The sequence below is a fragment of the Cupressus sempervirens genome, chromosome 11, assembly GCF_028749045.1.
Source record: "Cupressus sempervirens isolate cs-2001-9-10 chromosome 11, ASM2874904v1, whole genome shotgun sequence".
NCBI classification, from domain to species: Eukaryota; Viridiplantae; Streptophyta; class Pinopsida; order Cupressales; family Cupressaceae; genus Cupressus; species Cupressus sempervirens.
Genome location: NC_143128.1, coordinates 807753662 through 808042019, shown reverse-complemented (window position 1 = coordinate 808042019; position 288358 = coordinate 807753662). Strand labels below are relative to the sequence as shown.

General features: G+C 35.1%; 2 protein-coding genes, 1 long non-coding RNA gene and 1 pseudogene across 6 annotated transcripts; 2 read left to right on the top strand and 2 right to left on the bottom strand.

Annotated features, from left to right (window-relative positions):
- The first annotated feature begins 4669 nt into the window (after window positions 1-4669).
- On the top strand, window positions 4670-40565 carry LOC149532020 (ubiquitin-conjugating enzyme E2 36-like). Its single transcript, XM_089809950.1, has 9 exons — window positions 4670-4832; window positions 9819-9846; window positions 9994-10080; window positions 20325-20383; window positions 20513-20554; window positions 20642-20715; window positions 20840-20937; window positions 21089-21165; window positions 40132-40565. Exons 1-8 carry the CDS (start codon window positions 4797-4799, stop codon window positions 21124-21126), a joined length of 462 nt encoding a protein of 153 aa, XP_089666076.1. The 5' UTR covers window positions 4670-4796; the 3' UTR covers window positions 21127-21165; window positions 40132-40565.
- LOC149532021 (uncharacterized) lies at window positions 6364-6987 on the top strand. The gene is made up of 3 exons (XR_016358737.1): window positions 6364-6495; window positions 6633-6683; window positions 6875-6987. It is a non-coding gene; the product is annotated as an uncharacterized LOC149532021 (long non-coding RNA).
- A 54439-nt stretch (window positions 40566-95004) lies between the features above and the next one.
- ISI1 (binding protein) lies at window positions 95005-203729 on the bottom strand. Of its 4 annotated transcripts, XM_089811458.1 has the most exons (6): window positions 203062-203729; window positions 181917-181975; window positions 180223-180428; window positions 154991-155089; window positions 152737-152810; window positions 95005-95893 (listed from the first exon to the last, which is right to left on the bottom strand). In XM_089811458.1, the coding sequence occupies exons 2-6, from the start codon at window positions 181960-181962 to the stop codon at window positions 95611-95613; spliced, it is 708 nt and encodes a 235-aa protein (XP_089667584.1). In that variant the 5' UTR covers window positions 181963-181975; window positions 203062-203729; the 3' UTR covers window positions 95005-95610. The 4 variants fall into 4 exon arrangements, with proteins under 4 accessions (XP_089667584.1, XP_089667583.1, XP_089667581.1 ...); XM_089811457.1 differs by lacking the exon at window positions 181917-181975 and having other exon boundaries at window positions 95005-95858; window positions 203062-203703; XM_089811455.1 differs by lacking the exon at window positions 181917-181975 and having other exon boundaries at window positions 203062-203700.
- A 26094-nt stretch (window positions 203730-229823) lies between these two features.
- LOC149532018 (polyadenylate-binding protein 2-like) lies at window positions 229824-246708 on the bottom strand (annotated as a pseudogene).
- Between the last annotated feature and the right edge of the window lie 41650 nt (window positions 246709-288358).

The window sequence follows — 288358 nt, the reverse complement described above, 5'->3', positions numbered from 1 at the left end:
TAGACACATTGATAACCATCATGGGTCTTCGAGCCAGATTTTGTCGGACACCATAATTGTTATCCACAATTGAGTGGTACTTGTATACATGTAATTGTTTCAAACCCTCATTATTAAAGAGGGAGTGTTAAGGATGTTAGCATTGAGTGTATTGCACATGTTGTTTAATATAACAGGCTGAAATCAGAATACTAATTCACATATAGATATCATACTAAGAAGTCAAGCAATCATATAAAGAATGAATAGGCCTGTCAGAGAAAGAAAATCAAATTGAAATATAATTGCTTAGTCTCCACCAACAAGATTATTAAACTTTACAAAGAGTAGGGTGGGAAGGCCTGCCCATGAACGGATGTGCCTCCCACGTGGAGGACATGTCCATTCATGGATGAGTCTTCCACATTCAATAAAGAAACTATGGGTCACTGATATTAAACCAATTCAGGTACCTGATAAACCAAATTAACATGCTTGATATATTTTACTCAACTTTAATTAGAAGGTGCCCAAATCCATACATATCATTATTATAAAATTTGTATGTAAATATCTCTAATTTCTATAACAATAATAATTTAATAATATGTGGATATATAATAAATAATTTTTCTTTATTATTATATTTTATTTATACTTCATGCTTTAGCTGACTAAAGCTATAATCATTAACAACTTATACATTTGTTACCCTTTAATTCTATTGTACTAACATAATTGAAGATCGATGCCTTATAGCCTATCTAAAATGTTAATGTAATTATGGTGATCAAATACCTTATTACCAACATTTCTTTGTATTCTTTGAACCCTTTCGATTTAACTAGTTCCAAAATAAACATGTTGTCTTGTACTTTGATAGAGACCAAGCTTCTCGTAGTGTGTTCAATGGAGGGGATCGGTTTACTCTAAAACAACACTCCACAATCTGATCCAATACCAAAGCTAAATGAAGCATACTTTTGGGGATCCCTCTCATCTTGCCTAAAGTAAATTGGGTCTTGTTGAAGTGCAAGTTCCTTCCCTTTTTTTGATTTTTCAATAAAGTCATGTCCTAACTTGATGGGAGTGAATTGACTAAGTTAGATTTCTCTTTGTAAATAATGTGTTGTAATTCTTGCGAGAGGTTGAACTTCCGTAATGATGTAATCTTGTTTCAATTTACCAATTTTGAGAATCCAATCTAATTTGTTACATTGTAAACATGCTCATGATGAATAAAATGTTGTTCTAATCCACTACATCTGAATTAGTTTTGGAAGGATTACTCAAGGGCCCACTTGGTGAGAACTCCATCCATTTTGTTAGATAGGTAATTTCAATTCGTTAGTAAGATTCAAACATGAAAATTGAATGTTCCTACAACCACCATAATTTAATTTCGTAGCTATTCCTACAACTAAGACAAAACATAGTATCCCCTTATTTGCTTGTTAATGACTATTCTTGTTAAATATTTCAAGTTAAGCTTAGTTGATAATGCATATTTAGCCTTCATGTGATTTTATTTCTAGTACTTTACTTCCAAGCAATGTTTCCTTTTCAACTTAGAGCTAGTATGACTTTCACTGCTTCTTAGTGCACATACAATGCTAATCTATTTGTGTTTTATGTCACTAGAGTGTTATGAAAATGAATCTTCTTAATGAAAGAAACTACTACTTAAAATGAATGTCCAAAAATTATAATTTGTAAACCTAGTTAATTAACCATTATGACAATGCAACTCACATACAATAAACTCTTGATACATTATTAGTTCCTGCCTAAAGGCAAGAATACTTATGCATTCATGTAGGTACTATTAGTTTTGTTTTTTGAACCAATCAAATTTCAATATTTTACCAATTTTGCATTCTAGTCTAATGTTTCTTTTTTATTTTATATTTTTCAATTGTAGAAAATTGTGTTTGTTCTATGTTTCATTGGCTATTGTCAATTTTAGGCAAGGAATAAATTATTTTTCTCAAAAGGAAAATAGAAGAAAATAAAAAGCATATTGATTGTCATAAGAAAAAAATAATAATAAGTGTGCTGGCATACGTATCTCTGCCATAAATACTGCTCTGCCATAAATACTGTTGCATGTTTGGGCTAATCAAACCTTTTCATTTGTATTCTGTCGGTGGCAAGTGATTACACTTCTGCTAATGGATAAAGCATTAATTAATGTTTCAGTCGGTGGCAGTGACCTGCATACGCTATATTAAACCACAACCATCATTCCTTTCTCCTGCGGTTGACATTCAAATCTGCAGTAGGTTTTTTTGAGCTCTGATTTTTGTGTTCAAGCTTTAACCTTCCAATTTTCATTTCATGCAGGATCCAGGGAAGCAAATTTATTGTAGTCGTGGAGACATCAGACCAGGTGGAGGTGTCTTTTGTTCGAAGCTGGAACTCTGTCTCTTCACATGGAGCAAGGAGGCCCAAGTATTTGGAGTTTTTTCAACTTGCGGTGTTGAGAGCAACGACGTGCTTGACGAGCTTGTACAGCTACGCAAATGAGTTTTTGAGTTTTGTTAGGCATTCCATTGGGTGTATTTTAAAAGAAGGTGATTTCTCTCGATCAGCCTGCTATTTGCTTTTCTCTTTAGTTTTTTTTTTTCCCAGTTCTACGGCTACTTTGGATCGTGATGGAATTTGTTTTATGATTTTGAATTGAACATTTCATTTTTATCCTCTAAATATGGTTGCAGCTGTCCGTTGTCCTGGATCCTGACCCACTATGGGAAGAGTAAGCAAGCATCAAATATTGATTCCGTTGTCATCAAATAAATCTAGAGTTAGATATCTTCAAAACCAAACATCAAATTGTAAAATTATAAACGTCATACAAATCAGTGAGTGCCTCAATAAGTCTGTAAGTGATCCATAGTGCATTGAATAAAAAGACCGACTAGATTTTATTTTTTTATTGAAAAGATATTCCCCAGAAATTCAGGTAATTAGGAAATTATCAATAAGAAGAGCAACAACAATGAATTATTTGCACAGCTAAGTAATCTCCCCTTCCAAAATTAAAAATATTCAAAATGTTTCTTAAAGTTAAGATATGCCCAAAATATCCTTACAGTATCATGAATGTGTGTGATTTGCTCTTAATACCTTAGTGGAAATAGTTACGAGTACTATAATAGCTTTGGAAATGGCTGGTTGCCTTTGTTACAGAACATACCGGTATCAAACTAAAAGCAATTTAGAGACTCAAAAATAAAAAAGCCATTGCAAGGCATATAAGATTGTTAATTCTTGCACTAGGCAGGATCACTTGAACTGGCATATGCATGTGATTATGTTGGGACCTAGTTGCCGGTTTGTTTACAATGGAGCTGAACCAAACCAAAAGCAATTTAGAGACCTAGAAATCAACAAAAAAACATTGCAAAGCAGAAAAGATTGTCGATTCTTGCACTAGGCACAACCAATTGAACTGACATATGTGTGTTATCCATGTCTTTGTGTCAGGGATTTGTTGGGTTATATATGCATATTTATCATCTAGATTTATGTGTCCCAAAACTAACTTGATATTCATTGTATTTTTGCTAATACTGTTAAAATTACTTTATTTTATTTCATTAATGTCAAGATAATGAATTATTTCTATTGTGCCCTTTTCTCCTAGTTTTAACTTTTAATAAAGATAACCCTTTTTTCCTATATTATTTTAAATAGATGCCATCATAAACATCTAGGTAAATTTTAAGGTCAAATATAAATAAATTGTTTATCATTTTTAACATAATATTTTTGTCTTTCTAAATAACCATTTTCTATATCATAAAGATAATAAGATTATTTAAAATATTGTACTTGCTTATACTTTAAACATTAAAATTTGAAAATTATTGCTCCTCAAATATTTGAACCAATCCCTGAATTATGTTTATGTTTTTTTTAGTAATTTGGTCATGCTTTAACTATCAATAATATAACTTCTGATATAGTTAAAGCTATTTGTAAACATGAATAAGAAATATAAATATACCTAGACATAAAAAATCAAATGAATCGATAAGATAGAAATATCTAAGGTATATATTTTTAAAATGAATATATAGACATATTTATAATTTGATTTACTTATACTTGATTATGAATATATTAATAAGGGTAATAATTTTTGACAAACTAAATATAAAAAGAAAACAAATTACTAGAGAAAATATAGACAATTAATTAGAGCAGCAACCATTTAAATAAAATATATATTTATGTTCAATTTCTCTTGCATTTCTGTCTTGAATCTTAGCCCCATTACTTTTCGACAACTGTTTAGATGAGTACTGATTTCTTCATGCTCAATTTATAGTTAATTGACTATCACCTAATCCCACCCTCTTTCCTCCATCCTCCATAACAATACAACTATCATGCATATGGCAGGAACTATGACGCTACGTGTTGCTTGTATTAAGAATGTTAAGTATAATCATTGGCCCCATCCTAAAATTAATTACATGTAATTTCTTGTGGCGGAACATCAAATGCAATCACTTAAATAGGCAAAATGACAAAAACACTCCTTTTGCTTAGAAGGAACGCAAACGGAGATATAGGGCACTACTCCAATTTAAAACCATATTCTCGCCTTTTTTAAATTAAAATTTATACTTTGCTTTTTCCGTTCGAGTCTTTATATCTTCGTCTTTTATTTGAGGGTTTCTTCATATCTCGCGGTGCTCGATCCAAGCCTTCAATCAAGCGGCGCTTCGCATAAGAATTAATAACTTTGGAAAGAGTTATTTTTTTTCTTGTTTTTGTTCTATTTTCCTCGGATCGGTACCTGTGCAGATATGTCGAACAGTAATCTGCCTCGCAGAATCATAAAGGTTATTATTTTTTCTTTGCACTTCGTAGTTTTAGCTTTAATTGAAGTTGAATTGATGTTGGATTGGACAATAAGACCTCTTTTCGTAATGGAGTTAAGTTTCATCGCATTTCGATAGAGTGACCTTTTTTTGTAATTAATAATTTTCAGCTGACAATTTGGTTATAGTCGTTGTTCCAGTCTTGACCGATCCTTTGGCTTTAGGCTGGAGTCCTCCTTGTTTATCTCAATATCCCTTTAAATTGACATCCCCGGGGTTGCATTCGACGACCTAGGGCTTACATTTAGTCAAATTCACACAGGACTCTTACCTGACCTGGTCTGGTAAAGTACATCGAAACCAGAGTTGGTTGCGTTTTATTTCTCAATTTTGTATAAACAGCTGTGATGGGTTTGGGACCCGGGATATCGCTGTAACGTTCTACTAGTTTACAACTGTAGCTCACTGACTAGATTCAGTGATTTGCGATTTCTAATGGATTTGAATTGCATGGTGTTCTAATGCATATTTTAATTCACAACGCGTTAAGAAGCGTTTTGGGGATTCTGATCTGGTCCGTCAGATGTTAAGGGATTAAGTGATTTTTCATGTACAATTACGGAAAACATAGTGTTTATGTAAGTAATTTTTTCTTTAAAATAATTCATAACTATATAATGTGAAAATTTGAAGGCTTGCTACCAAAAATTGAAATAAGGCTTATACTTTTTATAGTACAATAAAAGGCGGCTTGTAGCCTCTGGCCTTGTTCTAGCTTAAAATTGTTTTTAACCCACATGTGTTTGAGTATGGGTTGGGCATCTTGCAGCTGTCAATTTTTGCTCTTTTGGTTTTTAGTTTTCTTGTTCTACGAAAGTTTCAGCTTATATGAGCAATACGTATTTTCGAAGAATTTTTCCCGGATGTTTCGTCTGGTCTCGTGCATTACATATGTGCAAGACAGCTGGAGAATTGGTATTACAGCTGACATTTGTTAATCTGATGTTGATTGTTAAACCATAAATCATAAATGTTGAATGCAATTAAAATGATTTACGTCATACAAGCATTACATGGAATGGGGTTTACATTGTAAAACATAACCTATAAGTGAAATTTGATTTCTTGGGATTTAACCAGTATTCGTTTGCAGTTTTTTTCCATCTATTGCAGCAAACGGCAGTTGTTATTTCATTTTACTCTAGAATGCGTATTTAGGGTGGTAGCCACTTGCTAAGTAGAAAGGAAATGTCTTCAGTTCATTCACTGTTGAAAAGCATGGGAAAGTTGAGTGGTGGAGTTCACCTGGGGTTGCATTCCAGGACCTAGGACTTAGGTATAGTCAAATTTACACAAGAATCTTACCTGATATTGTCTGGTATGGTACATTGAAATAAGAACTGGTCATGTTTGATTCCTCAATAAATGTCTCTGATGGATTGGAAACCTAGGGTTTTGCTACAATGCATCATTAGTTTACAGCTGCAGCTCATTAACAAGATTCAGGGTTGTGCTATTGCCCAAGGGTTTTGAATTGCATGTTGTTCTAATCCATTTTTTAACCCACAATGCATTAAGACATCAGGTATTTCAGATGTGAAGCTCTCAGATTTGCGACTTGAACTGATAGCATCAGCCAAGGGGCTTTTTAACTCCCGCTTTTTCTTGTCTTACCAATGTGTAAGTTTGTCTTTAATAAAAGTTTTGAAGGATTAAGTCTTTTCAGGGCAAATTTATGAAAGTATCATGTTACACGACCACTTTTTTCATGAAACAATTTGTAATTTTTTATGTAGTTATTTTTTGCTTGGACACAGTTAGGGGTTCGAGAACTTGGCACGTGGGTGCAGGCAGTTTTTCTTTGGTGCTTGGGTATATATATATACAAGAAATAGTTGAAACTTAAAGACTACACAAGTATATTATTATATATATAGTATATAGTATATAGTGATTTCATTTAGAGGAGCTTCTACACAATTGGAATAGATTCATCATAATGACATGGTTGTTCCTTGCCAATACCAACCTGATACACATCAAAATCTGATGTCTGGATGCAGAAGATAGTTTGGGAGTTTTATTCAGATAATTATTACAAAAGAATTTGGAAACTTATTGGCAAATTATGGAAATCATGTGGTGAGCATAACAGTTTTGGGACACAGCTTGGGAGGTGCGCTTGCAATAATGAGTGCATATGGTATCAAATGATTGCAGCCTCAAATACATGTCATGGTCTTTGACTTTGCCTCACTGCTGATGGGTAACCTAGCCTTCACCAATCATGTGAAAGAGCTTCGACAAAAAGTGCACTACATATGAAGGTGGGTACGCCCTGGTGTGCAAACGGCTTGCCCCAAGTGTGCCGGATGTGGTCTGAGTATGCAGACTGTGTGTGTACCTACAGTGCACCTGTTGTGCTTGGGGCACACCCTGTGTGCACTTGCAGCACACTGGGTATGAATATCCATGCTGGTGCATGACCAAACCTCGATCACAGTTCTTTAATTCGTTTCCCACATCTTAGTATTCAGCAAATAGCCTCCATAAATTGCTTTTGGTCTTTTATATTGCATAAGAACGAAGTACACCATCTCATCAAATTCTCCTAGGACTTGCATCATGTTTTGTTGAGTGAGCATGCCAAACATATATTTTGGGAAGGCATGTTGCTCATTTAACGCAAACATAAAATTGGATGATTTGGGCCTGGGGTTTCACAGCGCATCCTTATTGTTTCTTACTTGAGCTCACCACATTGTTGTCTATAACTATGAAATAATATTTTTGGGTTCATTTTGTCTATTCATGCTCAACATTACTTTTATTTCTATTAAATTATTTTTTAACTACTAATATACAATAGGTGATATTTTGTGTGCTAACTATGTAACTATGTAACTATCTGAGTTCTGTATATTTCTATAACATAATTTTTGTATTCATGTCAGTTCTGCAAGATTCCTTTTTGTATGTTGCTGTTTCAGTATGTGCTTATGGCGGGATGGTGGATGTGACCTTCAATTCTGGAATCGTTATATTGAATAACCCATTTGTCACCTCTCAGTTCAATTTGATAATGTAATGGAAAATTGTTGCTTTGGTTTCAAATAATAAATCCTCTCAAAATTGAATCTCCCATACTTGAACAGGAAATTGTTTAATATAGAAAACGTTTTGAGTCACTGGTATAATTATACAGGTTTTTACGAATTCCCATAGTTACCAGGTGTTCAAAGATGTGTTTGCAGGAAGTTGTTTGTGTTTTTGGAATGTGTGTTCCTAAGTATGCGGCTATTGCAAGATGTAGTGTGTCTGCATCGCAACTACGCTTGCATGCCTGTGAAATCATGTTTTTTTTTTGTTGAAATGGGAATATTTAGACTCGACTCTCTTTCTTATGATTGCCCGACTTAGTAATTACACTACTACCTCTTGTACTTTATGGAAAATTGGTATTTCAAGTTCAAAAGAATGTGTGGAAAATGTATATATATTGATGTAAAACAAATAATTATAGAAGTTGGGCAAAATCATATCTTTATCTATAATTTAATGGCGCAGATGCTTTAAAATCATAAATTCATCTGTTACATTATTTATTAAGGTGAACTCATAGCAGTTTAGTATTTACTTACCAATTACCATAAGATTCACATTTTCGGTGTTGCTGAGATGAGGGGATGGGGTTTCAGGGATGGCAGAAACTTTTGTTTTAGGGGCTGCGAGGGGGGGCCAGTTATTTAAAAATATAATATTAAGCATAATTTGTAGAAAATGTGCAAACATAATTGGAGAAATGATAAGACAGCTGATAGTTGGTAAGTCAACATCAATTGTCAAATCAGAACATAACTTAAAAAAACACCCAAAAATGATATATATTATAGCTGCATTACTTGAAATTCACAAAATGTAGAAAGTTTATAAAGAAAATATAATACAGCACATTTTTGATAATTGGTCATTGACTGTCAAATCATAGATCTTAAATATAAATTAAAATTGTTTATATCATACTAGTATTACATGGATTTGCGATTACATTGGCAAACCAAAAGTATAAATTGATCTTGATTACTTGGGATTTAATCAGGAACATTTTGAATTTTTTTAATTCTCTGTCGCTGCACAGAATTATTTTCTATTATTTCTAGTTCAGAATGGGGAGGCATTTGGCAGTGGTAGCCACTTGCTGGATTTGGGGGCAGCTTCTTTGGTGTGTTCACTGTTGAAATAAATGGCAAGGTTGAGGGGTGGAGCTCCTGCCATGAAGCCCAGGTTAAGGTCTATTAAATGTGGGTGCCGTTGTTAAAAAGGTTAGGGATTTTCATTGTTAGTTGAAACTTTTTTATTGATTTTTGTTAGATAAGAATGGGGGGGGGGACTGACATCCTCAGCATGTTGTGACAGGGATACTGGGGATGCCAAGCTATCCCTAATTTTTTTTTTGGTATTAGAGGGACATCGTACAAAATATCCTACCAGTTTGGGTAGATATCCTGGGGGTGTTCTCTAAAATATTAATAGAATTGGTATGGGGAAGAGGACCTTCTGCTCTTTACCACCATCCCCCAAATATCCTGAGATGTGGAAATGCATGCCCCTGTTTGCACTGCTAACCTAAAATGGAACTTTAAGTTTCTTTGTTATCTGTGTACAAGGTGAAGATGCCGCATGGTTGTGAGCATCTAGAGGATTATACTCTAGACACTATTATTCATGAAGTCTTTTTTTGGAAAATCAAACCATCTGGGTTGAAAAATTGAACCTTTATTCCCAGCCTAAACTGATCTCACTTGAACAACAATATTGTTATGTATGCAGATCTTTACCATTTCTTCTAAATAGTGGGAAATTTTCAAAGTTTTTTTCATTTAGAGTTTTTCTTTAATTGATTTTTTTGTGTGTATTGGTTTCTTCTTGGTGTTAAGCTTTAGCCATTAGAGATATAATCTTTATATTGTTATATTTTTCTGACAAGAATGGGGGCACTTTTGACAGGAAACACAGCGTTTGCTCACAGAGCCAGGTGTGGATCTCTCTGCTTTATTCTTTGTATGTTATTTTTCTTTGAAATTGCAAGGGAGGCTTTGATTATTGCAAGTAGTCAGAGTTGTATGGTAAGTTTCTGTTAATCAAGGTTTCCTTATTAGGTTGCTACTTTTTGTGTGCTCAGCACCTGGTATAAGTGCCTCTGCATCCGAGGATAATTTACGATATTTCAATGTGATGATTCTTGGACCTGCTCAGTCCCCATATGAAGGTATTTCTACCAAGTTTTTTCAATTTGATTTAAAAATTTTGAAGTTGACAAAATCTTATTGAGTATTTTTTTTATTTATCTGGATAGTAATCTTCTGGCATGTGGATGTCTGCTTGAATGTTTGTGTTATATCTTGTAATAAGTTTGACCTATATTTTGTACAGCTTACTTGTATTAGCTGATTGTAGTCACTTATTTGGACTTTTGAGACCCCAGGTTTTCTTTATCATTCCTGAATGGTAAACCATTATTTATTCAGGAAGTTTATTGTTTAAAATTTAAACTTTGATCTGGGCCACAAAATTCTGTTCATAGAGCAGAAAAACGAACCCCTTAAGGGTTGCATAGCAAAAATTGCTGATTACTTGATGTGAATCGATACTTTGAGAAAATATTCTTCTGAAGTAGCAAACCTTGAACTCTAAGCAAGGCTCCATCAAGATGTGTTGTGGCCCTCATAAAAGTGTAGCTTTGAGCTGTGTTCTGAAGCTTTCGTCCTGAACTCTCAAATCACAGATACTTGAATTATTCAACTAAGAACCAGGGAACTATGACAAATGAGGATAGGGATATTTTAGACAGAAAGACACTTGAAAGCATTCAATTATGCCTGGCATCATCGGTGACATTTAACATTACAAAAACGAAGACGATGGAAGAGTTGATGGATTATGATCTCTAAGAGATTGTTACCAAGCTCTATCATTGTCTAGTGACTGCAAAATGGTATAATTCTCTATCATATATTTTGAAGCTCGTTGGACAGCAATCCATATTGAGCACAATACCAAATCCCAAATCTATTTCTAAAATGAGTCTTCACAAGATATGCTTTCTTCAAATTTGTCAGCATTAGAAAGCAAAAGAAAACAAAAGATAAAAAATGCCAAAAACGCATATCAACCAACACACCATCTAAAAACAAGAATCATGGAATTTCCTCCATCCTCTGATGTCACCAACCCTTCGGGAATGCCCTACCACAAGCTATCCGTTTGGTGTCTCAAATAAGTCTTTGAAGGCCTTATTAGGTGTAAGCATAGTGAAAAATAGCCATAAGATATTTCTGAACAGGTTCTTTATCAAGGTCACTACAAACAACCTCACTGATGCTAAGTTGGGTTGCCATGACAATGTTACTGACTTCAATCCTGGGTGCAGTCATTTTCAAACCTTGTATCAAACTTTAACAAAATATCTCCTTTAAATCACATTAGTGTATACATTCTAAGTAATGGGTATTAGCATATAAGGCATTAATGGGCCCAAACCTTCAATCCAATAAGCTATAAACCATTGAATGCAAATCTAATTGAAATCTCATAAACTCACTTTTTTGAATAGTACTAGTAAGAAGATAGATTGTTGAGAGAATCCAGAATCATTTTGAATTGCATCTTCTCTTGAATCAATAGCAACCTGTATTAGATTCAATCAATCAAATTCTGAACTGTACTGCAACCATAATCTTTAAAATACAAATTTTGATTTCACTGTGGTAGAGTGGAAAAAATGCATAATTATTCATAAATTCACTTCTTTTCCCTTATCACCCCAAATTTGCTAGCATACTTCAATTTTTTTTTTGAAATATAGAAAGTTAGAAACTATACCTCTTTTTCATATTGATCCAGCATCAAATAGAAATTGAAGCATCTAAGATTACATCACTGCCATACTACCCTTTTACATCATTACGGGTGCAAAAGTGAAGAGGAAAACTAACAATGCACTTACAGTAAATCAAAATGGGAGGGTGAGGAGATTTATCTCAAGGATGACCATTTAACCTTAATTCCTACTGAGCTCTGCTTTCTTGGCAATGAAGAAAGTTTATAGATCTTCCTGTAACATTTAGTGACTGAATTGGTTGTTGATCAGGATGTGCTCTGATTTGTGATTTTTCACACAGAAAGGTTGTATCCCATTGCTTGACTTCCTCACACCAAAAACCAGACAGGTATTGCCATTCTCTTACTGGTTTAGTATGAACTTTGCTATGTTTTCAGTGTCCTCTTATATAGGGGTGCCACAACTTGGTGAACTAGAATAGTAGTCTTAAAAACTTGGATATTATTTCACACAGCATATATTTTTATCATCATGCTTGCTTGAAATCTCTCCATTGCAGTCTCTACATCTCCGCATTCACAGATGTGCACCATGTTTGCGTGCTAACAGTGATCTTTCATATGGCTCTGATACCATATGATCATTGTTTGCATGCTAACAATGATCTTTCATATTGCTCTGATACCATAAGTTTAACAATGATCAAAGTTTAATGCTTATTCTGATCAAAGATAAAGGATATATACAAGGATAGTTACACAATTAACTACTAGTCACAAGTATTCTGAACTATAGACCTATCAATGTATGATCGCACTAACCCAATATAGATTAGCATAAAAACCAGAGAGCATAAATAAAACAGATTATTAATCCTGCAATGAAAAGAGGTTTGAGTTTTAAAAAAAAAACATGGAAAAAAAAAACATTTTTACAGCATACCTTGCAAAACGAGTTAAACAAAATATTAAATCAGAAATTAACTCTTTGGTGTCAAGCCTTACAAAAAAGATTAGTAAAAAACAAATTAAACTTAAATTAAAGAGACCTGCAACACAAATTGAGTTAAAAGAAGAGATTCAACTTCTCTTCTCAAAGAGTGGCTCCAAGAAGGGTAAACTCCAAAATAATGACAACCTTCATCAACTTCAATTTAAACAAGGATTAGTAGCCTGGTCTTATACTATGAAAGGAAATAATACAAGAACAAGAGAGCATGCAAACAAGATGAGTAACTTGAGAGAGCAATCATCCAAATGAGAGTCTAGATACTAGAGATACAAGAGCTTTTGAAAGGGAAAGCAAAGAAAAACTCAAACTCCTTCTGTATTATGATTGAAGGCAAAAGTTTGAAAGAGAGTGAGACAGAGAGCATGAAACTCTTTAAGGATAACATCATAGAGAAGAAATTAGAGGAGAAGCATCTGTTAAATAGAGATGAGGAGACGGGTACAAAGTAACTCACAAATCTATGAATGTTATTAATCATAATATATGTGTGCAATGTGTCAACCTCCTCTTAAGGAGGAAAAGTAATTTTTTTAATAAAGGAGTAAAAATAAATGACATGTCTTCCACAGGTACAAGGGGACAAATTACATGTATGGATTCCGAAGGAATATCCTGGACAAGTACAATTAAGGAAGGATTAATATTCTAATATGGTTTATATCCTTTATTAAGAGTTTGGGGCTTTTTTCTCAGTTATATACATGAGAAATTATTGAAATAGGTATTTGAGTGATTCTTTAGAGATTTGGTTGCATGGCATGAGAGTGACTGCATGAAATACACAGAATAAGTTCTAGCTTCCTGTTAAACTTCTATTTCTAATATGCAGGATATGCTTCCATTAACTTGTTGTTTACCATTAACCCTATTTCTTGTAAGACAGGTGGGAATGTTTCATGCTACAAGGACTTGAAATAAGATATGTAAATTTAGGGGATTTGAACCGGTGTTTTTTTGTTATTTGATCATAGAACTTCAATAAGGAATAATAGTCAAACACTTAGGACTGGTCAAACCATAGGCAAACACTGTTAGTAAAATGCTACTGTTACGATTCAAAAAAACTGATCTTGACAAGCTCTAGAATCAGTGTAGAAGACAATTTACTTTGGACTTCTTTGCATATTAGGGTCAGAGAGTGCATGTGGAAGTTTAAGATGGAACAATAGGGACAACTTCTTGGTAAACAGAGTGGGCACCCTATAAGTTTGCTGACGTGCGGCACCTTTTATTTGAAATTTATTGTCCCTATGGACCTGCAGACCTGTAGTGTATACTATTGATCTTCTATATAGAAAGACAAATCAAAAAGAAATATTGTTTGATAGGGTGAATTACATGGCTTCTCTTTGTGCAACATTGATCATGGCTTCTCTTTGTGCAACATTGATCATTTTGTGTTGTAAGAATAGTGGTGAGAAGCATGGTTTGGGATTTATTATTGGAATTTATGAAGCTTCTACTTTATGGAGAGGCCTTCTGGCATGCTCTATTTGACTATAAATCAGATTGTGTACTGTATAAGTTTTATGACGTGTGGCACCTTTTCTAAGAACAGTGGTCAGAAGCATGGTTTGGGATTTATTATAGGAATTTATGGATCTTCTACTTTATGGAGAGGCCTTCTGGCATGCTCTATTTGACTATAAATCAGAGTGTGTACTGTATAAGTTTCCTGACCTGTGCCTTGTTTTCTTTGAAGTCTATTGTCTATCTAGACCTGAACATTTGTAGCATATCCCATTGATCTTCTGTACAGAAAGACAAACCAAAAAGAATATTGTGTGAGAAAGGGTTAATTACATGGTGTCACTTCATGCAACATTGATCATTTTATGTTGTAAGAATAGTGGTCCAAATCATGGTTTGGGATTTAGCATTGGAAGTTATGAATTTTCTACTTTATGGAGAGGCCTTCTGGCATGCTCTGTATGACTAAATCAGTTGAGCACATTTGATGGTTATCATAAGTACAGTGAGATATTCATATAATATGGTGAGTTTTGTTAGAGTAAATAATTAATTATTTATTCTATTATTTAAGCTTATTTAGGTAAATGCATGTGGTTAATAGTTGTAGTGATGAGTTGTTGACAACACAGGAGTTTGTTCCTTTCTAGCATGTTCCACCTTTTTGTGGAAGTGTGCTTAGTTGTCAACCTTATCTTCTACCACCTTCTAGCTTGTTCTACAAGCTTCCTTGAGGCCTTTATATTCGGTCTCTCTCACATTGTAAATTCATTCATTCACATAGCAATTTCATTTTCGTATTGTGAAATATTTTCTCCTGCTTTGTTTCCTTCAAGCTCTTGCTCCTTCGGTTTCTCTTCAGCAAGCTATTTTTATGTAGGTGATCTTGGCGAGTTGTGGAGTTGGATTTCATCAACTCCTACATGGTATCAGAGCCTCCCTGTTGCTTCTTGTTCGAAGGATTTTTTTAAGCCACGATTCAGAGACACAAACCCTAGTTTGTTTGTGATTTTTTCTTCAATCGGGAGGAAGAGCTTTTTTAAAGTATTTGTAGAAGGAGAAAGAGGGTTTTGACATAATAGATCTAATATTTTTTGGAGGTGCGACGGCGGCGATTCAAAAAAAAATAACTACAGAGGTGGTTTGAGATCTCTGTGCTTGAATTTTTCTGCAACTCGCAATTCTCGATTTTTGCCACTTCAAATGCTTAGTACGGGCTCATCTGGATATATAATTAGGTTCTATTTTTTTTGAAACTGTATATATTTTTTTTCTACTTTCCAGATCTGCAATTAGATTATAAGTTCTGTAGACAGAAATACTACTTTCAGAAATAGGCCCTAAATTGGCTATTGTAATCACACTAAGTAAAGAGTGCCCAATTTATAAATTGTGGGGGGGAGCATTTTCTTTTCTGTAATTTACTTCAGAATATACCCTTCTGCTTCTGTCTTCTTCTCTCAATGTTGGATCCTTCTGCGACTCGGCTAATGCCGCACAACTATCACACCTAGAAAGCACAAATCACTAGGCTTCTCATGTCAAGAGGCTTATGGTCATGTTTGGATGAGAACCAACCTGCGCTAACACGCCCTTTTGAGGTTCTTCAACACAGGAATAAAATGGATAGGCCATGGGATTGATTGCACTGAACATCTTTTAGATAGTCTTCTATTTCACTTAGATGGTTTGACCACTCCACGAGCTATTTGGATGAAATTCTAGTTTGTCTTTGGCACAATGAATGAATTTCGGGCATTGCAGTTTGATGCAGAGTTGACTTCTTTGACACCTGATAGCTTTCCCACCATTGAGGACTTTTTGATGAAGTTGAAATCTTTGCGTAGACTTTTGCAGGGATGTGGGAAAATCAAGACAGATGATGAGTGTATCTTTTTGATACTCTCAAAGTTGAGGGGACAGTATCAGATCTTCTCTTCCACTTTCCACTCCATTATGGATGCCTTTGGTGACAGACACAGGGTACCTTCTTTTGAGACATTTTGTGATTGGTTAACTCGTGAGCAATCCAAGATCAATTAGATGGATTCACTTATAGGTTCACAGTCACAGGCATTGCTTGCCAAGGATACACAGGAGCAGAAGCCGAAGCAAATATCAGATTCTCCTTCTATTGGTTCATCATCTTCTTCTAAGAAGGAGAAAAAGAAGAATGAGACTCCTACTTGATCCTATTGTCGGAAAGGATCTCATGGTGAGGCACATTGTTTTCAAAAGAGATTTGATGGCTATGAGAAACAGATTGCAGATTTGCAAGCTCTTCTTTAGAAGAGCACTATTTCTTCTCCATCCTCTTCTACCTCACAGGGATCTTCCTTTCAGTCTTCTTCCATATCTTCATCCCCTACATCAGATTCTAGACAGGGTTTGCATTACGGGCATCCATTGCATCCCCTTCCCAGGTCCCTTGGATACTGGATTCATGTGCTTCTCACCATATGACATCTTCTCACGGTGTCTTCTCTACTCTTGAGGCTTCTCCCATTCCTCATATTCGCATGGGGAATAACACTACCCTACCAGTTTGTGGGAAAGGTTTAGTTAGCATTCAGAATGGCACCTTCAATGATGTATTGTATGTTCCAACTCTGTCTGCAAACCTTCTCTTAGTTTCTCAGATTACACGCAGTGGATCAGGGAAGATAGTTGAGTTCATAGCAGATTCAGTTTTCATTCGAGATCGTGCAACGAGAGGTCTTATTGCTACAGGGGCAGTTGATCCTTCCACCTGTCTCTACACCTTCTCACACTTTGGTCCACCATCTCCATTGTCGGAGCACACTTCATCTCTTTCGTAGGAGCATCATGTGGTGCAGTCAGGATACTTGAACCTTTGTATTGTTCCTGAGATCCCTATTTTGACTTCCACACCACATGCAGCTGAGGTCTTTTCTCTTCAGCAGGATTCTTCTTCTGCTCTGCTTGATCCTCCAACTCCATTCATCGAGCCTCCAGGTGCATCTGTTGCGGATTCTACAAAGGACATTCATGACAGTATCATCACACTTGCCTTGGGGATTCCCTTTCAGGATCCTCATACTTTTTTCTTTTGGGCATCAGCTAGGCCTTCCAGTTTCCCCTCTCATTTAGGGGTTTCCTTGTTATGTGCCTTTGTTCCTTCCACATTGGAGTTTCATTGGTTCGATCATTTCTATAGGAGCTCCATCATTCTGGGGGTGCCTTGGTGTTTATTCTCATGGGGGGACTGATTGTACTTATGGTTTTGAGAGAGTCTCTTGAGCCATTTTTGTTATTGTCCTTGGGGGGTCTCCCTTCCTTCCTTCATGTTTTTTTAAGCATGTTTTACCTCTTTTTGGGGGAGGGTTTTTCCCATTAGTTTTTCCCTCTTTCCTTGTTTTCAGAGGTTGCATCTCTTGCATTGTACATGGGTACCTAACGTGGCCTTGTTGCCGGGACCCATCCTGCATTTTATCTTAGTTTTGTGAGCTTAAGTCATTCCCCTAAGTTGCACTTAAGGGGGGGTGTTAGAGTAAATAATTAATATTTTATTAATTATTTATTCTATTACTTAAGCCTACTTAGGTAAATGTATGTAGTTAATAGTTGTAGTGATGAGTTGTTGACAACACGGGAGTTTGTTCCCTTCTAGCATGTTCCACTTTTTTGTGGAAGTGTGCTTAGTTGTCAACCTTGTCTTTTACCACCTTCTAGCTTGTTCTACAAGCTCCCTTGAGGCCTTTATATTCGGTCTTTCTCACATTGTAAATTCATTCATTCACATAGCAATTTCATTTTCGTATTGTGAAATATTTTCTCCTGCTTTGTTTCCTTCAAGCTCTTGCTCTTTCGGTTTCTCTTCAGCAAGCTATTTGTTTGCAGGTGATCTTGGCGAGCTGTGGAGTTGGATTTCATCAACTCTTACAAGTTTTATGTTGGGCCTTGACTCTTAAGAGATGTATATGTTTCTTAGAGAAGGTGTCATATAGATAGATAAATTTGCAGACTACGGATAGCTACACAGTCCTCAATTTTTAAACATATGTATGGATAAAGCTAATCCAAGGTATTGATTGTAACACTTATGCAGTAACTAGTTTGCTATTTATTTTGTCAAACTGTAATTATGCTGATAGGCAAAACTACAATGGGAGCAAAGGGGTTTTATGAGTGGATAAAAGAACTCCTAAAATATTATAGGGAGCTACTAGCTTGCTGAACGTTCACTGCAGCTAATTGTGGGTTGTACACACACATATTATAGTTTGAGGCACTTTCTAATGTATGTTGCAATTCAAGTATAGGCATTCTGAAGTCAGACAGCCTGGTATTTTTGAGATAGATTTATTTGAGATACTACATGAGTATATGAGTACATATTCAAGATAGTATATGAGTACACTATCAATTTTCATGTTTATATATGCTCACATTCACTGCCTTTTTCTGGTACAGTGCAGATGAATTTATGTTTTCTTTCTGTTAAACTACAAATGTGGTTGACATCATACTAAATGCTAGGGACTTGAAAGGGAATGAACAAAAGAAAACACATTATACTGCTATATAATGAAGCTTTATTGAAATGACTGGTGAGTTATAAGAAGGTAGCAATCTCTATTGTGGGATGCCAAGCTACAACAGGATAACTGTGCCTGGATAACAATTCCTTTATAGCTATTTCGTAGTTAAAAAAAATTAGCAGAAAAAACGATTGGTTGTTAACCTCAAAACCATGTGGCAATTTACAAAAGCTGGATAAAGAGGTTTCAATTTTTTTATGCAACTGTCTACACTTTTTTTGCATTTAACAATTTTTGGGCTATTTGAAGCTTTGTTTTTGATAAATTATTTGAAGCATTTTTTAGCAGTCAAACTTTTCCTGCATAAAATGTATGCCAAAATAAACAATTTGAGAGGGTTGCTAGCGCTGCAGTAGCATCTTGGGTTATTCAATCTTGCATCACCCAAAAAGTATTGTTTTTTTTATGCAACCGTCTACACTTTTTTTGCATTTAACAATTTTTGGGCTATTTGAAGTTTTTTTTTTGATAAATTATTTGAAGCATTTTTTAGCAGTCAAACTTTTCCTGCATAAAGTGTATGCCAAAATAAACAATTTCAGAGGGTTGCTGGCGCTGCAGTAGCACCTTGGGGTATTCAATTTTGCATCACCCAAAAAGGATTGTGAGCTTCACAAGCATTGCAAAATAGAAGGTATCATTTTTTATCAAGGTCATGTTGAGCACAAACAAAGGTGAAGAGTCATGGTGTGTAAAATTATGAGTTATCATATGGAAATGAAAAAGCATCATATTGAAGTAAATGATATAAATCAGTCTTCCAAAAGGGGGCCTCTTGGAAAGAGAAATGGTGAGTTTTTTTTTTCATTTGGTAGATAGCGACACTTGGAGAAGGTGCAAATGCTCAATTTGGATTTTGTAAAGAGAGATCAAATGAACGAGTACAATGATTTGTCATAGTGGAGGACGAGCATAAATTCGTAGAAACTGTTGCTGCTGTCCATGTCTCCTTGCTGTCTTCAAAATTTGAATCAAACCATTGATTTTTATGTTTCCATAGTGCATCAGTGATCTGTTGATTGAATCTAAAGCTTTCTGACACATTATGAGGCCTGTAACATCAATAAGAATCAAAGTTGTGCTAGCCACCCAGCATGTTGGGCTTGTTTTTCACTATTACTATTTTTCCAATGTTTTCCTGAATTTCCTCTTAGTTTAAGAAATTTACTTGGATTATTCCTACCTAATCTGTTTCTAAAGCAGAGTTAGTGTTTAAGTCTGGATTTTCATCACTCTAGCAACTCTTCTGCACAAAATTCTATCCTTGTTTTATAAGATTGTTGTGGTAATACGTTCAAAATGTTATATAAACTGCTAGTGTAGTCTAACTTAGTATATTTTTTTGATTATTTTCAATTAATATTACACATTCATTATCAGTATGCTATGCTGGAATTGAAGATCTGATTTTAAATTAATTTAATCATTTACTCATTTCTTGCATTTTTTGCATTTTTGGTCTTAGTGGCTTATTAGCATCTCCCATCTCTCCGTGTTCTCTTAATTATGAGTTTGACTGATTCTCTCCTAATGTTGCACTCTAGTGTTTATTTCTCTTAAAACCTCACTTCTGGAGTGATGGCTTGGATAACCTGAGAATGTATATGGTGTGTTAATGCCAATGTACAGGGGGCTGTTTCAAGTTGGAATTATTTTTGCCTGAAGAGTATCCAATGGCAGCACCAAAGGTTGTATTTCCTATTATTATTGACTTCATTTGAATATGACATTTATAGTGAAGGATTTTGTTGCATTGTCAGCTTTGTGTGAAATGAGATGTATGATAATTTCTTCTCTTAATTTTTTGTGAACAATAGGTTCGCTTTCTGACAAAGATTTACCACCCCAACATTGACAAGGTGATTTATTGCTTAATCCTCTTAATTGTATGATTAATTATTCCAGGTAATATACTTCACAGAACTAACAAAATGTGTCCTGTACAGCTTGGTCGCATATGTCTGGATATTCTGAAGGATAAGTGGAGTCCTGCTCTTCAAATTCGAACTGTTCTTCTGAGGTTTGTATTTTTTTAAATTGTAAAAGCTTGTAGCATTGAAATAATTTTTGTTAGTGTAATTCAATGAACTAGCTGCTTTTTATTTGACATGATTGCTATATATTTCTAATGTTAATTTGGTTAGCATACAAGCATTGTTGAGTGCACCAAATCCCGATGACCCACTCTCTGAGAACATTGCAAAGCACTGGAAATCAAATGAAACTGAGGCTGTGGAAACAGGTGAACATTTGCACTATTAGTCTATATCTCTTCTATGAAATATTCTATACTTATTAGGTATTCCTTTTGCATTATGGGTTTCTCTCTATGGTTGATACAATTCAAGGAAATGATATAATTTCTGGATCATTTGGGTACCTGCATGTTACAGCGAAAGAATGGACAAGGCTGTATGCAAGCGGGGCCTGACATTCCATAATAATTCTGTTCACACCACAATTGTAACATGTAAGTTACCAGCTTGCTTATTTGAGATCGTCACTGAACGTTCTTCTCTATGGTTCCTACATACATTGGTAATTTGATGATTAGTCTAGCTCTCTGCATAGTCTTGTCATTGCAGGATGCATGTAGTAACTTTTCATACGCATAAATATGTATTTAAATTATAAATTATTGGGGGATATAAATACTTTCTGTAAATTTGGCTGTAGTGTTTCTTTGTGAGAAAGTGTTTTTTGAAGGAAACCCCAAGGAGATATTTTGGCTATAATGTTGCATGCAAATTGGAATTATAGTTCAAGGACACTTCAGAAAGTCAAAGCCTAGAGAAGTTGTCCCAGTGCTTAAATTTATTTAATTTTGTTTCATTTGTTTTCCACTTTCTGTAGAATATTTGCATCCTTTCCCTGATTTGGTGGAGAAAGAGATGCTTGAATTGAATTTGTTTCTGCAGAGCAGAATTTGGTATCTGAAGTAATTTAGTCTTTTTGTATAATATTTTCAGACCAGCCGGTAATCTATTTTGCTATAAAACTATGCTGACACATGGGAAATCTTAAATTGTCCTTCCTTGCATGGTAGTGATTACATTTAATGAGTGCACATCATTAAAATAATAATATTCTTTAATCAGAGTAACTACTAACTTTTTTCATGAAATGCTTTAGTTGTGCAGGAATTATATAAATATCATCTTCATTTCAAATCTAGACATCCTTCTGTATTTTCCCAATCTATACTTGTATAATTCTTTATGAGTTCGATTTAGGCATCCTTCTGCATCTTTCTCAATCTATATGTTTTTAATTTTTTATGAGTTTGATTTTGTCATCCTTCTGGATCTTTATCAATCTATGCTTATTTAGTTCTTTCTGAGTTTGATTTAGGCATCCTTCTGCATCTTTCTCAATCTATGTTTATTTAGTTCTTTCTAAGTTGGAATCTAATTTTTTATGATACGTACTTTAAGGATCACCCTAAATTGTCCGTAGCAATGATTAGCTCATTATCTAATGATTGCCACCCATCCTCCATACCATGTGAATCAAAAAACTTGAGATGTCTATGTGATTTATGATTCCTAGTTATCGTTCAATCATATATCAGTTAAAAGGTCATAGACATGAGAAACCGATAAAGCTATTTAAATGATAACTGGAGTATTCAAGGTATGTCTCACAAAAATAAACTATCTAAATGATGCTGCGCTACGAAGCTTCCAGTACTTACAAATATTCATTTACTTTTTAGGGAAGGCTAAAATTCATGAATTCTTTTCTAAAGTTTTTCTATTGAGGAAATGCTAAAATTTATTAATTATATTTCAAAGTTTTTCCTATAGGCTTTAAAATACTACGTGAATCGAAATACTTAAGGTGCCTATGTGATTCATGGTTCCTATTGCCTAGTTATCTTTCAATCATATACGAGCTAAAATTTCCTAGACATGAGAGACATAAAAAGCTAATTAAATGATAACTATAGTATTCAAAATACGTGTCACAAAAATAAACTAACCATGCCATACTATGGAGCTTCCAATACTTGCAAATATGTATTGAGTTTTTAGGGAAGGCGAAAATTCATTAATTTTATTTTGAAGTTTTTATAGGCTCTATTGCCCATTGTGAACTTAATGACTATATGGTGGATATAGAGACTCTAGAGAGTTAGGTTGTGCAGAGTGCCTGCAAAAAGCTTGAGATGCAGTGCTTAGTGAAACTGACTCTGAAATTACAACACCGCACTTGCAAAAATGGAAGATAAAAGTAGAAATATCTTGAAAAATAAAATAATATAAATTAAGGCCTGTTAATGGGCAGGGCTTGGTGAATCCAAATTTGAGTTGCACAAAGGAGGTTGGTTGGTCAAGGACTCAAGACCAATGGAAGGGTGGAGTAAAATTAATTTTGACAGTGCCTCTAAGGGCAATTTGGGTCAGTGGGAGCAAAAAATAGAGAAAATGAGAGTAATAATGTGGTAGAGGCAATGACAACTCTTCATGTGGGTAGCGTTGGCAAACAGTTGAGTTGTCCAAAAATCCATTTGGAGGGGGATTCTATAATTGCCATTAATGCAATTATTATAGGGGATGTGCAAGTGTGGCACTTGAAAAAGTACATTTTTGCAATAAAAAATGAATTGGCCACCTTTGATAGTTACCAAAATATTACAAAGTGGTTGATGCCCTATCTAAATGTGTGTTATCATTTAGTGATTTTGGGGATTCGAATTGAGGGTTTTTAAAACCTCACTCTAGATGAATGACTTCATCTACTTGCTGCTGAATGAATGCTGCATTAATGAAACTACAAGGGAATATTTGTGATGGGACTTTGGCTTTGGGGAAACAATAAAAGATGGAGAGGTGTGGTTTTTCCTACAAATAAATGTGAAGGTAATTGGGTTGTGTGTAGGCAACCTTGATAACCACACGATAGCATGCAACCTTGATAACCACAGAATAGCATGGAACCTTTATAACCACACAATAGCATGCAACCTTGATAACCACACAATAGCATGCAACCTTTTATGGGCTGGTGTCTACAAAGCATTTGAATGGAATTCGTGGACATGAATTTCGTCAAGGCAGTTGAAAAGTTGTTAGGCCAAGCATCACTAGAAATTGAACTTGCGCTTTGTTTGTCTGGCCATAGCTTGGGGTTTGGATATGGGGAAGAATGTGAACATTATTAAATGGGTGATTTTGGAGGAAGATTGCTTGTTTGGGATGGATACAATACTAGAGTGGGTTGTACTAGTAGTGGGGTTTGATGTTCAAGAGGGCATTGAAAAGTCAAATGTAAATGTGTATGAGTTGACATTGTTTCTACATCAACCTATTGGTTTCAATAGGTTTGAGCAGAGGATTGAGGTGCTTTCTGGGTGGGAGTTATTGAAGCTTTTCATTCAACAAAAGGAGGCTAGATAAACATTCTTTGGGGATGGTGGATGCCAAGGATAAAGAGGAGAGGACGATGAGCAAAGACCAAGGAGGAGGTGATCAAAAACTGTGTGCAGAGGTGGTTGTTGCACAAATAAGAGTTTTCTTGTTCGTTTGGTTTGGTTACATTTTCAAACTCTTTTTGTATGTATAGGATTTAATGGATGTATATTTGTAACTGATGGGATGGTTCTTTTGCATTTTTTTAGGATTATATATTTGGTTTTGGAGTTTGGGTAGTTGCTGCTTTTGTGGAGGCATTAGTTACACAGTAGCAGATTGTATGTAATTTTGATATGGCTGGTTGTTTATGTTCTTGGTAGGTGATAGTGTTAGGGGTGAATATATTGGTCTTTTTTGTTTCTCAAACTAGTCAATTTTGATGGCTTCATTTAATATGTAATTGCCATATTTAAATATTAATGAAATCTAACATTATTACCAAAATAAATAAATAAATAAAACCCAACATTGGAGAGGTGTATGCAAAATCTTTAGATAACTCATTTAACTCAACTAATGTAGGGTATTAGATATTAGTTTATCAATGTGTTTAGGCCCTTATGAATGAGAGTAAGAAATATGCCAAGTAGCCATTTACACAAAGTTGGAAGATGCCTACGTGCTTCAAATGATGCTTTCTTCAGGTCAACTAAGGTAACAGTTTTTTTTGAATAAATACACAATGTTGTCTTGCAAAAGGTAGGTGATTAAGATTTAAAGTTATGGTGTTCCTTTTGGATATGTTCTCGTTGAGGAAAAGTGGACTTCCTCAGCTGAGGGATGTTACCGAGACTATATCACCTTTTATGTGGTACTCATAGAGTTGTCATACAACAAATTTTGCCTTGAAGACTTCCATTCACTTCAATTTGTATATTAGTGTTGATGTCCGATACTGCTTTGTTGCCATTTGCCTATCGTCCCTTTGCTGGTCTTTTTGTTTCTCAGACCTGCCAATTTTGACAGTGGCATTTAATTTGCAATTTCCATGTTCAAATATAAATAAAATATATGGTTAGTACTGACCACAAATAAATAAATAAAACCCAACAATTGGAGAGATGCACTATTAGATAAACAATTTATTTAACTCAATTTATTTATGGTGTTAGAGGCACATTTTCATGACTTCACATTACAAGGTTAGAACATTTAGCATCACAAGTCTATTTGTTATAATGAGTTTTCGGTTCAATAAGGATACCAGTCTGTCAATATGTTTAGGCCTTTTTGAATGATAGTAAGAAATATGCTAAGTAGTCATTTAAACATGGTTATGAGTCTGTCAATGCGTTTAGGCCTTTATGAATGATAGTAAGAAATATGCTAAGTAGTCATTTAAATAGAGTTGGAAGAGCCTACTTGCTTCAACATGATGCTTAATTTAGTTCAACTAAGGTAAGAGTAGTTTTCTGATTAGTACACAATGATGTCTTGAAAAAAGCCGATGTCCTTAGTAAGGGGTTGTTCCAATGTTTTGGGGACTTGGTGGGAGGTTTAAAGTTCTAATGTTCCTTCAGAACGTGTCCCCGCCTAGAAAAAGTCAACATCCTTAGTCAAGGGTTATTCCCAAGGCTCGGGGGCTTGGGGAAAGCACCTTGAGTATCCTTGCCATACCACCACCTCTAAGGTAAGAGTATTTTTCTGATTAAGTACACATTAATCTTGAAAAAGATAGGTTATTAATGTTTAAAAATTTTGGCGTTCCTTGAGAACGTGTCCCAATACAAAAAAAGCCGACATCCTTAATAAAGGGTTATTCGTACGGCTTGGGGACATGAGGGAGGTTTAAAGTTAAAATCTTCCTCGAGAATGTGTCTCCACCTAGAAATAAGCTGACGTCCTTAGTCAGGGGTTATTCCCTGGCTTGGGGACTTGGGGGAAGCACCCCTACCCTGAATACCACTTGCCTCTGCTTTGGATGCTTCCAAGTGTCTTGCTATACGACACATGCCATTACATACTAATTGCAATCTTTGATTTATAAAAAACTAGATCGCCTTTTATGGGGCACTTATAGAGTTGCTATACATGAGAGTAAGAAATATGCTAAGTAGTCATTTAGGCCTTTAAACAAAGTTGGAAGAGCCTACTTACTTTAACATGATGCTTTCTTTAGTGTAATTAAGGTAAGAGTTTTTTCTAAATAAGTACGCAAGAGTTTTCCTGAATAAATACACTACGATGTCTTGCAAAGATAGGTAATTAAGGTTTAAATTCCAGTGTTCCTTGAAAATGTGTCCTCACCCAGAAAAAAGCTGACGTCTTCAATAAGGGGTTATTCCTAAGGCTTAAGGACTTGGTGGGATGTTACTTCCAAGGCAACATCCCTAGTCAGGGGTTACTTCCAAGGCTTGGGAACTTGGGGGAAGCACCCTGAGCACCCTTGCCCACAATACCACCACCTCTACTGCCTTTGCTTTGGATGCTTGAAGATATTGAGGATCCACTCATAGTAAGGTTGACACAAACTAAGTTGAAGGGACATGCTGCTTTTTGGTGGAAGGAACTGCAAAGAGACAGAGAAGAAGAAGGTGAATTGAAGATCACTAGATGGAGATTGATGGTGACCAAGTTGAAGGCTAAGTTCATTCCTGCTAATTATGAACAAGAGTTGTTTAAGAGGTTGCAGAATCTGAAATAGAAAGATGTCTGTGAAAGATTATATTGAGGAGTTCTAAAAGTTGACTATTTGGGCTGGGCATAGAGAATTGTCAAAGGAAAAGGTAGCTTGGTACATTAATGGTTTTAGATTCAATATTTAGGATGAGGTTGGTATGTTGAATATTTCATCGGTTGAGGATGCTTATCAGTACGCTTTGAGAGCAGAGGAGAAGTTGAAGAGGAAGAATCAAGGTAGTTCTTGAGGGAAGGAGAAGCAGGACTACTTGACAAAGCCTAAACTGAGTACAAAAGATGAACCAAAACTTGTTGATTAGAAGAGAAGGACAGGTAGAGGTGAGTTTAAGGGTACATAGATCTTACGAGTGTCCGTAGAAGGTTGGTGATAGGAAAGTTGCTGGTGTGAATGAGGTTGAAGACCATGAACCTGAGCAAGGAGAAAGTTAATTGGCTTGGCGAGTATTGGTTGGTCAAAGGACACTGGATTCTTGTTAGAGGACTAGTTTGTTCAGGGCTCGTTGTAAGTTTGGTGGTAAAAGCTGCAATGTGATTATGGATGGTGGTAGTATTGATAACCTTGTTGTTGAGGAGATGGTTTAGAAACTTGTTTTGAAGAGAGTGAGACATTCTTATCCTTATAGGATTGGCTGGTTGCGAGGTGAGCATGGTTTGAAAGTGAGGGAGCAGTGCCTTGTTGATTTTCAGATTGGGCAGTATAAGGATCAAGTGTTGTGTGTTATTGTGGACATGAATAGTTGTCATGTGTTGCTTGGTAGACCTGGGCAATATGATTGTAAGGCTATGCATGATTGTGTCAAGAATGTGTTCACAGTTGAGAAAGGTGGCTAGAAGCATTCCTTGATTCCTTTGCAGATTGAAGAGGTCGGTAGAAGGAACTTAAGTATTGGCAGCTAAGTTGAGTTGGCAAATTCTGAAAGGGTTAGTGATCAGTGTGGACAAAAAATTTATGGAACACCAAGGATGGAAAAGTGGAAGAAGAGCAAGCGAAAGAGTGTACAAGTTGAAGACTTTGAGAACATGTATGTGAAGAACCAGTTTGGGATTTATGTGTTGGATCCTAGAAAATGTTCTTCTAGCTGAGAACATCTTTTCGCACTTGGGGAGTCTAATGCAGGAGCATCCCGGGGTAGTTGGCTGTCCTGCATGACTGAGGGATTTTGGTGGGGTTGAGTGGACCTATTTGGGTCTTGGGTAATTAATTTCGATGTATTTAATAAGTATTGTAAGCCTTTAAAGGCATTTGGTATGTAATTATTTGTTGGAGGCCAACTTGTGGCTCTTCAAGTAGTTAATGTAAGGGATATCTAATTTGCAGCATAGTGGGCCGACTTGTGGCTTAGTTGGGTATAAGTAGGGGTTGTGGTGAAGTCTTTAGTCATTATTCATCCATCTTGGAGAAGAGGAGGTAGTAGAGGGCGAATTTTGAGAAAGGCTAGTAGTTGGGGCTTGGGAAATAAGGAGATTGCTTGGTGGGCTTGCGAGTACTTATTGGATCTTCCTTGGAGGTTTCTACTAGAGTGTGGATTTGGACTAGCTAGGGTTCGGATCGGATCTTGAGGGATCTTGCAGAACTATTACTTGCTTTGTATTTGGCCATAACAGGAAGGCCTTACAGCCCGACACATTGCATGTAATCAGTTATATCTATGAATAAAGAGTTGTGATTTGATATCAGATCTTGCATTGTTGTTCATCTTCCATTGTGTGGTTATTTGTTGGGGGCTAGGACATCTCCTTTGGGGATTCTCCTACCTTGCACTGCATCAAGTGGTATCAGAGCAAAGGTTGTTTTTGAGTGTGTAGAGTGATTGTCGAAGTTGAGGTAGTTTTCACCAGGGTTTTGTGAAGTAGATTTATTAGGGTTTGTGAAAATCTTGGAAGATGCCTTCAAGAAGATTGGACTCTATGGTGATTGATGATCTTAGTGATGCCATGGAAGAAAGGATGTTAGAGAAGGTTAGCAGATTTTAGATCTGAAATAGAGGAGGTTAAAGCTAGTTTCAGATTTGAGATGGCATTGATGAAGAGTGATATGATCGCAGAGATCATAAGTGCTATAGGTGGTGTACCTTGGCATATGGGTACTGAAGATGGTTATGAGGAAGCTGCTGAAGACTTTGAATTTGCTGGATTGAGTGGTGAGGTCAGAATTGATTATGTGGAGAGACTTATGGGAAATAGGGTTGGTCAGTTTGCTAGACCTGGATCTCAATTGAAGTTGAAGCATAAGATGGAGGTTTCTAATTTCTCAGGTACTTTGAATTTTGAAGACCTAATTGATTGGATTGGTGAATTGGAAGACTACTTTGAGCTTGAGGATATTGAGGACCCACTTAGAGTAAGGTTGGCACCAACTAAGCTGAAGGGACATGTTGCTCTTTGGTGGAAGGAACTGCAAAGAGATATAGAAGAAGAAGGTGAATTGAAGATCACTAGATGGAGATTGTTGATGACTAAGTTGAAGGCTAAGTTCATTCCTATTGATTATGAACTTGAGTTGTTTAAGAGGTTGTAGAATCTAAAATAGAAAGATATGTTTGTGAAAGATTATATTGAAGAGTTCTATAAGTTGACTATTCGGTCTAGGCACAGAGAATTGTCAAAGGAAAAGGTAGCTCGGTACATTAATGGTTTGAGATTCAATATTCAGGATGAGATTGGTATGCTGAATATTTCATCAGTTGAGTATGCTTTGAGAGTAGAGGAGAAGCTGAAGAGGAAGAGTCAAGGTAGTTCTCGAGAAAAGGAGAAGCAGGACTACTCGCCAAAGGCTAAACCAAGTACAAAAGATGAACCAAAACTTGTTTATTAGAAGAGAAGGACAGGTAGAGGTGAGTTTAAGGGTACTTGTTTCAGATGTCATGAAGGAGGACATTGATCTTATGAGTGTCTGTAGAAGGCTGGTTACAGGAAAGATGCTATTGTGAATGAGGTTGAAGACCATGAACCTGAGCAAGGAGAAAGTTTATTGGCTCGACGAGTATTGGTTGGTCAGAGGACTAGTTTGTTCAGGACTTGTTGTAAGTCTAGTGGTGAAGTCTGCAATGTGATTATGGATGGTGGTAGTACTAATAACTTTGTTGTTGAGGAGATGGTTTAGAAACTTGGTTTGAATAGAGTGAGACATCCTTATCCTTATAGGATTGGCTGGTTGCGAGGTGAGCATGCTTTGGAAGTGAGGGAGCAGTGCCTTGTTGATTTCCAAATTGGGCAATATAAGGATCAAGTGTTGTGTGATATTGCGGACATGAACAATCGTCATGTGTTGCTTGGTAGACCTTTGCAGTATGATTGCAAGGCTGTGCATGATTGTGTCAAGAATGTGTTTACAATTGAGAAAGGTGGCAGGATGCATTCCTTGATTCCTTTGCAGAATGAAGAGTTTGGTAGAAGGAACCTAAGTATTGGTAGGCGAGTTGAGTTGGCAGATTTTGAAAGGGTTAGCAATCAGTGTGGACAGAAAACTTGTGGAACACCAAGGATGGAAAAGCGAAAGAAGAGCAAGGGAAAGAGTGTACAAGTCGAAGACTTTGAGGACATGTATGTGAAGAACCAGTTTGGGATTTATGTGTTGGATCCCATAAGATGTTCTTCCAGCTATTGAGAACATCTTTTCACACTTGGGGAGTCTGATGAAAGAGCATCTTGGGGTAGTTGGCTATCCTGCATGATTAAGGGATTTTGGTGGGGTTGAGTGGACCTATTTTGGTCTTGGGTAATTAATTTTGATATATTTAATAAGTATTGTAAGCCTTTAAAGGCATTTGGTATTTAATTTCTGTTGGACCTGTGTTTCTTCAAGTAGTTAATGTAAGGGATTTTTAATTTGTAGCATATTGGGTCGACTTGTGGCTTAGTTGAGTATAAGTAGGGGTTGTGGTGAAATCTTTAGTCATTATTCATCCATCTTGGAGAAGAGGAGGTGGTAGAGGAGCAAATTTTGAGAAAGGCTAGTAGTTGAGGCTTGGGAAACAAGGAGATTACTTGGTGGGCTTGTGAGTACTTGTTGGATCTTCCTTGGAGGTTTATACGAGAGTGTGGATCTAGAGTAGCTAGGGTTGGGATTGGATCTTGAGGGATCTTGCAGAATTATTACTTGCTTTGTATTTGGTTGTAATCGGGAAGGCCTTACAGCCTGGCACATTGCATGTAATCAGTTATATCTATGAATAAAGAATTATGAATTCTCCTAACTTGCACTACATCACCAAGAAATGTCAGTGTAAGGAACATTTGAAAGAGAAGTGGAGTCAAATTGTTGCAATATGTCATTGACATTGTAATAGTCAAGATCAAACCAATGGGGTGGTACACTTAATTTAGTTTAAGCCCATCTTCTTCAATGTTTATGAGAGCTAGTGCTTATGGCTTTACAAATGAACATAAATTACTAGTAGCACAAATTGACTTTAAAGCTCACTGGGATTTGATGATTCTGTTTCACATGGCTATTTTATTCCCATATAGACATAGGTACTATAATTGTGTTAAGGATTTTCTTAGTTGTGGGCAAGAAGCATGTTATCTAGTTCAAAACCCTATTGTTAGGAATGGTGGGAGTAGTTAGCTTGCCTAAACTAAAGATACTATCTCCTTGGCAATTTAGGTTAGCGTAATTGTTGAAGAAAATGAATGCACTTGGTACATGTTTAGGTCTAAGATGACGTAGCTCAGAGGTTTGATTTTTATCAAGATGATTTGAAAAGTGTGTATATATATGTGTGTGTGTGTGTGTGTGTACGCACATGCATGTATGATGTATGTATATAAATTTGTCTTATCAACATTATCTGTGAATAAAAATAATTTGTATTAATTAGAAGATGATATTCTAAGGTCCCAAAGTCAGTAATAGTTTTGGATGTAACTATATAATTTTGGTACTTGTTCAATCTTTGGGGATTGCTGGTTTGGGTACTATTTGACTTGGGACTTTTAGGGTCTTGTACCAAGCCTATAGGTTTTGTTCAGGCTGAAACCAAAACGTATTTTGGCTGCCTTCCATTCTTGGGCGGTGAATTAATACTTTTAAGTTCATTTTCTTATATATTGGCATTTCACTTAAACCAAACTTAAAAACACCCCCAACCCTAAAACTTGGATTCTAATAGATTTGATGACAAAAACAAAGTTATTTTTCTTATTGTGAGTGCAAATTAAAAATATCATTCATTCTTGCTTGTCATTGCATGAATAAAATTGAAGATTGAGTTGTGAGATTTCCAAAGTGTTGCATTGCTATCCTATGCATTCATAAGGCCCTTTTGTTGCCAAAGAGATTATAGAAAAATATTTTTGCAAAAGAGTTGGGCTTTTTAAAAAAAGTTTTTGAATTATTTTTAAACAAATGAACTCTTGTTTTATATTCGTTCTTTTGCAGGAGTCCTCTTGCTTAAGGTTTTGGGTTTTTGGCTAAACAAATGTGGTTGCTCTGTAGTTCCTATGCATGTTCAAGATCCCTTTTGTTGCCAGGGAGATCATAGATAATGTTTTCTGCTAAGGGGTAACAAATTAACTCTAGTTTCATTCTCATTTTTCCATGATTCTATATAAAGCTACAAGTCACAAATTAAATCACCCGTTGTTATAGAAAAGATCTTGAAGAAAGAAGTCCCCTCCATTGCTTTCTAATTTTCCACCTATAGAGAGTCACTCATTTTTGGTCACACCTAAAGAACTTGTAGCTTGTACATATAAGAGATCATCGGGACCAACCATTGAGGTAGGTGAATTTAAAAAGAGCCTCGTGTTTGATCAATACATGGCATGATATCTTAATGCAAATGTATTGGCTTCCAATGTTGTACATTCATCATATTGGCATTGAGTGGTGAAAGCAATTAATGAGGCTCCAAAAAGGCAACTTATTGGGATAAGAGGTGACATGGAGGACTTGTTTCCATGAGGTATTCATGGGTTGAAATAGTGGTGTTTTTTTTGTTTACGATGGATGTATAGATGCAATAAATCAATTGTCACTCAATGTTATTGTGGTGTCCCCTAATGGGGTAACTTTTTTCGAAAGCTTTTGATTGTGATGTAGAGGTGAAGGATGGTGCATTATAGCTAGCATTTTTATGACAACCAAAGGAAGTCATTATAAACAATGCCAAATATTGTGGAGTAACTAGGTTATTGATTGAGGAGCATTATTCATACATTTTTTGGACATCTTGCATTGTCCACTTCCTAAACCATATTCTACAAAAAAAACGGGATGGAAATTGATTGCAAGAAATTGGAGTAATGGAAAGTAAATGAAACAATATGATTTTCTTAATAAATATGTTTTTTTTAATTTCAATTTTTTATTTTCAAATAGTTTATTGAGAGACATTTTGCGTTCAACGTGGAGACAACTTGCGAAGGTTTTAACATGGTGTCTAGTACAAGGGAAACTAATATTAAGCCAATAATCCTAGGTGATACTTGGTGGAATTGTGTCGGATATCTATCCGCTCAGTTTTTTTGAGCCTATATTGAGTATGATTTGTTAAACCAACATGGATAGGCCTTGTTTGGGAAAGAGATATAACAATGATTAACAAGATGAAAGCCACCAACTTTGAAAGATCGATATCATGAGCAAACTTTCTCAAAATCACCATGCAAAATTGTTGAAGGGAGATGGAACAAAAATATGATTCCCCTGTGTCTTCTTGCTCTTGTATTGAGTCCCAAATATTAGTGTTGAGCTCTTTTCTATGTCAACAGGAATTGCTCCATATAGATATGATGAAGCTGACCAAGGGTACATGGAAAACATTATGTTAGCTCTACATTCATCCTTAATGTAGATGCAATAAGGATTGAGTTCATGAGCTTTGTATGCTTCAGCTACTTCATTTACACTCTTTGTGGTATATAGAGTCAGTGCTCTTTATTGGTAGGTACTTCCATGGCCAATCATGTCTAGAAGGACAATTCTAACTACATCTGCAAAATTCATCTGTCTATTATACTCTGATGGATGCTCAAACATTTCCAAATTTCTATAGCTTGACACTGATTTTCAAAACGGCCCTGAGGTTCTGTACACCCAGTTTGGCAAATTAGAGATTGTATGTCATCTGTTTGACAAAATATCTTGCACGGAATCAGTGTGCTAATGACTATTTGAGGTTAGTTTCGCTTAAAAAGCAGGTAAATTTGAACACATTTGTTGATCCAATAACAGTTATATAATAAACCTAGCGAGCATCAGATGCATTTTATGCTTTCAACAATAAATTTGTTTCCTATGCTGTATACTACTAAAAAACATATGGAAGTTACAGTAACATAGCTTAAGATCATCCATGAGACATTAAATAGGGCACATACAAAGCTTGATCATTGTGGATTTGAACAAATTCAGATCTCAAGCTGAGTACCCAGAGGAATAAAGAATCTTGCAAGTATAATTTTCTTAGATGGATACTACTTCAATAATAAATTTGTTTCCTACGCTGTATACTATCTTCAAAACACATGGAAGTTACAGTAGCATAGCGTAAGATCATCCATGAGACATTAAAAAGGGCACATACAAAGCTTGATCATTGTGGATTTGAACAATTCAGGTCTCGAGCTGAGTACCTAGAGGAATAAAGAACCTAGCAAGTATAATTTTCTTAGATGGATGTCCGTATCCTGGCTCAAAGCTCCCATTTTATCAGAAGAAGGGATAATGCTGGCTCAGATCTCAAGCTGAGTACCTAGAGGAATAAAGAAATTTTCAAGCATAACTTGCTTAGAAGGATGTGCCTACCCTGTCTCAAAGCTCCTATTTTATCACAAGAAGGGAGGATGCTGGCAAAGGTCGTTGAATCTGACTTTACATCTGCCAATGCATCTTGCTTCATCTGAGAAAATGCAACTTGCAAAGCCGCTATTGCTTGGGAAAATTAGGAGCATGATTTGAATAGCATCTTCTTTGTGCTATTTATTGTTCTACAATTATGCCTGCGATTAATTCTGTGTGGGCTCCCCTGTAGTTGGAGATTTTTCCTTTTGAATCTTTTATCATGTCTTTTCTCATATGCCTTTTCTTTTGGCTTCAAATTGCAACATCTGGTCTGATCGAGTCGTAGCAAATGAACAAGCATGAAGCAAAACACTGTTTCTTGCCCTGCAATTCCAAGAGCAAAAAATAAGCCTCATGACAATCACCCACTTGAACATGACGGAGATGTTCAGCCTGCATAACAAATACAAGAGAACAAAACAAATTAATATAAAATTATTCCAAACCAAATAGCCTGCTAAGGGAGACAGCAAAACTTAATATCCAAGGGGACAGACATCTTAGTAATCTTGAAAAAGAGCAGCAGGAAAAAGTAGAGTGATTTACCTTACACATGATGTCCACTGTCAACCACTTGTGTGTGGTCTACCCTAATGGCAAGTACATTTAAATGGTCATTAATAAGATCTGGATGTTCTTGCAAATAAAAGTGAACAGCCCTGTGTTCAATTCTACATTGGCTACTTTAACTACATCATCTTTGAAGTGCATATGATACCATGCTTCTAGAAAATGGTTCATGATAGTAGTAGTAGCATCATCATCATATTCATCATCTGGAAAATAATTTGAAAAAGGGTGAACAAATAAAGTCTGATACCAAAACTCTTCAAAGATAAAATCATCTGAAAGCTCTATATTTTTTACTACTTGTAGCCAATCGTTTTCTAGGGCTACAAGGAATGATTGAAATTAATCAAATATTTAAAAAATAAATTATAATTTTAAATTAGTGAAATATCAAATATGAAATACCAATTTCATGTCAATTTGAAAATAGAAATATAATTACAATTAAAATGTGAAAATGATATTATTATTATATTGCTTCACAAAAGATAAATAGTTATTCATGAAATCAATGACGATAAAAGTAGAATCCAATATAAGAAAATAAATACCAGGGCAAAATATTTCAAAATGATATATTTTAAAAAGATGAGAGTTACAACGTGAGAAATTAAAATCTGAATTTTAATTTTTAAATATTTTAATACCCTTTCAGTACACTATCTTAATAATAATAATAACTACCAAAACATATCATGATGTTATTAAATAATCTCGACATCTATGTATCACGGCTGACTTTCTACCACACTACACTCTTTATTCTTCTATCATGCACTCTCGTAAGCAAACTAAATTATTACAATTTTCTTCTCGTTCCTTCTCCTAACTTCCTAGAAGTATCGATTGTTTGACAACAATACAAACTTTGAAAACATACAAGTCCCTTTTTGTGTTTTGAACATAGAACCACTTCCCTTCGTCTGTGCTCTAATTGCATAACATAATTTCAAGACAACTCTATATTTATGAGTACTTATATAGATATATAATATAATCTCATTTACATAATTTTCTAGGTTGCTTAATAAACACAAGAATTAATAATCAAGGATGCTAGTGGAAAATTGAGTTATAAACATTCTTAGGATAGGAATTCATAAAATATTGATGTGAAATTATGAACAAGTTGTCAAAAGATCATGAGTGACTAATTTCTTATAATTTTTACACATATTTTTCTCAACATTAACACTCAAAATGTGAAGTCATTAGACTTTTCAAAATTTATTGTCATATCTATATTGAATGATGTTGAATTTTGATACAAAGATAATGGAATAAAAGTATTTTTCTATTATTTTTGCTTTCACTAAAATGGAGCTCTTCAAAAACCAATTGTTGTAAAATTTCAACTTCATTAATGTTGTTTATGAATATAAATGTGTCAAGTATTATTTTTGGACTCAAATTTATATATGTTTGGGACAATTTTCTTTGTTTTAAATTAATCTACTTAAAGACCCTATTGTCTAAAATAAGGTTAATAGAATTATTTATTGCTTTTGCATAATGGTTACAAATTTTTGGTTGTGTTGAGTAAAATATTTTCTTCTATGTGGTACTTGCCAGAAATTTTGAAGCAAACTTACTATTAATAATAATAATAATTATACTTTTTTAATTATATTATATTACATATAAAATTGTAATTACTTAGATAATGTATAATTAATTTAAGCATAATTCTGTTCTCTAAGATAGAGTTAAAATTAAAGTAGGATTACTATTAGAGTTGATATTATAGAATTTTCTTTATTTTATAATTATTTTAAATCAAAGGTTTAATATATATAAAATAATTTTAACAGATTTTTTTAATAATTTAAAATTATAACAAAATATTAATAAATGTTATAATAAATTATATTATGATTCTAATCTAAAATAAAAATTATTTTAAACTACATTATTATTCCAATTGCTTTAAATAAACAATATCTCATATTTCTCCCTTGAATTTCGATCTTTCACTATTTCTCTCTTTCCATCTCTCCCTCTCCTCTCTACTACTTCCCATATCTCTCTATCTGGATCTTCCCCCCCTCACCTTATATCTTCATCTTTCTCTACCTCTTCCTCTCTCTTTCCAATTTTCTTCTTCCCTCCCCATATTTAATCACTAATTTTATCTACTCTAAACTATCTATATTTAAGGCAGGAACTTTGACAGATCTCTCAGATACTTCTAAGACTTTTTCTATTTCTTTCCTCCCCCTCACCTTATATCTTTATCTTTCTATACCTCTTCCTCTCTCTATCTAATTTTCCGCTTCCGCCCCATTTAATTCACTACTTTTATCTACTCTAAACTATCTATATCCCGTGTCTAACATGGGATTTGGGAGCACTTTTTGACCTTGAGTCCTTGTGTTTGGGCCAAGATTTTGTAGTGTGTGTTGCATAGAGAGATTGGGTGAAAAGTGGTGAAAGGTTTAGGGGAAGCCCTTTCTGGAATGAGAGCTATGAAAGTTGAATTTAAAGTTTTAAAAAATTTCCTGTATTTCTTTGATTCATTGCAAGCATCTACCACCTCATGTCCAACAATATAGCAACATTTTTGAAAGAATATTGTGGAGAATGCATTAAGGGCAATGGCCTTGTTAAGGTGAATTAGTGACATGCCCAGTTTAAGTTTGTCTTTCTTGAATGGTGCCATTTGCATGAATTATCTGCATTTGTGATGACCTTGGGAATTAATCTCTAAAACACCTTTTGTTTTGCCAAATGGGAATCACTACTGTTGTTGCATAGTTTAGAGGAGAATGAGATAGCTTTACTTTTATTGCTTTAGGTACGAGACCATATATATTGAAGAGAAAAAAGTTTAGATTGGAGGAGAGTCGAATAAATTCTGGAATAATTGCCACTTTGTATTTTGGTTAATATGCCTAGATTACTAGAGCACCTTGGGGCTGACCTGGAGACACCTTTCCATTTGTACCATAATTGAATAGGCTTCCTTGCATCTTTAATGTTCAGTTCAGATTCTTGGAGTAAGATAATATATGTCCACGTCAAGACTTAATATTGTGCCTGTGAGGGACCCTTTCTCCATTGTTTTCTTGCTTCTTGATGTGAGAGAGCTACAATTAGCCTTGCTTTGAGTTGTCTCACGTTGAGAAATATGGTTTTAATGACCGACATCTCCTTGACTTCATTCTGTTCGAACATTTGTTTTTGCAAGATTCACATTAATTGAATTTGATTACCCATACATTTTCAGGAGGGTTTTTAGCCTAGTCAAAGGAGGGTAGGGTTGGTATCTGCCATGTGCTTGAATGGTAGGTGTGAAGGGAAGCAGGTCTATTTTAATACAATTGGTGTAGGACCATGTTACAAATAAGGGGATTGAGCCGACCTGATGGCTACCTAGAGATTTTTGGCATTCGTTAAGGTTTGTTTTGGAAAAAGAAGAGAAACAAGATAAAGATTTAGAATATTTTCAAAGACAGGAATTCAACTAATTCACAAAATTTGTTGTGGAAGATTCATTGAAGGGTCTTTGATTATGCATATTAGGGCATAGATTTTTGATTCCTCATCAAGGATGTATTTGTTCCTGTACCAATTCGTTTGAGGGTAGAGTGCTACCTATATTCATCTAGGAGGATGTGAAGCTTGATCCATGCTGGGAGTTCTTGAACGAGGAGATCAAAGTTAGGGCCCCTTTCTTATTAGGTTGGCATCTTCCATGAACCATGGGTGCCCCTCCTCCAAATTATCTCTCTAAATACTCTGATGGAAATCTGAAGTGGATAGATACTACCCAAGAAGAGATGAGAGTTTATCTATTTTGTCCATTTTTTCTTTGGCTGGCAGAAAGACATATAATTCTCTTACCATGGCCCTCTGTGAGAGGGTTGTCAATCTTTTCCATCATGGATAAAAATGGTGATAATCCTAGGTTTGAGCTCTCTATTGCCTCTTTGAGTGTTTGAGAACTGGCTTAACATTGCTTCACATCTGGAGGATTTTGACCACATGTCGTAAACCCTAGAATGATATGTAACCCAAGTTAGTCTTCTCTTCCATTTGTAGAAAGATGGGAAGCAATGATTGAGAGTTGAATAAAGCAATTCAACAAAAACATCAGTGAATGGAGCTTTTTCATGAAAAGTAATAAAACCTTCCTAATCTGTTACTAAATTTGCTAAATTTAAATTCCATTGGTTTTATAAAGGTAGGGCCACTTTAGATTACTTAATGGTCCATCTTTCTTTTTTTCCAGGAATGTTATACCTTTTAAAAATTAGTTGAAGTATTTGTCTTGAAATATTAAGGAACTTAAAATATTAAGGAAACTGACCCTCTTTCTAGACAACTCAAAATATTAAACAACAATTTGAAGTGATAAATGATAGTTTGAAAAGCAATTTAAAAAAAAAATGATTTATGCCATGTAGCTTAGATTTGGTTAGTGTAAATTCTAATTGATTGAAAATAGAATGTTGGCAAACTGTTGAAACTGAAATCGCCCACCTCCCAAGGTTTAATGCATGGGACAATGTTCTGCTAGATACATATTTGGCTCAGAAGATGTGCTGTGGAGCATTTATCAACACTGACTTGGCATATGCATTTGGCTATAGTTTGGGCCGGCACCAGATAAATGGAGTGACCTTTTACCCCAAGGTTTCTGCCTGGATCACCATCATAATCTGTAGCATCATTTACATTGAAGAATTTTTATTGGGCTGCAATAAGTACTTTGTGGTTTTAGATGCTATTGTATTTTGTGCCCTGGATTAAATTTTTTATTTTAGATTTCTTACCTTTCTATTCTATCATTGAATTATGAACTACTTAGTTGTTTTTGAGGCCATTGCTGTATTCTGTGAGTTTATCTAATTATTTCAAGCATCTAGTTGTACTTTGCCCATTTAAATAATTTTTATAGACTCTCATCACAAGTAGATTTTTGTCATATTTCTAACATATTCATGTAATAGATATCAATATACACATTTATACTTGTTTTAGTTCTAATTTCTCTTGTTTGCTGCGCTTTGAACTGTTACAGAGTCTTTTGGAAGTGTGCACTGTGTACCAGGTCTCTATTTTACGTGAACAAGCTTTGGTGTTCATATCCTGTTGCAGAAATCATAAACTTTTGATACAATCAATCAAATATCTGATTGTGTTCTTGAGATTTAATTTAGTGGTTAGTTCGTTCTGGATCCTTTTGATCTGGATTCTGCATACAGAACCTGTTCTACAACACATTTCCAATGGTAAATCTATGAAGGTCCCACTTGTAATGAATTTTCTTTTTCTTGTCCGAACAAGGATAAAAATGATCACGGCTTGATAATTGAACAATAATGACATAATATAGTCAAAAATTGCAGGTTGCACTTGGACAGGTTCTGAACTTATGAATTGCAGTGCTGTTATGTCTTAATGTAAGATTTTGGGTGGTTAGAATATTATATGCAAAATCTTTTTCCTCCCCAATATTGCAAAGTGGTATCTTATTGGTGCAATAGGGATGGAGAGTGGAATTCTTCTTACATGTCTGTGATGCGTAATTTCTATTTTGCTCTTTTGAATGTTGGGCTTTGGTACTGTCGTAGCGTAACTGTATGCCAGTTTATTGTAATTTAGGGTTTTCGCCTAATCTCTCTAATCTCTCTAATATTAGGACGAAGTTGCCATGCAAACTGTGTCCATTGGTGTTATTTAAAAATTTGCATAAGTGAGGCAGTGATTTATGTTAATTTTGAATGTAGGCACCTCTTATTTTAGGAGACAATAAGGCCCCCAAGTATTGTACAGTGTAGTATGGCTATTATCTTACGTAATCGTGAAGACATTGTACTTATCGTGAAGATAGCACGATTAAAAAGTTGACTGATTATCTCAGAGTTAGCACACATGATAGGCTATTAAGCTATACCAGTATATATTGTTTAATGCTCAATGTAAACATGGCCGACTCACGTGTCAAAGTTAAGGTAAAAAATTATAGAATATATTTGAAGCAGCAAACATTATGGTCATCTACACCTGCACATATAAATGGAATTGGTTAGTCACATCAGATGTTCCTCCAAAAAAATAACACATATAACTGAGGAGGGTATTGGGTATCTTTGAAACTTGTACATTAGACATTTTTGTGTTCAACAATTGTAGTAAATCTTCTCTTTTTATAAAGGAATAAGTGTAATGCAGCCTTTGTGGCTCAATCTGTTTGCACAGTGGACTCTGGGCCATGTCTGATATTCAAAATTATTCTGTTTGCCATCTTTCATCCCGATGATGGATCACACACAATCGAATCCAGAAGCTTGTGGAAATGTAATGTAATGTTTGTTAGTCTTGAGAGGCAAAAAAATCCATTGTAAATATAAGATTAACCCATATTATGTTACTGTGTAGGATTCAGTCACTGCCGTCTTTTAGTGTAATGCTATATTTGCTAAATTTGTCTTGAATGCGATACAGAGGTGACCAGCTATGTCAGGCACCATATTGTATCAGATCCACACAGCAGTTTCCAATTAATGGGGTGCATGCCATTTAGGATTATTGATCTTTGTGGTAGCGATTGCATAGGAATCATAATTATCATATTGAGTGGTGTTGCTAATTATCATTTTTATCCTTACATAGTTTGGAGGTAACTATGCAGTAGTTAATTTTTTTAGCAGTTTCACGTTTTCATTGTAAAATATGATGATAGGCAATGATAAATGAATCAGGCGCTTTGTCAGAAAACTTCACTATTCACGCTTCCGTTGATTTACACTTACGAAGATTGTAAAAACATTAAGAAAATTCACATTTCTGCGATCAAACTTATTATTAGCAATTGTACTTTGAACGAGGTGCAATAGTTATAAACCCCTATAGGAAGGTACGCATGCACAATAAAATTTTGATAGAGAACATACCTTAGTTGCAATTTGCATCTTTATGTCTTCAGGATGAAAATTAAAAGAGCAAAAATAAAGAGTTAAAAAAAATGTCTGTTCATATTGTCGACTGTATTGGAAGATCTCATTTTTCAAAATGCATGCTGCTTCGAACTTGGCTCATATCAGCTACTTTCTGTACGAGGTGAATCTATAGGGACTGATTTCTTTAAAGTGGAGAATTTTGAACTTCAATGCTAATTTTATAGGATGTAGCTGCAAACAAAATGCTACCGATTTTATAATAGCAAAATACAGGAAATTTATTAGTATTGCACAATGAACGAACTTTAGGAGTATCCCAGAGATACAGGAGGCAATTAAATACCTTTGTTTGTTAGAGAGTTGTTCTGGGAGAGCTCTCTTTTTTCCTTCTAAATGTATGAAGATTGTTTCATATTTTAGAGTCTTTTACAGGTTGATATCGGTTGAATGGGAAGGCCATTTAATGACATGGTTCTAGGTACTACTGTGAATGTTAGCCTACCCTTCCACCCAATATGGATAGTTTCATTTTGCAATTTTAATCTGTAGGATTTGTGTATGGCTGTAGCCCATGCCATTGTGAGTGGTATATGCCTAGACTCCTAAAAGATACAAGAAATATTGGTACACTTTTGAGGTCTTCGATAAATGCAAGGTCATTGTAATTGTAGATCCTTGTCAAGACATACGTTGGAATATCAGGTAGCTTGGAACTAAGGTTGTAACTAATTTCAATTACTTTACCAAGAGCACCATTAACAAATCTTGCTTGTGCCTATATGCTAGTGAACATTAACAAATCTTGCTTGTGCCTACATGCTATTGAACATGATACGTTGACCCCTACGAAGTAGCAATTATTTTCAAGTTCACCAAGGCTCACATTTTAGCTATGAATGTGATAAACTTGGCTAATTCTAATCACGGAGTTCTGATCCGTAACTGGGTAATTTGTCAAACAGTTATTAAACAATCTCTATTTCCTCCAGTACAAATACTTTCTGAACAACCTATACTACTGGTTATTGATCAAAATACTAGGAGTTGATGAGTTTAACCAATAATATTTCCAAATTCCATCAAGAAGGTTCAAACTGAACTAAACATTCAATATTCATAACAACCCAATAGCAGTAAATCAATGAACCTCCAACTGTATTCAGAATATAAATAACAATGTTATAGCTAGGGATGTTTTAACAAAATGTGCAGGGAGGCAAAAGAATCACAGACCTGTAATATTGGTGTGTCAATTGGGGAGGCGTTTGTCAGCATCAAAGTATAATGTAACCAATGCCGAAGACTTCCACTGATTATCTTACTCTACACACGACTGCCGCCTTGACTGACGAATGGGAGTCAGCTAACCCGTGGAGAGAAATGTCAAAACGTATCCAATCTGCACATGCCTTGAGACACTGTCACTGGATGGAGATTTACCTTCCGTAACCTCCTTGCCTGACATGAAGTTCAGACGCCCATATACTGATGAAGACTAACTCCCGTGAGCTATGAAGTGACCTGCAATTTCTCAAAAGCAATCGCATATGGTTCCCGTGAATTCTAAAGTAACCTACGGCTTCAAAATTTCATGCCAATCACTGGTCCAATCTAATATCCTTCTACTGGCGTTCAACACTGCCGTGAATGTAACAACAGGCCGATGGGAGCAGACGCTAAAGGTTTGATTGGAGTGTCGTCTCTTCTATTTGTTGAAACGTCCTCCAAATACTATATTGGTGCTCACGCAATAAGAGAAAAAAACACATTTACGTTCTTGACCAAACACTCTTCCTTGCGGCCAGAATAGCATTCTTCTAAATGAGAATCAGAAAATGTATTCAAAACATACACTGTTAGGTATTTCGACTGTACACACCTCCAACTGATCGAACTATCATCATATTCAACCTTGCCGATTTTTGCCTGTATGGTGCAATTAACTTCAAATAAGAAAAGATTGGGGTGATGTTCAATTTCCTTGGAAAACTAAACTCAAGGGATTTTGTCTTCAGAGTTTTTGACCAGTCACATTAAAGCAACCAGAACATGTCAATGTATTGATTTCATAAATTTTTGTGTGTTCAAATCCTAAGGCAAGTCTCTTATTTATAACCTCGAAGTAATCTCGAAGTGGGGGAAAGAATGTTGGAATAAGAGATCTGAGATAAAACAACAATTTTGTTCTGTAGACACTTAAGTCACTTTATAAAGTAAATAACTTTATAAACATAAGGTAACTTTATCAAAGAACTATTATTTTAATAAATGATGGACCCAAGATAAATCATAAGGTAACTTTATCAAAGAACTATTATTTTAATAAATGATGGACCCAAGATAAATCTCCTGTGTGACTAGTAAGCATCCTGATTGTTGATGTTGTTAATCTATTTGGATGTGGAGATAGATTAACCTGGATCCATAACACTAGTGCAGAGTAGGGGACATGACATAGTGCTTCTTGTGTTAATGCAATTGGGGTGTTCAAACTTTTTAGCATTGTTTTGTGTAATTAGACAAAATAATTGGTGGCAAACAAATGCAGTACATTTTCCAAATGTAGTTGATAAAAATATATAAGTGCATGTTAATATAAACTCCTATCTACTTCCATCGGCTTAACCTTATGTTTTGCAACATTTGATAAAACTATGCTTGTTTGGTAGACTCTCTTTGTCAAAACATTGTTTGTAATGTCAAGACTAATCTTTGGCAGTTGAACATGAGTTGTTGATAGGCTTGTCCATCATACGAGTCAACTGTGGAAGGTCTCAACCAAAGCTATAAACACCACCAAAGCATGGATGTTGGTTGTGGGGGATACCTAATGTAGTTGCTTGTCTATTTTCAAGAGCAATTTTGGGCCTATGAAACTCATTTTGTTAATCATGATATATTTGATGTCCTTCAACTCTTTTTAAAATATTATATATGTTATGTCTTCCAAAAGCATTATATCTGATATATATTCTTAAAACATTATTTGATGAGTTTTTACAATTTCTAAATGTTTAAGAACATAAATATATGATGATTGTTGTTCCTACACCTTCTCAACCCTTTCTTCCTTCCCCACCATGTTTTTCCCAAAATCTTGGAAATGAAGTTGATTTGGTAGAGCAATTACGTAATACCCTTGCCCCCAAGTATCGCATTGGGAGGGTTATGCTGCTTCACAAGAGCTTTTGTGGCTGGTGTGGGTTAGGATAAGGGTATTTTGGTAATGGTTTTGAGTTAAGATTTTTTAAGTTGGGTTGGTTGTTGAGAATGGGCTCTCACATGCTCGATCTTTAAGTTCTGGTGGGGGTTCGGGGTAAACCATTTCTTGTAACTCGTCCTATTCTTTTGGATATGGCAGAAGAAATAGTATCAAATATTGAGGAGAGGATAGAAGCCCTTGCAGAGGATATTTTTATTTGTAGACCTAGGGTTTTCTAGCCAACTCTCTTGGGGCTTTATCCAAATATTGGGAGCCACATTACACACTATTTAGATTTTTTCCTTGGCTAAAAAGGTTGTTAGTGGCAAGATTTTACAATCCCAATTACTGGAAGGCCATTCTTTGTGATTAGTTTTTACATGGAAAAATTTCTTTCCTTTGATGGTTAAACCTTGACAACAAGGCTTTAATCCAGCTTTAGAATCGTTCAACAAGATGCCAATTTGGGTTAGACTTCCTAACTTTCCTCTTCATTTGTGGATAAACTCAGTTCTTGAAGAAGTGGGTGAGGCTTTAGGACATTTTTTAATGGTAGACTTTGAATCTTTTGATCTCTTTCACTCTAGTTATGCACATTCTTGTTGATATAGATGCTTCTTAAGGTCTTTCGATTGAGATTAGATTGGTACTCTTAAAGACGCTTGGATTCAAACCCTTGAGTATGAAGGTTTTTCTTTTAGATGTAGAAAATGTTTTAAACAGGTCATGTGGCAGCAAAGTGTGATTTTGAATAAGTTAAATCTAAGGAAGGAGCTTCTACGTTACATTATACAATGGTTTAAGAACTCCTTTCAAGAGGAGGTGAAGCATAAAGAAGGTGAATCAAATCACATATAGGTAATAACTTTAGAAAGGGGTAAGGTTCCTACTGACTATTTTTGCTCTGGGTGGTTGTTAATCTTGTTGGTTCAGAACAATTGGTTTTAGTGGCAGAGAAATCTCTTAACCATATTGTAGTGAATGCTGGCTCTGATCAACAGTGGATTGCTAGTGGAGAACAATGATGGTCCTATCTAGAACTCTCTTTCTAGTTCAATTGTTGCTGGTTCTTGTTTTGATTCTGTCTTGGGGTCTCACATTTTGTTTTCCCAAGATTGGTAGGATAAGGTTGTTATGGTGGAGGGATGTATCCCGGTTATTGGAAAACACCATAAGAAGTCCCCTCTTCATTTCAACATGACTTTGCGCTCCCAAAAGAAGGCCGACAAAGGAAAACTTTATTATTTCCGTGTGTCTTGTAGATGATGGGTTCCTAGCTTTAAAACCTAATGGGGCAATTTGGGCTTTCTTTTTATTTTACTATACTGCTAGTTTCTTTAGGTATCGAATGTCACAAACACTGGACTTACCCATATCAACATTATTCATCTTGATATACTGTGTGACTTATCTTAATAAGGTACAAATAATTTATTTTCCAATTTAGTTTGAAGCATTCATAGGATTTATATATAGTAGTTTGAGTTTCACAATTCATGAGTGGTAGCCTTCAAGGTTGTATCTATCACTAACACTTTTCAAAACTATTGCATGTTTAGTCTTAATATTATAAAACTTGTGATCCAAAATTTATAGTTTTGCAGATCGAAGTTTTAAAATATAATATGTTTAAAACTAGAGGATTAAAATATAAGCTTTGAAGACTATTTGTTATAGGTTTTTCCTATTCACAAAAACCATCTAGCTACTGCCAAAAAAAAATACCTCCACAAAAGCCAAATTTTTGCAACCCTCTTTCCGTGGTTCATACTATGTGATGGTTTATAAGACATGATTTGGCATAGGTAGTTGGAAGAATAAAGTCTCTTAACACAAGGCATGGTGGATTGTACCTTCTATAACAATTTGAAAAAAATAGAGGAGGCCTATTAGATTTATAAAAAAAAGCCTCCTATGAGGTACGTGGCATACCAAGCATTAGCCCCATGGGAAATAATCATGAGCTAAAAGAATGATGAATGGACTAAAAACAATTATGAAAATATCAATAACATCCCATGACTTTTGAACATCTTTGACTTTTCCAACTGGACAAGCCACCATGAATGAGTTTTTAGACATCTTGACAATGATGAAATTGCTAAACTTTGATATATAATAACCTACCAACTAATTATATTTGCATTTAGTCTTCAACATTATAGTAACTGAATTTCAGTTAAATGAATAGTTGTCATAAATATGTCCATATTCACTAGCATACCAAGGGCTCATAAAAAATTCTTTTAAGATTTTGAATCATATATTGATATTTTATTATGCTATTTAAAAATCATACATTGCTATTTTATCATCTTACATTTTGAAATGATTATATTTGTGATAGCAATAACAAGAATTTACAAAAATATTGTCAGTATGATCCTTACTCCATATAACAAGAAGAAACTTATATATGGATTGTTGAAGTTGATGAAAGGTCAACCCCACAGCTCCCAAGACTCACTTGCATATAAACACCTGTCACAGAAAAAGAGAAACAAAAGTTATGGAGGTTGAAATTCCTAGATCCATAGATGAGACATTCTTGATTAGCAAAAAGAAAGATTGTTATAAATCAAAAGTGAATGAATATAAATTAAAAAGAGAGATCGTCCTTATAAAGAAGTTCAAAACCCTAACAGGTAACTAACCTAGGTTGCATGATAATAATTAATAAAAAAATTAATTATTATATGTCCAAAGTTTAGCTTTATGTAAACTAGAGATAATAAGTGACTTAATAATTAAATGAATATGATTTAATTAATAAGAAAATACTCTTTTTTTTAATTGGTAAGAGGCTGAAGCTAAGATTAATTATTATGTATTATTATTAATTATTATTTTATTAAGCATGGGTAGATTCAAACTCAAGACCTCTTTGATAAGAGACTCACAATTTACCGTTGTGTTGTAGGCTCTTGCCTAATAAGAAAATACTTTATTACTCTAACATGAATCAATTCAATTATTTTTCTTCCATGCTACCTTCTAAATTTTCTTTGTAATTGCATCTAAAAGAGAAAAAAAAAAAACATAACTAGCATTTGTATCTGTGAGAGGTTCAAGGGATAAGCCGATAGTGTAACTTAAGAAAATTATCATTGTATGAAATTGCATAGAATTGGAAAGGGTTAAACATAATTTTCTGATGATGTATAGCATTATTTGTCAAGAAAGTATGATGTTTAGGGTGGTGCAATAATGCATAACAACAATGGTATTTTAGAAGTAGAAGAGTAGTTTACAATAAAATTGTAACTTAACTTTAGAAGCATGCAAAATGTTTGATAAAAGTGTAACTTAACATTAGAATCATAGCCAAAATTATCCTTGAATTATGGGAGTTTAAACACAGTCTATGAACTTGAAAGCCAAGCAAATGATGTCATTGCATAAGAATCTCCTCTCTTTCGCTCGAGTGGTCCCTTACTACCCTCAATTTACTCTGAAGAAGGTAAACAACACGACTACTCCATAGAAAGTTCGTGATCATTAAGCCTACAGTCAAAATCTAATTGCCTACCATGAGTTCCCTTTTTTCTATCAGAATCTATGAATATTACGAGCGATCGAATCGGTCTTGAGGGTACCTAGTTAGGAATGGATAATTTGAAGGTCCAACTATAATAGATTTTTACTTTAATCATCTCAAACTTTTATATAGACAACAATGTAAAAGCTTAAATTTGGTGACTTATTTACTTTTGTTAGCTACCAATTTTATGTTTATATGTGCTTCAATTTAAACAATCGTGAAGTGCATTTCTTGCAAAGACAATTTAATCATTTCGTATTCCTTCGGTTCTATATGAAACGTCAACACGAACATAATGCTTTTATTGAAGACTATTCAATACTCGATGGTGAATATGACCATGAGTTCCATTTTTTCTAAGAAGAGAAATACTTGATCATTAAGTCTATAGGCAGAATCTAATTGCCTACCATGGTTGGATTCAAACCCTAAACGTTCTGTTTTGTATGTTTCATTTGGAAGCTTTGCTCAACTATCTAGAGTTCAAGCACGAGAGATAGCAAGAGAACTGATGGAAAGCGAGCAGGTATTCTCCAACCTGTATAAACTACAACTACAATATTCACAACAAATGTTTTTAAAAAAGGACAACACATAAGTTGCTATTAAACTAAACTGCAAAAAAAGAAGGAAATAAAGCAACGTATAAGATATCAGTGCAATTCCTGCAAAGTATAAGTTTTCAGAAACGACTGTAAGCAAATGTTGAGGTAGATTGCTATACTAACTAAACTGGGTCACTGCTATTTGTAGTTATACTGTTTACTTGAAGACGTAGTTTGGTGATAGGTCAAACATCTCAGCTTTTGTGCATGCAAACTGGAGTAGGATAGTTATGATGTGGGCCAGTTATCTGTAGTTAGACCATATTCAATATTCAATATCAACAAGATAATTTTGACCATATTCAAATTGAACTCGCTGGCCACAACGGCATAAGAATTTAAGTTCAATACAAAGCTATCTACTATTAAACCACAAACCCAGGGTGCAAGTGTGCCAAAGAGGACATCAAATTCAGATACAACATAGACTGAAATGGATATAAAAAGATATGCAAATAACAATTAGAATTAGTGCCACACTTTTTGGCGCTAACCTGTCCACCTATTTGGTTGCCTTCGCTTAATTAGGTCTTAACGATTTGGAGACCACATGTTCAGCATTGTGATTCTTTCATTCCACACAACATGTGTGTTATTTTGGCGGCGATGTAGGCAATGCATCTTTGTGTGGGGCCACGTATTTTCTTGGACCTCTTCATCTGCCTTGGACTTCACATTGAATGACTATGCTCCATTACATTTGGGTAGTTTCTTTTCCAATAGACTGTGGTATCTAATTTCAATGGCAGTTTTTTGGAGTAAACTTGAATAATCACGTTGATGACTTCCTTTCCACCGAAAAAGAATCCGGTAATGCTGGCACCAAATATAGGGTAGACCCATACAAATGGCCCCATGCACATCCAACGACTAAAAGCACCTAACATAGCACATTCTCAACACACACCGCTAGCTGGCTACCAAGAAAACATTAACTCAGTTGACTATTGAGTATTTATTGCATGAGACAATTGATGTAGGTGAGACAAAACAAAATATCTAATTTAGAGCTATTGCTCCATAGGAGAAGCCTATCAGCTTAACTTCAATTTTATCACTTATTGTGTTCTATATTTCAACTATTATAATCATTGAGGGAAATATCAGAGGACTTATCTCAAACTCAGAAGGACTGATAAGTCTATGAATGATCCAAGTGAACCTAGCTTTTTTTTTGGACTCGTTTGAGTTCAACATGAGGACTCCCACTATAGACTAAAAATGCCATATCAACTTTAAAATTTGGAAAATTTAACCCAATTTCTCACTTGTTATTTGTTATTTCTTAAAACATGTTTATAGGGTGTAATGTTTCAATTATGGCTCTTATGTTCTCTAAACATGATTATTATTATTAATGTTATTTGTAAAATTAAGGTTTTTCTTTTTCTTTTGTCAAGTACTTCCTTGAGTTTTTTATAGAGTACGAGTTCACATTTTTGGGCTGTCCAGTCTAAAGTGAGTCAAAGTTTTACAACCATTATTTAAAGTTGTTTAGACTTTTTGACTAATATTGCAAAAGGGTAAATTAAAAATCAAATAAAAAGAGAAAACTACAAAATTGAAAAGAAAATGCAAATTTAGAATCAAATAAAGTCATTATCCTCTCATAAGTGAAAATCCACCTTTTTGGATTTAAAAAGAAATGAAAAAACCTATTTATTCTCACAATTCAAGTCTGTTGGAATTTTCCTTTTGGGTTTTATGAGATATTTCTAAATTTACCATTACCCCTGATGAAAAAGTAAATCCTACATCATTACACCAACCTGTTCTAAAATCCTATAAATAGAAGGCAAAATTAAGAGCAAAGAACCCAAGTCTTTATGCCTCCTTATTATAGGCATACTAGAGCTAACAATTGTCAAGTCAATTAACATCATTACTATAGAGGATTCTAACATCATTTAGCCTTATTTAGTATAATTTATGCTCATATCTATAATACTTCCATGTTCATATTTTGTTAAATCCTGCATTTATATAGATTTCCTATAGCCTTTTAATCTTAGATCTATACAAATAACATAATCACATTCTAGAACTATCACTAAGATGTTGATCTAAGGGCAATTTTATCAGTTGTAGTTAGGGAAACATGGGATGTTTGTGAATGGTTGGTTTGATAGTCGTTTCTTGGGTCTCCTTTCGCACTAAGGTCTCATGAATACGCATTCTCTCATGTACAAAATGGTCCCCACCGTGGGGTAGTAAGCTTCATTGTCATAAATCACCTTTCTAGAGTCAGTTTCTTAGATACAAAGGGAGAGTTATACGAATAAAAGAGGGAGAGATATAAAAAGAGAGTTATACAATACAAGAGAGAGAGATAGACAAAGAAGTGAGTCATATCAAAGAGGGAGAATATGAATACAAAAAAGAAATTATTATCTCAGAGGGAGAAAATATTTTTGGATTGTATAGTAGCCAAGTTAGCAACTGCTGCTATTGATATATAGAGATTGTTGGAATATAGAGATGTTGCCATCAATGCCAAAGAGGGTGATTGTTGGAAACTTACAATTGGAACAATTGTTGTTTTTTCATTCATGTCAAATCTATTGATGAGACATATTGCTACTTAATCTAAATGCCATATCTATTTGATTGATAAAGATGATTTGAGAAATTGCTCATAACAATAGCACCTAGAGGAAATGTTGAGTTATGAAAAGGAAGTTACAATGGGCATTTGATTAGATAGACTTTGATAAAGCAAAGTGATTGCTTATGTCAAGAAAGTCAAGCCTAGCTGAGCAATATAGTAAAAGGAAAAGGAATGCTAAGTGATGCTAGTATTGACCGAGCATTAGTATCGAATGAACAAGTTAGTCGATGCCGAGCCACTAAGTTTTATAGCACCTAAGTATTAAGTGATGACCGAGTGTTAGAACTTAGTGATTGCCGAGTAATATTGTTTAAGATGAATTCAAAGAAATTGTGATTCCTAACCGACTCAGTTGATTTCTTGCGAGATGTAAACCGTGTTGAAGATAGGATTGATGAGTTGGATCATTAAATTCAAGGCAAGGATTAGGTAAAGACCTAATAGATAGATTATAGAGAAGTATCTAGAAGAAGATCAAGAAGATGGACAGATATAGTGAATCGTGTTGAACCTCATCATAAACCCTAAGATCTATGATGATCATAAAAAATGGTAAAACAAGAATTTCCTATTTAAAGAGGTACAAAGCTGAACAAATTATCAAGGAGTTCAAGTATATGCGAGAGGTACATACAAATAGAGGTGGATCAGAAACACACAAGTGTGTGAGTGAATGTGAAGCTAAAGGACAAATCTTGCAGAGATGTTGCTGATAGTGATAAGTGAACTTTGAGCAAGAAAGATTAAGTTTTGTTGAAGGGGAAAGAGTGATTCCTTGAAGGGTTGCCAAGCGAATCAAGAGCAAAAATGACAGTGGAGAGCTTATTAGTGAATCAACGCCTGAACTGAACAGAGATCTGAACTTTCAAAGTGAGTTGTAATTACATAGATCAAAACCCTATTGTTTCCTTTCTAATCATTGTAAATAGTTTGTATTGAAATCCTTTTAACAGAGGTTGACCTAACAATTATTTTTTGGAAGACTTAATAGTCTGTGTAAATCCTTTTACAAGGTGACATTTTAAATGGAATGATCAAAGTCCTTTTACAAGTCCACTCCTAATAGGGTGATTAAATCCTTTAACTAGGTCACATCTAACAGTGTGTATTGTAACCTTTAACAGGGTTGGCTCCTAACAGAGCTCACTTTGAAAGAGTGAAAAATTGGTGACATGTTGCTGGTGGTTTTTCCCAAATTGGGTTTCCACATAAAAATCCTAGTGCTAAATCTGTGTTGAATGCTTTATATGTTTTAATTTTTATATTTAGCCAAGCATATTATATTTGGAACAATAAATTTTGTTTACAGTAGAGACCGAGCAACAACAGGATAAGCAAAATAGTAAGAGTTTTATTGTTTACTTGTTCAAATGGTACTTAAGGACCTTGAGTGATTGATTCACTACCCCTCTAAGTTATTCTAAATATTTCTAACAATTGGTATTAGAGCTCAGTGCTTACAAAGAGAAGTGTTTGTGTTTCAAAACTACCAAGCAACAAAACACTTGATTCCAAGATAATGAAGAACAAGCCTAGTCTAAGGGTTAGCTATTTCCTATGTTCAACTAAGAAATCTTCAGATCTGGATCCAACTTCAACAAAATCACAAGGATTTTCTACTCTTTAAGTTCTACGAAACCAAGGTGGGTGCACCTGAGGGATAAAAAGGCTCAAGACTTGATATTATCTTCACACTTCATTCACTCATTGATATTCTTTCATAACATTTATCCCCTATAACAGATATTGACCACAATTCTTATCAGATATACAAATGATTCTGGGTTACAACAACTGACCACAACACACAGAGATTAAATGCAAACAAGTGTTGACCAACTATTAAATTCATCATATATGCAAGTAATATTGATTGGTTTTTTGAAATTTTTCTTGATGTAATTCTATAATTTCTTCACATGCAAACTAAACAAATGATCAATGCCTTATCCATTGGCATTTAGAGTCTAGCCAACAATTTTGACCTAATTAATTGCATTGCAATCAATATTATCAACAATTTACCCTAAACCTCATTCTTATGTATATCCTTCTTACTGACTAGAAATCCTATCACCTTACTGAAGCATTTACATAATTCTTTGAATTAAAAGCAATAGCAAACTGATATACAACCTATCCTAGTTGCATTAAATTGAATAAGCTTTGCTCATACAATCTCAGGATAACCAACTAATAACAATGGAGACAAGATTTAGAGAAAATGAATACAGATATAACTTTCCTTTGTATTAATTTTCATTGAAAATCACACAACACTGATGTAAACTAAATATAAATTAGGACAAGACAACATGATCCTTCAATGTCAATGTATTGTCAGATTTGCAGAGAAAAATACATCACAAAATTAACACTAACACCATTGGGCCAAATGCAATACTAGCATAATACTCAAAATTACATAAATTTTAGACCCTTTCTCTAGCTTGGGATCTCATTTATATAGCATGAGATGCAACAAGCTTTAGGCTTAGAGAAGAATGACAACTGTCCTTAAGATAGAAACATACTAAAAAAAATTATCTGTCATAATAAGACAAAAATTTGTGCAACAGAATGTCTACATCATGTATCTTCCTGTTGTGGGGCCATTTTTGTTGTGGCTTCTTGTTGTTGAGAAATTTCACTTGATGATTGACCTGGATGCAATTATTGTTCCTTGGACTGTGGGACCATTTGATTTTCCTGTGGTGGACCATATTCTAATATTTGAAAAATGATTGTAACTCATGGTTCTCCCTCTAGGTCATCATGAACTGACATGCCAATAGCTACAATTGGTTTCTCTATTGCCAAATCACCAGTTTGACTAATTGCCTTTGTTACTACAACCAGTTGATCTTTTCTTCTTTCTTCTAGTGCATCTATGATTTGTAACTCATATGGGTCCACAACACTTTCATTGGTTTCTTCAAATGTTAATTGATTGGATTGGGCAAGATCTGTCATCCATTTGTTAAAAAATGTATCATTTGGCCAGTTGAAAATTAGAATATCTTGTTGTTTCTTCATAATTTCTTCTGCTATCAAACTCTTTTTTGAAAGAATCAAAGAATATCTGATCTTGAACAACTTATTCAGTTGTTTTAGCAAACCATATGCGGTACTTTTTGTTGATGTCATTATTCAATTTGATGCACATTAATTCATCCTGCTCCTTGGCCCATTCTTCTTTATCTTTCAATTTATCCACGACCTTGAGTGCACGAGGGAAAAGCTCAAAACTTTCACTAAGATATTTTGAAAAATAATTAATAATCCTCCTCTGTAATGCAACTCTCTTGTTATCAAAATTAGAGAGGCCATTAGTCATGTCAAAAATTTTCTCTATTTGTTCACAAGAAAGACTAATGACTGAACAACATAAAATTGTGACGTCACTATCCCTACTATTCCACTATTTCACAATTGGCTTCAAGGTGTCCTCATTACCTTTTAACTCATTCCATATATCCATTAGTTTTGACAACTTATCATAAAATATAGGCCATTCTACCTTGTCTACTAGATACATAATGGAGTCTCTTAATTTATTTTCATATTGGACACCTAGCTCCACATGTAATGACCAAATCTTAGCCCTTTCTTCTTCAAGTTCTTCAGCTGTACATGCTTGGAGTCCCTGTGGGGTAGCTGGTATTTCTATAAGGGGGGTTGTTTTGAAAGGTTCAATTAGAGAACGAGGAGGATAAGTGATTCTTGGTTGACCAGATCCTTCTCCTACTTTCCTTTCCCCAATTATTTTTCCATTTGAACCATCACCCCTTCCATCTGGTGTATTCTAATTCCTCTTACTTCATACGTCTCTAATAGCTTTTCAAACTTAGCATTTAGATCAAGGAATTTATTTTTATCTTTAGCTGCCACCACATTTCCAAAATTCACCACTTTCTAGGTCATTTGAGAAACTTTCTCACTATCCACCTCTTCCACCATGTAAACAATGAGACTACCCTTGTGTTCAGAATCTAAAACTTCTTGAATCCGAGCTTTTTCTCTTATCTAGATGGACCACATCACTAAAGCTTGATGGTCATCACTGTACTTTAACCCCTTATGGGCTTGTAGGACTTCCTCCTCAGTTCTGAACTGGGTGTCTTTTGCTTTCCTCACAATGTCAAAAATCATAACATTTGCAATATCCCATTTAGGTAATATCAAGAACCCCAGAATCCTTCAGCAGTTGTCTTCCCTCTTTAGGGGTTATGTGTGCAAACTCCTCCTTGAGACTAGCTTTAACTTCTTCCTCAATTTCAAAGTCCTGTTTGCCAGGTTGCTCAGTTTTAATCACTTTGCATTTTGCCTCAAAATTGTCAATATTTCTTCTCCACAAAAATTGAGTAAATGCCCTTGATTTAATAAAACTCTCATCATCTAAAAAATTCTTAGATGCCTGTTCTACTACAAGATATATTTCTTTGCCTCTAAAATCTCCTATAGTGAGGGCTAATATTGACATATGGGGGTTCCTTAGGCACTCCTTCTATATCTGCTATAGTTATAACACTGTCCTTCTCCCCTCCCATTTGTCTCAGTTGTTCTCTCAAAGATACTTCATCATCTATTCAGAGTGGAGTTTGGGTGGGAGACTATTCTTCACTCCTAGAAGAACAACCCTGTTCTAGCTTCTATATCTTGGGAGCAGGTGCAGTAGGTGGGCTTTCTAAAAGTTGTCTTTTATAAAAAGGTACAAGTTGTACACTCTTTGCTACCACATACCCAACTTTTCTCTGTAATTTATAGTGGCATGGCTTTATAATTAATTTATTAGCCAACCTACTTTCTACCTTAGTGGCCTTATTTGGATAAGTTAGGGTCAAAATCTTCTTTTCATTCAAACTTTGCATGAACCCTACAAAATTATCCATAAGCATATCTGTTTTTGCACCCCAGTATTTTCTATTAGCAACGAGATCATAATTTGGCTCAAAAGCATTTATGAAATCAAGAACCTTACTATACACTTTCCACTTTTCCTTTCTAACCTCGTGTTCCTGTAATGAAAACCTATTCCTAACTATATATTTAGGAAAATATAAAAGGTGCTTATGGGCTTTGGATTTTTTTCTTTCTCTGAATATTTCATAAAAACCCTCTAGGTCTATAAGTGAGAATGGGATTGAGCCATCTGATATTTGTCTAGAAATTTTTCAAGTGTCTAAATCCCTTTTTGACAAAAACAAAATTATGCACAATAGTAATTTGGGGAAAGAAAGTACCTTTGGTTTTTTCAAATAATTCTCTTTCTTCCAATGATCCTATTTGCCACAACAGTTCTACAATTCCCACCTTCAAAGGCACTTGATAGGGTAACACATGTGGTTTTCCAAAGAAACCATACAATTTGAACTCAATGGAGATTGCATATGGGATGATATCTCCCCAATTGTGACTTAATTTCAATCTTTTTGCATGGTCCTTTGGTCTAATGAATTCTAAAAGTGATTGCGGTATCCTGGGGTTGTCTCCAATCAATATAAGTCTGGATGCAAAGTATCTATCAAATTTGACAAAACTAGCATCAGTTACCTCCCGTGTCATGTCTTCCCTTCACAATTGGATAGGAAGCTTTTCTCCATCTCTTTCCAATTCTAATTTGATTCCTTTGGAGAAGAAAGCGATACCTTTGTACAAACATATGTACATTAACAAGGAATACCAACAAAAAAGTTTGTCAACTTTAGCCTTAGCTATACCTATCAACCCATTATGATTCTCCTCTGCTAAGTATGTGGCAAAATCAAAGATTGAGCTCATACCATACTGAAATGTTTGAGAAATAATAAGAACAAGGGATCCTTGAATATGATCCTATTCATCCATTTTGACAAAATATTCTTGTAGTGGCTCTCCCCTCAAATATACCCTCAGTGTATTATACCTAGCCTGCAAATGTCCATATCTATTTTCTAATGCACTGCATGGTTATGGTTTAATTTGAAAACTTCTCTAATCAATTCCGTTGAAACCCTAAAAAGATTATCATCAAAATGATTTTAAACTATCCTAGTTATTAGATCATACTTCTTTGACATCATTGCGAGTAAGTCATCATCAAAGAAAACCCCTAGTACAACCAATTTTCCAATGTCAAATTCCCACACATTTCTCAAAGGGATATCAAGTTTTCTTTCTGAAAACCATTTTTGGAACAACTCTAAACCTCCAATTGACGTTTGAACATCTCTCAACCACTTTTCTTTGTCATAAAATCCCTCGTTGACCAACAACCTAGGGCTCTTTGGTATGAATTCTTTTCCCCTAGAGACTTCATTTATGGATTGAGGCATTTGTTTTAAAAAATCATCATGCACAACCCTCTTTAGGTAATCTACTTTTCTTGAAAAATCCCTTCGTGGAGGCATATTGAACAATTATCTTACTGTGAATGTCATTTTCTCAATTAATCAGAAAATTTGACACTTACCCAATTTTTCGTTTATTTTTCTAAAAAATTGTCAACAACAACTTTGGACTCTCAGGAAATGCACTTTGAACTCTGAGAATTTTCACTCTTTGAGAATTCTACAACCTTGGTGTTCAATAATGGAAAATCAGAGACCTTATTTCAAATTTAGTCTTGTACTAAACAACATTGATTAGAATTAATGTTCCAACAGTCATAGTTCATGTTGCACCATATAATTTAAAATCAAGCCGTCGATCTTCATAAATCAAACGACCTAGCTTTAAAACAAAATGACTGCATTACCCTTTTCTAAAAATGTCCACATGTCAACAAGTCACTTCCATATATTCTTTAAAGTTTGTTAAGTAAATTGTGGGGAAATGCCCATTGTCGATCTCCAAAGGATAGACAATCATGAAAACTCTACATGATCTCAACATTTGCTTTAAGTTTTTGGGCCCATTGAACACACTCATCTTCCACCTCAGAAAACATGCAATACACTTCAAAAAATTAGATCAGTGTATTTGGTGTACATTCCACCTCACCATTACCTGGTACCCTTTAGAACAACTGACCCCACATGACCACGTGTTGTAAAGTCGCTTCCCCACATTCTTTAAAGATCAAGCATTTTTATAAAGTGGGAAAGTGCCTACTGCCAATCTTCTCAAGATCGACGGTTTCACAAGATTCACTTTATGCAAAACCCAATTGTCAACTATATCCAATTAAATGATGCTAACCTGCCAACTTGTCTTGACACCATTCTAGTTGTCATGACACTTTTCCAACTTTGTGGCCCATGATAGACATGACCTCAACAACTCCACATGTCAACAAGGTGCTTCCCCACATTCCTTAAAGCTCGACCAATTCCATAAAGCAGAAAAGTGCTCACCGTCAATCTTCTCAGGATCAATGATCATGAAGGTTTCTCTATTTCACGATATTCCAAAGGGTTGAATGGGACTCACAAAGAACATGTGTCATTTTTTCACTTCCTTGCTTTCTCTAAAATTTGGGCACTTTCATAAAGTGAAAAAGCACCTATCGTTGATCTTGCTTCTGATAAATGGTTGGAAAATAAACCATATCAAGGTTAAAACATTTTCAAAAAGAACATTGCTAAGTTAACTAAAGGTAAAAACTGTGGGTAAAGGGCTAAGTGGAGGATTTTTGGGAAAGGTTCTAAAAGATATACACAAAAACATTAAAATAAAGACTTTCTAAGGGCACAAACTCCCCAAATATTTTTAAATGAGCCGATGCAAACCAATTCTTGAAAACTTAGGGCACAAATAAGACTTTGATAAATTGAAAATAAAGGTTTTATCTAGGGAAAACAAATTCTAACCCATACAACCCCTAATTTTGAAATGATTCAACCAGGCTATTCATTGTAAAATGCAACCATTTATTTAAATATGAAAAACCAGGCCAATAAGAAGTTTGAAGGTAATTAAAGATAAGGATCATAACTCATAAGAGAGATGTACCTAAGTCGAACAAGGAGAACTTTCCTGCATGGAAAACCTTGATGAGGTTGCAAATATCCAGTATCAGTGATGCTGCTATCAACTTTGTGGAAAATGACCATGTAAAGGTGACTAATGCTCCTCTGACAACTAATCAAATAAAGTAGAAGCAAGAACACAACCAAGCAATGTTAGAGATTGCCTCAACCCAAAGTTATGCCAAGTTTGATGATCTAAAATACTATGACAATGCAAAGTATATGTGGGACAAACTGAAGACCGTATATGGAGGTGATGACAATGTCTTAAGAGCCAAAACAGAAAGCCTAAGAGGTAAATTTGATGCCATGAGAATGATGGAAGGTGAGAATATAGTTCAATATTGCATAAGAGTTAAATAAATTGTTAGTGCTATTCATGGTGCAAATGGAGAAATCAAAGATGAAACTGTGATAAGCAAGGTATTGATGACTCTACTCCCTATTTATGCCATTAGAGTCTCTTTAGTCCAAGAACTGAGATGCACACTAGGTAGCACTTTAACCTTAGAAGGTGTAGTTGGTAGAATTACTACTTTTGAAATGTCTACATTTGATAACCACACACTTTTTACTATTGAATATGTTGGGACTCAAAATTGCTTTCCTGATTAGAGTACCATTCCAAGCTTTTGAGCTTTATGAATGCACTTTAATGCATATGTACCCGACTGTCCTTTTGAGGCCTAAGAGGTGTTTGATGTTTCTAACACTTTTCATTCAGTATATTCATGTGTCCCATGAAGATAAATTGCCATTCCGAGCCATTTCGTGAAGTTCCATTTTGAGCAATGTCCAAATCTGCATTTTTGCCAGTGTCAAACAATGATAGGAAGCTTAGTTTGCAATTGAATATCTTGCACCCAGTAGTGTGTCTTGACTCACCACTTTAGGAGTGTTTAATATGCCTATCAAAGAACCTATCTTTCATATTTCAAGTTATTTTGACATGTTTTGAGTAGATTATGAATCCCTCAAAGACGATAGTTTATTGTTGTCGTGCTAATGTAAATTGTTCAAAATTCTGGGAGGCCCTATTTGATTGGTTACAACTTTGACCCAGTTGACCAAAATGAGAAAAATCCTTTTGCATTGCATTCTAGAGGTCAAACACCTAGTATATTTCAGATTTGAGCTTATGATGAATCTGTTTGATTAGTTTTCGAATGCGATTCCAAATGCAATTTATAAATTTTTATTGGTGTCAAGAAATGTAGATTGATCGATATCCCTATTCGGGATGTCATAACTCTGAATTTTGATAGGTAAGATCAAATGGATTGTACCATTTTGTTCTACTCTAAAAATTCTTTAACTGTGCTAGTTTACAAGTCTTGACAAATCCGTCTGCACACTTTCCCAGGTTCATTCTGTTTGTAAAAACCACTCTTCTGCCATTGTTTCCAAATCCAAATAGCCCACTTTGACCATTCGCCAAATGCACCTTGTTATTTTTCATGAACCCAAATCATAGATTTATACTCTCCTAGCGACAATGAACTAATCCCCTAGTTTCTGTGCTCCCAAGTGTCAATTTAACCTATTTTTGAAGCCAAAATTGAATGTGATTTATTGTTTTCTAACGTGCTTGCGGGTAGTTTTAAGAAGACAATTTTGACGGTCAATATCTTTTGACCCAGGTGTTGTCATGACACAAGATCTGACAGGATAAGACATTATTGAACAAAGAACCAATATGTTAGATCTCAAAGCTCAGTCAGGTGTTTTGGTTAGTTTTTAAGGCCAGCTAGACGACCCCATGGCATGAAATTGGCAGTTTGCATAAGAGGTTTAAAAAGGTTTTTAAGGGTTGAATTAGTGATGAAATTTGACTTAAATTAATATGGCATGTAAACTGGATTAGTATTCAAGAATCAATAATTTCAAATGCAAATTTTTTTTAGCCAAACTCACTTTGGGGCTTGGTTAAAGTCACCTGATAAACAAGATAGTGGGAATTGAAAATGCTCAACATAGGTGATTGCAATAATCTAAACAATTATAATGTTTTCATATGGATATATCATTATTGGAGACCAAAATGAAATATGTAGATATGCCCAAATATGGATAAAGAAAAGGGCAGTATTAATGACGTTCCAATGTTTCTTAGAGGGATATCCTTATAGTAACATTCACTAGAAGGGCTAGACAAGATTTTCTTTATAGGATAGAGTGTCTTGCAGTTGCTTAATAGCATTCCAGTGAAATTTCATCTTCTTGATTTGTTGGAAAGCCTGATTGAGGAGTGGTATACAGAGAGAAGGTTTATGAGTGATGAACAATCTACATATTTTAATGATAATCTAGCTACAATTAAAAAACAATAGGGGAGGTGTCATTCCTTAGCGAAAAATAAGAGTTTTAAGCACGGATCTTATCAATTGCTTCAACATCTTCATAAAGCTCAATTGGAAAGCCACAAGAAGTTGTTAAAGATGCTAAGCTTATTTCGAATGAAAGGGATGTTTTTTAATGCATCTTTGCAGCAATATTATAAGCACTTTCTCGAGGCAAATTGGATAGACTTTAATGGTTTCCCTACTATAATTTGTGGATGATGTCTCAGCTAGTAGATAGCAGTCTAAGTTTGTATTGCTCGCAAGTCCCTCTACTCAAAATGCTCCATGGTTCCTTCTACATTCAAACTAAGTTATATGAGTGACCGATCCTCTAATGGAATGCAAAAGTCATTGTCGTTTGGGCTCACCCAAATATATGCATACTACAATCAATATGGAAGGCAAAAGCCGAGAGGAAAGAGACGTTCTGCATACAAATGAATACAAATTGTTGAATGCTAGAAGGATCGACATCTAAAATCTTAGAACCATAGGGTTTTGATCTCCATTTTCTTTGATTGTGGGAGTAGGAGCAAGCAGATCTACTAAACTCTAGCATGTTTTGACTGCAGTTTTATTTGCATCTTGTCTAATATTCTGCAGGGGAGACATTGAATGCAAGTGGAGCATCCACGACAAAAAGGAGTAGTCCCCAAACAAAGAGAACTCCACCATGAGGACGTGAGACATTCGAACCAGGAGGGAGAGCAGTTTTGTGTAGTTGAAAGAGGGGGTAGACAGATACAAATATGGAGCCCGTAGTAAGAAGAAATGCTGTGAATTGGGAAGGAGGTGTAATTTTTCATCTGCTTCATTAAGAACTGAGAAAATGTATAAGTTATTGCATCCGAAGCTTAACTGTTGTATGTATGGGCACGGTGATTTGGGACAATCATTTAATGTGCAAGAGGAAAATATAATGGAACGTGATTAAGAAGGCATCAACCCACAATAATTGCAGGATACACGTGGAGGAATGGGGCCACGAGTTGCGAAGGGACATTGTGATCATGGGTTGTGCCGTTTTGTCTCAAATGACCACTGTTGGCGCCATGAACAAAATACACATCACATATCCCTCGTGATTTTCTACAAAGGAGGGAGCTATTCCATTTCCACATTTTCTTATTCGCCTGGTGAATGGAACAATCACTCTATCGTAGAATGGTGAGAAAGAAATGAGTGCCAACATTGTGACCATGGGTCTGAAGAACATTGGGCGCAGTAAGAAGAAAGAATAGTTGAAAGGTTTAATCCCACATGGACACCGCAAGGAGGATTTTTGTTGTTTAAATATACCAACACACATTAGTTGTCTTAAAAGACAACACCTTTTGAGACACAAGCAAACTCATGTAGGTCCCACATGACTGACAACTTGGCCACCATAATGAAATTTTGAACCACATGCGCTATATGTGGCATACACTTGGACATCTAGGCAACTAACCAAAAATCAACAAGTGACAACTAGTTGGGCAACTCTGATAGTGACACATGGCAAAGGCTTTTGAATTTGACACACAAACAGAGTCAGTGACATGGCGAGTGGTGACACATGTTGCAATGTCACTATATTACGACAACATGGTGATCAAATGATGAGGATAATGACATAGAGGCAAGCTACTATGTGGCTAGGTCGGTGTCATCAGTGACATGGCGAGTGGTGACACATGTTGCGATGCCACTATATTATGACGACATGGTGATCAAATGATGAGGATAATGACATAGAGGCAAGCTACTATGTGGCTGGGTCAGTGACATGGCAGCAGTGATGTGGTGTAGATGACAAGGTGGATGATAGAGTAGTGACGTGGACAGGGTGCCACATGTCGTGATGTTGTGATGACATGGCAAAGTGTTGACAAGGATAGTGACATGGTGACATAATTACAACACGATACAAGGCATCTAGTGGTGATGTGGCAGCAAGTAGATCAAATGCACTAGATCATGCCACGTGGTGTATCGGATGGCTATCGCTACGTCACCAAGGAAAGATGCACACTGGTTAAGTATAGCGACATGGCGACCCAATCAAAGGCTTCCATGTGGCAGTGGGCCCAGATAGATGTGTCAAACAAAGGACCAATCTAGTGGTGCCACATGGCACTCGGGTGGTAGAGGTAGTGATAGAACAGGTGATAGGGTAGGAGATGGACAAATCATGATGTGAAACATGTTGCATAAAAGTCAAACCAATTTGACCCTGAAATGTATAGATGGAGGGAAAAACCAAAGTTCATAAATTAATGTTTTTAAATTATTTTCTTGTTTCTAAATGTGTAGGTAGTTTAAATAAACTTTGGTTTTAACCTATAGTTTAAACTTTAGGACAAATTAAATATTTGTCATAAAGCTGCAAACTTGAAAGCCATACTAGGGACCTGAACTTCAAACTGATCTTCTAGGCACTCTTGATACATCGACATAGAATTATCATATATCGTCAGAACTAGGAGAAAGTGAATTTTCCATTTTTGTGGTTTGTTTCTGCACAAAAAGCCACTTGCTTAAACTATTCAAGGTTATTTCTCAGGTATCCATTTTTCAATCTCATTCAAGTATAAGGATGGTGAATTGGAAAAATTCCAGAGGTAGTAGGGACACAGTTAGGGATGGATATTTTCACCTCTAATTCAGTTTAATGAAGGTTTTATTAGCATTTCAGATGCATATTTGATGGTTTTTGTCAGGATAGGGTTTCTCATCAGTTAGAGGAGATATTTTCAATTTGTTACAGAATGATGATGAAATTATATTCTAATTTTAGTTGTAAAAAGATGAGAGATGCTTTGCAACAAGAGGGAATGAAGATTCAAGTGAACACATATCACTTTGAGATCAGATTTGGGATTCCATTCCTTTCCTATATCTTTCTCTTTTTGATTCATTATAAGAGTTCTAGTGTTTTAATGTGAGACCAGTTGGTTCCAGTTTTTGATATGTTTTCATGATTGTGATACCATTCTCTTCAGCATATTTCTCTTATATGAACAACAATAAATAAAGCTAATATAGATAGTTTTGATCTATTTAGTGGTTTTAGGAATTATCTACATCCAGCTTGAATGTATAGTTTCAAAGAGATGAATACAATGAGCAAGAATCTTCTTAGTTTCATTCCGATTCTTGTCTCCTCTCTCTATAATCTGTAATGTTTTATGGTTTAGGGAAAAAGAACTTAGACGCTTTTGCACCTCCTTAAAGTTGTATGTCTTGTATGTCTTGCTGTTGGAACAAAGGGCCAGGTAAATGCTTGATGTAAAAGAATCTGAGGTCCACCCGCCTTGGTTTTGCAGAGCCTAAAGTAAAAGAAGAGTCTAGCCTTATTGTTGGCCCAATGTCTGAAAGGATACGTTGAAGATGGGAAGTAGCTACCCCTAGATGTATTTTGTTCTCATCGGAGTAATTTGAAGTGTAAAGTTTCAAAACACCAACATAATCCACCATTAAGTCACAATTGGTCCTTAGCAAAAGGAAAGAAAACCATGTGAAAAGTGACAGTGATAGTTCTAATGATGAGATTGATGAACTTGAAGCCCTTATTGCAAAGCGATTTGGAAGAGGAAAAGGTAAATACAAAGGTAAAATACCTATTATCTATTTTTCATGCAAGAAAGTAGGTCATATTGCTGCTAGGTGTCCTGACAGAGAGGATAAGGATGAACGAAAGGAAAACAAGTACAAAGGAAGAAGAGATGACTGAGACTTCAAGAGAAACAAGGGTGACAAAGGTAAGAAATCCTATTATATTACTGAAGAAAATGATAATGAATTTGAAAGTAATGATGATGAAGCAGTCTATGTTGCTATGAAAGAAGACTCTGATGAAGATGAGAAATTTCATATGTAAACAAAAGTGATAGATGGATAATTTATAGCGGATGTTCAAATCATATAACTGACGATAAAGAAAAATTTGAGGACATTGGTCCATACAAAGGTGGATGTGTAAAATTTGGTAATGATATTCTGTGTGTTGTAAAAGGTAAAGGGACTATTCAACTGACTGATAAGATAAATTGTGACACTTTTTACTAGGTTGAAGGACTTAATTATATTTTTTTGAGTGTTTCACAACTAAACAGACCAGGTTACAAAGTTGAATTTCACAACAGGAAGAGCAAGATAAATGATGGTGATGGTAAGCTAGTTGGAAGTGGTGAATAGATAAGATGTAACTTGTTCTATCTAGATTTATCAAATGAGACTTGTTTTTTTGCACAACAAGAAGATGTTTGGTTATGGTACAAGAAATTATGTCATGTAAATTTTGAAAATATGGTGGATATAAGTAAAATGAAGAAAGTAAGAGGGTTTCCCAAACTAAAGAAGCCTAACAATGCTATGTGTAAACAATGTCAACATGACCAACTCTAGTTTTAAGAGAAAAACATATACTTCTAATGATATTTTGGATTTGGTTCATATTGACCTATGTGGACCTATTGTTGTTCAAAGTCACCATATTGGAGATAAGTATTTTATTCTATTTGTTGATGATTACTCTAGGATGATGACTGTGATGTTTCTTAAAGATAAATCTAATGCTTTTAAATTATTTAATTGGTATTTAGCCTAAGTTGAAAAAGAATTAGGGAAGAATATGAAGTTATTGAGATCTGACAAAGGTGGTGAATTCATTTTCAATGAGTTCAATACATTCTACAATGACACAGGAATTAAAAGACAAATGTCAACACCAATGACCCCTCCTCAGAATCGAATAATAGAAAGAAGGAACATATCAATATTGGACTATACAAGGACATTAATGATGAAGAAGAACGTATCAAACAAATATTGGAAAGCAACTCTTAGTACTACTATCTATACTCTGAATAGAGTACAAGTCAAGAAAGGTACAAATGCTACACCTTTTGAACTATGGTATGGATACACTCCTAATGTAAAATATTTCAAAATATTTGGAAGTAGATGCTATATACTTAAAGATAATAGGAATGGAAAACTTGATGTAAAAAGTGAGGAAGGCATATTCCTAGGATATTCAACTATGATAAAAACTTATGTGTTTGAACTCTAACACTAATATAATTGTGGAAAGTGCAAATGTGAAAATTGATGAGTTTGTAGAAAGAAGTGACACTGCATGCAAAGAAGAACCTGAAGAATATATTACATTCATCTATGTGGATGATTATGCTCCAAGCACTCCTAATGAACATGAAAACTAGGTTGCAGCCTCTCAACAAACATAAAATGTTGTAGAGCAACAAATTTCTAAGCAACTGAGAGTGGGTGCCGAGCAATATACTGAAGATGCCAAGTCACAGACAAGAAATTCCAACTATCAGATAGAAAATCTCGAGCATGCACAAGCCGAACTAGAACCTAAACAAGTAAGAGAAAATGAGCTTGAGATTGATTTTCAAGATGAACCTATAGAAGAACAAATAATGAAACTACCTGTGTTAGCAAAATGTGTGAGAAAACATCACAAACCTGATCAAATCATTGATGATGCTAAATCAAGTGTGATGACAAGAAATAGACTCAAAGATGATACATGCTTACTCTATGAATTTGAGCCTAAAATAGTGAAGATGCTTTGGAGAATGAAGACCAAATTCAGGCAATGAACGGGAAAATTGAACATATTGAGAAGAACAATACTTGGACTTTGGTTCCAATACCTAAAGACAAAAATATCATTGGGACAAAGTGGGTTTTCAGAAACAAACTCAATGAGAATGGTGGCGTAACAAGAAATAAGGCAAGATTAGTATGCAAGGGTTATGCTCAAGAAGAAGGAGCTAATTATGTAGAAGCTTTTACTCATGTGGCAAGACTTGAAGGAGTCAAAACTTTGCTTGCATATTCAACCTAGAAGAATTTCAAGGTATATGAGATGGACATCAAATTCACATTTTTAAATGGCATATTGGAGGAAGAAGTATATATTGATCAACCTGAAGGATTTGTGGATCCAGATAAGAAGAACATGGTATGTAAACTGAAAAAAGTCCTCTATGGATTGAAACAAGTCCCAAGAGCATGGTATGAAGGATTGCATAATTATTTGGTGAAGATTGGTTTTGAAAGACAAATAATAATAGTAATCTATATTTGAAGAATGGTAAGAATAATGAAGTATTTTTTTCTAAAATATTTGTTGATGATATTATATTTGGAGGAAGAGAAGCATTATGCAAATCATTTGCTAATGAAATGATGAAGGAATTTGAATTTCTATGTTTGGTGACATCAAATTCTTTGCTGGATTACAAGTATGTCACATGAAGTTTTGTATTTTCATTACACAATCCAAATACATCAAGGAGATACTAAAGACTTTTGGAATGGAAGATTAAGGCCGATGAGCACACCTATGTCAAGAGGACATAAGTTATCTAAGAATGATGAATCTGTTGATGTGAACTAGACCTTATACAGATCCATGATTGGAAAATTATAATATGTTGTTTATAGTAGACTAGATATTGCTTTAGTAGTTGGGATAGTTGCTAGATTTTTAGCACATCCTAAAGAGAATCACATGATGGCTGTAAAAAGGATATTGAGATATCTAAAAGGTACATAAGGCTATGAATTTTATTACAAGAGAAGTGATAAATTTGAACTAAAGGTATTCATTAACTCAGATTGGGTAGAAAAAATTGTTGAAAGAAAAAGCACTAGTGGAGGTGCATTCTTTCTAAGAAAGAGATTGGTGTCATGGACAAGTAAGAAAATAAATTGTATTTCCCAATCAATAGCTAAAGTTGAGTATGTGGCAGCTACAGTGAACTGTTCAAACAATATATGGATCAAGCAATTACTGAAAGGTATGAAAGAAGAGATTACAGATCTAGTGGTTATCTATTGTGATAACACAAGTGCTATTAACATTTCAAAGAATCCAATATGCACACTAAGAAAAAGAACATTTCTATCAAGTATCATGAATTGAGTTAACTAGTACAAGGTAAAGAAGTGAATCTAGAATATGTGAACACCAAAGGATAGATTGCTGACATATTCACAAAACCCTTACCTAAAGATGCTTATGAATATCTTAGTGGTAAATTAGGGGTGATTCCCCTAACCAAAGCTACTTAAGGAGGCGAGGTGCATTGCATCAAATGTGCTACTTAGAATATGTTACACATTGATGCAATATTGTTCTACTTAGGGACATGCCAAAGGTAGATAATCAAGTACAACATAACAGATCAATCATAGACAGATGACAGAAATCAACCAGACATGCAAAATCTACATAACTCAGATGTATGAAGAGATTGAAGCTAAGACAACTTAGTGTCTTTGGCATTGTTGTCAAAGAGGGAGAGATATACAAAGGGAGAGTTATACATATAAAAGAGGGAGAGATATAAAAAGAGAGAGTTATACAGTACGAGAGAGAGAGAGAGAGAGAGAGAGAGAGAGAGAGAGAGAGAGAGAGAGAGAGAGAGAGAGAAGTGAGTCATATCAAAGAGGGAAAATATGAATACAAAAAAGAAACTATTATCTCAGGGGGGGAAATTTTTTTTGGATTGTATGGTTAGCTACTGCCACTATTGATATGTAGAGATTGTTGGAATATATAGATGTTGCCACAAATGCCAAAGAGGGAGATTGTTGGAAATTTAAATTTGGAACAATTGTTATTTTTTCATTGATGTCAAATCTATTGATAAGACATATTGCTACCTAATCTAAATGTCATATCTATTTGATTGATGAAGAGGATTTGAGAAATTGCTCATAAAAATAGTACCTAGAGGAAATGTTGAGTTATTAAAAGGAAGTTACAATGGATATTTGATTAGATAGACTTTGATAAAGAAAACTGATTTTTTATGTCAAGAAAGTTAAACCAAGCTGAACAATAGAGTAAAAGGCAAAGGAATACCGAGTGATGCAAGTGTCACCTAAACCATAGTTAAATTCGAGAAAATTTAGTATTGACCGAGCATCAGTATTGACCAAGCAAGTTAGTTAATGCCGAGGCAAGAAGTTTTACAATACCCGAGTATTAAGTGATCACTGAGTGTTAGAACTTAGTGATTACCGAGTAATACTCTTGACGATGAATTCGAGGAAATTGTGATTCCTAGCCAAATCAATTGATTTCTTGGGAGATGTAAATTATGTTGAAGATAAGATTGATGATTTGGATCATTAAATTCAAGGCAAGGATTAGGTAAAGACCTAACAGAAGAATTATAGAGAAGTTTCTAGAAGAAGATCACAAAGATGGACAGATACAATGAATCATGTTGAACCTGATCGTAAACCCTAAGATCTTCAATGATCATGGAAAATGGTAAAGCAAGAATCACCTATTTAGAGAGGTACAAAGCTAAAAAAATTATCGAGCAGTGCAAGTATATGCAAGAGGCACATACAGATAGAGGTGGATCAGAAATACACAAGTGTGTGAGTGAATATGAAGCTAAAGGAGGAAGCTTGCAAAGATGTTGCTAATAGTGATAAGTGAAATATGAGCAAGAAGGCTTAAGTGCTATTGAAGGGGAAAGACCGATTGCTTGAAGGGTTACTGAGCAAATCAAGAACATAAATGAAAGTGGAGATCTTATCAATGAATCAACACCTAAACCAAACAGAGATCTAAACTTGCAAAGTGAGTTGTAATTACACAGATCGAAACCATACTATTTTGTTTCTAATCATTGTAAACAATATGTATTGAAATCCTTTTAATAGAGGTTGACCTAAAAATCATTTTTGGGAGACTTAACAATCTTGTAAATCCTTTTACAAGGTGACATTCTAAATGGAATGATCAAAGTCCTTTGACAAGGTCACTCCTAATATGGTGATTAAATCCTCCAACTGAGTCACATTTTACAATGTGTATTGTAACCTTTAATAGGGTTGGCTCCAAACAAAGTTCACTTCAAAAGAGTGAAAAATTGGTGACATGTTGTTGTTGGTTCTTTCCAAATTGGGTTTCCACGTAAAAATCCTAGTGTCAAAATTGTGTTGAATGCTTTATATATTTTAAATTTAATGTTTAGAAAAGCATGTTATATTTGGAATAGTAACTTTTTCTTTACAGTAGAGGCCGAGTAACAGTAGACACCAAGTAACAGTAGAGACTGAGCAACAATAGGATAAGAAGAATAGTAAGAGTTTTATAGTTTAATAGTTCAAACGGTACTTAAGGACCTCGAGTAACTGAGCCAACCCACCCTTTCAGTTATTCTAAAAATTTCTAACAATCTCACTAGCCAGAGGTTCATTGGTGCTCCAGGAGGACATATCTCACGCGCAAAAGCTCCTAGAATCTTATACAATACATCTGAAACTCAATTTTCTCATGCCACTAAGAAAAACTAGTACTAGTGCAAAGGAGAAAGAACCAAAAAGAGTTGCCACTCATATAAGTGCAAGGATAGAAAAAAAAAACTAGAATAACTAAATCTGCACAATCATCAAACACCATTGATCCCACAATATCAATTGACTACTCATCAACTACTATTGACAAAGAATCGCCCGAGTTAGAACAACCAACACCTGAGATGTCTCATCAATTCCTGCTAGGGAGCGATGATTATATCAATTCAAAAATAGAATACTTCCAACAAAATCCTAAACTAGTCGACATAAAGGATAAATTGCTAGAAAGGTACAAGGAGTGCTACCTCTAATTTCTAGCACAATAGGGCACAAAATTATGATTAGACTTTGATATATCCAATCTCAAGAAAGGCCAAGAAGATTCACCCTTGGATGTTGTTACCCAAAATATTTAAGATTTGCAATTGGAAATGGAAAGACTGGAGAGAGGAAAAGTCCAACCAATGGAGTTTATTCTAGAGAAGCTATGCCCTCTTCCCTTTGATGGAAGCATTATATTAACACCATTCCCTCCAAACATACAAATTCTGAAGTATGGAAAATACTTTGGTACATCCAACCCCCAAGATCATATTAGATAATTATATACTTTAAGTATGGTATTTGTGCATGATACTACCTATCTTAATTGACTATTCCCTCAAATCTTGGGAGGGTAAGCCGTGGAATGGTTTTTAAAGCTTCCATCAAACATGAGATCATTCTATCAATTGGCTTCCTTTTTTATCATGCAATATTCTTACAACATAAAGAAACAAGTCACCATGATTGACCTGTGTAATACCAAACAAGTCCCAGGATAATCCTTCAAGCATTTCCTGCAAACATGGTGACACACATTGGCCAAATACCATAGAGAAACATCAACAGAGGAGAAGATGACCATCTTCATCAATAATGTCTCCAAATCCCTAAATCATTGGTTACAACTCCAATTTCCACAAGACTTCAAAAATGTGCTCGAGAACGTTGCCAAGATAGAGGAGACACTAACTAATAATGAAAGCCTAAAAATATCAAAAGATAGAAATGAGGTTTCTAATAAGTCTTTAGATTCACATGACTCCACTAATTAATCGAATGATGAACCAAAACCTTGGTGGAATAATAATAATAAAATAATGGTAAATGATAGGGTCGTAGAAGAAAACAACATTAAACCATAGTCTTATCACCTTCCAAATTTGTCGTCCTCCAACAACAATAAAACTAGCATGTCTACCAGGCGAGTTGAGCCATGACAAGATAACACCTGCTCATTTTATAAATGAAAGATCTCGTCTCTATCCACATTTGATGCACCTAATCAACAAGTTTATTATAACCAAGATCCTCCACCGAAGGGACATTGGCCCTCCTATTGACATTCCAATCATGTTTGTTATTAGTGACATACACTTATTCAGATTGTGAGTTCATACCAAGAATATTGTACAGTTCGCAGTGTTAACCAAGTATTTAAGTTGCTACCAAGTCCTACGGAAAAATTTTAGTTTACACTGAGCAGTTACTAATAGAGTTGATGATCAACAGTGTAAGCCGAGCATCTCAGTGTATGTTATGTTTACCAGTGCAAACTGAGTTGTGTAGTGCTTATCGAGTTCACAGTTGATGTGGTACGAGTCTAGCGTTAACTGAGCTACGCAGTGTTAACCAAGTGACTCAGTTTATATCAAGCTCGAGGTGATAGCATTGGCTGAGCTATGTAGTGTGAATCAAGTGATTCAGTTTATATGCCGAGTTTCATAGTATTCGTCGAGTCACTAGTGCAGACTGAGTTGAAGACTACTTGGAATTGATTAGTATAAATTGAGCTTCTATTTCTGAGTGTAGGATGATACTGAGCATTGAGAGTGGATGCCAAGTAGCATAACCTCACTGAGATAGTCTTCAGAACCTGAGTTTCTACACTTTGGTCGACTTTGTAATATTTGTGTAAACTTGTATTGTGGTCGACTTTGTAATTATGTAATTGGATTGATAAATATGTAATGTATCGTATCACATCCAAATCATCATGGAGAAGTAATGTAATCATTAGAGAAGAGAAGAAGAGTAAATTATAAAGGCTACAATAGTATAAGGAGAAACAAAGATATACCTATCATAGAATGGTGATTTGTACACTTAGAAGAATCTCATTCAGTAAACCAAGTTGTAGATCAGAGATCAACTACTACTTCATCCTAATAGGTGGATCAGTCAAGTCCTTTAACAAAGTAGACCTAACAATCTTATGTAAATCTCTTTACTGAGTGCATACTTCATTGTATATTTCTAAATCCTTTTGCAAGGTGGACCTAGTAGTCCTTATTGCTCCTAACAGGGCGGATCATTAGATGTGATCATTGTAAGCCTTAACAGACCAACTTTATACTGCAATACTAAAGCTTGTGGGTATCATCCCCACCCCAGTTTTACTTTCTATTTGGAAGGTTTTTGGATTACCAAATCTTGTGTTAAAGTGTTGTGTATGCTTTCATGTTTTCAATTTCTCATGCATGCAGTTAGATCAGAATTCACATAAAGGATTAATTGCTAATTGGGATAAAAGTTTTAGAAGTTACTAATTCACCCCTCCCCTCTCAGCAACTTAGCTTGTCTTAATATTTCCAACAATTGCTATCAGAGCATTGTGGTTCTCAGTGAAAAGTTTAACAACTTGAGAAAAGATCAAAATAAATGGAGGTATTCAGACTTGACAAGGCTATTGACAATGAGAAGCTAGATTTGGAATTGACCATTGGACAACTCAAGAAAGCAAAAGAGCAAGTCTCTCAGTCCCTAAAAAGAAGTAAAGACCTTGCAATCTAGATGAACGATTCACTCTATATTGAAGAAAGAATTGAAGACATCCTTTCAAGAAATTCAGATGAAGTTGATGAAGTAATCAAAGAAATATTGAAAAATAATAGTACTCTTCGAGAAGAAGTAAGAAAATAAAGAAGAGAGCAAGAAATTCAGTTAGTAAGATTATGTGAAGTCATGGAAGAAAAAAACAAGAGAAGAGAAAAGATAGAAGGAAAGTACAATGAAATTCAACACCTATCCCTTCACCAAGCAGACTTCATTGATCAGCTCACCAATGCAAATGAAGAAATCATGAACCTAAGATCAGAAAATGAAAGATTATAGAATGATCTAAACATTGAAAGACAAACCAATGAAAGAATGATGAAATCCCAAGCAGACATGAATCAGTTGAATGAGCAAAATCATTTCAAACAAAAAGGAAAAGTAGGAATTGGAAACATAGAAGAAGATGAATCATCCAAGCAAGGAGTTCAAAAGAATAAACCTATTTGTAGTCACCATGGTAAGATAGGTCATGGGTGATCCCACAATAATGGGTTCCACTTTTTGACCAATTTTGACACAGAAATCAATATTTTTGAAACAAACCTCACATTTGAGTTACTATATCTCTAAAACTATGAATAATTTGAAGATGACATAAAGTAGTGATTTCTAGTACTCTGTTCCTACTTTGTAATCATAATTTTTAATTAATTTTTTTTTTTATTTAAGTCAAATTTTTGTTCTCCTTTGAAAAGTGGTACATATGAAAAATCAAAATTTTTAGAGAGTGACACTCCACTTGACAAGCATAATCTTTTTTCTATAAATGATAATAAGGTAGTTCTTTCGATGTTGGATTTGTAACATCAATATCTAGAGGATACATTTGGTTTGACTCAATTTGGTCGAATTTTTTATAGTATATGAAGTGACATCAATCATAATTCAAACATAGGCTCATTTTGACAAGGATAACTTGAACTCAATATATCAAAATCAAATTTTCTTTTTTTAATAGAAAGTTATCTCAATAACCTATTTGCTAGATATTTTTCAAAAAAATTTGACCTAATTCATAATTATTCCTGAAGTTTCGAAGTCAGTTGATGTTCAATCATTAATAAACCTATAATGAGTTAAACTCGAATTTGAAATTCTTAATGAATATAATACCTATTAAAATTATAGTCATTGGAAAGCTTGCTCCAAGAAGCACAATTTGACATTTATTGATTTATAGTAGGAGATCATTTGATCCCAATTTTGAGGGTCAAAACACCATTTTTTCCTTTAGAAAGAAAAGAAAAAGAAAATAGCAAAGTTTTTTTTATAAAACATATGTTCACGCAAACATATGTTTTCAAAAAATGACAATTTTACAATGAAAATAGTGACTTTTGTATGTTCATGTGAACATGTATAGCACCTATGTTTGTGCAAACATGCCTATTTATATTTATTTATGTTCGCATGAACATAAATGCAGGGAATGCTCGTGCGAACATTTCCTTAATGTTCACGCAAACAATTAGAAATTAGAAATTGGAAATTTCCATCCATTTGTGATTTTTTTTGTGCCACAAAAGTAGCACCCAACATTGTGGGATCACCCTCATACTTCAAACAAATGTTGGAGCAATGGAAAAACAAAATTCAATGAAAAATGCTACAATTGTAATTAGCATGGTCATAGAGCAAATGAACGCAAAGACAAACCAAAATTTGAAGGCAGATGTCACAAATGTAAGAAGCATGGACACAAATCATCAAAATGCAAAACCAAGATATTGAATCCAATAGAACAAATTGTGAAAGCTATATTTGGTTGGGACTATAACACTTGGTGCAGATGTCATTACTATGGAGAATTTGGACACATTGGAATGAATTGTGTAAAGCATCATATGAGGAAAAGAGATACTACCAAAAGATGTTTCATTTGTATAGAACTTGGTCATCTTGCCAAGAACTGTATGAGTACTGGAAGAATTGAAGATGAAAAGAAGGAAAAAGATGATAACATCAGAAAAAAAATGAGACAACAATGGGTTCCAAAGTCTATCGAGAATGCAAGTATGAGCAATGATGATCAAGTCACTCAAGAATTGGGTGACTCCACCATTGCCAATTGATTTCTCCAAGGAGAGCTGGAACTGGGCTACTAAAGAAGACATCTAAATTAGATCTAGTTGACAGGACAAAAGATCCATATTAGCATTCAAGATGCAAAGGAATCATCGAGTAAGAGGTACTAGTTACTACCAAGTTATCTTATTTACCGAGTAAGGTTAGGTCACAGACTCTACCGAGCGAGGTTGAGAGTAACTAAGTCTTATGTGGTTATCGAGTCACGAAAGACTCCACTGAGTAATCAATGCAAGTGAAGTGGATGTCAGTCTGTCAATTTGATCTAACATTTGTACCAGACATTTATGGTGAAATTTGATAAAAAGGAATGAAATTGAAGTCATTCTTCACTATGAATTTTTGAGTGTAAATTGTGTAGAGTGATCTTCAAGAGCATTCAAGTGATTTGAGTGAATTGTTACCAAAAGTTTTTGAATTCTCTCAAACCCTATCGAGCAAAGATGAAAGCTACCAACAACAAGGCGAAATGAGGTTCATATATGTTGGTTCGTGGTGTAGAATAGAAAGCACCAAATTTTAAGCTAACACCTACAGTTGTGAAAACCCTAGATCTGAGTGGAGCACAGTCTCAAATCCCTCCTAAGTTATTTTTGATTAACGATTTCCACTCTTATTTCAAATGTGCAATTCAAAATATTGGTACAATAGAAATAGATGAATGTTTAAAGGAGTTATGCATTGATGACATGTTGAAACCTGAACACCAACATCTCAAGGCTAAAGGTTTAACTCATATTCCTCACATGCCACGAGATTTCCAAGTGAAATGGATTAGGTTTATCCTTAGTCATGTGCACAAAGGTTAGCTATGGCTGGATAAACTAGTTTTGATCACAAAGAAGATGATCCATAGGATCACTGGTCTCCCAATGTTGGCAAAAGCCAAAATAACTAAAACCCTAGGTCGGGTTGAATTGGAAAAGAAAACTCTAGTTGGGTGGGATGGAAGGGGAATGAAGATTAGTAGTGTGATTGATATGGAACTCAAATTTGGCATACATATAATTGCTCACAAGATTTATAGTTCGAGTAGATTGAACAATGTATCTTGCAAAGCAATTGATTTGGCTTACAATGTAGTCAAGAATAACCTTTCACTTGACCTTGCCAAGCTACTATTCAATCAGTTCAACAAAAACATGGAGAGCATTAAGACATCAAAGAAAAATCCATGTAACTTTGGCTCACTTTTGACATGTTTATTCTTCTATGTTCAAAAATTCTTTCCATCAAAAGGTATTATTGTTTGGAGAAAAGATGTGCTAGTACTTTATCAAATTAATGAATACATTGTTGAGATGGGAGAAAATTATACTAGTATCATGGACAATTATTTTAATGCATTCAAAAGAGAAAATGAATAATAGATTTTGAATCCCCAAGAAACTAGTTGAGGACTATAAATATGATGTTTGTTTTATGGTGGACAGTGACAAAGTATACATTCAGGCAGTTAGGCCTAGAATTGCATGGGTGAAACCTCTACGATATGAGGTAAATATTGATGAAACAAAAGACATAATTGAGGCACTAATAAATGAGCTAGTTGATCCTAAAGCAACTTATTTTGGCACATGTGATGAGGCTAAGGCCAGTATAGAACTGGAGATTAAGCTCCCTCAAGTGGTTAACAAAGGCAAGAGGAGGATTGCCAAATTGAAAACAAGTTCCACTCTCGTGTTAACCGAGGACAAAGGTGAAGATGAAGAAGCAGAGGATGAAGAATTAGAGGAAGAGGAGCCACTAAAGAAAAAGGGCAAGGTAATCATTACCAAGCCTACCAAGACATCCATTGTAGTATTCGCTAGGAGATCCTCCTGGAAGAAAGCAAACAAAGAAGGAGGAGACATAATTTTCAAGAGGTCTCCACCCACATTTGAGGAGAGAATAAAGGAATTGGAATTAGGTTCTGGAATAACAAACTTCAAAGCATTGAAATATGAGACTAGAACAACTAATGAGCATAAATAGATTGAAGATATATTGATATCCATGATGGGTAAGTGGAAATACTCACCTGACCAGCTCACTTAGCAGATTTCCAATGCTTTAATGGATAAAATCAAGACAAGATGGGAGCATGCAATGCAAACTATAAAATATATTCATAAGCAAAACTTGAGGCAACTTATGCCAAATCTAAATGACAACGAAGTGAAAGAATCTTTAAAGAAAAATGAGGAAAAACTAACTTTAAGATTCAATACCTGTCTTATTTTGTTGAATGAAATAGAGCATGTTGTGAAGAATGCAACAAATACATGGAAGAATGTCTATCTTCTTCACAAACCGAGTGATTTTTTAGTTAGTATAAGTGACAAGGATGATGGTGATGATCAAGAAAAAGATGAAGAGAAAGTTGACGAAGAAGTAACTCATTTTGATAATGTAGATGATGAAGAGGAATAGGAGCAAGAGGCTACAAAGGAAGATACACAAGATGTTGAGGAAACTGACCCAGTTAAGATTGATGCAGTAGTTATAGCCTCACTTCCTCACTTTCCAAGCAAAACATTGACAACAATAAGCACAAAGACAACCTCAACAGGATTGATTGTGACAAGCACTACAAGCACAAGCATTCAATCAATCTTTGCACCAGTTCAGCTCAACACATCATTGACTAAAGTGCCAAATACTTCATCTACCAAGCTTTAAGTTCCATCCTCTACATCAATTTTGGCTACAACAGGTATTCCTACCACTAGTATTTCTACAATGATTGTAGTATCCATTTTTGTAGTGAGTCCTACCATTTAAACTATTGTTTCCATTCCAAGTACACAAGCAATAAGTGTAAGAACAGTTGAGACCAAGCCTCAACCGAGTAGAAAATTTTTGGGTAAAGGTAAAGAAAAGGAGAAGGATATAAATCTTGATGAGGAGATTGTCATTCCCAAATGGGGCATCTCAAATCTAACTCCAGATCAGATGCAAACCTTTGGTGAACTTCTACAAAAGAAAGCCAAGAAACAAAAGTCTAAGAGAAGAAAGAAATAAGGAGTTAAAGATCATTGAGGATGGAAAGAACATTCTAATAGAGGCTATAGGCATAGAGGTTGACACTTCTCAACCAATTTTGTATCAGTTGGCAGAGGCAGTCCAGAAAAATAATGAAGATTGGAATGGACATGATAAACTATTACAAAGAGCTGAAAAAAAAGTTTGGGAATAAAGTTTTCGAACTTATTGCTCAAGAAATTGCCATTCACCAAGTAGAGTTATCTACTAATTTGGGCCCTCTAGAAACTTCTTGTATTAATGTATCATTACTTTTTGGCAAGTTATGTGATACATCAATTTTCACAAAAGAAATAAAAGACAAATTGTCTAAAATTGATGAAGATATAAAGGCAAGTGCACAACAGTTGCAACTTGACCCAAGTTCTAGCTCTGCTCACTTCAACAGGATCAAATTTCTGATAGATATGCAAGTAGAACTGCTTAGAGAAGAAGCTAGAATCAGATCAACCTTGATAGATATCCAGAATATGATTCTTCCTAACATGGATGCATTGCAGAAGCATATAGTACATTAAAAAACCCTCATCCATGACAATAATTTTTCTATTGCAGACCACATGATTGAATTATCAGCATAAGTGCAGGTTGCATTACACACATGCAAGGTCTTGCAAGAGAATTGGGACAAGACTTTGGCGCTCATACTGAAGGTACGTTCAAATTTTTTGTCTCATTTTGGCATTACTATGTAAATACATATAGCATAATTCTTTGGCATTAATGTCAAAAAGGGGGAGAAGCTATAAAGGGGGAGAAGCTTTAAGGAGAACAAGGAGATATAAAGGAGAGAAAATTGAAAGAAAATTGCAGATTGTAGAAAATGTATAATATATGTATAGTATACTATATATTATGTATGGGGGAGCATTACCATGTATAGAAATGCATCCTTTACACAAACAATTTTGAAATATCACAAAAACAATTTTGAAATATCTCAAAAATAGTATACTCTATTGAGTTGGAGACATAAGGTGATAACTAATTCAGTTTTGACTGATAAGTGTTTTTTGTCACTAATGCCAAAGGGGGAGATTGTTGAAATTCCAGTCATGTTTTTTATTAGTAACATATACTTATTCAAATTGTGAGTTCTTATCGATTATATTATATAGTTAACAATGTTAACCAAGCATTTTAGTTGCTACCGAGTCCTGTGGACAAATTTCAGTTTGCATCGAGTAGTTACTAATAGAGTTGATGATTAGCAGTGTAAACTGAGCATCTTAGTCTATGCGAGTTTTGTTGAGATCTAATTGAAAATATCATTACTGAAAGAGATTGTTGAAAGAGGGAGATTGATGAAGTAATATGTGTTTCAATCATTATTTTGTCACTGATGTCAAACCTGCTATTTGTTGGTGAGACAATTGCTTATAAGATCCAATGACTATTATTTAGTTGATTGATGAAGAGGATTTAATCAATAAGATGTAACAACAGTACCTAGAGGAAAGGTTGAGTTATGAAAAGGAAATAAATTTCAAGGATTAGTTAAGACAATGGTGAAATGATGTATTGATAATCTACTTGAAATTACAAAAGTTAGCCATACTTAGAAACTTTAGAAGAATAAGAAACACTAAGACTATTTGCAAAGCTTGACCAAGTTGGTAGTAGGTGTGAGCAAAGATAAGTCATGTCGAGCAAGAAAATTAGTTGGTGTCGAGTAAAAGCAAATTCTAGTATGTGTCGAGTAACATAGTTAGTGCTGAGCAAAATGCAATAGGTGCTGAGCATCAGTAAATCGTAGTTGATGTCGAGTGAAAACACAATAGATGCTAAGCAATGCAATATGTGTCGAGCATCAGAAGGATAATAATGCCAAGCTACTTTTTTTTGAAAAATCAAAGATTCACCAAATCTAAGCCAACAAATTTGTTTTCTTGAAGTCTGTGAACCACGTGGAAGATAAGACTGATGAGCTAGTGGTACAAAATTTGAGGTGAACCATTTTGGGCTAATTTCAAATGGATTCTAGGAGAAGTTTCTAGAAGAGACAAGATATGGGGTAGATACATTGTATTCTACCTAATCCATCTAAACCCTAATTGGACAATGAAAAATGACAAAGTATTCTAATTTCCTATTTAAGGAATGTTTGGTCATGAAGCAAAAGAGTTGGGAGTGTGTGGTGTCAAGGAGAAGACATAAAGAAGGTCAAAAAGGACCAAGGAAGAATAGAGAACAAAGATTCTACTTCGTCAAGTGACCACAGTAGTGTCTGCATTGGAAAAATAAGTAAGAAGGACTAAGAAGACAAAAGTTTGAAGAGTGAACAAGTTGTCAGAGCTACAAAGATTGAAAGCCAAGCAGAATTGAGAACTGAATTGTGGTCTGAAATTTGCAAGATAAGTTGTAAGTTTTATCAAATTAGATACTCTACTATACTCTCTAACAATTGTATTAGTTAGGTTAAAATCCTTTGGACTAAGGTTGACTTAACAATCATCAGAATATCCTTTAACAAGGTGGCATTCCAAGTGAATGGCCTAAAGTCCTTTAACCAGGCTCACTTTTAACAGGGTGATTGAAACCCCTTAACCAGGTCACATTTAACAGTGTGTATTGTAACCTTTAACATGGTTGGCTTTTCACAGGGCATCACTTTAGAAGAGTGAAAAAACGGTAGCATGTTACTAATGGTTTTTCCCAAATTGGATTTTCACGTTAAATCACCATGTCAAGTGCGTGGATGAGTTTTTATGTTTCATGTTTTAGTGCTACATGTTGATTTAATAGTAACTTGTAAGTATTGGTAATAAGCTTGGATATACATACAAATATGAATGTTTTATGGGTTTACTAAGCTAAGTGAGAAGTTTCAAATTGGTACATTTGGACCTTGAATAACTGATTCACCCCCTTTCTCAATTATTCTAAAGATTCTAACAATCGGTATCAGAGCTCTATTTGTTGACTAAACTAGTTTGAAGGTACTAGAAGTACAAAAATCAATATGTCCAAGAGAGAAGTACCCAAGCTTAATAGAGACAACTTCTCTGCATGGCAAAGTCTAATGAAACTGCATCTTGGAGGAATAGGAGATCATGCACAATCCACTATCTCAGTAAGACATGTTGATCCTACTAGAGCCTCTACTGCAAAAGATATGAAAAAGAAGAAAGAACACAATCAAGCAATGTTGGAGATTGCTTTTGCTCTTAGCAATGTAGAATTTGATGATATCAAGGGATGTGACACTGCAAAGAAGATGTGGGATTCCTTGCAAACCATCTATGGAAGAGACAAAAATGTTCAAAGAGCTAAGTCAAAAAGTCTCAAAGGTAAATTTGATGACATGAGAATGGAAGAAGGTGAGAACATTGCTCAATATGTTGCTAGAATAAAAGTTGTTAGTGCAATAAAAGGTGCTACTGGTCACATAGATGATGATATTGTATTAAGTAAATCCTTGAGAACATTACTACTTGTCTATGCCATTAGAGTATCTACTGTACAGGAATTGAGATGCATTCCAGGAAACAATCTAACTCTTGAAGGTCTAGTAGGAAGACTCATTGCTTTTGAGTTATCAAATTTTGACAATTACAAACCAAAAAGTCTTGAATATGTTTTTAAGGAAAAATTGTTGTTGAAAGATTCTGATGAGAAGAAGCAAAAGAAGAAAAGAAAGATAAAGCATGCATCCAGTGAAAATGATACAGATGAAGAAGATGTTGAACAATTGGAAGCACTATTGGCAAGAAGATTTCACATAGGTAAAGGAAAATTCAAAGGTAAGTTACCCATCATTTGTTTCAATTGCAATAAAGTTGGTCACATTGTTGCAAGATGTACACAAAAGAAAAACTTTAGGGAAGGAAACAAGTACAAAAATAGAAGAAAAAATGACAACAGAGATTATAAAGACAAAGGAAAAAAGTGCTACATTGTTGAAGAAGATGAATATGATGAATATGATGATGAAGTAGTCTATGTTACAATAAAGGATGAATTTGATGAGGAGGAGGCAACTGTACTTATGACTTGTGTAAAAAAAAATGACAAGTGGATCATTGACAGTGGATGCTCACATCACATGACAAGAGATAAAAGTAAGTTCCTTACTTTAAATCATTATGATGGAAACAATGTTAGATTTGGCAATGATGCTCCATGTTTGATAAAAGGAAAAGGTTCCATTAAACTCACATAAAAGATATCTTGTGATAATGCTTACTATATTGAAGGATTGAATTATAATCTGTTGAGTGTGTCACAACTAAGAAATGTAGGGTGCAAAGTTGAATTTGGAAACAAGACTGCCATGATAGATGACAAAAGTGGAAAACTGATAGGAAAAGGAGACCAAACTAGAAGTAATTTGTTTTACCTTGATATAGAGGATACTACTTATCTTATGATGAAATTTGATGATGAATGGTTATGGCATAAAAGGTTGTATCATTTCAAATTTGACAACTTGATAAATATCAGCAATTTGAAAAAAATTAGAGGTTTGCCCAAACTGAAAAAGCCTGATAATGTGATTTGCAAACAATGTCAGCTAGGCAAGATGACCAAGTCAAGTTTCAAAAGTAAAACTTACACCTCTAAAGAAATATTAGAGATAGTTCATACTGATTTGTGTGGACCTATAGAAGTGCAAAGTTACAAAGGAGACAAGTATATAATGTTGTTTGTAGATGACTACTCTAGTATGATGACAATCATGTTTTTGAAGCAAAAGTCCTATGCCTTTCAAATGTTTAAGTGGTTTTTAGCAAGAGTTGAAAAAGAAACATGTAAGAGTCTAAAATGTTTAAGATCAGACAGAGGAGGAGAGTTCACATCCAAAGAATTTGAAATGTTTTCCAATGATAAAGGAATCAAAAGACAAACTTCTATGGAATTGTTGAAAGAAGAAATAGGTCAATAATGGACTATGCCAGGACACTTATAATGGAAAAGAATGTTACTCTAAAATATTGGAGAGAAGTTGTAAGTATAGCTGTCTATACCCTGAACCAAGTACAAATCAATAAAGGTACAAATTCAACACCCTTTGAATTATGGTATGGATATACACCCACTGTAAAATATTTTAAAGTATTTGGGAGCAAATGTTATATTCTCAAAGATATAAGAAATGGTAAGTTTGATGCAAAAAGTGATGAAGGTACATTCCTTAGATACTCCACAATAAGCAAAGCATACAAGTGTTTGATTACTAACACTTATTAAATTGTGGAAAGTGCAAATGTAAATTTTGATGAATATGTAGAAGTTCATGATAATGAACCCATCAAAAGATCAGAAGAATACAAGTAATTTGTATACTTCTATGAAGGAATGTTTGCTGAAGAAGAAGCAACCAATCAAGTGGAGATCTAGCAACAAGTTTCAGTAATAGCTGAGTCATAGCTAGTGAATGTCGAGTTGAATTTAGGAATCGAGCTGCATTCAGATGCCGAGTTACAGAATGAGAAACAACACATTCTGATTCTAAAGTTAGTATACCTGAAAGAGAAGTTGATAAACTTGACAAAAATATACATAGTGACTCAAAAGCTGAAAGATAGAATGAAGAAACAAGAACAGAGCCAAGACTATCCGAATATGTTAGAAGACATCATCCTACTAATCAAATCATTGGAAACAAAGATGTTAAACCAATGACAAGTTATAAACTGAAGAATGAATCATGTTTTCTAGGCAAGAAAGAATCCAAAATAGTTAAAGATGCTCTAGAAGATGATGATTAGTACAAAGCCATGGAAGAGGAAATTGAGCAGATAGAGAAATACAAAACTTGGAGTTTAGTTCCAAGGTTAGATGACAAAAATGTGATTGGTAAATGAAAATGGTGAAATAACAAGAAACAAAGCTAGACTGGTTTGCAAAGGATATGCACAAGAGGAAGGAATAGACTATGGGGAAACATTTGTTGGATTTGATGAAATTCAACTCCGAAGATGCCCAAGATCACCTGGATGCAATAACCTGTTAAAGGGAAGCCAAGGAGAGAAGAGCATGGAGCAAGGGAAAAACCCTAAATGGACATGAGAGAGAACAAGATATTGCAACACAAGAAAATATGTATTTGCAATATGCAAAATGAGATATGAGTTGACATACAATGAGAGAGAGGCTGCTTATAAAGGCCTCAAGGAAGCTTGTAAAACAAGCTAGAAGGTGGTAGAAGATAAGGCTGACAACTAAACACTTTTTCACAAAAACGTGGAACATGCTAGAAGGGAACAAACTCCTGTGTTGTCAACAACTAACCACTGCAACTATTAAATAAATGCATTAACCTATGTAAGCTTAAGTAGATAGAATAAATAATTAATAATTAATTAATTATTTACTCTAACACCCCCCTTAAGTGCAACCTAGGGAAATGCCTTAAGCTCACAAAAATAAGAAATGCAGAAATGCATAATAGGTCCCGACAACAAGGCCATGTTAGGTACCCATGTACAAAGCAAAGAGATGCAACCTCTGAAAATGGAGAAAGAGAGAAAACCACATGGGAAAAAACCTCCCCCAAAAAGAGGTAAGAACCTAGTGAAGAACTGAAGAAGCCTCCAACTAGGGGAATGTCCCCTAAAACAGGAACACCGAGTAATCATGAAGAGCATCACTGAAGCATGAAGAAGCCGCAAAAACTTTGCCATTAGAAGAAATTGTTGATCTGAAGAACCTCCATGGAAGAAGAAGGCATGAACCAAGCGTGTCTATATGGTAGATGATCCATCTCACCGAAATGCATAGGTAGCCAGCCACTGTAATCGCCTTGTATATAGGATCAACCACTGAATGCATAGTTCACACTATCGAACCATCGAACCGCGGATGCATTAGAACAATAGCATAACCCCCCCTTAATGCAGACGGGGTGAGATGACAAGCAACTGAGAAGGTGGGCCAAAAATCTCCTACAGATGAACCAAGAATGACGAGAGAGGAAGAGGTATAAACACCTATAAAGACACAGTCACAATGACATTGCATGGGGCTAATGTCATGGAAGGTACACTCACTTGACAAAGGGATAATGCCTAAAAAAAAAAACAACTATCCCCCCATGGTGCTTTATAAAATAGTGCATGTACAACTGACTCAAAAACAACGTTCATGAACCTGAAATGCAAAAGTGACACTTTATCTCAGTGCGTACACAAGAGTGCTTACAAATGATGTCTACAATGATCAGAACAAAAAAAAATCTGACACAAAAGATAGGACAACCCAAAACAAAAGAAACCATGCCAGGAAAACGATCCTCGGACCTAAAACACCCAAGATATCCACCATATAGCAAAAATGCCAAAAACATGATAGAAAGAGCATAGATAAAAAATAAGGAAAATGAATACATTTCTAAAAAGGTGAAAAAATCAGCTTTCTAAAAATATAACATTTTCAAAAAATTGACATGGGACGCAAAAGATATGCAAGCCGTAGTCAAAAACACAACTTCAGACTTTAACTAAAAAAATAGGTAGCAAAACTACATCAAAAGCTAAAAATACCTATACCAATGTCTCCGTCTTGGAACCAGCTTTTCGGTGCTTCTTTCAGATCAGAAAAATACCTCTGTATGCTCAAGTTATGGCCAAAAAACTGCAAGTAGGTCAAAATACCTTAGAGAGGTGCATGGGTTGATGCATGGATGATGTCATGCTGACATCATCAAATCACTGGCTTAAATTTGACGGTCTGTGGGCTGTCATAGCAAAAAAGGTGCCACGTGGCAGCCACATGTCAAATGGCTAACGTGGTAGGGGTCACGTGGCAAACCTGCCACGTGTCTCACGCGGACTGGGTTGTGACTATCAAAAAGCTAACGTAGGCAGCTGAGTGGCGAAAGAGTACTGAACCTGGGCGGAGTGGTGGGAAAGTGGTTTCTCAGCCAGTGGAGGTTGCAGGAGTTGGCGAAAGGAGCTGGAGGAGGTGGTGGCACTGCCAGTTTTGGTAGCCTGCGAACGGCGCGCGAGCTACGCGGCAACAACCGCTAGGTGGCACAATGGTGGCCGCTCGGCTGTGTGCCGAAAATAATTTTTCTTAATTTTTTTTTTTGCTCCAAAATTTCATACAGTCCATACGGCAACAACCAAGGTGTCTAAATTTATTTTTTCTCGAACGCCCTGTGTCCAAAAATGAGAAGTTTTATATGAATCCTGAGTGTAAATGGCCTTTCGAATCCAATGATAGCATCCGTTTTGGCCCAATGTGCTCCAGAAATTTGCTGTTCCCCCGATTTGAAGAAAAAAGCACAAACAAACTAGGGTTTGTATCTCCAAATCACGACTTCAAAAATCCTTCAACCAAGTAGCAACAGGAAGGCTTTGATACCATGTTGGAGTTGATGAAATCCAACTCCGAAGACGCCCAAGATCACCTGCATGCAATAACCTGTCAAAGGGAAGCCAAAGAGAGAAGAGCGTGGAGCAAGAGAAAAACCCTAAACGAACATGAGAGAGAACAAAATATTGCAACACAAAAAAATATGTATTTACAATATGCAAAATGAGATATGAGTTGAGATACAATGAGAGAGAGGCTACTTATAAAGGCCTCAAGGAAGCTTGTAGAACAAGCTGGAAGGTGGTAGAAGATAAGGTTGACAACCAAGCACTTTTCCACGAAAAGGTGGAACATGCTAGAAGGGAACAAACTCCCGTGTTGTCAACAACTAACCACTACAACTATTAAATAAATGCATTAACCTAAGTAAATAGAATAAATAATTAATAATTAATTGATTATTTACTCTAACAACATTTGCCCTTGTTCCAAGGATGGAAGGAGTAAGAACATTACTTGCATATGCTACCTACAAAGGTTTCAAAGTTTACTAGATGGATGTTAAGTCTGCATTTCTGAATGACATACTAGAAGAAGAAGTTTACATAGAGCAGCTAGAGGGATTTGATGATGACAACACAAGGATAAGGTATGTAAACTGAATAAAGCTCTTTATGGTTTGAAACAAGCACCAAGAGCATGGTATGAAAGACTTCATAAGTATCTTGTGAAGATTGGATTTGAAAAAACTGATGACAATAACAATGTATACTTAAAAACATAAAAAGGTAAAGACATTCTGTTATATGAAATCTTTGTTGATGATATAATATTTGGAGGACAAGATGCTTTATGCAAGGATTTTGCTAATCAGATGAAACATGAATTTGAAATGTCAATGTTTGGTGAGATCAAATTCTTTGTGGGACTACAAGTTTATTAACTTAAGTATGACATATTTGTTACCCAATCAAAGTACATCAAGGCAATAGTGAAAACATTTGGACTAGAAGATTCAAAACTAGCAAGCACACCCATGGTTACAGGACATAAACTATCAAAGAATGATGATTCTGCTAAAGTAAATCAAACACTTTATAGGTCAATGATTGGTAAGTTGCAATATGTTGTACATAGCAGACTTGATATTGCATTATCTGTTGGAATAGTTGCAAGATTCTCTGCAAATCTTAGAGAAAATCATTTGATGGCAGTAAAGAGAATAATGAGATACTTGAAAGGAACATAAGAGTTTGGCCTATATTACAAAAAGAATAAAAAGTTTGATTTAAGATCCTACACTGATGCTGATTGGGGAGGTAATATAGATGATAGAAAAAGCACCAATGGAGGAGCACTTTTCTTAGGCAAGAGACTAGTTACCTGGACTAGTAAAAAGAAAAGTTGTACCTCACAATCCATAGTTGAAGCTGAATATGTAGCTGCTGCTATAAACTGCACAAACATTGTATGGATCAAACATTTGCTCAAAGGAATGAAGGAAGAAATAACAGAACCTATGATACTTTATTGTGATAACACTAGTGTTATAAACATCTCAAAGAATCTAGTAATGCATGCCAAAACTAAGCACATTGTAATCAAGTATCATTATGTAAGAGAGTTAGTTGAAAACAAAGAGGTGAAGATGGAGTATGTCAATACCAAGGAACAAATTGCTGACATCTTCACAAAACCATTACCTAAGGATGCATATGAATATCTAAGAGGTAAGTTAGGGGTGATACCCCTATCAAAGGCTACTTAAGCAACATAAGGATTTCCCTACATCAAATAGGTTGACTGCTGAATGACATAAATTGATGCAAAGGATCTTACTTTAGGTATTGCCTGAAGTAATCAAAGTGTTGAAATTCGATTACAGTCAAAGCAAGGTGACATAGGAAGAAACTGGAGATACTACAAATTCTATATCTACATGAAAAGATGTTAAGATAATATAACTGGCATTGTTGCAAAGAGGGAGAAATAGCAAAAATTGATCAGTAACCTTAGAGGGAGAAAACCTAGAGGGAGAATAGAAGTACAACTAAAGAAGGAGCAACAATAAGCAATTGTCATAAGCTTAGAGGGAGAAACAAGCTCAGAGGGAGAAACACCACAAGAATTTGTAACTTACTAAGAAGTTGGAAATTGTTGATGAAAGAAATACTTTTGAGATAGTTTTTCTTTTTGGTATTGCCTTACTGTTTTTGATCTAGTTAGAATGGTCAAATAACATGTTTTACCATTCAGATGATTTGGTTGACCAATTTGGTTTGCCATCAATCCAAAGAGGGAGATTGTTGAGATTTGATTGAAAAGATCAGAAAGAGATTGTTGAAAGAGGGAGATTGATGAAGTAATATGTGTTTCAATCATTATTTTGTCACTGATGTTAAACCTGCTATTTGTTGGTGAGACAATTGCTTATAAGATCCAAAGACTATTATTTAGTTAATTGATGAAGAGGATTTAATCAATAAGATGTAACAACAGTACCTAGAGGAAAGGTTGAATTTTGAAAAAGAAATGAAGTTCAAGGATCAGTTAAGACAATGGTGAAATGATGTATTGATAATCCACTTGAAGTTACAAAGGTTGGCCATACTCAGAATCTTTAGAAGAATAAGAAACACTAAGACTGTCTGCAAAGCTTGACCAAGTTGGTAGTAGGTGCCGAGAAAAGATAAGTCATGTTTAGCAAGAAAATTAGTGGTTGCCAAGTAAAAGCAAATTCCAATATGTGTCGAGTGACACAATTAGTGCCGAGCAAAATGCAATAGGTGTCAAGCATCAGTAAATTGCAGTTGATGCTGAGTGAAAACACAATAGATCCCAAGCAACATAGTATGTGCTGAGCATTAGAAGGATAATAATGCCGAGCTACTGCATTATTTGAAAAGTCAAAGATTCGCCAAATCTAAGCCGACAAATTTATTTTCTTGAAGTCTGTGAACCACGTGGAAGATAAGACTGATGAGCTAGTGGTACAAAATTTTAGGCGAACTGTTTTGGGCGAATTTCAAATGGATTCTGGGAGAAGTTACTAGAAGAGACAAGATATGGGGTAGATACATTGTATTCTACCTAATCCGTCTAAACCCTAATTGGACAATGAAAAATGACAAAGTATTCTAATTTCCTATTTAAGGAATGTCTAGTCATGAAGCAAAAGAGTTGGGAGTGTGTGGTGTCAAGGAGAAGACATAAAGAAGGTCAGAAAGGACCAAGGAAGAACAGAGAACATAGACTTTGCTTCGTCAAGTGACCACAGGAATGACTGCATTGGCAAAACAAGCAAGAAGGCTTGAGAAGATAAAAGCTTGAAGAGTGAACAAGTTGTCAAGGCTGTAGAGACTGAAAGCCAAGCAGAATTGAGAATTGAATTGTGATATGAAATCTACAAGATAAGTTGTAAGTTTTATCAGATCAAATATTGTACTGTACTCTCTAACAATTGAATCAGTTAGGGTAAAATACTTTGGACTAAGGTTGACTTAACATTCATTAAAAAATCCTTTAACAAGGTGGCATTCCAAGTGAATGGCCTAAAGTCCTTTAACTAGGTTCACTTTTAACAGGATGATTGAAATCCCTTAATCGGGTCACATTTAACAATGTGTGTTGTAACCTTTAAGAGGGTTGGCCTTTCATGGGGCATCACTTCAGAAGAGTGAAAAAGGAGTAGCATGTTACTAGTGGTTTTTCCCAAATTGGGTTTCCACGTTAAATCACTATGTCAAGTGTGTGGATGAGTTTTTATGTTTCATGTTTTCTTGTTGCATGTTGATTTAATAGTAACTTGTAGGTATTGGTAATAAGCTTGGATACACATACAAATATGAATTTTTATGTTGTTAGTCAGTTATAGCATAACAATGAATGAACAACTTAAAGTGATTGAATGAGTTAATTGTGAAGTTGAATGAGTATACCAAGTGAATGTTTATGAAAATTGTTTGGTACTGAAATTGTTTGAAGGGACTGTAGGATAACTGAGTATAATTGATTCTCTCTCTCTCTCTCTCTCTCTCTCTCTCTCTCTCTCTCTCTCTCTCACACACACACACACACACACACACACACACACACACACACCATGTATCTCTATCATTCCTTCCATCTCCCTCTCTCTTTTATCAACTTTTGTTTCCCTCTCAATATATATCTCTCCCTCTCCACTCTAAATCTACACACACAATAAATATTCTTCTTCGATCTATATTCTTATCATCTACCTTCAACTTCATCTTCATCTCTATTTATATTTACATGCACTATAATGACCCCTAATTGGATTTACTCTTAATTCACTTCTAGTTCCCAAATCAAAAAAGTGTGGATATTTTATGAATGTGTTCAAGACTCCTTCTATAGGATCTTCTTCTACAAATATACACATTCCTATGTCCTTCAAAACAAATTTTACTTACATATTTTCCATTTCCTTATTAATCTTTGATCATTATTATTAAACCCATCAAAACTTCTCTATACACTAGTGACTCGTGGTCAATTACTTTATTCTGTTTTATATTTTAAGGGCTGAAATCACTCATATTTGTAACTCTTTCCCTTTAATTAATTCCTCCTTTCTAATCCCCTTAATTTGTCTTATACCTTCATGCCATTTTTGAAATTGGTTTATCTTTATATTTAATTTTTCCTTGGATCTTCCTTCCAATCTTTATTGTCACATTCGAATTGTCTTATCCTCCTTTTTATTGGTCCGGTTTTCTTCCAAGTGTCACTTTTTAAAACTTCCCATTATCCACCTATTCGATCAATATGATTTGCTTAATAGATATCAAACCCGTTATGTTTTTCTCCGATATCAATTATAGTCTCTCACTGTGATCGATACGATAATAAATATTGGTTTGAAATCCTTTACCAGGTTAACATGCAAATAATATTTCTTTTCCTCCCACATTCTTTGTTCACTCCCGTCCAAAAATATATATTGTATAGTTGTAGGGTGCCCTCACAACACATTCGACAAATTCAACATGAGTAATAAGATTATGATTTGTTTGAAATATAATTCTCAGTAACACAATTAACAGGGGGAGCATTACAGACACAAAGCATACACAATAATGCCCAAAGTCACAAAGCATACACAATGTTGACACATGAATGCATGAAAACACAATGCATACACGAAGCATTACACATGTTAGAAGCTTTGTTGGATTCTTTTCTACAATTAGAACTTGAAATAAGACAATGTTAAAAAAATGTTTTACCAAGCTTGATCGTAAATGTTGTGCTCCTTTCTCTTGTATGGAACTCAAAAGTTCTTGAGGACTTGTTTTAGAAACTTTCCCTTGGCTTGTACTACAATAGGTTTCCCTAGTAGGTCTCCTTTCATAGCAAAATAATAGGGCACTCTCATAGCAATTCTCCCTTGACTATTGTTGCAATAGGGTGCCCTTGGGATTCTCCCTTAATTGAAGACTATATAGGAAAGGTAATTGCAATAAGGTGCCCAAGTCATTTTCCCTTAATTGTATAGTAGTAGGGTGCCCTCACAACACATTCAACAAATTCAACATGAGTAATAAGATTATGATTTGTTTGAAATATAATTCTCAGTAACACAATTGACAGGGGGAGCATTACAGACACAAAGCATACACAATAATGCCCAAAGTCACAAAGCATACACAATGTTGACACATGAATGCATGAAAACACAATGCATACACGAAGCATCACACATGTTAGAAGCTGTGTTGGATTCTTTTCTACAATTAGAACTTGAAATAAGACAATGTTAAAAAAATGTTTTACCAAGCTTGATCGTAAATGTTGTGCTCCTTTCTCTTGTATGGAACTCAAAAGTTCTTGAGGACTTGTTTTACAAACTTTCCCTTGGCTTGTACTACAATAGGTTTCCCTAGTAGGTCTCCTTTCATAGCAAAATAATATAGCGCTCTCATAGCAATTCTCCCTTGACTATTGTTGCAATAGGGTGCCCTTGGGATTCTCCCTTAATTGAAGACTATATAGGAAAGGTAATTGCAATAAGGTGGTGCCCATGTCATTTTCCCTTAATTGTATAGTAGTAGGGTGCCCTCACAACACATTCGACAAATTCGACATGAGTAATAAGATTATGATTTGTTTGAAATATAATTCTCAGTAACACAATTGACAGGGGGAGCATTACAGATTAATATGGTAATCATATGTGAAGAGTCACTGAAGATTATTAGCAATCATTGCAAACCCGAAAGATAAATAAGACAAAACAATTATATATTCATCAAACATTGTGGGATGGGCACATCACATGAACCAATTGGTAATTAAGGCTAAATATCTTCCCAATTTAGTGGTTTTGTTTCAATCATGTTTGGATTCTTGTAGATGGATACATACATAGTTAATTGAAGCTACCAATTTCTTCATTGATAACTTTGTTACACAAACAATGTCATTTTCTAAGTGACCTACCAATTCACCTCATGAACTATGCAAATCTATGCAAACGATTGACCCAAATTATTTCTAACCAACCTTCCACACCTCTTCAGCATACCAATTGCACACCACGGTACAATTGCTAGTATATTTTCATTTAGTTGCACTTAGGATAGCTTGATCTTTTTTCCTTCTTGGACAAAAAGTTAGCTGTGAAATAGCCTTTTTTACACTATCATAATATAAATAAAGTACTTATACTCAAATGAATTGATGCAATTTAATTTTATGAGGCTTTCCATGCCATGCAAACTTCTTGTTTTTTGGTTTTGGTAATAACTTGAACAGATTAATGAGCATAATAATTAGGAAATCTGATCCAATCATCCCATAAAGCACAAGAATTCCTGGAAAACTTCAAAATTGACCGTTGGAGAGTGAGAACCCATCAATTCAGAATCTCTACAGCAGGATTTGCTTCTTCTAAAGTGTAAAATGAGAGGAGGGAGATATTGAAGAGACTATGGCAGAATCACATGGCCCATTTATAGCCCTTACAAATATGGTATTTTCAATTAAAAAACCCTTTCTCCAAGTTACATATGCAACATGAGATTGAATACCAAAGGTGCATATGACAAAAACCTCATTTATATGTATGAGCCCACTAAAGGGATCATTATAGTGGGTAAAGAGCCCATTATAATACAGAAAAAAGCAGCTGTCAAATGCTCTCATTTGCAATGGTTATTTATGAGACTCACGAATTACATCATACCATGTCATGGTGTTGGTGCTTAGAAACCAACCTTGTGTTTAGGTAAAAACCTATAAGTAATGTGCAAAGGCACACTTTGTGTGTCTTCATCAAGAATGTCGTTTGAATCATGTACCATCTAACTTCAATAATTTAATTAAAACAGTCTATATTATTACAAATCTGAAATAACAGGAAGGAATCCTAACAATAATTTAATTTGAAGTCTATATTATTACAGATCTGAAATAACAGGAAGGAATCCTAACAATGTAACAATTAGGTAAACACCTTTTAAAATTAGCAAACTTGAAGCCATATACCATTTTTTTCCCAGAAAGCAATGACTGCTTTAACATGTATTGAGATAAAAGTACGCCAGGTAAGAAGTCGGCTGAAAAGGTAGCCCCTTTCTATAGCTTCCCAGCTGAACATTATGTCCCATAAAGATCCTTTTGGGCAAGGACGTCCCATGTTTCATGCTGTCTTTGCTTTATAACATATTCTTGCTTCCTACCTTGCTTGAATAGCCATTTCTAAAACTAACAAATCAAGGTGTCTTTAAGAATATTCAATTGTTGCTTCGCTGAAGTTGTGAATCCAAACAGTCCACCAAATGTTGAGCCTGATATTGTAGTGAGGGTTGTTTCTTCTGTGAGTCAAACGACCCTAGTTGACCCACTGTCCATAACAGAGATGCTATTTCAAAGCCAAGCACTTCTATAATGTCATCTTGCAGACTCTCCATTTGCAAGCCCTCCCCACTTTCCTCTTCATATTCTAAACTGTGTACAGACTTAGTTGAAGGAAGAAAATTTCCTACAAGTAATAACAAGAATTCAGCAGATTTCATCCTGCTTGCAAAACCAAAACTTGCCAATGTCAAAAATCCCTTCAAGAGTTTTCAGTTACAATTTCTAGATATTACTTTGCACTAAATATTTTCTACACATAATACATCTGAGATTCATATGTTGCATAGCTAATTGTATAGTACTTTCAGCTCCAGTGATAAAAAATTAAAGGGAGGTGTTATGGAAATGGCTTTCAAAAATATCATAGACATATGTAGAACAAATTTTAAGAGCTACCATCTAAAATCAAGCTCACTTTGTGTTCTAGCTAAAAATTTAAGGTCAGGAAATCATGTGGATGACAGTTTGAAAATTGGCAAATAAAACAAATGATTAGATTTTGAAATTTGCGTACAAAAAGCCAGTAACCCTCTGCACACCAAAAAAGAAGCTCACAAAATTAAGTTTGAAGTTCACTGAAATTCGGGATCACCATACAAATGCTTAGCAAAAGCCAAGGTTTCAGAGGAATCATTGTGGCAGCGTCCGATTCAGCATAAACCTTTGAGTTTGTCATTATTTCAATGGCACAGGAGAAGAAACCTCTCTACTGTTAGTCAGATTGTGAAACTCAAAAATTACTTTCTCGCTAAAGAATTGAAATAAATGAACACTCTACTATAAAATGTTTCTGCGAATGAGATCTTGTAGCATTGTTGTAAGGGAGATATCTAGGATTTTCACTCAAGAAAACCTATGAATGCTTTTGATCAGACCAGCAAAATAATGCATCCCACAAAACAAGAAAAACAGAACACCTTCTAGCAGATAAATCATCAATCCTTAAATGTTTACTGGAAGTCTACTACTAGCATTTATGATTTCCTATGTTCCACCAAGATTCCGGGATGTGGGAACATATTTTGAGGATATAATATTTTTTGTTAAGATGCATTAATAAATAGTGCCTGCAAAGTTGACAGCAAAGTAAGATTGAATTACCTAGACAAATCTTACCATTATCTATGGTTGGTCCTGTATGATAGATTGATTGAAAAGAACAGTTAAATTAAAATTACGAATTACATTGAATGTTGATAACCCCTGATATAATTGAATACAGAAGGAAACCCAAATGAGGAGACCTGAAAACTTCAATCTACAAATTTCCTTGGTAACAATCAGTTCTATTCTACCTGTTTATTTGCAAACAAAAAGAACAAAATCAAATTAGACAGTAGAAACCAATTCATGCAAACTTACCATAAGTACCAAGAGCAATGAGTCCATCCAGAATCATTAACAATGGAACTTCAAAAATATATTTATAAAAATTATAAATTGCTTAAAATAACTTTATAATACATCTGTTTAAAACAATATGATACTTGTACAAAAATACAATGTGCAATGTGTTACAAGACTACGACTAATTTTTTGCAGGAACAGGAAGTGGAGTGCATTATAAAATATTTAATATGACAACATTTTATTGCATCCAAGACAAAAATTTAGGAAAACATAGTACAAATATCTTATGAGACAAAACAACCAAATCATTCGACACCAAAACTGGAAAAATGTCAGCATAAAGCACTTCAGGAAGAGCGTTTCACCAATCCATGTATTAGAAGAGTCTACGACATCATGCACTAGCAAGGTTGCTAGTCATACAATTGAAGGTCATGTATCTTCAAAAGAATGGATATGGACCTGAAATCTTTCATTTTATAGCCTATTTTTTCATCCATAAAAGATAGAAAGGAAGTATATTAATAGCACTCAAGAGAGCCACAATAGACAATAGAAAATAGACTTAAAACTCCCACCGAGGGGAAGAACAAAGACAAAAGATACAAACCCACAAAGGCCAACCAAAACAAGTGGTAGAAAAAGTAGATACAAATAGCTAAGAAAGAGGAACAAGAACCTCAAAGGACAAAGAGAAAGCAGAGGAAAACTAAAGGTTGCTAGTGCTATCAACAAACATTGAGATGAGGCTGACTCAAAATTTGATAATGCTTGTTGAAGAGAGCCAAGGGCCAGGAGGGCTGTTCACCCTAGGATCACACCTAACATCGACATGTGCAATGTGTTACAAGGCTACAACTAATATTTTGCAGGAACAAGAAGTGGGCTGCATGAAAAAATATTTAATATGAAAACATATTATTGCATCCAAGAGGAAACTGTAGGAAAATATGGTACTAATATCTTATAAGACAAAACAACCAAACCATTCGACATCAGAACTGGAAAGATGCCGGCATAAAGCAATTCAGGTAGAGCCTTTCACCAATCCATAAATTAGACGGTCATACCTATCTTTGTTTCCAATTTTGCCTGGTATTGGCAGAAAATGCTAGATACTAAAAGCATACTCTCATCTCTCATTGAAGAGGCTGTTGGTCTGACTTTTTGTTTGATAGAAGTCTTTTGTCCAATTGTAGAAAAGTCAGATTTTTCATTCTAGTGGATAATAGGGTTTCTAGATATATCATCCGTTTGCTAGCCTTTGAAAAACTTTTGTGAAAACCCTACGTTTCTTTCTATTCGTAAATTGTCAGGCGCGAAATATTTGAATTTTCAAATAGGGCGAATATTTTTTTGACTTTTTATCTTCCGTGCCCCCGAGATACCTTTCCTCTCATATTCCCCAACCGTCCGATCTAAGTAGATCCACTATTGTCATTACCTCGCTATGCAAACATGGGCACTTTTTTATGTATGGCGAGGTAGCGAGTGCTGAAAAGTTTATAAAACGGGACCGCAAAATGAAGATACGGCGGTCGGAGCTTTGTTTTCTGGCTGATTTATTAGTCAAGTACACATTGCAATTACCGTCAAAACAGGAAAGGGGACCTAGCAGAAGCAGTCTGAAGTCAGCGTCGGGATGATGATTTTTCCGATGTTTCACTACCTCGCTATCGGAAAAATTTGACATCTCACCGTTAGCGAAGTAGCGAGGGCCTGTGAAATTGAAGAGTCGGTAACATTGAAATTTATCAATACCATGACTAATCCAAGTGGCATGATAAGTAATAACTGCCGTTAGCGAAGTAGCGAGGGCCCGTGAAATTGAAGAGTCGGTAACATTGAAATTTATCAGTACCATGACTAATCCAGGTGGCATGATAAGTAATAACTGTCGTTGTCAGAAGTAGTTAATAGCAGCAATAGTAATCTGATGGACCCTTGCATTTCACGGTGCCAAAATTTATTAAAGTTGTCGGAGCTCGCTACCTCGCTATCGGAAAAATTTGACATCTCGCTGTTAGCGAAGTAGTTAGGCCCCATGAAATCAAGAGCCGGTGGGACCTTTAGTAACGCGGGATGATGACTAGGACTAAAGTAAGATCTTAAGGGTGCCAACTGTGCAAAATTCCATACTTCATCAATGCCCTTCTGATCAAATGTGCAAGAGATCCTGAGCATCAGATTAGAATAGAATCAACAGTCCTCGCTATCTCGCGTTAAAAAGTTGCATGTTATTTAAGCTATGCGACGTAGCGAGTATAAGTCAAAAAACTGCTTGCAGTTTCCCCACCTTTAATTAGGTCTATGATCAACGGCCGTCGTCTTCTCGCTATGAAGAGTTGCTAGGGAGATACGTATAGCGACATAGCGAATAAGGGCCCACCGCCGTCTTTCTGAGCAAGCTCAGTAACATATCATCTGCCGAATTTAGATGAGATCAATGGTTGTCGCCACTTCGCTATGGCAAAGTGCTCGTTCTTTATGCATAACGAAGTAGCGACCTGCTGACACGTGTCCTCAGTTGCCAGTGGGTCCGGACTAAGCGCCATCAAGGAAAGAGTTATGTACGTGGTGAATTTTCATTGGATAAATTGACCAACATGTCAAGTGCAACGCCTAGTTGTTTTCTCCGTATCACATGATCGTAGGATTTTTTGAAGATCGACGGCGCAGCTTTAAACACAGAATGTGGTGCCTCTCTGTATTAATTAGATGTGAAAGCATCGCGCATGAAAAAAAAACAGAGTATAACACAGAAGATTTCATCAGTTTCATCTTACACGAGCAAAGATTCTGAGCCATTCCTGTGCAGAAGTAATTACTGAAGGAAAGCGTGCTGAAGTCTGGCAGAACTTGTGAAATTGTCTGTTCGCGGAAAGTTTGCAAGAATATAGAGGAAAACAAAGACAGAATTCAAGTAAGTAGTACTACCATAATCTCTGTAGGCTTTTCAATTCTGTAAAAATTAATCCAAGATGCCTCCGAAGAAGGGATTTTTAGGTCAAATAAACTATTTGGATAGAAATGTGCATGATGACTTGCTTGAGTTGCTCCCTGAGTCTACTGTAGAGACAATGCAAGTTAAAAGGTTAACCTCATTGAACCCTAGGCTAAAGATAGTTGATGGATTGTATGATAAGGGTAATTGGGTCCAGAATGCTCAAACTTCTCAAACTGGTTTGAGTTTGTTCAAAAAATGGTTTGCAGAAAGGAAATTATATGCCCCACATGCCAATATATGGAAATTTGATCTGGGAAAACTAGTTGTTCCCAGTGTGTTTATGGATTATGACCTTCTTGAGGCCGTGGCGAGGAGTTATGATCAAGCCACTAGGGTAGTGAGAAGAATGGATGGTGAAGTTTTAATTACCATCAGTCCATAAGAGATTAGGGAAGTTTTCAGTTTGGGACCTCTCACTAGGTATCATGTGCCCATTGATTTGATAGAATTAGAAAAAGAATATATGTCAAAAAGGGATGTAGTTAGACAAGGTGCACTGAAGGCCCACATAGGCAGAACTGGAAACCTGCCAGCGATAACATCATCTTCTAAAGAACCTTTCAAGAAATCATGCTTTAATGCCAGGGCAGTAGAGATATACAGGACCCTGTGCAGAGTCTTCGGAGAGGGTGAAGAAGATTTTATTCCTGTGAGCTTCATGTATATGATCACCCAAATCTCCTCTTTCGGTGTAGAAATAATTTTTGATTTTGCATCTTACCTGGCTAATGAGATTCATAGTGGATTGGTGGGGATTGCAAAGGGCAAGGTGGAGAAGGTTTGGGGTCAGTACTCCCTATTGATGCATATGTTTCTATTTAAAGGGGTTACATATTTCGGTAAAGAAATGGATTTAAATAGGGAACAAGAGGGGGAAGTACTACCAGTTCAATTATGGAGTGCAGACATGACTGGGGAAGCAGAAAATGCTAGTTTTGTTAGATTTGATAGGCACTCTGCTTCTAAACTAAGGTGCCTCATATTGAGTAACAATCCCAGAATTCCTAAGGCACTAATGCACCTTGTTAGGCCTATGGACAGACCCCATAGTCTAAAAGTTTCACATAATTGGGGGGATATCATCCCATATCCGGTCTCAACTGTCATTAGAGTTTATCGATTCAAAGGGACACACCATTTACTACCCTATCAGGTGCCTTTAAAGGTAGGAGTAGCTGAATTTTTATGGCAGTTGGGAGGAGTGGAGGAGACCTTTTTGCACAAAAGGGGAACAGGATCAATTTTTCCTACTTGCACTGGAGCTCACCAGTTTGTAATAACTAAAGAGGGGTGGATCTTCCTCTATAAATTTTTGGATCAGTATAAGATGGCAGTATCTCACTCTCGTTTTTGTGATGCAGAAGATTTTTTTAATTCTGCTCTTAGACATAGGATCAAGCTTTGTCCAATTCAGCATGAATTCTATTTCCCTGAAGATGTAATAAGGAATGAATATTCTCTCCAGGAGCAAGAAACAAAGAAAGAGAAATGGAGAGTCTTTTCAAAAGTTTTGGAGTTTATTAATTGTTTTGACAAGGATTACAGTCCTCTTAGTAATGCTGCAACTAATGCAGATAGAATAAATAAGCTCATGAGTACATTCCCCAAAATAATGGAGGTAATGAATGAGAAGAAACAACATTTTATTGATTCTTTTCCCGATAAAGCCAGGGAAGTAATGAGGAAATTGGGTTTCACCCCTAACATAGGGGCAGGTCCATTGGTTGTGCGAAAGGGGACAAGATATATTGTCATTCAGGATCAGATGCCCACTGTAAACAAAGGAAAGCAGATAATTGAATCTACTAGTACTGTTTTTGAAGAAAGACCCCCTGAACCCTCTCCCAAAAGAAGAAAAATAATTAGGGAAGAGGAATCACATGATGAAGGTTACTCACCTTCCCAAACTCCAATGAGAATTGAGGAGGAGCAGCTCACCAATGAGCAAATTGAACAAATGGGATCACAAGGAGGAGTTTTTGTTACTCAGGCAGAAATTGATGAAGGGAACCCCCACGAGCCTCCTGTGCCGAGTTTTGAATTAACTATAGCAGATTTTAAGGGAAGGGAATTAGACCCTGTTTTAGAACAAGCCAGTCAGCAATTTTTGTCTGATAACAGTTTTGTAAAATCTAGGGGATTCCATCAATTCGTGTGGAGGGCAAACATGCACATTTTTGAGAAAAGATGTAAGAATATGAAAACAGAGCATCCAGAAATGGATGAAGCCTCTATTCAGAATCAAATAAAGGAACAAATGATACAAGAGTTCCAGAATATAACCCCTGAAGAGGGTAGACAGATGGTGAAAGATGCAAATATTTTATTATTGCCCAATTGGGATATTGCTGATGCCTTAATTTTTAATTTTGTGTCAAATAATTTAGGATTACAAGATCCAGATAAAGAGGAATTCTTGGGAACAACATTCAGTAATGACCAAGCTGCTCTTGTTATGTGGTCATTAAGAAGAGGATCCAGGACTACTCCATCACAGCCTGATGATTCAGGACTAACAGGGAGTATCATTGTGAGGAGGGTCGTTGATACTTCACATGTACAGGCAGCCCACATGAATGTGGACTATTCTAAATTTTCCTTGGCCACTACAGAAAAAGAAGAAAAGGAAATGACTGACCTGCAGAGCAAGTATGAAACAGTGGTGGATGCCTACAATAAAGAAGTAAAAAAGAGAATTGAGCTTGAGAACAAGCTATTGGGAAAAACCACTAGGCCAAAAATAACATACCCTCGCCCCCCAGTTGAACCTTTTAAATCCACCCCTCTCATAGAAATACCAAATACACCCCAAAGGCCACAATACTAAATTGTTGAGGACTTTGAAGAAGAAAAAAGCAAACTGTGGGCTTTACATGTAGAATTGGAATCCAGATATGAAGATAAATTAAGAAAAGCTCTCACATATTTGGGGGACAAGATTGAATGGCCGCTAATTTATGATCAGTTGGCTAGGGTGATCAGTATCTGGGAGGATTTGAAATCTAATGATGAGGCTCTAATGCCTATTTTGAATAATGGGTGACAAGGGAGAAAGAAATAACACTTTTGTGTTTCTCTGTCATAGATAATTCTTTTGATCAAATTGAAAAGACATTTGATATTGTTTCTGATCTCACTGATTTTAATAATAAAAGGGTCCATTTACAAAAAGTAGTAGTAGGCTACTTTGAAAAGTACAAAAGCCAGAAATTCAATTTGTTTCCTCATGCCTTAGATAAAGAGAATAATTTGAAAAGCAAAGATGAATGGGCAAAGGAACTTGATGATTTATTCTGTTTAAGAATGAATCAAGTCATTAATGAATCAGGGCATGCATGGTGGGCCGCCACAACAGAAGAAATGGTGAAGGCCCAAATATTCTTTGATTCTTTAAAGCAAGAATTTGTTACCATTAACAAGGATGCTGAATATGTGCTAAAAAGACAGAGGGATATTTTACAGTTCAATTGGCCAGATGATACATTATTTAACAAATGGATGGCAGATATGGCTCCCGTTGAGCAGTTTGATGAAGATGAAGATGATAGTGATGAAATGCAAGGTGAGGAGATCCAAATCACTAACCTTGTTACTACTCAGACCCAACCGGAAGAAGAAGACAAGGATAATCTGTTACCTTCAGTTACAGACCCGGGACCACAGGATGCCGATACAACTAAAGAAAGGGAAAAGGTAGAAGTTATTTTCCCCATACAGGATAAAGATGGTGAAAGCCCACACGTGGAGGTTGATGTGCCATCATCAGAACAAATTTCATCGTTGGTTAATTTGGCTGCTGCATACGAGGAAGGATCAGAATAGCAACCAACTTAGCAACACAGTAGCGTGTGACAAAAGGGCCCACAAAAGGAATGTCTGATGTAAAACTTTTGCTGTTACTCGCGTTTTTGTCATCTTGTTACAAGTATATGTAAGTGTCTTTTAAAGGACACCTGTCATTTGTCTTTAGCCTGAAGCTTGTTGCATCTCACACTATTTAAGTGAGATCCCAAGGCTAAAGAATGGTCCGAATTTTATTTTTCTAAGTACTATGCTTAGTCTGTTTTTGGTCCAAATTTTGAAGGCAAGTTTATTGGCCATATCTATAGAAGATTTCTAGATTTCTAGATTTATAAAAGTTTATTGGCCATATCTGCAGATCTATAGAAGATTTCTTGGCCATATTTGTTTTATGGGATGTGTTTATCAAGTTAGTAAGAATTATGTATATGTTTGAGGATCTTGAAATGAGAATCAGAATGAAACTAAGAATAATCCTCATACAGTTGTTCCGGTTTTGAATCATCCCTGGGTATACCCACCCTGGTTTTGCAGAGCCAAAAGAGTAGAAAACCATCTGTGGTTTTGTTGAAGTTGGATCCAAATACTTTGCATATACAATTGTTAATAAGAATTGGCTAGTCTTTAGATTGTGTATGTACTGTCATTCTGGTATTAAGCATTTTGTCGCTTAGTAGTTTTAGTGGTATCAGAGCGGTTTCCTGCCAGCCCACAAGGAACTAGGTTCATTTATGGCACAAAGATTTATACTAGGAACACATTATCTCACAGGGGTAGAACTTCGCCACCAGGTGAAGGCGAACAGGAGATATAGTTTGGCATTATGGATGATAGAGATGCTGGTGATTCAGGTAGTGACATAGACAGAGAGGCTAGGGAGATATTCAAAGATGTTTCAGAGGGCCAGCATCAGTTTGCAGCAGGCCAGCACTAGGTTGCTGATGTTCTACAGAAGCTTACTAGCACATTACAATGCATCTCTTTACCTAGAGGTCACAGCAAAGATGGGTACAATAAGTGTATCAGTCAGCTCCCACGAGTCTAGAGTCTATGACACAGAGGACCATATAGGTACACATGATAGGGCTTTACATCCTACTTTCCTGAAGCCTGAGTTGGATGTGTTTAGTATTGAGACTAAGGCAACACCATTTGTTGATGATGACGTAGCTCATTTTGCAGAGAAACAGAATCTGAACTTTGACAAATTGTTTACACAGACAAGAGAGCACTCTAGAGGTAGTTTTGGACCTGATATGAGTCAAAGGCCTACACAAAATGAATTGAAGCAGGCAACCAGCAAGATGACTTTGACCCACTTTGATGGAAGTGGAAGGTTACAGCTAGAGCTTTGGTTCACAAGCTAGATACTTATTTCTCATTACGTCCTATGGCTAAGGAGAACACTACAAGACTGATACAGAGATTTGACAGGAAGGACCTCGAATCCTATTTCTGTAGATTAGCACAGTTGAGGCAGGCTGGAGGTCTTGAGATATTTATCAATGAGTTTCAGTACTTATCAGTGATGGTTAATAACATTTCAGAGAGGAGGCACGTGATTCTTTTTATAGAGGAATTAGTTGAGCCTCTTACAGGTTGGGTTAAATCTCTTGATCCACCTAACTTGCAGGAAGCCATGAAGAAAGCAAAGAATTTGGAAATGTCTACTAAACAAAGCAAGTTTGCTTCTAAACCATCTACTTCTTATGACAGCAAGGCAACCCCAAGGAAGGTTGAAAATTTTGATTCTAATAGACCTATAGCAGTTCCTTTAGAACAAGAAAAACTTAATAATCTAAGGAGGAAAAAGCTTTATTTTTATTGCAGGGGACCTTATGATGAAAAATATGATTGCCCTTTAAAGCCTTGGGGTAAAAACAAAATTATGGAGTGGTTTTATGATGATGAGTTCTGATTTTTCAGAACAGCCAGCTGAAAATGATCAAGAGACTCATAAAAAACTATTAATAGTGAAGAGATTGTTGATGATTCCAACCTTAAGGTAGTGTACCTTTCTAGAATGAGAAAGTATCTTTCAAGTTACGATGTCACTTGGCAGGGCAACAAGTTGTTGCTTTACTAGACATAGGTGTCACTCATTACTTCATTGGTTCTTGGTTGATATCTAGGATGGGCATTCAAACTGAGGAGTTTGAGGGCATTAGAGTTAAGGTGGCTGATGGTTACACTCTTATATGTAACAGGATGATTATTGAGCTTCCCATGAAGCTAAATAATTATGAGTTTAAGGCAGATTTTTATGTTGTTGATATGGGAGGCACTGATGTATGTTTTGGGATGATCTAGTTAAACACTGTAGAGGATATTTATCTCGGCCTTAAGAATATGGAAACAAGGTTTGTAATTGATGGTAAGACTCATATCCGTATGGCTATTAGGGACAGTAACTTGAAGCTAATTGCATTTAAACTTAACCAATCTCTCATTGATCATGATGCAGTTGAGTGGGCAGCTGAGTGTAGAAGGTTACCTAGGCTTGACAGGGGAGATAAACCAGCTTATCATCCTGATATTCAGCAGCCCAGAACTAAACATTCTAAAGTGTTTAGTGATCTGCCACCTGGCAGGCCACCTGATAGAGGCATAGAGCACATCATTGAGTTAGAGGAGGGCACTAAGCCCATTATGATTACTCCTTACCAGTACCTTAAGCACCTAAAAGATGACATTGAGAAGACTATTAAGGAGCTGCTCGCTATGGGTCACATTTGGCATAGTAAGTCCCCTTTTGCTTCGTTGGTTTTTTGGTGAAGAAAAAGGATGGTACACTCAAGATGTGCATTGATTACCAAATGCTAAACAAGAGGACTATTGAGAACCAATATCCTATCCCACACATTGATGAGTTACATGGGGTGTGCTACTTCTCCAAGATTGATTTGAGATCCAAACTATCACCAAATCGGAGTCCAAGGGGAGGATGTGGAGAAGACAACATTTAGATGTGACTATAGACACTTTTAAGCTTTTGGTCATGCATTTTGGCTTGACTGATGCCCCTGCGACATTCCAGTCTACCAGGAATAGTCTTACACAGTCAATTGAAGAGATTTGCTAAAAAAAAAAAAATCATATTCTTGTATATAGCAAGATGTGGGATGTAACATATAGCTTATTTCGACAGGCATTGGATATCTTGGATGGCACTTCCTTGTATGCCAAGGAGTCCAAATGCACCTTGGGTATGACAGAGTTACTTTATCTTGGGCATACTATCAACCCAGAGGGGATTTGCATGGATCCTAATAAGGTTTGTGCTATACTTGATTGGCCTACTCAAGAGAACTTGACACAACTTAGAGGGTTTATTGGTCTATGTGCATTTTACCACAAATTTGTGGCACATTTCTCACGTAATGTGGCTCCCCTTACCAATTTGACCCCTAAAGGTGCTTTTGAGTGGACCTCTCAAGCACAAGAGTGATTTGAAAAGTTTGTGGAGATTATGACATCATGCCCAGTACTTGCTTTGCTAGAATTTTTGAGGCCTTTTGAGTTGCATTATGATGCCTTAGGTGAGGGCATTGGTGTTGTTCTTTCCTAAGATCATCTTCATATTACCTTTGAGAGCAGGAAGCTCAAGGATTCTTAGAAAGCTTTTAGTGTTTATGACAAGAATACTTTGGCCATCATGCATGCTTTGGCCAACTCCAGGCAGTATTTAGTTAGTAGTAAGATTTGCATCAAACCTAACCATAATAGTTGTAGAGTGGAAATATCACTCAAGTTCACAGAGATATGTTAATCATACAAAATAACACAATTGAGATACATATAAAGTAAAACATAGAATGTACCATTAATACCACAATACCAGTAGGCGAGGAAATGGTTTCTTTATTAATAGCAAAAACAACATACGTACATTGACAATATTCCAAGTACTTATAGAAGAGTCGGTTGGTTGAAAACCAACCGACGCATTCCCTCACCTCCTAACTACCCACCCTGACTAGCTTTAACAAGTACTAAACATAATAGTTACTTTATTCCGACTACATCTATCCCCCCCAAAAAAAGAAGTCTTCTAGATGACTACTTAACATGAAAACAACAAAAAGAACTTTGATTTCAAGATGAAGGATGGGAGGACATCCCTGTGCTCAGAGCTCCCCATAGCCGTTGCAGATCCCGTTCAACTATCTTTTGTTTTGTCCGAACACCCTGCAGTACCCTTAAAGCATCCATCTTCTTGGCTTCCGATGTGGCGATCTTGCTGTCCAATTCAATTTTCTCTATTTTCCAGGCTTCCTACATTGCAACTTTCTCGGATTCCCATTGATGTTAAAGATTCTGCCTTTCCAACCTCCATGCTTTAGCCAGGTTTTTTTTTTATTATAAGTTCCAAGGAGGTTCCCCGAAAGGCAACCTCCATAGCTGCAAGAGCCTCCATGAGAGGCAACGAGTGTTCCTGTCCACTGGAAATGATAGTACTACTTGTCCACATAGTGCCTATGTCCTCTGAATATCCACCCTTCTCTACTAGTCCCCAGTTTGTATGGCAGCCAGTCTGCATAAACGCGGCCAATGCTTCCGCTACTGTTATGACAGCTTCCAGATTTCGAGACCTAGCCTGCTGCATGAGCTCTCTGGTAGAATGCTCCATGGCATGCAACTCAGTGAAAAACAACTCTGCCTTGGCTGCCAAAGAAGCCGTGTCCGGAGGTTCCCCACGCTCACTTTGTATCTCTACCTCTTCCTCAGCAACTGCCTATAAAGGGGAAGACACCATGCCTTCTTCCTCAAGTAACCTGTCAGCCTCCTCCATGACCGTATCTACCATAGCCCCAACTGTCACACTTTCCTAAGTGTGGATTTCCCCTTGCTATTTATCCACTACTCCTACTGGTTGTACCACGAGAGCAACTAGATGTACTACTTCTAGGCCTAGAGGTGTTTGCAACCTCACTTTATGTGCACCTTTTGGTTGGCATCTCAAATCTATTACTTTAGTATAGAAATATCGTTTTGGATAGATTGGTGGTGCCATCCTCAGAAATGATATTCTAGAAGCCCCCCATGTTGGAATTTGTTGCCTATTGTCTGCTCCTTCCTCTAATCTTGCCTGATTTGGTTCGAGAATATCTGTCGTAGCAGTTCCCTCAAAATTAATCATGTTATGTTAAATCTCTAGGGATTCTAATATTCCAGTTGAAAGTGGCCCCTCTGCAGGTGTTAAAAAAGTAGCTTCCCGTGGAGTCCCCTGCAAGTGACTTGGGCGGATTTCTGCCTCCTATGAGTTTGAGGAAGATGAATATGTATCGCTGCCCTCCTCTTCTGAACTCTCTTCCTCTTCTTCATCCTCTTCAAGTGTCTCAACAACAACTGCATATTCTGGTTTCTTTTTCTTTGGTTCGCCTCCATTGTGAGATCCTACACTCATGGTATCCATATGGAGCCAGTATGTCATAGCAGGCTTGTAGGGTTCCACCCTATTCGTCAGTATTAATGTCCCTCGATGCTCGCTGCTCACCTGAGTTCGTACTGCTTCTAAGAATAAAGCCACGGCAAAATGGGGCATGTAAAAAGCTTTGTGTTTCAACTTCATGAATTCCCGAAGTTTGTCAGAAAGAAATTGAGCCCAGTTATATGCCTGTCCTTTATACAGTCCATCCACTACGGGCAACATCCAAAGGGCAATGTCTGAAGTGTAGCTGCCAACTGTGAGCTTACTTTTCTTCACCAAATCTATGATACATCGCCATTCCTCATTTATAATGAAAATTTTCTTGAGACCCCTACTGTTCTTCAAAATTCCTTCCCATTCTAGATTGGTAAGATCTTTTTCAGCATATTAGTTTCAACCACTTCTTGTCTTCTATTGTTATAAGGGTTTTTTCTAAATCCTACCCTCTAGGAATTCCGAAAACCCTACTTATTTCTTCTGCTGAATAAGAAACTATCACTTGCTGTTGGAAATACTACACTATAGATCTATGGCATGATTTCTTATAACCTGTGATTAAATTTTGTGGTATAGGTTCAAACTCTTTTAATTCAAAAATTGGCATGAAAATGATTTTGTCTACCTCTATTGTGCACAATGCCTTCTTCAAAGGATGATCCGCTTCTACCTTCTCCCACTAGGTCTTGCACTCGCTACCCATCACACTTTCAAACGTGATATTTTCAACCGTGATTTTCTATGTCATTTTCCCTTTGCTTTTTGTCATCTTCCTTATCTCCTTTTCTTTCAGTACCCCAAGTTTCTTCTTTATGGAATCAATAATGTTCCCTCTGCTTAGGTTTCCTATGCTTAATTTCACCATTGTGTGTTGGTGAATCAATTCCAAAATTTCTTTAATTGTTTTTCTATGCCACCTGTACCAACCATTCCTGTGATGTGACTACTTGTAACAAACTCCCACGTGTGACAATGTCATACGGACTAAGCGTGTGTAGTACAGCCCTGAACTTCCCTCTGTCTTGGAATTGAAAGGTGCAACTATTTGTAATCCCTCCTGTCATTGTACGAACTCCTCATGTACGGATGAACTCTCCTGTATGGGATTCTATACGGATGCTATTTCCACCTATACAGGTTTTCCCTCACACGAATGATGTCTTAGTTATGTCCTCTCTTGCCTCTGGTACGGATGCCTCACGTACTTCCTCTATTGCCTCTTGTAGAGAAGCCTCATGTACTGATAATGCCCATCTGAAAATGTCCTATCGTACTTCTCTTTTTGCCTTTGGTACGGATGCCTGGCATACTTCCTCTACTGGTTGTCATACAAAAATCTCACGTACTAGTGTATGTCGTACGGATGTCTGTCATATGGATGTCTTCCTTACGGATGCCTGCAATATGGATGTCTTCAATACCCCCTTCGCCTGTACTCTCTCATTCCTCCGTGCAGTTAACACCTTCGTGCCCTTCTAAAAATGTCTTCATATGACCACGCTTTCCTCCTATTGTACAAATGTCTCTACGGTTGTTCCCTCTTCTTCTAGTATAGGATGTACAGCTGGTGCTTCCTCCACTGCTATGTTAGGTACGGTAATAGTTTGTGGCTCAGTCTCTTTAAATTGACTAGGTTTAACATATTATCCTTCGTCTCTTTTTGCTTTTCCGACAGGGTCATTTTTTCCTTCCGTACTTATAAAATAGTTGTTTGCTTGTTTATTACTAGGTCTTTGATAGGTTTATTATCTAGAGTAGATAACTTTATTTCCCCATTCTACGGCTGGTGCTTCCTCCACTGCTATGTTAGGTATGGTAATAGTTTGTGGCTCAATCTCTTTAAATTGACTAGGTTTAACATATTATCCTTCGTCTCTTTTTGCTTTTCCGACAGGGTCATTTTTTCCTTCCGTACTTATAAAATAGTTGTTTGCTCATTTATTACTAGGTCTTTGATAGGTTTATTCTCTAGAGTAGATAACTTTATTTTCCCATTCTCCTTTATTTCTAATATTCTAAATGGTCCCATCCATCGGATTTTAAATTTTCCTGACTTTAATTCATTTTTTCCATTATACCTTAGTACCAGTTACCCTTGTTTAAAATTTATTTTCTTCAAATGTTTGTCATGCCAAAATTTTCGCCTTTGTTAGGCCACCTCTATACTCCATTGACCAAGTGTCCTTTCGTTGAGTTTGAGTAAAGCATATAGTCTTTCCTTGATGCTCTCCTCATCACCCAATCCATTTTGAATTGCCACCCGTAGATTTAGTACTACATGTACCATTGGCATCATGGCCTCCTGTCCGTACATAAGATGAAAGGGAGTGTGTCTGGTAGTGGCCTTATACGTAGTCCTGTATGCCCAGACCACCACCGGAATTCGTTCTTCCCAATCCTACCCTTCTACTCCACAACTTTTATATAGGATTGCTACTATTACTTTGTTAGTGGCCTCTACTTGGCCATTTGCCCTTGGATAATAAGGACTTGAGAAGGAATGAAAATTTTTATACTCACTTGTCATCGTCCTAATGGTGTGATTCACAAAATGTACTCCTTTGTCACTTGTCAGCTAAAGTGGAATCCTGAATCTCGTGACTATTAGCTCATATAGAAATCTGGCCGCACTTAGGGTCATGTTGTCTAGAAGGGCCCGTACTTCAGCCCATTTCGTTAGGTACTCCGTTGCCACCACTATGTACTTACACGAGCCTTTTCTTACCGATAAGGGACCCACAAAGTCCAATCCCCACTATTCGAATAATTCTTGAGGTTGAGACGGGAATAGTGGCATGAAGTCCCTTTCTAGCGGTTTGCCTGCCCTTTGACAAGTGTCGCAGCTCAATACCCATTCCCTCGCATCTACGTACAATGTTGGACACCAGAGTCCTGCCAAGAGTACCTTCCTTGCTATAGTATCCGGTCCCATGTGATCTCCAGCCAGTCCTTTAGGGGATTCTTTTAGAACTCCTAGAATTTCTTCGTCTATCACACACCTCCTTAGTATTCCATCTGGTCCCATTTTGCACAATAGCCCTTCAATTAGCTAAAATGTGCTACTTTTTAAAGATATTTTCCTCCTCTCTGCTGCAGGCATTTCTCTTGGGAAGGTGGTTGTTGATAAGCACTGTCCGATTTTTTCATACCATTGAGGTAACACCGCAATCTGAAATGAGTGCGTCTAGAAAGTCCTCACACACCCCACTGCCCAAGGCTTCTCCTGACTTGATCCTTGACAATTGATCAACAATCACATGAGTTTTTCCTGGCCCCACTATGATTTTAAATGTAAACTCTTGTAGCAGAATTAGCCATCTACTTACTCTCCCTTGGATCACTGGTTTGTTTACTAAGTACATTAGTGCTTGGTGTTCAACAAAAAATTAAAGGGTGTAGCTAATAAGTAATGTCTGAATTTTTGTACTGCATACACCATACCTAAAGTTTCCCTTTCCGTGATATTGTAGTTACGCTTTGCTTTAGATAGAAGCTTGCTTGCAAAATATATAGGATGATCCAGCCCTTCCTTCCCTATTTGTACCAAAGTGGCACCTATTGCATAATTGGATGCGTCCTCATGGGCACGGAATTTTTTGTCCCAGTCAAGATATATGAGGATGGGGGCCCCGACTAATCTTTTCTTCAATTCTTGGAAGGCGTCTTCCTATTCTTCCTTCCACCCAAACCGCTCTCCTTTCCTCATTAATTTCTCTAATGGCATTGACACTTCAGCAAATCCTTTTATAAAACTTCTATAGTATCCTACATGGCCCAGGAATAATTTGACACCTGTTACATTTGACAGAGCTTCCATTTCCAAAATCACTTTGATCTTATCAGGCTCTGTCTTCAATCCTTATTTGCACACAATATGCCCAAGAAGTCTCCCATGTGAAACCATGAACCTGCATTTTTTCGGATTGAGGGCTAGTCTTTCTCTTCAACATTTATCCATGCATTCTCCAAGAATTTTTAGGTGTTGCTCCTGCCCATTGTAAACCAACCAATCATCCAAGAAGGCTTTGAAATTTCCTACTGACATGCCATTGAAGATATGTAGTATGATCCTCTAGAATGTGGTTGGTGCATTGCATAGTCCGAAGGGCATCCTATTATAGGCATATACCCCGTCTTCAACCACGAATGTAGTTTTTAGCTTATCTTCCTATGCAATGCTGATCTGATTGTACCCTCAAAATCTGTCCATGAAAGAATACATCTCATGGCCGGCTACCTCCTCCAAAATATTATCAATAAACAAAATGGGGAATGGGTGTTTTATTGTCACTGCATTCAAACATCTGAAATCTACACATATCCAAATTTGAGCGTCGTCCTTCTCGAGTGATATGACTACAGGGGATACCCATTCACTTGTTTGTACTTTGAATATTATCCCTACTTCTAACATCTTTGTGATTTCTTCCCCAACCCTTTCTACATAGTTTTTATTCATTCTGTATGGTCTTTTTCGTACTGGTCTTGCTCTGGGTACCAATGGAATCCGGTGGACACACAGTTCCAGGGGTACTCCCTTCAAGTCTTCGTACATCCAAGCAAAGATGTCCTTGTACTCCAGAAAAATTCTAAGGGTTATCATCTTCAACACTGGGTCCCAATCATCTCCTATCCAAATTTCTTTAGGTTCATCTGCTTCTCCCAGGTTTAAAGTTTGGAGTTTGGCCTCTTCTTATTCACCTTTTTTTCAAAAATGTGTGCATGTGTCTTGTTGAGAGTTGCCACCCCTTCCTTATACTCTATGCACCCTTTCAGGTATCATTCTTCCGACTCAGATTCCTGTACTTCCAGCATATTACATTCCGCATGGAAAACTTCATAGTCTCCCATCTACCAGTGAAATAATTCATTAAGGGAACTTGTGTCATCTTCTGAGCATTCCCCTAACCTAAGTACTCCTTCCTCATCTGGTTTCATCCCTCCATAGTCTTCTCTTTCAGATCTTCTCTTTTAGAGTCTAATGCCAAGTCCAGACTTACAGACTGGTTCTTGAGATCTATGATGTACTTTCTACCTTCGGACTCAATAGATAGAGTGTTTTGTTTCCAGTTATGGGCAGCTTTTGCTGCAACCATCCTCTTCCTAATAAAACATCGTACCCCTTCTCTAAGGTGATAACCACAAAATCCATAAAAAATTGTTGCGTACCCACTATGACTTTTTGTCCCATTAGCACTTTGCTGTGTCATTTTCACACCATCGCCCCAAAATTTTTGGGGACCCCCTTTTTCGGGCAAGCCTTAGCAATTTTTGCGAATTTTTTTTGGATTTTTTTTGGTTTCCTTAGCAAATTTGGAGTGGTCTAGAGGTTTTCGATTGAAAATTTTACACCTTGGACACCTTCGGACCAAGAGGGATTTGATTTTCGTTTTCCCCCAGTGCAAAACTTGATTTTCTGGAACATGTAATTTAATTCTTGGGCCAAATAGGATTAAACAACATTTTTTTCGATAGTTAAAACAATATCTGGGAGGATTAAATTGCAAATTTTTGGACTTCGATGATTTTTTGACAATTTGAAATAATTGTATAAGCTTGAGCATTTTCAAAATGACTTTTTTAGACTTAGCCGTTTTGAAAAATCATGAATTTTTTGATGAAAAATGTAATTTTTGATAGTGAAATTGAAACTGGAGTTTGAATTTTGACTGCTAGAAAAAGGATTTATTTTGTTAAAAAATTAAAATTAAAATTGTATTGCAAAATTGAAATTAGATTAAATTGCAAAATCGCATTAAATTGGTTGAAATTTAGCATAGAGGATTTTAGAAATATTAAAAGAAATTGGTAAATTGGAATTGAAAATTGATTTTAGCGTACTAAATTCAATTTTAATGATATTTTAATTTCCAAAATGTTGTTAAATGAAAATTTTGACATCTCCTAGGCTTACCTTGTTTTTATTTTGCAATTTTTTATCAAAAGTGACAATTAAATGAGCTAATTTCACTATACGCTAAGTAATTCTAATGTTGCATTTAAATTTGGGCCATTAATTAAGGAGCTAATTTAATTTTGTTCTCCCTCCAAGCAGGTTGGCCTACTTGGAGAGGCAAAAAGGGTGGTATAAGAGAGGCTTCTCCTCCTCTTATTTTCTCATTCATTTTCCCTCCTACTTGGATGTGCGATTCTCTTCTAGAGGCAAATTTCAGACTTGGGTGGTTTTTTCTTGGAGCAGATTTTCTCCTTTTTTGGCAGTATTTTCTTCTTCTTACCTGGGCGAATTTCTGCCCTAGGGCGATTTTTAGAGCAATTCTGCTTTTTTCCAGCTAGGGCAATTTTGTTAAGACAGATTTTTTCCATTTCTTGGTAGCGAATTTCAGAATTGGGTGATTTTATTTGGTGAAGAGGCTAAATGATTCAAGGTCTGATTTTTGGCATGTGTGGGCAATTTTAAGGAAGCTGAAATTCTGATTTTTGCTAGGGCATCATTATTTGCAAGGAGGCTTGAAATTTCCGAAATTTGATCTAAATTTGAAGAGGGCCCGATTATTGGTAAAGGCAGATTTAAGGTAAAATTCTATTCATTTTAGAGGTGAAGATTGGTTTAAAGGTGGATTCTATTCTTTGTTCTTACTTGGTTCATTTTGTTTATATTCTTCTTGCACTCATCATCCACCACTTCATCATTCCATTGATAGGTTGAAATTGGGAGATATAAATGTAGATTTCATAATAGGACATTTGGAGAGGCAGAAATAAGCTAGACCACCCTAGGATTGAAGTTGGAAAATATAAGGTAACAAAGAGGTAGAAATAAGTGGTAGTCCCATCCCTGGGATTGAAGATTGGAGATTGATAAGTGTAGAGATAGGACTTAGAGAGGCAAAAATAAGTTAGATTTCATCGATAGAAAGAAGGTTGGAGATTGATAAGTGTAGTCCATATCATTTAGAACGAAAGGGCAGAATAAGTGTTTAGGATGGTAGATGTTAGTGCAAACAAGAACCCAAAGGGAACGAATACCAAAGAAGAAAAAGAAGAAACGATGCCTAAGACCACCTTCTTCTCGGAAGTGAGGCGAATAAGTGATACCAATATCGACATGGTGAACATGGTACAGTTAAAAGACAAATTGAAGGAAAGACAATCCCTATGGCAAAGAAGATCTACAAGAGCGGAATTGTACACGTGGCGGCTTTCCCTCCTACCTTGCCTTGTTTGGAATTGGTAATGGAATGTGCATCCCGGTTTGATATTGTTACTAAGTCCATCATTTTTGATGAAGGGAAGAGTGTTAGCCAACATCGGCGGACAAGTGGTCAAAAAAGTATTTAATATTCCCCAATATAAAAGCATGACAGTGGTAATGATGGATCAAGCAGCTAAGCTATTTCAGGTTAATCAAGAGGCTTACTTCATTCACCTAAAGCAAAATTGGTTACACTAAGGCAAGAAGGGAGTCACCAAGTCGTCAAAGCTCACCAAGTCAGATTTCAAATCAAAGTACGGTGATCTCATTGTGCTTCTTAGCTGAATCATGGCGTGGCTCAAGGTATGGAATTCGAGAACTAGATGCACTTCTTTATTGATGAAATTGAAAATGGAAAGAGAAAATCTGATTGGGCTCGAATTATAAGTGAAAATCTAGAGTTGCAACTTAGGACAGTGCAAAATCAAAAGCAATTCTATATGGGGTCCTATCTTTTCTATCTAATTGCGAGACTATATGAAAATCCTGGACTTAAGGCCTTAGGAGTAATTGGCAATGGCTCGAGGCAATGTTTGGTGCATGAGTGCTATCCACAGCTTCATTTGCGCAACACCAAAGATTATAAGATGTTTTATGATGCATTTGCCATGAAGACAGTAAGGATATTCCAAGGGACACCTGCTAAGAGGCTCTCAACAGAAGCGGAAGTAAAAGTTAAGAAGTATGGGAGTTGGTTCATCCAAGTTCCGCAATTCACATATATTAGAGTGGCAGGAAGTACAGTTTGTCCCAAGAGACTTCCAATGTACCCACCTGACGAGTTAGTTTTGATGGAGTTGGCTAGGCAACTTGAGCATTATGACAAAATGATGAAACTTAAAGGTGAAACAGGGATTACCTTCTCATTTGGAATAGGCAATGATACTTGCCCCAATCCTATCGCCTTTGCAGCTGCGGAGAAAGAATTGGATTGGTATCATCTAAGATGGTATAGAGCAATACAGGGATTCGATCCTAATGGTCTTATCAAGGCATCTCATGAAAACACATTCAAACATATTCCTACTATAGAAGATTTTTGGGCCAATGCATAGGATGACTTTAATGTGAGGAAGCTAGCTTTCTCAAGATTGTCAGTGGGCATGATGAGGGCAGTCAGATGGAGAGACCTTGATATTCTCAATCAACTGGAAGATGATGAAAATGTGTTGAGAGAAGATTATGATACAATGGATGAAACAAAGTTGAGTCCAATGGATTGGGACATCGTCAAGATCCTTCCTCAGAGGCAGTTACAAGGACAGTTGATCTACACACTGAGTCGTGGTACAATGCAAAGTTAAGGAAATTAGAAAATCAGAAGGTACGCCTTACTTATGAGAAGATGAAACCGAAGCAAGGTCCAGCAAAGTCAATCAGACAAAAAGGTGAGGGCAATAGCTAGCAACAAAGAGTAGTTAAGAGCAAAAAAAGAAGTTTGGAGGTTGAGAAAAGTAAAGAACATCAGGAACCTCCAGCAAAGAAACAAAATGCAGCACCGTCAAGGAAGAGCATAATTGAGGCTAGAAGCCAAGAGGATAATACAAGTGGACAAGGGGCCGCAATAGAGGTGAGCTCTAATTCAGAATCAAGTGGTTACAGTGACAGTGCCGAGTACACTCCTCTCTCGGAGAACCAACATGGAGATGATGTGATAGTGACTAGTGAAGAAGAAGATAGGCCAATTGATATTAAAAAATAAGCTAGGCACTCGAGGCGGTTGGTGATGCTTTGCTAGTCGAACCGAATCCAGATTTAGGGAGATGCACTACACCACTATGGTTAAAGAAAATGCTTATGCCAAGAGGCGAGGTGGTGACTGCCCAAACAGTTGAAGATATCCAAGGGTTAGTGGAAAAGGGTGATAGCGAGAACCAGAAACAAATTGCAAAAATGGTGGCAAAGGTAATCAAGAGCGACAATGATGGTCACCGAAAAGTTTAGATTGCTATACCAAAAGTTAGCAAGGCAGTAGATGAGATTGTAGCTCAGGAGTATGAGATAGTAGAGCATAACTTGGGAAGAATCACGGATGACATGGAATGTGAAGAGATCAAGGAAGGCATGGTTTCAATTAGAGAAAGGTTGAGGAAGGAAAACAAAAGGATTGTAAAATTGGAGGCCGAAAACAAGTATTGGAGAGATTGCCAACCTATCCAACAGTTGCACCAAGCAGCCCTTCCTCAAGACAGTGGGAGGAACATAGAAGAGATATCGGCTAAGTTGCACGAAGTCAATGATTGGATCCACGATACAATCCAAGATGGGCGAGATTTCCTGCCTTCCTTTATCTCAAAGTTCAGGTCATTGGTGGCTATTACAAAGAAATTCAAAACATTTGAAGGGAAGTGGAAGGATTTTCTTCCAGTCAAGGACTTAGTCATTCCTAGGCTACAGGCATTTATTGAGCTTCCGGAGAGATATTTGGAAAGAGCCAAATTGGTAGATGGAGGAATGAGTACGATGGAGTCTTGGTTTGTTGCCTTGACTATAAGATTGAGGATACCTGAAGAGATGTGGAATGAGATTGCACGGCACAGCCTAGGCGTTGACACTTCCATTTCAACCATGATGAGCAATGTTGGGGCAACACTTGATTTTGAAGATATCAAAGAGGAGGGCGTCAATTAGACAGAGTTTGGATCGAGATTGGATGAGTTGGGGAAGGTTTCCATCAAGAAGAAACATTTGGGCATCCTTGCCTCCCTTAGTGCCTTTATCGAATATGTGAAAGAATATGAGAAGGATTATGAGAAGACATTGCAAGCAGCAAGCAACATGATGAATTCAGCTGAGCTCAAGATGAAGCATATGCTTTGCCCTCCCATGAAGGAAGTTAACGACAAGCTAGACAAGTTCGTTGCCTTGGCTAAAAAGATGAAAGAAAAGGGTAGATTTATATTAGAAGATCATTTGATGTGAGCCCAAGTGGCAAATTCTCCTTCTTCTTGGGTAGGATAGGTGTCTAATTCTGATTGGCTACCATTTTGGTGCCTTCTTATTGGTTGCCACTTTTCCTTTTTTTCATTGGTCCATTGATGAGGTGGTGTCTTTTCATTGGCCGATGGGGTGGCAACCCTAATTAGGGTTTCTGGGATTTGATGTGGATCGTTGATTTTGCCTTTTAATCTCTACCATTGATTGTAATTTTCGCCCCTATATAAGGCCATTTGCTCTCATTTGTAAAGGGTTGAAGAAAATTGTTGCTATGATAATACCAAAATTGCCTCTCTTTATCATTGTTGTGACTTGCATGGTGATTAAGAACATTTGGTGTTATTCCATGGTTTCTACTTCCAATAGTTAAAATTAGGTTCTTTGAGGTTGTTAGAGTAGATTTCATTTCAAGAAAGTTGTTAAGTAAGAGTAAGAGTAGATGGATAGTTGCATGGTGGTATTAATGGATGTTTGATAGGGATCTATAACTAAGCCACTAGCATCCTAGCGGCTTGTTAGGAAGCCTTGCGTGGTAATCTAGTCTTTTTCCCTCGAATGATTGCATCTATGGAGATAGAGCCGCTAGTAAGCTTTCATCAGATTCAATCCCTGTCCATTTGCTAATCTTCCAATCCATAGGAGTAGAGGTAAAGTAGCAAGTAGTGTGGCAGTTGGAGTTCATTCTTAAAAAGTTAGAAAATCATAACATCATTGGCAGACACACCCCCCATCACCATCACCATCAACATTATTTGGCGCTCATATATTTTACAAAGCTAGATTCATCACCATCACACCAAAAGTCCAAGTTATCCTTGAATGAACAACGTAAGGCCTTCTACATGATTAACCAACAAATCACATTAGTATAACTGAGTTAGTATCCACAAGTGTAAGGAACATTGGAGTTTTTTTCATGTCTTCATGAGTATTTACTTTTCAAGAGAGGAATTGAGTATTTGATATCCCGTATCAAGTATTCAATTGCTATATGTTATGTAGTGGTACAAAACTAACATCAACACGTTCCTATACTCTTTGATTCCATGTTGGTCAGCTCCCACTACTTGAAATGTGAGTGGCTAGAGTGTAGGTTTCCCTATTTCCTTCCATGTTTCTTCTGATAAGACATTTACGCTGGAACCTCCAACAATAGTATTTGAGAGCTTGCACCCTAATATCTCCATCTCTACTACCGTTGGTGTTCTCCCCATTCCTATGGTGAACAGGGTATTGTCTTCTGTCCGTACTTCTCCTTCCTTCTTTTTCTTTGAGGTTGTCCCTTTTGAGTTTGCCCCGTGTGTTAGTGCTACTTGCAATTGGGGTGATGTTTCTAATAAATCACCTATTTTCACTAGGATAGTAGTTTCCAGTACTTGCTGCACACTATTCGTTACACCCCTACTAGAAGTAGGCTTTTCCTGCTTTGTCTTTCCTTCCTCTCCCATGCTGTCTTGAATGTCTTTCTTTGCTTCCTGAAATCTTTCGGTCTCCATAGTAGCATCTGGATAGGTTAGTTTTATGGCTTGCATCTTGGTGACCGCAAGATTTTCGCCTTCTGGATCTTCAAAGTCTAGCATATTTACCCCCTTCTGTCGCGGCAATTTGCATCCTCGCGATTGCCTAGCCCACACCATTTACAGAGCATACCTCCATTTTGTCCACCTCCGCTCTGACAATCTCGTGCAAAATGTCCTATTATTAGCCTCCCCTTGGAATCAAACTAAAGTGGACACCGTGGTGTGTTGTTGTTGCTACTATTATTACTTCCTCTCCTATTATTTCTTTATCCTCCTAGTGAGGCTTCTGTATTTGTCTTCTTTGGCAGAGTGGAGGGGGGTGTAGATTGCCCCCCTTGGGTCAGGAATACTTGAGCACTCCTTGTTTTTAAATTGTAGGGGCAATCTTTAATTGCATGCCTCAATACTTGAAAAATCTCACAAAATGCTTTCTTCGAGCATGCTCCTTTTGTATAGCCTTTTTCACAATCAATACACTAAAATTCTCTCCCTTCTTTCTTTTCTTCTTTACTCCCAGCCACTTCCTTCATCAATCGCCTAAGGTCTTTTCTCAGGGCTTTAATGGTTTTGGATTCTTCTTCACTCTCCTCCAAACTTTCACTCACGCTTCCATGCCTTCTTGCCTTGGAAGTTTTACTCCCGCTTTCTATGTCCATGGCATGGGTACATGCATCCCCAAAGGTCAATGGTGGGACTATCTTCATCTTTTTCCTAAGAGATAGTGTTAATCCTTCAATGAACCAGTATTTCTTTAATCCATTTGCAGGCTTGTTGTCTAGTTTCCCTATCAGCTATTTCATTCTTCTGTTGTAGGCTTTGTCCGATTCACTCTTCCCTTGTCTTGTGTTATAAATCTTCGTTACTATTTCATCATCATACCTCAGGAGTCTAAATTCTTCCTCAAAGGCTGCGCGGATATTATTTCATGTGTTTTTCTTTGTTGCTTCCAAATCGATATACCAATCAATGGCAATACCCCTTAGTGTGGCCGAGAAAGCTTTTGGCCATTTTGCTGTGTCATTTTCTCCATTTGCTTGCCATATTGTTATACATGTTTTACAGTGGCGAGAAGGGTCCTCTGAGCGATCCACTGTGAACCTTGGTAATATTTTTTTGTCTATTGCCATTATGTGAGGCTTTTTCCCTCCTGTGGAAACACTTCTTCCAGATAAAGCACCTCCTCCCGATGGAGCACCTCCTCCTGATGGAACACCTCCTCTCAATTGGAAGTTTGCTCTCAAGGAGGAACTACTAAAAGTATCCTCTTCTTCTTGAATTTGCTCCTATCAAAGATCTCTCCCTGCCGGTGTCTCTGGATTTCTGTATCCCAACTTCCTTGTTGGTGTCTCTGAGATTACCAAATTTTCTATACCTTTGATTGTATGCTTGATCAACCCTTCTTGGATTCTTGTGGAATCCCCTTGTCCTCCCCTCAAGTTACGACATCTCTCCTCCTGCTATTGGAGACTTGGTATCCTCAAGGCTGTTTCTTCCTCAGTTTCTTCTCCTTGTACCAACCTGGGATAAATGATTTGAATCAGGGACATGAATCAGTTTTATTGTCTGTTTCCCTTTTTGGAATTTTCACATTCCTCACGTTCCCTAGTCCTCCTTTCAGAAAACTATTGTAGTACTTGTTGTCTCCTTTGTTCCCTCTGTGTCTCAGCTCTTTCCTCTTCCACTAGTAACAAATTGCATGCTAATAGGCGAGGGATCTCTCCAGGAGATCGTACACCGCTGGTGGCACCAAAAGTTCATCACGTACTGTACCTCTAGGGACCATTCTCTCACAAGCTTCCCTTTGTTACTGATCGACCACAACTTCCCAGGTCGTTACCAGATCACGTGTCAATTGATCTTCCCTAGTTATTTCCTCCTCTTCCCCATCACTATTTGTTACTTGGATGAGCGATACAAAGGGCCTTCCTATTACTCCATCCTACCGACCTCCAGGTTCGGACTTAGGCAACAACGCCAAAAATGTAGTGGAAATATCACTCAAGTTCACAGAGATATGCTAATCATACAGAATAACACAATTGAGATACATATAAAGTACAACATAAAATGTACCATTAATACCACAATACTAGTAGGCGAGGAAATGGTTTCTTTATTAATACCAAAAACAACATACATACATTGACAACATTGCAAATACTTATAGAAGGGTCGGTTGGTTAAACCAACCGACGCATTCCCTCACCTCCTAACTACCCAACCCGACTAGCTTTAACAAGTACTAAACATAATAGTTACTTTATTCCGGCTACAATAGCCTAAAACATTTTCTTGGTCAGCAAGATCTCAATAAGAGACAACAGAAGTGGGTCAGCAAACTTTAGTCCTATGATTTTGATATTTCTTATATCAAGGGTGCCCAAAATGTAGTTGCTGATGCACTTTCACCGAGACCCCATTTATATGTTATCACTGAGATATCTGAGGATTGGAGACGCTTGATCATTGTTGAGTATGTCAGGGATCAGTGGACATTTGGTATTGTTGATGGTACTATATAGGATAGCAATGTTGATGTATAGCATTAGTCGAAGGATATACTCATTATATTGAGTATTTGTATTCATGATTTATATGAACATTGTCTTATGTCTTATATTATTGACAAGAATTTTATATATATATATGCTTAAAGATGAATTATACATGTAGTTATTTATTAACTAATGATGATTAACTATAGAGACATGTCTCTTCATGAGACATGTCTCCTCTCATATTTAGAAGCCTTCAAATCTACATTTGGAAATCATCAATCACATTGGCAATGTTACTACATTTGCAGAAACGATCCTAGAAAAACAACATGGTATCAAAGTCAAACCGCAAATGTGAGAAAAGGAATCCTTTACAGAGTATGGAACAATAGATGGATTCAACTTCATTAGAAATTATGGACAATAGAAGGGAACTGTGAGAAATGAAGAATGTGAAGATTCGTTGGAGATTACATATGACACATATCGGTTGCAGAATGACTTCAAATACACATTACAGAAGTTGAGCAGTAATGAGACTAGTCGTATTTATCTTTAAGACTAGTTGTTGTCTTCAATACTGTGAGGCCTCGCCCCGACCCTTCGTAGCATAGTTGATACCTTATTATTTTGATACTTATGACTCGATAAGTCGAGACACTATCGGATACACTGAACATATTATGTTATGTTATTTCATGTTGTGTGATGTTTACTTTCAGATATTTGAGTTCGTCTTTTAATGCGTTATGAACATGTAGATGAAATAAGTAAATGTAGGATTAACACTTTGATTAAGAGATTTTAATAGTTAAGAATTGAGTAGGATGAGAGAAACCCTGACTGATTTATAGATGTTTTAATTTATGTGATTTCCTGATACGTATATACATATGTGCATGTGATTTTATGGGACTACTAATGTGTGCAATGAGTGTGCAGGATATTTTAGCCGAGAAACCCGACAGAGGAACGAAATTGATCCCTATGTGCCATTGTGAAAACCTTGTTGTTCGTAACTTAATTTTATTGTGAGATGTATAAATGTATCTTTCCGTGATCAGTAAATGTTATGTTTCGTAACTGTGTTCTTTAGTGTCGCTTGACACTCGTGAATTTGCATATGCATTCCAGCATGCTAGTTAGGGTTATCTGTGTAACCTTTGGACCTAAGTCAGACTAAGTTAGTGACCTTTTTGCTGATTTGGCTCTTAATTGAGTTTAGTCACCCCTAATCCAAATTACTGCTTAATCTACATTTTAGGGTTGTTAGATGGTCTTAATTATTCCTAGCTTTTGTTGAGTCCCCTAATCTATTCCTAAGGCTTTAAAACATGAAATATTTATACCCAAGGGGTATGAGTATGGGTTGGGGGTATTTTCCACCCCCTAAGCCCCTTTTATTGACTTTTGAGGTCACTCAAAAAGTCTATTTTTGCCTTTGTGCGAAAATTGCAAGTGGTTACCATTAGTTGCATCACCTCAACTCCACTTAGTGGTTAACCTTAGTATGGGTTGAGTTAGAAACTTCTAGATTTGTAGGTGGGTGGGAGAAGTTATTGCCTTTTTGGTGGTTGAGTTTGAGACTTATTTAGAGGTCCTTCTTGTAGTAGTGTGGGTTGTTACTCAATCTTTACGTTTAGAGAGGAGTCTTGAAAGATTGAAGGCAAGAAAGGGAAAAGCTCTACTCAAATTGTTCATTTACCATTACCTCTTTGTGAAGGTAGGAGTTCTTCATCTCCCTTGTTCAAATTTTTATGCTGGTTTTATGCTTAAATGCTATGGTGTTGTTATTTGGATGCTTGTATGTATGTTGGGTATGTTGGGAAAGATTACATTATGAACGTAGATTCAGTTTTCGTGATTATTGGAAACAAAACAATTCTTGCATTGTGATTAAAATGGATAATTCAAATTCTTGTTTTGTTTAGTTTGTAGCAAGTCCTATTAGATATATTTTGCAAAAAATACATAACCCCTCTTGGTTAATAATCAACTTCAAAATATATACTTAGAAAAATAAAGGCAAAAAAAGAAAGTGTCTCAAGAGAGTAAAAACTCTCTAGTTTTTGTATGGGAACCAATTTATTTTTTCTTTGGTGACAGAGAATCTTTTAAGATTCTTATAGATTTTGAATATCATAAAAGAATTAATACCATTCAAAAAAGAAAATATAATATAATCATAATATAAAATACTTATAATCTAATATCCTAAATATCCTATATCTACCTATAAAACTTTATGTATTAAATGCTTTTCCCAATTCCCTTGTTGGGCGCAGCTCTTTGTTTGGGGCTTGAAAAGACCTTTAAATTTAAAATAAAAGCAACGTCAAAAAGAATGATGAGGGGTGACGTCACCCTGTCCCCTCATCCCATCCCTGTGCAGAGGTAAGAGTTCCTCTTGGATGCGCTGGAGTTAAAGTGCTTTGTTATTTTTTTTAAAAACTGATTGAAATGTATTAATTTTTCCCCCTTTGTCTTGGGTGCCACCCTTACCTTTTGGGGTCAGCACGTGCTTTTGGTCAAGCTTCCTTGGGAAGCGCTTGGAAGCACTAAGTACTTGCTGCAGGGGTCTTTATGGGAGTTGGTTGAGATGAGTGTAGGGTTAGAGTTTAGGGGTTTGGGGAATTTGCTTTATGCATGGTTAGTTTAGTTGTTTTATATTAGTTAAATTAGTTTAGTTTAGATTTAATGTAGTTAGTATTTTAAAATATAGATTAGTTTAGTTTAGATTTAATTTAGTTAGTTTTAAAGTATAATTTAGTTTAGTTTTGTATTAAAAAATTAAGATAAAATTAAATTAAAGTTTAGTTTAGTATTATGTTAATTTATAATTTAATTTAGTTAATAAAGTATAGTTTGTGTGTGTTAGTAGTATTAGTGATTCATGAGCTTTATTTTTGTATGTAGTTAGATCATTTAAATTTAGTTAGTGGGTATTAGATTTAGTTAGTTTAGTTTTAAATTAATTTAGTTGTTTAATTATTTTAGAAAGTTCTGATTTAATGATTAGTTAAATATAGTTAGTTGTTATTAAATTGAATTTAAGTTTAATAAGATTTAGTTGATATCATTTAGAGTAGTATTAGTTAGCAAGTAGTTTATTAAAGTTGTTTTAAATTTTCATTTTTGTTTTGTAAAGATAGTCTATGTTTTAGTTAGTGTTCTAAATATTTATTTAAATGTAATTTTGTTAGTTTTAATCGAGAATTGGTTAGTAATTGTTAAAATTAGATTCTAATTAAAGCAATATAAATTAAGTATAATTATGTAGTAACATAACAATGTCGATATCATTCTAATAACGAAAGCTTCAAAATCTTAACGATGTATTCCTCCACAAGTTTATAAACTTAAGATGAAATGTAGAGAACCTCTACTTTAACTATGATCACAACCATATCGAACTTAGAGCATTTTAATTATAATTTATTATTATTTTTTTTAAAATTGTGTGTTTTTGCCCTCGTAGTTTGGGCATGACAAATACATGGCCATTAACACCCATGACTAGGTCAAACAAATACACAAAGCAAAGGAAGAACAAAGTAGAAATAACGTTACAAGTCATCAGATGATTAAAAAAAATAGAACTGAACAAACTGATCAATACAAAGGTGGGTTATATTTTGAAACATAAAATGGAAGGCAGATTAAGTTTATATTGTTACATGCATACAAATTAGGTGTGACAGAGACACTTAAATAATAGTATCAGGGTTGAGAATAGGAACCACGATTCCCTTAATTGGAAATTGGGACATCATCCTGTGCAATAGTTCATATTGGGATTTGTTTTGCTCTTGCCATGCTTTGCAAGAGGTACAGTGATTGACCTATATCTTCCAACCAAACTACGGGTTATTGCTTTCCAAACAACCATTTTGAGTGTCAAACAGTTTGACCAAATTCACGTAAGGAAAAAAAGTTTATATATTACATGGTAACAGACAGAGTAAATAATACCACCGAGGCAGAGGAAAATGGATGGGTAGGAACTTTTTATAAATGGACTAACATTGCACAACCATTCGGCAACTGAAGGCCTAATTCTTGATAAGATCAAACTAAATAAATGAGGATAGACAAAACATACTACCATCCAATTATGAGTAATATTGAAAGATATTCCCCACCTGCGGTAAGGTATGGACATTGTTTTACTTTAAATATGACATTTAAATATATATTATATATTTTGGGCGGCAAAGACTTGCAGAACATCAGATGCCAAGTCGGGCTGTCGAGAATTAAGGAGATCCATGAGGAGAGTAAGACTCCTTTGACCTCTATTTACCCTGACTAGACCCCATGAATATCGTGCATTCTGAGATATAATTAGACATGAAACATTACATCATGTATGATATGTTATTAGTTATGCAATAATAATTTTGAATAAATCAATAGGAACTTATCTTGAAGAATTAAGACATAATACATGTGGTATGAAATATATTAGGCACAAATATATAATGAAGAAATATATATGAGATTTGGAAAGAATAACAAATATTAGTGATTTATATTCTTTGGGAGAATATATATTTAAAATTAAATATTTATCTATCTTATATCGGATTGATGCATAAATTTTACTCTCGAGTATTATAGTAATTTTTCTCTTATTTTTCATTTTACTATGAAAGCTATGTGCCTTGATCTTTTCCTCTAAGAATGTTCTTGTAGGAAAAAGAGAGATTGATTCAGACGGAGACTGACATTTTAGGAGACAGAGTAAATTGAGGATATGATTCAACCAACCTTTTGTGATCTCAATCATATTGATTCAGAGGGAGTAAACCAATGTTGTGATATAATCTTCAGTGATCGATAAATTGTAAATAGTCAAGAGGACTGAAATTCATGCAATAATGTGAATAGGCCTACCTCTTCTGTGCATCATAAGAAAGTTGGTACTTTACACATGCTATCAAATATTGTGCAGACTCAATCTAATGATAGTAGTTCCAAAGACCTTGATGATTAAGATAGATAAAGTAAGGCTCTTGAAGAAAACATCTCTGATGATTAAGATTATGAGATTCTTTTACATTAAGAGGAAGTATGACACTTCTTTTAAGGCAGATTGATAGTCAGAGGGAGTCTAGAAATACATGTGTGTGACTGCATGATTTTGATGAGCTTGCTCCTTTGTATATCATGAGGAAGTAATGACTTATCACTAGAAGATCAGAAAATCAATATCACATTCAAAGTGAGTCTGACAAGAATCCTTGGGTGAAGAGAGCCTCTAAGGGAGTAACTAGACTTCCCAGGATCTTTGTTTTAAGGGAGAATTCTGAGGTGCAATCCTTTGTGAATGATATCTTCTCTATCAGGAGAAGTTATAAGTAAAATTTATTGTAATGTATTCTTATCTATGAGATAGAATTGAGGCGAAAACCTTTGCACGACCCTCTGTTTGGGTTCATGGTGGGTACTATTTCACATATGATATGTAATTCAAGATGACGATCTTTTATTGACATATATAAACAGAAGGTAACCATTATAAGATGATGATCTTACAAATGGTAGACCTGTTATCATGGTTCTTTGGGCTAGACTTTGCCAGACACATTGATAACGAATAAACAGAAGGTAATCTGTGTAAGTTGACGATCTTGCAAATGATAGGCCTATTATTATGACAATTTTGTTTCGGATACACCGAAAGTCATTGATAACGAATGCATTATGATTATTCTAGATATTGTTTCGAACAATTAGAGATCATAATATATGTTATGATAGTGTTCATAACATGGTGATTATAATTATTTGACAAGTCACTATTTCAGAGTGTTAAAGTCAGATAATGTGTTGTGTATAGATATCCTAAATTTTGATATCTCATAAAGAATTTTTTCACTTCTTTCTTGCTAAGAGGGAGTGTTGATGTATAGCATCAGTCGAAGTGATATACTCATTACATTGAGTATTTGTATTCATTATTTATATGAACATTGTCTTATATCTTATATTATTGATAAGAATTTTAGATATATATATATATATATGTATATATATATATATATAAATATTATATATATGCTTAAAGATGAGTTATACATATAGTTAATTATTAACTCATGTTGATTAACTATAGAAACATGTCTCTTCATGAGACATGTCTCCTCCTCTCATATTTAGGAGTCTTCAAATCTGCATTTGGAAATCATTAATCACATTGGCAATGTTACTACATTTGCAAAAACAATCCTAGAAAAACAACAAGTAGGTATACTATTGTAAATGAGTTGATCATTTACAAGGGAGGATTTTATTGGTCCTAGGATCGAGTGTCAGGCAAATTGTGTTGCGGATCTTTTACGATTCCCCATTGGTTGGACATCCCATGTTCTTTAAGACATATAAACAAATACATGAGAGGTTCACATGGAAGGGCCTAAAGTTAGATGAGCAACAGCATGTTAGAGAGTGTTTTGTTTGTTAGCTGAACAAACAACATACTTATCCAGCTGGTCTATTACAACTACTTCCTATTCTAGAGAGGAAGGAGGAATGCTTATCTATGGATTTCATTGTGGGCATTTCGAAAGCCCAAGGCAGAGATTGCATATTTGTAGGGGTGGATCGTCTCACTAAGAATGGACACTTATTTCCTATCACCACTACTTATTCAGTGACACAAGTAACTGATTTGTTCTTCTGGGAGATTCTCAGGTTGCATGGTTTACCCAAGAGCATTGTTAGTGACCAAGATAAGCGATTCATGAGTTAGATCTGGCAGGAGTTGTTCATGTTGTGTAAGACAAAGTTGACTCTAAGCACTAGTTGCCACCCTCACATTGATGGCCAAACTAAGATTGCTAACAAAAGGGTGGAGGGCTATCTGTGGAATTACGTGTCAGCAAAGCAGCAAGCTTGGTGAAGTGGATATATTTGTCCAAGTAATGTTATAATTCCACTCACCGTATATCTATTCATATGTCCCCTTTCAGAGCCTTGTATGTTTATGATCCTCTGAGTTTCATGGATTTGTTATTCAGTAATATTAGGGTGCCCAGTGCAGGAGATTTACTACAAGATAGTCAAGATAATATTGTTGTCGGCAAAGTCTAAACACAACCGACGGGATTAGTTAGTATCCAAAAGGTTGTGTGATGGTTGAGTCACCCCTTCGGAATATATATGTATATCGTCCTTGAACTATGAAGGATCATTATTGTAGTTGTGATTGTATACTCTACTTATATGAATGAAGTATTATCTTGTTCGATGTCATATTCTAGTCTCTTAATGCAATAACTATCCGTTTACCCTGTACGGTAAACAAATATGAGGACTTTAAAAGACAACATTTAGAAGGTTTAAAATCAGTAGAGGTAGTATGTTGATCAGCGAAGGATTGCTCGTTATTTCCAAGTGGGTAATATGGTATGTTTGATGTTGTAGCTTTACCAATAGTGATCTATCAGGAAGAGTGGAGCTAAGAAGCTCAAGCCTCACCACTATGGTCCCTTCCGTGTTGTTAGATGTGTGGGTGAGCTAGCTTATGAGTTTGATTTGCCAGAGGACAGCAGAGTGCATAATGTATTTCATGTATCTCGCCTCAAGATGCCATGAGGTAGACATGTTGTCCCATCTATTACTTTACCCCCACTGGATGATAAGGGTAAGTTAGAGTTGATTCTTGTGGCAATATGGGATACCAGAGAGAAATCTGCATGGACGAGTCATTAGAGAGTTTTTGGTGAAGTGGCAAGGTTTACCAAATGAGGATACCACTTCGGAGTCGGAGGATATTCTTCACCACCCAAGTTTGCAACTGCTTGAGGACAAGCAATCTTGGGGAGGGAGGATTGTGATGTCCCAAATTTAGCAAGTTTCAAGAGTTGGGGTATGTTAGGTCATCATCGCAATCCTTGTGAGCTAACACTCGGATTTGAGGGTCTTTCTATGGTCACCTTACTATTTATAATAAGTTAAGAGAGTTCGTTTCTATTTTTAGCATTGCACAATTGTGACACCTTGGGTCAGGATGTCTCAATATTCCATACAGCTTTGATACTAAGAGCATAACGGAGGTTATTAATTAAGTTCAACTTAATTAAATAACTTAATGAGTTTAATGTTTTAATTGAATGGTGTGACCAAGAAGCCTCTTTAGTGAAAGGTGTGCACAAGAAGACTCTTGGGATTGAGTGTAACAAAGAAGCTTTTGCATTAAAAAAGTTATAAATACTATTTAGTGGTAAATTGGGAGAGCTTAATAAGATGTGTAAATATAAGACACTCACTTGAACACTAACATTCAATACAAGAGAGTGAGGGACTTCCAAACATAACTATCAATATAACCCAAGTTAGATTGGCAAAACCCAAAGGGATAACGGGATGTCAATGGTAAACCCAAATTATATCGAGGAAGTACGCAAGCAAGTCCTCTTTCATGCAATGTAAATTGATTAAAGATGTAATTGCAAATGTGAAATTGAACTAATTGATTTAATGAGTGTAAGATAGATGTAAGTGCTAAATGTATGAAATCAGCCCAATTAAGATATGATAATAGGTCTAGACTAAAAAATGAAGTGAATGATAAAGTACTCATCATGAAATGTGAAGAGGAATGTGACTTTTTGTTCTGAAAATCGCAGATCTGAGCCTCTGACAGAACTTCTAACTGTGGATTGGCAATCACAACAAAAAACTCAGAAAATGTTATTTTTCTACGGGCCCCAAGAAGACATTGACTCGGTGCCACATGTTCCGGATGCTTTACAAATAAGTCATCGTGTTCTCGAGACACAGTAGCAAAGTTGACCCAGCTTATTCAAAAATGTTTTGCGAATAATTTTCAGATTTGTGGTCGCGATTTGGCTGCCCTGCTCCAGCACACAGTAAAACTTGGTTTTGTTTTTGTTGGACGAGGGCTTGCCTTGGTCAAGCCCTATATTGACGAATCAACCTTGAAATTGAAATACAAAACATGTAAAGAAAGCAAGACATGTAAATATTCACCTTGCTTGTATAAAACTCTTTGTCAAAAAGGATTTTGTAAAGCTTGTATGTGTAGATGTTGAGTTTGCAATAAGGATGTAGGAAATCTCCACAAAAGCAATCGATCTACCAAAACAACATGATAGCGCCATGGATGTATATGTGCATCAATGAAGACGATGATGAATGCCTCAATGTAGATTTCCTCCCTTGATAGCCAACACAAAATTAGATCTTGAAGAGGAAATGCTCACAAAGGATCCTTGAATCTTGAATGCTTGAAATGCCTTAAGAAATCCGCTAGCTTGAGTGTCCTTGAGTGCATAATAATGCCTTGTGATGTCATGCGATGTGAAAATGAGGCGCCTAGACTTCCTTTTATACTAGTTTTCAGGTTCAAAAGCAAAGCAAGCCGACAAGGTCACCTGATTTTTAAAATTTAACTCCCCGAGACAAAATAGGCCCTGAGACTCAAAATCTCTGACTTAGTCGACCTATCCTCCCAAGTCGACCTATGCCCAAGTCATCTCAAAGAAAGAGAACCCTTGGGGTCTCAAAAACTGTGGTGAAAGAACTAGAAACAAGAAACTAGGTGGGAGAAAGAGTCAATTGAATACCAAGTCCATCCATGGTCCATAAGGTCACTAAAGGAAGGGAGCTAAAAGGTCTTAAGTGATGGTTGCTTACATTTTAAGACGATACATTTAGCCCCCACTTTAGTGAGAGTATGAGCTACCTTATACTCATAGAAAAGTAGATCAAAAGCAAGAGTTGATCTTATCACGACTAAGGAGACAAAGAAACTACCAAGCCCACAATAGACTTAAGTCTTCATCATATCCAAAATCATAATAAGAGAGATGTCACTGAAAAGAAAGCAAAAGGGGGCTGTGATCAACTCGCCCAATAAGGTCTATTTTGTTGTTCGTAAAGTTATAAAATAACCGACGGGTAGATTAGCATGTAGTCAGTAATTATTATGTAGCCGACGAGTGGAATTAATTATATCCGAATGGGCGCGACGGTTGAGTCACCCCTTCAGGAAGGTATATGTACACCGTCCCAAAGGGTTGTAATCATCATTGAAGCACTATGTAATCTCTTTGGCATATATGGGAATAAGAAAAGGAGTACTGTTGTGTTACATGTTCTTCTCTATTGTCTGTATGCATTAAACTATTTACCCCTTACAGTAAACATGTTTATTGTGAACCACGCCAAAGGGATAGGATTGAATAGTCTAGCGGCTTTGTGTGCCTAGTAGTCAATCCCATGAAACAAAAGGGGTAGGATCAAATGGCTTAATGGATTTATATACCCAATAATCAATCCCACCAAGAAAAGGGGGAGGATCGAATGGTTTAGCGGGTTTGTGCACGCGATAGTCAATCCCACAGATTTTGCACCTTGTGGTGGCTTTGCACCCTCATGATATAATACTCCTATACCATGACAATGGTTTGTGTATGTACTAGGATAAGTCAAATGGTCTAGCAAGTGTGTGTGGCATGCTAGTCAACCAATCCAAGACATGTACAAGAAAGAGGAAGAGTAGGACAAAGGAGGACACCATACAGCTGCTTGTGTTGCATCTAGATTGTATAAAACATGATTGGTGGTACCATGCATTGGTCACTTTACATCATGACCAGATTACATCTTACAAGGAGTTTGTGGATAGACTGGTAGAGAGATTTGATCAAAATGATCTAGAGACTTACTTCCGAGATCTTGCTCAACTTAGGCTTACAAGTAGCCTAGAGTCTTTCATTAGTGAGTTTATGACTCTCTATCATGGTTCCTAATGTGACAAAGAAACGCTTGGTTATGCTATTTACAGAAGGGGTTATAAGAGCCACTCAAAGGGTGGTTTAAAGCATTTGATCTTCCTTTCTGTAAGGGAGCATCAGGAAGGCCAAGAGCATGGAGCTTTCAACTCCTAAGAAGCAAGCACAGCCTAAACCTACCACTCCCCCTATAGATGAGGAACACCCACTAGTTACTAACGAAAAAAGGAAATCAGTTTGAAGCATGATGAGGCAACGCATGAGGCTTTGATAAGGAGACAACTTTTCTATTGGTGTGAAGGACCTTATGACAGAGGACACTCATGTTCTTTGAGGACTAAAGGAAGGGCAAACATTCTATGTGGGTGTACTATGATGATGTTGAGGTTGAATCAAATCTTCACAGTAGTCTGTTGGTTTAGATGATGTTCAGGGGATCCTTACTGAGCTTGGTCCTGATGCCAAGCTGTCTCCTATAGTGTTATCTACTGCTGGACAACTCCCCTCCACTTTCAGAATATGGAGACTAATAGAGGGACATCATTGCATCTCCATGCTAGACATTGAGGCCGCACATTAATTCATACATGAGGGGTTTGTTAGTCGATGTGGCCTTCAAACGGAAGACTTTGTTGGCTTTTGAGTCAGGGTGGCAGATGGCTACACCCGTACCTGTACCAGGCGCATACATCTCTCATTATTTCTTGGTGATTATGAGATGCAATCAGATTTCTATGTGATTTCCTTGGGAGGGAGGGATGTTGTGCTAGGGATGCAAATTGATAGAAGGTACGGCTTTGACTGGGGAATATAATTCTGCATTCCAAATCAGTGTTTGGTGTTTTCTAATTGCATATTGAGGACCAGTGATCACCAATTAAGGAGCTGTGTTGAGTTTGCAAGCTGCCATTTTCCCCTGAGTTAGCAGCATTTCCATATAATTGGCTGTGATCAGTTTTAGGCTTTGGTGTGGGCTTATTCAGCCTGCAGAAAAATTGTTTCCCATTCCAACAAGATCCTACGTTGGACATCTGAACACCAGGTTCTTGCATTTAAACAAAAATTGGTGCATATTGCTTACAATTGTAATTATTTGCAAGTAGAAGTATATCAAATAAAGTTGGAGTTGAGTTGTTATCATTTCTGTTGTTGCATTCCAAGTTTGTCATTTCTATATATTTGAAAAAACCCAAAAAAAAGCATATATTCTCGAAACACAGAAGAGAGCAAGTCAGCAGGGCTCATTACAAAGACAGACATATCTGTTTGGTGTTATGAACTTGTCTTGCTCTTTTGATCAATGCAATGATATTGCCCCTTTTACATACCACCGAAAATATGATCCTAGCATTTAGAATGCTGCTCAAAGTTCAAACTGAGGGATCTAACACTGAATATATGATAATTATTATAAGTGTTTTACCTATCAATCCATTGTACAAACCTCTTGCCCCCTCTTTGATGGAGAATGACTGATATATAAACTGTGAATGTAATATTCAACACTGAATGTGTTATCAATTGTCAAATGGTAAGCATCGGACATAATATGGATATTGAGAGATAAGTCTTTTCCAATTGGTTAGGATGCTCTCATACTATTTTTATCTCCAAACTATTCTATTATCAATAACTCTTGTTGCTTCTGCTTATTAATTGACACTAATATTGAATGTGAATTTTCTGTTGATGATAATGCCCTGCTGTATGTTTATGTCACCATATATACATATCTGATCGGGATTCCTGGATGGTAGCTGATTGATCTATTCCATAATTGCTGAGAGTATATTTTTAAGTGCTGATGTTCAGTGTCATCGATTGCTGACTGAATATCAGAAAGGCTGAGTGAATATTATCACTGTGCTAAATATATTTCGCTGACTGAATATGTTTTGTTGTGCTGAATATATTTGGTTGTGCTGAATGTATTTCGCTAGCTGAATATATTTTGCTGTGCTGAAAATTGTCCCCCATATTCTTCAACCAATGCCACTCTTATATCTTATGCTGAATATCAGAAGAAATGTTCCAAAGAGACTCACCTCTTCATACGTGGTGTGATTTCTATAAGAGAAATATGTTAGCGATGAGAAATTTAATTTGTGTTTACCTTGGATACCCATATTATGAAGTCATCTTTTACTAGAAAATTGCTCCTTGTAATTAGTCACAGAACCTTGATTATTATACCAGATGCTAATTATCATAGGTCATTGTAAGTTTATTGGAGACTTTGATGGGGATACCTCCATTAATTTAGTTCATACATTCAATTATGGCTTTGATGTCTAGACTCTAGAGTGATATATTTAAAAAACAATTATATCATTGTTTATAAATTCATTACTAATAGTATTAGTAATTATTATTTCTATGATCATCTTTACTTAATTAATAAGATATTATTATGTAATATTATTTAATAAATTATAATTTTATTTATTAGTTATTTAATTAAATTTATTATTATGGCATAATTTATTGAACTTGATTTACGAAATAGGGAACATTACACGATCTCAGTCTATATATGTTGTCTGCAGCAATTATATATATATAGTGATCACAATATATCCTCTACAGTATATCATATATGTTGTATATGATCTGTGATATAATAATCTTCAGCCAGCCATCTGAATGTGTTCATATCTCCTTAGGTACTACTGGAAGTCATAGCAGTTGTCGCTTTATACTCGAGAGGAGGAACGAATCGCATCCATTCATAATAGAAAGTCATCATTAACTTGCACCTCTCCATTACCACAAACTTGGGTAATGTTAATCACAATCTCCAGATCACACTTTTTATTTAGTTTGATTTATAATGTACATAACTGATTGTTAGTAATCAGTTCTCATGATGTATAATGTATATCTTTCTTAACAAGCCAAAAATATTCCATCATTATCTCAGGTGATTTAATGCATCACTTAAGACAATCAGATGTCTAAGAGTCATCCTCTTGACCCTATCTTCAACACTCCCTCTTAGTACTTAGATATCTAAGTTATAGATAAATGTCCACCTTGGCTACTCCCAAAGGGTGTCTCCTTAATGGCTGCTCCCATGGATGGAAATGCAAACACAAGTGTTTGTCATGGAATCACTCATGTGATGTCATCATCTCATGATGACATTCACCATAGCTACTCCCAAAGGGTGAATCAACACAAGTGTTTAGTCATGGAGCTGCTTACATGACCTCCAACATGGCTATTCCCAGAAGGTAGGTCCATGATGGCTACTCCCACGAATGGAAATATAAATGAGCACATATGCCCATCAAGAAATCACTCAACATGATGTCATCATCTCATCATGGCATTCACCATAGCTACTCCCAGAGGGTGAACAAGCACAAGTGCTAAGTCAAGGATTATCTCACATGACATCCACCATGACTACTCCCAGAGGGTGGATATACCATAGCTACTCCTAGAGAGTGGAACAAGGGCTTTCACCTCAAACTCCACTTTCACAAATAAGAATGCATTAACAAGGGCTTGCACCTCAAACTTCTCCCTCGAAGATAAGAATGCATTATAGTACATCTTAAGGAATCATTGATTTTGAGACTCTTTCTCAACTAAGGTTTCATTCTCCACAACTCCAAGCATGTCTCGAAAATGCACAAACTTCACTCTGGCAAGCATCTTGGTGAGTATATCAAGTGCTAATTTACTTCAATTGGATAGCATTCCTTTGCACTATATCTCTAATACAGTGACATTTGATCTCTACATGCTTTGTTCTATCATGAAACGTAGGATTGATAGAAAGCTTCACACAACTTTGGTTACTGCAATGAATAACTGTAGGATCCAACGATTGTCCAAACAATCTTGCAAGAAGTTTCCAAAGCCACACTGCTTCTCGTGTTGCTACACTGGCTGACACATATTCAGCTTCTGTTATACTTTGCGAAAAATATGATTATTTCTTGTTGCACCAGGAAATCATGGCAAATCCCAAACTGAAACTAACAACCAAAGGTGCTCTTCCGATTAGTGGCACTTCATTCCCATTCAAAATTTGTACAGCACTGCAAGTTTAAGTCCACAGAAAGCATACTTCAAGCCATATCCAACTGTGCCATGCAAGTATCTCAAGATATTCTTGGCTGCAACTAGATGTATTTGTCTAGGATCACACATGAACTGACTAAGTGCACTCATTGCATAGAAAATATCTAGTCTAGTATTAACTAGATACATAAAGGACCAGATCAACTGCCTGTACATTGTAGGATATGCAAGGTCTGAACTAGCTGCTGATTCACTCAACTTCTTCAAGTTGGTTTCTGTTGATGTAGACATAGATTCACAATCTAACATCCCAAACCTCTTTAAGATGTTAATGGTGTATTTTCGTTGACTTAGGATAATGCCATTAGGCCTCTTCCATACTTCCAATCCTAGAAAGAAATGCATGGGTTCTAGTGTTGAAATTTTGATTATATGCAGATTATATGTATGTATATTCTTCATGCTCTTCCAGATGAAGATTTGGTCTTCCTCTTTGTACATTGGTAGTGCCTCTTCACCAAGGGTTGTCACTCTTGGCTCAATTTAATGAATTAGAATAATCATCTTATATTATTATATTGTATAGTTATATTATAATAATTTTATCACAATACTATCATAATATAATTATAATATTCAAATTTATCAATATAATAGCTATTTTATAACAGTAAATATAATTGTTATACTATAATAGCATTTATTTATTAATTAATTAATGGTTCAAATAATACTTTGTATTATTTGAGACATCATTATGAATCAAGTATGTAAGCCTCCTAAAGCTAATCTACAACGCTCCTTAGCTAGGGAGGCTTTCATATTAGGTTGACCTTAACATCAATATGTTTCACCATAAACATCACAATGAATTTTATGTTCTTGGATATCACCTCATGTGACACTGAACATCATGTTCTCGTATATCACCTTAAGTGATATTGAATATTAGATGTCATAGTCACTGTGACATGTTCTTCAGATATCACCTCATGTGATATTGAACATTTGATATCTATCATTACGGTATGTTCTTTGGGTATCATCTCTTGTGGTATTGAACATTATGTTATAGGATATCAGTTCATGTGATATTGAACATTAGATATCTATCATTATAGTATGTTCCTAGGATATCCCATTTTGTGAAACTAAACACTTTATATCTGTCATTATAATATATTTTTTGGATACCACCTTATGTGATATTGAACTAGATGCCATTATGTTAAGTTACTCGAATACTACCTCAAGTGATATTGAACAACAGATATTTACTATTAAGTTCCTCGAATACCACCTCAAGTGATTTTGAACAATAGATATCTACCACTATGTTATGTTCTTTGAATATCATCTCATGTGATATTGAACATTAGAAATCTAGCATAATGGATTATAATAAATCTTCATTGTGAAATGATCACCTCACAATGAAGATTATAGTAAACAAGTGTCTTATCTGTAATGTCCCTGATTTAGCAAGTCTCTGGAATTTGGTTTTGTCAGCTCATCATCGCGACCCTCATGAGCTGATGTCTGGATTTGGGGGTCTTTGTCAGGAGATTGCTATTTTAGGACCTACTATTTTTAGTAAGTCACTCATGGCCAGTTACTATTTTTGGATTGAGTAGTTCAGGCAGGATGATCATCTGGCTTTGGATGTTTGGTCTCTCTTCGGGTTTTCTTTATTGAAGTCATATTTATTGGAGAGCTTGTTGGCTTTAATGATTATTTAATACACATTTAATAATCATAGTACTTTATAAAGTGTTAAGACTTTATATTATAAAGTTGCTTTTTAAGTGAAAGGTGTGTGGGTGAAGCTGAATGGCTCAAATGGTGTTATAAATATGGCTTTTTGGTGAGAAGAAAAGACATCTTGAATATCCATCATCTGACGAAACATCAGCAGCTCCAGGGTCCCAAATCAAACACGTGGGTGAAATGAGTGAATTGTTATCAAACCTCCCTTGCACCACACTGTCATTAAGCATATGTTGCGCCACTCTGATATAAACATTGTCATAGCCTTCACCAAGATCCCACTAACACAAATTGATGAAATCTTTCACGTCAATATGTTCAAGAATCTCTTTCGGTATGGTCATGCACATAGACGCTAATGCTGGCACAAACTTACTCACTGACACAACCACAACGATTACTATTATATTCCTGACCGATGAAACCTTGACAAAGAGATCTTTGGTGGTGAGAATGTCGACGAAGGGGGCCTCGACTGTGAGAACCTTGGTGATAGGAGCTTCGGCAAAGGGTGCCACAATGATGGAAGCCTCAACAAAGAGTACCTCAGTAAAGGTAACCTTGGCAGAAAAAAACCTCAACAGAGAGTAGCTCAGCAGTAAACAAAATTTTAGCTGCAAATAAAACCTCAATGACATGCAGAACCTCAGTTGAAGCCTCAATGATGGATAGAGCCTCGACAATGAGCAATGTCTCAATGGCAGCAAACGTAGCTATTGCAACCGATGCAACCACAATGACAGAAACACAATGATGATGGAGACAGCCATGACGTCGTCAACAGATACAACTATACTAACGGATACACCCTTGACGACGAATACAAACTTGACATTGGTGACAAAAACGACGACGTTGACAGACGCAACGATGGTGATGAACATGATGATGGACTTGGCAATAGACACAACTACAGTGACAACAATGGACACAATGAAGATGACATACATGACGACGATGACGGTGTCGAACATGGCAATGGACAAGGTAGCGGGGATGACAACAGACACAATGATGATGATAAATATGGTGACAGTGACAACAAAGGACACAATGACAATGACGGACATGAACTCGACAACGAACATGGACTCGTTGTCGGTGACGGATACGAACTTGACAAGGGACACGAACTTGGCATCGGTGATGGACATGACGGTGATGGACACGACAGTGACAGACAAAGATAGTAATGGTATCGGACACAAACTCGATGACGAACATGGACTCGATGTCAATGATGGACATAATGGTGTCGGACACAAACTCAACGATGGACATGGACTCGACGTCAGTGACGAATACGAACTCGACAACGGACACGAACTCTGCGTCTGTGAGAGACATGACGATGATGGACACAATGGTGACAAACACAATGATGGCAACGAACACGAACTCAATGACAAACACGAAGACAAACTCTGCATCGGTGAGGGATATGACGGCGATGGACACGATGACAGACACAATGATGGTGACGGACATGAACTCAACGACGAACACGGACACAGACTCGGCGTCGGTAATGGACACGATGGTGTCGAACACAAACTCGACGATGGACATGGACCTTAGCAACAGACACCACTTCTATGATGGACACAACTTCGGCAACTAATAGAGCTTCCTCAACGGATCGTGTGTTGGTGACAGGCACAACCACAAGCACAACATGATCCGTCCATCTCTTCACAAGATCCATGCAAGCAACCTCTTCATTTTTTTGGTGTTCTCCCCATGTTGGTGTAGTAGAAAGATTTAGCAAATCCTCCTAGAGAAGCCCTGTAATCATGTCTTCATTCTCCTCATGTAAAGCATCGCCCTTATCGTTGTCATCTATTTTTTCCCACTTGTGCAAATAATATATTAGTTTTTCTTCACAATGCTTGAAAACATTACTGACTAATCTATATGCTGCTATAGAGGGGATACAATCTAGATTATAAACATCCCATAGCATAGATGTGATGGGTTGGGATATCTCATCCATCTCTTCAATGCACGAAATCATAAGACTCTCCATAGCAACTGGAACCTTAGTATCATGATCTTCCTTGATGGTGACCAAGAAGTGATGAAACGTATCATGGACCAAATTTTGCGATTCCAGATCTAAGAGAAGATTACTTACTTTGACATTTGCACAATTCTCCAATATTGTAGATCTCCTACCAAAAGGGTCACTAATGAAGTCATCAAGACTCTGAAAGCTATCAACTATCAATTGCAATATTTCTATCGTGGTGTTATTATCATACGGTGCTTTAGGAGTCGAAATTCTCAAGACCTCGCTAAGACGTGCTGCAACTACCAATCTTTTATCCTTGTCATGGTGTCTCAAAAGCCTGGGTTGACTTAAGGCATCCTTAATCGGCAAGAGGATTCTCTATATAAATCTTGAAGGTAATTGGTCCACCTGACACAAACATACTTCCAATATATCTAATGGAAGATCAACAACCTCACTGAGCTCTTTGCCAATCCTTTGTAGTGCCTTCAACCACCACTCTCCATCACTGTTTGGGGCCATAGTGTGCTCCAAGTACCAAAATCTCTCAATCATCCCAACAAGCTAGCAAGATCACCAACTCTGATACCACTGTAATGTTCCCGAATGGTTTTGGTAATGTTCCCGAAAGTTTTGGAAATTTCCCAAATGGTTTCGGAGATGCTCCCGTGCTACGCGGTCATAGCCCGTGTTGCATGGCCTCAATTGCCCGTGCTACGCGGCTACTGCCTGTGCTACGTGACCACTTTCCCGAACAATTTCAGAGATGCTCCCGTGCTACGCAGCCTCTACCCGTGCTGCACGACCTCAGTTGCCTATGCTGCGTGGCCACTTTCCCGAACGGTTTCGAAGATGCTCCTGATGGTTTCTGCTCTGATACCACTATTATGTTCTCAAGTACAGAGGACTGGATAGCTGGCAGAGATAAAGCTTGAATAATCTGTACACGAATGAAAAGATCAGTCATATCATGTAATGGGGTCCGTACGGTGGAGGAAAGTGGAGAAAGTATGAAGTTGTTGTCAAGAAGTTCATACAGTGCTGGAGCAAAACCCAGGAGAGGTTGTATGGTATCCACAGGAGGCTTGTACGGTGAAGAAGTAGGAGTCGTATGGTGTGTGTGTCAAGGTGACTCCTGTACGGTAGAAATCAAAAGGTCGTACAATGAAGGTGTTTCAGGTTGTACAGTGATGGTATGTTTTAGGCCATACAGTGGAATTAGCAAGCTGTACAGTGCAAATGAAGGGCAGTACGGAAGTTTGGAGGGACAATCATCAGAGAGTATTTGTGTCGGAAGTGATACAACCACAACAATGATGGCGATTTTGCTCATACAAAAATAACAACAAATTTAGATGAACTCCAGACAATAATAGAGACTTGAATACACATAATCCTTCAATTAATATTTGCCAAAGATGATGCTCCGATTTGCCAAATCCGAGCGAAGTAATACATGCAACACTGGAATAGGGTGAGGGTCGAATCCCACCAAAACCGCACGAGCCAAATAGGGAAGATCTTTCAATTCGGAAATGGCGAACGATACTCCAACAGGAATTTGCAGTACATAGAAAATAATCCAAAAGCATAACCAAAAACTACCTACAAGTCGTGCTTAAATACTTGTCGAGAAACTTTCCTAGGGTGTACAAAGATAGCCGACGGCAACACACAAAATAAAAATAGGTCTAAGATATATTAAATCAATCGGAACCACAAATACAAATATTAACTTGGGCCCCATCTTAATTAATTAAAGTAACTAATTAAAGGTCCTTATATTATTTAAATTCTGGGACCAGTTAATTAATTAATTTAATTTAATTATTACATTAAAATTTGGGGACATGACATTGCAACCCCAATTTGTTGTGGGTTTGTAAGGAACACAAAACTCCCTCTTGATTCTCATCTCAAATACAGAAATCACAAAAGCCACTAAAAATGTATTCTCTTCCATTACCAGCCCTTAAAACTTGAATTTTCTTTCCCGACAAGTTGTCTACTTGTGTCTTAAATTCTTTACATTTGCATAGGGCTGCATCAAACTCTTTAGACCTTAAGAAATAAATACAAGTCCTAGAGTTATCATTTATGAAAGTCGCAAAATACAAAAATCTACTCAAGGATGGCATTGGCATTGGACCACATAAATCATAATGTACAAGTCTTAATATTTCTTTTGAACTAATTTCACTAGTGTAGAATGGCCACTTCATATTTTTACCCATAGCAAACCCTTCACAAGTACCATTTTTTACATGACTGAGTTTAGGAATTCACTTAACCATTTTCTCTAATGACGGAAGGGCTTTATAATGTAGACATCCAGGTCTTCTATGCCATAGTTTGATGGAACTAGAAGTGTTAACTAGAAGAGTTTGAATTGGAAGTATAGAAAGCTTGCGCAAACTCTTGTAGTCGTTCCCAATCACACATGCACACTTGATGCTGGACCTCTTTGGCCATAGAAGAACTTTCCCTTCTGAAAATGCTACTTGATAACCGTCATCTTCTAAAGCTGAAATAGATATGAGATTCCTCTTGATTCCTGGCATAAATAAGACATTATTTAGATGAAGAGAAATCCTAGATTCTAGGTTGAGTGATGTAGCACCAAATTCTTTCACTAAATAGCATGTGTCATCTCCAATGATCACTTGAAGACTTGACTCTTTTTCTACCAGATCCAAAAGATGTTCTTGATAGCCTATCATGGGTCGAGAAGCTCCACTATCAATTAGCTAGGAATCACTATCCATGGAAACACTACTTGATTAGGTAGATATGAAGAGAAATCCATTTGAATTGTCTTGTGACTTCATTAATGTTTTCCACTTGTTTTTTAGGCTTTGAAACACAATCTCTTGCATAGTGACCAAACTTTTCACATCTAAAGCATTGAATGTGAGAGAGATCTTTCTTCATCTTCTTACAATTAGATGCAAAGTCTGATCTTTGATCTCTCTTGCTCTTGAAGTTGTTTTTTCTTCAATTTCTACCTTTCTTCTCCATAGTTTGAGTGGCAAGAACATGAGTGTATTCATTTAGAGAGACTTTGACAATTCCTCTTGCTCTCAATCTAGACTCCTCTTGCATGCAATTAGTTTTGTGGGGATCAAACATAAGTAGTTTAGATCTTGCACGAATACCATGGATAGAGGGTTCCCAAGATTGAGGGAGACCACTATGTGCTAGCATGAAAAGGTCTTTATTCATAACTTGATCCTCAATTGCACTAAGTTGATCCCTTACTCTGGAATCTTGATGAAGAAAGATATGATTGATTCTCCTTTCACCATTTTGACTTTATGAAGTTGTTGGTCTCATATAAACTTTCCAAGCTTTTGAACATGTCCCTTGCATTTGTTATTTTGGGAACAATGGGCACTAAGTGATCCTTTACGGGGTCGATCAAAAGTTCCTTTGCTTTAATGACATTCTTCTTGAATTGAAGTTTTTGCACTTGCCCATCAAGTTCAGATAGATTTTCCTCCACAAACTGAAGAAGATAATTTTCTTCAAGTACAACGAGTTCTCTAAATTTCCATGGAGTGAAGTTTGAGGCAACTTCAAGTCTGTCTTCAACCTTGAGCCCAAACACCATTTTTTGTGACTTAATATTGTACCTTGAATATGAGAGATGAATAACAACTTCGCTGCTAAATAAATCTGATCACAATCTTTTTCAGGCCAGCTCTGATACCATGTTTTTTTTTCAGATTAATAAAGTTTCTAACCTAATTAATACAAAATACACCAAGGTACCCTGGGAAAACCTTCAATCTTTAAGGTGAAAAACCCAACAAAAAATCTCTGGATATAATTAATAATTATCAATATGTTCAAGGTCTGATTTGTCAAGATATGTTGATCTCTCCTGTCAAACATATTTCCAATATGTATTAGTGTCTAATGCAATAATTATATTCTCTGCAATATGTAAATATGTATACCCTCAAGGATATATCTTCTGCTATATATATGAATATTCTCTGCAATACTGTGATTTCAATCTGTATATGTTATCTTCTGCAATAATATATGTATACTGTGATCTTGCTAATCACAATCTCCAGATCGTACCTTTTATTTAGTTTGATGTATAATATACGTAACCAATTGTTAGTAATCAGTTCTCGTGAGGTATAACATATTGAACTCTTTACAAGCCAAAACTATCTGATCATCGGCATCACTTGAGATGATCAGATATCTCAGAGTCATCCTTCCAATGGTATCTTCAACATCCTTGCCCAGTCAAACATCTTGATACTAGCAGCTATTTTTTCCATAAAATACAACATTCAAGCGCCAAAGAATGCCCTGTGTGGACTTCCAATAACTTAGCTCAGTAAAATGATGAGATCTTCATTATCCTCTTGAAAATCTGACTCGGCCAACTTTGATAACTTGGAGTGATGCTTCCTTGGTTTGATCAACCATTCATTGTTGACAACTAGGGCCAAGCTTATCATCACAAACCTTCAAGGATTCTTCGTTTGTCTTCTAAATACTAACCTTGTATCAGGAATGCTGAATGCTTCCCTTATGTCTTCCTCTATAAGTGATGCTAACAATTTCCCAATTGACACCTACACTTGCCTTGTTTGTGAATCATAGTGTTTAGCACACTCTTCCATTAATTCAGAGCATTGCATTGCTACGCAGAAGGCAGCTGCTTGTACAATTCCATTTCTGACCATCCTCTCCAACTTTGATGCATTTGTGCTTGTACATCAAATCTCTAATACTATCCATGTTGAAAGGTCCAAAGTTGGTGTCACTGATCCTTGATTCTCTTCCACTTTGAAGTGAATTTGGTCTCCAGGATCATCTCCTTTGAGTTGTATTCATTTGAGATTGCCTCTCCTTCCTTGGTTTGGATCTGGTCCTTGTTCCTGATATCCTAACCCTGCAAGAAAAATGTCACTATTAGACACAGCCACTTATCATGGAGAGATTTCCACATTTCTTTGAAAGTTGCAAGTCCTAATCTTGAGAAAATGAAATCCTTCACATCCTTGTCTTAATCTTAGATAATTCTTTTCATCATTCTTTTCTAGAAGCTTAGCACAAACTACTTTAGATTCTATGTAACTGATTTAAAACTTATATATCTTAGAACCTTTTAGCATCCAATTTCAAAAATGCATCGTCTATAAACAACTTTCTAATTTCAATTTCAACTTTGATTTCTAAGTCCTACACCTGATTATTGCTTGAATGCATGCAGCGAACCACCTAGTCTAATTGAAATTTTGCCATTGCCCAATCAAATTTTAAACTCAAACCTGATCGAAATTTTCAAAAATCTAGGTTGTCAGAAAGTGGGATTCACACTCTTCAACTTGCACTTGGAAGATTTTTTCTGCCTAAATTCGATCTCCATCCATATTGAATTTCATTAGACAATCAGTTTGTTCTCTTAATTCTGATCACTGCTTCTCTTAATTCTGCTCTGCCTTTAATTAATTTGCCGTTTGCTTGCATTGGAGGATTGAAATGAGTGTTGAATCTCTCCTTTATAGACCTTCCCAAAGTCATGTTTGTTGGGGTTTTAGGTAGGCCGAATTGGTCCTAAATTTCATTTGTTTACGACTCACCTTTCTTCATGGCCAACCTGATTTGAACTTTGAATTTTAACTCAACAAGGGTTGAATTTTTTAAAAAGACATTTAAATCTAAGGGAGATTGGATTTCCGACCTCTCTTAGGAATTTAGCTCGAATGACATTGCTAGTCCATGTTTGTTCCCACAAGTCAAATTTCTCTCCTTCGTTCGAATTTTCCTTTTTGTCAAATGAGATTTTACTTCCATTATTTGGATTTTCACCTTATAACTCATCGGATTTCACTTGCCATTAGTGTGTCTCAATGCTGGGCAAAAATACTTGTGTTCTTATGATCTTATCCCAAGGGACATTGGATTTCTGACCTCTCATAATAAGTTCGGATTTATTATAAAGGTCAGTTTCACTTTGCCGTTAGAGTGCCTCAATGCTGGGCAAAAATACTTGTGTTCTTATGATTTTATCCTAAGGGACATCGGATTTCTGACCTCTCTTAATAAGGTCAGATTTCTTATAAAGGTCAGTTTGCCAAAATTGCTAAGTGATGGAAATGTCTGTTGAAATGATATCAGATTGTTGGTGGCAGTATTGCCAATTATAATAAATTATATTTTGTTAGTAAAAGGCAATATGATGACAATTAAGTTCTCAGGTAGTTATAGCAAACTAACTGTTGGCACTCTTACCCAACCACCGAGTGCTTTATATTTTGAGTTGGTACTGGGAATAAGGATTATCATTGTTTAGGCACTACAGGGAAATAAAAGCTATATCTTTCTGCCAATCTCATGTGTTATATGTTTTATCTGAATTGCTCTGTTATATGTGTTTAGTCCATGTTCTTGTTTACTCTTGAGTATTAAAATATATACCCCATAGGGAGTAAACACAGATCTTTGCCATGTTTTTGGATTTCTACTCCAAATGCAAATCAGATTTCCAATCCTTCATTCAAATTCTTAAAAATGTTTGTTGAAAATTGGATGTTTGTTTGCCCAAGTCTATGGTCATCAGCTTGGGTTGCTTGAATATTTGGCAATTTCATTGAGAACATCTAGATCATGCCTTGCCCTCTATCCTTTTCATTGATTGCAAGTCAGAACTCATCATGGTTTTGGGAATTTGTCCAGAAGGAGGTTGGAATTTTGACATGAGTTGGCATTTTGTTACAAGGGAGGTTAGAATTCTGACCTCTCTCGAAAATTTACAATAAAAATGAGAGGATTGAGAAGTCAGCTTGGAACAATTAGACTTTCACCTTGTTCTTGGTTTCTATCAACCTTCAGATCAGACTTCATTACTTATTTCAACAAATCGCCTTGGGTTGAATAAGGTTTTTACACACATTTGCAATTTCAATCAATAATCTATCCAATTTCCAAAGTCAGATCAAATTTCAACTGAACATTAGGAATTTTCATCCTGCTCGAAACGGAAATTAGAGGCTTATTTAGACAAAATGTCTCACCCAAATCAGAAGTCTAGTGATCTTCAGAAATCGTGCCTGGGACCAAACCAAAGATTTCAATTAAGAGTGTGGGTCATGCCATGACAATTGAAACTTCCAACTCCCTCCAAGATCCTAATTTACAACTAGGGATTGACTTGTATCTTAAGCTTGATCAAATTTTCTATCTAATCAACTTGGAAAACTCCAAAATTGCTACCAAGACTGAACTAATTAACCACTAACCTACCAAGCGAAAAAACGGGGGGTGTCCCCATTTGCAATGAGGCAAAGGTGTGAAAAGGTAGCAACATCTGAAGACTCCACTAAGGAACTGTTAAATGAACATTTCAAGGATATAGCTTGTTTGGAATTTAGAATCTTTGATCAATTCCCTTTCCACCTATCATTTAACTAAGAAATATACCCAAATGGAAGAAAAACCACAAATCGAGTTAAGAGCCTTCATCTTCCATTACTTGAGTGTGTCAAGTGTGTTCATTCCAGCTCAACAAGACCTTTGAAATCTTCCTAAACTCCATTAAAGCTAGCTGCCTAAGGTACCCATACTAAGCATCCCAAACATTGCCTTGCTGCCAGTCAAGCACCTATAGCCCCAACGAGATTATTGCTATAACTCCCACAAAAATTACTCTACTGCTAACCAGGCATCCATAGCCCCAGTAAAGACATTCAAAGTCAAATATTTCTTAATATTTCTTTTCACTTCATTTTTCTCTTTTTTTATATATCACTCTATTCACATTTTTTTATATTTTTGTTTGGCTCATAAGCAGTGAAGCTCATAATGTGTTTGAGATTTACAATGGCATTGAAGCAGGAGTAAAGATTTTTCACCAGCCACGACTTCTAAGAAACCCCAATGCCTTGGAGCAATCAGTAATATGTGTAAGATATAGTGATCAAAAGATTCAAGTGTTCAAAACACAACAGATGACTCCCTTCCAAATTGAGGACAAATCCTAATCAAAAGATGAGACTAATAGGAAGAATCCCTGATTGAGACTAATAGGAAGAATCCCAGATAAGCATATATTAAACTGGCCTCCCATATGAAGTTATATAGAAGAATCCAAAATGGTGGTAACTTCAAAGTCCAGAAGAGGGTTAATTTATAAAACTCAAAATTATATAAAGTATAAGGAAACAATAATCCCATTTGGAATACTTCCATTACCAAACAACAAATTGGTGTATCACTCAGCAGTGTTTATTAAAAACTATCTTTATATTTAACCTTTACTAATAAAAAGAAACATGAAAAGCTAAAAACAATGATTACAGTCAATTCATAAACAAAACCAGAAGAAGAGACAAGAGAACGATATGAAGCATTATTACCAAGTATAGATCCCAATGAATTTATAACTTCCTTTAATAGAAATTCTTGATTCAGGGTCATCTGGGGTTAGAGGTTCTTATAAATATGGAAAATAAGAAAAAGAACACTTTCATTTTGGAGGTTTTTTGTTCTTATGGCTTGAGCTTAATCAGATAACTTTTATAGATGTGTCTAAACTAGCTGTAAAATTGGGCTCTGGCATCAAAAGCTCACATGGCATATCAAAGTTCTAGTTCTAGTTTGTCTACAGAAAAGTTACCTCTGCTTGGCAAAGTGTTTAACCTCCCACTAAATTCAATACTCCTAAGATTTGCTATCCTTCCAAAAGCTTATTAATTCATCCCCTCCTCTTTCCAGTTTGGAAAATTGATGCCCTAATTCAATCCTAAGAAGGAACATGGACACTGAAATTAATGACACCACAAAATGTTGAACCCTGCCAAAGGGCCTTCAAATTTCATGGATCCTAAAAGTCCCCTACCTTTTGGTAGAGGGGAACTCAATAGTGCATTCCCTGGACCATTTTCCAAAGGGGCTCTTCCCCAGAAGTATGAACATATGGGAAGTCACTCAAGCCGTCACTTTTTGCAAGGATTTTCTGATATCAAAGAGAAGTAAGAAGAACATAATAGAGTATTGTGGGAAGCACTCATACAGAATCCATCAAGACAATTTTCAAATCCAGTGTAGGAGTCTGCTCAAATTGGAAGCTGAAGTTGAGTCACAATCAAACAAAGCCAGCAAAACATTCAATTGCCTAATGAAGAACAGCCTACATGATACAAAGGAAGAGTGGGTCAAGATTTCCCAGCATCTTCCCCTTCTTGAAGGGTGTGTTGATCTCATAGACCAAGTTTAGTAGGAGGTCCAAGGAACCAACAAAGTCTAAGCATACTCTATAGTACTAAACAGTAGAATTCTTTGTTCTATGTCTTACAATGCAGTCCAAGGACTTCTTCACAGTAAATAAAGGGACGCGAATAAAATTATAAAAGCAATCTATGTGTTAACAAAAAGTTGTTGATAAATTGAGCCAAAAGCAAGGAAGCAAAGGATTGGAGTGTAGAAAAGAGACCTTGAGGGCAATACCAGTGTACAAACTACCAAAGCTGCTAGAAGTGTCAAGGATTTTCAGTTTCACATGTCTAAGAGTGTCAAAAAAGCACTACAATGTTTGATTCAGTACTTCCTAAGGAAAAGGTTCGTGGTGACTCCAACTAGCCTAAGTATAAAGGAAAAAGCCACCTTAAGTCATGAAAGATGTATCTAAAGATCCAGGGAGGCAATGCCAAACTTGAGAACCCTTTGGGTAGCAAATGGGTAGAATGATAAAGCTTATCGTCTATGGTCATTTTCTATCATCATCATAGTAGTGTCAATTCAATAGTACACAAAGATTGAACTAGCCAGTCAAAATGTGTGGAAGAAATTACAAATGGCCTCAAAAGTGGAATTTAAGATTGCCTGGGATGAAAACAATTTTTTTTTCAGAAATATAAAAGACCTAGCAAAGGAGATTTGGGAACATGAGAATCTCAAATAGTAGGTTCAAGAAATTATTGGCAAAACTGGGGAAAGACTCAAGAACCAGCCAACGAATTTTTTAAAAGATGGTTCATCCAAGGTATGTTTCTTCATTACAGTAAAAAATATAGCCTTCACCTTATACAAACGCGTGCAACAAAGTTATGGATATAGACAGCGAGTTCAAGATGTATCTGAGCTCAAAAAGATAAAAATGATGATGATGGCAAACTCAACTATGAGCAATAAAAAAGCAAATTCAAGTCAAATATTACAAAGAGATATGCTCCGTATGATGAGGAAATTAAAAGCAAATAAAGAAACCAGCAAAGAAACAAGAGAATTAAGGTGCATGAATTGTAGAGGGACATGCGAAAACGAATTGCTTTAAGAAGATGTTCTGTTATATTTTCAGATAGCAGGCCATTCAACTAAGTACCCATTTTATTTGTAAAGCAAGAGCACATGAATATTCTTTACCCAAAGGGAGTAGTCTACTCTACCCACCACACCATTAAAAGCAACAAGACGAATGCATATTCTACTAGCTATTGTAATCAAAAATTCAATAATAGCAAACTTCATAAATTGTCATGACTGAAAAGGCATTCCTTCATACCCTGCAAGTAATAACAACCTTCCTCCATATACATAGCACTACAGTAAGAACTAGTAGAAACCTATCCAAAGCATTAAGGTGGGATGCCAATTTCGACATCTATATACTAATAGTGTGTGTTTCTGTATGGGACAAAAGTATACACACCTCACTTTTTCATCGATGTTAGGTATTTTAGCCAGCTGTGCAATTTTTCTAACTCCATGACAACGTTCAAACTCCTGTAAAAAATGTAGAAATTAAGCTCTTTCCATACTAATACCACAATTCTACAAAGGTTTTAGAGAAAACCTTTCCATTTTTTATTATTATAAAATTAACAAGATTATACAGCACATAAAACAGCTTACTATGCCAACTTAAACTTACAAGTAGAAAAATCTACTAGTAAATAGTGTAAAACAGGTAATCTTAATGTCCCCTTTCTAACCAGTCATGACATGACTTGTCATTAGCCCATTCCATCATGGTCCCAAGGGCTAAACAGGACTTTAGAGTGATCCTGAGATTATTTGGCCTTGTAAATTCAATTGCGGGCCAAATGGAATTCATTTGATGGAGTTATGGACCTTACCACTTTTAGTAAGTCAGCAGGGGCTCGGTGCTTCCACATTTTCAGTGATGGGACTAGGAACGTCTACTTGAGCTCTATCCACGAGCTATTATACACGGGGTTCAGAGTTTGATTGTCATTTTATTTTAATGCCTGAAGATTTAAATAGTTTATTAAATAAAGTGACATATTATTTAAAAGTAAATTTTATTCATCGAGTGGAAAATATTATTTTAAAGAAAAAAGTAATTTATCCCACATTTGCAAAATGAAAGGGAAAGCTTAAGGAAAAGTGCTTTAGGGGAAGCGTTTCATTTTTCAGCATGCTTGGATATTGGGTGAATTTGGCGATTGTGGAGATTTTCCTCTTTAGGTTTGGATGGAGGACGCAAACCCTCGGTGCTATCAATCTTGATTCTTGACGTCATTGAAAGATACGGTCTTGAGATTCATTTTAAAGAGTTGGAGACCTTGTATTGAAGGAAATCAGTGAATTGCTACAGTGGCATGAATAGCGCTACAGTGATGTGAATAGTCATTTTGCTACAGTAGCATGATCAACCGATTGCTACAGCAGCGCGAACATTAGTCATCACTAGTGAGTTTTCTATGGTGTTTTGTCAAGCCTAAAAGACATCATTGGAGTGATAAATTCTGCCCTTGTGGTTTGCAATGTATAATCAGTCCCTTATATGTTTTGGTTTTTGCTGGTAATTTCCTGAGTGCTGCTAACCATTTCCAATCTTCATTTGAAACCTAGTACTGTCACAGAGAACTACAGATTGATTTAAACTCTGGGCAGATATTGGAGGTGTTGTGTTTGGCTGCTTGCAGGGGATTCAAACTGATAAACACAGCTCATATACTTATCATTCCTAACTGTTGTAATCAGAGGGGGTGCTGTACTTGTAGATATATAATGCTGAGTGTGCCATATTTGCTGAAAGAAATGCTGGGCCAGCCATACTAGTCAAGAAGGACCGTAGCAAAACTGAGACATGATTCTGGACAGCATTCCAGGTCTGCAACAAGTATACTCCCTTTTGCAATAGTAAATAAAGTTCTGAAAATAAATCTGGGTTGTTTGTTTGTAAGCAGTGTTTGAATCTCTTGAATGAATTTGCATTTACTTGCATTGTTCAATCTGAAAATGTCTATGTGTGTTTAGCATCAGTCATAAACATCACTACATTGTAACTTGCAAAGATCTAAATAGAAACTCAGTTCAAAGGTTCCATGCAAACCGTTTGACAAAATTCCTAAGTGCTGAAAGATAAATTTTAAGAGCAAGAAACGGGTGGGGCATTACATAGTCTCAAGATTTGGGTTTTCTTACATTCTATTTACCATTTTTTATAGGGCTTTTTTTTCCTATTTTTCAGATTAATTGCAACATATATTTATCTAAATGTGCAATTAACCACCAGCATATGTTTTTATGATCATCATTTGACAAGTCAAAAGAAATGAGAAAGATGGCACCTTTTTTTTGTGGCTTGCTTCTTATATGGTTTCAGTCCTGTTATGAACGTAATGGAAATCCAATATTTTGGACTATCAAATCCTGAGCACAAAAATCTTGTCTAAAATGCCTTTGAGTAGACAACGAGAAGAAAAAAATAAGCAGTCAGTTTTGACACTGTTACCTAGATTTATAACATCAAAAAAATGATCTTAAATTTATGTCATCACACTCAGAAATGATAAAACAATTTCAGAATCATACGAGTACTACACACCTATATGGACAGTAAGTTGTACATGAAGAGAAAATCTGTGAGCCTTAACGTTAGTACATGAATAGTTAGTCATGAATTAAATAGATTTATATGCTATGAGACTCCTTACTTTCTGGTTCTCAGGTGAATCTAACATTAAAGCCGCAAAAGCATCCAAGCAAGCACCTTGTTGATTTATACCACCAGAAGAGAACAATCCAATTAATTCCTGTACAGAACAATTATATAAGTGTCCATCTGAATTGCAGAAGAAATGCTCAAGAACTTCAATCACCAAATACCACTACACTTTGAATGATGAGGCTTGAGATGTCATGAGCATGCATTGCAAAAATGTCTGTGCATGAACAACCTATGCCAACACGACTTCAAAATAACAGATGTTTAAGGGCATAAAAGTAACGGAAGGCTCAAATATTCCCCCGAGTTTTTATGTGTTTCTTGATAGAATAGGATAAAGATGCAAAAAGTGTTCAATTTTTCATGTTTCATTCATCATGTTGTTGCATTTATTGGAAATAAAATTTCAAGAAAAAGCATAAACATTTCTTTGAATCAAATCGTATTAAACACAATTACAAAATCAGATAGCAACAAACATTAAGCTGAAACCAGACTTATTAAATTATATTGTAAACCTAATTTCAAGCCAAGTAGTGTGTTGTTTCAGTACGTCAAGTGATCATTAATGTCTCCAAAACTTCTTCACATGTCATAGAAACAACTAATGATCAAATGCAGATTTTAAACACAGAAAACCCTAGTCCAAAGAGCAGAATTGAATCACCACTGAGTAGATTTTTAAATTCACCCTTTCCCACGTGCTATGCAAGGAAGAGGCGCCCAATTCATATGGGCAATTTTCCTTATAGAAGGTGTGCACCCTAAAAGAATGCTAATAACACATCACATTGAGTCACCGGGTGGTCAAGGAAGTTGTCTGAAACAATACCCAAATGCCAAAGAGTCATCCTCCAAGAAATATGATCAAACTATGATATGCAGTATTTCTAAAAAAAGCACACCTGCAACCAGATAAAGCACCAGAACTCTACCAAACTTAAACAGTACTCCAAAAAGGTTACACCACATCAAATACTAATTACCCATATCAGAAAACTGCATAAATCCTCCACATCTTCAAACCCATTTCCCCAAACCAAGCAAAATCTCTGTAAATCTCCAACCAAGTTGACCAGCCAGCTAGGGTGGGTCTCTTGCCACTGAAACCAGCAAGCAAGAAGAGCGATGCCATTCACAACCACAAAGTAAGTATTCTCTGAGCTCATTCCAGCAATATTTCATTAAGAGAACTCACTCATATTATATAGTGAGAATAATTTGGGCAACTTGCACTTGAATTTGAAAAGTTTCAAACCATCTATATACAAAACAGGGCTGACTCATATTATATAGTGAGAAAGTAATTCAGGCAACTTGCACTTGAATTTGAAAAGTTGCCCCCCTTGTTTCACTTTATCAAATAACATGAAATTGTCCCCAAGAGGTTCAACCTGCTTTTTGAGCTCATAGCATAACATTTTTAAAAACAGTTTATCTTTCCTTTAATCTCGGCGTCACTTTTTGGAGGCAATAAATTACAAATTAGACATTTACTCCAGAGAACAAAGAAAATCAAGGAAGAAGCTGCTACAGCTACAAGTCAGACATTTCCTCTAGGGAGTGGCAAAGGTGGATGACACACCAGCTCGTAACTCAAAGGGAGAGAAAATAATAACGTATGAGGAGCTGAGAAAGATGATGGTGAACTTAGGTAATGAGGACAACCCAAGAACTGTAAGGGAACTCAGGTGCGGAAACAGCTTCCTACACTAATCCCTTAAGGAAAGTATTGTGCAAATTCCTATTAAATCCTTACAATTTCAGATTCGATATTATGTAAACAATAATATTGCAGTCAACCATGGATACAGAAAACAGATAGAGAAAGAAAACACATAAACACAAAGATATGCCGGTGGGGAAAACCTTTCGGTAAAACAACCCCACCCCTCCATAACCTGCACAATGTATTATCTTCAACACAGAAGGTTACAACATACTTGCAGTGCAAGTTCTTTCAGGAGAACAACGACATAGAAGACCAATCCAATAGCAACATACCATACCAACAATACAATGTCTCACTCTCCAAACTGCAACCCTAAAAATTCTTATATAATGTGCTTTCCCTCTTAGGGCCACTTCCAAAGAACAATCGTATTAGGGTTTTACCATTCTCAATGATCAATTGCCACATGTCTTCACATCTTCACCCGTCATCGAATCTTTCAGAGATAGCTCTTACACGTCATAGGAATCCGTCATAACCGTTTCAGCCATGATCTCCTTACACACAATTCAAGATGCCGACACATACAAGTGGAGTGACACATCAACATGCCAACTAGACATGTACACTCACATTTAATTACATTATTTGCAAAAAATACATTTACAAAACAAATAATAAGAATAGGAATTATCCAAGGTTGAGACACCTTATTCCTAACAAGAACGATATGGTCGGTGATGATTGCGATCAAATGTTGACCACATAAAATTTACAAAGGCACTTTCACTGAGGTAAACAAAGATTATAAGGTATACTGCCAAAATTGTGTGTGCATAAGATTCCCCTACTGCCAAGAGCACAACTGGAAAGGAAAAGACAATATAGAATGACTAAAAATTATGTTGCCAAAGTCTAGTACGAATAGAGAAACTGCTACAAGCAGCCATAATCTTCAAAATGGAGACTGCAGAATGGGTCTTTTTGATCTTGATCTCTCTTAAGAATGAGTCGAAACAAATCTGAATATGTGTAGACTCTAGAAGCATTAATGCAATGACCATCAAAGACACATTTCCAATTCCCTTCACCATTTCAGTCCTTGAAGTTGCTGCTCACAAGATGCATAACAAGTGCAAACATAACTAACATCATTGTCCAAACAATCCATATCCGCTAGATGAGATAGATCACATACCTTAGATGGTTCTTATTGCAATAACCATTCCCAACACTTCGTATAACACAAAACACAACACTTTGTATGACACAAAATTTATGAGAGAACAAATCATTCCAAAGTGCATGCCACACTAAAACTATATCTGTATCGGATGGAGGTTCTATATCATATTTCAATTGAAATGTGCCACTTGAAATCTTACATGTTCTTTTGCCAAAATCAACGATCTCAAATGTTATCAAACCAGCATTACCTTAGGAAGCATTTCTACCATAATTACCAACATCTCGGAAATGGGCATCACACCAGGGACAAGGGGTCAATGAAAAACATATCCAAGCAATCCCAATTAGGCAAAAAAATAAAACATCCCTAGTACCGAGGACGGTCAGTTGTCCCGATCAAAAATCAACACCATCACATATCCAAACAACCAAGCAAACCATTGTCAGGTTTTCACACCTTCACCTCATAGAAAATGGGGTCCCCCTCTTGTCGCTTGGTAGTAGGGTAGTTGTCCCCAATAGTCTTAGTTCACTAACAACTTTTAAGTCTCTGAATCTAAGAGATGAGTTTGAGCGAGTTTGCCTTGCTAGGGAGTCAAGTCAGTCAAGGATACAAGTGAGAGCTATGACAAGTTAGTCAAGGATGTCAAATTGAAGTTAGGAGATTTGTGATGAAATGAAGTCAAGATGCAAAGAAAGAAGAGGTAAATCTTAAACCTAAAAAGTGAGTACTAATGGAAGCTTATTGATTATTGAAATTTGGCTGAGTTCGAAAAAAATTAGAATCTAGAATTTAGAATCTCCATTATAACTCATATAGATCTAAAACTACTCTCAAACATCCTGATTGTATATACATGAAATATAACTTAAAGTACAAGAAAATGTTTTATATTCCACCTAGCCCCACGAGACCTCCATTTCCGCCCTATCACATGAGGGTTGGATTCCACAAATGCCTTTGCCACATAAGGATTGGATTTCCACAAATGTCCTTGCCATGTGAGGATTGAAAATTCAAAAATGTTTGTCACATAAGCATGTGAATCTTGAAACACCTGGCCACATAGGCCTTGGAATTCCACAAGAAACTTGACACACAAGCTCCAAGATTGTGACTTGTCACACACGTCACTTACCACATTGAGGCTTGATTTCCAACTTGTCACATGAAACTATAATTTTCCCGTCATTTTTTAGCTTTGCCACATGAACATGAGAATTCCACAATAATTTGCCTCATGAAGCTCTCAATTCCAATTTCATCTTGCCTCATGGAGGCTTAAATTCTGACTTCAAGTTGACTCATAAAGGTTTGAATTCCAAATTTGCCCATGACCCATAGAAGTGTGAGATCTAAGTCACCTCATGGAGGCTTGATTTCTACTTTTTACTTGTCATATCAAGCTCTAAATTCTGATTTTTCCAAGTGCCACATCAAGCCTCCAACCCCACCTTGACACATTAAGGTAAGAATCCCAAAATTAACCATAAGTGTTTGCCGCACGAAGCATCAAATTCAAAAAATGCGTAAGTGTTGAGACTCCTGTGGCTTACAAAATTGGATGAAAATACTTGGGTGGTTGGTCTTTGAGAAATTGAAATCATTAAATGTTGAAAGACAAGTATTAACTAGTGGCAAGCATCAAATGGTCGATTTTTATTAAGTAGAGAGCCACAAATTAAATGAAAGCATCAGGTAAGCCAGCATATGAGATGAAACGGTGTGTTTAATTTAAATTTTGTTCTTATAAGGCCTGGTTGGACCAATTTCAGAGACAAGAGCTTTCAATCTTGAAGCCTATATTGTTGGGAGGTTGGTGCCTCCATCCCCTCTAAGTGAAGGTGCTGTTCAACATAGACCAATAGATTTGTGACATGTGCTTAACTACCTCCTATGGATCCTTGTCTCTGTCTATTGTGATGTTCATTGACAGCTCGAGCTTTTGGTGTAATGGCAGCGGTGATTCCAACAAGTGGTATCAAAGCGCTGGGTTACGGGTTCAAATCCCTCAGGTCATGCTGAGGGAGGATTGTTGGGAGGTTGGTGCCTCCATCCCCTCCAGGTGAAGGTACCATTCAGCATAGACTGATGGATTTGTGACATTTGTTTAATCGCTTACCGTGGATTCTTGTCAATGGCTGTTGTGGCATTCATTGACAGCTTGAGCTTTTGGTGTAACAGCAGCAGTGATTCCAACATATATATTGGGTTTTGAATCCAATTCAAAAAGTAACTCTCTAAGTGCAGATCAAAATAACAAAGGCAGATCAACTTCATCTCCAGAAGTTTAAACCTGAAACAGCAACCTAAGAATTTCATTAGTCATTTGAGTTTGAGTAGACAACATTAGTATTTGAAAGCTAATTAGATTTGAACTACCTCCAAATCTGGGCAGAGCTGATGGCACCAAAACTATGTCCAACCAAAAATCAGGCCTGTAGAATTTTGAATTACTTACTTGCAGATCAAAGTTTTTACACTCATAATTTGATCATCAGCAGCATGGTGAAATAGTTCTTTATAGTAAATTTGAAATGATAGAGTAGATAGGTATGCATTGAGTAAAGATAATGATAGCAGTTTTCCAAGTTTGAAGTCTCCATTCACCTAATCAGTATCAGATTTTGGTAATCATGTAGAAGTATGCTTTGATATTAGTTGAATGTCTTTATTCAAAGTCTCATTTCTCAAATACTGACCCATCTGATTTCAGATAAAAAGCAAAATGCCTGATAAATGGTGTTGTGTGGCAGGTTAGATATGACTAGAGTTAAAAATGTTGAAGATTCAAAATAAAAGCAAGGTACACCAAGGTGATGTTAAGGATCAAATTCCAAGATCAAGTTCAGGTGGAATTGAAATAAAGAGCCTACAAGTCAAAGATAGGAAAACTTATACAAACTTGGATTTCTGGAACCAAGTTCAATTGGACGGTCCAACTACGTGCCACACTTACACCACTTCTACAAGTGCCAGACCAAGGTCAGTACATCATGAAGGCATCAAGACTTCAAGCAGCTTCAACAGTTACGTCAATGAGAAGATTTCCAACAAGACAGCATCAAGATATGAAGATGTAGCAATTTGGGAATATTGGTCATTGCAATCATTAAAAGGATTGGGAATATTGAGTATGAGAGGTATTTTTCTCATCGCCGAGGGATTGACAAAGTCTATAACATGCGCATGTTGAGGTGGCACCCATTAATCTTCAATCAATCAGATCATGCCAACTATCCCAATGGGATAGTTCAACAATATTATGTCAAGATTCATTGAATTTGCAAAAGGATTAGAGTCAAAGGAATTATCTTTTAAAGGAAGATTTATTGTGAGCCCACATGGCATTTTATCATTGGCCCATGGATTGGTGCCTTCTATTGTCTTCTACCTAACCAATTTTCTCATTGGTCCATCAAATAAATTATAATGTTCTTATTGCCCTACAGGGTGGTGCTCAATTGTAATTGACCAGCATTTAATGTTTGTAGCAATTGGATAGATTAGGGCTTTGGTGGCATAATCTTGGCCCTTGACCTTGAACTAACCATGACCCTTCACTGTATTTGAATAACTATAACAGGAAAGGCCTTCTGATTTGTAACTCATTGAATTAGATTAGAGATGAGATTATTTTAGAGTGAGAAAGCCTTGTTGAAATTGTTGCTCAAATACTACCAAAATCATTCCTTCTTCATTGTTGGTTTTCATGGTGAATGTTTGTGACATTTGAAGTATTGCATGGTTTCTACAATTCCTGACTGAGAGGAAATTTCATTCCATGTTGGTTAAAAATAGTGTTTAGTTGAATGGACGATATTATGGATGCAGCTTTGGTGAACTCGCTTACACCAAACCACTAATTGCTTGTTGATTGTAAGTTTACCTTGCATGGTCAAATGGCATATTCATGAGCTTTACTTCAATTATTGCTTTCACATTGATACGCATCAATGGATGGTGTTAATGGAATGGTAATAGTTTGAACATCTTACATTTACCTTAGAAGCTGCTCTAGGTTGGTTGTTGTCAATGGCTAAACTGAATCTAGTAGAAACAAAGACGTTCATTGTCTACATCATCTCTTGCACTCTAGAAGTGGAATAGCTTTCTAAACCCTTATCCTTCACAGTTTGTTTGTTGGAAGCAGATAAGTAGTTGATATTCATTGAATGAATAGTCCCTTTCTAATACCCAGCATATCACATCATTATAACTAAGTGGAACCACAATAAGGAACCATCAGGTTGCTCATTTAATCACACAATCCATATACATTGTTTAGCTAATGAGCATACCTATTCAAGAGAGAGTTGGAGATTTGGTGTTTCACTCGGAATACTAAGCATTTGATTTTGCAGGTTGTAGTGGCATAAAACTCACATTAATACAAACCACGGAACAACATATATTGTGGCCATTTCATTGCTTTATCAGAAGTTTATCTCTGGCATTAAGAATGTTGCAGAAAAGCTTTCTACAAAACCAAAAAAATGTATTACAAATCACAAAAGTTGTACTTTCACAGCATAATGGATAGAAGAACAGAGATTTCTTGGAGAAGTTATTTAATAGTGTATATGAAATTTTGTTTTTAAGAGTTGCCATTAATATACATATCAAGTGGCATGGGTAGTAACTGCAACTGTTGCATCCTTAACTTCATGTTTACCATTCATTGTGTAATGTCCCCATTTTTAGCAAGGTTCTGCAGTTGGCTTGGTCGTATCACTGCTGCAACCCTCATGAGTTGACAGTGTAGGATTATAGGCTTTCCAACAGCCTATGGTGTGTTTTGGCTCCATTGGAGGGACGTAGTATTTATAGTAAGTCAATTGTTGGTTCCGATGAGCTCAATTGAGTTAGAGGAGTTGAGTGATGCTCTCAATTTTTATTTAAGGCTTCTGGTTTGGGAGAGAGCGTCTATTTATTGTAAGTCACCCCATTGGGTTCATTAATCATCTTTCATCATTAGGATCACTCTGGTATTGTCAGATTTTGACTTTGTTGCTTCTTTAGTTGTTTTCGCAAGACGGGTAAATTATTATTATTATTCATCTATATATGCTACGGTTGCTATTTTTGTTGGTGTGGTATGTTGGTCAACTCAGTATCATAGATCATTGGAACCAAGTTGAAAGTTTTAAATCGTGGGCACAAGAAACAATGCCCTTGTGTGTCAAAATATTATGTTATGGTGGAAAAGGTCATTTTGAGGAGCCAAAAGCAATTAATAAATTATATTATAATGACATTTTATTATATTTTAATGTTGTGGTGAGGAAACTTCTTAAGTGGAGTTCATTAGGGAAACTTGTGCTATTTGGAGATTATAAATATGAGCCCATTTGATGAGAAAAGCATCTGATCATTTGATTATTTTATTTTTGTTTCGTCTCCTTTGTGATGTTTTCCTGAAGTTCTGATTTTTTGTGCCCTTGCTGAGTATAAGGGTTAGATTCTAAGCTTGTCCTACAATTTGCTGCTGAGGTAAAGCAAATTGTAATTGCTTCTCTACTGTGTCTATTGTCATTAAGAAGTTGATTGAACAAGTGGTGAAGACTAGATTTTTGGAGAACAAACTGAAGGCTGAATTATTAATTGTATGCTCCTACGTCCTAGTTGGGAGTTCAATCTGATTGTTAGAGGGTTTTCGTTTCATTATAGGGCAGCAATTTATTAATTGCAGGATCCTGTTCACCTAAGGAGGGCCTATCTGACATTCTGAGGGTGCCCATGTTGCAATTTCAAGGCCTGCATTCAATTCATATGCCCTGCAGTTAATTGTTGGAGCTGTGTTTTTATTATCAGTCCTGTGTTTGGGTTTTTAGAGGCATGCATTCACTTGTGAGAAGCCTGCAATCACTTCTCTGAGACCCGCTACTATTTCTTGGAGGTCTGCATTCAATTGGGAGGTGGTGAATATTGATATTAGTCTGCTGCAAATTACCAGGTTCTCCTATTTGACTGTAATTTATTTATAGCAGTAGCATCCTAGTTGCAAGACCTTCATTACTCATCAATAGTTGATGTTGGCATCGAAATTATTTGAATAATTCGATATAGTGGACATTGCATGCCAAATGTTTGTTAAAATGTTCTTGGCTGTAGATGGTCATTTGATTGTCCTAGAATGCATGAGAAGTATTTGACAATATGCCAACTCATTGTGAAACTCATTTCAGTCATTCATGCATAAGAACGTTGTAAACAAAGTAGCATATTGTCCCTATTACATTGCCAATCAATTTTGTAGCATTAGTACCATTCCAAAACACCATTTGCAGCATGTGAATTCAAAGCAATACAAATTGAAACAAAGAACAGAAGGTATAGTCCTTGCATGCAAAGTGTTTGATGAAATGTCAAACAATTGATTAGAGGAGGAATTTGGTGCTTGTCGAGGTCATAACCGGGTGAGGTTATTACAGTGGTATCAGAGCGGTTTCCTACCATCTCATGAGGAAGGAAAAATATTTATTATTTCAGATCTATTGTTATAATTGGGGTGACCAGCACTCTTGTATTTTCCAGTTATGGACAAACACAGGAGAACCAGTAGTTCCAGGAGCCCAGCGGAGAAGTGTGGATAAGAGGGAAGCGAGGTATATAGTTTCCACCTTTAGGAGGTCGGCGCCGAGGTTGTAGGGAAGGAGGCTTGAGTTTTCCCCGCCAGGTGTCAATGATGCAGATGTAACTCTATTTAGCATGGCACCCACTAGTCCTATCCGCAATATTGATGATGGATAGCAACACTAAGCTTCAGCATGTTGAGGCTTCCAGATTTTTTGCTGCGGTTAGTGCAAAGGCAGTTGATGCAGTAGTTACCACTGATTGTTCACACTCTCTAAGAAGGGGATTATTATTGGAGATTTATATATGAGTTGCCGTAATGTTTTTCCAAGGCGGAAGGCAACATCTTCCTCAGGAGGGGTCGATACGTGTATGGAGTCACCCAATTGCGATATTGGTGATCTAGGTGTTACAGCAGAGTCAATTGATGTTGGATCATGTTCTACCATTATTGATTCACAGCCTAAAGTTGAGTCATGTGTGCAGAATCAAGAGATGTTAGTTGAGGCTTTATTAGGAGATGTGGATGCGAAAAGTATGGACACATCTGTTGATCCATTTGATGATGCTATGAGCTACATTGGGTACGATACCCCTTGCCAGTTATTGGGTGATGACTCCAAGGAGGTTTTGGATGGGTCTTAGGAGCAAAATTTATAAAGACTTTCTGTTGAGCAGAAAGAATAGTCATGCGAGGAGTTCAATACAACGAGGGCTTCCACTTCTCTACAGGAAGTGTTGGTTGAGATACTAAGTAGTTGTATCTCAATTATAGAGGTGTGTGAGGATGATAACACAAATGCAGTGAGCAATTCTTTTTCAGTTTCCTATCACAATGCAGATAGTGAGGCAGTGTACTTGCAAAGGAGTCAGGGGTTACAGAGGCATCATGTGACAAGTCAATTGAAGGTGAGTGATAGTGACATCACTTTCGCTCTGGAGCATTATGATGTTATCCATCAGATTCTAGTTACATCTGGTTGGAGTGCTCCGATGTCAAATGAACACAGTGATAATAGTCTTTCCCTGGTAGAGGTTCATGCGCTTCAAGAGGCTGTCTGAATCTTGAAGCATAATTATTCATAGTTAGTTGTTGACAGTGACTACCTTCTGGGGTGGGGTAGAACCTATTATGAGACATTGTTAAGGAAAGAGGAGAAGGTCATTGAGCTCACCCATGAGCTTGAAGTGACTATGGACTCTCTTCAGTGTACTCGGTTGGCTCTCTAGGAGTCACAATCACATCTGGATGAGGTGACCATGGAGTTGGAGCATGTTGGACCCAACCAATTACAAATCAAATTCAATTGTATATTGTGGTTGGTGGTGAGTTTGCTTTCATGGTTGGGGATGAGGGGCATGATGATGTGGCAATCACATCTGCCCAGAATATGGGTGTAGCTAGTACGAAAAAGGAGAGAGCATCAACTGAAACATGAGGACTAAAATGTGATTCACGTTGTGCCACGTTTTTAGAAGAATAAGTTGTGGATTATTGGGAGAAGGTTGATCCTTTCACATATAATTTCTATTGTACTAAGACATTCATGGAGTATTTGCTTGAGAGTTTGTATTTGTGGGATGATTCATACAGAGTATCTAAGGGTACTCTCATTCGAGGCTCTCGTGTTATGCGTCAATTGGTGGGGAAGATTGTAGAGACCTTGGCTACAATGCTTCCCAACAGGGATTTTGTGGTTGGGTTTGCTAAGGGTTGCCCTAGGTCCTACCCAGTCACAAGTTCAATGTCAGAAATGGAAGCAGTCTCCTGATTCCCAATTTGATATTATGAGCCCTAGACAAAGATTGGGAGCTTTTATCGACATTACACTGTAAGGAGTGTTCATCAGTTCTCTTTTGACCCATAGGTAGAAGATTTGGTTTCAAGTCGATGTGAGTTGGCTCCAGTTTCATACCATTCATTATGGGATAGGTTAGCACCATATTTTGCAAATGGGATTGGCAACTGCAAGTTAGACCACTTGCAATATCTACACACCCAAGACAATTTATCAAAGGTTGGAGTTGGTAATAATGATTCGGGTACTCATGGTCGTTATCATCTCCATAGTGCAGTTGGTGTGAGTGTCAATTTGATAGGGACTCAAATTCTAACAAAGTTGATATTTCAATTGGAATGAGTTTCAATGAGTTGTTACCACCATAGTTAAAAATATCAGCAATAAATCACCAAAGTCCCGATACATTGCAGAAGGAAATGGATGTCGATTTAATCGCTCCAAAACTCAGCGATGAGTTTAATAAAAAATCGCTGTGAAATTTTCAAAGAAAATCACCATATCACGCGATTTAATCTCCAAATAAACATTGAATAAAGTCAACTCAAACATGAAATAGATGTTTTCCGCGTTAGGGTTTCCAATTTGGTACTAATAATTGCTGACGGAACTAAATGGTTTTTCGGTTTATTAATAATTGCTAATAGGGCTAAATTTCCCCAATGACAATCCGTCTGGGGGCTTACATTTTTCTTGAATAGGCAACTACAGTTCGCAACAATGACGACCCATTGGCAAAAGTTGAGAAATTTTAAAAATAGAACTGGCAATATTTATTAATAAATTAGTTGAATACAATTATATATAATTTTGGATTATACATCATTAATGCTTTTAAAAGTAAATACATTTTACATACATTTACATACAATTGATGTATATGCCGATACATCTTATATGGCCAAGGAAGTTGATTAAAATAATTAAAATCTATTGATGTATATTACTTTAATTAAAATATATTGTGGAAGAAGCTAACTAAAATATTCTTAAAAGGCATCAATAATATATATATATATATATATATATATATATTAAATTTATGTAAATACATTAACAATATATATATTGCCAAATAAATCAATAATATAAATTGTCCAAATATATTTAAATATAATTGATGTATATGTCAATACTTTTATAAATTTATAGTTTTACATATAATTTATGATAATAAAATTTATATGCTAATTTATGTAAATACATTTTAAATGTTCTACAAAAGTGTCGATTTATTACCCATTTTTTTGCTGAGTTTTTGGCGATTCCAAGTTTTTCAAAACAATTAGGCCAACCGAGTTATTGCCGAGTCCAAATTTTTCAACTATGGTTACCGCCGTCAACGCCTACAATCAATTTCCAGATGATTGCGTCATTTATATCAGTTATTTGGGTGCTAGTGCTATAGGAGTTGCTTGTACACAGTAGGGATAGTATGCAGTTCTACCCTTGGAATCCAAGTGGACTATGATGTTCATTATACTCTGGGATTGCTTGGGGTCAAGCAATCTTAGGGAGGGAGGACTATAATGTCCCCATTTTTAGTAGGATTCTGTTGTGGGCTGGTCAGTTCATTGACACGACCCTCATGAGTTGACAGTGGGATTTAAGGGTCTCAATTGTGGGGTTAAAGGCTTTCCAACAACCTACGGTGTGTTTTGGCTTCGTTTGAGTGACTTACTATTTATAGTAAGTCAACAATTGGTTCCGATGAGCTCAGTTAAGTTAGAAGAGTTGAGTGACACTCTTAGTTTTATTTCCAACTTCTAGTTTGGACTCTAAGAATCTTGGAGGGAGCATCTATTTATAGTAAGTCACCCTGTCGAGTTCATTCATCGTCTTTTATCATCAAGATCACTCCGGTGTTGTCAAATTTTGATTATGTTGCTTCTTCAGTTGTTTTTGCAAGACGGGTGAATTATTATTATTATTCATTTATATATGTTGAGGTTGTTATTTTTGTTGGAGTGGTATGTTGGTCACCTCAGTATCATAAATAGCTCATTGCAACCGGGTTGAAATGTATTAAATCATGGGCACAAGTAACAGTGGCCTTGTGTGTCAGAATATTATGTTATGGTGGAAAAGGTCTTTTTGGGAGCCAAAAGCAATTAATAAATTATATTATAATGGCACTTTATTATATTTTAATGTTGTGTTGAGGAAGCTTCTTAAGTGGAGTTCATTTGGGAAACTTGTGCCATTTAGAGATTATAAATGTGTGCCCATTTGATGAGAAAAGCATCTGATCATTTGATTGTCTTATTTTTGCTTTGTCGTCTTTCTGATGTTTTCCTGAAGTTCTGATTTTTTGTGCCCTTGTTGAAGTATAAAGGTTAGATTATGAGCTTGTCTTGCAATTTGTTGTTCCGGTAAAGCAAATTATAGTTGCTTCTCTACTGTGTCTACTATTATTGAGAAGTTGATTGAACGAGTGGTGAAGATTGGATTTTTGGAGAACAAATTGAAGGCGGAATTATTAATCGTATGCTCCTACGTCCTGCTTGGGAGTTCAATTTGATTGTTAGAGGGTTGTCATTTCATTATAGGGCAGCGGTTTATCAATTGCAAGGTCGTGTTTACCTAAGGAGGGCTTCTATGACATTTCTGAGAAGAGGGAGGGGGGGGGGTCGTGTTGTAATTTTCAAGGCCTGCATTCGATTCATATACCCTATGATTAATTGTTGGGGTTGCATTTTTATTATCAGTGTTTGTGTTTGGGTTTTTAGAGGCCTGCATTCACTTCTGAGAAGCCTGCAATCACTTCTCTGAGACCCGCTTTTGTTTCTTGGAGGTCTGCGTTCAATTGGGAGGTGATGAATATTGGTATTTGTCTGCTGCAAATTACCAGGTTCTCCTATTTGACTGTAATTTATTTATAGCTAGCTAGATGGTTGAGATCAATTACCAACAACACTCAAGATTAAAGCAAACTTTGAATGCGATGGATTAATTTAGCTAATCTTTGGGCCCTACATTCCGCTAACTACAGGCTAGGAGAGAGTGTTGATGTTTGGTAGCTTTAGTCAAATAAAACTATGGCTATATATAATTATTTGATATAGATTACATATGAGATATAAGTTTATTTTATGAGAGAATTTAATATAATATATATATACATACATACATACATATATATATATATATATATATATATATATATATATATATATATATATATACATACATACATACATATATATATGATTATATTTATTACTATATTAATTATCAAATTAACAAATAAACATGTCCCGTGAAGGGACATGGCTCTTCTTAGCCTTTGCTCATTATAAACAAGAGGTCGCTGCCATTTGGAAAACACATACCAAATATTATGGCAGTGCTTAATACATTTGCAGCAGATCCGAAAATTAACATGGTATCATTTGCAACAGATCCAAAAATCAACATGGCATCAGAGCAGATTCCTTACCACACCTTTCAGACCTTTAGAAATATTTTTTAAATTATTAAAAAAAAAGGACAATACTACAACAGTCAGTCGAAAAATCATATGAAAGAGGAGCTGCACAAAATAAATTTGTTTTAATACTCCTAGGAAGAATTTTATCGATGTTATTTTTGGACTCTCTTTCATTGATATGTATGCAAAAATATCGGTCAAAGAGGTGCTGCTCTCTGCACATAAACGATAGACTGTAATCAAATTACAGACAACAATTCTGCTCAATATTATCAGAATTTGACTAACTGCAAACCAAAATCTCCAGCATGGTTACTGAGCACTTAGACAGGTCTCGGCAAAGTCTTAACATCAGCAGTCAAGACATGACAATATTTCCAATGGTGATCTCCTTATCATCTGCAGTGGAGAATCTATATCATGCAAACAAATAAAGAAATGTAAGTTGGATACTTTTGGTGTTAGTTAGTATGGTGCATATGTATCGATCTGAAAATGCCACTTGTAGAGGTGACAGCGAACTATGTATTGAAGACAATCAATGTTTTTAACAGTGGTTTGTATAAATTTAAATAGTGGAAAATTAGTCACTGTTAAACTCAGCTTACAACGTTAAAACATATGCCACTAAAGATTTGTACAGTTGGGTTGCATACATGGTTCAAACAATATATGTAGCAATTTCCAGTCGGCTGTAACTTGATAGAAACTTCCCCAAAATACGATGTTATCTACTGTGCCACATTTAATTTAAGATAATGTGGTGGGATTGTAATGAGGGATTCTCTGTCTGATAAGGGAGTTATGCAGGTTGTAAAAGTGACAAAAATACAAAAATAAATTGTTGTGAATTTTTTGTATGCGCCAAGTGTAAGATAATCTGAAATTGTCAAAGAAGATATGAAATACAAAGAATCATTAAAAGCAGCAATACAAAAATAGATAATCTGAAATAGCGATTATGTTCAAGACATTGCTCATAACACAAACATATATTATGGTCAGCCTTTTCTCAGCAATAATTGGTTCAAATGATTGTCATTCCACAACAGCGCCACAAATAGAGGTGATTTTATTATAACGTCATCGCATGAATAACGTGGACAAGATCAGGAAAAATAAAATAACACACTGAAAATCGGATCTAAGTGCGGAAAACATAGAAAGGAGCCACAATTTCCACAAAGAAAGATGGGAAAGTGATGTTTAACGAGATTCAATGCCATCAGGGAGGGGTCCACATGGAGTGACATGGCCTTACCCTTAAATGTTTGACCCCCATATAGATGTTAAATGAGATTGAGTGATGTAAAAAGGCAAGTTTATAAGTGGATCAAAATATTGTTATGGCATTGCAAACAAACTACTGCCTACCCTTTTGGTCGGGCCTACCATAGAGGGACCCACAGGTAACCAGATGGGAAATGAACAACAAGGATTTAATATAAATTCCACCAAGTTACCTATCAAATTAAAAGGTATGTATATTATTTAAGATTCTCCTTTCACATTTGAAATATTTTATTTAAATTTCTTATATATATATATATATATATATATATATATATATATATATATATAAGTATCTATGGGATCATAAGGAATGCATTTTTTTAAACATGTAAAAGAAATAAGAATTGTGAGGAGAATGTGTGTGAAGAAGATCAGAGTGATTTTATTATTACTTATTATTCTTGATTAGAATATTGGCTTAATCTTTTCCTCCGAGAATGTTATTGCAGGAAAAGGGAGACTAATATTCAGAGGGAGTCTGACACTTCTTCAAAGGTAAAGGGGCTCAAAAAATTGATGTTTAGAGGGAGTTTGATACATCCGTCTAAAGGAGTAGATAGAGGATATGATTCATATTGATTCAGAGGGAGTGAACCATGTTGAGATGGATTCTCCAATGATCAATTGTAGCAGTCAAGAGGACTGTGCTTCATGAATATACCTTGTGACTGTGACTTTAATGGGCCTACCCTTTGTGTACATCGTCAGGAATTGACGACTTCCAAATGATGTCACTTGTATTTGCAAAAGTTATTGAAAGGTGACAATCTTACAATAACTTAATTTTCTATTGTGATAGATGTCTATACTTTGCATGGTGGATGTTTATATGGTAAGCATTATGAGAATACGTGTGCACATACCTTATAAACATTTTTTGAGTATATGATTAATGTTATGCAAATTGATGTTCTAGAGGCCATTACACAGAGTATGCGGTGAATATCATACGACTTGGTGTTCTAGAAGTCATTCCTCACTATACTTGGTGAATATCTTGCATCTCATTCTAGAGGCCATTACTCAAAGAGTATCTGGTGAATATCATATGTTGATATTTTGGAGATCAATACTCAAATGTGATATCAAAAGGTGAATATCATATGTTGATATTCTGGAGACCATTGCCTTATTGAGTACATGGTGAATATCAAGTGTTGATATTCTAGAGACCATTACTCAGAGTTTTGGTGAATATCATATCTTGATATTCTATAGGTCAATACTCATGATATCAAATGTGATATCAAAATAGTGGAAATCTTTTGATTAAATATTCATTACTAAAGATTGTCAATGGTGTAATATATGTCTTGTGTTTATCCTCCCTAGCTAAGAGGGAGTGTTGATATTTGGTAGCTTCAATCGGATAAAACTATGGCTATATATAATTATATACGAGATATAAGTTTATTTTATGAGAAATTAATATAATAATGATATGTATAGCTATGACTATATTTATTATTATATTAATTATCAAATTAACGAATAGACATGTCCCATGAGGGGACGTGTCTCTTCTTAGCCTTTGCTCATTATAAATAAGAGGTCGTTGTCATTTGGAAAACACATACAAAATATTAATGCAATGCTTAGTACATTCATAACAGATCCAAAAATCAACATGGTATCATTTGGAGCAGCTCCAAAAATCAACAGAGAGAAGATCGTTCTAGCTCAAAAAGATTCTATAGAATGGTGGCCACGGCATGGTTAGTACTGACAAGCTTCCAACTACATTTTAGAATGGTGATCCTCAATATGCAAGACAGATTGACAAGGAGGTGCAGCCAAGATTTGTTGTAATTCCATTGGATGAGTCCCAACTCGATATACATAGTAACTCAATGTCAAATGACACTTTTGATGTCAATGGCCCTGATGATGCACAGTCATGCATTTTCATTTTGATATTGTCTACTGAGTAATGAAGCATTCAAAATAGATATTTTATATTTGTTTTTGCTGTTATACTTGAGTCAATGAACATACTTACAACTATTTCTTTCGATACATTGTATAAATAATAAAAATTATTGTCATGTGTCAATAAAAATGAAAATCAATCTCTCTTTGGTGCACGTGCACTCATCCTCGGCCATCCCCAAAAATAGGCCCTTAGAGTGCCATATTGGAAAATGTCCCAGTGTTGTCTGTTGTCCCTAACCTCAAAACAAATAATACAGATCTTAATGTGCATATAAATATAGACATGCACATACATATATCTGTGCATATATACATATACATCAATATAAATATATATTCATGTACAATTCTATATTAAAAAATATCCTAGGGTTCTTTGAAAAGCTATTTTACCTGTATCCTATTGGGTGGATATTTTGAAACTATCAATATTTAGAACTTTTGTTACAAAACAAGGGTTCCAAACACAACACGTGAGACAAAGTCTCTCCTACCTTAAAGGGAAGGCTCCCCCTTCTCACTATTACTTGGATCAATTCAAGGTAAGCAAGAAATCGAGAGAGTCTAAAAAGGGATGTTACCAATATTCTTTCCTCTTTTTTCAAGAAAGAATCCAAATACTCATAAAACGGGCAATGGGAACCATTAAGCTCTAACTACACTTCTATCTTGAGTCGGAACAGTGATACCAATAAACTCAAATCAACTTACAGATTGATTGTAAGCATACTAGCTTAGATCTATGTTTAGCTCCTAAATTATAAGGATGAATAGGGAGCTCATAGACTCCTATACAATCCCTCAAAGATGAGATTCTACTAATGGAGCACCAAAAATTTTACAAGTAGATGATTTCTAATTCTAATTCAAACACCACAAATGGAGCACACAAACTTCCACAAACAATGATTTCTAAATTCTAATCTCTAAATTATCCCAGCACACAAACTAAAAGTAACTATTGTATGTAGGCCATGAATATAAACAAGTTTACATGAATTCAAGAAAGCAATACAAATTGTAAACATGACTTACAATTTACACTACCACAACTATTCCCAGACACAGCTTTGAAACAAATTGCTTCTCTTATTCACTTCTCTTTGAAACTCGTACAAATAAATCACAGTTATACTTGCACTAATGCTGCAAAATTTGCTTGCATGCAAAAAGATGATATTTACAATGGAAGGCACTCCCTTGTATAGGCAAAGGAGTGAGAGTAAAGAGAAGAAAATGGTGGGAGAAACTCAACCACCTTGACTAAGTCAAAAAGGAAAGAAGACTTATTCAATTACATTGTTGAAGGCATGTGTAATTAGATTACATGCAAATCAATTACAAGCAACATGTCTTCTGAACTACAAGCAAAAAGCAAAAAATACACTAAAGCAAAATGATGAATATGTTGAAATTGTTGAATCTTAACGAATCAATCCTGTAGATTATCAGCAAAGGCTTTGAATTTGGCAATTCAATTACGAAAGATTGCAGGATTGGGAGTTCCTATATTCTAAACCACTGCATTCACTTCAATAACCGTGGTGTTGCACCTTTTGATAGCCTCCTGATTCTCTTTGATGAATTGCCATAGTTGTTGTGAATTCTCCTTTGTCATATTTGCACATTCTGGAATTTCTGAAATTTTGAAAACCTTCTCAATGATATTTGTACGTAAACTTACAACTTTCCCATTAGCAACTTTAACTAATTTTGTTTTCTAATCAATTTGCTTGGCACATTCCCACACAAACTCACATTCTAGGGCAGTCATTGGGAAAGTGGAAACCAAATGAATATTTCTTCTTTTGATCTGAAGCATGTCTTCTTAATAGGATGTATCTATTCTTTGAAAAAAATCAACATATCTACATGACCAATTTTTGTATCTCTAATTTCATCGTATGAAGATGAAACTTGAGATGGAGTGGTATGAGCCAATTCCTTGTCATGTTGATACTTCACTTTATCTTTACCTTTAGAAGGTGAAGATTCTTTGGACATATCTTGACTTGAAGAATTCATTGCAACATGAAAATTCCATGTCATGAGCCCAAAATTGATGTTCAATAAAACATATACTTTAACACTTGAGTCCCTAACATATTATATTAATGACTAAATCAAGAATATAATGTGTACTATGAATTACTTAATGATTCATATTATCTATATCAAATGATTATAAGTGTCAAATTGAATAAACTATTTTATCAAATAAGCAATTATCAAATAAATTAGTTATAAATTACTATGCAAATAGCCCATGCATATTTAAATCAATCATATCATAGGAGATTTTTTTTTTTTAAATTGAAGGGGTCAAAGTACGGCCAAGTCAACGGACCCCACATAATATAAACACTCTGAATGAACGCATTGCTCGGGACCCACTCATATAAAAGAGTGGGAGGGTGCCACAAGAGAGGAGACAATTTTTCGCCATATATCAATTACAAAAGGGCATCGACACATATGTGGATTGGAAATCGAATAAGGAGGATCAAATATAAATTTCAAACAACAAAAACTAAAAAGGGCCAAGGCATATTCAACTAAAGTTGTACATGAGTTAAAGCTACAAATAAAGAAAAGGAGGAGAAAACATAATTCAATACTTATCCATTGGCAAGTCACATGGCATTGGCATTATTTAAGGCCATTTCAATTTTTAATTCAAAGTCACTCTCTAATTTAAAGAAGGGAAGCTTACGTGGAGTTTCATGGGGCAATAAAAAGAGAATTAAATCCCTTCCATAAACATTGAATAAGAAACCCGAAATTATAGGAGTTGAGGACTAAAGAGGTATGTGATATGTAAATAAATATGTTTTATTGATTAGAAAACTTATTGTTTTTATTAGGTAAAGAACCTTATTATGTAGTTTTCACTTTACATTATTAATTAGTATGTATATATATATATATATATATATATAATAAAAAACACTTATGCATGATTGCATATTACAATAAGAAATGTATGATAGAATAAAAGATAAATTATATATCATCTTTAAATGTATGATCCAAGCTATGCTTGGTGGAGGGCATTCATTTTGAATGTCAGAAATCCAGGTATACCTTGGTGGAGGGCATTCATTTTGAATGTCATAAATCCAGGTATACCTTGGTGGAGGGCATTCATTGCGAATGTCATAGAATGATCCAAGTGTAATCTCGGTGGAGGGCATTCATTGTGAATGTCATAGAATGATCCAAGTATGATCTTGGTGGAGGGCATTCATTGCGAATGTCATAGAATGACCCAAGTATAAACTTGGTGGAGGGCATTCTTCACGGATGTCATAATATGAGCCAAACACATTTGGTGAAGAACATTCGATTATGAATTATCTCAACTTAGATAACTAGTTAAAGATATGAAATGTTTAGCTAGAATTATTGTGATCTTATTAATTCTCTTCAATAATTATGAGTCCTAAACTAACCCTAATAGGGGGTACATTACAATGGTATCAGAGCATAATCCTGCCATCCTGTGGAACTTGTCAGTTTGCACATTGACACATCTTAAAGAATAATGGCAAGGGAACTAGCCCAAGAATTAAGAAGCGTTATGGAACAAACTAATAAAAAAATTGAAAACTCCAATTAATTACTACTTGAAGCTATACAAAAATTAAGCAACAATACAATGAGAGTGAAATAACCACACGACATAGAGATTATTATTCTAATCGTGAAGAAGATGAACCCTTTTCACAAGGTTCAGTTCCACGAGATACCTTTCCCTCATTTATTCCAAGAAGAGAACTTGTTGTAGAAGAAGAAACAACCCCAAACAGTGTGGAAGAAATTGCACAAATATATGCAAACTTGGACCCAAACATTCGACAACTTATTTCCTTTGAAGAATACTACAAAACCAAAATCATAGAAAATAAAAAGAAAATTCATGTAGATGAAGACTTCAAGGAAAAATTAAATAAAGTAAAACTACCATGTTATGATGGATCGGGAGAGGAAAAAACTCAATCATGGGTGCAAAAACTAGATACATATCTATCATATAGTCCTATGACGGAACAAGGCGCTATTAAGTTTGCCATACTTCATTTAAGGGGGTTGGCCCACAAATGGTGGCACTATGGCCAAAATACCTTAGGGCTTAAAAAAGTTACCACCTATAGAGAATTCACTGAAAGGTTAATGAGTAGGTTTGATTTGCCCTAAGTGTTACTTCCAAGAACTAACTCACCTTAAACAGACAGGAGTAGTAGAAGAATTCGCCAATCATTTCTAAGACTTATCAGTAATGGTTCCAAATCTATCTCAAGGACAACTTACTCATTTGTGCATTAAGGGCTTAAAGATGCCATCAAAATCCAAGTATAACCCCTTAAACCCCAAAGCTTAGAGGAAGCCATCAGGAAAGAAAAGAAGGTTGAATCTAATAAGCTAGAGGAGAGGTCCAAGAATCCTAAAACATCTATAAAACATAAAGAGACAATAAAGGAAGAGCACGAAAAGAAATGTCGCCTGTGCCACAAACCATGGGACTTTGGTCATAGATTCCCAAAGAGAGACGAGCTACTAAAGAAAGGATTATGTTTCAAATGTAAATAACCTTGGGAGTGTAATCATCGATGTAAAAGAGGGCAAATGAATGAAATAACATATAACAACAAAAACCTTAACAAAAAGGGCGAGATATGACAATCCATAACATGCAACATTGACAATTATTACTGTTCATTTCAAGGAAAAAGAGTCATTAGATGTAATCTTAGAAGAAATTTAGTTTTGCTTGAGGACAAGCGAAATTGGGAAGGGTGGGCTGTCATGAGCCCAAAATTGAAGTTTCATAATACATATACTTTAACACTTTAGTCCATAACATAATATATTAATGACTAAATCAAGAATATAATGTGTATTATGAATTACTTAATGATTGATATTATCAATATCAAATGATTGTGTAAAATTGAATAAACTATTTTATCAAATTAGCAATTATCAAATAAATCAATTATAAATTACTATGCAAATAGCCCATGCATAATTAAATAAATCATATCATAGGAGATTAAAAAAAAAATTGAAGGGGTCAAAGTACCGCCAAGTTAGCGGACCCCACATACTATAAACACTCTAAATGGATGCATTGCCCGTGACCCACTCATATAAAAGAGTGGGAGGGCACCGCGAGAGAGGAGACAGTTTTTCACCATATATCAGTTACAAAAGGGCATCAACACATACATGGATTGGAAAACAAATAAGAAGGATCAAATATAAATTTCAAACAACTCAAATAAAAAAGGGCCAAGGCATACTCAACTAAAGTTATACATGAGTCAAAGCTGCCAATAAAGAAGAGGAGGAACAAACATAATTCAATACTTATCCATTGGCAAGTCACGTGGAACTGGCATTATTCAAGGCCATTCAATATTTAATTCAAAGTCACTCTCTAATTTAAAGAAGAGAAGCTTACGTGGAGTTTCAAGGGGCAACAAAAAGAGAATTAAATCCCTTCCATAAACATTGAATAAGAAACCCGAAATTATAGGCGTTGAGGACTAAAGAGGTATGTGCTATGTAAATTAATATGTTTTGTTAAATTAAAAAAGCTATCCTTATTGTTTTTATTAGGTAAAGAACCTTATTATGTAGTTTTCACTCTACATTATTAATTAGTATATATATATATATATATATATAAACACTTATTCATGATTCCATATTACAATAAGAAATGTATGATAGAATAAAAGATAAAGTATATATCATCTTTAAATGTATGATCCAAGCTATGCTTGATGGAGGGCATTCATTTTGAATGTCATAATACGATCCAAGTATAACTTGGTGGAAGGCATTCATTGTGAATGTCATAGAATAATCCAAGTGTAGTCTTGGTGAAGGTCATTCATTGCAAATGTCATACAATGATCCAAGTGTAATCTTGGTGGAGGTCATTCATTGCAAATGTCATAGAATGACCCTAGTATAAACTTAGTGGAGGGCATTCTTCACGGATGTCATTATATGATCCCAACACATTTGGTGGAGAACATTCGAATATGAATTATTTCAATTTAGATAAATTGTTAAAGATATGAAATGGTTAGCTGGAATTATTGTGATCTTATTAATTCTCTTCAAATATTATGTGTGCCAAACTAACCCTAATAGTGGGGACATTACATTCCAAAGAGTGAAAACATCTTCTAGTGGGATTGAATCCATGAGGGTTTCAAGATTTGGACAATGATGGCAGATCCATGGAGGATAAGTGTTTTGGGCATGATAGGCTAGAAAAGACATGGACAACTTTTTTTTTGGGCAAAAATAGTTAAAATCAGGTTTTCCCAAGTGGATTGCATATGGGGCAGAATGTGGATTTTGGTTTGAAACGCTATGAATGCGAGTTGATGTAGTTTGGAAGCATGTGGCTAGGAAACTTCAAGTTTAAAAATGAGAATTTTCCCCAAAATTGGGATTTAGAAATGCATTTACATATTGGTAAAAACTCATCATTTTTTACTTGTGTAAATGTGTAATTGGGGTTTTGAAGTCCGATTACATATTTGAGAAATATGGAGTTGGGCAAATTCAGAAATGGAATGAGAATGAACACTGAAAATGTGGGTGAAAACTTACATAACAACAAAATAATAGATTAATCGATCAAAAAAAAAAACAAAATAATAGATTTAAAGTTTAAAATATGCAATCGGGGTTCTAAAGTCTGATTACACATCCACTTAAACCTTAATATCTTTTGATTGGCAACCCCGATTAAGTCCTGCGATAACCCATAACAAGTGTGTGACCAAAAGCAAGAGATTGAAAGCAATAAAGGACCAAAACAAATACACTAAAGCACAAAAAGGGACTTTGAAGGCCTCGAAAATCAAGCAAATGCCATCTGATTCAATAAATCTAATTAAGCTTATAAAAACAAAGGAAACTTGATAAGACCCTTCAATAGAAAGATTAATCGACCAACTTTCACAAATCATATAGTGAATCAACTTAGAGTTAGAGAAATTGGAAACTTTTAACGTCAAAGTTTCGTAGTGTTGCCTCCATTTTGTGATTACAAAATGAAGGACAACATATCCATCTCTTGATAGTCTGGGTTATTTCTAAATCTGTGTTACACTAAATTATTACTTACTGAAATATATGGGAAAGAAATGATTAGTCATCAATTTTTTGAAAGAGAATTAACAATTTGTGTTTATTAATATTTAGTAGACAAATTCCAAACATCAAAGCCTAAGTTACTTCAATTTAACAAGAAATTAATCAGAAACGCAAGGCATCCAGATAAACCTTAATTGAAGCCTCTTACCTTTATGGCCATATATTGATGTGCCAATGTCCTGCTACCCCTATCAAGAAGACAACAGCCTTCTAATACACGAAGAGCCAGGGTCACCTCATTATCTGTAGGAGGACTTCTAACCTTTGTGGAATCACCTTCAGAGCTATGATCCAGAGTCTGTACTGAGCAACTGTCTGAAGTGGCAAGTGAATTTGCAAACAAAACAGGCACCACTGTCATAATAACATGTGAATGTTCAAATCAGCTGAAAAACACTAAATGACAAAAGAGGAGAAAATTAAACACACCAATAGTAGAGGGAGAATGATTACATTTAGGGAGAAGAATATAAAAGCTAAATAGCAAAGAGTTTCAGTAGAGATATGTTTCCCTCCCCTTTCAATGTGAGCATGTACTTTTCTAGAATTCTCTGGTTGTCACTTTATACTTTCAGCTGCTATTTTCTGTATGTTCACCAGTGTATGCATTATGTATAATGTCAATTTTTTGTGATTTCTCAATTTTGGATAGAATCATAAGTTGTTGACCAAAAAATGCAAATATACTTTCAGCTACTTGTTTCTGTATCTTCACAAGGTTGTGTAGAAAGTTTGATGTCAAACTTTTCTGACTTGTAAAAGTTGGATAGAATCACAAGTTGCTGGACTGGATTAAAATGCAAATATGTAACAGTCTGAATGTTCATGGAACAAGAAAAGATCAAATTCTTGAGGAACACTTTTTATCAAAAGAATAGCAAGAAAGAAGAATGAAACTGCTCGTCAAAGTTCAAGATTTTTTTTTCCATGGGACTAGAAATATTTTTAACTCGAGTTACACACAGCAACGAATGCTTCAGGAAAATTGAAGGGAACATCAATACACCTTGGACAGTGTGTGCTTCATATTTTAAAAACAACAAATGTTTGTTCTCTATTTTCCCATCATTTTGGAAAGAGATGTGCTAGCTTAAGCTAAGATGTTCCACATCGTCTTATCTCCTCAAACACAAGTTTTAGACTTCATATTAGAATATTCCTAGATAATGGCATATTTCTTCTATTGTCCTTTTTGTTCCCATCTGTGCTACACATAATAGCATAAAACCATCCGAAACTCAGGTTAACTGCAGCATGTCCTTGAGGTTGTACCAGTTTAAACCAACCAACTGATTTATTCAGTCAGCTATACCATTCAATTGAAAAGTTAAAACACAATTTATTGAGAAAACGCAGTTCATCAATATACTGCTTATCAACTGCAGCATTTAAAGCACTGGTATCTTCCTAACAAAGTTAAGTTTAGTCCATTTTTGTTGCATTTTTCCAACATTCACTAAAAGATTATACTTTCCAATCTTTCAAAGAAAAAATGATCAACAAATTAGGGTATGCCTCCAGCACTGCTGGTTTTAAGCTTTTCCACTTTCCTTCATAGGCTTCTTCACTGATTTTAAAGACTTCAAATGAGGAGGTAAGGCCTTGACAACTCTGGACTTCCACAGCTTGGGCATCATCTGGTCTAGTACAGACCATAGCACACATAAGAGTGCCAAAACACTCGCCTATGGTACATTAGTCATCTGCTCCACTTCAGTAGGAGATTTCGCACAATCCTCCACATATAACTTTATTTTTTGTGCAACGTGAACTTTTATGGATCAATCCTCCACATATAACTTTATTTTTTGTGCAACGTGAACTTTTATGGATCATACTTACCAAAGATTTTTGTCCGCTCTCTCTCTCTCTCTCTTCTAATCTCCATTCCCACAATGTACCTGGTAACAGCCAAATCTATCACTTTGAACTGTGTTGACAGCTAAAGATTTAAGTAAGAAATCAAATATCCATTAAGAAATCAAATATCCATTCCCAAAGAGTAGCAAACATCATCCACAAACGTTGCTATAATGAGAATGCAACTATTATCAATTTCGAAGCTAAGTTACCAGGTTCTTAGCCACAGGCCCTGAACCAGATTCGGGTACGTACCTGGTTTGGGTGGACTGTGGGTACTTGCTGGGTGTCAATTTTCATATCCTTTGATGATTGATGAACATAGAATCATGTATCATGAACTACATATTGTAATTTTATTGTAATGATTTTCAATGGAATTGTCAACATAGCCATATAATATCATTGGTTTTCATTGGATACATCATTTAGGATTTTTGTTCCATCTTCTATGCAACTTTTCTTCTATAAAAAGATATAAAGAAAGATCTTTTGCATCTGTTATGCTTTTTACTCTTTCACACATAAACTTCTCCCAAATCTAGCTCATCTGTGTCTGTAAATTTAATCACCTTCATAGGCCAACACTAGGAAAAATAATAACAAAAGAATTAACAATTTTATGAAGAAGTTAGGCTGGTCTATATATGTCAATCCAAGAGCGTAAGCTTGCGAAAGGTGTCCGAGCAGTATGCTATCAAGGGGTGCAGCTTGTGATATGAACAATTATGAATGCATCTACAACACATGATATTCAATCTAAGAAAAACTAAAGAAATCCCAGCAACAGGAACTGTCACTTCCTGCAACAAGAGCTTGGCTGAAATCTACTAAAGTAATTCTGACAACAAAAACATCAACAACAAAAACGTCTTTCTACCAGCAATAACAATATAATTACCTCTATTCAAAACTATGAAAATACATTACTAATTCAGATTATGGAGAAATAATAATCATATTATACCAATGCAAATCTTATTACAAACTGAATAGGAACAGCAAGCATACAATATCAATACAAATCAGATTACCAACTAGTTCAAAAACAATAATTAAATGAAACTTGATATTACTGAAATTCAAACATACCACACTGAAATAAAACCAAAAAACACACCAGACGTTCCAAGAAGTGGGCCCTCTCCTCAGTCCGTCAAGTGGTGAGATAGAAGACAGTGAGCACGAGGTTGATCAGCACAATATATAGTCTTTTTATTTCTCAGAAGAATAGTACAGAATTGTTCTCTGCATCTCCATATTACATTTCTTATATAGACCAGACATAACAAGTACGTACAACAATGTATAATCTATATTCAGCTAGAGACCAACAAACTATGCAATGGAAACCATGAATATACAACTGAAATACGTGGTCTATTTTGCTGACTGTTTGAAGGAACAGATTAACCACTGTTCACATCCTCCATCATACAACAATAGCTAATCGGATTCCTTTCCTTTAAGTAGTTATGAAAGGAGTTATTAAGCATTGTGAAGATGGCAGCTCCCTTCATTCCACGGGTAAGAATGGGAACTGATTTCTCAGCCGGAATAAATAATGGTAAAAACACACCTACGTAGACCTTGATTTGCTGGCTGCAAAATATAGTTTTAAAATGTTGTTATAACAGCAATAATGATCGTTCATATATTCTGGATGTTTGCTGCATAGTATTGAAGGTATCCACAAGAAGAGGAGAGGAAATAACAATTTTATTCCCTGCCATGTATGAAGTCCTTCATATCTCCAGCATGGGTTTTGTTTTGTTTGTTACATCTCCATAGGTGACAGGAAGTTCTGTTATGCATACCAACATGCTACAATATTAAAGATTAGTAAAATATAATCAACGATGAATTTTCCATATTTTAATCCCAAAACAATATTAGATACTACTTAATTATATTAAACTATATGCAACGTTATAATGGTAAAATGGAATGAAATGGGATAGAAATGGAATAGAGAAGTAAGCATGAGATTGTATGAAATGGATTAAAATATGGCATGAAATGGAACGTAAATTGCTCTCGTCACACCTCACATATGGGCATGTGTCCTCTTGTCATTCAAATGAGGTGGTGTATATAATGAGAGATCCATAAACCATTAACCCTCTATACTAGACAAAAGAGCCCACTATTATCCCTCTTGGCCTCATGTAGCTCTTGCCATCCAAATGAGGGGGTGTAATATCCATAATCCATTAAAACCTCTACACTAGACCCAAGAGCCACTTATTATCGCTCTTGGCCTTATGTGGCCCTTACCATCCAAATGAGGGAATGTCCCTAATGAAAGATCTATAATCCACTAGCCCTCTACACGATATCCAAGAGCCGAGTTATTATCCCTCTTGGCCTTATGTGGCTCTTGCCATCTAAATTAGGTGGTGTATTTGATGAGAGGTCCTTAATTCATTAACCCTCTAAACTAGACCCAAAAGCCAATTATTACCCATGTTGGTCTCATGTGGCTCTTGCCATCAATATTGGTAGGTGTACCTAATGAGAGATCCATAATCCATTGTTCCATTTCCACCCTTATCCTCTTGCCATAATTAGAGTTTCCTATCATTATGAACAACCAAACATATAGGAGTTATAGAAGATATGCATACATCCTTAAAATAGAGATCACATAATAATAATATCATATTTATACATGCTATTAATAAGAATCAATCATAGAAATCATTAATGATAATACACCATACTGCTCATTATCAGAATCCGCTACTACATACCAATTAATGATTGTGGCAGATTACACTTGCTTGGGGTCTTATGTCTTCCTTGGATGCTAGCCTTTAATAGTTATTTTTCTTTCCCTTCTAGCGCGAGAGATGCCCGTTTTCCAACTTATGTCTCTTCCACAACAAACATGCCTCTTCATTAATTAAATTGCAAACTTTTCCTTAACCACTCCTTGTCTAACACTAACTTGCACCTCTCTTATTTGCTGATTATTATCAACATTTACATTTTTAGTAGATTGATTATCATACTAATGTGCCAACCTATTCTGAATCAAACTTCCCTGGAGTATGACTGTTTGTATATCAGTCTATCAGAATTTACATATTACACAGGATCCTTCGATGATGTGCCTTGCTTCTCATCATAGCAAAAAGACTCATAATGCTGCAGAATTTTTGTCCTAGCATACAAGTATATTGATCGGGGTTTTCAAAAAATTGTAAGGTCTTATGAATAAATCGATTTCCTGATGTTTCTTTAGCACGCCAGGGACATGACAAACGACAATTTAATACGAAATATGTGTCGTCAGTAAATACTGTATCAGGATGTATCCCGTTAGTGTATCAGGATACATGCCGTCAGTATCAGGATGGGGTGTGTGTCACGATATATGCCGTCAGGCCGATAGGGTGTGTATTGGGATGTGTGTATCGGGAAGGTTCTACTATTGTAGCCGACATGTTGTATGTGGCTGACAGATACCTTCGAGAAGGTTCCTCGGATAGTATTTATATCCCCCTTCGGGATCATTGTAATCATCATAGCATCAGAAGCATAATGTAATATCTTGGCATATGCGAATATAAGGAGTTCTATTATTCTTATCTGTTGTTCTCATCTATTGTCTGGATGCATTATTTTCTTTACCCAATACGGTAAACATTTGGCGCCGTTGCTGAGGAGGATAAGTTAAAAACGACATTCATTGTGGAGGATGGAGTATATGCATACAACAGGATGCCGTTCGGATTGTGCAATGCCTTGACGACATTCCAAAGGATTATCCTGTACATATTTGATAAAATGTCTGTTGGAAATTTTAAGGCATTCCTAGATGATTGGTCAAACAGTGACGTAGTTGAGATACCAGCATCACCAGGGGTGGAGGATCAGAGTGCAACGGCAACAGAGAAAGTGGATGGAGGAACGCAGGTGTCAAACCCGCTACCAATAGCAGAGGAGGAGGACAAGGATATCCATTCTCGCCTGGCTATCATTGCAAAGCAAAGCAAGTCCATAGCAAAGTTGGTGCTGACAGAGTGAAGAAGGGCAGCGGCTGGGCAGAAAGCTCGGGAGACGGCGGAGAAGGCTCGGGGGAAAATGGCCAACCGACTTACCACCCAGCAGATTGCGTGGGAAGCAAAGCGGACAGCCCTATTAGCACAGCTCGAGGAGAGTACATGGGGGAAGCAGCAAGCGGAACAACAATTAGCCACAATGGAGCAGCAGTTGGTAGCAGCACTTGAGGAGAAGGACTTAGCGAAGCAGGCTCATGATCAAAAGGAAGCTAAGTGCCAGGAGGTTGTGTTGATGCTGAAGGAAATGCTGGAGGAGAACTCTCAGATTAGAGCTGATTTGCAAGTCCGGACAGATCAAGTGTATCAGCTTCGACGTAGCTAGTCTTCGCAGTCGATTACACAGCCTTCGAGCTCATGATGTATAAGTCCATGTTATTTTTGTTGTTTTATGAATAATATAGTTAGTTGTTGGGTTTTTGTTGTGTCGTCGTCGGGAGACGACTTTTCTTTTTGGGGGGGATGATGTCATTAGTAAATACTGTATCAAGATGTATCCCGTTAATGTATCAGGATGTATCTCGTTAGTGTATAAGGATACATGTCGTCAGTATCAGGATGGGGTGTGTGTCAGGATGTATGTCGTCAGGCCGACAAGGTGTGTATCGAGATGTGTGTATCGGGAAAGTTCTACTATTGTAGCCAACATGTTGTATGTGGCCAACGGATACCTTCGGGAAGGTTCCTCGGATAGTATTTATATCCCCCTTCGGGATCGTTGTAATCATCATAGCATCAGAAGCATAATGTAATATCTTGGCGTATGTGAATATAAGGAGTTTTGCTATTCTTATCTATTGTTCTCATCTATTGTCTGTATGTATTATTTTCTTTACCTAGTACGGTAAACAATGTGTAGTGTGTTTTGAACTGTTTGACTCATTGATACAATGACATTTGACATATGTGTATTTAAAGTTAGCGTTAAATTTGACCACTGTTCTCGCTTTCAATGTTCTATGTCATCATATTTTTTGGAAATTAGCAAATTACATTTTAAAAATTACCATCTCCAAGTACACCGTCTCTTATTTTTAAAATTTCTATACCAATACTAGTCTAATCTCAAAGTGCCCCCATCTCCTAGCAACCTTCCTAAAAAACTAGTATGATCTTACCATATATCTTTTGTAGTTGCTTAAAGAGACAATCAACAAAAAACACCAATTAAAGAGTGTAGTGATGCTTAGCTTTTCAACACGGTGTATCTGATAACGAACCTAGTTTATAGCTTACATTACACTATACTTATGCCCCCTACTTCCTATTATAAGCTCTTATAAGATCATAAATCAAAATTTGCATTGAATACTTAATTTCTCTTAAGATTATATGTCTTGAATATTAAATATATTCTTCTACCATTGATGTACACGACATCTTTTTATTCGTTATATAGTATACACTGTATTTGATTCTTTCTGAATTTCACACAGACATTTCCTCTCCCTCTGGCCTACAAGATATTAGCCAAAAACAAAAATCTCCTCACAAACAACTTCTTGTAAAATCCAAAACGTAACACCAATAATACAGTCATTATGAGACAAGGGTACAGCTACCTGAACTCAAGTTACTATTAAATATGTCTTCAAGCTTAAATTCAATTCAATCTCAAAAGAACATGAAGGTTCTGAATTTTTGTAAGACAGATTAAGAAAGAAATAAACAGAGCATGTTAATTTAAGAAACAGAGCCGTCTAACCATGAACTGACTGACTACTGCATCTCTACATATTAAAAACGCTAGCCAATGTTTTGCTTGATAGACAATGTGATGAAAATGTTTCATGGATAACATATCTCAATCCATATTCTTCTTGCAATGCACTATTAGTTTATAGAATTTTCATTATCTTTAAATGAAGCTCAAAATCCCTGACCTGGAGGGATCTAATACAATGACAGCTACCGTTGGCTGTATGTGTGAAGCCCAACAGCCATTCATTTTATTTTCTGTTTTTATTATATTTTCCCTCCAAGTATTTTGACTTTTCATTTCGTTCGAGTCTATATTAATATATGTTATTGGAGGCTTATCAATATATTGTATTCAATGAGCTGAAGCTACAGCTGTGATGTAAAATCAGATTTAAACATTAATAAGAGATTTCCCCTGCAGTGTGAACGTAGCCACAATTTGTGGTGAACCACAATAAATTCGTCTGTTTGGGTTTTCTTCTATCTTGCTGTTCTGTTTCTTTTCACTTGGCACTTTCACCATACTTCACAATTGGTATTAGAGCTTGGCATAGTTGCTGGGATCAATTTCAGTGCTTAAAATCTCAAAGTCATAGAAGATTTGAGAGTACAGAAATTCTCAGGACAAAATTTCAGTTTGTGGAAAGTTCAGATGTGTTTGTTGCTAGTTAAGCAAGATCCATCACTTGCAATTGGGGAAAAAACCAAGAAGCCGGTTGCAATGTCAAATGAAGATTGAGAAAAGATTCATGAAAATGCAATGGCAACAATCTTTCTTTCATTATCTCAAAATATCTTGTTCAATGTATCAAACAAAAAGACAACAAAGGAATTTTGGGATAAACTTCAAAGCATGTACGAAACGATGTCCGCTGAAAATATAAATTTTATAATGAAGAAGCTCTAAACACTAAAAATGAAGGTAGGGACTGCGATGTCAAATCATATAAATGAGTTGAACACATTATTATGTCAAGCAACCTCAATTGGTATGACTCAAGATGACAAATCTAAAACTATCATCTTGTTATGTTCCTTACCTGACAGTTGGGATGCCGTAGTTACAACAGTTAGCACTTCAAATTCCGCCAAGAGCAAACTGGTCTATGATGAAATAGTGGCCACTACTTAGTGAGGATATGAGAAGAAGTGATAAGGAATCCTCATCCGGTGAAGCCTTGATGGCGGTGAGCACCGAAACTAGAGGAAGAAGCCATAATTGGGAGAGAAGCAACCATCATAACAGACCAAAATCAGCTAGGCGCTCGAAGTCAAAGGAAAGGAAAGGAGGAGATTGTTGGTTTTGTGGTAAAAATGGCCACATGAAGAAACATTGTCAAGGTTATAAAAGAGCACAAGAACGAGTGCGGGAAAGTGAAGCCAACATAGCCTATCAGAAAGATGATGGCGTCTTGATATTATCTACAACTGAAACTACTTCAGCCTCTTGGGTTTTAGATTCCAACGCATCATTTCATGCCTCTCCATGTACAAAATACTTCACAAATTATCAAAAAGGTAAGTTCAGTAAAGTATATTTAGGTGATAATAAAGTATGTGAAATAGTGGGCAAAGGTGATATTTTATTGTCTTTGAAAGGAGGTGTTAAATGGCTATTAAAAGATGTGCATTATGTTCCAAAATTAAAAAGAAATCCAATATCCGTAAGTCAGCTATATACACATGGTTTCCTCACTTCTCTAACCGACTCATGGAAAGTCACAAAAGGATCTATGGTAGTTGCAAAAGGAGAAAAGATTGGGAGTTTATATATTGTAGAAAATATTGGTGAAGTGGGGGCAGCCATGACAGTCGTAGATGATAATTCAGAATTATGGCATCAAAGGCTTGGTCATATGAGCAAAAAGGGCCTTGATATTATTCATAAAAGGGAGCCAATTACCAAGGCTGAAATCAGCTAACTTACAATTTTGTCGACATTGCCTTTATGGAAAACAAAAGCGGGTCAGCTTCTTGAGGACCAGGCATGAAAAGAAGGGCACTCCCTTAGCATTGGTCTACTCCAATGTATTCGGACCTACCGAGTTAGCCTCCATTGGAGGAGCAAATTACTTTCTCACTTTCCTTGATGATTGCACAAGAAAGGTATGAATTTACATGTTGTATAAGAAGTCAGATGTTTTCAGCAAGTTTAAAGTTTTTAGAATATTGGTTGAGGATTAGATTGGTCACAAAATAAAGTGTTTGCAAACGGATAATGGTGGAGAGTTTTGTTCATTAGAGTTCGATTTCATTTTGTGCGGACAATGGCATCTATAGAATCAAAATTGTTCTATTTACTCCTCAAGAAAATGGAGCAATAAAGAAGATGAATAGAACAATCCTTTAAGAGAGCTCGTTGTATGCTTTCTAATGCTGGTTTGGGCTAGGAGTTTTGGGCAGAGGCATATAATACAGCAGTCTACCTAATCAACCGAAGTCCATCATCTCGGTTGGACTTTGGCATACCAAATAATGGTTGGGCAAGAGAATTTTGTATTCTCACATCCGGGTGTTTGGATGTGAAGCATATGTCCATGTCCCTACGGAGAAGAGAACAAAGCTAAAGTCACAAAGAGGCATCTTCGTAGGTTATGGAGAAGACCAATTCAGTTTCAGAATTTGGGATCCGGTTGAGAAGAAGATAATACAAAGCAAAGATGTAGTCTTCAATGAAAGGGTATTTCAAGCATTAAATACAAAAGAAAAATTGGTATGTGACTATGCCCCTTTCTCTATTTTTGATAACAAATGCTGGTAGAAATCAGAACACTATTTCTCCAAATGTTTTTTCACCCACCTCTATATTAGCACCTCCTCCTTTATCTTCTTCGTCTACAAGCATGTGGAGTCAATCCAATACTAATGGTGAACAAAGAATTAATGACTTTGGTAATAATAGCTTTAGTGATAAAACTTCAGAAGACATATTACAAAACAGAGATATCAATTCTCTATTTGAACATGGAGAATATGAAACAGAGCAGGCCAACAACTACAATGATATGGATATTGATATCTATCATACTCCCACGAGAGGCAATTTTTCCAACCTGTCCCTCCCTACAGGCTCAAACGTAGGAGATAAGAAGGTCCCTGCCACATGGGTCAATTATTTCTCACACAGTCAATGTGTTACTGGAGGTTCCATTGCATATCACAACACCACCGGACAAGATATTATAACAGAACCATTTGGACATAGGATGCCAAACTCCACACACAATAAGCAGCATACTCAAAACATTGATTCAGTGATCTGATTTTAGGATCTTGACAATAGGTGCTAAGTGAAATCGCATAAAGGTGTACAAATATTTAATGCCTAATGTATAACTGAAAAGACATTAACTATTAAAATAACATGAACAATAGAAAGAGAGAGTTATATCACCAGAGATAGAGAAGAGAGAGAAGAGAACCAATTTGATTACGGAGTTTGTCTGATCTAAGCAGACTACGTCTCCGGGTCTAGCTCAACTAAGTGACCAATATATTAATAATGCTCCAAAATTTGATTTACAACCTTATGTAGTCCATCCACAAAGTCTTCATACAATATCCTAACTCGAACCACCTTGCATACAAGCTTTCAAAGCCGCAAGACTAGTTTCTAAAAGAGCAAGAAAGACTTCGCCTAAAAGGCTTTACTACAGAGATAGAACACCATTACATCGTATTGTCCAACAATAATTCTTCTCATAAGAGAAGCTCTCACTTTCTCCTTTGCATCCACTAAATCAAATACCAATGAATGAATTCCAAAGGCCTACATCCCCACTTTTATACATAAACATTAGCCAAAAAAGGCTAAAACTAATAAACAAACATATCCCCTATTTTTAATTAGGTTCCATCGATTTATCCTTTCATCATTTTATGGATTTGATTTTACACCTTATATAGGGTTAGGGTTAGTTTTAACCAATATCCTTATGGATTGGCAGGATAGGATATCGTCTACAAAGATTTTATCTCACTTGAATCGCGTTTACTATAATTATCATAGCGGTCATAGATAATTTGGCAAGAGTAGAGGTCAAAGGATCGAATCCTAGTGACCTCTATTCTCTTTGGGCGGTTAGTAATGGATAAAAACAATTTTCTTCCATTTAAATCACCGCAAGCATAGGGGCACATGGGATACGAGGATGTGCTTTAGGGAGTAGAAGTTGGTAGTTCAAAAATGCTACCTTCCACTTTTAGCTTAAGTGGATGCAAAAACAGTGTTCAAATACAAGTGCCGCCATTTCTAGACAAAAGCACTTGCATGGTTCGTTGGTAAGGATAATGAATGATGTAGAAGAGGTCATGGGTTCGAAACCCGTACGGACTTATTTTGCCAACCGATTTAGAAGGTGTCATGTCACAGTGTTGATGTCATGTTGATGTCACTATTACTTGCCTTTTCCCTCCAACTTCAAACAAGCATAACTTTCAAATACTCTATTTTCGACGAAACGAACATCGTTAGAAAGCTCTTGATGGGCTCTTTAATTTGAAACCCATTGTTGACAACTTTTGAGATGGTCAAGTTTTCACCTTTGTGTTGGCCTCTGTACCTAGTTTGACCAAAACTTTGACTGGCCTTAACTCGAGCAAACGAACTCCTTTCGAGCCCATTCAAGTTGCATCAGGTTCATTTTGACGAGCTCTTCAATTTGGCACTACTTCCAAGAGATTGTGGAACACTTTAATTTTTAGTGGTAGATCGACCTGGATCATTCAGAACCACGCCATTATCATAAAGATCAGGGTGAACAATATGGTACAAACTCCATACACAACCATTGCCAGACGACTCACAATAGGTATTGATCGTGTGTGCAAGGAATATCATGCCCACCTTCAATTGGTCAAAATTCCTCAGTCTGCAATTCTTTTGAACAAAGTAATTGACAGACAGTTAGTAGAAGACCTGGCTCAGGCGCCCAAGGAATACCGTGCCTACCCACGGTTTATGCGAACTCTACAAAGCGGGATTCTCACCTGCAAGTCCCCACAAGCCACGCATTTCAACATGGCATTCAAACAAATCATCCTTCCACTCACCAAATCACAAACACGGGCATTCAAAGGGCAGTCAACTCACGGAAATGACACTAACCTTGGTGGGAACAGACAAACTCGAAGAATGATTTTGAATCCCCTCACTCAAAGGCTTTGCCACATAATGGAAATGCCAATATGGAAAATCAGTCTCATCAAGCAGACTATAGAAAATAAGAATTGTGTGGTGTTCAAATGCATGCAGATTCTAGCACTGTTGGCAAAGTTATACAACCAAGTATGGCCACACTCATGAAAAAGCCACCAGCTCATTTCAAACATAGAGTTTGCAAAAGAAGGATATTAATAACAGGTCTCATTTTCATAGAGGCGCATCCTCTAAAGGAATTTTTTTGAATTACAAAGGCAGAACTCCCAAGAAATAGCCAAGGGACATGATGGTGACAATTTGCATAAAGAGGAAAATATTCAAGAATTAAGGAAATCAACCAAACAAAGAAAGCATCCTGTCAGATTCTCTAATTATGAAATTTTATATTCTAAAGAAGCAGAGCCAGAACTATTGCTTTCATACCAAGTTGAACCACCAAGTTTTAAAGAAGCTTGTAAAGCATCAAATTCTCACAAATGGGAGGCAGCGATGCAAGAAGAGATGGATTCTCTATTGACAAATAAGACTTGGGATTTGGTTCCATTACCACCAAATCAAAAAGTTTTAAAAAATCGATGGATTTTTCTATTGAAAGAGGAAGGCCAAGATCAAAAACAATACAAAGTCAAGCTGGTTGTTAAAGGCTTTGATCAGCAAAAAGGAATAGATTTCAATGAAATCTTATCACCCATGGTCAAGATTACTACAATTTGGGCTATCCTTCAATTAGTTGTTGTTCATAACCTTGAACTTGAACACTTGGATGTCAAACATCATTCCTTCATGGTGGCTTGAATGAAGAAATCTACATGATGCAGCCTGAGGGATTTGTCAAACATGGGAAGGAACTTATATTGCAGATTGAGGAAGAGCTTGTATGGTCTCAAGCAAGCATTGAGGCAGTGGTACCTCAAGTTCGATCAATTAATGACTGAAAATAACTTTATTCAGTGTGAATTTGATCCGTGTGTCTACTATAAGAAGTTACCTGATGGCTTCTTGTTCTTTTATTGCTCTATGTTGATGACATGCTTGTAACTGGTCCTCTATGAAGTTGATTTCAGAATTGAAAGAAAAGTTATCACAAAGGCTTGCTATGAAGGACTTAGGGGCAGCGAGACAAATACTTAGCATGAAGATTATCCATGATAGACACAAAAGGGAAATCAAACTTTCTCAAGAACACTATGTTCTCAAGGTGTTAGAAAGATTTGGCACAGCAGATGCCAAACCAATCAGCACTCCTCTTGCTGATCATTTTCGCTTATCTTTAGCCATTTGTCCCAAGACACAAGAAGAGGAAAACTACATGAAGAACATCCCATATTCTTCAGCAGTGGCCAGCCTTATACATGCGATGGTATGTACTCATCCGAATATTGCCCAAGCAGTGAGGGTTGTGAGCAGATTTAAGAGCAATCCAAGTAAACAACATTGGGATGCAGTTGTATGGATCTTGAGGTATCTTAAGGGTACTTCTGATTTTGTGTTGTGTTTTGGTGGCAAGGATACTTCACTAAGAGTTTATACTAATTCAGATATGGCTGGAAATTTAGATAATAGAATATCCACTACTGGTTATGTATTTACATTTGCTGGAGCAGCGATCAGTTGAGCATCAAAGTTGCAACAAGTGGTCTCACTTTCATCTACCGAGGCTGAATATATTGCTCTCACTGAAGGGGCAAAAGAGTTGATTGGTTGCAGCGTTTGTTTGGTGATTTTGATTATCCTCAACAAGGATCAGCCTTATATTGTGATAGTAAAAGTGTCATTGACTTAGCAAAAAAGGCAGTGTTTCATAGCAGAACCAAGCATATTGAAGTCCGTTATCACTTATTCGAAGTAAACTTGAAGAGCAAACTTCAAGTCTTGAAGATCAACAGCAAGGACAATCCAGCTGATGCTTTTACAAAAGGTTGTTCCACGAAAGAAGTTCAAGTTTCGCAGAGCTTCTTTTGGCATTGTAAAGAAATAACAGTAGGGGAATTTAGGGGAGTCTCTAACATCACATCAGTTGGACTCCAAGTGGGGGTTTATTGGGTGTATGTGTGAAGCCCAACAGCCATTCATTTTATCCTCTATTTTTATTATGTTTTCCCTCCAATTGTTTTGACTCTTCATTTCATTCAAATCTCTATAAATATATGTTGTTGGAGGCTTATCAATATTTGTATTCGAAGAGCTGAAGCTACAGCTGTGATGTAAAACCAGATTTAAACATTAATAAGAGATTCCCCTGCAGTGTGGATGTAGCCACAATTTGTGGTGAATCACGATAAATTCGCATGTTTTTGTTTTCCTCTATCTTGCTATTATGTTTCTTTTCACTCTGCACTTTCAGCATACTCCACAGCTACTACACTATCAAGAGCCAGATTATATTCAAATTACCCAACACAGCAAGGCATGTGTAGCTGAGCTGAAACCCTCACAAATTCACAATAATAATGTTGAGAATGTTATGTAAAACTGCATTTCAGAGAGGAACATATTTACATATTTTTATAATTCAGTCCACACTTGTTTCGCACTGCATTACAGGCATCTTCTGACATTACACAATATTTATCAAAAGAAACAGCATAGTTCAAAATCTAAATTAAGAGAAATCAAATTTGTATTAAGGTTGGGTTAAATGCATGCCCTACAGACAATGGTACCTCCAGCATACTATACTTGATGTTAGAGATACACTCTCAACTCTCACCCCGCTTCTTTATCACAGACAAGTCCAGAACACTCCAAATTGCATAAGCTTAGTCATCAGGAAAAAATCTGGGGACACAAAATTTGAACAACTTACAATGTATTGGAAAGAAAATTCCTTTGTAGGTTTCTGGCTTTCTCAAATAAGGTCTCATTTGCCAAATGGCATCTTCGACAACAGTGATACAGAAAACAGTCTTAAAATCAAACGAATTGTGGAACAATAAACTTAATTAAACATAATTTATTTTAAGAAAACATCAACATTTAGATTTCACCACATGATCATTTTATCTTTAATCTTTATATAGAATTATTTAAGTACAATCTTTAAAATAAGTTATATTTTAAATATTCCCTGTTTCCAATTGGCAATTGGCCTAAGGAAAATGCATCCTTAAAATAATAGACATAATCAAGTGAAGGGTGCGAGTTGAAAAAACAAATAAGCTCGTGTTTTAGAATCATTAAAGCTTCCTATGTGGAGTATTGGGTTCGAGTTCTATAATATCCTTTTCCAGATATTTTACCAAAAACCCGAGATATATGCTTGCAGATTTAAATCCGAACAATAAACCAAATATCCAATATAAAGTTTCAGAATTTAAATCGATTTCTAATCAGCAGATTTACATACAATAAAACTCAAAAAAGCTTTGTTTATTCCTCCAATGTTCAGAAAGTGCATATATAAACCAGGAGTTAACTTAGATAACCATCAAATGCATTACTGTATTTTACAACAGCAATACAATACCGTGCAAATATCCAAATGATCCAATCTTACAAACAGTAAAAATAGTCAGATTGGCAAATGTAGATAAAACCTGTAAAAAGGCTAAGTTTGCGTCCAACCTCCAAAGCTTCAAGGGTTTGCGTCCTTGAAGAAATAACCAACAACTGTTTCCAGCTCCCAAATTAATATTTGTTTTGAATATTATAATCTTCATATATCCTTTCATGTGAAGCTTATTGTACCTTTATTACTTTTCCCAATGTGATGCACACTCATTCAAGCAATGTGGGATAAAACACTTTTTTTGTCCTTTAGTCAATTAAGTGAACATAGTACCTTTTTAAAATGACAAGTTAAATGAACTTTAATAGTCACTTAGTCAGTAAACCATATAGTCATTAGGCATTAAAATAACTGACCAAATGAACTCTGATAAGCATGTGCAATAGCTCATTGGAAAGCTCTCGGCGAGACGCTTCCAACCCAACATTGAGGTACTGAAAATACTGAGTTTTGATTACTTACTAAAAATAGTGAGCATCAAGACAACCCGCCAAAACTGCTCTGATGGGTCTGGAACTAGAAATGTCTAGGCCAAATCTCAAACCAAACCCCGTAAAGAACCTTTTCGCCCCTAAAACCTAAGCGAAGTGAGCTAGCAGGCAAAATTATAATGTCCCAGAAAAAAAAAGGACATTACAAAGCCTCCCCTCTCAAAGATTGCTTGCCCTCAAGCAATCCACTCATACTTGCAGAAGCCAAATGCCAGTTTCCCATACTCGCCTTGAGAATGCGGTTTTACTCCTCAGCCGATGTACCCCAACATGTATCTCCCCAAACTCAAAATGATGAAACAGTACAATAGGAATCAATGTGCCAAATAACTGAATGCCAGGATCCCAAGTCTCACCATAAGGGGACACCAACTGCCATGTACTACTGCCCTATGTGTTACTACCCTCAAAATGAATGCCTCACTACATGAGTGACCTTGTGAGTCTCTACTGTCAAGAGATGATAGGAGCTCGGCAATATACCAATATCCACTCCAAGATGATAACGACCAAACTCTCCTCCCAGCTCCCCTATAAAAGGCAATGCATAGGGATCCTCCCCCTGGATCCCAAGTGAGAACTCATGCTCCGACTGAGATACCACTAACTTGCTCCTCTGATAACTGTACCACTGTACCACTCCTACAATAACTGTACCGATGACAATGATAGATCTAGCCAATTCAACTCCACCTCCATATCACTCTGGTGAAAAGGAAGTAATCCCAATCTCTGGAACTCTGACATGTCAGGAGGCTGAAACACACAGATCATAATCCTATGATTGTGTAACAACATAGCATAACCCACCAGATGTAAGATACCATTAACACCTAGATCCCCGAATACCCAATCAACATGATCCTGGGTAAATGAAAGAGTGGTTGGTGAATCACCAACATCATGAGTGTTAACACTGACTTCAATACCCTACTAAATAAAAAATGTAGACACCTCATGTGGAACATAGGGTAATGTGTGATCTCCCCACTCACCTACAAATAACTCGTTGACCCTGGAAAGCCAAATAGAATCAGCGAATATATTACCAACATACACAGTCAAATCACTGATAGCTGGAATATACCACCAAGAAAAGTCACCAATCAACAAGTAGGCTGTAGCCATCTCATAAGAGCTAGGTGATAAAACTCTGGGCAAGCTAAAGATTCCCTCAGAGCATGCTAAGGATAAATTTGAACTTCCTACTCCACCATAAGTACTCTCGCATATGTCAAAGTCTTCATAAAAGGATGGTTCACCATTAGCTGAAATCTCTAAATTATCCTCACTTGTATCGCTAACCATGTACTCCTATGAAAATGTACAGTTGTTGTCATAAAAATCAGAATTTTCAAACTTATCAACTTGTCGATCCATCAAATTTTTCTCACCACAGAAAGTCTCAAATGGGAAATACGTGATTAAATCACATTGCTTGCCTTCCCATCTACCCACTTTATGAATTCTTTCAACGATTTGCGTGATTTCTTATGTCCTTCAACCATTGTCATCTTCTTCATAAGTGGCTGCCCCACTTGTTTGATTTTCAGCTTTGTGGATGGAATAATGTGTTAAGCTCAATTGAAGACATAGTTCATCTACCTCACTCTCCTTGTCCCTTCCAAATTTTATTACTAGATCTCTATCCATTAATAGTTGCAAATACTCATATTTTATCATTTTCAAAGTTTCAAAATAGTATGTAAAAGAGGACTTGTGACACCGCAAACATTCCCATGCCTCTTTTCTATCACACTCTTCCGCATGAGATCCTCAATCAAATTGGAAGAATCATCCAACCTCGTCAACACTTGGACAATCTTGTCCTCTTTGACCAAAAGCATATCCAATAAGTCAAAAAGTGATAATGGTTTTTGACCCTCTCCTTCTAGCACAAATGGGTTGTTTTCCATAGAGTTTTCTGATTTTTCATCACTTAGGGGAACAACATTTTCAGATATATCCTCTAACTCAATGGGTGCTAGATCATCTATCTTGCCAATGTTGCGGTCCATTTGCTCCTCCTCAAAACTTGACATAATTTCCAGCCTAGTATCATCATAAAATTCATCCAAGCTAATTTCCAAGTCCCTAAATAAGATGCTGGTGTTTTCCCTGTCTAAATAAAATGGGGAGTTGCCAAAGTTGGCAATTTGGTCAACTCTTCTACTTGGGCCATCAATATGCTCATCAAAAGGACTAGTGTAAATAGCTCCAAGAGATACTTCGTCTCTCAATTACCCAGTAGTATACTTGTGCCATTATTATTGTTTTGTATATTATCATGCAAAGATTGCTCTTCTTTTTCAGTACTACTATCGAGTTGATTAATGCCTTACTCATGCAAATTCTTGTAACTGTCCTCTACACGATCTCGAGCCAAATCATAGTATTTGTTTCTTATCAATCCGTCTTATTTTGCAACTCTAGCTGAAAGTCCACACATATGCCATGAAGGGTAATTCTTTCTGAATCTGTGGAGGGAATTTGTTGTACTCGTCATATATGCTCATTATTTCAGCCCTCATATCGGATTGGAAATTTTGGGCTAACTGATGTTGCGACTTAACAATGTCTTTCTTAACCTTTTTGTAGGCATATATTTTCCCCATTTGCAATTTTGTTAAGCAGTTTGCAAGCTTGCTGATATGATGTTTCAGTTTGTGCAATGATAATATATGTTACTGTTAAAACTGCTCAGATGTCTTTGCAGTAATTCCCATCCGTCCAAGTTTTGTTTGTTGTCCCAAGCAATGCTCCCAAATAGCATATTAGAAATCAAACACGATTATTAACCACAAACTGCTAGCAAAGAATGGTACAATCATCAAGAGGTGTTCAACGTGTTTTGGATGATGGTATGACTAGCAAAATCACCTTCTCAAATTGCCTCGAACACATAACATCAAAATCTCTATATTTTGAAAGTAATCACATCAAAAGATTTGCAACTAGAATGCCTCAGAATCATCCATTGTTTAGGGTTCCCCTAACATTGCAGTAGGTTCCCTATTGTTTGCAGGATGGAGGAATGTTTATTTTATGAGTTTTACAAAATTTATGTTACTGCCCGTGCCCTTGTTGAACCAGCCACCAATCTTTATATCAAAGTTGCACCAATTTCGAATTTCTAGATTTAAGTATCCTCCTCCCGATTGCTAAGCCCTCCAGTGTTTTTCCGTTCCACAACTGTGCGAGAAGCAAATTTCAATCTGTCCTCCTGTCCAGCTTTCACAATAGCTTTCTATGTATATTAACCTCAAATTTTGCAGGGTTTACTGGGTGTTCACTTAGATGTTCAGAACTAGGCAATTTAAAAGACATTCCTTTTTCACTACCAGCCTTCACCATTTCGTGCTCAGAGATTGCTTGTTTTGCCACATGCTTTGCCTAAAGTTTCTTGATGCGTTAAAAATCTTCATTGGAAAAAAAAATGCCATCATTCTGGCCCACAAGATTGACAAGACTGTAATAGGTAATATTGTCAAACATCATTGTAGTATTCTGAGACATAATCTTTAACACAAGGTTCTGGGACAATACTGGTAATTTGTCAAACACTCAAATACACCAAATGTTTTATTTATTTCAAGTTTATAGTATAAACCAAACTCAACGGTAAGCTCATTGTATCAACCTAGAATTTTCATTCATGAATGTGCACTAATCCGGCAGACTTAACATATATTCAGAAGAAAATACAATCGTCTAGAGTGGTCGGTAGTTCCAGTCAGAAATGTACAAGTAAATGGGGGTGGTGAAGGATAATCACAGACCCGTGATTGCACTAGCAAGGTTCTTCCATATCTGACGTCCCGGTTAGACCTCCTTCTCAATCCGACTTCCCATTCACATTTACGGCAGCCTCCCACTGGCATTAAAATCACAATCTGGACCACTATTAATGTTGTGCATAAGGAGTCTATGCTAGCGTGAGGACCCGACGTATTTGCTTCTACCCTCACCTAAAGTGTCCACAACTACTTTCCCCTTGGATTTCTCCAACTCTCTCCACGTGAACAGCTTATCAATGGCTACGGACTGTATAACACAAACAACCCTTCTCCTACTACCAAAAGTATTCAATGCAACGTACCCTGCAAATGCTAGCTCTTGAACAACTCGGTCGGGTGTGCTACCAACCACCGCTCACGTGCAAATACCAAACGTGGCCTTCAATCGTATTTTCCAAACCCGTGGCTAAACTAGCATGAATGCTCACTGAAACTTCACCAAGTCTAACTGTATGCAATGTATGAAGTTTTCTGACCCGCAACCAAAAGTCCAACTATAAAGACAATGCTTGGCGTCTACACCTACACCTAACATCCATCAAACCCGACCATCATTTTGTTCACAACCACCTTGCCGCAGGAGAGCTGAATACCTGCTTATGTAGGAGGGGTTCTGTGCTCAGAATGTTTAGTAGTGACGGCTTCTTGTTATCTTGTGTGTTACTGTGCGTGAGTTCCAAATTACAATGTGCCTTGTTCTTTCCTGAATAACGTGCCCGACTGGAGATGGCACTACCAATATCTTCTTCAGTTTATCAACAAATTCAACTTCCTATAGCAAACCACTGTAAAGTCAAGAATACTTAGCCGTACCTGTATAATAGTCACTACTACCAAACCCGCTGTTGAGTAAACTCCCATATGCCGTTTCCTGTTTGTAATCTTCAGACAAAATGTGGCTTCTTCCTTTCTCATAAATTCTACATATCTTCTAGCAAACTACTGAAGAGTTGGGGTGATGTCCAACCTTTTCTCATAAATAACTGGAGGGTTTTCGTCCTCACTGTTCGGAAAACCAGTCACATTTAAGCAACCAGAACTTCGAATATTTTAGTTCATAAATTCCTGTGTGTTTCCACAGGATGGCAAGATTCTTGGCTCTGATACCACTGTAATATCATTTTTCGGATATTTTACCAAAAACCTGAGATATATGCTTATAGATTTAAATCCGAACAGTAAACCAAATATCCAATATAAAGTTCCAGACTTTAAATCGATTTCTAATCAGCAAAATTACATACAATAAAACTCAAAAAAGCTTTGTTTATTCTTCCAATGTTCAGAAAGTGCATATATAAACCAAGAGTTCACTTAGATAACCATCAAATGCGTTACTGTATTTTACAACAGCAATACAATAACATGCAAATATCCAAATGATCCAATCTTACAAATAGTAAAAACAGTCAGATTGGCAAATGTAGATAAAACCTGTAAGAAGGCTAGGTTTGCGTCCAACTTCCAAAGCGTCTTCAAGGGTTTGCGTCTTCGAAGAAATAATCAGCAACTATTTCTAGCTCCCAAATTAATATTTGTTTTGAATATTATAATCTTCATATATCATTTTATGTGAAGCTTGTTGTACCTTTATTACTTTTTCCAATGTGATGCACACTCATTCAAGCAATGTGGGATAAAACACCTTTTTTGTACTTTAGTCACTGAAGTGAACATAGTACTTTTTTAAAATAAGTGACAAGTTAAATGAACTTTAATAGTCACTTAGTCAATAAACCATATAGTCATCAGGCATTAAAATAATTGACCAAATGAACTCTGATAAGCATGTGCAATAGCTCATTGGAAAGCTCTCGGCGAGACACTTCCAACCCGGCATTGAAGTATCAAAAATACTGAGCTCTGATTATTTACTAAAAATAGTAAGCATCAGGACAACTCGCCAAAACTGTTCTAATGGGTCTGGAACTGGAAATGTCTAGGCCAAATCTCGAACCAAACCCCATAAAGAACCTTTTTGCCCCCGAAACCTAGGCGAAGTGAGCTAGCACACAGAATTATAATTTCCTAGAAAAAAAGGACATTACAAGTTGTACGAAACATGAAATATGTCAAATTTGCAAAAATTACTGCATCCTATTTTATAAGGGTACCCATAACCCTATTGAACAAGACCGAATGCAAGTCCTGGTGAATTTGACTGAAACAACACCATGAGTACTGAGTGAATTTAATTGAAAAACAGCCTAAGTTTAGAGATAATTCGACGTAAACAACCCCCCAAAACAAAGGTTAATATATCTGCAAAACGCCCTGAGTCCAGGGCGAATTCGATGGAAACAACACCCTTTACCGTGGCATCTATGCCGGAGGCAGCCTGGCAAAACGAATTTAACAAAATGGAAAAAATGAAAAAAGTAAATGGCACGAAATGAAAACCTAACCTTGAAGGTTTGCGAGAGTCTGAGTCTCCTGGAAAAGCTCTATCATATGATCTGATTCAGAAAGGGATGAGAGAAATTTTAAGATCGTGGAAAGACCCTTCGATCTTACAAACGAAAATTCTGCACTGGCATTGTGCAGAGAAGTTGTGAGAGTTAAGGTGAGCTCTCTATACAGCCTCTGTCTGTTCAGCGATTTCACCAAATCGACTACCAATGTAGCGGATGATGAAGACGAAGAAGGAGACGACGATGAGGAAGTAGACGAAGATGAATGGGAGGAAGAGGAAGAGAGGAATTCCTCAGCCCAAGGGGACTTCTTCAGATACATCTTCCTTTTGGTTTCGCGCGGTCGCCACTCTAATCTTCTCACTCAATCAGTCAATTCTTCCTCATTCTTGTTAAATAGTTCACCAATTAGTGCAATAGTATCTCTTGGAAACTGAAGAGGTCAAGTACGAAGCGATTATATGGGTTCACCTCGTACTGAACAGGCGCGAGAGAAATACAGGTGGAAGTGGCAATCTACAAATATCAGACTTTGCCAGCCAAATATTTTTCTCTCAAAATCGCGTGGTATACATGGACGGCGAAAGTAATATCGCAATGCTAACAATTCTGCATAGCGATGAAATAAGAATCTTGGACGCACAGTAATAATTACCGTCCATATTGATAAAGAATATGAATTATGTTTGATAGACAAAATATAATATAACCTATGTTTCTTAGGTAGCTTGAAAAGCAAATTTAAGTCTATTGGTTTTTTTCCTTTGTGTTTGTAAATATTTTATCAACATAGGAGTTATTAAATTTTATTTTATTTTTTGATAGGTAACATTATTGGTATTATATTGATAATTAAAGAGAGTTACAATAATAGTGGTATGGCCAAATACCTTATTGCCATAACTACCCATACCTTGGCCATACCTATGCTATTACACAAAAAATCAGAGTATGAACACTCTGCAAAAGACTAGACCACCCATTCCATATACAAAAAGGAACAAAACAAAATGAAATAGGGTATTTGTTTGCATTCGTCGAAGTCACCACCATTTGGTATTGTTACTCCTTGAACCAACACATTGCTTCCTCGTGAGTAAATGTTGATGTTGATTGATTATCCATCACCGAAATTCTCAGTCTCCCCCAATGACGCTTACCACTGCCCTCTCCCTCGTCTTCAAGTAGCAAGGCATCTACCTAGACACCCTTTGATGTGGACGCACCCCCCTCCAACTAATTCTTCTTCACTATTTGGTGGCGTACTTGTTGCCTTAGAGCAAGCATGTTCTTTCTCAACGTGGCCTTCATGAAGCCTAGTTTACTCTTCGCTAACACCCAAATTTGCTCAATCATGAACACTGCTATCTTTTTCCATCCCTTCTCTGCTTTGGGGATATGGGCACCTTGCGGATTTAAGGAGAACCACGCAACCAATGGCTGAATCGAAGAATCCCCTCCACCAATTAGCCTCCAAGGCTCTACACCCATCTCAATACCTACGCCCAGGACAACTCTCTCAATTATGTCTTATAGCCCCAAGAGCCACTATCTATCCACACATGCTACAACAACAGGGTGGACCTCCTCCTTCGTTTCCCCAACCATCAACGCAAGCACTACAAATAAAGATGCCACATCCAGGTTTGATCTCCTCTTCCAGAATGTGTTCAAGTACTCTTGCCCAAACATCAATTACACTCCCTCCAAGAAAGTCGGATTGTTAAACACAAATATGTGTTTGAGATGCCGCATAGTAATCTGGCCCTCATAAGTCTACATCTAAATATCAAAACCCAGAGCAAAATTTGCCTCCATTTCTATCGTGTTAGGGAACAAATGAGTTCGGCCTTCCTTCTACCTAAATATAACTTCCTTGAAACTCTCTCGAACTGAAGTACCAAGGAAAGAATACACTCAAGCTGGAAGTGCAAAGGATTGGGTATCTCTACATGCCGTGATATGATTTAATGCCATCGGAGGTAGGAATCATGATGCCTTCCCCTTAAACTCACCTAGGATGAAAAGTTTCATGTGTTTTAATGTATCTAATGGTCAAACAATACTACTCTCTTTAATCTAATGCAAGCGGTCGCAGGTCCTCAAAGATTTCATTTTGGGTACCCATTGCTGCATTAGCACCCATGTTGGCTAACATTTCTGCCACCTTGTTCGTTTCCGAGAATGAATAAGGAACCTTGAAATCATCAAATTCCAAAAGCAAGTCTTCGATTTGCTAGATATATTTATCAAGGTATCATGCCTCCAACCTCCCTCTGTTTATGCCATTTGTGATGATCTTTGAATCCCCTTCCAAGTGGACTCTTTTAAAGCCTATTTTTGCTCCTAAGGGCAGAGCCTATATGGTTGCATAACATTCTGCAATGTTATTTGTGTCATCCTGCAAGCGTTTGGCTGTAAAAGCGAGAATATTGCCCTTGTGGTCTCTTGCTACACAACCACACCCCCAATACTCCTAGATTTCCCCTAGCCGCCCCGTCAAAGTTAATCTTGACCCATCCTTCCTCTAGAGGTGTCCAACATACCTTTGCCCTTTTAATAGTTGGATTAGCCCTGACAAGCCCTTGAATGGGTTGGTTACTAGATTGTGTATTGCAAGTGACGAACAACAATAGAATAAATAGTACCAAGTCGAGCTCCTCGACTAATTTAGTGTTATGAGAGCCAATCCCTCTAGGATAATTGGGACAGATTTTGTAATTTACAATAGCAATGAAATATGAGGTCAAATATTATGTCAAGTTGGATGTAAATAGTGAAGGAGAGAGCAGCTAGATGTGATGCATAGGAGAAAGAAAACTTCCAACCACAATTTGTCTATGCCCAAATGATTTGACCTTTGTTACATGGAAGTTGAGAATTAAAAAATATATATTCATTTGAAATATTGAATGATGGAGAATGTGGAGAAGTCTAGAATGTTAGAGAGAGGTCTTGTAATTTATTTTTCCTTTCAGAAGGTTATAGAAACTCATATTTTTAGATAGTTCTAGAATGGTTTTTGTTTTAAATATAAAAAATCTAAAAAATCTATAGAGTTTAATTTGACAATCAATTTTTTATTAAAGAATATGTACAAAATTGGTACATTTTTATTTTATTTTATCTTTTATCTTTTTTGTAACAGTAAAATGTATAGTCTTTAAAATAATTTGTTTCATTTTGTGTACAAAAAAACAAAAGTTCTACTGTAGCACAAAACAACCAGTCAAATTGTCAATAACTATATTTTTGTGAATTATTTCAAATACAATATATATTAAAACTTTATAGTTGTAAAAAGTACTTGAATAATAAATTGACTTGATTGGACAAACAAATGAAAAAGTTGCACTCCCTACTATAGTACAAAACAACCAATCAAATTGTCAATAAATATATTGCGTTGAATTATTTCAAATACAATAAATATTAAAAATTTATAGTTGCAAAAAGTAGTTGAATAATAAATTGTTATAATTGGACAAACAAATTAAAAATTTGCACTACATTGAATGCTATAGTTTCCTGCCTACGGCAAGAACTAACAAGATGTGTACAGTTTGTTTGACAATTGATCCTCGCATCTTGGCTAGGAAAAGGTGATGGATGACATTTGAATAGTATAATAGCTTATAATAGTTGGAAGAAAAAATGTCTCTGTCTAAGTTATAATATGCGAGTGATAGGGGCATAGTAAATATTATTATGAGAATGATTATTTACTAAGAATATGTTTAAAATGGACAATTTAAGTAGATCAAAATTCAACATGGAAGGATAAATATAAAAAGTAATTTATAAATTGTTTAAGGTTTTGGATCTATATTTTAAAAGTAGTGTTGAAGATGATGGGATCGAAAAATCAAGACTATGAATTTTAAACAAGCCAAACCATAAGCAAAAGATTCATAAAACTATCTTATCATAGCATAATCAAAGCTCTTCCTCGAGAAATGCAAACATAAAAATAACTTAACAAATAAAATATATGCATTCAAAACTCATTTAACTCCATTGAAGTCCTATCTACCACTATCTTGTATACAATGTTTTGTTGATCTAAAAAAATTAGCATTGCATGAGAGTCTATAGAGAACGAAAGTGGTTGATTAATGAAAATGATAAAGGAATGGATGACCCTCAAAAGGGTTTGATATGCAAAAGCTCTCAAGAAGAAACCAAGTTGCGAGAAAGTTATAGGACAAGAGGATTAAATGAAAATATAAATGACAGTTATCCCATGGTTATATTTGATCTTTATAAATTAATGTGTTTGGTGGGTGTTAAAGGACAAGAAATTTAGGAGACTATAGAGGGTATTTTATTAATAAATGTGGGAAGGGTAGATAGAAATAGGAATAATATATATTTATTTTATATATTTTTGCTTGGCAAATGTTTTTCATGTTATCTTTTATTTTTATTTTATAGATAAACAACCTAAGCCTTGATACAATATCAAGTACATAGATACATTCGAATAAATAACTTTTAGTCCCAAGTTACATTTTTCACCTTCCTTTTAGGTTATTTGTCATCCTTCTCTTCTTCTTTTGCTCGAGTTGGGATCTATATATAGTCTAAGCACTACATATTGCACTTATGTTATGGATAAAGCTCTGAAAAGTCACAAAACATGAATAAATAAAGGGCATAAAAATGAAATGTAAAGTGATAAAAGCATTTTCTTAAATAGAAGTAAAATATACATCTAAATCATTAGAAAATAAATCGAATAGAGTGGAGTGGTCATTGATCAATTGAGAAAACATATCTTAAGTGGCATGATTATCAGTTTGTTGCACCAAAGGGTGTTTTATTGGCTTAGTTGCATAAACATGCAACAATCCAAACTAGAATACTCCATAACCTCCAAATTCACCTCAAACTCATTTTCCTAGGCTCCAAAACCATCTTCCAGAATGAATATGTTTATCTAATCATATCGTCTTGGGATGTGAGGTGTAGGTAGTGGGTAAAAGCTAAAGAAAGACCCTTGAATCTTCCCTGGGATAAAGAGATGTAAACTATTGTTGAACTTCTAAAAAATATAAACCATCTGTAATTCGGATGGAGTCCCTATATTGAAAGTTTGACTTCTTATATCTAACCTTATTCTATGCCTATATTTGCTAATTCATCCACTCTTTGATTGTCCTCCCGAAATATACATTTGATTGCACCAGGATCTTGTCAAAGGTCTGACATAGTGAGAGGGCTTAAGATAAGATTGAGTCTATCCTCCAACTGATGAGGAATTCTTTCCTTATAGCATTTGATATAATTTTAGAATCTCCTTCGATCTCTATATTCTAGTAACTAAGAGTTTTACACAATTTTAGTCCTTTAACAAAAGTTGACAGTCCTGCCCAATTATTAGTTTTTATTTTTATTTTTATATATCTTGCTAACTTTTCTATCTCCATGCCTTCTTAGTTATGGACACTACAACCAATGCCTTCTTTGCTTGGATTCCCTATTGAAATTCTATCAAAATTGAGTTTAAACCAATCTTCCTTGGGTGGTTGCCATTGGCACATTTCTCATTTTCTTTTTAAAATAATCTCCTTGTTCCTATAAAGGGGGGTAATTTTAGACCTATCCACTTGCCTCTCATTTTCTCATCCCAGTGAGACATTATAGCCTCATTCTTTTGTTTATTCAAAACCCGATTGTTGAAAAGTTCAATGACAAAAGTCTCAATTTTAATTAAAAGTTGCTCTAGATTCATCTTCTTATCCTAAAAAATTATTTGATTGTGTTCCTTTTATAATTATTACAAGAATATGGAAGGTGTAAATATCCATAAAGAGCTATAAATACTATCCTTTTGAAGGAAGGGCCAAGCATGTAACATATCCATTATAGTTCTTGGAAATGCAGATTTCCACCCCAATTATGAACAAAGCAATTTCTAGAATTGACTTGAATAAGGGCAATACAAAAAAAGGTGGTCAATGGATTCTTCCTCATTTTTGCATAAAGGACATCTACTTGGGCCTTGGAATCCCATTTTCTTAAAAATTTATGATGTAAGGACCTTCTTATTTAAAACGACCATGTGAAAAATATTGCCTTAGGAAGATAAGCTTTATTCTAGCATAATATTGCAAGGAAGGAGTCCTTTGAACTCATCTAGAGAGACCTAAGGAGTTTATACCCCTCCTTTAACTTGTATTCACCATTGTTGCTTCTATCTCACATCAATTTGTCCTCGCCAAAATTGAAAGTTACTTTCCCATTTTATACGGTTCTTATTAGATCTTTCACTTCCTTAGGTGGGAGGTTCATGTCCTTAAAATCCATCCATTTCCAAACTTTTCCTCCGTCCTCAAAGGTCACATAATGTATAACTCTTTTCCCCCATCTATCTTCGAGCATCAACCTTAATTGGGCTAGCATACAATCCTTTTCCAAAGCACCATATCCTCCTCAAGAGTCTTCCCGGAAGAGAGCTTCTTCCCCCATCCCTAGGCTCCATGTTAGTCTATTATGGATGGAAGATCTATAATCTATCATTAAGTTTTGAATTCTCAATCCTCTAGCTAGTAATTTATCCCTGACTATGCTACTCAGATCGGTGTTGTTCATATATTTATTTATTAGGATCTTTGCCCACTTGAGGTGTGGATTCCTATACATTATCCATACTAGTTTAGCTCCTAAATATTTACCTTACATTTTGATGTCCCTAATCCCTACACCTCCCTTGTCTTTTGGTCCACATACCTTGTCACGGGCTAACAAGGAAAAAAAATTCTTTGTTCCCTGCTAAAACAAAGTCCTAAGGAGTCTATTGATTTCTTCCTTTTTTTCTAGGGATATCAATACAAGATAATTGATAAATAGGTTGTGTTGAAAGGATAGGTTATATCATTGTTTCTCTACTCATAGAAAACAACCATTTTCTTTTCCAAAAAATCATTTTTATTTTGATATTTTTTATGATTTGATCCCGTGATTTTGTTGAATGTGTCCCTTTGTCTAAAGGGAGATCCAAGTATTTACAAGGTAAACTTCCTCTTTTGAAATTCAAAATTTGAAAAATATGTTGCTTTATATTAGGATGAGTATTAAAGAAGAAGATTTATGACTTTTTGAGGTTAATCTCTTGACCTGATGCACTAGTATATTGACTTCAAATATTTTTATATGCTTTTGCATCCTCTATGGTACTTTGTCCATTAAGCATTGTGTCATTAATTAATTATTGGTGAGTTGTCAAATCTAGGTCATTAGTGATCCTTATTCCTTTAATAGCCTTCTTATACCTAACATTGTTTATTGATCTTCCTAACACTTGTGACATTAAAATGAAAAGAAAATGGGATATTTGATCCCCCTATCTAAGTCCTCTACTTATTCCAAAAAAGCCTTTGGGTGATCCATTTACCAGTATCGATAACTAAGGGGAGGATATGTATTCAAAGATTAAATTCACCCATTGTTTTGTGAAGCCTATTGGGACTCAAAATTGCAAGCCCAATTTGAGTACCATTTTGATTTTTTTTGCAAAAAATGACCCCTATAAGAGATCTTTAAGCATGTTCACCTAGCTAATGTTTTGAGTCAAGGATGTGTTCAAAGTTCTCATTACCTTTCATTTAGGATGTTCATACACCTCAATTTTTTGGTTGGAAGTTTCGATTCGTTTGGTGAGATGTCATTTTGAGCATTTATCATAATCTACATTTTGGCCCAAGTGTCAAACAGAGTTCAGAGGGCTAGTTTGCATTTGAATATCTTGCACCTAGAGAAGTTTCATGGCTCGCCACTTTGGGAGTGTCTAGTATGCATATCAAGTAACCTATGTTTCAAATTTCAAGTCATTTCAATATGTTTTGACAATGTTTTAAATCCCTCAAAGGTCACATAATCTATAACTCTTTTCCCCTGTCTATCTTCAAGCATCAACCTTAATTGGGCTAGCATACAATCCTTTTCCAAAGCACCATATCCTCCCCAAGAGTCTTCTCAGAAGAGAGCTTCTTCCCCCATCCCTAGGCTCCATGTTAGTCTATTATGGATGGAAGATCTACAATCCATCATTAAGTTTTGAATTCTCAATCCTCTAGCTAGTAATTTATCCCTGAATATGCTACTTGAATTGGTGTTGTTCATATATTTATTTATTAGGATCTTTGCCCACTTGAGGTGTGGATTCTGATACATTATCCATACTAGTTTAGCTCCTAAATATTTGTCTTAAATTTTGATTTCCCTAACCCCTACACCTCCCTTATCTTTTGGTCTACATACCTTGTCACGGGCTAACAAGGAAAAATAATTCTTTGTTCCCTACTAAAACAAAGTCCTAAGGAGTCTATTGATTTCTTCCTTATTTTTTCTGGGGAGATCAATACAAGATAATTGATAAATAGGTTGTGTTGAAAGGATAGGTTATATCATTGTTGCTCTACCTATAGCAAACAACTATTTTCCTTTCCAGAAATTCTTTTTTATTTTGATATTTTCTATTATTTGATCACATAATTTTGTTGAATGTGTCCCTTTGTCTAAAGGGAGATCCAGGCATTTAGAAGGTAAACTTCCTCTTTTGAAATTAAAAATTTGGAAAATATGTTGCTCTATACTAGGATGAGTATTAAAGAAGAAGATTTATGACTTATCGAGGTTAATCTCTTGACCTGATGCACTGGTATATTGACTCAATATATTTTTATATGCTTTTCCATCATCTATGGTACTTTGTCCATAAATCATTGTGTCATTAATAAATTATTGGTGAGTTGTCAAATCCAGGTCACTAGTGATCCTCATTCCTTTAATAGTCTTCTTATACTTGACATTGTTTATTGATCTTCCTAACACTTGTGCCATTAAAATAAAAAGAAAATGGGATATTTAACCCCCCTATCTAAGTCCTCTGCTTATTCCAAAAAAGCCTTTGGGTGATTCATTTACTAGTATTGATAACTTAGGGGAGGATATGTATTCAAAGATTAAATTTCACCCATTTTTTTGTGAAGCATGTTGGGACTCAAAATTGCAAGCCCAATTTGAGTACCATTTTGCTTTTTTTTTGCAAATAATGACCCCTATAAGAGAATTTTAAGCATGTGCACCCAGCTGATGTTTTGAGTCAACAATGCATTCAAAGTTCTCATTACCTTTCATTTAGGATGTTCATGCACCTCAATTTGTCGGTTGGAAGTTTCGAGTCATTTGGTGAGATGTCATTTTGAGCATTTGTCATAATCTGCATTTTGGCCCAAGTGTCAAATAGAGTTCAGAGGGCTAGTTTGCATTTGAATATCTTGCACCTAGAGAAGTTTCATGGCTTGCCACTTTGGAAGTGTCTAGTATGCATATCAGATAACCTATGTTTCAAATTTCAAGTTGTTTCAATATGTTTTGACAATGTTTTAAATCCCTCAAAGTTGGTTGTTCATTGTTGTCATGCTGATGCACATTGTTCAGAATTTTGGAAAGCCTTGTTTGATAGAGAATGTTTTATGACCTATTGAATATCTTGAAAAAATGGTCATACCACTACATTTTATTTATAAATGACATCCTATGTTTGCAATTTGAAGTTTTGATGAATATGAAGTTCTGATGAATCTATTTGACTAGTTTTCAAATGCGATTCCCAACTCATTTTCTAAGGTTTAACTGATGTTTGGATCGGTAGATTTTCCAGGAGGCATGTTCAAGATGTTATAACTTTAAATCTATATTAGATTAGGTTTAATTGATTATACCACCATGTTCTACTCTGAAAATACTATAGGGGTGCCAATTTTCAATTCTTCATGAATCCATTTGCACGCTTTCTTAAGTCCATTCCATTTGCAAAAAACTGTATTTTGCCAATGTACCCAATTTTGCAATTCTGAGAACCCAACTTTGAAAGTTTTCCAAATGTGCCCAGTTATTTTTCATGACCTCTAATTACATAATCATACACCCCACATAACTATCTACTAGTGCCTTAGGTTTTGTACCCCCAAGTGATCATTTGACCAATTTTCAAAATCAAAACCATATGCATTTTTATTGTTTCTAACATGTTTGCAAGATCCGTTTAAAGGGAGAAACTTTGTCAGTCAATATTTTATGACTAGAAGATCCTCATGAGATGAAATCTTGCAAGATGAAAATGTGTGGAACAAAGAGGATGAATGTCATTTCTCAAGTCCCAATTAGGTGTTTTTGTCATTTTTTAAGGCCAATTTTTAGGGCTTGTCAAAACGAGTTCTGCAAATTATCAGAATGGGTAAAAGATGAGTTTGATTCTTTTTTAGTCAGGTCCACTTGGGACCATATCACTTGCTCAAATTAACAAATATATAAAATGACTTTACTATTGGCAATGCTATATATGCACTCATGAAAGAGCTTGGAAGTGCATGCCAATTATTTAGAAAATGATAAGTGCTTGGCGGTATCCCACTCATCCCATTGTGAATATCATAATGGGTACTAATATGGTATCATCTCAAAGGATACTCAAGAATTTTCCTCAGATGTGATGTTATATAGACAAACTGACTAGAGTTTTTGACAAAGTTCACTTTGGCATAGTAAGGTTCAACAAAACAAATGAGGAAGATGTCTTTCATTATGAGGATGCACAAGACGTATGTATTTGCATCCAAAACTTCAAGCAAATGTGTTGCTAGAGATGGATGAAAGGTAAAGGGGAGTCATATAAGTGAAATTTCTTGTGTCTAAGGGAACGAGTAGTGTTTCAAATGAAAGTGTGAAGTAAGAAGGGCATTGATTTGAGATCCATTTCATCCTTAAATAGTTCCTCATAAAAGTAACATTGTTGACGTTTCTCACTTATTTATGCATATAAATAACAATAGGAAACAGATAAATTGTTTTAACTATTCCTGAGACAACCCCCGTGAGTATATAGTTGTTGGAAACACATTTGAGGAGAGAATGTTCAGGTATGTTGACTTTAGAAGTTTCCATTTGGATCATTGTGATCATAACTATGTTAAGAGCCCCTGTTAAGTAAATTCTTCTCTCAATCTGTAGGCGAGAATATACAAAAACAAATGGATTAATTCAAGTGTTCCCTGCTAAATTATGCTAATGCCTCAGACACCATAACAACCTTTTGTGGAGATTGCTATCTGCTTTATGGAAGATAATGCACCATCATTTGACTAGATTGGGTGCTATAAAAATAAAGGGAGGAACCCAAAATTTTGAAAGAAATCATCCCTTATGCAAATGGGGCACATTTTATTTCTATGGGCATTGTCTTCCATGCGCATCTAAAGTAAAAAAGACCCATTTTTGTCATTAGATATGATGTAATTGGAAGAGTTATATTATATGTGACCAATATCAAAGAGCCTCCACATTCAAACTCTTCTCGTCATGCTCATGAGACAAAATAGTGTATTGATTGCTCGTGTAAAAGGAGAAATTACATTACAGTTGAATGATGTGAAAATCAACATGACATGGATTTGTCATATTTATTCCTAGTTTGCGTGATGATCTCAGAGAAGCATAGATCGAATGAATTTGGGGGTAGGTAATTTATTAGTTGCATCCACACACCTCTCAGGCACATTCACGCAAGGAAGAGTGTTAGAGTCATACAAGCAACTGTGCATCTTTCTATGGTGACTGTAATCACAACCATAGCCTCTATTGTTAAAATATTTCTCTAGCTTGTACTTAGAATTAGGAAAACATTCTCATTAGATGATTCATTCACCAGTGCGATCAACTCCATTAGCCCCAACATTGAATATGTCTCTAAAACCTGCACCCAAAGCAAAAGAAAAGAAATGCATTGTTTCAATTTGTCTCTAGCATGTCACATAATTTGCTAGCAAGTGGGTGAATATGTGTTGAGTCATTACACATATGCAAAAGATGGATGTTTCATTTCCAGATTGTGTAGCATAGGGAGGTAGTAGTTTTCAATCCCCCATATCATGTCTATAACTAATGAAGTTGAGCTCCCTTCATTTATTTCTAGTGTGAATCCACTTTTGCAAATACAGGAAATAAGTGAATTGTTTCACTACGCAATGTTAAAGCCATAGGAAATATAGAGAAAAAATGAATGCAACTATGGATGTATTGTGTAAATAAGATGGAAGTGCTGAAAATATGTTTTGAACGCATCCATCTTCATGCAAAGGGTTGTTGTTTTCAGTCACAACAAAGTTTTCTTTGTTAGAACGTGTCAGAGTTTGTAACTGAAGAGGCTTGGCCTTTGTTTGGACTACCATCATAGAGCATAAGGAAAGTTACATGTGTCTTATCCCACATTTCTTAGGGAGTAGAAAGTTTATATGTTTTAATATCACAATACACAATTGGAAGATGTATAAAAGGAAAGCGCTTTTTGAGACAAAGGCTTCATGTATGTGGGTCCTGGCTAGGCTGTTGACATTGTAGAGATAAATTTTGAATGGGTAAACCAATAATTTAGAGGATGTGGAACCCCAAGACTCAATGAATGAATGTCATGTGGCACACATCCTGAGGTGGATGATGAGCATGACCTGACAGAGTGATAGTGATAAGCAGACATGTGGCTAAACATCACTTTGTCACCAAGTAAAAGTGTCAGAGTTGCAAGAATGCACTACGGTGACAGTGGCCTATGGGTCTGGGTGTGCATTAAGCAAGTTGGTGACAAGTCATTGAGTTGGTGGATGAGGTTGCAATTTTAGAAAATTAGACAATGACATGTGGCATTAAGAAGCAGAGACAATGATGTCAGCAAATGACACATGGCAAAATCTCATTGACTTGCAAGCCAAGGTTGTCAGAGATGGAGTTGGCCGAGGTGGAGTGCTAACTGAATGTTGAGGGCCAATCAGGGAGCGCCATGTGGTGCTGATGTGGTGAGCCATTCAGAGGTTGGCAGATGATGAGGATAGGAACAATGAATAGGATGTCACCATGTGTCAGCCATCGTTTGACCAAGTTCGACCCAAAATTAGAAAAAGAGGCAAAATTTCAACATTTAAAAAATATATATATATTTCCTCTCATGAATGGACGTGCAAGGTAGATTTTAATAAAAATTGGGTTATATAATAAAATTGAAACTTTATAACAAGGTGAAATATTTGCAAAATAACAAGGGCATGTTAATCTCTCTGATCTACAACTTCAAATTGATGTCCATAGCACATTTTTTACTCGAAGGTAAGACTATTATATATCGTCGGAAAGCTCTTGGTGTCTAATTTCTAGATTTATCATTAGTTTTTATACAAGTACCAATGTGTAGAAGTACTCTTAGATTTTTCCTAGGTACTCTATTTGCAACTGTATTCTAGTATGAGCAATTCATATTTAGTTTGTGGCCAAATAATGAAATGGGTATGCACCAAACTTGGAGAGGGTCATGCTAGCAATGTTATTTTGCCTCTAAATCAATTTAGTGAAGATTTTGGCAATATTTTGGTACCAGATCTAATATTTTATCAAAAAAGGGGGGTTTCATCATTTTGCAAAGATATTTTCCAATTTGTTCCAATAATGATGAAGATCATATTTGGGTTTCAATTGAGGAGAGAGGAGAGAGGTTTCCCTTCAATAGATGATAAAGAATCAAGAAGACAAGTAGCATGATCTGATCAGATCAGACCCTTCTTGCTTTTCCTACATATTCTCTTTCTCTTTCTTGGTACAGTGTTGGATGTTGTTGGTTCTAGACTATTGAGCAAGACTCTAGCTGTGATTCCATCAGTCTCCTCAAAATTTTCTCTTTTTATGAACAACATTAATGGAGTTTTAGTGTTTAGTTCTGGTCCATTGTATGTCTCATGAGTTTTTTCATACATCTTAAATGTACTTATTTCAAAGGAATGAATACAAAGAGCAACAAGTTACTTAGTTTAATTCTGATTCTTGTCTCCTGTCTCTATTGTTTGCAATCTTTTGTGGTTTTTGGGCAAAGAATATAGATCAAGTTGCATCTCATTTTGAGTTGTATGTCTTGATGTGTTTTGCCTTTGATTCAAAGAATCATGTAAATGCTTGATGTATCTTGGCAAGGTTGCAAATTTCATGAGAAGGATAGCATGAGTATGGGATTCAGTTTTGAACATAGATGTCTAATTTACAAAGTAAAGGGATAGATCACCAATATCATGATGTGTGTGGTAATTTGTGGAAAACAAAATGGATAGGGAATTGATAAGTCATAGGATCTGCAAGTATATTGGTGTTTCATATGTGGGCTATGTTGATATCAATCAATTAATCAAAATCATTTTCCCTTTCATGTTCTGGAGTTGAAAAGGATACCCTCACTTAGCTTGTGAATCTCATAGATCATGTTATTAGATATTTCATGTCTTTGTCATTGCATGAGCATAAAAGGTTTTGGGGTTTTCATTTACTATATACAAATTTAGATTTATGTTTTAGGAACTAGTACCATATAGATGAATCTGAGGTCTACTCGCCTAGGTTTTGTAAACCCTGAAGTGAAGAAGGAGTTTATCCTTGTAGTTGGCCCAAGTTCTAGACAAATTGTGTCCATCATAGGAAATAGTTTCCCTTAGATGCAATTTTGTCTTGCCTACCTAGTAGTTAAAATCTCTATTAAATCATTAGCCAACAAAGCCAAAGGCTTCGAGGTGTTTCCTCAAAACAAAAAACCAATCCACTATGTAATTACCTTTTTAATATCTATCTTAATTAACATACTAGGTTCTTTGTTGTTTTGAATGATATGTATGGCCTCTTGGGTAGTAATAACCCCATTGAAGATAGATCTACCAATTACAAAGCCTGTTTGTTCCTTGCCAATCAGGTTTGGGAGAATTTTCTAGATTCTCATTGTCGTAGCCTTAATAAATAATTTATAAAGAGTATTGAAAATAGTTATGGAGCGATAACCATTAAAGGTCTCTGATTTCTCCTCTTTCGGGATATGGGTGATAAAGTTATTATTCACCTCCCTAAGGAGTTTTCCCAAATTTTGTACACCTTCCAAAGCCTCAGTTGCCTTTATCCCTATGAAGTCCCAACATTTTTGAAAGAAACATGCCAGAAACTCATCCAACCCTTGAGATTTATCTAGATTCGTTTACGTAAGGGTCGTACTTACTTTCTCAAAGGTAAATTTGCCCAGCAATGTTTTATTTTTTCCTTCGAATATAAGATCTGGGATGTTCTTAATTATGCTTTCTTATGCCCCCAAGTTCTGGTTACTATTATTATTGAATATTTCTTTGGAGTAATGTATTTCCTCTTTCACAATATCATTTGAGTCCTCTAGTTTTTCCCTGTCCTTATTTTAAATGGAAATGATTCTATTAGCTATTATGTGTTGTTTTGTACTATTTTGGGAGAATTTTGTGTTTTTATCCCCTGCATCTAGTCATGTTTCTCTTGATTTTCATCTCCAAAATAGTTCCTCTTTGGTTAAGATGTTTTTAATCCTTTATTAGGCACTCCTCTCTTTCATATAAGGTTGAATTCATCCCTTTCTTTATAACCTCCTTGTTTAGGTTCTCCAATTCTTCTTATGATTCTTCCTTATTTTCAAATATATTCTCTAAGTGTTTAGAATTTCATACCTTAAGCCTTTACTTGTTAATTTTTAGTTTGTTAACCACTTGGTAAAGTTTAGACCTAGATAACACAATTTCGTTCCATCATTTTAAGCCCTTATCCTTAAACCATATTTGCTCAAATTTGAAAGGATATTTGTTCAAATTTGAAAGGATAATTGAAAGGATATGTGTAGTGATATGAACCTGAAATACATTTCACTTATGATTCCAGAGTAAAGGGTAGTTTGGTCATATCCCCATTTAAAAAGAAATATGTCAAGTTTTTATGTAATAAAACTGAATCATTTTCTCCTATTATTCCATTTTTTTCATGCTATTAATATTAGAGATAAATTGGGTTTGACTTGGTCGATACTAAGGGTAGTTACAAAAGGGAAACCACCTTCTCAAACACATTATAATAAATATACCCATAAACAAGTATGTAAATGTGAAGCTCTATTTTATGAAATCTAAGCTTCTCTCAATCTAAATTATTAGCTCCACTCTTGCACTTACCGTTGGTTCCTCCCTTTGTCTAATATCAAGGGATAAGCCAAGGGATCCTTCCTTGCTTTCTTCTCATTTTTCCTTTCACTATGTGACAACCATCTTCCAACCTAGTTGTCTCCTTTTACTAGCCCAAAGATTGGACTTGTATTATCTTAGCTTCATCAATCAAGAAATGATTGACTTATTGAAGATGGACATCTATAAAAACAAGCTCCACCTCACCATCTTCATGTTGGAAATATAAGAGGAGTAGCTGAAAGGGGAGGGTGAATTAGTTACCACAAAAAAAAATCCCAAATCCCTTAGATGTCAATCAAAATCAAAACATAAACTCTAATTAAATTGTATATTGGTGTTACTCGACAAACACATAGGCACTCGGTTAACACTAGCAAATATTGCAACTCGGCAAGCACTGAGAATCAACTTTAACTTGGCAATAATTGAATGAACTAATCTTAATGATTAACCTTAAATTTAAATTAGTTGTATACACATAAAAGAAATAGCATGAACACAAATTACACCAAGATTTAATGTGGAAACCCAATTTGGGAAAAACCACCAAATGCAACTAGTTATTGATTTTCACTCTTCTGAAGTGAGCCTTGTCAGGAGCCAACCCTATTAAAGGTTACAAACCACACTATTAGGTGTGACCCTATTAGAATATTTGATCACCTTGTTAGGAGTGGCCTTGTTAGAGGTCTTTAGACACTTCAATCTAGAAATGACACCTTGTTAGAGGTTTTACAAATAGTTGTTAAGCCAACTTTGTTAAGAGATTTAGATCACTGCTACAATGGTTAGAGAGTAATAGTGAAATGACTTGATGTTTTATGCAACTAAATTGTTGGTTATATATCTCAATTCTAGCTTGTATTCTAGATCCTTTTTGATCAAATGTATCTTTCCAACTCAACAAGGATATTCTGCTCATCCTTCTAATTCAATTCTTATTGGTATCTTCAAATCTTTAGTTATGTTCCACACTTTCAATTCTCAACTTGACCTTATGTTTATATCGTAGGCATTGTCAAGTCATCTTCAATACAACGTAAAATAATTAATATTCATCTCCACAGTCGGCTAGAACCAACAAACAAATCAACTAAACTCAATATGACAAAATAAGAAAATCCCTTGTTATCAAACCTTTCTCCGTAGACACTAACTCAAAAATGATTTTCATGTGTTAACCAAGTGAACTCAATTAACACTGCATATTCACAGAGTTCCTTTGGTAACCAAGTGAGCTTGATTAACATTGGTTCCATCCAACATTTCCTTCATTAACCAAGTGAGCTCAGTTAACACTCAACTTTGGCGAACTTCAACCAAGTGAGCTCAGTTAACACTCAACTTTGGCGAACTTCCCTTTGAAGCCCAAGTGAACTCGGTAGACACTATCTTATGAACTTAGCAAACTCTGGAATGCTCGAAAGACACAGGAAACTATCTTCATCATCCAAGTAAGCTCAGCATACACTGACTGACAATCATATGACATTTTTTGTAACATCAAGGACAATACACAGTTAACCAATTATTTTCAACAATCTCCCTCATTGACATTGATGGCAATGCAACATGTCATAATTCAATGAAATTTTTAGAACAAGAATAAAGTAAGGAACATATCCTTAGTCTAATTCTAATTCTCATCCATGAGAAATCTCTTTATTAGTGTGAACTCCCTCTACCTTCAGTTTCTCCCTCTATCAACAAAACTCTATCTTCAACATCTTCTTCTGATAGCAAATTTTCCTTCTTTGATATCATACCAAGTTCTCCATCTTTGACATCTCTGCAAGTAATACATTTTTTGTGAATATATGCTCTCCCTCTTTAGAAAATTTCTATGAGATATGACAAGAAACTCTCCCTCTTTGACATCTCATGCTAAAGGCAATATTCTTGAATATCAATGTACCCCATGTACTAATTCATTTGTAATGTGGCCTTCTCAATATTGCATCAACTCATTGATCTTCAACATGCTCTAGTTGATGCATCACTAAACTTCATTTAGTGAGCTTTAGATGGGGAAATGACCCCTAACTTACCTCTTAGATATGAAAATGCATCCCTAGGTAATGGCTTAGTGAATATGTCTACAATTTGTTCTTTAGTATTCACATATTCCAATATTACCTCTTTATCTTGTACCAATTCTCTCAAAAAATGATATTTTATAGCAATATTCTCAATTTTGGTATGCATCAAAGGATTTTTTCATATATTAATTGCATTGTTGTTATCACAGAAGATAACCACTGGATCCTTGATCTCTACCTTCATACCTATGAACAATTGCTTGAACCAAACAACATTCGAACAATTAGTTGTTGCTGCCACAAATTCCACATTTTTTGTGGATTCAGAAATACAATTCTACTTTTTGCTTGTCCAAGACACTAGTCTTTTGTCGAGAAAGAATGCTCCACCATTGGTGTTCTTTCTGTTACCAACACTTCTTGCCTAATCAGAATCTGTGAATGCTTTCAAATCCAAATTGCCTCGTTTCTTGTACCTCTCCATAGTCTTAAATACCCTTCAAATATCTCATGATTCTCTTGATTTCCATCATGTTATTTTCTTTGGGATTTGTTGAGAATCTTAACACCATACCAACTGCTAATGCAATATCAGGCCTTGTGTTCAGTACATATTGCAATTTTCCAATCATTGATCTGTATGTAGTTTGATCTACCTCTTTGGAATCATCATTTTTGGAAAGCTTATGTCCAGTAGACATAGGTGTTCCAATTGGTCTTGAATCTTTCATTCCAAACTTCTTTAGTATCTCCTTGATATATTTGGATTGAGTAATATAGATACCATCTTTCTTCTATTGGATTTACAATCTAATAAAGAATTTTATCTTTTCAAACATGGGAATCTCAAATTCTTTACTCATCTCTTTTAAAAATGCTTGCATAAGTCATCATTTCCTATAAATAAATTGTCATCCACAAAGATTTCTACCAATACAATCTTCTTATCTGGTCCTTCTTTGATATACAGGTTGTTGTTATCATTTGTTCTTTGAAAACCAATCTTTACCAAGTAGTTATGAATTCTTTCATACCAAGCTCTGGGAGTTTTCTTGAGACCATACAATGCTTTGTGTAATTTACAGACCATATCCTTTTTGTTATGATCCATAAAATCTCCAGGTTGTTCTATGTAGACTTCCTCTTCCAGAATTCCATTCAAGAATGTAGATTTTAAATCTATTTGATAAACTTTAAATCCTCTATGCGTTGCATATCCTAGTAAAGTCCTAACACATTCTAATCTTGCAATAGGTGCAAAATTTTCACCATAATCAATACCTTCTTCTTGAGAATAACCTTTACAAACTAACCTTGCTTTGTTTCTTAAAACTTTTCCATCTTCATTTAGCTTATTTCTAAAAACCCATTTTGTGCCAATTACATTTGTATCCTTGGGTCTAGGAACAAGAGTCCAAGTCTTATTCCTCACTATCTATTCTATTTCTTCATACATAGCTTCAATCCAACTTTCATTATTCAAACATCTTTAACATTTATAGGTTCAAATATAGCAAGCAAACATGTACCTTTCAATTTGTTTCTTGTCATTGTTCCATCTGATTTGTCTCCAATGATCTAATCAGATGTATGGTGCCTTTTGACATATCTTGCTAACATAGGTACTTTGGATTTGGAACATATTCCACTAACCTCTTCATGATCTTCTATATCAAGCTTGGCTCCCACTGTCTATGACTTGGGTCCATTAGACTTTATTTGCTCTGGTAGTAGCTCAGTAGCTTTTGACTATGATGCAGGTTGCATTGGTTGTAACTCGATAGCTTTTGGAGATTTTGGGGACTCAAGAGGTGAAGCCTTCTAACTTCCAAATAGATTTGGCAATGTATCAAGTTCATAGTAGACAAACCTTTTGTAATCCTCAGGTTCTTTGTTGCTTTCCTCTTCACTCTTTTTGCAAACTCATCAATTCTCACATATGCACTTTCTATGATCTTATGAGTCGTTAAATTCAAACATTTATATGCTTTACTTCTATAGGAGTGTCCTAGGAATATGCCTTCATCACCTTTGACATCAAGTTTATCTTTTCTAGATTCCTTCAAGATATAACATTTGCTACCAAATACTTTTAAGTAGCTTACATTAGGTTTGTAGCCATATCATAGTTCATAAGGAGTTTGATTTGAGTCTTTCTTCAACTGTACTCTATTCAAGGTATGCACGAAAATACTTATTACTTCCTTCCAGTATTTGATTGCAACATTTTTTTCTATCATCAAGTTTCTTGCACAATCCATGATGGATATGTTCCTTCTTTCAGCTATATATTCTGCTATGGTGTACCAGGGGTTGATACTTATCTTTTAATTCCTCTTTCAATGCATAATTCATTAAACTCATTGGAAATGAATTCAGCACCTTTGTCTGATCTCAAACACTTTAGCTTCTTTCCAGTTTCTTTCTCTACTCTCACCAGATACCACTTAAAGTTTTGAAAAGCTTCATATTTTTCTTTTAGATACATTACAATCATTATTTTGGAATAAGCATCAACAAATAGAATAAAAAAATTATCTCCATTGTAGCTCTCTATTCCAATAGGTCCACAAAGTTCTGTATAGACCAACTCCAAGACTTCTTCTTAATGATAGTTCTTGCTTTTGAAACTAATCTTTCCCATCTTTCCAATTTGTCAATTTTTGCATAGACCTATATCAAATTTCCTCAAACTAGGAATACCCCTTACTCTTTTCTTATTTCTTATCTTGATTACATTATTAAAGTTCACATGACATAACCTTTTATACCATAACCAACTTTTTTCTACCTGAGCAATAAAACATGAAATTTCATTGAGATCTAGGTAGAATAGGTTAGCTTTTGTTTGTTTGTCAAACCCAACTAGATTTCCTTTTCCATTCAGTAGTTTGGCCTTCCCATTCATGAATTCTACCTTGAACCCAATGTTATTCAACTGTGCCACACTCAGTAGATTATGTTTTTTTTTTTTTTTTTTTTTTTAAAGAGGGGTAAATGCTTTGACCTGAAGCTATGAACCAGTAGGGCCACAAACAGGGGACCTCATCCCCATGAGATTTGAACCTTGATGGCAAGGATAACAAGGCAACAACTTAACCATCACAACATGCCACTATTGGCAAACACACTTAGTAGATTATGTTTTAGTCCTTCAACCCAATAAGCATTATTACATCTAAGTTCATTGGTTAGTGAGATACAACCTTTTTCTTTTATGCAACAATGTTCATTATTTCCAAATCTCACACTACCAACATCATAATGTTCCATGCATTCAAACTATGTTTTGTCACCAGTCATGTGATGTGAGTAGCCACTATCGATAATCCATGTATCATTCTCGCTAACATGAGAGATAAGTGCCATTTTATCATCTTCATCATTAGATTCATCTTTTACAACAATTTATATCATTTCATCATCTTCACTACTATTTGTATCTTTAGCCGTAAAACAATATTTTCTACCTTCATCCTTGTAGCCCTTGAAATTCTTGAAATCCTTCTTGCCTTTGTATTTGTTTGCTTCTTTTCATCTCTGTCTTCTCTGTTTGGGCACCTTGCAGCAATGTGTCCAACTTCTTCACAAGAGAAACAAATTAGAGGGATTTTACCTTCCTTTTCCTTTGGGACACCTTCTTGCAAGAACTATCTTCCTCTTCACTTTTAGATTGTTTTCTTTTCGATCTTTTAGCTTTCTTCTTGAGTGATATCTTGGCTTCAAATGCAAACTCAAGATTTCTAGAACTAGGAGTATAATTATCATGGTTATGTAGTTCAAATGCTACCAATCTTCCTACTAGAGCATCCAGATTTATCTTACTATTTTGATCACATCTCATCTCTTGAATAACAAACACTCTAATTGCATAGATAGGAAGAAGGGTTTTGAGTACCTTGCTTACAACTATATTGTTATCAATGTCTCCTCTAGATGCTTTGATTGCACTCACACTTGCTTTAATTCACTCGACATATTTTGCAATATTTTCATCCTCTCTCATCTTCATTTGATCAAACTAGCCTCTCAAGCTTTTTGCCTCGACTCTTTTTACATTTTCATCACCTTCATAGATTTCTTTCAGTTTGGTCCACATTTCACGAGCAATAGTACAACCTTTGATCTCATCAAATTCAACATAGTTAAGAGTTGATGCTATGCCACTCATCATGATATTATGATTTTTCTTTTCAACAATTTCTTCCATAGTCATTGTACTGCTAGGAGCTTTGTAAGTAGTGTTTAAAAAATTTCAAACCTGAATCATTGATGGTTTCCAAATGCAACTACATGAGATCTTGCAATGCTACAAATTTGTCTCTATTCAACTTGGGAATCTCTCTTTTGTAAGACATTATGATCTTTAGCTTAGGTCCTTCAAACCTTCTCTACAAGCACCAAAAGCTCTAATACCAATTGTTGGAAATATAAGAGGAGTAACTGAGAGGAGAGAGGTGAATCAATTACCACAAAAATAAATCCCAAATCTCTTCGATGTTAATACAAATCAAAACATAAACTTTGTTTAAACTGTATTCTATTGTTACTTGACAAACACATAGGCACTCGATTAACACAAGCAAATGCTGCAACTCAGCAAGCACTGAGAATCAACTTTAACTTGGTGATAACTGAATGAACTTATCTTAATGATTAACCTTAAATTTAATTTTGTTGCATATACATAAAATAAATAGCATGAACATGAATGACACCAAGATTTAACATGGAAATCCAATTTGGAAAAAACCACCAATTGCAACTAGTTACTGATTTTCACTCTTCTAAAGTGAGCCCTATTAGGTGTCAACTCTGTTAAAGGTTACAAAACACACTATTAGGTGTGACCCTATTAGATGATTTGATCACCCTGTTAGGAGTGGCCTTGTTAGAGGTCTTTAGACACTTCAATCTAAAAATGCCACCTTGTTAGAGGTTTTACAAATAGTTGTTAAGCCAACTCTATTAAGAGATTTAGATCATTGCTACAATGGTTAGAGAGTAACAATGAAATGACTTGATTTCTAATGCAATTGAATTGCGGATTATAGTTCTCAATTCTAGCTTGTATACTAGATCCTTTTTGATCGAATGTATCTTTACAGGTCAGCAAGGATATTCTACTTATCCTTCTAATTCGCTTTCTCTTGGTATCTTCAAATCTTCAGTTATGTTCCACACTTCCAATTCTCAACTTGACCTTATAATTATATCTTTCACATTGTCAAGTTAACTTGAATACAAGTTAGAATACTTAATATTCATCTCCACAGTTGGCTAGAGCCAACAAACAAATTAGCTAAACTTAATATGCTAAAATAAGACAATCCTTCATTATCTGACCTTGTTCGGTAGACACTAACTCAGAAAAATTTCTACTGTGTTAACCAAGTGAAATCAATTAACATTGCATATCCATAGAGTTCCTTTGACAATCGAGTGTTCTTGATTAACACTGGTTCCATCCAGCATTTCCTTCATTAACCAAGTGAGCTCAGTTAACACTCAACTTTTGTGAACTTCCCTTTGACGCCCGAGTGAACTTGGTATACATTTTCTTTTGAACTTGGCAAACTCTAGAATGCTTGGCAGACACAGGAAACTATCTTTATCGCCTAAGTGAGCTCGATATACATTGACTAGAAATGATATGACATTTTGTGTAACATCAAAGACAATACACAATTGACCAATTATTTTCAACACTACAGACCCTATTAACCTATTTTTCTCCCTTCCAACCAATGTTCCAACATTATTTTTTTACTTCAATTCACTATCAAAAACCTTGTCATCTATATTAACACAATATGATATTGGCATCACATTTTGACTTAGAACCTCAGATGATTGTTGCACACCATCCTCATACAAATATTGAGTAAAAATCTTTTTCTTCTCATCATTCTTATCTATAACATAATGAAGATTTGAAACATATTTCCACCATGAATCATTCTTTTCCAATCTATGTTCGACACATTGACCAACCATATGCCATGTTTGAAAATAGTCTCTACATCTAAATGGAATCCCTTTATAGTTTAAGGGCTCTACCCAAGAGGCTTTGGAAGTTTTAATCAAAATATCTTTGGGAAGCCCTTTAGAGATATTCATTTCTATCAAAATTTGAGCAAAGGTAGAGTAAAGGAGGATTTAAGATCCTTTGTCAAACATTATAAAACTATGTAGAGAGTTTTCAATAGCTTCAAAGCATTCATCCAACCAAAAATGTATAGAATGTTGGGTACTCTCACCCAAAGTGGAACATTGTTAAAGGTTTTAGTGGTAGGGGAAAATGCAGGATTATAGGGATTCAACATCAGCATATATTTGATATCCCAATTCCAATACTACTCCACAAAGAATTTTGCTCCTATCACTAGTACAAAAACAACAATACGTGACTAAAAAAACCACTAAATTTTGTATATAAGTGACTAAAATTAGTCATGTGACTAATAGTAGTTAATATCCAATCATTTATAACACTACTAAATTTACTACTAAACAATTTTAGTCACTTATTTGATCACTGATTTTGATCCTCGATTTAGTCACATATTTAATGGTATATTTAATAGTATATTTAATAACATATTTAGGTGTATATTTGATAGTTGATTTAGTCACGTATTTAATGGTATATTTAATAGCATATTTAATCACATATTTAGTATATTTACTCACATATTTCATAGTTTATTTAGTAGCATATTTAATAGTATATTTGGTCACACATTTAGTAACATATTCAATAGCATATTTATCACATATTTGATAGTGTATTTAGTAGCATATTTTATAGTATATTTGGTCACATATTTAGTAGCATATTCAATAGCATATTTAGTTAAATATTTGGTAGTGTACTTGGTCATAATAGGGCACGATGGAATTGAACCACCATCCTCCTACTTGTAAAGTAGGTGCTCTTCCATTGAGCTAGCACCCTTTAAAGAATACATAATGAGTTATTATTTGTTTTATTTCATTTTTAATATAGCATCCAAAAAGGTTATGGATATGTATTTATTGAAATGGGAGAAACAAGGCAACATCCAATCAAGTTGATAGTTTAAAGGCTCCTTCTATTTCAAAAAATAATCCTAGTTTGTCAAACTTCAATAAGCCAAAGGAAAAGGGAATTGTGGTAATGGATTTTAAATTTGAAAATGGTGTCCAACTTGTTACTAATAATGTAGAAGTGCATGTAGTGACTAGAATATTTCTTCAAGTGTGTCATCCAAAAATAGACACTTTGTACTAAATACAGTGTCATTGCCTTAATGATAATTTGTACTAGCCATTGGCATGACACTCCATCAATCAATGAAAAGCCACTCATCATAAATAGATGAGCCAAAAAAATCACATTGAAATCTTCATAATCTATACCATCCATGTACCTATCAATACAAGAATGTTTGCTTGTGCCTCATTTTTGCGATTAGACACCTCTAACAATTTCTACAAACTTGGGCATTAACACTAATAATACAATGAGAATATTTACACCACAGTAAATAATGCAATTGAATTATATTCTCAAAGCACACAAATAACAATTTCTAACAACTTAAATGTAACACTAAAATACAGTGAGAGTATTTCTACAACACTAAATAATGCAAAATAATGATGTTCTCAGTGCACTAGCTTCTTCAAAATTAGCTAAGATCATTCACAAAATAAAGCACTAGGCTCTATAAAGTTTGCAACAACAAATAGTCTTGAGTTAAACAAGGATAAAAATCTCAAACTATGTCATCTAATCCCAAAAGTACAGTTCTTGTGAAACATCATCCAAAACTTTGAGTTGATAAGTGTTTACTAAAAAATATGCAAATAAATCCCAATAAAACATCAAATAAGAATAGAAATCATCAAGCCAGCCAAGAGATGATTTAGTAGTGTTGTAGAGAAATTTCTATGTTGATGATGGGCTAAAGATGTATTGGCCTTGCTTCAGAAGATGGTGAATCTGCAATAGTGCAGTCTACACTATGGCAGTGAATTTTGACAAAGTTCGGTTTCTCAGGTAAAGCTTCTAAGTCTTGAGAGTATTCTAAGTTGTCCATGTTTCATTGCCCACATGATTAGAAAAAAAAGTACCATGAGTTATTAATAGTTGATCAAGTTTGGGAAACACAAATGTACCAAGTACCTGTTGCTGAATTTGTTGTGCACCACCCCTTCTTCCATGAATTCTTTGTCCTTGTTGGCTTTGCCTATGTAATTGAAATGGTAGCATAAATTTTTTCATCTATGTCATTCTAGGTTGAATTCCAGGTAGAAACTGTTGTTGATAACCAAAGTCTACAGGCTGCAAGGAATTAAAAAAATCAAGGAATTTCTAGCCAAAGTAACTCCTTGTGAATCAAAATTAAATTACTAACCATCCCATTTACTAAGTTGTGGAGGAATTAGACCATGATGACCTTGATCGTAGAACAGTTGTGGCATGAGCGTGGAGCACTAAGATGATATGGTGATAAACTAATTAGTATTGCAAAAGTAACTCCAATAGGAGCTCTCCTCTAGAAATAGCATGACTATAGAACAAGCATTTACATTGTTTGCAAGCACTTGAATTTTCTATGCATCTAGCAAATCAATATGGGTATCTTGAATTTTCTACCACAAGAACTCTACATACTTACAGTCTCACCCTTCTCTCTGATTTTCATTGAGCCAATGCAACATAAAAAGGTTTTCTTCTAGCCATATTTCCGCTCATCTCAGCAACCTACAATTCATGACAAATACATCACATTCAAAACTATGCCATGCTCTAGTGGATAGAAAACAAGAAAATCTGGTTAGATACTATGAATTCAAACAAAACATCTAACATGATAATAAATAACATCTTACAACATGCATGGCTTCTTTTGGAGAAGAAAAAGCCACAAAATCGAATCCCCTACTCTAACCTTGGGGGTCTCTTATAACCTAAAAATAGTGGCATGATGTTAAGAAATTAAATACACAATAAGTAGAATTTTTTCCCATGAGAAGCTATAGGAGTTGAATTTAGAAGCTATAAAAGTTGAATTTAACCACAATGTAATCCACAAGAAAATAATAAAATGAGTAGAACCTTAGCAACGTCATATTAATGAGAAGACATACCTTGCAAGATGTTATAGAACCAAATTTTGAAAACAATTCTCTTAGCTTTTCATCATCAATGGAATCATCCAAAATTTTCAAATACGAATTAGTACTCTGAAAATTTTCCATTTTTGCCTTCCTCTCTTGTTCAAAGTCGGTTTTCAATTCTGCCTCCCTTTTAACATTTTTTTGTGCCCTTCCAACATACCATTCCTTATCATCATTAAAAAAAAAATCCATTTAAACTGTCAATAGCATTAGCTACATCATCTGTGTTTTCAAAATTAACAAATCCAAAGCCTTTGGATTTTCCATCCACATTCCTCATAACAATTGCACTAGTGATGGGGCCAAATTTACTAAACATTTTGCAAGTCTTCATATGTAGTTGTGTCAGACAATTTTTTCACAAAAAACATTGCTAAACTTGGAAGTACCCATTGATTGCTCTCTTTCTTGTTGTCTCACAAACAAGCCAACATGGACCTTCTTTCCATTAAGCAAAAACCCATTCAGTTTTTCAATGGCACTATATGCTACCTCTTCTTGCTCATACTGGACAAAACCATAAGCTCCAGATTGGACATTCTTATCTATAGCCACTTTGCAAGAAGGAATGGTCCCAAAAGAAGAGAATGTATCATACAACCCTCTATTATCTATACTTTTTTTGAGATTCTGCAAACAAATAACTTTAAGATTAACACACAAACCTTCAACTATTATGTCATAGCAAGAAAAATAAACAAAAATTTGCAATCTATGTTAAAATTTTGATGTAACATATTCACCTTGATGAAGATGTTTATAGAGCTACTCTTTTGAATGCTTGGATCACGATGGGAAAATATTATTCTCATTGGCCTACCATTAACACAAGTATAATTCATAATCTCTAGAGCACAGCTAGGTACAAATGCAAAAAAACCCAATTTTATTTAACATATCATAAATCACAGTTGAACTACAAATATAAGTGCATTTAAGTGTTCTCAAGGAAAGGAACTTGGTTACCAATTTTTTGAAATCAATAACATGAAAAAATAAGTGATTAAACATGCTATGGAAATTGTGTTGCCAATTACATTAATGAACATTTGGTAATAGATACATAAATAAGCTTTGGTTAAGGATCTATAAAATAGACTCTAGGCCCTTCGTAGAAAAGATGACAATTTAAGCCTTAAGAGATGTGATATATTCAAATTAGGTAAATTACCACATTCATTCCTATGATGCAATGCACCTCGATGGAGGATATCAAGATGCAACTCGTGGGGAATTTAAAACATATGATACATTTGGGCTTGGTATTATGCCTCAAAGTAACTCTTGAAAGGTACCAAATCCTATAGATATTTTATGATTTTTGAATACAAACTCAGAGTTTCAATGATGGGCACATGTCAACAAAACCCTTTGTTGGAGTTTCAGGCAATTTCTATTTCTAAATAATGGAAAAGTTAAAACAAGTAGTAAAACTTCCCCTGGTAATCTAATTATGAAGTCTACTTTGTTAAGGTTGATGTGAGAAAAGAATACCCTTGTAAGATCAAAGATAAAACTTGTGGATGTCCTTGAGAGTGCTTTGAATAGTATTATAATATAATAATAAAATAGAATTGGACTATGTGAATATGTCGCAAAACTAAGTCTATGCTTTCTCACATGTCAATTAGAGTAAAAATATCACATATGAATAGAAGCAGAGTTTGTGTGCTTTATATAATTCAAGATAATCAAGATAATCTTATTTTTAGGGATTAGAATTGGATTGTATGAGTGTGTATTAGTAGTGATTTTTTAGCATAAGACCTGTTCACCAATGCCCTGTTTAGGATGTCAATGTTGTATGCAATTGATATCCTCCCAAGCTGATTTATGGCTTCAAGATAGAAGCACCGGCCAAAAGAGAACTTGGTTTAATGGATAAGTCCATGTAGTAGGGCATCTAGAAGGTTTTGAGGTCTTTTTTCTCCAATACAAAAGAGATAAAAGCATGGGTTTTCTTTGCCTAAGAGTCAGTCAAATATAATACTTTGGATTTTTGAGCCTCTAGATAATGGGTAAGAATTGGTAGTTTGTAACAAGTGACAGAATTTGTGAATTTGTGAATTTTTGAATTTTTTAGCCTCCAAATATCAGCAATCCATGTATCAGGTGGAAAGTCAAACAATATTGATGCTACATTGAAGAAAAAGAGAAACTAGTTATTCTTGTGCCTTATGAGATAATACTTGAACAAATAATAATTTCAAATGATTGAAACATGTAAATTTTTAAAGATGTCATTCCACACAGACATGAAAAACATAACATAATATTAATATGTTCAATTACAGATATTCTCACTATTTTAAAACCAAAAGCAATCTAAATAGTTTATTAAAAAAATACAGGAGAAATTAACTCATTGATTCAAGCTTGATGGCAAACTCTACTGCCTACTTGAGATTCAGATTATATCATCATGCATTATAGTCGACCATACTAATGGTACCTTGAAGGATGTCCAACCATCTGTTTTCTCACAGTAGACCATATTCGATTTGCTCCAATCAAAAGCCTAGTCCACACAATTTCAACTCTATCCAAGGCATTTCCACATTTGAAATAGGACTCAATGCCACCCTGCAATTACAAACAATAGTATACAGTAAGCATCAATGTTTTTTGGGAATTTAAACAATAACATAGCAAAAGAGAACATCAGTAATGTCAAACAAATAAATATTAGTCCAATAGTTGCATGAAATCCAAAAGTGGATATAATATTGTTTCTGTTATCTTTCCACTCCACTATACAATTCATAACTTTTTAGTTATAGTTTTCCATCTTCATTTTATGAGAAATTTAAATTTAGAGTTGTGTGTAAATCATAAGGGCAATTTTTTCTCAAATTATACCTTGAAATAATCCTAGAAATTAGGTGGCAGTTTACTCTATTTTTATAATTAGGCTCAATTTTTGTTTGATTAAAAATGATTATGTATGAAGGAACATTTGTTTCATTTTGTGTAAGCTCTTAACTATGCATCCAATCTAATTTAAATGAAGTGGGTAATTATCATACTATGCAAATAACAATATTCATCAGTAACCTATATACAAATTTCAGTTTATTCAACATAAAAGAAACAATCTTCATTAGTAATAGATTGCATATAATGCTTCTTACTCCCTACTCCCTATGACAACCCATTCATCTTAACCCCTTAACTCACACCTAATTAATAAAACCAATGCTATTATCAATACATGGAGAAATCCTAAATAACTCCTTGAACATGAAAAATGAATTTCAAACTATATTGTTGGATTGATTGGTTCAAACTTTCCAAAATTCAGTCCTTCTTGGACAGTTTTTGGAAATCATATTTTTTGAACCCTTAAACTTAAAAAATAATTTTTTTGGAAAGAACAATGTTTTTAGGTAATATCAAGACCTACCATCCTACAAAATGACAAGGTCATAAAAGTTTGTTTGATCCCTCAACTAGCCATTTTTTTAGACTATTAATTCTGGAAACATTCATTGTCCTACTGTGACAGCCAACCATGTCTTATAAGACAATCACTACAAATATGTAAAGCCCCTGCTACCTTGCCACCAATACACTTGGAACCCATCAATGCACATTTATATACATTTATAATCTATTAATTCCCTTAAAAACATTCCTAAGTTCATATCTACAATCTAAACTAATGTATCTCTGTCTGGTCAGAGACAACATTTCATACTTTCCCCTCATTAGAAACACATAAAATCCAATGCATGGAGACTTGCAGCCCTAATAGGATGAGATATGTGTCATTCATCACCATTAAACCTATTTTGGGGCCTAGATATATGAAAACAAGAAAGATATTACATTTACCAACTCTCAAGTTTCCCTTATGAGGGTTTTTACAACCCTTCACCAAAATTGGGATATCTTGCTCAATACTTCATGAAATCAAGTGATTCAAAATCCAAATTAAAGTAGACTCACATCATCATCAAATAAAATAGGTTTTAGAACCATGGAACAAGTATATGATAAAAAATAATGTCTATAATCAGACTACTATTATGTAGGAAAGAACAAAAACAATTATGTAGAACCCACTTTTATTAATCTTCACTTCTTAAAACCACTAATGCTACTCATTTTCGGTCATTAAAAACATTTTATAGACCCTTTCCTTCCAAGGAAACTTAAAAAAACCTTTGGAATTATCGCCTCAACCACCCTTTGGCCGGTTAGTCCCTTAGACATATTACAAATCATGATTGCCAACAATAATTAGTCCATAAACTCATGTATTTCTCAAATAAAATTGGTTAATTACTACAATGAATATATTTTAGATCATACTACATGATTAATCCTCAGCATGGAGGGGAGCAAAGGGGAAAAAATCCATTCATGTTACGGCTTCTGTAAAATATCTACAGCCTAGACTTGCTTGATGATTTTCAAATGAGATCTCTCATGTACAGAAAAAAATGCAGGAGTTCTACTTATGCATTTATATTATTTGCAATAAGATTAGTATGCAAGTGGAAAATAATATCAGCAGTTTAGCTGAGACTCTGTTACTATAAAACCCATATAAAGATATAAAGATATGAGAAATCTATTTAAAATAAAGAAAATTATTGCTAGTGCAGAGATTGATACACCTTGAATGTATACGTACTTTCAGATTTATCCATTTCTGAACTTTTGAACTAAACTCAAGCCAACCTGTAAAATAGCAAGTGTGTACATTATTAGCACAAATTGTAAAAAATTGGCTTCCAAATCATTTGAGTTTTGCACTCAAAGCTTCTAAACTTTCCTATTTTTTATTAGCCATGACAAGGTAAGATAAACCATGAGATGAGATGACTTCTGTAGTGTTCTAGTACAAATTTGGTTGCATATCTTCTGAATTTTTTTAAAAGTCTCTCTCTATGGGTTTTCCATTTTAAATTGAGAACCCCTATTTAATTAATTGATTGAAATACCACAATTATATATATATATATATATATATATATATATATATATATATATATATATATTCCACATAAACACCTTGTTGTATTATAAATTCAATACTAGTTTGTTTGAAGCAGGCTCCATTAAAAACTAGCTGAAACCATGTACCTCATAAATATCACACAAAACAATTTTCTAAATCACAAAGGTAACATTGAGAAAGCACTAAAATTGGCTCATTTTTTGTAAAAATAATCTTAGTGAGAAACCTATTAGCTAAAATAATTAGATCAGACATGGTGCAAATTTTGCTTCTGATGCTTGGTAATAGGAATCCATAAAGTTACCAAAGCAAAATGATACCCATGTTACTGGTTGAGCTTTGATTAGGATTACAAGAGTTCAAAAACAACTTGGCTTGGATCTAGGTGTAACAATCTGGCCTATGTTGAAAGATAACCTCCAAAAAAATTGAAGAGGGAAGATAAACACATCAAAGTGCAGCTCACCAGTTCAAGATATTTGTCTTGGCCTCTATAATTTGGCATGGTAATGTTGTTTTAAATTTTTAATCTTTATTCCAACAGGTAAAGTGGGGTAGCCTAATAGAAAGCAGCCTAGATTTTTAACTCATCATGTAGGCTTTCTTGTTGTAAAATTAAGGCCAAACGTAAATATTTTGTCAGCCAAACATTTTTTGATAGTATGTTCCAAAATTTTGTTTTGAAATCTACCAAATTAAATAGGCATGTCAAAATGCATCATTAAAAAATTCCCTCATATTCATGAGAATAGGCCAACAGTTGAAAGCTTGTAAGACAAATCCTTTTGTAACCATGTTTTAGTAGCACATAATAAGAATACAATCTTCGTACATACATTGTGCAAAGTAAAACATCAAATAAAAATCCCAAATATAACCTCAATTTTGCATTATTCATGAAAGTATCTAACACAAAGAATGGACGAATGTGCCATTACATCTTCCATAGTGAATGGATGAACACCAAAAAATGATAAGCTGATATGGGCTAACCAACAGGAAAATTGTCCTTCATACTAACATTCAAGTTCTTTCTCATTGTTCTACCAATACCTTCACTACCCTTTCATGTCATAGCAATAAATTCATTATAATCTATGTGACCATCCTTAAAAAAACATGGTGGTGTGAGTATACTGAAACAGTCCCAGAACTCCATAGGAATAGATTGTTAAATCAAGCTTATATACTTGGCTCAATCATATGTTGTTCTTATAGTAGATTTCTTAATTAAATATTTATCATGAAATTTATATTAATGTATTTTTACAAGATTATGGTTTGTTTTATTAACACAATGAATCACAAATACTTCCAATTTAGGCATAGTGCCATGTTAAAGCCATTTCATTGGCCAAATAACCACCAAAGTTCAAACACATGCTAGTTTGTTGAGCTCATAGACCTCGTACCTTTGTTGGACTAATAAGATCGTGGGATTAAACAAGTTAAATGAGTGGTTAATTAAATAAGAGCTGCATGGCAGCCAAGTTCCTGCCAAAGATGGTAGAAGTTTCAGATTTTAATGTAAAGCTTCCAGTTCCAGATTTAGAAGGATGCAAATGATTGCTAGAAGGTTCCAGGTTTAGAAGGATGGAAATGAATGCTAGAGATCTTTCTAAAGGGTCAAGCATCTAACATTTCCACATTGATCAAAATTTCATTTCAAGTAGAATGGTCAATCAGGCACAGATAATGGAACATACACCAAACCAAATGTGAATATACCCATTTTCCAAGAGAAGTGTTTCCATTGATCAAAATTTTGTCCCAAAAACAATGTTTAGTTCAAATGAATCAATGCATAGGCATAAGCTTTTACTATACATATCATTTTTCCATTGCTCCTTGTTCTGATTCTACACTCCTGAACAAATTCATTGTTCTAATTCTACACTCCCGAACATATTCATTGATCATTTTGTTGCCATTTGAGTCTTGCAAATAATAGTCATTTCAAAATAGAAAATGTATACACCTAAATGCAATTTTTATTCTCTTTACAATCTAGAAGATCTAAAAACTTAAGACATGGAAGATAAAACTGAGATACATGGCTACTACTACCAAGTTCACTTTAACCAAAAAGTATGTAAAACGTGACTACTTTATTTAAGTCAGACTCAATCTAGTCATTGGGCATTGGTGCAGTATAAAAGGGAAACAATGCATAAGATCATAAATCTTTTAAATACCAATGGCTAAACTTTTTTGGCAACCAGCATAAGAAATTGAAAGAATGTGGCGGCCAATTTTCAAACAATTTACATTTTCACATGGGCTGGAATGTGTATAAGAGTCACATCCAAACAGGGGAGAGGAACAGATTAAAGATTGGGATAATTTTCATTGAAATATTTCAAAATAGGAGGTCAAAGGCTCCTTGAGGTCCTCTTTATATCACTCCTTCTTTACTTAATAAGAGGTGATTTCATAAGAACTTGTTATTAGACAATTTGAGTTAGTTGTTCCAACCATAGTTCTCAAAGTCGTGCAATATTCCCTTGGCCAAGTAAATCAACCACAAAGTGACAACTCACAATTTATGAGCTTCCACATGTCCAAGGTACAATGTACTTCACCTTTCATTCCAACCATACTATAGAAAACTCTAACCTTTGTTAGGCCTGTCTTAACAACAATTGTTTAAGCTCTTCAGTCAAAGAGATTATATGAGAAATAAATCAATAGTTCATATCATAGTCATTGATATTGTAGAAAAATTATAATAAATGAAACCCATAATTATCACGTGTTCATATATTCAATGATGCAGTACAATTTTCTTTTTTTTGGTTTTTTACATATTAAAACTAACAGAGATTTGATCAAAAATCAGCTAAGGCATTTGTAGAGACAAGTTTCATTGAATACCTCCTAAACACAACTTATTTTTTCCAAGAATGGTGAAACTCCTTCAAAATTGCTTCAAAGTTTATGTCAATACAGTCAATTCAACAATTGAGGAAGGTCCAAACTCTACACGCAAAGGGCATTAACACATAGATTTTGATAGATAGAAACATGTTGCAAGAGTTTAACCCCAAAAGTCTCTGGCCCATCTAAACCTCCATTTTTATTTTTTACCAACAAAAGGAGATATGATTTATACTATTGAATCCTCATTGTATTTCAATTTTGAAATTGCATTTCATGGTAAAAGAGATCAAGTGATTGGAAATGATCAAATTGATGGAGTTCGTTTAAATATTTGAAAACACATAAAATATGACATATGGGAAAAAACACAGGTTTCATTATCTAGCCCATCAACAACTCAAACCTTGTGATCTGTAGGATTCACTGACATTTTTCAACAGGGAATGAGAATAACATTTGACTATTCCCTTATAAGTATTGTTAAAATACAAAAAACAAATTAAAAATAGAGATTCAAAAATAATCCACACAAGTTCTATAATCCACTCTTCAAACAGAGAAATAATCTTACTAATCCTTAATCGAAAGAGATAACTCTCCATACTATTACAGTGCAGCAATAAAATCCTTTTATAAACAAATATTAATCAGAATATGAACGGCCAAGAGGTTTGGAGGGAAAACTGACTATTGGATTTCATATTTTTTATATTATTGAGCCAATTAGTTTCTCTAATTTAGAATTCAGATAAATGAGAGAAGTAACAAAAAATTCTTGGCTCGAATATTCCAAGTAAATTTATTATTAAGATCAAAAAAATTCATTTTAACCATTGTAAAACCTTCAATATTTGTTCTTTCTATGCATATAATAGATAGTAAAATAAAGGATATTTATTTATTCATGCTTCTATGGGTATGGCACTGTGGTTCAAAAAGTCCAAAATAATTTATAATTGGTCGACATTTCAGCAGTTGGTAAAATGGTATCTCCTAAAGCAAGAAATTTCCCTAACAAAACACAACAGATAACAAATTCTTCACCAATATTGACTCACAATAGTTGAAATAACATCAAAATTGCGCTATTTCGATTAGTTTGAACTCAAATCACACCAAAATTGAAATGTAGCTGGAGCTTATCATGCAAGTCATGAGAACAAATAGAATGGGCTTTAATACAAATGTACTCTCAATATTATAACAAATAGACGAAATCAGCAGTGGTAGAAACCAAGGAGAGCGTCACAAGTGCGGTCAAAGGTCTACCATGAAACTGCATTTTATGCACCAGGGCAGCTCCCTGAAGCTACATATGCCAGTTGACCTAACACCAGTATCCACCAAGACAAATCTTGAGTGATTGCTGGCCCAACTAAACCCCATCCTAATTTTAAGAAAAACTAGCTTAGGAAAATGCTGAAGACTAGGGCTAACGTAGAAATCCAAAGGCCATTGCCACGACCTTGCTCATTTTGTTGAGAAATCTATGTCTATAATCTTGCCTATAGTATTTCCAGATTAGCAAGAAAATCATTAACATAATAGATATAAATTTATTAAAAAATGTTCATACTTTTTCCTTTAATCAGACGAGAAGAGTGAGAAATCCATAAAACCATTGGAAATTAAATTTATTGAAATATATGTCTGTAATCTTGCCATGAATCAGATAAAGCTAAAAAGCAAAGAATCCATAGATCCAAAAGAACAAGATAGCCACATGTCTTAAAAATTATATTTCTATAATCATAGTATTATCAAATCGCCCATGAAATCAGAGAGATTTTATTTGTAGCGCTATGGAAAATCTCCTCTCTTTCGACTTACAGAACCTTCCATGACTTCTATAGAAATCTTAAAAATATAGTTGCAACAAATTTGAAAAATGAATTGAATCCATTGATTTTGGGCTGAAAGACTAAACAGAGAGATGTCGGGGCAATAAAAAGTGAGAAATATAGATGGAACCCATGCAGCATATTGGGTTTTTGATAATGGGTTGATTTGATTGTATTACAGACACTTAGATCAACATGCAAGTAACACATAAATCTTAAGAGCCAAGTGTGATATGCATGTTGCAATCTTCCAAATTCATACTATGAGATTTGTGTTGTCTGCATCAGACTTTGTTGGAAACCATGCAAACTTTTGCAAGCCACCAAATCCTTTAAAAAAATTCTAGATTTTTACGCCTTCTCTAGTTTAGGGAAAGTCGAAATCTCCTGCAAACTTTTGTAGCTATTAATTCAAAGGAATTATCAGCTGCCACATGTTCCATTGCTTAACAATCGAGCACATTAATATTTGTTAGATAGAGTATAAAATAAATTCTCAAAAACTTGAATGTTGATTCGTCATTGTAAAGAAGTTTAATCACCTTTTAATAAAGGCCCTCAATAATAGTTCTTGCCATTTAATGGCAAGAACTAATAAGGATAGAGGCCCCTTAAAGTGGCCTCATAAATCAAAGTGGGAAGAGATCCTTTGTAAGTGGTCTCTCTGGGCTCGAACCTAGCTACATCTCCAAATTTCCACATTAAAAAATGTGCCAAGTGTACAACAAAAAGAACTTCATCATATTTTGTCTAGAGTTATTGAATTTTATGAGAGATGAGAGGGATAATGAAAAGAATATTTTTCAATGTGGCTTAGTACACAGATATAGCCAATAGCGCACTGCAGCTAAGAAGTCATGATATAGAAATATACAACTCTCACAATATGACTCTATTGCTCATACACAGATCATAGAAAGAGAAAACTATAGCTTCTCATACACATTATAGAATAGGAATGATAGAATAGCTTCTCATAAGCCAAATCCATAGATGCTATAATGTGATAAAGCTGGTTAGCATATTGCGAATCTGGCTACAATGTGCATCAACCCAAACCTTACCAATTGGAAACACTCATAAAGATTTTAGGAACAAGAACTATATGATGATTATACATTGGAGTAATCTCAAATTGAAAATATTTTACAAAACAATGACTTGCTTGTTCTCACTCAAGGTCATCTTTAGTTTGGGTGACTGAAGAAGCAACGAAGGCCCCTGTAGAACAAATAGTATATGCAATGGAACTTGTGTTTCCAGAGACAATCTTCAGGTAGCATTCTCTATTAGAGGACAAAATATTTCAAGTTGATAGTTTATACAAGCTTTCATTGGGCTGGATTAATTGAAGCACAAAGATCAACCTCAAGCTATAAATTTAAATTTTTTCCTGGCCTCAAAGAGTTGTTTTGTGTAAATCCAAGATTTGGTCTACTGTAGTTTTATCTTCCACTACATAAGATAATGCAACTATCAGTGCTAGTTTTGAAGTAGTATGGCTATGCCAAGTTTTGAGTGATTTTTAACCTTTTCAGATTATAATGACTCCTCTCTTCTGTCACAATCAAGCAGTTGAAGTTAGTGAAAATCCCATTTTATCATACTCACACCAATAATATGGAGGTTTATCATCTCCATCATCACTACATTGAGGGGTTGGCTCCTAATCTAATGACTAAACCTCTTTATGCTATGTGCTTTATCATTTTTAGGACAAAATTAGAGTTGGACCTGATTTAGTCGCTAAGGGGGGTATTAGATATGATGTAACATTACACATAATAATAGAATACACTTGTGCATATAGGTATTTATTTGTTATCTTAATTTACCTCTTCAATAGCAATAAAAACCCATATATTCATTGAAGTGTGCATCATTCCATTCTGTCAATCTCCATACATCCATTATTCCAACAAGATACAAAATATACATTCATTCTTGTTTTTTAATTTCTAGTGGTTGGAGAAGAAATTTATTTAATTGGTCTAGGTTTTGTTCTTGCTTTTATGGCTTTAATAATCTATTTTGTATATAACACTTCCATTGCATATAAATAAGTTGGCATCTATGTTAAAGAAGTTTTTTTCTTGAATCTCTACAAGGTTTTTCCTTCCAAAAATTTAGACTCCTTTGCTGCATTGTAGAAATTTTGCATCAAGATTCACAAACCACCATTCTAGATAGTCATGAATTCTCACTTGTTCTATTTATGTTTCTCACCTTATTACAATACTATTATTCGATCAATAAAGAATTCCTAAGTTACCAATTTGGCCTCTTGTAGGCTGGATGTAGAAGAGGATATAGATAAATGCCACTCACAGGCGCCCAAACATGGACATATGTCTATTTTAGGCATTTAGATGCATCCGAGTGCCTGTGAGTGGTATCCAGATGGCACCCAAAGGGCACTTGGGAGCATCCATAGGCTTCCTCGCCCAGACAAGAAAGACACATTTTTAAATATATTTTTAACATGTATCATGGTTCCATTAGGCTTAAATCATGAGTAAAACGAGTGAAATAATTAAACAAATATAATGAAAGATAAGAGCGATACAATAGATTTGAACAACAATGAGACATTGATGCCTTGGAGAAGCTCTTTGGGGGGGAAAATTCAACCAAATAATACTATATGTCGAATATGTTAGGAATAATAAGTTGTTGTAATAGAGTACATTGGAATGAATATGAATTTAAAGACATCGAATCTTGTAGAGGGAAACAATGATGGTGAAAGATGTAACCAAATTAAGCTTGATCAATATTTAGAATGTGGTAAGAGATTTGATTTGTCAAGAGTGAAGGGTTGGAGTTGTGTGTAAAGGATAGTGAGGTCAAGATACCCGAGGCCTTACCTTGGAAGGTCATGTAAGAGATTAGATTGCAATTTGATTGTAAAGGAGTCATTGATTATGGGAATTAATCAAAGAAGTTGCATCTCCTTGAAAGAATTTAAGATTTCTCCTTAATGAACAAGACTTGTGATTGGGCTTATTATGCTCTGCATCAAGTACTCTTTGACTATGCATTTTTAAGGGAATTTGTACAGATAAACCAACAAAAACTAAGAAATTTGGTTGTGTATTAAATGTATCTTACTATTTTTTATGGTGGGAAAGGACTGGTTGTACACAATTGCTCCTACAACAGTGTTGTTCAAGGGGGCTCAAAGCTAGCATATTTTGTTTGTGTAGAAACTCTAGATTATGTAAATGCCCTTAATGGAGATGCAAAAGTACACAAAAAGAGTAACTAAAGAATTAATTTATTAATAAAGAGGAAATTTCGCCTCCTATTTAAAACCTTTAGAAACATAGGAAGGCTGATAACTGGCTTGAATAATAGACGAGAAAAACTACAGAAGCATAGAGAGGAAATTTCAAAACAATTTTAATCAGATCAAAACACAGGTAGGTAGATAGTCAACCTGAAATATAGGTGGGTGAAGAAATACAAATAGAATTTGACTAACAATGAAATGCATACCTTTATTTTTTCTTTGGCTTATGCTGGTTTGTTATCCCTGATGAGAAACCAATGCAGAAAATGTAAATCTGGTGGGAAAATTCCAACTCAAATGAAACCTAATGGAATAAAAAATCTAAATAAAAGTTTTTAGATTCAAGAGTAATTAAAGGAGAACTTTTTTTATATAGTGATATCACTATCAGGGTTTAAGTGTTTAGTTTTTTAATATATTTTTTCTTTACTTTTCAGGTTTGAAATGTCTAAGGATCTTTATGGGATAAAACCAATCATTTATAGAAGCAGGGTAATGAGAATTTTGCTTCTGTAGTGAGTCAAAGGTAATGAATTATTGATGAAATAGGAATGACATGAGATATAACTCTTGAAGATAAAATAAAGACTCTAACATGTTCATAATGAACAATTAAGGATTTGTTTCACAATATCCTTATTTCTATTACCAACATGATTTAACAGGAAGCTTGATCTAATCCTGACGCTGGCATCATGATTTATCTTCTCTTCCATTACCAAATTACCTCAATAGGAGTGACCACTCTATTATCATCCCATTGAACATATTGAAATTTCTAAAGAAGGCAAGTAATTTTACAAATGAACTAAGTTTGGGGAAGCAAGATGGTTAAAATATAAGAATTCATTTATATGCTCATATTTGAGAGATTATGAAGACAAGATCATAGGTGCATTCAATGATTTTTTTTGACTTAAAAAGCCTGAAGATTGTTCTATTTCAACTTATGAATTTTCTTTTTTGTAGACCATTTATGTCTTGATAAAACCCTGTAGTGGATAATGAAAGTGAGTGGAATAAAGAACCATGATGTTGTAATGAATAATCTACTAGATTAGCTATTATGGTAGCTATTACAGAAGTCATAATCTCAAAAACTTTGGCTAGATAAGTATAAAGGAAATAGATAAAAGAGGTCATAATCTAGATACATACTTATCAATTCAAGCTCCAAGATTTTTTAGGAACCTTTTCATTATCTTCTTCGGTCACTTTCTTTCCAGTGTTTTTAATTTCTAACATCTACTTCCTTTTGAATTTGGGTCCTTCCTACTACCATAACATCAACATTACCATTTTGGTTATTACTCTAAAACATGATGTTGGTCCTTAGTCTATTATATGTAGGTAACCTCTCAAAAAATAGTATACTTCTAGAAGAAAGTGATCTTAAAGAGGTAGAGATTCTAAAGTGATGGGATTATATGAAAAAGCATACTACATTTAATGAGAAGTTTTCTATTATATGGAAGCTTTCAGATGGGAAAGAGAAATGTAAGAATCCAATGATTCCATATTGATCTGACCCTTAATCTTCATATAGAAATGTTCATTGTGATGAAAACTAGACGTCATATCTTTTGGTAAACATATGTTCATTTTGAGTAAAGATTCATTTAAGCACATGGAGGCTTGAGTTGCTAGACAAGGAGATTTCAAGGAGCATGGAGTGGGATATTGAAATTTCATTGTTATCAGATTTTTATCATGAGAAACATGACAATGGTTGCTTATTTATTGAAATAGGTTCTATCATGCATAGTTTCCTCTAGTATTAAGAGCATTGATCTCCGTGAGAAGGATTTGAGCCTGATTTTCTATTGGAACTATCTTGTTATAATACATTGCATTTGGTGCTTTCAATGTTGAGTTCTCCCTAAAAGGGTTTTCCTAAGGTGTATTGGTTTATTTCTCTTTATCTTACTTAATTTTATTTTTTATTTAATTCTTTTATTTATTATCTATTCAAATTGCTGCTCAAATTTGCATAGGTTGGATGATTATTGAGTTTGGATATCTTTTGTTGTAGGACTAATTGTGGACGTCATTTCATATTTCCTATAATTTGTTACTTAGAGCTTAATTTTGAGTTTTGACATTAGTCAAGGTAGAGGAACTTCCTTTTCCATCATCATTTGTAGGAAATATAGTATTTTGAAGCTTATCGGATTAGTGAATTCCAACATCTGCTAGGAGATTTCTAACCACTTTATCAAGCTTATTCAGCTATTCTTGATGCACTGGGCGAAATCTAAGATTTAAATATGAAAAATAAATTTAAAATTCATGTATATAAATTAGAACATTGTGCATCGAGAAACATATCATGTTATGCAGATATTGAGATTAATGTGTATGGCAATGTGTTTCATGATTTTTTAATACTAATGTTGGGATTTCTTTGGTTTCACTATTGGATAATAATTACCATATGTCATGTACTTTATTGTTGGTTCTATTTGAGATCCATGATATTGGTTTTAAGAAAATGATGTAGATGACTAACTTGTCTAGCATCTCAGACTTGTTTGGTAAGGTCGATAACATAGTTCTTTTTATAGAAGTTATGTCCCGATAAGAGATAAAAGTGTCATTTAGCTATTGGCTAATTTTAAGATATTGTTCAACTTATATAATGCTTTCTTTGAAAACTTGCAGATTATTTTCAATAAGAGAGCTCATGGTACATCAAAAGAGATAACATAGGCACTTCAGATGTAGATGACAACAAAGGAGATGATGTTATTTCCTGACGAATAACATACCAATCCCTTTCACTTGGATTACCAAAATTAGATAAGAAGAATCTCCTATGACTTGAAAGATAGACAAATATGTACTACTACAGACATGGGAAAGAAAGGGAGATAACATCAATATGCCATTTTGATTGGTAAAATTTGTTTGTGGGCATCTTTCAGCTTAGATGCCACAACTAAGATGCATATATTTTATCAAATTAATATAAAATTTACACCTGGGATTCTTTATTGGGGATACAGAAAAAAAAAGTTGGATGTAGTGGTTAACCTAATAGAAGATTGAAAATTATCCCATCTGAACATGTATCACGTCTCCTGTATTTGTGTTTGTTGGTCTGATGGCAATGGAGGGCTTCCCATTTAAGGTTCCCTATGATCTTCTCAACCATAAGTATATAATAATGAAAAAAAGAGGTAAAATCCAAAATTTAACTATGCAGCAAGCAAACAGTGAAAACAATAACAAAAGAGACATATCTATAAAATTCTAAGGAAAATAACGAAGCTAAAGAACCTGATATGATTTGGGTCCTTGCAAGGGTTTCACCCCATTTTACCTCTTCGTTGTATGTGCCCTTCATCCTCCCTGTGTGTGCCATTCCTTTTTCCTCCTCCTTCTTTGACCCATTTCTCATTTTGTAATGCCTCTGTTTGATTCTCTTTAGAAAAATTTAGAATAATATGTTTGGATTTCAAACCCCATTCTCCCAAATGTCAAAAATACCACCATGGTTAATGCATAGAAGTTTTTATTTTCCCATAAATTCTATCCTATGCGAGAAGTGAAAATATTGATTTTTTTCATTGCTAAACCGTGCAAAATGTGTCTTTCACAATTTCTTATTGGTGATCATAATTTGTATCGATATTATTATTATTTTATTAAATTGTTATTGAGATTTATTTTATTTTAAGTTTAAACTAATTTATTAATTTATTTTTTATTTATTTTAATTATAAAATTAATTAAAATAGTTTGGCTGCAAGTTGGATTCAAAGTCAAATATTTGGTTTCCCAACGTTATAAGGATAGAAGTAATTTAAGGGTACTCATAAGATTGATAATATTCATTTATTTATTATTAATTTATCTATTTATTGATAGATACCTCTTAGAGGAAAACTCAATCAGTTTATAATATTAATCGAATTAAACCTAAAATGGTGAATAAAATCTCTCAAGTCAATTAACAAAGTGTTGTATATTCACGAAGATGAAAAGTAAAACCACAATTATTATGCAAAAGAGAAGCTCCAAGGGCCATAAATGAGTTATGAAAAATAAAATTAACCTAATACATTAATAAATAAACCTTAGATAAAGTACAAATCACTAATTATTACTAACTAATTATCCAGTCACTTATTCCAAGTCATTTATTTGATAGCTTATTTAGTTGCTCGTATTTAGGTGACTAATTATTCAGTCACTTATATAGTCATTTCTATTTGGTTGATATTGTGATTATACTTGGTGACTAAATTAGTCAGTTATTTAGTCACGTATACTTATAAATTGCAAAGAAATAGTGAAATGTGACCAGTTTTAGTCAAGTGACTTAAAGTTTTAGTAGTGTGACTAAAAGATTTAGTCACATAGTCACATATTTTCCAAAAAGTACTAGTGTATCCTAAAGTTTTTTTAGAAACCACAATAATAATAAATTCTAGCCACCAGATAACTTTGGACACACTCATCCAACATGGGCTCCCAATTTTCCATTATTCACTTATAGAGATCCTGTAAACTCAAACATAGTCCCCTAAATATCCCAATCAAAGCTAACCATGGGAAAATGGAGACATTATGAGAGGCATCCTTTTCTACTTCCTCCTCTAGATCCACAAAAATAACTTTTCCTAGTAATGTCAAAATGACACCCTGAGCTCCCCTCACACTTTTTTTCTCTCCCTACTTTTCATAACCTATTTTTCTCCATTCCAAACAACATTCCAACATCATTTTTTGACTTAAATTCATTATCACAACCCACACTATTGCATTAATATAATTTTTTTTGGCATAACATGTAACACCCCACTCAGAAATCCAAAAGAAATAAATCTAATACCTTACAAAGTTTACAAAACTATTTTTTAAAACTTTAAACAACATCAAAATAACATTTTGAAAGCAACATACACATACACAATATTTACACAAATATAATTACAATACAAATTTTGTTCCTAAAGGGTTCCTTTGCTTTAAGTCAAGTTTTAAAAAGTTATTTAAAAGATTAAGTCTCAATTAGAATGTCCATAATAATAAAATGAATAATCACATATATAATCTCACATACACATAGATAAAACAATTGATATGATAGAGTACATTCAAATAACAACATCCACTGCTCAAGTCATGAGGTATGCAATAATAAATACAAGTACATCAATATACAATACAATATTCCATAAGATCTTGAAACACATGATACATAGATACATCAAACTAATAGAAGTCTCCAAGATAAGAATAAGAATGATAATGGTACAATTGTATCAACCAGCATCCAACATTTGTCAATCTGAGGGGGACCCAAATGGTAAGAAGACACTACCTCGCGGCTGCATGGTCACCTAATCGGGCTTCCACTCCCACTGTGTAGGAGAGATAATGTATGATCCACACACAGGTAATCAAATCATACAATTCTATGTAAGGAATCTTGATAGCCAAATCTACCTGAAAGTTAACACAAACTATTGATTAAAAAACAATAACGAAAGTCAAAAATACATTCATCCAAACCAACATCACATACCAAAATCAATAGCATATACCAAATACAAATCAAATATCAAAACTTAAAAGATACAACCACCTCCAAATCAATGTGAAGTTCACAAGCACAATAATGAACAGATAACAACTGTCATCAATAAAAAGTAAACCACCAATCACTAACTCCAACAACAAAAACACCACCAAAGATTAACTGACATTCATTAATAAAAGTTAATTGTCAAAGATAACTGACATCCAATCAATAAATAATAACTCACAATAAATACACCATAGAAAATAATATCCAACAAGTAAACCACCAATAAATATACCACTAGAGGAAAATATAAAGAAAACATGAGGGAGACTCAGGCTACATACTATGGAGTGTCATCACATGAGCCAACTGTAAGGTTACCTTGGCAGTCTCTTAGGACCCCGAACCCCTAGTGGCTCTATGTAGAACCAAAATACCCTATCATGAATATGAGGAAACTAGTCATACCTTTCAAGGTATCATCTCATTCTCATCCTTAGCGTATACAAGCACTCAAGACATGGATGAGAAAAAATCTCTAACTTACATTTTAATTTATCTCAAGACATGGGAGGGAGGGGGAAGTATTTTAATTACTATGTTGTCACTTGTTACACAACTTACAATGAGTCACCCTGGCAACCACTTTGAGCTCTGACCCACATTGCAAGCCACTTCCATAGATATGTACCTAGACTACCTTTCCAAAACTCACAATCCACAAATATGTTTCATACCACAAAAGCAATATTGATCGAATTCGGTTCTTTAATAGGCAACTTGAAAATAACATTAGTTCTCAAAACTCAAATTCTCATAAATGCTCATCAAAAGAAATCTCAATTTAAATCATAAATCACATCATAAAATTCAGTCAAATAATCATAAAAGAAATCTCAAAACTGCCTCTAGTGCACATCATAACTTGGTCAACTAATCAACCCACAAAGAAAAACTATCATGAAAATAAATATCACAAGACTATAAATAGAATATTTAATAATACACATAGTTTTCAACCATATAATTTAATTCCATCAATTTCTTTTATTTAGTTTGGGTTATAAGGATGTGTTTAAAAATAAAGTAAGAATATACATGTTAATATAAATTGTTATGCTAATATACTTATTTAAATCAATAAGTATTTGGATGTCAAATCTCTTTGTGCATATAAAATATCATGCAATATTATCATGTTATTATTTTAAATAATCTTAATAACATAAATGTATTTTATTAGATTAAATATTAATATCAATTTCATTTCTAAAATATTAAGGACCTCTATTTAAGTATAATATTAATATTTACTTTTCCTTTAATTCATGATGCAACTAGAGATAACTCAATTGAGAAATTATAATTTTAATTAAGTCATCTACAATTTCTCTCATAATATTAAATATTCAAAATAAATGATTATATAGTGAACTCCATTATAGCTTCTCTTAAAATATAACTAAATCAATATTATATATTTATTAATTTGTAGCTTCACTTGCATTAATAAATATATAATAGGTTATATCTCATTAAGAATTTAAAAAGTAATTGATATTAAAAACCCACTTATAAGAAAATAAATAGTATTTTTTTATAATAAAAAAATTAATAATATATTTTTTTAATTTTCAAAATTAATAATTTATCATTAAAAATATTTTCAATAAATAAATATGAAAATTATATATATTTTTATAAAATAAAAATAATCATACAATTAGTATTTTTGAGTGTCTTTGATCTTCAAATCATGCAACTATACTATACTTAGTTTTTTATATTTAGTATATTTGTTTTCACATGCATGCATAAGTTTAGTTACAACATGCTTTCTTTTTAATTAATCTTTTTTTTCTAATAAATTTTGCAACCAAATTATTTTAGATATAAGAAGAATATTTATCTTTATTTAGAAAATTCATGATAATCACATGGCTCTAATGACAAGTTTAAAGTTGAAACTTTAGTTGTTCAATTTGTTGTTTTCTTTTAATTTTCTATGATTGGATTTTCCTTATATTAGAAAGGATTTTTAAATAATACAATCATAATAATTTTTTAAATTTTTCTACTTTCTCAGTCAAATCTTTTTGATTAATAAGCTTTACATTTTAAAAATCTACAATATAATTCTTTATCTAAAAATCAATACAATAATTTAATAAGCATTATGCAAGCACCTAGGAAGACACGAAGTAGAAAGATCTTTCAATAAAATTATATAATAGGTTTTTAAACCCCATCTCAAAACCACAGCTAAAATATGAGACAATTTGTGAATGCGTGCAAATCCAAACCCTTCAAAACTTTCAACAATTTTTTTTGATTCAATTCCAAATTTTGCTCCCCAAACCCTGTGCGTATAGAAATGAGCTTGAATCTCTCAATAAAGAGTTTAACTGTACCTAGAGTTTCCAATTTTCGAACATGCAAAGGCCTCTCCTTTAAATAAACTTTTACTATTTAATTATTTCATGCACACTTAAAGAACTTTTTAATTAAAATATTTTTTCTTTTTCTTTTCCTCCACTTTATTATCAGTGCAAGCACTATTTAAAGCATAGTTGATTATTGAAATTGATAATAATTAAAGCTCATTATTTAAATGCAACTTAATTTAATTATTATTAATTAAATATTTATAATAAAACAATATTAAATCTTTAATATTTTAATTATATTTTTATCCAACTTCTTAAATTAGACTTCTAAATTAAGTTTTTAAAATTAAAGCACATATTTAATTAGTTTTTAATTAATTAAATATTCTCATATTTTCATATTTTCTTTTTAATCGAATAATATTTAATAATTCATAATATTATATGATTAACCCAAATATTATAATTAAATTATTTAATAAATAAATCACATAGTCAAATCCACATAAAAGCAACATTACCAAAACTGACCAAAACTCAAAAGTAAACAATGCAGGCAAAGATAAACTCATGGATTTTAAAATGGTAGAATGCCATTTACATGTCCTCCTTAGGACAAGTAATTAGACTACAGTTGGGATTGGACTTGAACATTATCTCCCCATTCTTATCATTAAATTATTGCAGTAAGGTACACTCATCTTGGCAATTTAGGGAAGTTGATGCCTGGTACCTACAAATCTATATAAAATATGAGCATGTCTATGTGCATATATATATATATATATATATATATATATAAGCTAAATAGACAATGGCAGGGAGTGGTACATTGTGTAGATCCCGATTAGAAAGTAACTACAACTCTCTCTCTCAATCATATCAGGCACATCAAACATAAATGTAAAATAGACACACAAACCATACACATGCAAGTATGATGTAAGTATAATAGTAAATCCTAAATATAAATAACATCATATTCTAACATGAATATCTCATTATCATGAGGACATACTAAACATCTTTCTAAGACACACCATATGACATCATTATAAAAGTGATTTCATTAATTAAGAGAAATTAAAGCATCATCATTGCCAGTAGGAAATTGTTACAACCTGACATAATCAATTACTCAACATATCAAAGTATTGCATTTCAAATATCAAATAAGGGCTAACACATCTATAGAAGAGTCATGTAGAACTTTAACAGTTAAATCTACAATGATAGCAAAGGAGGGGTATTACATTCTCCTCCCCGTAAAATAGGCTCACTCCTAGAAGACGACTATCGCTACTAAGATAACAAAGATGAAATATACAATAAAAAAATAGCATTTGAAACACCAAGTGTTATGAATCCAAGTTTTAGTTCCATAGTTCTATTGTTTAAAATTTTGTTGTTTATATTTTTTGTTGTTAAGTCTTGTTGTTTAATCTTGTTGCAAGTTTAACTAGTTATTAACTAATGGCACACAATATGCCCAGAGTTCCTAGTGTTGAAACTCAGGCTCTAATACCATATGTAACGTTTTGCTTGGGAACCTAAAAGAAATAAATCTAATATGTTACAAAGTTTATGGAACTTTTTTTTTTAAGTTTAAACAACACCAAAGTAACAATGTGGAAGCAATATACACATACACAACATTTACACAAATGTAATTACAATACATTTTTTATTCCTAAAGGCTTCATTTAGGTTGAGTCATGTTTAAAAAAATTGTATTAATAAGTTTAAGTCTCAATTACAATGTCCATAATCTTAAAATGAATAAATACACACATAATCTCATATACACATACATAAAACAATTGATATGACAGAGTACATTCAAATAACATTATCCACTACTCATGTCGTGAGGTATACAATAATAAATATAAGTACATCAATATACAATGCAATATCTCATAGGATCTAAAAACACATAATACATAAATACATCAAACAAATAGAAGTCTCCAAGATAAGAATAAGAATGATAATTTGATACAATTGTATCAACCAACATCTAACATCTATCAATTTGAGGGGGACCCAAATGGTAAGAAGACACTACCTCCTGATTGCATGGTCACCTAATTAAGCTCCCACTCCCACTATGTAGGAGAGATAATATATGATCCACACACAGATAATCAAATCATAAAATAATCCTAAGTAAGGAATCCTAATGGGAAACAGAATGAGTCTACGGTATGGTGCTCTGCAGGTCGATGGTGCATGCTAGGGCCCGTGTGCCCTAGCTGCTATTCCTTGCTTGGCGTCGGTTGGAGGTGCTGGTGTCTACGTGCACAGGGGGGGCATCTGGTATTGCTAATCCACGGGGGGTTGCAGGGGTGGGTTTTGTTGATTGCATGGGTGAATTATCTGCTGCATTTTGGGTGCTTTTGTAGGCTTAGTTTATTTGTTTTGCTGATTGTGGCTTAGGGCACGTATCTGGGTGTGGGCTTATTCACAGGTTCTTGGGCTGGTGGTTTCCTATCCCTTCCTCCTTTATTGGTGGATTGCTTGGTTGGCCCTATGGTGAATCAGGGCTCAGTATTATCACAGATTGCTTCTGAGGATATGGAGATAGTTGGGCCATCTTCTTCAACGTTGGTCAATGGTGTAGATCTGATAAAAAATTCTGCATTGGGAGATGGAGGGTCATCCTCAAATGGAGTTCCTCGAATTAAAAAAGTTAATGGATGTCTGGAAAGATCTGAAGATCGACCGGTCTTGGTCATCCAACCTGAACAGATCTTTGAGGATGTTGAATATTGGTAAAATCATGCCCTCATTTGCAAATTTTTGGGCCTTCATCTTTCCTTACCATTGTTGGATTCCTGGGCTCATCGGGTTTGGAATCCCGAAGGCGATATGGAGATTATTCTGGCTACAAATAATTATTTTTTGGTTATCTTCTCATGCATGTCAGATAGGAATAGGGCATTTGAAGGTGTCCCTTATTTCTTTAATTAGGTGGAGCTTTTTATCAAGCCTTGGCACATGGGCTTTAATTCAGCTGAGGAGATTCCCTCGAGGGCGCCTGTGTGGATTCAGTTGCTGAGACTGTCGCTAGAATTTTGGAGAGAAGACATTCTTCATTCAATCTCAATACTGCTTGGAAAGCCGGTGGGAGCAGCTACACAAACTCAAGATCGTAAGGTGATCTCTTATGCTCGTATTTGTGTAGAAGTTGATTTAACCAATCCATTACCAGATTCTATGGAAATTCATATGGGATCCTCTTCTTGGATCCAACAGTTGGATTATGAGACCCTTCCTTTCAGATGTCGTATTTGACATGAATATGGCCATTTACTCCGTAAGTGTCCCAGATTCAAGCATGCTCCTTTGGATACTTCTAGACCTCTTAAGGGTGACAAGGGGAAGGCCCTAGTTTCTACTGATCTTGTGGATAAGGAGGGTTTTACTCAGGTTAAATCTCGTAACAAAGGAAAAGGTAAGAAGAGAACCTGGCTGGACAGACACAATGATGGTACGTTTAACAAATTTGATGTTCTTGAAGACCTGGTTCAAGAGGAAGGTATTCCGGTTGAGCTTTCTTCTGGAGATAAGGGTTTGCATGTAGTTCAAGAAGAAGAGGAAAAGAAAGAGGATGAGTTGCTACCTTCAGAGGACCCTCAAAATGTACAGATTGATATGGATTTACACCCTCAGGTTCAAATTACCAGGGATCACCAGGGTTCACTGGTTATGATGAGTTTGATAGAGATGGTTTTAGCCCCCCCTGCTCCTAACGGGGCCTCAGATTTGACCAAAGGAAATAAAGCCCATCCTACATTAGGCTTACAACAGAAATCTTTTAAAAAGGGGCCTCTTGATAAATCGACAAGGAGTGGTAGGAAGACAGATCAAGAGAGGGTGAAGATTATGGGGGATACTTTGGTTGAATCTGGGTCTGTGAAACCCATTGATTCTCATTTCTCTCACCCCAACAAATGATTTTTCTATCATGGAATGTTAGGGGGTTGAACAACATCCCTAGAAAAAAGGCTGTTCAGAAATTAATTGATTCTCAGTCACCTGATGTAGTTTTTATCCAGGAAACTAAGCTTGCAGTCGATGGCTTAGCTAATTGCACTCCTCACATATGGCCCCAAGGCAACTGGCAAGGGGTGGGAGCTCAAAATAGTTCTTGGGGGGTTGCTTGTTTTTGGAACCCGAGGAATGTCTTCCCTTATGGTGGATTTCTAGTTGTTCCTCCATTTCTTTGGTTGTTTCCTATTTGGACATTGGTGAAAGATGCCTTCTCTCCAATATTTATGCACCTACTGATATTGCAGGCAAGTCTAATCTTTGGGCTCATATTAGCTACATTCATGCCTTAGATCCATTTCTCCCATGGATTCTGGCAGGGGACTTTAACTCTATTATTAGTCTAAATGAAAAACAAGGGGGGATTGCCACGCTGGACCCTTCTGCAAATCTTTTTAGAGATATGATAGATTCCTTGCAGCTCATTGATGTGAAGCCAAACAATGGTGTTTTCACATGGAATAACAGGAGATGTGGTGTTGAGGCTATCTCAGAAAGACTGGATAGATTTTTGGTTTCTTGTTACTGGATGAACAACAAGTTGATGACCAGCTCAGAAATTCTTGATTGGAGAGGCTCTGATCATTGGCCCATCAAGCTCTTAGTCACTACTTATGGAATCACCAAAAATACTTCTTTTAAGTTTCAATTAATGTGGTTAAGAGACTAGTCTTTGCATGACTTAATGGTGGATTGGTGGTACAAGGGGAGGCTAGCGCATGGGATGGAAATGTACACTTTTTGCAAGAGGCTCTAGCATGTTAAGTATAGGCTTAAGAAGTGGAATAAACAATGTTTTGGAATCTACAGGTGTAGAGGATTGCTGCTCAGTCTAAGTTAGACAACATTACCCGGTTGATTTGGGATCAAGGGAGGACTACTGACCTAAGTGAAGCTAAATCCTTGGCCATTAAAAGATTAAAAGAGTGGGAGCTTCGGGAGGAGATTTTTTGGAAGCAAAAATCTTGTGTTGATTGGCTTCAGGAGGGGTATAGAAACACAACATTCTTCCATAATACGGTCAAGGCTCAAAATCAGGGGAATTCTTTATCCTCTTTGATTTTGCCTAAAGGGGATCACCTTTCTTCCAATATTGAGATTTCCAAGGCTGCAATCAACTATTTTTCAGATCTCTTTTCTAAGGAAGACATTGATGCTACTGAGGAGGTGAGGGCGATCTTGGATTGCATTCCTCACCTTGTTTTGGAGGAAATGAATGAGGCTCTCTTGCACCCTATTGTGTTGCTGGAGCTGGAGAAAGTGGTGTTTAATATGAAGAAAGGTAAGACTCCCGGCCTTGATGGATTTTTGATTGAGTTCTTTCAAGAGTTTTGGGAAATAGTTAAATTTGATCTCCTTGAGGTGGTTTGGGAATCTCATAGGAACAAGCAGATGCTCAGGTCCATGAATTCTACCTTCTTGGTTCTTATACCTAAATAGGAAGGGGCTAGCCGGTTGACTCAATTTAGACCTATTGCACTTTGTAATGTGGTTTATAAGATTATCACTAAATTGATGGCTGCGAGACTTACGCCTCTTCTCAGCTCTCTGATCTCTCCAAAGAAAGGGGGTATTATCGAAGGAAGACAAATTTTGGATGGGGTTGTGACTGCAATGGAAACTATTCATTCTATGGCTAATTCTAAGGAAAGGGCTATGTTTATGAAGCTTGACATGGCTAAAGCTTATGATCAGGTGAGCTGGGAATTTCTACAGGATATTCTTTTGGTATTTGGTTTTGCGGAGGAGTGGGTGAACTGGGTTCTTAGCTATGTGACTTCTCCTTCCTACTTTGTTCTTGTTAATGGGGAACCATCTGATTTGTTTAATGCTTCTGGGGGACTTCGACAGGGGGACACTTCATCTCCTTATTTATTCATTATCATGGTAGAAGGTCTTGGATGATTCAAGTCTCAAGTGGAGTGGGGTCTTATTCAAGGTTGGAGTTGGGACAACTTTCTCCCTTCCTATTCTCACCTTCAGTTTGTGGATGATACTGCATTGATGGGCATTTCCAGAATTAGTGAAGTTGAGAACTTCAAGCGGGCTCTAGATATCTACTTGAGGCTTCAGGTTAGTGCATCAATGATGACAAATCTTCTATTTACTTCTTCAATACCCCTCAGCCCATTCAAAATAGGATTGCTAGGATCCTAGGATTTTAGATTGGTTCTCCTCCTATGTTGTACCTTGGGGTCCCTTTGGCCCTAGGGTCGTAGTATCGGATGTATTGGCCAAGGATCTTGGATAAGTTCCAGAGTAAAGTCAATCATTGGACTAATAGGTGGCTTTCTTCTGCAAGGAGAACAATTCTTCTAAAAACTGTGGTGAAAACTCTCCCTATTTATAGATGTTGTGTGCAAGTTCCCCCTTCCTCCTTTGTGAAGGATTTTGATGCTCTTTCTCGACAATTTCTTTGGTCAGGTACCCTCCTCTCTTCAAAGTGGAGCTTAGTGAAGTGGGAGGATGTTTGCAGGCCAAAGCATGCTGGGGGCCTTCATCTCATGTCTATGGCACTTGTCGTTACGACACTGGCCGCTAAGTTGTATTGGAGATGGTGCAACAATCAGCAGTTGGATTGGGCCAGGATTCTTTCTCAGAAGTATCTCCTTGGGGTTGATAGTTCAGATGTGCCACAGATTGCTTTAGTGGGGAAAGGTTCTTGTGTTTGGAATACCCTTAAGAGTGGAGACCAGTTGATTAAGGAGGGTCTATTTTGGATTTGAAATAGTGGATCAGATGCTTTGTTTTGGCAGGACTCTTGGGATGGCCACCCACCTTTGGTTACTAGCTTTCCCCATCTTCAGCCTCTTTGTCATGCTTTAACTAATGTTGGTTGGACTAAGGTGGAGCATTTTAAAATTGTCAAGCATTTGGGCCAAGTGGAGATGACTTGCTGGAAAGATCCTCAAGAATGTCTGGATGGTGGATCTGAAGAGGATCGCGCTCTTCTTTCTCATGTCTTGGAGGATAGGTTTTGTAGCTCCCTCAAGGAGAGGGATGTTTTGGCTTGGATTCCTAGTCCAAAAGGAAAATTCTCTATGGCCTAGGGCTACCTTAGATAGGAACTTGCATGGTTTAGCAAAAGTGCACTGGTGGAAGAAGGTCTGGAATAATTTATCTTGGCCCAAATGTAATTTTTTCTTATGGTTGTTAGCCCAGAAGAAGTGTCTCACATGGGAGAATATTCGCAAAAGAGGCTTCCAGGGTCCTTCTGTTTGCTTCTTACGCAAGCACAATGAAGAAAGTATCTCCCGTATGTTTTTCCTCTGTCCTTTTTTAAGGGAAATTTGGCATAGATGATGGGAGTCTTGGTGCCATGGGTGTATCCATGCCACTTCTCTCATTGACTTTTGGGATAGCTTGGGTAGACCTCCATTGAAGACCTCCTTTCTACAGGTTGCCTAGACGGTTGGACCAGCTCTTATTCTTTGGAATCTTTGGTTGGAAAGGAATCGCAGAATTTTTTGTGATTCCAAATTGGATAGCCTTCAGCTATGGAGGAAGATTCTTGGTAGGCTTCAGGAGACTATTTTTGCAAAATGTGATATGTTTGAAAGCATAGAGCCAGGTGATCAAGCTATTGTGAGGAATTTGAATCTGGATGGATTTAACCCAGGGCATTCTTTTGGAAGAAGGAAGAGTTATGGTAAACAACGGGTATGTAGGGTTGGGAGATGGACCCCTCCCCCGGTTGGAATCTTGAAGATTAATATTGATGGTTCTTCTAGGGGGAATCTTGGTCATGTTGGCATTGGGGCTATAGGTAGAAATAATGAGGGTGGGGTGGTTTTTCTTTTCTCCATCTATAAGGGTTAGCACTCTAATAATTTGATGGAGGCCTTGGCCATTAAGTTTGTTGTTGAGAGAGGATGCTCTTTAGGCTAGAAGAAGATCATCTGAGTCAGACTCTCAGATTGTAGTTGATATGCTAAATAACCAAAGGTTGGAGAATGTTAATTGGGAGCTAGCCTCTTTGGTAAGACATATATTTATATCTGTGTTGTGCCTTGGATTCTATCTCGTTTCGTCATATCCCTCGTGAATGGAATCATGTGGCAGATTGTTTGGCAAAGTGGGCTTCAGAGAATGTGGATAGGTGAGATATTAGTGGTAGGGATGGATTACCTCCTGATTATTGTGGGATTATTAACTAGCTTTTATTGAAGGATAGACATATGTAGTTCTTCTGTGGGCCTCAGGCCTTTACTTTGTAATCTGAAGTCGATTGAATAAATTTTTACCCCTTTTCAAAAAAAAAGTAAGGAATCCTGATAGCCAATCTACCTCAAGGGTAACACAAACTACTAATAAAGAAATAATAACCAAAGTTGAAAAGACACTCATCCAAACCAACATCACATACCAAAATCAATAACAAATACCAAGTACAAATGAAATATCAAAACCAAAAAGATACAACCACCTCCAAATCAATGTCAAGTGTCACAAGCACAATAACTAACAGATAACAACTGTCATCAATAAAAGTAAACCACCAATCACTAACTCCAACAATAAAAACACCACCAGTGAATAATTGAACATGTTCATTAATAAAAGTTAACTCATAATTGACATCCAATCAATAAATAATAACTTGTAATAAAAACACCATCAAAAGTAATATCCAATAAGTACACCACCAATAAATACACTACCAGAGAAAAATATAAAGAAAGTATGAAGGAGACTTGGGCTACATACTATGGAGTGTCATCGCATGAGCCAACTTTAAGATTACCCTAACAGTCTCTTAGGACCCCGGCCCCCTAGTGACTTTATGCGGAACCATAATATCTTATCGTGGATGACGAAAAATTTCTAACTTATTTTTTAAATTTATCTCAAGGCATGGGGGAGGGAGAAGTATTTTAATTACTATGTTATCACTTGTTACATAACTTACAATAAGTTACCCTGACAACCACTTCGGACCTCAACCCTCATTACAAGCCACTCCTATATATATGCACCTAGACTACCTTCCCAATACTCACAAACCACAAAAGTAATATTGATCAAATTTGGTTCCCTGACAAGCAACCCAAAAATAACATTGGTTCTCAAAACCCAAGTTCTCATAAATGCTCATCAAAAGAAATCTCAATTTAAAGTATAAAGTGTGTCATAACATCTAGTCAAATAATCATAAAATAAATCTAAAAAATACCTCTGGTGCACATCCTAATTTGGTCAACTAAACAACCAACAAAAAAAAACCATCATGAAAATAAACATTACAAGACTAGAAATAGAATATTTAAGAAAATACATAGTTTTCAACCATATGATTTAATTCCATCAATTTCTCTTGTTTAGTTTGGGTCATAAAAATGTGTTTAAAAATAAACTAAGAATATACATGTTAATATAAATTGTTATACTAATATACTTATTTAAATCAACAAGTATTCAAATGTCAAATCTCTTTGTGTATATAAAATATCATGCAATATTACCATGTTATTATTTTAAATAATCTTAAATCATGAATGATTTAATTAATAACATAAATGTATATTATTAGATAATATTTATATCAATTTCATTTCTAAATTATTAATTTGACTTTTATTTAAATCCAATATAAATATTTACTTTTTTCTTTAATTCATGATGCATTCAGAGATAACTCAATTTTGAAATTATAATGATAATTAAATTATCTTCAATTTCTCTCATAATGTTAAATATTCATAACTAGATGATTATATAGTGATCTCTACTATAGCTTCTCTTAAAATATAACTAAATCACAATTACATACTTATTAATTTGTAACTCCACTTGCATTAATAAATATATAATAAATTATATCCCACTACAAGTTTTAAAAGTAATTGATATTAAAAACCCACTTATAAGAAAATAAATAATATTTATCTATTTATTTAATTTTCAAATTAATTTAATTTTTTGTAATTTTTGAAATTAATAACTAATCATAAGATTATTTTTTAATAAATAAATTTGAAAATTATATTATATTTTTATAAAATAAAAATAAACATAACTTTTGAGTGCTTTTGATCTCTCAAATCATGCAACCATACTATACTTAGTTTTCTATCTTTAGTATATTTGTTTTCACATGTATGCATAGGATTAGTTACAACATGCTTTCCTTTCAAATAATCTTTTGCTTTTTCAATAAATTTTGCAACCAAATAATTTTAGATATAAGAAGAATATTTATCTTTATTTAAAAAATTCATGATAATCACATGGTTCTAATGAAAAATTTAAAGTTGAAGCCTTAGATGTTCAATTTGTTGTTTTCTTCCAATTTTCTATAATCAAAATTTCCTTATATTACAAAGGATTTTAAAATAATACAATCATAATAATTTTCTAAATTTTTCTACAATTTTCTCAGTCAAGTTTTATTTTTTTTAAATCCACAAAATCAATACAATAAATTAATAAACATTATGCAAGCACCCAAGAAGAAACGAAGTAGACATCTATAATAGGTTTTCAAACACTACCTCAAAACCACAACTAAAATCTAAGACAATTTATGAAGATATGCAAATCCAAATCCTTCGAAACTTTTAACAATTCTTTTGATCCAATTATGAACTTTTGCTCCCCAAACCTTGTATGTATACAAATGAGCTTAAATCTCTTAATAAAGATTTTAACTCTACCTAGTGTTTTCGGTCTTCAAACATGCAAAGGTCTCTCCTTAAAAAAACTTTTATTATTTAATCCTTTCATGCACACTTAAATAAATTTTTAATTAAAAATATTCTTTTATTTTATTTTCCTCCAATTTATTAATAAGTCCAGGCACTATTTAAAGCGTAGTTTATTATTTAAATTAATAATAATAAACAAAGCTCATTATTTAAATATGACTCTATTTAATTATTATTAATTAAATATTCATAATAAAATAATATTAAATATTTAATCTTTTAATATTTTAATTATCTTTTTATCCAACTTCTTAAATTAGACTTTTAAATTAAATCTTTTAAAATAAAGTACATATTTAATTAATTTCTTTTAATTAAATATCATCATATTCTAATTTCTCTTTAACCAATATTCTAAATTAAACTTCTAAATTAAGTCTTTTAAATTAAAACACATATTTAATTAGCTTTTAATTAATTAAATATTCTCATATTTTATATTTTATTTTTAATAAAAAAATTAATAATTCTCAATATTATATGATTAACCCAAATATTATAGTTAAATCATTTACCAAATAAATCACATAGTCAAATCCACATAAAAGTACTATTACCGAAATTGAACAAAAATCAAAAGTAAACAACACAGAAAAAGATAAACTCATGGGTTTAAAAAGGGTGGAAAGTTAGATACGTGTCCTCCTTCTTAGGACAAGTAATTAGGCTATCGGTAGAATTGAACCTAGACATTATCTCTCCATTCTTACCATTGAGTTATTGAGACAGGACATGTTTATCCTAGCAATTCAGGAAAGTTGATGCCCAATACCTACAAGTTTGTATAAAATACGAGCATCTCCATGTGCATATGTATCTAAGCTAAACAAACAATGGCAGGGAGTGGTACATCATGTAGATCTCAATTAGCAAGCGACTACGACTCCCTCCCTCAACCATATCAGGCATGTCAAACATAAATGTAAAATAAACATACACACCATACACATGAAAGTATGAGGCAAGTATAATAGTAAATCCTAAATATAAATAACATCATATTCTAACATGAATATCTCATCATCGCGAGGACATACTAAACATTTTTCTAAGACACACCATATGACATCATCATAAAAGTAATTTCATTAACTAACTCCAAGAAATTAAAGCATCATCACTATTAGTAGGAAATTATTAGAACCTAACATAATCAATTACTCAACATAACAAAGTTTTGCATTTTAAATATCAAATAAAAGCTAACACATCAATAGAAGAGTCGTATAGAACTTTAACAATTAAGTCTACAATGATAGTGCAAAGAACATGTATTACATAACATTCTCACTCTGAACCACATATGACTGTTGTCTCCTACAAAGCCTAGGTAAAACTCTCTTGCTTCTCAAATTTCTTCTCTACAATATAGTGAATATATGAAAATTCTTTCCACCATGAATCCTTCCTTTCCGATTTGTGTTTGGAACATTGACCAGTTATATGCCTTATTTTAAAATAACCTCTACAACTAAATAAAATTCCTTTGTAGTCCAAGGACTCTAACCAGATATATGTTGAAGTTTGAATCAAAAAATCCTTTAGAAGTACTTTAGAGATATCTAATTCTACCAAAATTTGAGAAAAGGTAGAGTGAATGAGGATTGAAGATACTTCATCAACCATTAGAAACTTGCATAGAGAGTTTCCAATAGCTTCAAAGTAACACCAAACAAATAATATAGAGGGGTCAAGCAATCTTATTCAGAGTTGAATCTTATTGAAGATTTTAGTGGTAGGAAAAATGAAGGATGTTGTGGCTTCAACATTATGACATATTTGTATTCCTAATTCTAATAGTACTAACAAAGAATATTTTTTATATTCTCAATATTTTTAAAACCACAATAAAAGAAACCTCCATCCATCAGATAAATTTGACACATTCTTCTAGTATGGGCTCCTAGTTCTCCATTATTCAGTTGTGGAGATCCTATAAATTTGATCATCAACTCCTAAAATGCCAAACCAAACATAACTTTGAGAAAATTGAGACATTTAGAGAGACTTCCTTCTCTACCTTCTCCTCTAGAACCATAGAAATATATCTTTCCACTGGTGTCAAAATGACACCTCGAGATCCTCTCACTTTTTGTAACCCTAACCCTTATTTGGTGAAGGGTATAAGTTCCCTAAAGGGGTCACATGAGAAATGCCCTTGAGAGAAGTTGACTGCCTTCACTCCATCTATCTACATCATGTTGTAATCAAAAAATTTGTTGCTTGTATTCCCTAATGTGACACTATAGTGAGGGTTCATTCCTCCCTCACCAAATCATTTGCTACTCTCACTGCTTACTTCTCTCTAGTCTACCAATAGGGGATATTTTTTCTTTTTTAGTTTCCATACATGCACATGAATTTTCTATGTCCATGTCATTCTTGAAATTATCCTATCTAGGAATAAAAGACCACATAAACTCTATGTCGTGTAACTTAATGCAACTATTCCATCTTTAATGTTATTATTATTATTATTAGGATAGAAAATGTCAATAATTTTTTTAATAAATAGGTGCATTTATTTACAAGATTTAGGAGAGTGTTATTAAAATAAATAAATATTTATATTTAATTTTATTGGAAATATTTTTAATAATTATGAGGACATTATCATATGGGCCTACATTTTTTTCCTCTTTGAGACAATGTAGCTTGTTACATTGTTTCAAAGAAGAAGAAAAAATGATTGTTGATATATGCCTTGGTTAGACCTTGTAACAAATTCAAAGGGTATTTGGATATGAATGTAGTTTTGGAAGAAGTGCTTAGTTTGAGATTTTTACTTTTATTTTCATCCATTTATTTCTCTATTTTGGTTATTTGCTTTTGTATTCCTTTAATTCTTGCACTCTCCATGATTTCCTTGGTTTCTTGAAGATGTCACTCAAGAGTTGTTATTGGTTCTTTTCTTTCTTGTTTTTTAGGTTATATGTCACATTTGTCTTTTGAAAACTTTAATTTATTGAGCCAAGGTAGCCATCGAGTCTTCTCTTGTTTCGACTTTAGAATTGGAAAGTATGATTGAGGTTGGCTTTGGCTTAAACTTTTTTATTCTTACTATTTATTTTTTAAAAATAAACAATTATAAAGTACGCAAGAAAGAAATGAAAAAAATATAAAGTTATAAAGGATTTTTTGTATGATGTGTTCTCTTTTTTTTACGAGTGGGGAAGACAATTTAAACATTCAAAACATATGATGCATTAACAAGTCTACTCAAGTTGGAGTATCAATCCTTGCATACACAATAAGTGATTACCATAAATTTTAATTATAGGCTTCACAAAATTAGCTAGGGAATGTCTTCTATATATGCATAGTACACGAAGACCAAATTCATAGATGAAGGGGAATAATTGCAAGCAATCAAGAGCCACCAACACCCAATCTCCATCTTTATTTTCCAAAGATAAAAATGCCATTGGGACTTATCCAAGATAGACAAGATTCTACTTCCAAGAGGCATTTCATTCGATTCACTCCCACTATTTATATACTCAACCACAACATGAGAGTTGAGGTCATCCCATAGAGTGATCACTACTCTAGACAAACCCCCTCAAAAGAAAAAGCAAGATAACTTATTTATGATTCACTCAAGATTTTTACCAAGGATGTAAGAAGAAAGCATACATAAGTAAACCTTGGCCATTAAAAAACATAGGTTTCATTTTAAACCTAAATCTAAATGTGATGGTCAATTTCAAATACTTCTCTAACATGACAAAGACATGCTAAACAATTTTATTTGAAATAAGAAAATATTCTTTGATGAGAAAAAAAGGTTAATGATTACCTTTTAGAATGCATACAAACGGTTTGAATAAGTGTGCCTAGATTTAATGCTTTCCAAATATGTTTGATAATACCTTGGGATGTCAAATATGTAGGACTAGTGAAGTGAAAGTGTAGAAACAAAACTCACAAAACTCCACCATGATAAAACATTGTGTAGAGATAAAGAGGAAGAGTACGAACAAAAAAACATAGGAATATGAAGAAAACTTGTAGCTACATGAGATAGATGCATAATTGTAGAACTAAGAGAAAAGTTACAACAAGAAAATGTATAGAAAGAGCTCTTAGATGCACATGAAGAGCTCACAAATGTGCAGGTTTAGTAGTCAAATGCACAGGAATAGTGGTCAAAATTGCATGAACTTGAAGCAGAAGTAAAAGAGCTCCACAAATTCATAAAATTGAGAGCAACAAATGCAAAAAAGAGTGCGTAAATCATGACAAAACCTCAAAGATCAAAAGTACAAGAACTTGAATCAGAAGCATACAAACTTGAATTAGAAACAAAAGAAATTGAATTAGAAGCACAAAAACTATAGAACTATAGAAAATAAGATTCAAAAAGTATAAATAGAGATTTGAAATTGATTGTTTTTATGAGTCAATTTTAGTATTGCTTTAAAGGACTAGTTCATACATAAGTGTGTGGATTATTAGAAGTCATGATGACTTGTAAAGTTGATCTTAGTACAAATGGATTTGTTGTCAAAATTTAGGCGAAGAAATAATTTTTCTTGTATGGAGAATAGATTTTATGACCTAAATTGATTCTTGTTGAGTTAGTTGGATTCAAATTTAATCTAGAATTAGTTCAAAGTTATAATTTGTTTATTTTGTTTGGATGACATTAGACATTATTATTTTTTGCAATACTAACCGAAGAATTAATTATTATTATTTTGTTGCACAATTATCCAGTTTCATTGATATTTATATTTAGACTTAATCATGTGGAAAAGAGACATAAGCCCAAAGTCCATTCAAAAGGAACACCATACATTTTTTCTTTTGGAGATCACTGCTATACCTACATATTTGAAATACAAAATTTGCATGCATTATATTCCACTTGCTAAGATATAAATTGAATAAAAGAGTTGCCTTCTACTAGAATTAGAAGCAAAGGATGCCTAAGACAAAAAAACTTCTAGAGAAAATTGTCTGATATTTAACATGATCAATTGATAGTTATAAAAATTGAGTATTCACACATGTAATAAGCCACTCAACATCATGCTACTGTTGTAGTGAACCTATTATTCAATAATAATTGTGCAACATTTAGAGTTTAGATTTTTTTGTAAATAGAAATGACCATGATTATTCGATACATTGCCAAGTTCTTGATTGAATCCTCAATTCATAAATTGCCAAGAAAAACTAAAAAGCTCAAAACATGCCAAAAACAATTAAAGACCTAAGAAAATTCCAATAAATATACTGGTTGTAAATCAAAATTCCTTTCCATGGAAAATACATGATCTAGTTATGGATTCTATGCTCGAAGATATTTATTTAATGTGAATTCCACTTTGATCTTTGTGATTCTCAATGCATTAGGAGAGTTTATGCAAGCGCACTTTTGGAACCAAGTAACAACATCTAGTTAAATAATTTTGTTTGTAGTTTAAATTATTCATATGATATCTTTCTTGAGAGAGGTACATAAATATAACCTTGTCTCAAAACATAGTCTAATATTCAGATAATTAGAATGAGAGAAATCTCTATTCAAAACAATGAATTTTTTTCTCAATTTGTTTCATTCCAACTAGGTTTATTCTATCCAATTTTTCTCAAAGAAAAAGTGCAAGAGAAATTCAAAATTATGATTTTGAATTTAGGAGTTGGCCCTTAAATTAATATTTGCAAAGACTAAAAGATTATTCATTTATCATATGAAAATTATACAAATATATCCATAGTGTGTTGTCAAACTACACTCCTCAGAATAGGAAAAAGAAAACAAATTTTAAGTGAGAAACAATTATCCAAATAATTTATGATTAAAAGACCATAGGGCTTTTCATATACATGTCTAAGAATATGAAATAAGATAGTCATATGTAGTACAAAGTTGTTCTAGTTTTGGTTTTGATATGCCTCTAGAAGAATACAATTTCCAATACAAAAACATAATTCCAGAGCTTTAAAATTTATTATGTACCATTTTGAAATAATTTTAACACCCAAAATTATTCAAGCCCTATCCATCCCCTTCCTAGATGTGATACTCATGGAGGCACGGGCAATTTTGAAATAATGTTGCAATTCTCTATTGAGAGCTAGTAAGATGATTGTCAATCTAAAATAACATGAACTTGGATGCAATTTTTTATTAGATAACTGTGAATCCTACGTAATAGGAGTGTAGTTGTTGTTAACCACAAGAATCAAGGTTAGAGCTATACACTATTCTCTCAGTGCATAAAGCACTTAATTTAAAAGTAGGGTTCATTACCAATAGTATTGAGCATTTTAAAATCCAACATCTTTTAGTTAGCAATTTTTTATCAAACTGGACTTGTCATAACCTTCCCCAACATGCATTTGTCATGTCAATATGACCAGTTGTATGAAATGACATAAACCTCCCTATTTAGATGGTCACTTAATCTTAAAACAATATGTTAGAGTATCTTGCACTTTAAAAACATTTTTTTGGGGTCAAATTATGTTACTTATAAAGAAAAAACATTATTTATACAGAAAAGATAGTTCCAAAGAAAGGCTAGGATTAGAAATTGGACCATCATTTGAACCATCAATCACTTGGTACATAGATAAACATATCATGAAAGCATATAAAGATTGCAAAATTAAAAATAAATTGAGATAAAAAATAGCCAAGATGGTCGAAATAATCCCTCTCATAAACTTGAACAAATGTCTGAAGGGACAAAAATCCATAAATATCAAGCTATGAATAGCATATTAATATACATCAAGATAGCTATTGTTAAGTTTTAGAAAATAGTTATTTCTTCTCAGCATAGTAATATTAATATGGAAGGTGGGGGTGTCTTTCCGTATTCATGGAGTGCATTTGACAGAGTTTAATTGACCTTTGTCACTTGAATAATTTCAACTGTTTAATGTCATTAATTCTCAAAATGAACCAAATAATTATTTGCACGGACTATATTCTCATGAATTTCAATAATAATGTTGATCTTTTCTAATTATTCATTGAATCAAAACAACTCCCTACTATTTTTCAAGAATGTGGAGATGTCATAGAGTATTGATTTCCTTGAAAAGAATGTGTGAGCATCCTTCAAATGTTTATTTTGATGCTACATAACTTCGAAAGTTTCATAGAGCACAAACAAAAAATGGCAATCAACATGGTAGAAGGATTTCATATATATAATTTTAGATGAAAGAGGGAAACCAACAAAAAGAAGGGGAAGACGATATGATGGGTTTAGGTCATCAAAATTAGATATTGATTCTAGATAAAATGAGCAAGATAAAGTAGGAGAACCTACACAATCCAATTTTAAGACTGTTGTGATGTTTGCATGTCCTTGCCCTATCTGAAATGAGGAACCTCACTTTTTTAATGATAAGATTAGGTAGTAGAGAAATTTTGGTAATGAATTATATTTTTGGAAGGCCTTCCTGATTTTGTAAGTGTTAAAATATGAAAAAAAAAGTCCCAGGCAGGCATAAAGGTATAGTTCGTGTTAAACATTATTTCTAATGAGGAAGGAGATAGTAATCATCGCTCATTTAATTAAAAATAGAAATATTTGATTTAATTATTCCAGCTAATGCAAACCAAGCAATTTGGCAAAAGAGGTGCCCATAAAAATCATGTCAATTCTTTGTCTCATATCAGTATGTCGAACAGGGTTTCTGTTACTTTTATCAATATATTATTTCTTATAGGTTTGAACCACATAGACACACACAAAATAAAGTATATGTATAGTTATATGCTTAAAAAATAGTTGGTCTACATAAAAAATAAACTTTAATCAGAAGCTTTCCTCTATTTAAATTGGAGCTCTTTGATAGATTTGAATACACCTTTTATCCTTCACAATGTAATAGCTTGAAAAAAGAACATTAATATTATTACTATATTTAGCATAATAACATATGTATGGTTGAATGAATATTACTATTCTTAATCGAATAATTTGTTAATATATCTAAAATTGTGTAGTAAAATCAGTAAGCATTTTCTATCCTATTCATCACGGCTTGGGCTGAGGAAGATAGTATAATATTTTTATTTAGGCCAACAAAGATGTTGACTTTGCATCTGATTCCTATCAATTACATTATATATATATATATATATATATATATATATATATATATATATATATATATATATATATATATATATATATATATATATATATATATATATATATATATATATATATATATATTTAGAGTGGGGGCTTGGGCATAACCAAAGATAATTTTTTTTTAAATGGTTGATTTTACAAGTTATGTAGAAGAAAATGAATGTCTTCTTTCTCATAAGCCTAAATAATCTCTACCTACCCAAATACTAGTACACTTGACTAGTTTGACAAACTTAAAAATATATTTTAAATAGTTCAGATGAATATTTTAAATACTAAAATACCAACATCCTAATTGTTTTTTGTTAGTGAAACTGAGGGGGATGAGTTGTCATGAAGGTTGTTACTTGATCAATTGTGACCCTAACAAGTATGGAAAAAACAATCTTAAACTACAACTAGCTCGTAGATATATATATATATATATAAGAAAAACACCAAGAGTTGTTATTCTTCGAGTTTGGATTTGTTTCTAATACAATAGGTGACTCAATATTGATATCTTCTGATACATCATATATTTTGCATCCTTGAAATTTCTCAGCCTAATGATGGATCATGGAGTATGATCTAAAATATTGATGTTAAAAAATGTGCACACAATTGATCATTACTATGATGACATTTGCTTCACAGTGGATTCTGACTATACCTATGCCCAAGTAGTTTTACCAAGGGTTGCATGGCTAGGGCCTATACAATATGAAGTAAACGTTGATGAGATATTTACAGTAGTGACATCCTTGCTGTCAAAAGAAATTGATCAGAATATTGAGCCATTCAGCACATATGAGACAACCAAGATCAAAATATTAATGCAAATAAAAGTGCCCAAGATGGACAGGAAAAGAAAGAAAATGATTGTAGATCTTGAAGGAAAACTTGGAGAGGGACCCCTAGATATTATAGAAGGTAAAGGGGAAGATGAGGAAACTGAGGACAAAGAAGAAGATGAATCAAAAGGAAAAGAGCTAGTGGTTGTCGAACCTCAGACAAAAAAGAGAGTAAAAAATTAGTGATTATAGATCCTAAGGTTAAGAGGAATCTAAAGAAAGGTGTTACACCTCCCTCCTCTAGACCTAAGAGAAGAGTAACAAGGCAAGGTTCTAAGGGAATATCTCCTACAATTTTTGAGTCAAAGAAAGGGTCACTCAAGATCACAAAGCTAGTTAAGGGAAAGTCCACACCAAAGAGGAAACCGATAAGAAAAGGGATCAAGAAAGGTCTAAAGAATAAACCAAGGAAGAAACTTGTAGTTATGCCTGATAATGAAGAGGATGAAGGAGAAAGAGTTGAATCGTACGACATGAGCAAATTTTAGATTGTTCCCAGGAAACCTCCTCAAGATATTGATAAGGTATGTGATAATATCATAAATTCAATAGGATTTTCAGGTGTTAAACATGTTAAATATGATTCTTGAGAGAAGATTGATAAAAAAAAACTTGAGCAAGTAGTGTTAGATACGATGATAAAGTTCAAATATACATCCATAGAATCAGGCAAGGAAATCCCTAAAGAATTGTACAATAAAATGGATACAAAATGGAAATGGGCATTATCTACTGAAAGGTAGATAAGAGAAACCACATTAGCACAGACTATGCCAGATTTAGGGAAGAAACATATGTCTATAGCCCAAAGATATTTTTCTAATAAGTTTGTGCCCAAGACAAGGGCTTTTAAAAAATTGAAAAATAAAATTGAAGATGTAGTGCAAGAAAGTAAATTGGTTTGGAAGAAGGCATTTGGGCTGTTAATTTCAACAACAGGAGAATGAAAGGAGGAAGAAATTGTTGAACTAGATAATAAAGAAGACTATAATGAGTCAAATAATATGGAGGAAGATAAAACGAAAGGTAGAGGAGAGTGGACAACAAGATGTGGTCACTATTGAAGACATACATAAACAAACGCAATAAAATGTTAATATCATGACTAAGGAAGAACTCAAGAATGAAGCATTCATCAATGCAACCTTAGATACATCTCTACCATGCATCAATCTAGTATTGATGAAAAATCATGATTATCCAACCAAATGTGGATTCAACACTTGTTCATTAAATAGTCACAGTTGAAGAGAACAGCCTACAAGATGCAAGTGTTGAGGAACATGGAAAGGAAATAATTATACTTCTATATCCTACACCCAAGGTCGATCTTGTCACTGACAAAGAAGGAGGAGAAGATCCAAAGAAAGAAGATAAGTCTGCAACTTATGGCTTGGGACCTCATGTTGAGGAAATCAAGGAAGTTGTGCAACAAAGGACTGAGGAATTACAAGAGCAAGTGGCAGTTCAGGAATTGGTTCAACTTCAAAGTGCAGTGCCTTCTACATTGTCTAGAACAAAGACAATTGTTACACCTAATCAGTGGGTGGTATCTACTTAGAAGGATTCCATTGCAATAAGTATTGCAACAACAAGCCAAGAGATGTCGAGGTCAAATGCTAAAGTGACACCTTTGCAAATCACATTACCAAGTGCCAACACACCTAAGGCAAAGAAAGTGAAGAAGAAGGCCAAGTCACCTAGAAATCTAGTGACACTAGATGAGGTAATTGTCATTCCTAAATTTTATCTTGACAATATGACTCATGATTAGATGCAAATATTGCAAGATGTATTAGCTAGGAAGACAAAACAAGAAGAAATGAAAAGAAAGTGTCAACGGAGGCAAGTACTACATGAGATTAAGGATATATTTGTTGATACATTTGATATGCATGGTATTAATGAGAAAGTGCCTTTTATAGACCAGTTAGTTCATATTGTTGAGAAGTTTAACAATGATGACATTAAGGTGAATAAAAAGTTACTACACTAGTCTGAGAAGAAATTTGAGGAACAAGTTTTGGAGAAAGTGTCAACCGAGATTATTATAAGGCAAGTTGAACTTTCTAATGTTGTAAATAATCTAGAAGGATTTGTAAAGAATATTCAAATTTTGTATAAAATGTTGTGTGATGTACCGAGGTTCACACAAGACATTCAAGATCAGATTGAGAAAGTGCACTTAAACCTAAAGTCTACAGGAAAATCTTTGAGCACAGACACAAGTTCAAGCTCTATTTATTTTAATTGATTTTTTTTTCCCAAGGGAGATTGGTTGAATTACAAGCCATGGAGGCATGCATGAGAAAAAAATTGATTTCTATTCAATCCACATTGATACTCCATTTGGAGGTAATGGAGAGAGATCTAGCATTAGCAAAGGAGATAGCAAGTCGAGACTCTCATCTCTCTACTATAGAAATTCCAGTTGAATTAACTACTCAACTATAGATTAAAATTTCAATTTTGGAATATGTTATAATTAGTTGGAACAACAGTCTTGCCATAATTATATAGATTCATAAACTATTTATGGATAAATATAGTTTGACCCCTTCACCCCAATAGCCACAAGTGACACAAACAAGGGGGAAAATAACTATATATATAAGGGGGAATAAGATCTAAATTCGAAGGACATGCATATGTCACAGAGAGAAATTAACTAAATATCAAAGGTATGACATCATGTAATGTATTACTCTTTTTTGAAGCTATGTAAATACGATGTATATAGTGCAACCTTTATGAAGATTGAGCCATAGTCCTTGAGTTGTCAGTTAAGCTTTAACTCTGATGTTCTTAATGAAGTTAGTATAGAATGGTATCTTAATTGTTAGGTTATTATTAGTTCTAATTTAAAAGTTTGAGTTGAATTTAATGTATATTAATTAAAATAGCTTTAATGCTTTATTATCTAATTTAATGCTTTATTATCTAATTTATACTATTGTCCAAGGGGGGGTGCTATTTTGGAATTTTGAATGGAATAATTAGTTATAACAAGGTGTTTTTACCACTAATGTCAAAGGGGGAGATTTTTGATCTCCAATTCATGTTGCCTATTAGTGTCAAACACTTAAGTAATTTCCTAGACAGAGTTGGTCAGTCATCACTGCGACCAAGCCACCCAATGAAAGCTAAATGATTATGGACTTGTTTATATTTTTGTTTGAGCCGAGCAAGTCTTAGGTTGTCGATCACCCTAGTATGTATCAAGTACCAGTTTATGTCAAGTAAAGTTAGAAGTTAGAAGACATCATGCTAAACAAAGTTAGTTCATGCCAAGTCATACATAGTGTTGAGGATACATAAGATGAGGGATACCATTAGTATTATTTATGATCAAGCATCGAGGTATTAAAGTGTCGAGTAAATTAGTTTTGGTATGTGTGTTTGGAATGGCACAAACACTTACGTAAACCGTTATGGCCAACTTTTCTACATGATTAATGATCGTAGAGACAGCTAAGGATTTGTTTATGCATTTTATTAGAGGTCACCAATCCCTATGAAGGAAATGTAACCAATCAAAAAAATGGAAGGACTAAGAGGTAAAAGGACAAAATTTGTATCATTGATTATGATCTAGAACATTCTCTAGTTGGTTATTTAAGGAGGGTCCAAACCCTAAATTATAAGTGGAATGAGTGAAGGATCATAAGAGAGAAAATAGACAAGTGTATGAGTGAAGGAAGGCTATGTTTGATGATTTGAAGTAGAGATCAGACATAGAAACCTAGTAGTGAAGGACATAACATATTTTATTAGAGAAGGGGATCAATAGAATTGGAAAGAGAAGATATATAATCTAAAATTAGAGTGCTAACCAAAGGATCAAGTACAAATACATTCTAGCAAGTAAATCAAGGTAAATCTCTTAACAAAGTGATCCTAACAAGCCTATTTAAATCTCCTAACATAGTCTTTTCTTTCTTAGTTGCGAGTTTAGATCCTTTAATCAAGGTAGACTGAATAAGTCTTGTAAACTCTTAGTAAGGCAGACCCCTCACGGGGTAGATCACCATAAGTGATCAAACATCGTAGCCTCAATAGACACACTTTATTGCTACACTAGTGAAAATTTGTGGGTGTCATCCCACCCTAGTTTTACCTTTACCTTGGAGGGTTTATGGGTAATGAAATCTTTTGTGTTATGCATTTACATTTACTTTCATATTTATGTATATGATGGATAGTTAGATCTATTTTAGTTTATGGTTATATAGTTATATGATGCTGATATGAGATGGGTTAAAGGTGAATGCATTTGATTTGTTTCAAGTACAACAAAAAAAAATTAATAGATCTTGATTCAACACCCCCCCCCCCCACCCCTCTCAATATCTTGCTTTCCCAATAAACTACCAATAGCATGTATATATAGTTTGATTTCAATGGGGAGAAACATTGAGGTGTATCAATGGGGAAGAAGCATGAAAAATTGATGTTCTCCATGTGAGAATGAGAAAGCATAGATGGAAAATTGTTCCTGTAAGTTTTAGATTTGATTGATGAAGAGGATTTGAAAAGAAGAGAGTAGTAGTAGCAATAGAGTTGGATTTCGTATTTTTGAAACTTAGATGTTTTTCATCTATGTTGCCATCATTGCCAAAGGGGGAGATTATTAGCATGAATGTTGATGGTATTCCTTCAAGTGAGTATCCTAAAAATTGGAGAGTTCATTAGCATGACTGGTATGTTGCATTCATGACTATGTTTATCATTGATGTCAACATAGTATTATTTTTGTGAAGACTAACAAAGTAGCATATAGATAACAAAATCATACAGACTGTGTATTGTTGATAAGGTCTAACATAGTTAAGGATATCTTCTACATTATGTCACGATGAAGTAGACAAGTGTGCATACAAAGAATCAAAGACATACAAAAGTTATTCAAGAATTATAGAGGACAATGTGTAGATAGAGTACTTGAGAAGTAATTCTAATGTTTGGGTTGTATCTCTTAACAAGGATATAATCGTGAAGAGTGTAGTTAGACAGTAATAGTAGATCACCCAATGATGATGTCAGCGAGTACACAAGGTTGAATATCACAAATGCAAAATGTGTGAGAATTTGTATTCATTGTGAGTCGATTGTGTTTTGTAATTGTAGAAAGATATAATGAATTGTAATATCTTAATGCAGTCTTATTATTATTAATTGGGAAAGCCTCAAGGCTGACTCGCTAAATTATTCAAAGGATATGGTATAAAAGAAGTTTATTTTCCTTGTGATGAAGTGTGCAATGTGTGTAAGAGCAAGCAAACTTGTATTGGATATGTAAAGTTGGTAAATGCATACAAGTGATCAAAGGGATTAGAATGATACAAGTTTGAAAATATGTATTGAGATTGGAAGAGTTTTGGTCTAGTCGAGAAGATGGAGAAGGATTTCAAGTTATTTCATTTCTATTATTCTTAAAGGAATAATACAAAAATCAATTGGATAGGATGTTTGATGGTCTTTCCCTAAAGCTGTTTGGACAGTGGGTCCATTTGCTTTCCACAACTCCCAACAGGGATTCAAAGTCTCCTAACAGGGATTGATATGTACTAAATGTATTTTATTTCCTCCTAATAGAGTCCATCCTCTTACAAGGAATTTTTATATTAGTACATATTTTGTGGGTACCATCGCCACCAGGGTTTTCCCTCTGATCAAGGGTTTCCCTAGTTAACATATTTGGTTTTATTGTGTGTATCTTCTTATGGTTGTTGATTATATTGTTTACATGCTTAAGGTTTAATAAGGTTGATAAAATTTATATTGATCTTATAACATATTCACCCCCTCTTAGTTATCTCAATGGACTTTACTTTCTAACATCTTCCATTTTGCATGTATCACTGTCATCATGATCACTCTACTAATAATTGTCAAGCTTTGCATTAAAAAATTCAACAGGTTATTAAGAAAGAGGTTATTCAAATATCACCTAATAATGAGCTCTCTTTTTCTTCTAAGTTATTTCAATAATATTTAAGACCCTATTATGCTTTTCCATGTCATGTAACATTGTTGGCCTTCTTTTTGGGGGCTCATTGTCATACATGGTTTGCTTTTTGAGTAACATAATGGGTTATTTTCTTTTCTCTTTTTCTTAATACTTGGGGGAAAAGGGAATTATTTCTTTATCTATCTTTCTCGTTGATCCACTATTTCCTTTGGTTGAGTGTTATTTGTTTATCATGTCACATCCAATCTTAGATAGTTGACAAGTGGGCTTTCATTGTAGATTGATCACTTTCCTCAGAGACTCATAATAGTGTATCCTCATTTTCAAGGATTTCCTTTTCCCCTTCTTTCACGTTGTCTCTATATTCTATCCTTCCATAAATCCATAGGAGTTGTGAAATCTTTAGTTTGGACTAGGTGTTTCTTGTGGATACTATCTCGATGTTGAAATTGCTTCATCCTTCTTCATCGCTTCCTTAAGATGCCAATATAATAAATTAAATTTTCTTTTTTTTTTTTTTTTTTTTGGGGGGGGGGGGGGGGGTCATACATGATCCCCTTACTTTCTTATGTTTTATTTTTCAAATGCACCATATAGAGTACACTAGCATCACACAACTTGTTAGGGCTCGCTACTCTCTCTTTTTACATGTCTTGGATTGGTTGACTAGCATGCCACGTACACTTGCTAGACCATTAGGCCTATCCTAGAGCATACATAAATCATTCTCATAATAGCGGAGTACTATATTATGAGAGTCTAAAGCCACCACAAGGTGTAAATTTGTGGGATTGACTATTGGGAATACAAATCCACTAGACCATTCAATGCTCCCCCTTTCTTTTCTTCATGGGATTGACTATTGGGCACACAAACTTGCTAGACCATTCAATCCTATCCCCTTTTGTGTGACTCCCAATAAGGAACACAAACCTTATTGGGCAAGTTCACCACACCCCCTTCTCTCTCTTTATATCTTTTTAGTGACATCTCTCTTATTGTGATTTTGGGATTTGATGAAGACTCAAGTTTCTCGAGGGAAAATACATGTCCTGAGTATGGATTAGAGTACTTTAGCCTTTATGGCTTGGTATGATTTCTAGGTTATCTTAAAATCTATGAACTGTTCCTAGCTTGATAATTTCTTTGTCTCCTAAGTTATGATAAGGCCATCTTTTTCTTTTGATCTATTTTAACATGATTTTCAGGCAACTCATACTCCCTTTGAAGTTGGGGCTAAACGTATCGTCTTAATATGGACGCAGTTGCATTTTAAGACCTTTAAGCACCCTTTTTCATAATTCTTCTCTTGGAACATGGATGAACATGTGTTCAATATCTCTTTTTCTCCTTTCCTCTTCTATTTCACTCTTATTTATCATCTCTCCTTCCAACATGATATTCCAAGTGTTGTTTTTCTCTCCTTTTGACCATATCAATTTGTTCTCTTTCTACCCTCTCCTAGCACTTTATGTGGCATGTTTGACCTGTCCTCTAAGAACAGGTTGACCTAGGTCAACCTGGTCTAGACGAGGTCAACCCAGGTCAACCTAGTCCTCCCAAGTCAACCTAGTCCCTGGTGATTGTGGGGTTTGGGGCCTGAGAATCCTCAAGTTTGCCAATTATTTAATTCTACTCTACCATCAGCCAAAGTTTTTTCCTACCCAAAAACTCGTATAAAAGGAAGCTTGGGGGGTTCATTTTCATATCTCATCTAAATAATTGCTCAAGTAATTCAATCTCTTTCTCTTTAGTGATGATTTATGCTTTTTGCATTCAAGGAGTTCTAGCATTCAAGCAAGCAAGTTTCTTCAAGCATTCAAGGATCTTTTGTTAGTATTTCATCTTCAAGATCTAGCATGTTGTTGGCCATAAAGAGAGTGGAAATACATTGAGGCATTCATTATCTTCTTCATTGATGCATATTTAGATCGATGGCTCCATGATATAGTTATGGTAGATCCATTACAATTGTGGAGATATCCTACATCCTCCACACCAAATTCAAGATTTACAATAATAAAACACATCTACATACAGATGGGAAAGGTAAATCCTAAAATTTATCTTATTCTTTATAGTCACTTACATTTACATTTCTCAATTAGGGTCAATTTCTTAACTTAGGGCTTGACATAGGCAAGCCCTCATCAAACCCCAACCCTAACCTTTATTCTTTTTGTTGATTTGCAGGTTGGCAGCAAAAAGGGTTACAGATTTAGAACCTACGGTTCGTAAGATTTTTGGATTTGTTAGTTTTAGAGTCACAGCCTGCATCAACCTAGTTGTAGGACATCCTTCTAATTCAACCTAGTCCTTTAGTATCAATTTCTGGGGAGATTTATAGATTTTTTATCCTTTCTTCGTTTCATTCCAAGACTTGCAAATGGAAGTTTATAAAAGTTATTGATTCGAAAGTTATCAAGCATAAACACATCTTCCTCTACACATTCAAGGTGATTCTTTCATATTCATTTCCTTTTATATCTTCACCCTAGATTTGCATCTTAATTGGGTTGATTATATTCACATAACATCTAGATTTACATTACTTAAGCGATTATTTAATTTCATGCTCACATTATCCAATTAATGACCTAAGAGAGTGTATTTCTTTGTATTACATTCCTCTTTACAACCCAAATTAAGTATTAGCACCCTTGTCTCTTTGGGTCCTAGCTAATCTAATTTGGATCATAAGTGGAATTATACTTCTAAATCCTCCTCTTTCCCTCACATATATGTATTTGAATGGCTTGATAACCCATAAAATGGAAGTTTGCATCCTATTAAAGTGCTTCCATTTTACCACTAAACAATCATAATTTCACCATTTGCACAAATACTTCCATCAAATTTCTTCTTCCAAGTTTGATTCATTTGGGTTCTTAATTCTTCTTCATGACCTTCACTTTGTCATTATTCTCTTTGACTTTAAGTGTTGATTCTCGATTCATACAATCCCTTCTTAGATGATTGACCTTTTGACAATGAAAACATACTAGTCCAAAACTTCTCTAGTTTCCTAATTTTTCTCTAAGATGTATCCTTGCACAATTTGCTACAATGTGTCCATACTCTCCATAGAATTAACAATTCACCCAAGTATTGTAATCCTAATTTATGGTATTACCTTGCTTAGGTGCTTTGTCCTAACCTCTAGATGTCCAATTTTTCTCTATTTTAGATCTACAATCTTGTGCTATATAACCATACTTTTGACATCTACAATAGTAACCTTCAAATATAGAAGTAACTCATGTCTTATTAACCTTTGATCTACATTCATGTGCTTGATGTCCATGCTTGTCACAATTGAAACAACTACCATTGAATTTTGGCTTGAGATTTGACTTACCTGTCTTGCTCTTGCAAACATTTGTTGTATGGTATGGTTTTCCATAGTGGTAGCATATAGCCTTTTTGTTCTTTGGTTTTGCAATCTCATTCCTTTATTCTCCTTGCTTTGATGACTCTCCTTGCTTGACACCTAATAAAAACTTGACATATCCTAGTCCATAAGTATGATGTGGTCTTATTGGTGCATTTATATATTCATTAAGTAATCTCATAACTTATTTAGGTCTTTTAATCCTTTCAATGAGTTTATTTTCCAGTTTCAACTCATTCTTTTGTTTATTATTTTCTAATTTCAAATTTGTAACCTCTAGCTCCTTCCTTGCAATCTCATGATTTGCACTTAGTAACTGATTAATCATATCAAAATAATTATGATTCAATCTTTGTACTTCATTGATCCTTTCATCAAGTCTTGTAGTCATCTATCTTTTATCTCCACCAGCCATTGCTTTGTCTTCTTCAACTTTTCTCTTTTGTTCAATAACTTTGCATAGTCTTACTACTTGTTGTACACGGTGTGAACGCGTATTCATGAAACCTTAGTGTAGAATGCAAATGGACTGATGACAAACTAAACTAAACCCAAGATATCATCATCAGAATGTAATATCTACGAGCATCTCATGTTTTTGTAACTACAACTGCTAAGATAGCTCTCAGACCAGCATCTTAGTGACAGTTCTAGAATGGGAGAATGCTGAAAAATAAATATGCAATGAACTAAAAAGTGATAAATGATGCTAAATAACACAAGATAATGCTAAAATGCTATGAAAAATGCTACAATAAGAATGCTAAATGATGAATCAAAATGTGCCTATAGTGCAAATGCCTAAGACTTGGGTTTTCTTGCTTTTGAATTCTCCTTCTATTTATAGGATTTTAGAAGGGGTTGGGGTAAGAATTTGAGTTTTACCTTTTCACTTGGTGGGTGGAAGTGAAATTGAAAAGGAGCTCAAAAGTCTTGAATGGAGGCTCCATATGATTTTCATGTCAACAAAAATGTCTCATGAGAGACAAGAAAAGGATCTCAAAAGTCATGATTTGTGGCTAGATAAGGCTTTATTTCAACAAAAATGTCTCATGAGAGACAAGATAAGGAGCCCAAAAGTCATGATTGTGGCTAAATATGACTTTTATTTTCAACAAAAATGTCTCATGAGAGACAAAAGGAGGAGCCCACAAGTCATGATTTGTGGCTAAATATGTCTTTTATTTTCAACAAAAATGTCTCCTGCGAGACAAAAAGAGGAGCCCAAAAAGTCATGATTTATGGCTAAATATTACTTTTATTTTCAAAAAAAATGTCTCATGAGAGACAAAAGGAGGAGCCCAAAAAGTCACGATTTATGAGTAAATTTGTATTTCTTTTAATTCTTTATATAAAAGGAGGATTTTTATTTTGTGAGAATAAATAGATTTATTGATTTAATAAAAGTTCCATTTATTCTCAAAAATTTGTCTTTTCCCTCTCTTTTTTTGAATTTCATTTTATGATTTTGAATTGCTTGTCTCCTCTTTTGAAGTTGATTTAGGTCTAATTAATTTGATAGATGATTTTTTGTTTAATTTGCATTGATTGATCATAATTGCATGATTTATGTCTTTGCCAATTTTTGGGTGTTTACACTTGTATCTCATGTTCTCTTTTCAATGCTCTAACTTCTTCATTTGGAATGTTGTTCTTCTCCAACAAATTTTCTATTTCTATATTAAAGTCACTTGGACTACCTTTATCAAATAACTCTCCAATAATTTATTCTTTGTATTGTATGTCATTATGTTGAATTATCATCTCTTTCCTTCTCTTCGAGGATTTCCTCAATGTCTCCTTTATAGTATTAACTTTTTCAAATGCAAGATGAACAACAATCTTCTAGTTTTCAATGAGTTTTTCTAGTTTATAGGCTTCCATCTTCAAGATTTTGAACTCCCAGGTGGTTAGACTCTTCCCAAGAGTACAAAGCTATGATACCTATTGTTGGAAATCTAATAGGGATAGTAAGATATTGAGGGAGGGGGGGGCGGCAGGTGGGTGGTGGGGGTCAATCAAGATCTATAAAACTTCAACACTTAAACATGAACCATATTTGATATCTCTATTATAAACCCTCTTTAAACATTAACATTATACCAAATCTAACATATATTGTAATGTAATATCACATATAACATTTAATAACAAGAGTAACGCATAAGAAATAACTCAACACATAACACCAGCTATGAAAAGGGGTTGTGGTTGGGGGAGGGAGGGGGGTGAATCAGGATCTATAAAACTTCAACACTTAACATGAACCATATTTGATATCTCTATTATAAACCCTCTTTAAACATTAACCTTATACCAAATCTAACATATACTACAATGTAATATCACATATAACATTTAATAACAAGAGTAACACATAAGAAATAACTCAACACATAACACCAGCTATGGAAAGGGGGGGGTGAATCAGGATCTATAAAACTTCAACACTTAAACATGAACCATATTTGATATCTCTATTATAAACCCTCTTTAAACATTAACCTTATACCAAATCTAACATATACTGCAATGTAATATCACATATAACATTTAATAACAAGAGTAACACATAAGCAATAACTCAACACATAACACCAGCTATGGAAACACAGGAACCCTCTAAGGTGAAGGTAAAAATATGTTGGGGATGACACCCACAAATATCTTCACTATTGCAACAATAAAGTGTGTGTGTTAAGGCTACAATGTTTGACCACATCTGATGATCTACCCTATGAGGGGGTCTGCCCTATTAAAGGCTTAAAATACTGGTAGGTCTACCTTGGTTAAAATATTTTACATCACAACTAAGTGAGTATTCTATTAGGAGATTTACAAAAGGCCTGTTAAAACCACTCCATTAAGAGATTTACCCTAAAACACATGTTACAATGTATCAGTACCTAATTCTTTGATATGCACTTCAATGCTAATAACAAATCTCCTCTATCCAATATGATATCACCTCTCTGTGATTGATCTTTAATGACTCTGTACTACACTACTTAGCTGCCTCTCTATTTCACCTTATACTTCACATCCAAACTCTGTTAGGAATAAGGTGTCTCAACCTTGGATAATTCCTATTCTTTTTCTTTTTTTTGTGGATGTATTTTTTGCAAATAATGTAATTAAGTGTAAGTGTACAAGTCTAGTTGGCATGTTGATGTGTTACTCCACTTGTATGTGTTGGCATCTTGAATTGTGTGTAAGGAGATCATGGATGAAATAGTTATGACAGATTCCTATGATGCGTAAGAGCTATCTCTGGAAGTTTGGATGATGGGTGAAGACATGAAGACATGTGGCAATTGATCATTGAGTACTATATACTCAAGTCTCCTTCTAGCATGCAGGGTTCGGGGCATTGCCCCAAAAAAAAATTGGGTTCCTACTTTTCTAGAGAATGGTGAAACCTTAATACAGTTGTTCTTTGGAAGTTACCCTAAAACGAAAAGCACATGATATAAATGTTTTTAAGGTTGCAGATAGGAGAGAGTGAAAAGTGTATCGTTGGTTGCTACTGGATTTTGTCTTTCATGTCCTAAAAAAACTTGCATTGGAAGTGTGTTGTCACCTTTGTGTTGAAGATAATACATTGCGCTGGTTTTGGAGGGGTGGGGTTGTTTTACTAAAAGGTTTTTCTTGACCAACATATCTTTGTGTTTATGTGTTTTCTTTCTCTATCTGATTGTTGTATTCATGGTTGACTGCAATATTATTGTTTACATAATATCAAATCTGGAATTGTAAGGATTTAACAAAAAATTGCACAATACTTTCCTTAAGGGATTAGTGTAGGAAGTTGTTTCTGTACCTGAGTTTCCTTGCAAACTCATCTCAATCACACACGCAAACTCTCTACAATCAGGTCTAAAAACTCTCCTTAAATAGTTGTTTGGCAAAGCTTCTAAACCACAATCAATGATCTAGATTCATCCCTTTTGCCACCTAGTCCTTCTAATTTTCTAATTGGTGGATTGTCTTTCGTAGGGATTAATGATCTTCATCAACATGCATAATCAACTCCTTGTTTAGCTCCTTGATTTTTAAAACACACTTCTAGCTTAGCAAAAATAGTTTACATAAGTTTTTGTGCCACTAAAAGCTCATATACAAAAACAATATTACTTAGTACTCATAGTCCTCTGATGCTCAGTGCATATTGTTCTTCATGCCCCTCGGCCTTAACTTTGCTTGGCTTAAATTGTATCTTGAATCACTCGACATTCACTGAACTATTTGATGACTCTTAGGTGTGCTCAACACTAACTAGTGCTTGGTATGAATTGAATATGTACACTTTACATTATACTTGTTCGGCTTGTATAGTGGCTCGGTTGCAGTGTTGACCAACCAACGTTGCCTATAAAATGAACAAGTGTTTTTCACTAATAGACAATACTAAGATTGCCTTTGGGGTCAACATATTTTTGGGTGATATAGGATTTCCTTTACACCATTGGATTCTCTTGCATCTAACACCTAGGGTAATTTGAAAAGTGAACCTATCACTTTTTAGATGGTCGAGGAAAACCCAAATGGTCAACCTCTGCCTTGTACAAGTCAAATCTTCCATCAGTCCTTTCCACTTCACTAGGTACTCCTCATATTGCATGTTTCTAGTACTCCTTCCCATATGACTATCCAGGATTTCTTCAATCTCCTCCTTCTCAGAAGTGGTAATTAGGCATGGCTCAAGTACCAACTCCTCCTCTACACCACCTTCATGATATTCAATTAAATATGCAAATATTGAAAAATATGAGAAATATGGATTCCATCTGGCAACTCCACCTCATATGCATTTCTTGAATCACATTTTCCCAAAATCTTGCAAGGACCAAATTTCTTCATCTTCATCTTGGTGATATGCTCACACACTTCCTTGTGTAAGTTCATAACATGTTCAACAAAGTCATCTCCCTTAGTACTAGTCATGCCTCCTTGTTCCAACTTTCTCAACTCTGATGTAGTCCTTAGACTACTCACACACACAATTTAGAATGGTGACATATCAATACTCTTGTTTAGAATTACTGTAATCAAATTTATCTTGTAGTAGGATCAAATCCCATCCCTTGGACTTGTCCCCTAATAAACACATCAACAAATTACTCAAAATTATTTTCACCACTTCAATTTTCCCATCAATTTGTGGGTGATGTGCAGAATTAAACTTCAATTTCATCTTCAACTTCTTCCACAAGGTTTTCCCAAAATACCCAACAAACTTTGTATCTCTATTTCAAACAATAATCTATTGGAAACCATGTAACCTCACCACCTCTCTCAAAAACAAATATGTAAGATGAACTCCATTAAGTATTGTAGCAAGGAATGAAATGCATAATCTTGGAAAACCTATCAAGCACCACAAATACTAAATCATTACCCCTTTGTGTCCTTGGCAACCCAAGAACAAAATCCATACTTATGTCTTCCCAGTGCCTTGATGGAATAGGCAATGGCTGATAGAGTGTAGTATTTTTTATTGACTCCTTTATTTGTCTCACACACTTGATAAATCTACACAAACTTCTTCACATCTTGTGATAATTTTAATGCCCCGCTAGGGATCCCAAGAGAAATAAATATAACATATTACAATTTTTACTGAACTATTTTTTTTTTAAAGTTTAAACAACATCAAAGTAACAATAATGCAGAAGCAATATATACATACACATCAAGAACATGTTATCAATTACAAATATAGTTTCAATTCCTTAAGGGTTCCTTTACGTCAAGTCACATTTAATAAAGTTTTATTAATAAGTTTAAGTCTCAATTACAATGTCCATAGCCATAAAATGAATAAACACATACATAGTCATATGAGTAAATGCATAAGTACAACTAATAATATGAAATCACTTCTAATGAATAACATCCATTGCACATGTCACAAGGTATGCGAAAATAGATACAAGTACATCAATATACAATATAATATCCCATAAGATCTCAAAACACATGATACATAGATACATCAAATGAATAGAAGTTTTCAAGATAAGAGGAAGAATGATAATGGTACCATTGTATCAAGAAGCATCCAACATCTATCAATCTGAGGGGGACCCAAATGGTAAGAATACACTACCTCCTGACCGCGTGGTCACCTAATTAGGCTCCCACTCCCACCGTGCAAGAGAAATAATGTACGATCCACACACAAATAATCAAATCATAAAATAACCCTAGGCAAGGAATCTTAATAGTCCAAACTAGCTCAAGGATAACACAAAATACTCAAGAAAAAGAGAAAATCAAAATTGAAAGGACACTCATTCCAATACTAACATCTCATACTAAGTAAACATACAAATAACAAGACCAAAAATATACAACCACCTCAAAATCAATGTCAATTTTCACAAACACAATGACCAATAGATAACAACTGTCATCGATAAAAGTAAACTACCAATCACTAACTCCAACAATAAAACACCACCAATGAATAACTGATCATTCATTAATAAAATTCAATTGTCAACAATAAATGACATCTAATCAATGAGTAATAACTCATAATAAATACACCATCAAAAGTAATATCCAACAAGTACACCATTAGAGACAAATATAAGAAAACCATGAAAGAGACTTGGGCTAGATACTATAGAGTGTCATCACATGAGCCAACTCTAAGGTTACCCTAGTAGTCTCCCAGGACCTCGGCCCCCTAGTGAATCTATGCAAAACCAAAATACCTTCGCGTGATGACGAGAAAACTAGTCATACCTCTCAAGATATCATCTACATCTCATCCTTAGTCTATACAAGCACTCAAGGCATGAACGAGGAAAAATCTCTAACTTATCTTTTTAATGTATCTCAAGGAAAAGAGCTAGGCAATATATTTTAATTACTATGTTATCACTTGTTACACAACTTAAAATGAGTTACTCTGGCAACCACTTTGGGCCCCGACCCCCATTGCAAGCCACTCCCATAGACATGCACCTAGACTACCTTCCCAAAAATCACAAACCACAATAGTGTCACATACTACAAGAGTAATATTGATCGAATTTGGTTTGTTAATAGACAACCCAAAGATAATATTAGTTCTCAAAACCCAAGTTCACATAAATGCTCAATAGCATAAAGCTCATAAAACATAAATCTCAATTCAAATCATAAAGTTCATCATGACATTTAGTCAAATAATCATTAAAAAAATTTATTAAAAAAATGCCTCTAGTGCACATCCTAACTTGACCAACTAAACAACCCACAAAGAAAAACTAAGAAAATAAACATCACGAGACTATAAATAGAATATTTGAAAACACATAGTTTTCAACCACATGATTTAATTCCATCAATTTCTCTTATTCAATTTGGGTCATAAGGATGTGTTTAGAAATAAAGTGAGAATATACATGTTAATATAATTTGTTGTGCTAATATACTTATTCAAATAAGCAAGTATTTAAATATTGAATCTCTTTGTGCATATAAATATCATGTAATATTATCATGTGATTAAATTAAAATAATCTTAAATCATAAATAATTTAATTAATAACATAAATGTATATTATTAGATTAATTACTAATATCAATTTCATTTCTAAAATATTAATTTGACTTCTATTTAAGTCCAATATTAACATTTACTTTTTCTTTAATTCATAATGCAACTAGAGATAAAATTATAAATGTAATTTAAATTATTTATAATTTATTTCATAAATAGTTATTAACTGAATGATTACAAAGTGAACTCTATCACAACTTCTCTTAAAATCTAATAAAATTATAAGTATTTATTTATTAACTCCCCTCTTAAAATAATAATTATAAAATTATTTATATGCAACTAAGAGTTTAATTAAGCTTAAATAATCACTAATACTAATATTCACTTTATAATTAAATGGATAATATTTATTTTATTTAGAAATTAATAAATTGTTAATATTATTTTAAAATAAATAAATTTAAAAATATATTAAATTTTTATAAAATAAAAATAAGCATTCAATTAGTATTTTCACATGTTTTTGATCTCTCAAATCATGTAAGCATACTATA

Coding starts and splice junctions, on each gene's coding strand:
- LOC149532020 (XM_089809950.1), top strand. CDS start 4,797: ATGTCGAACAGTAATCTGCCTCGCAGAATCATAAAG. Junction 9,847..9,993: donor GCGTTTGCTCACAGAGCCAG/GTGTGGATCTCT, acceptor TTGTGTGCTCAG/CACCTGGTATAAGTGCCTCT. Junction 20,938..21,088: donor AACTGAGGCTGTGGAAACAG/GTGAACATTTGC, acceptor TGCATGTTACAG/CGAAAGAATGGACAAGGCTG.
- ISI1 (XM_089811455.1), bottom strand. CDS start 203,389: ATGTATCTGAAGAAGTCCCCTTGGGCTGAGGAATTCCTCTCTTCCTCT. Junction 180,429..203,061: donor GACTCTCGCAAACCTTCAAG/GTTAGGTTTTCA, acceptor TTATTATGACAG/TGGTGCCTGTTTTGTTTGCA. Junction 152,811..154,990: donor ATTCACCTGAGAACCAGAAA/GTAAGGAGTCTC, acceptor CATTTTTTACAG/GAGTTTGAACGTTGTCATGG.